This window comes from Fistularia commersonii, chromosome 3 (assembly GCF_037954325.1).
Source record: "Fistularia commersonii isolate RoL2024-O1a breed Wild chromosome 3, RoL_Fcom_v1.0, whole genome shotgun sequence".
Classification (NCBI taxonomy): Eukaryota; Metazoa; Chordata; class Actinopteri; order Syngnathiformes; family Fistulariidae; genus Fistularia; species Fistularia commersonii.
The window spans coordinates 5,134,777-5,405,408 of NC_141286.1; the positions used below are offsets into that span (position 1 = coordinate 5,134,777).

Consider the following 270,632-nt stretch of genomic DNA (forward strand, 5'->3'; position numbering starts at 1 on the left):
TAAAGGGCAAAACACTACTGAACACATGTGGCCGGGGGAGACACACAAGCGGGGGAAAGGAAAAGAAAAGAATGAAGAGTGAAGTTTGGAGGAAAGAGAAGTCTCAATCCGAATGAGTTGGGATGAAAATATCGATTGTGACGTATAAAAAGAGATGGAGAATAAGTCCCGCATCTGAAAGAAACCATAGGCATCCCCTGTGTAACCAACAGACACCAATTTTATTTGTTGTCACACCGTTCAATAAATACAAAATACAAATCCAGCTTCATTTTCAAAAAAAGTAATAGAAAAAAAACCTTAAAATATTACTTGATTCAAAACAGACAGGCGACCAAAAAACAGGAAGAACCGAAGCAGGAACACCATGACAACAACAGGCTCATGTTTGAAGCATTTTGCACAAAAACGCAGAGTGGCCAAGGCAGTTGGAGTTCAGATCTTGATGCTCTCTGCAGATGATGCTTGACTGCTTCAGCCAGTGGAAATATGTTCTTACTAGAAAAGAATGTTGCACACTGGCTGAAGAAACACTTTCCCCAGGTTCTCACTGTTTTCTTTTGCAGTTTTAACCCCGCCCTGCCACCCAGTAAGTTTACTGTCATGTACATCTGTATTGTTGATTAGGCTTTACTGGTTTTAAAAACACACGTGCACACAGACAGACACACACACAAGTCTGGACACACACATTCACACAAATTCTAACAAGGCTTTCTTCACTATAGCTGGTGAGAGCAGTGAGCAGCTACAGTAGCTACGGCTATATTTCAATAAGAAAGTTTGACAGTGACTTTCTTCCGACATCAAGAGAAAGGTTTCCAATAGAAAGGTTATCTTTAGCCTCTACACCTGGAGCTTTTTTTCTGTTGAGCTGAGTTTTGAAAAATGAAAAAATGCAAACGTAAATTCCAGCAAAAAAAAAAATTAAAAAAATTAAAAAATGGAAGGCAAGAAGCAGAAGGCAGCAGTTTTGTTGGTCCATTTCAAAGCTCCATCCCTTCACTTCACCAGTCTTTGGAAAATGTCTCTCCTGATATTTTTATTCATCCATCTCTGCCTGTCTCTGTTCATTACAATCCTGAAGCTGTTGACAGGGTGGGTGGGAGGACCCAGTGTGCAGCTCTGGGTTTATGTCCATCTGGGAGTTTTTTTTTTTTTTTTTTTTGGGGGGGGGGGGGTACATGGGGTGTTTGAGTCATCGCAGATCAGTGGGTCCAGCTTCGCCTTTTCCCTGCCATCTCTGCCTTCATCAGTTCGTCTCCCACTTCAGAACCGATGGGGAAGGAAAAGAATTTAGCGACAAAGCTCAGAATGCTGCCGTACAGTCTTACATGGTGAAATTAATAAAATGCTTGACGTATTATTTCGTGGCTGTAATTAATGTCAAGGTGTTGCCTGAAGCAGCAGTTCAATCACCATCCAAATATTGTATTCATTAAAGAAGCTCCTTAACTATTTCAATATGTTTTACGTATAAAGTAAATGTAAACAAAGATTCCATCAAATGGTTGCTTATTTCTTTCATTGCAATGGATATGATAGGCAGTCACAACGTGGCCAAACTAGTCTCTTCTGGTTTCTTTTGGTTTTGGTCATTTCTCACCGTGGCATTCTGGGCAACATGAGCCCTCTTTGCGAGTGATGTTGGTACATGTCATGACAGGACACTGCTTCCTCTGGCACTTGGTCACACCGTGCTGACGGAGAGAACAGAGGAGATGGAGACTAGAGCAAACAGAGACTAGAGCATCTCAGCAGCATGACCAGCAGTTTACTCTACCTGAGCAGGAATGCCAAGAAGTATAGTGTAGTGTTATGATGCAGCATTTATAATCTTATACTCCCTCCCCATTTAGTTTTGTGTAGTCTCTACAAGCTGTTTAAAGAAACATCAGCTTTTTAGCATTGTCCTAAACATACTGCTACCAATTCCTGCGATGGTTCAAAGGCACCAAGCTTTGTTTGCCCTTTGTGTTGCCTTCATACAGAGAGAGGAGTTTGATTCTAGCTAATGCACACACTTGTGATGCTGTGTAAAGGGTTTTATTGTGTAAACAACTGTCCACTGAAAAAGCTAACCATTAAGTTTGTAAATAATGTTAATGGGAGCAGTGAGTCAGAAGCAAATGAGTGAGGTCAAAACACTACGCTGAAAGACATTAGATATCCCAGTAGAGCCAAAGTGTGTTAAAAATCGCTGTTTGATTTTCACTTCAAGTATGGACTATTGCCCAATTACTCATATTGAAATGTTGATTTAAGTAAATTTAATCAAATGACCACATTCCATGAACAAACATATGAACCCCTGTGATCAGAGTTATGATTACTTTGGATTTGTTGAGCTAACAAGATTTCGTCAAAATTTGAATAACGATTACACAATGATAACAAGACCGTGCCTAGATAACATATCTTGGGTTAAGCGAATCTGGTTTCAGTGAGCGGACTCGTTCTTACAGCTGTACTCACATCACACCAGCAGTTGATACACTTCATCTCTCCCACCAGAGGAACCCAGGGGTGCCAGTTGTCACTGTTCTGGTAATAGTTCTTGCCAAATTTGCAGTGTCTAGTTCCATCTGCCTGCATCAGGTCACTGTGCTCAAGGCCGGCAGGTGTCCTGTCCTCATCCGGACATTGTTTGCAGCAGTCGGACGGATTGCGTCTCACTGGATGACTGCAGGTCAGCGCTGGACACGTCACCTTCTCACAGTGGACTTCGCCCGTTGAGCCCTGCTTGTACCACATTGAATTACAACTTCTTCTCACATTGTACCAATTTCTTTTCTCATTATCATTTTCTTGAATGTTAAAAAAGGGACAATCGCCCAGAGAAACCTCATGAGAAATTTATTCTTCAATGTCTTTAGAATGTAACATAAAATAAATGATCCATTAAAAGCTGATGCAAAGCAAAGCCAGATGGTTTATTCGATGTATATTTTACCTTGCAAGTGCAGATGGCACATTTAATGTAGCCGAAGGGAGGTACAAAGGGGTGCCAAGTGGTTCCTGGGGCGTGCATCTTCTGGTCTCCCTCAAAGTAACAGCCTGGGAGACAGAAATAAGATGGAAAAGGTGATTGAGGGGAGCTGGCATTGGAGTCATTTACATTTCTCTGTCGTTTTTTCATTTGACTGACGTACAATGTATGGATTATTATGAAAGCATAACAAGCACAAGATAAGACAGTCCATGTCATTTGCTTGTGGTGACAAAATATGCTGCTTGAGATAGGCTGTAACACCTGGGTAGAACCCGCAGCAAGATGAAACATGTTGAAGTTAATTATTTCATATTTTTGTATTTCTAACTATGTGCCTATTGTATGATAAAAAAAGGTTGAAAATGTAATATCAGTTTTGCAAATGAATAGGATCTATAATTCATTCAAGTTCTTCACATATGATGCTACACATAAATGAAGAAATTTAATATTACAGAATAAAAACTGTTGCAGATTATTCCCTCATGATCCTAGAGCTGGTTTGTTGTTTGGTTGTTTAAAACCAGTTTGGAAACTGTTCACTGAGTTTGTTTCTTAAGTTCCCTTAAATGATAGATGTACCAAAATCTCAGACATCTTTGTTTGCAACATTAGGTAAGTGGCCCTTCTTCTGCAGCCTTGCGTGTTTACACTGTTACAATTTTGTACCAGTCGGATCAAAGAAACACCAACAACACACCCACACATTTACGCCAAACATGTGGGATCAATGGGACATTACACAGACTTTGTACTTCATAGCAAAAACAAAAAATCTTGCCAAATAAATTTATGTTGTTTCTTGTCCAAAAAATAATAATTATACTTAATGTGAGACAGAATCACTTCACAAGAAAGATAAAGGGAGTTGTTTTTAAAAATATATAATCTCATTGCAAGAAATCTACTGCATTGGCAGATTAACGTTAGACTTACCACTAGCCAAAACAAATCTAGCCAGTTTTTTTTCTTGATTTTATCCCAATATTCATTTTTGGTTTGGAGTTTTGTTTTTGCAGCATGGCCAGCTGCAGAGGGAAATTCTGCTTTAAAGCCGAGGGTGTCAAATTTGGACAACTGAGAGAACACATGTTCAGTAATGATTAGTTCAAGTTTGAAGTGCTCTTGTGATGGAGCATACCCTCAGGATGTTCATCCACCTTTTCTCCAGCTTTCATGTCCTTGGGTTCCTTCCTCACTGCAGGAAAGGGCCAGGAGAGACGGAAAAAAATTATTAGTTCCCAACTTAATGATTGCTGTGAGGGTGTAGAGTGACGATGCTCAAAACTGAGATCAAATAATAGAATCCCCATCCAAAGATTGAGATCTGTACATCTGAGATTATGAGATTACATTTTTAGTAAAGAGAAAACTCACCATCACAGATCGGGCAGCATTTATCCTCAGGCTGGACGGTTTGTGAGCACGTTAGCACTGGACAGATCACTGGATCACAGATCACTGTTCGCTTCTACAAAAAAAACAACAACAGGTTAAAATAAACTTGGTTTTACTTGCCAACAGGAATTTTCTACAATAATGTGTTTGGGGAAAAACATCTGTTCTCACTCATTAATTTAAAAACATGTGTGAGTTGCCTTTACCTGGCAGCCGCAGGAGAAACACTTGTCATAGTTGGGGGTCCAGTGGGAGCCGTGAGCATGGTGCTGGTTCTCAAAAAAGCATGTATGGGGATCTTTCTTCAACTCCTCTGGGTCTTTCACAAAGAGGTCATCAAACTCTGCCTCCTCAACCTCCCCCCTCGACCCAAAAGCACAGTTGTTTGGCACATGGACCTGCACGGAAAAAAAGACATTCAGTAATTTGTTAGCCAAAAGTGATGAAGACTGCTGTCAGTCTAGCGTAATTCTTCCAAAATGGACAATTTCACCTCTACCACGCAGATGTTTATATGTTTACTATTAAAACAGTTGGTGTCTGCAGTTATTATTAAAGGACAGGCAAAAAAGACCCTGTCAAGCATTACACCTGCAAGGGTTTGTGGTCATGTTTGTGAACTCCAATAAACCTTACTTTTCAGCAGTCTCTCTGGCTGCCACCTGTGAGTGTGTGCTGTATGTGTGGGCTTATGTGTGCTAAGTGGGTGATCATAAACACATATAGACAAGGCCACCGAGGACTCTGCAACCCATATTCTTGCTCTGTTTTTATTGCAACCTCATATACCAATTTCTTGATTTTCAGTATGAAGTGCTTGCATGAGAGCTTTTTTCTGATGAGAGAAAAATGCCACTTTTTATTTGTTCAAATTACTAACACTTTAATTATTTTACTTTGTGTTGACTTCCAACATATATTTTTTTATTGACTAAAAAATGGTGTGCAGACGTAAGTGCTTGCTGCAACACTATACTCTACTGGTAAACTTACTACGCAAAAAGTTTTTGCATAGCAATGTTAGTCTTAGATTTAAGCTTCAAAATCTTCCCTCAAAGGCCTGAACATATGCAAAAAACATTGCCCTAGTTTCCTGTCACCTCGGGCAATTCTAGCAAATAATGTGTAATAGCTGTAAAATGGTTCTCTCGTAATGCATAACACTTCATGTAATACATGAAGTCGTCTTTTACTAGTTAAGGGGTGAAGGTCAAAAGGCTGTGCCTTTGCTGCAGTAGTAAAACTGCACTTATGTTCTGCTTTACAAATTTGCCCTTGAGCCTGTTGTGGTTTTGAATATTGTTTTCTTCTGTGCAGTGTATTCTGAGATTTTTTTATTTACTTCATAATATCAAAAAGTATTACATTTTATTTTTATTTCAAAAACAGGGCCTTAAGGAATTACATGGTAGATAATTGCATTAAAGATCATATTAAGTACTGGGACCTCTCGGTACTCCAGTGTTAAGAATAACCTGATGTTCAACCAACAGACCAAATTACGATACTAATTAATTGAATAAAACAAACAACACACATCTCTTACCATACTGTTAGTATCTGTAATAAAGGTTAGTACCAAGGCGGAATCATACATACCCGTCCACGGATTTCCCCTCGTGGGTTCAGCTTAGTGCTGACCTGGATGAATGCTGTTCCCTTGTCCAGGTGCTGCAACAGTTCAATGCTAATGTCCTTTAGAACTCCCTGAGCCTGGAGAGCAGAAACAGAAAGGAGTAGGAGAGGAGAGAAAAAATGAGGGGGGAAGAAAAGAGGAGAGGAGAGGAGAGGAGAGGAGAGGAGAGGAGAGGAGAGGAGAGGAGAGGAGAGGAGAGGAGAGAATTGTGAATGTTTGCTTGTGTGTTGTGTGCATTCTCTGTACTACCGTGCATACCTGTGAGCCATAGAAACCTGTCAGCAGCCTCTTGTGTGTGGTGCTGGTGTCTGCAATCTCTCCAATCTCAGCCAGCCCATGCAGGTGGGCGTTCACAGTGAGGTCATCAGCCTTGCTGAGACCCGCCACAATAATCTCATAATGAAGGTGACAGTGTTTGTCCACTGAAACCCAGGCATGGCCAGAAGCCCCTGTTCTAACTGGGGGGGACACAAAATAGCCAGCCAGGGGTGTGGGCAACTCTGAAAATGGAAGAGAAAAGATATACTGAAAAATACAACATCTACTTTACAATTACTTCAGACAATAATATATCTGTTAAACTGTAAGATGTCAATCATCAAGCCTTTCCATCTGTCTAATTACTGCTGTTTTTCCTTACCATGCCTTGGTGCCTCAAGTCCACTGTATGGCAAAGCCTTTATCTGCCCCCTCAGCTCCCCCTCCTGACTGTGAGATGTCGCCACATTAATGAAAAGCTCATTTTGCAGCAGCATATGGATGTTTCGGGCCTCCAGACGACTCCAGCTACCTACTGCCCGACCTGTGCCCTTATTGTACTCGGGTGTCAGGTCATACAGTACAGAGCGCTTATTTCGCCGCCGTGGTTTCAGTTCGATGGTGAGGCCAACCACATCGCTGGAGAGACCTGCAACCTGAATCTGAAGGAAGGGAAGTAGAACGGTAAGTGGGAAAGTACCTCTCAATTATTATAGTCAGCAATTGAGAGGCTCTTCCCTTCCTCAACCTATTGCTAACGCTATAATTTAGGGTTAGATGTAACTACAAACATTTAAATGCATAAATCCATTTATCATATTCACCTGAATATACTACACAGGAGCTGTCACCTTATACTGTAATTATTTTTATAGTTTATTTTTAATAACACGGCTAAAAGAAAAGACTTGCAGAACTCACACCTCTTATATATTATTGGGGTTTTATTTGTTCCATAGGTCTTTTCTATCCTTGCTTTTACCTTTAATTTTTTTATGCTTTTTTACATGCATGCTTATGTACTAATAAAAAAATCTGATATCTTGTTATGGAGAAAATGCAAAAGTGTAGGGTATCCAGTCTTTATGATATATTGTAAAATAGGCACCTGATAAAAGCAAAGAGACAAAATCTACCTGGTAGTCCAGTGTGCCATTATCATGCAGACTAAAGATAGCAGAGCCCATGCCTCCAGTCTTTCCCGGGGTCAATGCATCACCACTGGACATCACACTCTGGATGGCTGAGCAGATATAGAAAGATCATGATCAATATGGTGCTGTCTATTTCTTATCTAACGTGAACACTTTCTGTTCCCTTGAACCATAGTGCAGCCTGAAGCCATAGGATGAGACAGTCATTATGGTTATATTCATATTTGCTTCTTTGTTGCAAGAGGAGATTAACCGTCAGAACATGCATATATTACTGCATGTTTTCTCATCACACACATCCATGCCATACACTGAGATGTCACCCTCTCCCTAGGAGCTAAAGACAGACTCAGTTCAACCTCTAACCTGGGGGCGTGTGTGCTCTTGCAGTTGTATGTGACACCTACCGTCAACACTGTGGATGTTGTTGCACTGTCAAAAACATACAAAGACATGCAAAAAAATCAACAAAGATTTTAGACTGTGAATGAGGTAACCAGTGCTGAATGCTGAAGGCTTAAAGAGATTGATAGGAAATGAAAAGACAGGAGGAAATGAGTAACAGAGAGGAATTAGAAAAGTGCAAGCAAATAATCTCTAAAAAGCTAGTTAGGAATAATGATGCTATAGATGCAAAAGAGGAAGTCAAATGTTGGCCAGAAAAATTGTGGAGAGGAAAAACTGGAGACAAAGAAATGGAGGTACATGATGAGAAGAAGGGATAAGGAGGAAATGGAGTGTGTTGACTTTGAATTCTTCACACATAACGTCAAGCTATTAATCATAGCACTGGAACACCGGCATGAAACGTCAGGTCCAACTGACTGGGACTTTGGCAACATGTGGCTGTGTGTGTCAGAGAGTGTGTGTCTATGACACTTGGAAACATCTTGATGCATATTTATGCAATTTTTTTTATGCCATGAAAATGTTTTTCAATGTGAGGTGGACACCTTGATGTCTGATGATCTTGTTCAAAGATGTGTGTGTGTGTGCGTGTGTTTTAATGGATTCACATGATTGGGCCGCCTGCAACATTCCTTAACCCCTTCAGTACAGCTTTCTTTCTTTCTCTCTCTCCCTCTCTCTCCCTCTCTCTCTCTCTCTCTCTATCTCTGTCACACACACACACATGCACACACATGCACACACACACACACACACACACACACACACACACACACACAAAAGCTATTCTTTTGACACCATTGCACGTAGAGTACTTGCATTCATAATGTACGGCCAAGTCTGAACAGTAATCCAAAACTTAATTCACACATGACCCTTAAACTTGATAGCAAACGTACTCATGAGCATTGGTGCTCTCCACAAGTCCCTTAAAAATACATTACACACACACACACTTGGTAGGCCACCAAATCAAACAGAAAGTCTAAAAACATGGTTTTCTATAGTGATAAGACTTGAGAAGAATGAGACAGAAAGAAAGAAATGTATTTATAGAAGAGGTGGCCAAATCAGCCAAAGAAAAAATAGCACAAACATACTCAAACTCCTACATCTGAATGTAGAGATACATGTAAAATAAGGTTTAATTTGACCTGTGTAAAGCCCATTCGTTTGAAAGAGATACTTACTGTCACAAGATTGTCTGCCGGAAACAAACCCGGATATTTGCCTGGGATCTTGACCCTCTGTTGCCACAGCAATCTCCAGCTGACCACGAGATAACCAGAAAAGTTCACGACTATTCAGGTCTGTCAATACCTCAGCAAAGTCTGGGTCCTGCAAAAGTCATAAAAGTTTGCTTGGAGTTAAAAACCTGGCGTATTTGGGTTAACAAACAGGGACGACTGAAAACAATTGTGAACTACCAGAGCAACCACACCCAAACTTAAGCTGAAAAGAAACAAATTGTTTTGTTTCCAACCCAAATGTTATTTCACTTCATTCTGTGTAAAAAAAGATCGGCTGTGAACTCGTGAAATCTGCAGAACATTATTAATTTGAAAAATACAAGTACAGAAAGGAACCTCGATTTCAAGACACTTTTAAAACCCCTCAGCATAAAGAAGCATGGCTCACAATGTTGTTTACTGCTGAGATAAGTTCCGTTTCAACTTCACAAACTGGACTTGAGACGCTCAGCTAAACGGAACGAATGTAGGAGCGTAGCTTTGGTGACTTCAGGGTTTCCAGTTCAATATAAATATACCGTACATATACTGAACAAATACATATGACTGGTCACAATAAGAAAATATTCAGGGACATTTAAAACGTGTGTTTTTTGTAAGGGGAAAATAATAGAAGGAAGTGGTCTGAAGATTTGTGTGCAATCTGTTGTTTTGATGCCAAAGCTTGGTTCACAACAAGTAAGCAGATTGGATTTCATTGTCTCGCTGGAGGACAATGTAAAAGGTCATATGGCAGCTGCTAAGCTCAAACTTTTCTCATAATTCTTCACGGACGGTCTCTCCCACCGCCAGGCTTGCAAGAAGCGCATCGGTCCTTCACACAATTAAAACCAGACCAGCCTTTCATCACTCCTCTTCCCTCCTTCCCTCCCTCCTTCCATCTTAGCCCACAGACCACTAACCACTGACATGTGTGAGGAGTGTGTACGCAGTTCATCCTTTCCACCTCTCCTTCTGTCTCTCATCCCTCATTCCCATCTGTCAAGAGCATATCTCCCTGTTTCTGTCACACACACTTTCTCTTTCTTCTCCCTTTCTTTTTTCACACGCACACATCCTCCTCCATACATTGAGTTATCATGTCTCGTGGCATTTAGCAGAGATTGGGTTCGAGGCACAAGCAGCTCTCGGATGTGGTGATACCACATCCGTCACCAAGAGTGGGGGAAGTATGACACAGTTTGTTGCTGTGTCATATGTTCCTTACCAAAACAACACTTCGCCTTGATTTGTGGTCATTCCCAAAATTCTCCCCAAAACATTCTTTGCTCAATAATGATGGAAGAATGGATGATTGGGCTGATCAATGTCAGTTGTAGATATCAACTTCACTTTGTTGAGTTGATATTAGAGAGCATTTAATTTAATTACATTGTGTAAACGCTCAGTCTTGGGTTTTACATTGAATGAATCACCTTACTTTTTAAACGTTTTTAAACATATCTGAATTATAAAATTCAATTCATGTTTTACCAAATGTGTAAACAAACAAACAAAACCAAATGTGAAAACAATAGAAACTCAGAAATAACTTGAAAATTAAAAATAGACGGTGGTTTATGAATGTTTTAACTCACATGAGAAGTAATGTTGGCTCGGATCTCTCTTAAGATGTGCTGTCTATAAAGCAGCTGGACGCGGATGGGTACCAGAAGGGGATCTAATGAAGAAAAGAAAAAAAAAGAATCTCAATAAGGTGGTTACATCAAAGTAATCCCTAGATTTTAAAGGTTTTGCTGTTAAGGGAACGATGGAGTAAAATGAGTCATATGAAGATGATGAATATTTGGCTCCATCTTAGGTTCAACTGAGAAGAAAAGAATAAATATATTTGTGGCAATGAAAAACCTTCCCCTGTGTGTCCTCCCCTCACCTTTGCCTTTGTCTTTAATGAGGCCTTGAAGAATGAGAATGAAGTGGAGGTTGTTCTCTGTGTCACTCAGCGTCAACATAGCAATGCCTCCCATGCCTGAGTTCTCGTCCTCAGATGTCAGCGTTGAACTGAATGTTTCTGTACATAAAGCACATCCAGATTATCCTAAGTATCTCGATACTCGCACAAAAGCTTCTTCTGTAAACAAGCCCCACACATTTTAGCTGTATTAATGCACCCAAAGCTTATAACAGATTACATGAGAATGTATACAATCCCCTTGCTTTGTAAATATTAAGTTGTGAGCACTATAATGCAAAGAAAAGGGGGACATTCATCTCTGAATGAACATTACATAAAATAAACTTCAGTCTAAGGTGCAACGGCATTCCAGGAATACGCACCCGCAAACAACGCCCTGTGTCTGATGATCTTTCCTTCCACTAATTCTTGTCTGTTCAATGATGTGGTCATGCTGATGCGCATCTGCTCAGACTGCAGTTGGCGTATAAGAGGCTTGGCCAAGTTCTTCCAAACTCCACAGATCTACATACACATTAACACAAACATCTCTAGGTAAACAAAAATATCATATGCAATTTAATTTGTCACTTGACCCTGTTTCTGAAAACACATCCAAATTGGGCAAACAAACAGATCCAACAAGACATGTGACTGTCAAGCCTCAAGCTGCAAACCATCAATTATTCCCTGTAAGAGGAGGGAAGAAATGTGGCAACATGCCGGTACCTCATACCTCAGAGTTCAGGGGTAATCTCTGTTTTAATTAGTGATACTCTCTGTCCCCCAGCTAAGCGGTGATGTAACATGTGAAAAATTCCCTCCTTCCAAAACTTTTGCTCCAACAAACTCCCTTGTCCCCCTATTCCTTTCATGTGCTGGAGTGTTTTCTCTGAGGTCCTCTGGTGCTTGACACTGACATTTATCTAAAAATAATAATAGGCCAATTTCTGGGACCTGTATTTAGGGGGCTCCTGCCATGCTGAACTGTGTGTTCAACCTGAAATGGAATGCAGAGATTTGTGTATTTTGGCAGGAAGTGATCTGCAGTGATAGGCTCAGACATCAGGGAGCATGTGAACATGCATGCATGGGTACTACTGTTACACTGATAGAACAGCTGAGTGATTTATCAGGATAATATGGGGCTTTTCATTATAGCTCAGTGTTGTATACTTCCGAGCGTTACCTTGATTACATGTGTATGTGTTTTTGTGAGCAGTTTACTGCAACCAGACCAAACAACTGATGTTTACAGAAAAGCAATGAAGAAAAGAGTGAGTGTCACTGTATGTGTATGTGTGCCATTGTTTATTATTGGAGGATGATTTATGGGAGAAGAAGTCAGAGTTTGAGCACCACGTCACGGAGTCTACACATTCATCATGTGGAAGTTAATTTCTCTCAGGAAACACACACACATTCATACATCACATGAAGAGCACTAACAGAAGCAAGATGAGATTATTTCCTCTTTTTGATGTGTTGACCTACCATGTCAGAGGTTCCCCTAGGAATTCTGTACTCAAAAGTAGTGGTGCCATCTGCATCCAGGAAGACAATTTTACTGGGATGAGCCATTCTGGAAAGACACAGAGGTCACAAAACCAAAATATGTAAGATTCACTTTGCTAAGGCATTGAGGCATACGAAGAGGGTAAAATGCTACAAAATTATAGATGCATTCGTGCATATGTGTCTGAAAAAATTCAACTGATTAAAAAGCCACCTTACTCTTCCCCATGAGAAGTTATGCATGTTTTTGCATGTTTAATTTCATCCAATTAACTGTTGTACATGACAATGATTTGATCATTTGTCAGTGGTCTTTGCCAGCATATTTTCAGGATCAAACTCATGATGGCAAATGTTTTAATATGGAGCCAGGGTAAGAAAATTATTTTGCTAATGAACGCCCACCACGTAAAATACTAATGAAAAAAAATGTCCCAATATTGTGTAAATTGTCAACATGCTGGTGGAGGGATAAACAAAGCTGTAAAATATTGTCATTGCCCTCTGCCAACCCAATTAATATATATGTTCCAAACAGATTACTCAGAGCTGTTTATATTTTAAGAATTTTACCTCTGATATGTGATGGAGAATGCCAGACTGGATCTGCTAAAAGAGAAGCGTGCCCTGGCAACACCACTGGAGCTGGGCAGCCATGAGTCAGTCACCCCTGTCAACAGTGCTACAAAGTCTATTGAAGGAGAGAAAAAAAAAGTTTTCACAGTCCTATTTGTGCTGCATCAATTACCATCTGCATTGCGGGATCATGAGAGTTCAGTATGACATTTCCAAATTCATGATTATTTCATCTAATAAGTTCTGGTTTAGATAGAAGCTCTTAGAGCCACTTTTTGACTCATAAGTGTTGCCCTGCTGTGTTACGTTAATTTCCACTTGACGTGTGTGTTGGTGGTCTGTGCATCTGTCTGTGGGTAATTCTCCTCACCAGTGCGACTCTCTCCAGGCCCCATATCCTCCGAGCTAAGGTAGGATCTGTCATTGTAAGATTTGTGGAGGTCATCCTCTTTCCCTCGGACCTTTTCATGGAAGTACTCAAAACTGTCCAGCACAGGGTCTGTTTGTTTCTTGCCATCTACAGCTAAAGAAAGAAAGAAAGAAAGAAAGAAAGAAAGAAAGAAAGAAAGAAAGAAAGAAAGAAAGAAAGAAAGAAATATGTGAATAAAATGGACACATGGAGATATAGTACATGTTGTAAGAACACTTTTTGTCTCTGAACCCAAACTTTTCAAAGCACATCATTGCTATCCCAAGTTTGTTGAGCAGTTGAGTACAGGGAATAGTTTCTCTGGTCCATTATTTACGTTTGAGGAGATCTGAAGTGTGCAAAAATGTGTGGACATGTGGAGTCGGGGGGGAACTTGTGAACTGCATCAGACAAATGCAATTTCAATTCAAACCTGAAGCCAAGAGGCCATTTTTTCTTTTGTCTCCTCTCTCTTGCAACTGAGGAGCTTACAAAGAATTGGGAGTGACGCTGGCGTGCAATTCTAACAATGACTCGCTGTTCCTTGCAAAATGCTGCACGTCCTGATGTAATGAGTGGACCAAAGTACTTTTCATACGTACGTACACAAACAACCACACACAGACACACACCACAAACAAACACAGCAACATACAAACTTCACAAATATGCTTCGACAAAACCAAAATACAGACCCAGGAAACAAAAGCAAAAACACACTTGATTCTATTCACCCAAAACTATCCTCCAACAATTCTGTTTTCTGAGGAGCCCAGATGGACTCTGCTTTCTTTCTTGATGACAGACTGACACACTCACTCACTTTCATTCTCTCTCTCTCTCTCTCTCTCTCTCTCTCTCTCTCTCTCTCTCTCTCTCACACACACACACACACACACACACGCATGCACAAAACTACCCCCAAATCTCAAATTTAATCATTTCCTTCTCATTCCCTTACTCCGCTGCTCCACTGGGCACACTCAATGGTTTCTGGATAATGTTGCGCTCTTTTCTCCCGACTTACCAACACGGTATGCTCAGGTGCACCAGTCATCATATTTACACACATTCAACATATTCAAAAAAAATCACAAACACTCACACACCATTTTCCATCACTTAAACAAATATATTTTGGGGCTTTTGTGCCAGTGCTAAGACAAACACACTCAACCTTTTTCCTTAAAACCTGACCACAACACAAATACACAGTCGGGCACTGTCCAATTCTCAACATACACACAGAGCACAGTGTTGTTCCAGCAATAGAGGCCAGAGTGCTTTGCCTTTACTTTCCATTGCATTACCAGACACGCAGAAAAAACACTCAATCTTATGAATAACAGTGCAACATGAACACCCACCCAGTGTGTGCAAGGGGACTTCATTCTTAAATAAGGTAGAAATGTGTGTGTGCGTTTGTGCGGTGGCTTGAGTACAATCAGAACTGTATGACTGAAGGTAAGTAGGTTGTTGGTATACTCAGTTGTGGGTGGTTAGAGAAAATATCTATGTCGTTCAGCCAAATGGAAAATCAATTGACCTGTTTACTGTGTCGAACAGCTGGTTCAACACAAAACAGTAGGAAAGCAAAAACAAAATTACCCTGAGAGTACCCAAAGAGGATAGAGGATAGATAGCCAAAGAGGGAGAAGGAAGAGATATTAACCCAAGTAAGCATTTCAGTTCATTTCAATGTGTTTTATAGCTGGTCTTCTTGGCTTTGAGCATTTCTTGTCATTTAATAGCCTTTCAAAAGTCAAACTAGAAGCGTACCTTTCGGGCAGCTCTTACAGCAGTGTCCTGGGAGCAAGATGGGGTCATCGCAGTCTGGGTCTGGACAATCCTGCTTGATGTTCTTACAGTTTACTTTCCCAAACACCTTCCCACGACGAGTCTTTTGCTTCGAGCCAGAGCAATAAATTATGTTAAGATCGTGTTACACAGTTGATCCGAGAGGACAGCTGATAACAAATTCCCTCATGAGAGAGGAAAGGTGAGCAAAACTTACAGGGTCACAGTAGCACTGGACACAGTGCATAACACCAAAGGGCTCCCCCAGGTCAGGGTGCCATGAGTCCTCCAAAGAGTAGAATCGACCCCCAAATGAGCATCCTGTAACGCAAACAACGGTCATTACATTTAGCCCAGGAAGATTGTATTGTTCTCATCAGACTTCTTTGACATTTCATAAATCACAATTAATTCTGTTAAGAAACCACAAGCAGAGTATGACAGATTTTCTGGTTTGCCACTTATATCACATTTCCATTTGAATCATCTCTTTGAAGCTGTCACTTCTAGAGCACAAAAAAACTTTTCATAAAAATGCTTAATGCGCAGTAGACAGTTAGATGATAAAATCTCTCTTCCCATTTTATGCAACGCACTGGTGCAAAAGTCACCGCCCAGGCATGTTAGAGGCGACTGAAACTCAGGATGCCTTTTAGGTTTTGCGACTCAACCTTGCATCCTGCCTCATCTAAATGGTCCATACACAGGCATGTGACATTATATTTTCCACTGAGAGTTTATCAGAGGTTCCCAGAAATGTATACAATATGAGCTTTGCTTTATTAAAAAGGATTTAAAGAGGTCTTTGAAGATGTCACAGGTAATCAGTATAAGATAAAAACATCCACACAACAGGCTGGAGAGAAAGTATTAAAAATGAATATAATGTCAAAATGCTTTGATTTGAAAGTACAAATGCAGTCCAGATGAACCCTCTATAAGCTACAGAGACAATATCCTTACCCCACGGGAGTACGAACATATACTCCTAAAAGTCAGTGTATTATATGCTTTATTTGAAATCTGGGGTGCTGGAGTCCAGACAGAAACATAAGAGAACGATTAATACTTAAATAAAATATAAAGACTGTAGTGGATATTTATGCAAGGTAAGTCCTTGTGTATTACTATTCCTGTACTTATTGCTTTTCACACTGAGATAAAGCATAAATATTGAACTTATTTTTGGTTAAAAGCGTAAACTGTGTCAAATAGACGCACGCGCTCACACACAAACACACACACACACACACACACACACACACACACACACACACACACACTTCAAACTTAATATTATTTCACTCAAGCTGCCTTGCTCACTGCCACCAACCTGGTTCACATTATGCTTTCATTAAAGTGACTGCACACGTTAAACAATCCAGTCCGGCTAAAGGGAGCCAAACTGTGAGCCGCGCTCTGCCTGCCACTTCTGTCTCTGCTGAAATAAATCACCTCAGAGGAGCCAATGCTTGTAATGGAAAGTTTGATTATTGATTACAGTTTCCATTGTTGAAATTACACGTTGAGACGGAGTTCCCAGAGTCTAGAACTCCTGAGTAGTTACCTTATAAAACCCGCAATGAGCTTTGAGCGGAGGGACTTTCACACATGAATCAAATTGCATTCATTGCGGTTATGACTCAGATGTTTGCCTCCAGTTTACACTTGAAGCAACCCAGAGGAACACTGGCTACAGGAAGCTTGGAAATTAACAGAAATGCAGGACTGCATGCCAGCAAAGTGGAAGTAAAAATAAGGAAACGGCATTTACCTTCACTATACAAAACAAATAGATCGATAAATTGAAGCGCTCTGCTGAACACGGGTCTCCGCTCCGCGCTTATTCGTGTAGCCCGCAGGTTTCCATGGAAACAACCCGGTATCTTAGCGTTCTTCTTTCACACACATAGTACTAGCTATTCGCACTACCTCCGTGTAAATAAAACAGTTCGCAAAAACTCTTCACAGTTCCCTCTGCGCAAACTCTAAATCTTACCTTTTGTTTTTGTTTTGTTTTTCTTCCTATTCCCGTTTGATTCAAGCTAACTCGTTCATGCTAATTGGCGGCCGGAGCCGTTGACTTGCTGCGGTTCAAAACCCTCAAAAAACAAACAAAAAAATGTAGGGAATTTCAAACCACTTGGAGTCACCACTTAAATAACTCGTAGTCATAACGGACTTGTTTTGGGAATCTATTACGGGAAATTTTAATTCAAATTACTCTCATATTAAGTCATGACTCAGGGAGCCGCCGACGTGTCGGTGACTCGCGCCGTCTGCGTGCCGGTAATTCACGGCAGCTACCCGGAAGTTCACAGCGCAGTATCATATACGTTATTTTTCCATTTCAATCTACCACTTTTTTTTTAATTTTAATCACCAAATCGGCGAGTTTTCCCCTCACCTGATAAGCCCTTGGAAGGCAACGGTTCCCTCTCGGACTGGATGGGCAGCGCGGGGCTTTTGAGTCTTGAGGCCGCTCCGGCGTACAGCCACGCGCAGCTCAGCGCGCACAGCACGGAGCGGAGCGCGCGAGGAAACACCATCCCCGCCGTCCGTCTGCGTCCTTCTCTCTCCCTCTCTAAACAAATAAGAAAACAAAAGAATTAAAAATCAAAATATTTTTTTCTTTCCCCATTTACTCCCCCTGCTTCCTCACCCGAAGTCTCCCTCTTTATATCCAAGCGTTAGTTGTCATTAAAAAATAAATAAAAAAATGAAAAAAAAAATGAAAAAAAAACTCCTGTCCGAGTCAGGCGGAGGTTCTTCGTTGCATCGCCCGGTATGTGTGTGTGTGAGTGTGTGTGTGTGTGTGTGTGTGGGTGCCCCGGAGCTCGGAACCGGGGAAAGAGGGGGGGGAATGCGGCGGCTTCTTCTCTCCGCTCTCCTCCCGCAGACGAGCTTTTATAGTCCGCTCCCATGACAGCTTTTCGAGCAGCCACCGGCCGAAGGGGAAGAAGGAGGTGGGAGCGAGATGATGGGTGGGATGGATGGAGGGGTGGGTGGGTCAAGGCTGGATTAAGAGCCGGGCTTCTGCCCAGGGGGGCCCGTACCGGGGGTGGTGGAGATGAGAAAGGGGGGGGGGGGGGGGGGACCAACGGGTCCTAACTTCTCTATCATTGCGGTTGTAAACCTGAATCACATCATCTGCAATTTTGACAGCTCTTCCATCCTCTTAGCCCTGAAGAAAAGTGTTAGATCCACAATAAAAAACCCAATGTTGGAGGAAAAAAAAACAGCACCAAAACGAGGGTCGGTGTGTGTTGATGGAGTTTTATCACAGTTTAATGAGGTTGGTTTCAATGAGAAAAATTGCTGTCTTTGTTACCCGGGAGCCGCTCATTGTTAATCAGTTGTCATAACTAATCTATGTATAACCAGAAACTCCTGCTTATGAGGTATTAATAGCATGTGGTGGGCAGCAATCTTTTTTTTTTTTGGCCCCTGGGACACATCGGTAATTAATTCAATCATGGAGGGAGGTAATGGGCAGCTTCACTGTCCATTCACAAACACTTAAGATATGGAGGAAAGCCTTTGTCTGACTCCATACAGCGCAGACTATTAACCTTAGCTTCTACTCATCTGGAACTCGCTTGTCCTTGTGAGCGAATCCACATGTGGGTCTGACTGCAAGATACTGTTTATCAAGGTAAAACAGTGTCATTAGAAACCTGAAACATCCTTCACACCCCTCGTAAGCTCAGCCTGATCAGAGCTCTGCGTTGTCATTCTAAGTCATAAAATTTGTAAGAAATGCATGCAGTTTTATACGTACAGATACCGATTGATAGACCTGTGTAAAATTTGGGCTTACCCCATCTTTATTTATCTTGTGCAGGAATTTACTCTCAAGGTTATTTTAATTGCTTCGGTACAGTCGAGGTCAGCGGTGTCTTTTGGAAAAGGGTTACTGTTGTCATGAGGTAACACAATACGGACTTAATATGTGTTTATTTATTTATTCAAACTGGTATTCTCATGTTCCCAATAGCCAGATTTTCTGATATAGTTGGACATTACAATGGATAAAGGCTGCTTTGTGTTAATGTAAGACTCCGCTTGAAATTTTATACATGCATGTACATTTTCTGGTCGGCAAAGCAAAAATGAAAATTCAAATAGCTATGAAAATGTAGAGAAATCTAGCGGTTTCTGCTTTACAGATGAAAATGAGAGATTAGCCATCACTGTTAGTCCTGACTGATTTTCTCAACTAAAAAGTAATTTTGATGTACCGTGTTTTCTCAAGTGAACGCATAAACCAACATGTCATTAAGAACCAAACCGTTTGGTTTTCTTGCCATAATCAGTCGGTGGTTTTCAATTCTTCCATTATTTCTTCTTTTATTCTGCAGAAAATCAAAATCTAGTTTAATGACGATAATTAAAGTAATTATTTCTAGAAGCCCGAGTATTTATAACCATGGGTGGCGTGGTCCTCCCCGCTATTATCTACTTGGTCTTGCACTTTGTTGTGTTGTGTTGTGTTGCAGAATGATCTCCTCCCCAAAAAGAACGATGATAATACGGTTAAAGCCTCCACACACTATCATGAGGCGACACAAGCTCCCCTCAATTGATTCTCTCCATCATTTAGTTTGTAAGGATTGTGTGTGTGTGTGTGTCTGCAGTGGACGGTTGATCAGTTTATTTTTCTACCAGTAGACGGCTGATCAGTTTATTTTTTCTACCAAGTGTGGTTTGGATTCGGGACCTGAGTGACTTCACAGAAACAAATGAAAATAGTCAGAATACCTCAAAACAACCCTTTTCAATTTGTCCTGGCTCTCCACAAACCTCTGTCCTCTTTGAGACCTCAAACTGTTTCCTTTGGCTCGCCTCATACCTTATACCTGGACAAGTCCACTTAAAATCCCATTTATTATGATTTGTTTGATTTGTGTTGCCTCGAACAGGCGCCAAAAGCTATTTAACCTCAAATATTTTTCAATCTTGCTGTGGCCAGCATGGCGCTTCGCAGCATCAACAAGTGAAATTTATTAGGACCTATTTAGATCTGGGAAAATTTCCCATCAAACAAAGCAGAGCATTTGAGCTTAAGAACATATCAAAGTGGGGGCCCCCCTGGGGTACCCGAACAAACGCTGTGCTGTTCCAGTTTGCATTACACCGCGGTCGTGCTCGAGTTTAACTTATTTTGCCGAAGGTGGGGGTTCAATATGAACAGATTTCTTTCTAATAGCTGAATGACTGATTGGAAATTCTTCGATGATAACAATCAGTGATGCTAAAGATGATGATGATGATGATGATGATGATGATGATGATGATGATGATGATGATGATGATGATGATGATGATAAACTTGCCAAGATTAACTCATGTCTTGTGTTAAACCCCGTTTGAAGATCAACTATTAATTTTAATCCGGATATGGAAAACTCGTTGGTGCTCGCTCTTTCAAGTAAAATCTCTAGACACCGTTTTCCACCGAGACTTCCAACGGCATAAGGGATATCGTTGCATTTCGAGTACCCTCAAAATCTGTAAAAGAAAAAAAAAAAGGAGGGGAAACTTGCGTATTAAAGAAAGGGTTAAATCGAAACGGTTCGGTGCCAAAAGCGCAGGGCAGGGTGTGAGGATAAGGTGTTATTTTAATGCATGTGGGAGTTGAGGACGCCACTTCCATCCGGGTGTGGGGATTCGCAGCCCTTGTGCGCGCACACACACGCACAGACCACACACACATACACACACACACACCTCCCCTCCATCCAGTGATGGGAGTCGATGATGGCCCGTTTGCACTTCATCATAGGGTGATAAGCGACGCTTTTCTTGGGAATTGCGCGCACGGTGATTCATTAGGCGGGCCGGATGGTCAATTGTCTATTGGAGCTCACAAAAGAACCCAGTTAGGCCCAGTATTATGACGACTGTAACTTCTTCATTTTCTTTTTGTGTATTAGGAGGTTCGTCTAGCCTCGTGTTGAGAAACAGGCTATTTGTAAAGACTCCAACGTAAACTTTGGGGACTATTATGAGGCAGTTTATAAGGATTTATATAAATAAATAACGATACGGAAAGGAAGCCATCACTGATCTGGTATTCAAACTGTCTCTGTTCTTTGTCAACGCGTTGCCAGATTCATAAATAATGTATAAGAGTGTATTTATGCATATACATAAATACGTATATCGAAACACGAAACTTTTACCCACATTTCGCAGAAGATATATATGTGTGTGTGTTCGCGTGAAATGTGGGAAAACGTTTCGCGTTTTGTATCACATGCACCTTGTTGAGGGAAGATTTAAAAAGACATTTAACCAGATAAATCCCTTATTGGATGCAGATGAGTATATTTTGGCCACGAGTTTCTGAATGCAGCTGGGGGTGTTTTCTTAAGAGGGCTGACCCTCGTAACCCCTCAATAAATTTGACTACTCTCTCTTTCTCTTTCTCTCTCGTACCTCCACGTTGGATCGTTTCCATCCACAACCCCACGCGTTCCAGTGTCTCTGTTTTAGGTGCGTGGACGACAAAGTAAGAAAGAGTTATTGTCAAATTCGCGAAATACTGCACCCCAATAAATATCGATTAACGGCACTTTATGACTTTTGAGCACACGCACCAATCTGATCCGTGTTTAATATGAAACAGACATAATGTTCTTTTTTTTTTTTCATATAATCCCGCTCCGCAGTCCAGGAGCCTCTCCGGGGAGAGAAGGCAATAGCCCGATATGAAACACTGCTGTCATGGAAGAAACATGCAGATTTCTAATGCAACATCATTAAAATGACATTATCGGACTCTCAAGCGTGTGCGTGGGCATGTGTGTGAATGTGTGTGCGTGTAATGGGGTGGTATCGGTTCAATGGATATTAATCATCCACTGGGGCGAAATGGCGCAGATGGATGGATAAGCACTCTCTCCGTCAACGCACGGTGTTTGCCGGTGTCTGTCAGCCGCCCTGTGATTTGCAGGCCAAAAAAACAACAACAACTACAACAAAAATGCGGATTATTTAACGGTTTCACCTCCCTCCTCCACCTAATTCTAGTCTGGTCTGAGAGCGCAAAGCGCGCACCGGACACCGCATCATGTCCTGTACGGATGGCCGCAAACGCCGAAGGAGTGAATATTCGGGCTCACGCACACGCACATGCAAGCACCACCTGTTCCTCATCATGCGTGACATGTCTTCGTCCCAATTTTTTCCCAGTCGCCTACAGTGACATCCCACTATATGTATCCATTTACTTTAAATTCCCCCCATCCTCCAAAAAAACATCCAATTACGCATGACTCACTTTTAAATAAGGCATGACTTCTTGCGTGTATGTTTGTTTCCTCTATTTTTTTTACACGTCTATGTCTTTGTGCGTAATCCCATCATGTAACTACGTCAAAACTAATTTTCAGGAATTCCGGTAAACCATTTCGAAGGGCGACGAGATCAAGTTAAACAAAATGAAGTGCATCCAGCCTCCACCTCCAGCACCCCTTCCCACCAATCTTTGTCGTATCATTGCATATCAGTTCAAACAGGATGTGGATCGGTGCACGCAACTAAATGGGGGATGACAGGGCAAAGCAGGGAGTCGCGCACGAAGCTGCTTTTTTTTCTCTTCTTTCTGCAGACACTGTAATGCAGATTTCATTGACGATGGAAATAAGAGGCACCCGGCGCTTTTGCGCTTTCATTTCTCACTCTGTATGCAAATTGTGTGTGTGTGTGTGTGTGTGGAGGTGGAAGGGAAGGGGGATCTGGTGGGGGTTAATGTTTATTCATCCAAAAAAAAAAAAAAAAGACAGAAAAACGACCCGGTTTGAAGACGCAGCCGAAACCCGTGTCGAGATGTAGCGTGGGACCCCCACCCACCCACCCCACACCCACCCCTTATTTCCGAAAGACGATACGGAGTGAGTGTGGCAATAACCACTGGAGGCAATTAGCGCGTAAAAGCCATCTCCCAATATACTGGCTGCGGTTATTGTGTTGACTCCCTCGGTTTGTTTTGACACCTCTGGGAGAATTGAAGGCAATCCCCATTTCACCCACCCCTCCACCCCAGTCGACCATTATAAAACATAACAAGGGTGGGAAAAAAAAGTATAGAAAACCAGGTTAGAACCGAGGGGTGATTGATATGACTGTCTGCATCCTTTTTGATTTTAACAAAATAAAAAATCTGATGTCACTTTAAATCCTCAAGACAACGTTTCCTCAATAGGCCCAGACGCTCATGGAAGCCAATCGATGCGTGTGCAGTCTGAGAAACATTGCAAAGTCAAGATTCAAAGTGTTTATTTGTCATATGCGCGGTCTGGAAACATGTGTCCCTGTGCAATGAAATTCTCATTTTGTCTACAGTAAAGCCAGATAGGCAACAAAAAACAAAACAATAAATAATAAACATATTATTGCAATGAGTAAACGTTTTATTGCGCCTTTCTATATTTATATGTGTAATGTCCTTTACCAAACTACCCAAACTAGCACTCAATGCAGGAAGCAGTATCTCAATGTGCGGGGAAAACCGTTTTCTTCCTGTGGTTATAAAACATTTTGAATCCCTTGAATTAATGCGAACTGACGGATGTTGAGTTAAGTTTAAATGGCGTTGTTAATCCCTGAGTAGATTCATCGGACAGAAAGAGAGCTCGAAAGTTGCAATTTTAATGCCAATTTATACATTTTTTTTTTACCCCCATCAAATGTACACTGTTGCGCCGATACGCTCGAAATTCGTTGACGTTCAGGACAGACTGGCGGGTGCCAAATACGCACACATGGACGCGGAGCGATTCAAGCCTCCTCCTCCTCCCATCTGAATTACATCGGTCTCATTTTTTTCTGCTTCTTTGTTTACATGAATGAAATTGCTTCCACACACTATATTCTAAGCGGCTTTCGTAAAGCGGATAGATCTCCCAGCGATTGCTGCGCCAAAAGTGGTCATGGCGCATAGCTGTTGATGAAATCTGTCTATTTTTTTTTTTTTTTTTCTTCTTTAACCCATCGCTTTGCAGAGATTTACTGCTCAACCCATTTGTTGCATGAACTGAAGGCTGCATGGAGAACTGGCAAAAATCCACTGTTTTATCTCCTTGTAAGAGCACTTCTTGAGCTTGTTTTAATTGCGCGGATGTATTTTTATGTTTTTTTTTTTTTTTTTTTTCTTTGTCTCACGATGAAATGCGCGCGGTCGATCCAAAGACAGAATTTTCCAAAGAGACAAACCGGGAAAACGATGAAGAATTCGGGACAGAAAAGCCCCAAGTTGGTTAATAATAATTAAAATGGTCACAGGGAGGCTAGACATGAACAGTGACCAAGCCAAGTCTAAATATCCTCAGCACCAGTGGTTCTTCAAAAAGCGGCTTGGGAGCCCCAGGGGATGGTGGAGAAAATTAGGAAAAGTTTATACTCTCACAATATCCTTGGCCAAAATAGCACAAATTGAACCTCGGCCATGCAAAACCAGGGGTGTGTGGAGCTAAAAGCCAATCAAGAGGAGACACACGAGAGGTTTAAGTTCCAGAGGAAAAAACTTGGCTATCAAAGATATTACAACCTAGCAATTTTATTCAAGCTGGAGGAGCAGGGTGGTGGTGGTGGTGGAGGAGGAGGAGGGGAGACAAAAACCTTTCAAATGCATTAGAACTTTCATCTTTTATTGTATCTGCTCGACCGGTCACAAAAATGTATCATGTGGTTTTCGGTGATTTGGTCGCGATCCCAATTTCTAATGACCCCAAAACCGGTGCTCAGAAGGTTTGACCCAAAAAGACATTTGATCTGCGGGGGGTTCTTGGCATGAAAGCTGTTGGGAGACCCTCTCTCAGCTCATTTCTTTTTACCATCACCTGCTGTCTTTAATTCATGCATGCTGTTTTCTCTTTTCCCCCTCTGTGTTCTCTCACTCCCCGCCACCCCTTTTGAAGTAGCTGGGAGTCCCGCGGCTTTCAAGGGGTCACAAAAGGGCAGCCTACTGTCCTATCGAAGCAGGCCGCGGGATAAAAGTGCGTTACCACCTGTCCTCGCTGCTCTGTGTCAACACCGGCGGTGTCACTGTACTCGCACCTCGGCATATAACCTCCTGCCGCTCGTACATTGTTCCCTCTTGCTCACACACATCACAATGCGCGAGGGACCGGTCAAAAGCACACACTCTCGGCAATGCTCGCGCTCACATACACACATATGAGAATGCGGCGCTGTAGTGTGGGACCCCTACCGTCTGACGACCGTCACGCGGGGACAAATCAAGAGGTCCCGTCGCTAAGAGCCCACCCTTTCCTCACACTTTACATTATAGAGGGCTCGTGGGCCGAACCCGAAGCGGCAGGGGTTGTTTGGTTTGAGGAAAAGAGTTGCGTCCTGGGGAGAGAGTCAATTACAGCGCCGGGGTCACACAGAGAATGGAAAGAGGCAGCGTAAAGTTCTGCAAGTTAAATTTGCCTTTCAAATGGCAGAGCAAACCCCCCCCCCCCCGCTTTACGAGATTTGCGGCTAGATTGGTCAGCTGATGTTTGAGTTTAGGAGGAAGATCGTCTTAATCGGCCCCAGCGTGCCATCCTGTTTGTCCAGATGAGAGCGCTTCCGGATCAGGAAGTGAGGCCAGTGTGGAGCAGGACGATCCGAAGCTAGAAATCAGACCGGAGTCGCCGTCGGAGACGGCCAGCTCCTCAAACTTTTGTATGATTTTACGCACCGATTTGAAGGGAATCTCCCTGCGCCGCCAGCCTCCGCTGGATCCAGAAGCCCCCCTGTAGGCCGAGTCTTTACTTAGGAAGACGTGGGGCGGAGGGGCGAGGCCAGAGCGCAGCTGCAGCTTCCCCTGGCCCAGGCACAGCGTTGGGACCACTCCGGTAGGGCAGAAATGTGTCGGCAGGGTGACGAGGTGTTCCTGGGTCAGAGGGTTACAGAAACTCAGGCCGCCGCCACCAAAGTTGAGGAAGACCCCAAGGGTCTTGATCTGAGGTGGCACCGTGTAGATCGCCTCCCTGCTTCCATCATAAACAGCGCAAAATGACAAAGCCTGCCTTTCTAGCCACCACCCGTCCGAGCCGTCCTGCGAGCTTACACCTGCAAAATACAACAAAGAGCTTCATATTTATGAACATCCAGCCCAGATACATAAATGCTTCAAACACAACCAGGCAAACTTACATTCATCTGATTGCATCACATCATTTCACGTTAAGCCCCGCTCTGCTACTTGTTAAACCAAAAGTCTCCAAGTTCAAAACTGTGGTTTTAAAAATTACAACACTGTTTCGCCTCATCAGTTCAGAGTGAAATATATCAGCATCTATATGATATATTGTAATTGCAATATTATACTCATGTTCCCTGGGGATGACTTCTAACTTTCATGTTCCTTTGACTTATCATCTTGTGTTAGCATGAAGAAGGCGGTTTAGTTTTCTTTTTTTTTTTTTGCCATTTAAATGTTTCAACAGCTGCTGAATGTGTTGCTCTGATATTCGGTGCACATTTAAGCAAGCCAGACAGGATGCTGGGACTGCTGGTCAAAAGTTATACATCTTATTATAAGAAAAAAAAAAAAAAAAAGAAAAATTTCACCCCAAGGCCATTTTCAGCTTACCATGTGGTTCTGATTCTTGCCGCGACCGTGCCGTCGATCCAGTGGTCAAGATTTAGAGCTGTGTGCGCTTCAGCTTTTTTACGAGTTCTACACATATTTATATCCTGGTGAACATCATTGGCTCATAACAATATTTTATAACCATTATGATTTGCATACCAGGACCGAGGCACCTCTGCAGCTGAGTTTGCAGTTCATCTGCAGTCTGGACTTGGGATGTTGCCTTCCGTGCCGTAATGCATTAAACTCAAAGCACCACTGTAACCTTGGCAATGTGTGAGCAATTGACATCTTGACTTGTTCTAATGTTTATCACCAAAACTTGACAAGGTGTTTAATATTCAAGATGTGTCGTATGAGAGATGCGTTGCGTTTCCTTTCTCTGTCATGTCGGTGAATGAATGCGTGAAGGCTGAAAAAATGATGAACATTTCCACATTCACTTACAGTCTCACTATCAGAAATGCACCGTATGGCAAAAAAAAAATTAACAGAGGGGATGACAACCTGCAAAAAGGAGACGAACAAATGGTTTCATATTTTTGAAATTTCCCCGCTGTGAGACGATGAGAGGAACATACTATTCAATTCCTTTCTATGAGTTTCAAAGGAAGGAGTGCAACATGAAGAAGGCTATCGTAATGACAGCTCACAGGGATAAAGGTTGACCGCAGGACAGTGGAAAGAAGTATGCTGCAGAGACCGCACGATAATGACGGTGATTTATGATCGCTGCTTTGTAGAGCTGAAATCAATTTAAAAAATGGCATCAATAAACGATAAACGCTGTGGGAATTTGAAAAAAAAAATGTGTATTTAATTATGTTAAAATTACAATTTACTTTTTTGTGTCAAAGTAACTCATTTTTCTCCTCCACAATAGCCTCATAGACGGGGCAATCTTGATGTCAATCTCTTGATGTCTAAAATCCTCAGACCAGCGAGGCCTGGCAAGTGATGTAGCACTGAGGAAACCATTCCATCTACTTTACTTGTAAAACACTATTGGCAATATGCAAGAATTCCCCTTTTTATCCTCTTTTTCTATTTTCTATTTCTTAAAAACAATTAGATTTTTTCAGTGGTTAGAATTTTTTTTCAAAGTGTCTCCTATTCAGCTTTGATATATGTGGTATCGTATCTCTCGCCATGCATTAATATATACATATGTGATCCACTGTCCTTACATGAGATGCAGAGAAACCTTTTTTTTTTTTTTTTTGATATAATTTGAAGTAAAAGTCCCTGTTTTCAATTTTCTCTCACCAATAATCGATGGTGTGTCATTGTTCTGACCACTTCTTGGCTCTACAAACAATAAACCTCTAATACGGTCCGGAGATGTGTGCATGTGTGTAATTACAGACCTGTGTAGACGTTCATGTGTGTGTAAGCCTCAAAAAGAGAAGACTTACTGACTAATTGTGTGGGATTCTGGAAAAGAAAAACAAAACACCCTGGCAATGAGACATGAAAAATAAGTCCAAGAGTTTTTTTTTTTTTACCAATTCTGTAGATTGAACAGTTGCAGACATCCACCTCCCAATAATACTGCCCTCGCTCGATGACGACATCAGCGCACACGCGAGGGAAGACCAGCGGTTCTCTGGGGTCAGAGGTCATCATAGACTTCCTGTTGTAGAGGGGTGAGCCAGGCGGCGTGCTACCTTGGTAGCTGACAGTAAGGCATGAGTTGGAAAGATGGAGTGATAACGGGGCAGTTGAGGGGTCCAGAGCAAAAAAAAGACCTGAAAAATACAGAGCATAATGAACAATCTCAGGACACTTCTTTGTCATCTTTTTTTTTTTTTTAATAAAAATAACATGTTAATGTTGCACATATTTTCAATTAAGAGGTAACTGACCAATGACAGACGCCGCCATCTCCTCCTCCTGCAAGTCTACAGTGACATCCGGTGGGATTATTGAGGAACAGCTGGCGTCCAAGCCTGTAGAACAGATCAGATAGTCATCGGTATACAGGACTGTCTCAGAAAATTAAATATTGTGATGAAGTTCTTTTAACAAAAATTACTTTTTCCATGATATTCTAATATTTTGAGATAGGATTCTTGAGTTTTCTCAAGATGTAAGCCATAATCAGCAATATTAAAATAATAAAAGGCTTGCAATATTTCAGTTGATTTGTAATGAATCCAGAATGTATGACATTTTTGTTTTTGCAATTCCATTGCAGAAGATAAAGAACTTTATCACAATATTCTTATTTTCTGAGACAGTCCTGTATATGTATATGTGTGTGTGTGTGTGTGTGTGTGTGTGTGTGTGTGTGTGTGTGTGTGTGTGTGTGTGTGTGTGTGTGTGTGTGTGTGTGTGTGCGTGCAAGTGTGCACATATTTATTTATCATTTGAAATAGGCTGTAAAACCTATGGCATCATGCTTACCATGTTTTTCAGAATCTGTGCAGAATGTTCTTCGCTGATGGTGACAGTAAACACACAGGGTGTAAAAACAAATATTCAAAAATAACATCATGGAATGGTCTTGCAAACACATAAGTGTGATTAAAATAGAAGAAATCAATTAGAATCACATTTAAAACAGTATAATAATTTCTCTATTCACACATTTGTATTCAGACTCTGGCTAAGGTTACAGATAGGGTTTAACAAAACCCTTTCGTGCCATAGGTGAATAGTTTCCAAGGCAACCTAAGAACAGATTCAATGAAAAAGCAGTTATTTTTCTATAATAAATGTCCTACTGTTGCCTCGCAGTTGTTTGGAAAATTTCAAAGGATAAAAACATTGTTTTTAAAGCAAAGCTTACAATAACTTGAAGAAACACACCAAGCACTTTTGCTCCTATCACTACTTATGTAAACATGAATAGAAATCATAATTATTATAATTATTACATATCAAATCAGCCGCAGTCTCTCTCACCTGCAAAAACCAGGGGTGATCCTGAGACGCTTCGTCCTGACAGACACCCGCAAACCTCAGAATGGGATATTTTGGGAGACAGGACGTGGCAGACGACCGATCCGAGCACGGCAGCTCGACATCACGTCGGCAGCAGGGACACAACACAGAGCAGACGGGTGGGCCTGGACCCAGACACCGACGCGACCCTGCTACGCTTCCAGATGATATACAAGGAACACACATAGTATGAGAGCAAGGCAGGATCAGAGCAACGCTGATATCTCTCTTGCAAGCCGGACAATCGGACAACTGCTGCAGGCAGTCTCTTTCTTCATTTTCATCGCACCGGAACTGCCCGCTACCGAGAGGCTTCCGTTCCCCTCCTCTGGAACAAAAGGTCAGAGCTGACATCGCCGACATTAAATCTTATTCTCTCGATGTTGTTGCGCTTTCTCGTTTTTCTCTGATTTGTCCATGCAAATAGGTGGATTCCATTTTGGCCTTGAAATTAAGTCAGAATCATGAAAATCTTCATAGGTTTTTTTCAATGTAGCCATAAAAGTATGTTTGTATGCATCCAGATATGCATCATCCAGTTCAGAAGTCTCTACGGTCCATTCGCATCAGCTTTACATCCTATTGTCAAGATGTTCCTCTGAACAAACATCCTGTTGTGACTGAATATGTTCCACAGAGGCTAAAAAAACAAAATCACGCAGACAGCAGTCAAAAAACTGTCATCGTCTGTTTCCCGGCTTACAATGATCGTCGGATCAGACAGAATGTCCCGAGAGCTGATGAAAGAGAGGAGTGGTCGAGACAGAGGAGATCACCCTTTTAAAAGCTTCTTGTCGCTTGGTGTTGTCATGGCGACCGCTCTTCCCATAGAAACATTCAAAGGCATGATAATGTCCTCCGAAGACCCCTGTGCATGCCTCGCACGCACCCATGCACACACACAGTCCCACGTAAATATCAAATAAAGAGCTCATTAAAGTCACAGGCGTATGCCGAGCCACTTAAACATTGTAACACCGGGACGTAAATAACACCGGCACGTAGAAAATAATTTTCTGGGTACTCTGCTCTCTTGTCCAGCTGCGCCTTCCTCGAGGAGGATTATTGGAGAGGCTTCCACCCACAAGACAACACGATTAGAGTGGCAAATATATGCTGCAGCTCTTCGCCATGCACTGCAGATGAAAGGAGACGGATCGCCGTCCTCATTTCTCGTCTACAAGGAAGGAAGTATATCAAGTCCACAGTAGGGAAGGGCACCCACTGCGCATCCCATTACAGGACACCATGGACAGTTGGACCAATTATGGCTTTATTTCCTCTGTGTCTTGCAGAGAAGTCTGCATTTGAAATTAATTTAAATGTATCTAGACTTGTGTAAATACAATCCACATGTGGAAAAAAATTTGAAAAAATTAATATTTCATGTCGTAATTCTTATTAAATTCGGGATGAAGTTTACTTGTCGGAGTGCAGCACTGTAAAATACACCAGACAAAATGACAGTCCCTCATAAGTAGACAATGTGAACGCAGAACAAAATGTTCAGATTTGACATGTTTTCAGCAATTTGTGTGTGAGTGTGTGTGTGTCTACAATTTTTTTTGTTCACACATCTTAAGCTGCCCTTATACACAGTATCATAATACATCGGCATTTTTTGAAAAGCATTCCCTCTTGGTCATTAATCCCTGAAAACAGAATACAGATTTTGATACAAGGCCAGATGTGCCAGATGCACAAAACATGTGCAGAGACACTGCACATGTGCAATTACAACTTACAACATACCAAAACGTGACACTTTCAATTAAACAAGCACATTTAAAGAAAATACAGATGACAATAATAGCATCTCTAGAAAGTTTTTTTTCCCAATAAAGTGTAGATTTAATCCATTTTTTTTAGAGCAACCTGTGCAGGACCTGCGCTGCCATCCCAGTATCCCAATACTGGGCACCGAAGTCACACTTATTGGGTGTCTTTCTAGCTTTAGGGGAAATAAAGAGAAATGTGATGATGATGATGCTCCTGTGATTACCAAACCTCCAGGATCGTGCCTATACTTCGATGCTGAAAGAGTTTTCCTGCTGTGTTAAAACAAACAAACATGCACTAACCATCTTAAACCGGGTGCTTCGGTTTCACGGCAAGAAGGTTCTTTGTTGGACTCTGACAGGGGGGCCCTTCTGTACGGAGCGTGCACGTTCGCCCCGTGTCTGCTCGGGTTCTCATGTTTCCTCACACAGTGAAAACATACAGTAGGTTCATTAGAGGCCCTAAAATTGCCCAGATGTGTGAATGAGAGTGAATGGTTATTTGTCTCTACATGCGGCCCCTGTGATTGACCGGCGAGCGAACCAGGGTTCCACCCCCTCATCCGACCCCGGCTCCGGGACGAGCGCTATCTCAAGTGTGATTTAAATCTGTTATCTTTGATATTTCTAATTTATGATATTTTTTGCTACTGCGCCGTGGGTGTTTGAGAAACGCAGTTTCAGTCCTCTGTATGTGTGCTGACAATAAAGTTGACTTTGACTTGGACTTGACGAAACAGAGATTTTTGCCTCACACAGTTTGCCCAGTATTTGCCCAGTGAGCGTTGAGCAGATTCCTCAATGCGCTTTGAGATATCAAGATTTTCATTCCTCCTGCATCTCCATTTCGTGATGCTGTGTCATGATTAAAATTGCAAGATAGACGTGTCTGTAAATCAGGAGGGCATTCATTTCAGTGATCGCTGGCTGAGATTGAGAAACGAACAGCTCTGATGCTGTTACATATTAATGGGGATTCGCTTGATTTCAATGGCAATAAACCCCACCCTGATAATCTTTTCTCGGTCAACTACGGCTGAGCCCTTCTCGTTCTTTATATTTGTTTGGCCGAAAGCATAGTTGATGTTTAAACCAACTGTGTACCCCAACCACCCCCAGATTAATTCTGGGTATCTCAGTGCCGGTTCAATAAGACCAAACAACACCTTAACACTTGATGTAATCGTGCATAGCTCTCTAAAAGAGGGCAGGTCTGATATTCACATTGTGAGGTTTGACCAATATTTCACAAACCTTTGCTTAGATGCGACATAAATCAATTGCCTCCTATCTGTAAAACCTCCTTGTCCAGTTTAAATGAGCAGGTCGGAAAAATTCTGCAGTCACTGATTACAAAAGCTGGAATATTCTCTGAGGAATGCAGTGATGAGTTCAAGGTGAGAAATTGTAATCAATACTGTTTGTTAGAGCTAACATTAGTCTGATTGGCGATAGTCCGGTTGGCGATATACAAACAGAAAATGTTTGAAATTGCCTTGACTGACACATCAGCAATCAGCTCTTTAACCCTGGTGCTCAAGAGAAAGGACGGAAAGAAGGAAAAGAGTGAAAATAAATCGGCAGACCCTTCAGATCCTATAACCTCACCAGGAGCTACAGAAGGCTAAAATCCAGATCTGTTCAGGGTTATACTGAGAGACTCCTTTGTTAAGAAAACTTGAGTTGAAAATGATTTTTATCTTTTTCGACAAACATTTTGGGATGACAAAAGGTAAAAGTTGGGAATTACCCCCCAGTTGTACACATGTTGCAATGGTGGAACCGACCGTTCGTGATTATCCTGCAGCTATTTCTGTAAGAATTTTATATTATTTCAAGTTTGTTTTTTTTAAGTGTTGGGATTTGGAGACTTTTTCCTGGGCAACCCAAAGCTTTTGCTTGTCCCTTAAAACTTTTTTAATCTGTCGTCTTTATGACCTTCTGTTAATTTATAAATGCAGCAAACTTAATGTTATTTTGTGTGTAATTAAGGCTGACTGACCCGTATCTTTTCCCAAAGGATTCTTAATTGTTCTGTGAGATGGACTGCTATGCAGAAAGTTTGTGACAAGCTAATTAAAAAAAAAAAGTTTAACCTTTGTCAACTGGAGGTGAATTCTATGTGATAAATGACTTCCATTATGCAATAAGACATACCAAAATATAAACTGCATGTATGGCTTTGCACAGCAATTAATAAAAATAAAATAAAAACACCTTCTCCCAAAGAAGACAACAAAAGGAGTCATCTTTATATATATAGATAATAACAAAAAGTGACACTTGATAGAAATCAAATGTCTCAGTTTCACTCTGGACAGGGATTGGGAAATAGATAGTTTTTGCTCTGAGAGGAAGAAGAAAAAGGCCATTTTATTGATTTAAACTAAAGAGGATTAGTTTAGTTTGGGCTTCAGTAAAACTGTAGTGAACATACGTGTTTGTATTGATGTTATTCTTTTCTCCTTAACAAACACCTCGAAGCAAAAGTAAAGTGAAATAGATAACTTTTTCTGTGTGATCCCTCGAGAATTACAACCCTTCTCTCCACCATGCGGTATCTTTAACTGAGTGACATAGCAGCTGTTCAGAACAAACGTGACCAGAAAGAGGATGCAAAGAGGTTGTAAAATGTTTTAATACCATTTTTAAATCTCATCATTGGAGTAAATGAGAGGGGAATTATGCTGGCAGAGATGACTTATTATTTGAAATATACAGCATGGAACTTGGCTAATGTGGTCTATGAGTGAAATAATGATATGTGATGAAATAATGTGTATTGTTTATACTGATACTTGCAAAAGCTTTCATATCGCTGTAAAATAAAGATTGAACGATCCCGTACAGATGAAGGCGTACACCTCTCTCACTGCTCTTTACCTCTGTCATGCCATAAAGTAAAATGTTACTGATATCGCGTTAATACTTCATGTAACTAGATGTCCTTACTTTTGAAAACCTTTTTTGTGAAATGAAATCCATTTCAACTTTATCACAGAAAGGAGGTACATTTGAGTTGAATCTGGAACAGTTGCAACACAGTTGTTTTGCTGACAAGTGTTCTATAGGTTGTTTCCGGCCAATATCAAAGAAGAAGCCGAGAGAAAGTTTGAACAATAAGTTTGACTTATGACTGATTCAGGGTTCAGTTTGTGCTTCTGTCTTACGGTGGCCAGAATTCAAATTGCTGCTGAGGATTAAATATATGGTACTGAAATGGCGAATCTGTTGTTATTACTATAAATGTAAAAACACATAACACTCAACTCAGAATAAATCATATAAATTTTTTTTTTTCTGCAATAAAAATGTGCTGCTTTCTCAGACCAAATGGTGCCCCTCTAGTCGTATTGACATTTGGTATACAGAGTCAAATATTAACTTTGCTTCTAATCAAATATTCAACCTACTCACTTGTGTGACTTGTAAACTTTTTACTGACAGACACGACTGGGAAACAACTGGGCAACGTCACTGGAATATCTTCCCATTCTGACACCTAAAAAAGGACTTACTCAAATTTTTTTGTCACCGGATGAGAGACCTGTAATTTCTCCTCTGCCTTGAACTCTACAGAGAGAAAAAAAATCTAAATTCTTCAAAGGGATCAACAAGTATTAGTATTGTGAGTCCAATTTTCATGAAGTTACATGGAAGAAGAGTAAAGGCTGAAAGACCATAGCTGACGGATATCATGCATCCACGAACGGGTTATGGATTATAGCAGTAAGCTGGCTACCTGTTCCCAGGCGATGTATTGTAACTGATATTTACAAGATTGGGTTGCTGTTATGTCATGACGGTTTATACATTCTAAGTACGGCGTAAACATGCCACAAAGGTGCAAGTCAAGAGGACGATAGTAGTCGAGTTCCACTGCCTTGATATTATCTGTCAGAGGCTGTGCAACTCCGCTCTCTCTTTCTCTCTCTCTGTTTCTCATTTAGAAAATAACAAGCATTTCTCGATATGAATGAATGATTAAATGCGCAATATTCCGTGTTTCAACTGCTATTCATCGATTTTTTGATTTGTAAACGGTAGAAATCAACATACAACTTTGACACGGATGGGATTTTGTGAGCAGAGTATTCATCTTGTGTGCCAAATCATCTTCTAAACTACCACCATTCTTAGATTACAAGTGTAATACCACTTTTTGGGAGACAGAAGATCACTGAAATTAAGAAAAAAAGAAAATACAAGCAAATTGTTCAAGATAGGGGGTAACTCTATATATCTGTTCTATACACTCCAGCAGGAATACTGCTGCTGCTAATAGGGGCGTTTTCCTCCAATCTACCTGAAATCCAAGCCAGGCCAAATGATTTTTGGTGCAACTATCAAGTCAGGAGAAAAATGGAGGAAAGGACTGAGGAGTTGAAGAAAGAAATGGTAAGAAAATTGATTCACTTCCTTTGGTGATTCAGAAAAATAATGATTCTGATATGATATCAGTAATTTTATATATATATATATATCACGTATATCACGTATATCACTGTATATGTATATGTGTATATATATGTATATATATATCACGTATATATATATACCTGTATATGTATATGTGTATATATATATATATAAGTATATATATATCATGTATATATATATCACGTATGTATATATATACCTGTATATGTATATGTGTATATATATATATATCGACTATGTGTGAGATGATTTTGTTTACATCCTCAGGTTGACTGTGCTGGATCAGACACGCTACCCTCCCCTGTACAGTTACCGAGTGTTTTAATTCATGCAGCAGAATGGGCAAATAAAACAGTAAGTCTTACCTCCCGAAAACAAAGCGAGCACACACACACACACACACACACACACACACACACACACACACACACACACACACACACACACACACATACGTGCACTTTCATTGCCTTTGCCACAGTACAAACAGATGCAAGGGATAACCGCTGTGAGCTTCTACCTGTACTTTCCAATATTTCTTTAATTGCTGTCCAAGACGCATTTGTACGATCGGGTCAAGTCAAGTTCAGCAATTGTAGCCAATTCGAAACTGCACTGGGAATTGAGGGAGTTGCTCTGGGAACTCTGGGAATTGAGGGAGTTGTAGAGCAGCGTCATGAGATAATGCATCAGCTGTGATGTTGTGATCACACTTCCCAATTGTGACATAACCGATAAGACTTTGGAGGAACAGCATTCCCAGAGACGCACATGCTACCCGGTGGACCCTAAAACAAATATCATGCAGTTCAGAAAGCTGTTGAGCAAAGACACTTGCTGTATCAAGCTTGTTGTTGGCCAGCCTGAGAGTAGGTTTCATTTATAAAAAAGTGTGAAAAAATGCAGATACTTTGATTCATACTGCAAATATCATTGTTTCCCAAGTCACATTGGCTTGTTTACACTGATAATATAATTACAGAGACTTCAGTAATAGTTAAGGGACCTATCAGTGGCGAGCTTCTATAGTTTAGTGAGGAGGTTCTTCTCCAAATATCAGAAATAATAAGTCCACATCCAGTGGTTTTGATAATGTTTCTGTGAAGGTAATGTGACAGTGTCATGGCAAGTCAGCCTATTCAACTACATGATGGATGAAACTTGAACAACACTTGATCAACATGTCCTTTGTTTTGTGAATGAGGTATGATTGTATGCGGTTGTCTGAGGATCTTGTGTCACATTTTGGTGTTTTTTATTCTATTGCACTCTTTTAATGCCAGCATATGTGATAAAAAGGCTATTAGGCAATGGTCTACTTCCGGTGCTGTCTTTGGCAGCTGCCTGCCAGAGTTTCTCCTCACCTTAGTGTTTCTTTTTCCTAAATTTTCTATTTTTTTTTTTATATTTACTTCTTCTCGCTTCTCTGGCACAACAATTTCCTTCGGGATAGATAAAGCTGTTCTTATTCTTATTCTTATGGCCAAAAAGAATTGGGTAGCCAGTTGAAGCTGCCAGACTTCATCCTATGGGGCCATTAATGTAAAAATGTATTCATGGTTCTTCATTAAATTCTTCTTCTTTTCTTAATGGCGGCTTTTCCCCTCAGGGATCACCACAGAGAATTAACCTCTATTCTCTGTATCCTTCTCTCTCGCACCAACTTACTTCATCTTTCCATCTTCCTATTATGCTTCTAGCATCCGTCAATACATTTCACTCTCTGTCCGTAGTCACCCGAACCTGCTGTGCATCCTCTCTATCTCCATCTCTCTGTTAGGCTATTCTATATAAATCATTCTCTTCTTCATTACTCTCCAGCCCAGCATACATGTCATCAAATGCCCTTTGTTTGGCCTTTGCTACCTACCTTTATCTTGTGCTGCATCTCCCCGTACTCTCTTTGGTCCCTTCAGTGTCCCCCTTCTTCTCTGCTATCCTCTTTCTCTGTATACGCTCCTGCGTTTCCTCATTCCACCACCAAGTCTGCTGATCTACTTTCCTACTTTCCAGACGACACACCAAGTTCTCTTCTACTCTTCTCCCTGATCAGCCTTAGTTGTCCAGTTACCTGGAAGCTCTCCAAGACCACACAGTCTTTCTCAACTCCTCCTGAAAACCAAACAACACTCCTGTCATTTCAGCTTCGACCAATTCGTCCCCTGCTCTGCGTTTGTCCTCTTTATTTTTCTTGTCACCAGAGTCATCCTACAAACCACCACCTTTTGTTGTCTGGCTACGCTCCCATCTACCACTACTTTGCAGTCTCCTTTGGATCACATTGTCTGTACAAGATGTAGTCTACCTGCGCGCTCCTACCTCTGCTCTTAAGTTACCCTATGTTCCTGTCTTTTCTGGAAAAGAGTATTCACTTCTGCCATTTGCATCCTTTTTCGCAAAGTCTACCACCACCTGTCCCTTTTGCATTCCTATCCTGGATATGAAATCTTCCCATCACTTTTTCATCACCTCAATTGCCTGCACCTGCAAGATGTGCATTTAAGTCTGCACCAATTACCAGTCCCTCTCCTTTGAGGATATTCTGCATCATTTCACTGAACCAACTCCAGAACTTCTCCTTCTCTGACTCAGACCCCACCTGCAGGGCATAGCCCCTTACAACATTGAGCATCACAACTTCAGTTCCCAGTTTCAGACTCATAAGTCTAACTCACACTCTTGTCAACTCCAGAACATTCCTGGCAACCCTTCCTTCCAGATAACTCCTACTCCACTTCTCATCCTGCTAATACAATGACAGTACAACTTAAACCTGCTCCAGTTTTTCTGATTCTGATCCTGATTTTGATTCTAAGCTTTTAGCCTTGTTACCTTTCCATCTGGTCTCCTGGATGCACAGTGTATCCACCTTCCATTTCTGCATCATGGCAACCAACTCTAGATTTTCCTGTCATCCTCCCAATAGTCAAAGTCCCTAATGTTAGTCCCAGACTAATGCCTGTCCTCTTTCCTCCTGCCTTTCCCACATACCTCCTCTCCTTCTTTGACCCACTGTAGTCCAATTTCTACTGGTACCCTGTAGGTTATTGGCACCAATGGCGGTGCTTGTGAACCCAGACTTCGACCGATCCAGGATAAGATTTGTAGGTTCGATTTGCATTTGTTATTCTGGCAAAAATTTTACGCCAGAAGCTGTTAGACTTTTCTGACGCCACCCTCTGCATTTATCTGGGCTTGGGATCGGCTCAGGGACACTATGGCTTGTGCTTGCATAAGGTTGCATGATAGTATTCCATTAAATTGTTGTCAATATAGTCTATTCAAGTTCTAAAACATAACACCATAACATTATCGGAGAAAAAAATATCCTCAAGTTAATTGAAGATTTTACTTCTGTTTAAAACAAATATCTGCAAATACTTTTTGTCCCCTTTTCAAAGCAGTTCCACAATAACCAGAGCCTATCAAATTAGTTTTTTGGCCAGTTTTGACGACATTGCCATCTCTTGTTGAGCTATCATTTAGCTAAAATGTTCTTTTTGCAATTCTGCACATAATTCTATATGTCAATCATACAAAAACAGTACATTTTACATTTAATAGCAGCACCCTTTGAATTTTAGGAATCAAAATTATTTATTTTATTTAATATTAACAATTTGATATCAACAAGTTAAATGGCAATCACATGGGTGAATGCTGAAGCAAATGTCTCTGTTTTTCTTCTATCACTGTTGCCACGGCAGCAATCATCTTATACTTTTGAAAAAAGAACTTTTAAAGAATTTGAATTTCAGTATCTGAGTGCTCCAGGTCATTGCAGAAATTTAGATTACATACATACTAGGAAAGCATTATTAGTAAGTGACTGGAGGATCTAATTATAGATAATAATTCTTCTCAAGACATGTCACTTGTATAAATATTTGTGCTTAAAAACAGAGTATAATATAAATATAAAAACAGAGTAATACCAGAAATGTTTTGGACTGGTATTTAACAATGCCCATGATGGCACCTTTAAATATCTACAGTCCAAAAATTGTCAGTTTAGTGTGATATAAAGACGAAAACAGTTTAAAAAATGGTAATAAAACTAACATTTCATGAGCTGGGGTTGAATTGTTATTTTTCTCAGCCATTTTAATCCATATCAAAATGTCAGATGTTTTAGTGATTGTATGAATTGCAAAGTTACTAACATGTTTTATACACATCATATTTAATGATTCTCCTAAACATTTAGACCTGGTTGAATCTATATCGGCACTAAAAAGGAAACTCTTGACTCCTAAGGAGTATTTTAGTCTCCTGCTTTGTATATATTTACCAATGACTGAACAGAGAATACAGAGAAATAATCCTTTTACCAAGACATAATCCTTTTTTAATGTGTGAGTCAAGGGGGCTGGCTCTTCACGTTGTCAAAGAAAGCAGGAATTCAGGAGAATTCAAGCTTGCACGGGGTCACTTCAGGGAAAGAGGAACAGAATATGATGAATGTATGATGAATGTAATTCAGCAGAAACAGACAATATCAAGGGTTGACATTGCAGAAGACAAGACAGGCAGTTGCTGGATTAGAAAAGGTTGATGGCCAACTACAGTAACAATCAAACAATTTGAAGTTACCATTTAAAGGAATCGCAAAACAAAGATCTGCAAGAATTATGGCAGCCTACGGGGGATACATCTTTTAAAGAAATAACATAGCAACACTTGAACAGCCACAACGCATAAAGATGACTTATAAATAACAACCCCTTGACCATTTCTACATGTGTGTATTTCTTCTAGCTCCTGCAGAAACACGTGGAGGTAGCGGGGGCTCTCACAGTGTTTCAACAGGTGTTACTGGTGGCAAGGACTCAGAGCACGTTACAATGCCAGATCTCCTTAATACAGAAGGTGGAGCATCAAATAATGCATTATCTCCTCATAGTGAACCGAGTTGGGATACAGGTATGGCACTTAAACCACTGCTGCATGGTCATAACATACAAATCATTGGAATAAAATTTGATACCTCTGGGAGACACTTCAAACAAATAATATCTTATGTTTTTAGCAGCAATCAGGCATATTCTTGTATTTTCAGATAGACAATCCATTTATTCATCTATTTGTCCCATTCCCATGCACATGCTATCTGAGAAAACCATGAGACAATTCTTCCATTTTGGCTCAAACATTCAATTTCACTTAAGTCATTTGAACACTGTGGTCTACAGTGAAGGTCACAACCTCACGCCGATCCCGTTCCCACAAATACAACGTATCAGAAACACATGGAGCAGGAAGTTCATTAGATCTAGCACAAACATATTGTTGCAGTCAAGAATGAAGTGATTACGCTTTATTTGCGGGGGGAGAAAATGTCATATCGAGTCAAGTGAATTTTGGAAAACACAGCCCAGAATCATGATTGCGGTTTGTTTCAAAGCACATTGTGATCTGCACCAAAATGCTAATCAGTGAACTCTGATTATGAATGTACTAAACATTAAAGTAATCATTACACCAATATCAAAGAGAAAAAATAATCAGAAAAATTTCCAATTGGTTAAAATGTGATAATTCAAACATCCAAACAATTAAAGTTCAACAACAATTAAATTGTGGCATGATAATTTTTCAGCTCATTAGGAATTTCCATTCAATATCCATGTATGTCTCATTGAGCCGACATACAACTGTTGTTTTCAGACATACAAAGGTAATTTGATATTGGAAATGAAAATTGAAAAAAAAAAAATTAAAATGTAATTTAATTTAGAATCACGAGAGCAGATCTTTTGTGCTTGGATATTTTTTTTAATTTAAATGATCTATGAGTAGACTTCAAGACATTTTTGGGCGCAATTTCCTACCTTTTTTTTTAATCTAAATCTATTAAGGTCAGACTAAATAATGTGAACTGAACTGACAGCAATCCAGCCAGTATGAAGTGACACAAATATAAACTTGTACACTTGTGCAAGGGTACAAAAAGACAATCTGATAAAAGAGCCCCTGAGAGCTGAACCAGGATTTACGTTATATTGATCTCAGCTCATACGTAACTCAGTTCAAGTAATAACGGCGCATCAAAATTAATCTGAAGTAAACAAAATTGAAAAATATGATTGAAGCTGAAAAAAAGTCTTACCCTTAAGTGCATGTCTTAATTGTGTGTAATTAATTGATTTTTCATTTGGCCATTTACAGAGTGATGCAGTGACTCCTCAATTGGAAACACAAGACAGTCAAAGCAGCTTGAGTACAGTACTCGACCAGTACGGAAAGCTCCTCAGGGGGAAACTTGAGCGTCTGGCTGTCGACCTCCAAGAGAGTATCTGCAAAGCATAACCGCAACGAGAGGAATTCACGCCTAATTTCAACAGAAAAAGGCTGCTACGCTGCCTGAGGTGTGATCAGAGATATCTTCAGAGGGATGGAAGAATGTGGATTAAAATCTGTCATGCTCATGAAGAACAAACCCACTGGACTGGGGTCAGACATCAGTGTGGGAAGGTTTTTAGTGGTTTTGGCCACTGAGCCATTTGAATGCCTTAAGAGGGAGCAGCGGCTCCAACAAAGCATGAAAACAAGAAATTTCAGAGGAGGACTTATTAATTGCAGGAGTGCAAAAAGCATCAGAGAAAGTTTGAAGCTTTAATAAAAGCAATCTTCACACTGATTGATGTATCTCTTCATACTTAGTCGAGGGTATTTATGTCCGGCTCTCAGGCAGCTTTAAGAAGGAGGGTGTTTTTTTTTTTTTTTTACCCTTATAACAAAACTGGCCCATGGTAAATATTTGCACCTGTGGTAAGAATCAATTTCTGGGTGGTCACAAATCAACACAGAAGTCAAAATTTGAACTGATCTCAGTAAAAAGTTCTAAAACTCACCTTGAATAACCCACAATCCCATCTCTAAACATCATCACCACCCGTCAATAGTATCTCCCAAAAAGCCACAAATGTGAAACTCATGACTGGGAGATGATAACAGAGCTTTCCGAAACTGCTTACTATCACAGAAATCCATTGCTTGAACTGATTTTGCATATTTTGTGAACTATGTCGAAGGCAAAAGCAAGTAACATTTATTCCGATGTGACCCCACGAGTCGTGACGATACAATAACACAAAATGGGCAAAAAATTGTGAAATGTACGTCATCATTATTCTCACGTTTGGCTCTAAAAGAGGACGATATTATTCCAATTTATTTTTTTTTGGCAGAAACTGAGATTTTTTTTTTTTTTCCTGTAAATCACTTGCAACTGTTATATATTGGATATATTGTAAGAATGTATAGACAGTGGCATGCACTGAGCAAAATTTGTGACATATATGGATGTATTAATGTATTATATTAACCGAAAAGAATTGAGCATATTGTCTGCACCCTCCCAGCATTCGTTACTTTCTACATGCCTCTAAATTGAGGTTGCCTGCTGGTCTTTGTCAGGTTAAAGACAGTAAAAAAGTGAAAACTGTGACTATAGCGTCTCCTAAAGGCTGGATAAGGCGCGGTCGTTGTTGAATTATTAACTGCAGCACTGAAAGAAAGTGAACCGATCATTTCTTCCTTACTTCTTTTTTTCACCTTTTTTCCAATATCAAACGTAAATGCATTGACCAGCAGGAAGACGAAATAATCACATATAGTTTCCCACAAAAAAAGTTAATAAAAAGACGATAAATTCAAATTTGAAACAGATGTACCTGTCGATGTATGTTTAAAAGCATGGAAAACCTGAGGATGAAGAATTATTGTTGAGGTAACAGAAATGAAATATCCTCTTACGTCCAATTGTAATCGAGAAATTTTTGTTATTTATATTCTGCTCTAAATGGAAACAAGTGTATTGTGATTGTTGTTGTTTTTGTTGTTGTTACTAGCAGTGGCGATGGGATTGTTGCAGACGAGGTTGTCGTATATTACAATAACGCACAACCTGGTCATAAGACCGCAAGCAACAGGCTGATCATAATAGTTGAAAACACAACACGGGGGTTTTAAAAAGCTATCAAGTTTAATATATGCAGACTACTCAAACTCGGAAGCATCAATATAAATTATACGTTTCGCTTTTTTTAAATGAAGTATATGCATCTCTTATTAGGAATTCAGTATAAATAAATGTGGGGAAAATGATAAAAAAAATGTTGTTTATTTTTATTTGCAGTATAAGTAATGACAAGGACTCCTTGCAATGCGATGTAAGCAACATGCTTTTATTTTGAAAGTCTATACCGGAAGTGTGCGGGCTAACATTCTCTCACGGCGTTTCAGCATCACATGATATTCCACCAGTAGAGTTGCAGGGAAGTTGCCCATCACCGCAACCGTAGCTGGCCGGTATTTATGGACTTTTTAGCGGATTTTAATTTCACGAGCGAAAGGACAACTTTACGCGTCGGTTGAGTAATGCTCTCTTATTTTTATTCGCGCTAAAACACTTTTATCCGCCATTGCTATGATGCTAGCTAGATTAAGTTTCAGTTTACACTAGCGCCGCTCACTGAATAACCAAGACATTTATTGGCAAGTGTCGTTAATAATTCGTGTCACCTGGATTTTAAGTGCAAAACTGGTTAAACGTCGAGCTTCGAAACTCGCCCCGACTGCTCGCTGAAGTTGGTAAAGCTTGTGAAAGCCGGGCTTTGCAATGACAGAGCGGACTCCTCTCCTCCACTACCGCCTGTCCGCTAGTGTCAATGAGTCCGGGCGACGGTCGCCCCCAGCGGGCGAAGCCCCGAGGCAGCACCCGGGCAGCCCCAGGCAGAGGGCGACCGGCCAGCGACAACCCCAGAAACTGTCCACTTTCTTCGGCGTGGTGATCCCCACCTTGCTATCTATGTTCAGTGTGGTCGTCTTTCTCCGGATAGGTGAGTAAATCGCTAAATCAGTGAGTAAATCAGTGCACACTTCGATCCTCATTCAAAATCCAGTGATTTCACCTTTGCCCTGAGGTCTTTGCATTAGAGCTCCTTTTCTTGCAACTGTAACAGATTTCCTGTGCAAAATTGAATTTGCTTTGCCTGTGTTATTTATTTAGTTTTTGTAAAGGATAGAGTTGGGCAGAAGGTTGCATTCATTGTGAGCCAACTCAGTAAAACGTCACTGAAATACAGTTGTGCTTGATGACATTTCCTCTCATGACAGGGATTAACACCTCCAAGCATTATGAGTTCACCTTAAAAAAACCTACAACTCAAGTGACATAGCCCTGCACTCGAGCAAGAACAGCAATTTTGGTGGAACTGCTATAGAAAGAAAGTTAGGTAAAGGAGAAGTGAGTTTCTCTTGTTTCCTAAATGTCATGGTGCAGAGAGACTGGTCTAAAAAAATTGTCATATCTTGATCTGTGCTTTCCATAGCCCAGTTGATGTCAAAAAATTCCATAACCGAAAGACATTAAGAACCTTTAAAAAGAAATCATGTTTGACATCTTAGCATCAAAGAAGTATGGCATTTGCATCCTCAAAATAATCCTTAGACTGAATACACAACCATAAAAGAATCAATGTTGCAACTCCAGGAACATTCCCTCATTAGATCTCTGGTTTCTTGTTACAATGAAGAAAGAAAGCATTCTGACACATTGTAGATTCTCTTCACCAGCAAGAAGCGCACCCCTCTCGAGTGTCTTTTCAAACTTTTCACAACATTTTCACGGCAAGTACAATTTAGCCTCCTGATTCACTGGACTTTTCAAGGTAATATTCTTTACTACATAAAATTAACCCATGCATAGTGGTCTGTCCTCCCGGGAAATATGCAAGTGTGAAAGGAGAAATCAGAATATGACACGCACTCAGGGTTCTGCTGTAACGCCATGTAAAAAAAGCCCAGAGAAAAATACCATGAACAACATACACTTGTTTGGTGGTGGTTGTCATAATGCGTTTTTTTTCTTTCTTAGTTATAACTCCAAGTTGTTTTCTAAGTCCTTCTCATCCCCCACCTCCCCTGCCCCCTAGTCTCGTGAGATGTCAGCTGCTATGCAGTCAACACACTTGCTGCATACACACTCACATGCACAATTACACACACAATTAGCAGTTTTCTATGTGGCCCTGTTTGCTCTCGGTAATGTATCAGACTGCACAAGAAGCAAAAGGAATTTCATTGTCGAAGGAAACGTATTGTGAATTCATCAATCATGAAAGAGGCCTTATTTATGGTGATTGAGAGATGGATGTGTTGTTGTTAGATAACATATCTTAAAAATGCAACATCATGAGATGCTCTGTACCGAGGCAGAGTCAATCAAAGACTGCGTTATGTTCAGCAATGCAGTGAAAATCAAGGGAATGAATGAAAGCCCAAGCAATTTAAATTTTTTTAAGCATGGGAGAAACTGATTCGTGAGTCTTAAACATAAAGAAGTCTTGCATTGAATATATGATTCTTCCTCTCCTGTGCAGAGGGTACTCTGTACTACAACTTGCAACCTGGATCAATTTACTTAAAACCATTTTCATGGCACCTGCCTTCTTTCTTTTTGACCATAATCAATTTTATTCAGAAAATTGTTAATGAATTGGCAGAAATGATTGAAAATCGAGATAAAGATGTCCTCCTAATGGCCATAGTCCAGTCCTGCCTTATATACGTGATTGTACTCAAGAGTATGTGTATGTGCTCTAATCCCTGTCCGAGTATTCTGTTGTTCACACATTTTTTAAGTCCCCAGCTGGGATTGTTGATATCTTATTACCAAGTAGAAGTGACAGATGAGCCAATCCCACGCTGTTAGTGTATGCAGGGTGGTAGTTGTCCCTGGTTTTTATAGCAAGGGGTGAAACAAATTTGAGGTTTGTCCATCATCTCAAGGTGAAGGTGAATGTGACACTGTAAATATGATGGGAGCCAGTGATACAGAACCTTTATTTAAATTTTTTTTTTTTCTGTTTGCCTTTATTGTGGTTGAAAAACTCGTCGTTTTAAGCAAATGTTGTTTTGCTGTCTTGTACTGACCTGTATCACTAATGATAACAGTTACATCAATCATTTGTCCATGCCCAAGAAGTAACATCTGAACAGCAAATAGTTGTCATGATAGCTTGTAAAGCTGATAAACTAGACAGGATGATAAAATTTTTTAAATCTATATTAATAAAATGCTAAAATATTGAGGTATATTGAAATTATGGGTAAGTGATATATCAATATACACAAAATTCCTTTAAATACAACAGGCAACAATTATTTTTAGGTTTTAATCATTCTTTGCTGTTGGATTATTTAGCAGCTGAGAAATCGTCTCAAAAAGTCCCAAAAAATTAGTAATAGTCTGTCCTCAAAATCATCAAGAGATAACCTCATCATTTTAAGAGAAATTGTAAGGATTTATCTCAAAATTTAAAAGAAAATACTGAAAAAATCAATTTGTTTATGTTACTTTAAAATTTGCAAGATATTACTGGAAAAAAAAAAAATTGAATTCTGCACATATTACAGGAAATAATTAGAAATCACTGTAATACTGAAGCTTTTTAAACAAAAATTTGAAGACTTAATGTTGAGTTTCTTCCCCACAATTTTTTGCAGTAGCTATGGGATGGTCTTCTGAATATCCTGGAATTAATTTTTCTTCAAATATCATCTTGCCCTAAACCAATTAAAACATTTTTTCAGACATTAAAAAGTGGACATGTGTTTAAAAGCTACCTTTTGTCTCCCCAACAATGATGTATCCGCAACAAAAGTTTGTTGGTGTTGGAGTACCCATAGTGCTTCCCTAGCGAAAGAGAGCATCACGAAAGCTAGACTGCATAACGGGATTAGTCACAGACACACGCTGAATAAATAAGTGCAGTCTCAGGACACAGTTATAGAAAGTAGAAAATGGTGAAAACGTGGAAAATATGTTTCCAACATGGAGTAATGTGACACTAATGTGTTGCCTTGATAAGATGCTCGTGATGTGTCTCAGGCTGCAGGCTATAAAAAGGTGGACGTAGCTCGCGTGATCTCCTCCATTGCGGGATGCCAACGTTGAAGACTGGAATGCTGAGTTTTGCCCATTTCGTTCTTGTGTGTTTAGTGCAGGAGCATTAAAACAATGTACGGTTTTACTTGCAATGATCATTTTGTGATAAACAGGAACTTAACCATGACTCCCCTCAAAATCCCTCTTGTCGTTGAGAACATAGTCTCTTCCTGGTGATGGAACAATGCTATTGTCTATCTGTAGTTTCATATAAGTGCACAAGTTTGAAAAATATGCATTTATTAGATTTCTTCCCTTTGTTCATTTTCCTTTTGGATTCCTACTTCTTCTTTCGCTTCCCTCACCTTTTGCTTGTTATTGTTCAGCCACGCAGGTCAACTCTCAACTTCTGTTACCTGCAGGTTGAACTCATTTACGTGTCAAAAAATTACCAGTGTTCTTCCAGTGCTTGACGTTTCATATCCCATTCTCATTATAAACAATAAGTGGTCCTAATATTTCAGAAATACTCATCAATTTGTTGCAGTTGCACAACAGTACAGCCTGCTTCTGTCATGCTATATTGACACAGTGCAGTCACTGTAAATAAGCATGCACTGCTATTGGTGATACTGTTAATGCCTTTTGCCATGAGCCTTATTTGGACTTTATGCAGTTGGACTGGTTGATGTTTCCTAGTGGAGCGTTGCATCTTGAATATAACCGACCATTGTAATTCTTTGTGTTAGCATAGCTAAGAAGCTTTGACATGAATGCTCAGAAATAGGGTTGACTGAGGTGTGCAGCTCTTTGTTTCTCCTGGAAGGAGGTTTTAAAATAAACCTGGAGTGAAAGTAGAAGCTTCTGAACAAACCATGTTTAAAAATACAGCGTGCATGTCTTTTAGTTAGCTGTTAGTTAAATAAAATGTCATAGTATTGAGGCTTTCTTTGGTGTAACCCCAACTAGATTGCACAGTCTAGTCTAGTCCAGTAAACCTCCCATGTATCCCACATTAGTGGACAAACCATTCTACTGGTAGGAATAATAAAAAAACAAAACTCACCGAAATGATTTAACAGAAATCAAACACGTTGAACAAACGAGATCCTAGACTACTCTTATCTTTCATTGGGTTTGCTGAGATTGTATGAACTCATTTAAATAGTGAACAAAATGGCAAGATTTCATCTTCAAAATCAATACTTTCATGAGTTTATATGCGTTACATTTAATATAGTGCAATGAAAAATACAATACAATTCACAATGCAGTAAATGAAAAAGCGAGTCATTTTAGACTTTGACTTCACTTGACTTTGACTTTATTGCTCATCATTAAAAAAACCAATGGCTCATCTGGTCTTCGGTGGGGTAGTATGTTACATCAGGAACTGTTTTGGGAAGATAGAATAAACCACATATTTCAGCATTGCAGGGGAAATTTTTCTACATGTGATTCCATGTGACTTTAATTTCATTTTCAAAGAGGCCAGATTGTTGAGTTGAGTATTTTTGCCTGTTCCATCTGATTTCCTTCAAAGATTGTCGGAAATGTATTCATCATGAGCTAAAAAAGTGTAACCTAATCGGCACGAGTACGGGATTCATCATGGACATTCGTGTGTTTCTTTCTACGGTGCATGGTTTGTCTGGACTGTTGCTTTGCCTTTAACATGTCCTGCCACTGCGAATGGCAAGTTACTGCTTTCGATAGTTCACGTGTGTGTGCCTGTGTGTTTTTCAGGATTCTTGGTCGGCCAGTCTGGACTTTACCAAGCGATTGCCATGTTCCTGGTGGCCTATTTCATCATCTGCATGACTGTGCTGTCGGTGTGTGCTATCTCCACCAATGGAGCCTTGGATGCTGGGGGAGCCTACTGTATCCTCCTAAACACACACACACACACACACACACACACACACACACACACACACACACACAGAGGCTTTATCACCTTTGATAACATTCCTAGTCCGGAGCATGTTGGGGGTGGGCATTTAAAACAGTGTTGCTTCAGAAATACCTATATGTTATAATGTCAATATTGACTTTTCGTTTATTCACTTTCTGTTATGTTTGACTGTAAAATATTCTTATTGAATCTTATTCTTAGTTAATCTCACTTCACTTCCTTACTTTCAAACAACAGCACTTCTTCATGTATTTTTACTTGGGAGACTTGTAGTTAAGAGAGAAGTGTGAGTCTGAGATTTGACTTAAAGGCATGGAAAAAAAAAGCAATAAGAAACCTTTCATCCACTGATTAGAATTTTTTTACACAAGTACCAGTATGTTATTCTAGCTAACAAATCAATACTGTTTATCATTCAGATGATGTAATTTCATGACCTTATCTTAGATTAGGAATTCAATTTGACATTCCTGAAGTAATTGAAGGCACAAAGGTTTGTTTTGAGGTTGATATGAGAGTATAATACACTTCTCAGATAAGTGTCTCAGTTTTCAACAGTTTATCAGTTAGAAATGAGAAAAAGGAACATACATAGAGCCCAACATCAGTGGAATTTCACCACTGCATTTGACCCATCATGGATAAACCAAGATCAGATGGCAGCTAAACAACTGATTTTGAGCATCTAGCTGAAGAATGTTTTGTGAAGCTACAAGGAACCAGGACTGCTCAGTTCCCAGGCTTGAACTTCCTGGTTCAAACTCCCCATCAAGGCACTGCTGGGATTTAAAACCCAGGATTTCCTGTTTACTAGACAGGCCCTTTAACCAACTAAGCCACAGCACCCATGCCTACAAATGTAAAACGTCTAGTGATCATTCAAATTTCCAATTTCAAAACGAAAGGATGTCACTTACCGGTATGTTGAATTACTGCTGAAGTCAACACTGAACAGAACATGCTTGTTCTAAAAGTACACCTAAACACCTTTTCCTCAACAAATTTTAGACATGATCAGTCGAGCTCTGGGCCCAGAATTTGGAGGCAGTATCGGCATCATGTTCTTCCTGGCTAACGTGTGCGGCAGTGCTCTTTATGTGTTGGGTTTGGTTGAAGCCATTGTTGCCACCTTTGGAAAGCCAGAGGGTAAGTGTCACTTCTAACGGCCGGTAAATGTTGTTTATGTATTTCCATATTTTCCCAAACAAACACATCCAAGTATTGACTGTTATGACTGGTGCATCAGAGATTTCTGTACATTTGTCGAAATTAATAAACAATTTTATATCACCAAACAGAAACGTGACTTGGGCTTTCAGGCAAGTACTAAATTAAAATGTAGTCCTTATCGCCTCATGCCCATGCTGAGAAAAAATCTGGCTTTTTTTTTTTCTTTTGCCAACAAATTAATCCTGGTAGCAGTCCCATTCCAAAGACTGAAATGAACTAGGATTTAAAGCATAATTTGAAAGTCTCACAACAAAACAGTTATTGCGTCCACACCTCTCATCTGGCTTAATCCAAGTCTCCAGAAACTCCTGACATGGTAGCTGGAGCGTTTGCCAGATATTGTGCTTTCTCGCAGTGGATGTGATATCTTTGTAGCACATGCAGCTCAAGCTTAGCTGCTTCAGTGGAGTTTTCTGCTGAAATCGCTCTGTCAACTTTACCTGTCAGAGCTTACGGACACATGGTGATGACAAGCATTGATGCCTTTTACGCCCCGCGTTTTATTTATTTTAGAATACGGTCATGGTTCCCCTCAGTTTGGGAAAAGGAAAGATTTGTTTCAATGTCAAATCCCTGTTTAGTGAACCGAAAGAGCTTCACCAGAACTTCCTGTCTTTTACTGAGCAGATAACAATTACATTGACATTTTTGAGTTAAAAATAGGTTTAAATATGGAAACTAATTATTCAACATGTTTTGTGAATAATGTTAAACCTCTGCATCAATGTCAATCTTTGAGCCACCTCTTATAATGGTGTCTAGTTTGGACAAATGTCCAGTTTTGATTAATTTTCCCACTTCAGGCCATTATATTTTTTTCTGAGTCACTGATCAGTTGCCACTTGCTTGGTTCAATATTTGATCCTGTCTGGTTGGTGTTCATAATATCCTTTGTTAAAAGAGTCATCCAACAAACATTGTTAAATTGGTGACCCATGTAGATACAAATGAAGGATATTTCGGTACTCTTAATGGCACAGTTCGCTTTCAAATAAAGATGTAATCTGACTATTCATCATAAATGTATTTACAACCCCCCCCCCCCCCCCACACACACACACACACACACCCCACCCCAACCAGGCTGTATTCTCTAACATCTCTTTTGTCTGATCTTCCTCCAGATCCGACACATGTTGCTTCTATTCACCAGGTTCTTCCATCAGGCTACTGGTGGACTGTTCTTTACGCCACGGTCATTGGCCTGGTCTGTCTGCTGGTGTGCATGGTGGGTGCTCACATCTACGCAAAGGCAACCTTCCTCATCTTCCTGGTGGTCATGTTTGTCCTCGGAACCATCTTTGTCAGCTTCTTCGCCGTAAGCCCTCATCCCATTTCCCTGCCTAGTCAAGCCACCTCTGATCAGATGGCAAACATGACCGGCCCCACCACAGCAAACTTCACTGGCTTCAAGTTGGACACGCTGCTTGGCAACCTTTGGGGTGAGATAGAAAAGACTGATCGATTGTTTTTTGCACTGACTTAAATGCTTGTTTAGTTTACATCCTCATTTTGATTGATCAGAGACAGTACAATTTGATTTACTTTAATATTCATGTCCATAATTTAATGATCTGCTGATTGAAGTCAGTGGGGGTGTAGCGTGTGCCATTTCATTTTTAGGCATTTATTTTTGTTAAACTTTGGCTTTGGTGGTGGAATGTAGCCTGCAGTCCCTTAGTGTACAATGAGAAGCTTTGATTAGCTTTGGCTGCAGTTAATCTGCCATACTGTACAAAATATTTCAACACTAGGGGTTTTTCTTTGGGGTTGCATGCACTTTTAGAGTCTGACTTGGATGAAAGTGTTTGACGCTCGTGTTTCACCGGACTCAAAATGTGTTTTTTTATTGTCTGTTCATTACAGTAATTATGATAATTGTCTGTTTTACATTGAGACTGTCTATTTCAGTGTCCTGTTTGTGACACTGGAGTAAACAGGAGCCCACAAAATACCCCAGTTGCTCCGGTGGTGTAGTGCAGGAACAGGAACTACCTGATCCTCACCTGTAGTCATAAGCCAATATTAAAAGCTACAAGGAATGGAGAGCAAATCTGTGTTGCTACCCACGTGACCCTGTTTTTCTGAAAGCTCATAATCGTTTCCTGCAATGCTGGCAGGGAATGGAAGTTTTGATGAGCACATGATTACTAAGCTAATTGCTATAACTTGGGCCAGCACAGAGGGACATGTGCGCACTATTACACAAACAAGACTGTAATAATCCTGATTTAACCAATTTGGAAGACACATAAAAATTATTATTACCTTCTACCAAGGAGGTTAAGTTTCACTCTCGCTCGCTGCTTTATTTATATGTGTTCGATAATACACAAAAGCCACTCTGCCAATAGTGACAGTAACAGAAACCAGGAGCAGTACAGCAAACGGCAAAGAATAATAATCCAGTAAAGTCGAAAACTGCATTTTTTTCTTTACATTGTCCTTGGAAAAGTTCCTTCTTTCTCATTTAAAAGGTTGTCATTTAATTCAGTCATTTTCAAAAATGGAGTGGACCTGCCTGTAAGGCAGAAGAATAATAAAGCCTGTAAGGCAGGTCCACAAAATAGTTTTCATGTCGGGCCCAGTGAGAGGAATTTAAACTATATAGAGTTATTTATTACAAGGTTGTCAAACTGAGCAGCCTGAAGTTCTTTAGTTTTGTTAAAAAGATACATCCACTCAATAGGTTTGTGCCGTTTTCTTCACTTTACTGCAGCCAAATGTATTGAATATATAGAACTTTTTTCTTTCATTTACGGAGTGTACACTCTGAAGTCAATCTTGATCCCAGAGCATTGAGGAATTGTTCGAATCTCGGCAAGTAAAGGTGCAAATGTTTCTTTTTTTTCTCCCAGCTTGTTATGTGAGAAGGACTACACTTTTAGACTCTGAAAATCCCCCATTTTTTTTTTTTGTAAAGTGCGAATGTAATCAGACATTTTAACTCATTTAAGCCATCAGGCAAATGTAGGAGCCAAAGTGTATGATTATCATTCTATTCTTTATTGGAAAATGATCCACTGAAGTGGAAAATGACAGTGATACATTTTGGCAATTATATTTGCCAGCAGTCTGATGGAAAGTGCCTAATTTCTAATTAAATCACGAGGAGCAAAGCACCTGAGTGGAGACAGCACTGAATGGATGCGTGAATGTGCGTGCCTGCTATTTGTAGTGCATTGCAAATATACTGTACCTGTTGTTAATATAATCTCCACAACCACTGTGTATTTTGTTCCTTTCAAAATCTGAAACATTTTTGTTTTCTTAAAGAAAACAGGTGGAGGAACTGCTGACTCATGTTCTCCTTGTGCTTGATTAACTTCAGAGTTATGCCAATTTCATTTTACTTAATCAAACCATGAAGAACCTGGGCATGAAGCTCGCTAGATGGCACGATGGGCGAAAATCTGTCAAAAAGTCTTGTTGCGTGTAAAATGAATGTAACTAATCAGGGTGTCATTTCTCTTTTCTTTTAACAGCCAGGTGTGATTTAAAATGCATGTCTGGCCGGTGTCTAGGTTTTATCCTCCTGCTGAAAAAGTGACCGAATTCTCGCAGATCACTTCAAATTTGCTGAAATTAAACTTAATTCTCATTCTGCTTGAGGTTCTGCTGTCCTGTGAAGTTTTGTTCTGCAGATTTTGGTGGTATTCTGCATGCAGAAGAAATGTATTTTTAAATTTAGGAAGTCAATGCCTCGAAAACGAAAATGAAATAATAAAACAATACACCGCTTTAAAAAGCAATTGTGAAATCTCACGGCACACCGATCCTTGTTGAGATTGACACTGTGAAGTTACATTGCTCCCAGATGGAACAAGGAACACCTCTAATGGCCGGCGCTTAGGAGGCCTCCTTACAATTTGCATGTATAATTTGTTATTTAATTGTTGGATTGTTTTGCTTCATTTACTTTTTTAATTTAAAATAAGCTCTACAGAATGTCTTTTGTTGTATCAAGACAGTAGTGCTCCGATTAGCTTTACGAATTAGACGCGCATTATTTTTTTTCTTTAAAACCAAAACAAGAAGAATGAACTGATTCTTAAAAGTAGTGTCCCTTTGGCCCCTCCCACCCAGTGGTACAGGAAGTTACTGGAAGTAGGTTTTTGTGTGTATTTGCACTCCCTCCTCATGTAATACTACCTGGTCCTGTTAACAATTCCAATAGTTTTGGGACTAGACTTGTGTAGTGGTAAACTAACGTCATGCACCAGCAGCTTAAGGGCAAGCTTTGCGGTGCTCTTCAAGTTATCCCTCAAATTCTGCCAGCAGGCGAAAACAAACCACAAAATCACTGTCTGTAGAATAAGCTTTATCTGGTCTTTATATGCCATGTCAATATTTTTTCAATATTTTGGAACGGTTTCTCAGATTTTAATTGCTTTAATTTAATTGCTGCCGTGCTGGGAATGCTTTGCTGGAGTGGCAGCTGGTCCAAACCTTTATATTTGCTAATGCTGGCTGCAGGGCTGTGCCCCTCCGGGAAGCTGGGACGGGATCGCGTCCAAAGGAAATGCGTGGAGAGTTCTGTATATACACACAAATAAAACACGGAATTCTGTTTTATAGTTGGTTTTTTTAAATTTTTTTTTTTTTTTTATGTGATTGAGCTTCTATTGGTTTTAAAAGATTTGGAGGTCGACCTTGAGAAAAACACATTATTCATCTATTGTGTTGAAGTTAAGAGAGCCAAATGGAATGGCCATCAAATGACTTATAAATGATGACATAGCGTATTTTCAAGAATCTAGCAGTGGAATGACTTAGCAGGATCTATCTTGCTAAAAGCTAAACAAAAATAAATTTCGAAACTTTTCTACTCCTGTCTCTTTGCGCAGCTAACTACACTGTGGATTACACAACGGGGCATGTCATGACCTTTGCTACTGTTTTTGCCGTCATGTTTAACGGATGCACTGGCATCATGGCCGGTTCCAACATGTCAGGTATGGCAATTTTATTGAAATTTTGACCCGATGGCTGATCAAATTACAATCAGCAACAAAGTGCATGTAGAACATTATTGTGCTCATCTTACAGGGGACCTGAAGAATCCCAGTTACTCCATTCCCCGTGGTACAATCACAGCCGTCATCTTCACATTCATAATCTACAACCTGCTCAGCCTGCTGGTGGCGTGCTCCTGTGACCGGTCAGTAATGCTTGTTCACCTTTTTATTTATTTGCCAGTTGTAAGGTGATACAGGTTATCAGTGTGAATTATATAAATGTTAAAATGTGTCATGTCTGGAAAAAATCGGTACCCTCATGATGATGAAGGCAAGAAAAATGCATTTTGTGTAGTGCATTTCACAAAAACTGCACATAGAAGTGATAAAGAAACATCGTGGTGGTATATTAGCATGTTTTGTTTCAGCAGCTTAAATCCAACCTTGATTTTGGATAATGTGATCAGGTTTCTACCACAGATATGAGATCCGAGTGTCACTGCAATCAAATCCCATAGCAATCTTTACACTTTCTTTTTTCCTAAATTGTTGTCAGTCAATGAATTGTAGTTCCAGAATATGCATGATTGCGAATGGCCAAGCATGTTAAACTTTTTTGATTTTCCAAATCTATTTTTTGGGCTTCTTTCTTTGTAATTTTCTTTGTAAATAATGAGACATAATCAGACTCAATACTAAAACTGCAGAAATCTTAATTTGCATAATGACTATGAATTAAATGATTATGTACAATGTGTAAGGTTTTTATGTAGTGATGAAGTCGCCAATAATTATCATCTAACTCGAGTTTCCTGTCAGTTCCATGGAGGATTTTAGCATATCCTCGCTCAGTGTTGTGCATTTAAGCCCCATAATTTAATGTTTTTGTTCAGTATAATTTCTCTCATCACTCTATTGAACGCAAAATTCAAATAAAAAAAACTCTTTAGCATCGTTGGGCGGAGTTGACTGCCAGCAGGTGTTACTTTTAAAAACTGGAAGTTCCAGATGCGGAAACAAAGCAAAGCTGAAAGTGTTAAATGAATTTTGGAGTCGCATATTAGAAACCTGTCTCAGAATGAATCTGGATCTGCTCAGCATATGAACGGGATCATACATCAGTTGTGTTTGGTCTGTATTTGGTTTAATTATATAACTTCACTGCAACGAACCCCCAGAATTCCAGTCAAGCACAGTTTGTAGAGGTTAAATGAAGACCACTGAAATTTTATAGTCATTGACGTTCATGACATGAAATTGCAGATAACCATTGATCTTATGTATCACAGAGGCTCCATCCTTTGACAGACATTCTCCACTAAAACAAGATCACCAAAAAAAAAAAGAAATGGATGTATTGTAGTTGTGTCAGACAATGAGTTTACCACTTCTAATGGGTTAGAACAGTCGACTCCACTTTTGACTATATTACAAGGATTAAAAGGTTGTTACAGATGAACTTTAATAATGATTAACTTGGTATGATACAAAGTTTCAGCCTGCGATTACCATTGGACAAAAAGAAAACAGCTTAAAAAAGAAATACCCCCAAATCTACAATCTGCTGTCCAATAATCTTTTCAGACTCCTCCTCATTTGGCTAAAAAATCAGACGCATTCCAATGTTTACATTGGTGTCTGTGTCCTCATGTTCTGACTTTGAAGGTGAGCAAAATCCACGCAAGCGCTAACTTTTTCTGTCCCATCTGTGTATATACACCTCTTTTTATTTATTTGTATGCCCACTTTCTCTCGTATTTTTTTGCCAAGTGCCAGAGTTCGCTATTGATGTGTCTCCGCGTGTGTGTGTGTGTGTGTGTGTGTGTGTGTGTGTGTGTGTGTGTGCGCGCACATCCATTCATAGAAATATTGAGAAAGGAATCCAGTAATGGTAGAATTTATCATTGACCAAGTTACCTTCAGCCTGTCAGTGGACCATACATTCTGTGCTTGTATGGATGCGCGTCTGATTGTGGACACTTGTTAATCATTTGAAAATATACCATGTATTGATGTTAGTCACCATTCTTGCAAAATTCAATCTCAGGACTTGCTGTTCAACAGAAAGTTTCATAATGATAGTGCTAATCAATAAATATATTTACAAAGCACTATCAAAGTGCTGTTAAAACAAGAAGACATAAGAGTAGGACATTGAAAAATAATGACACCTTTCATGTATTTATTGTCTATTCCAACTGTCATGCAGTCAGAGACACAGTGTGACTAGAGGTTTCCAATTAGTCCACAACATGTTTTGGGCAATTTAAATAAAGCACAGAAGCCAAAAGAATAAATGGGTGGGTTATATGCTGTGAACAGCAGCCCGTATTGAAACAGAGATGTAACATAGAATGAGGTCATATCTCCACTGGTCCGCGGTTGGTTTCCGAGAGATCACTGAAACTCAATTGGCAATAAAAGTAATTTTATCTGTTGCGAAACTGGGAACATTTGTCAAAGGGGAATGTCCTTTACAAACTGAACCCTTTCATTTACACAATTACAGGTTTTTTCTATGCTGTTACTTCCTCTGCACCAGTTGTCATTTAAACTTTGGCCAGTCTCATTTTTAGCCCGGCCAAAAGTGATGCAAACTGCCTTCAATCTTCAGTTTTTAACTATGAGACTCATTTCTGCAGCAGGGAAAACAATTGGGTTAGGAAAGACCTATTTAAGATTTTCTACTACTTTAGGTCAGAGCCTTCTAATGAAAGCAAATCTGGATGATTACTCACTTCATTCAAATTCAGGAAACAGGAAAAGTTTTTTTTTAAACTTTTTTATCTTTTCATATCTTTCTTATTTCCCTTTTCAGATACAGTTGTGTTCCAAATACTAGCAGTCCAACATGACGAACCAGATCAATCATTGTTTTTGGTATGACTCATATTATTACATGGCAAATAATTTACCAGTATGTGTAGTAAAGTTAGAGAAACTAGCAGACCCAGCATTCATGATAGGAATGCTCCTGAGTCTGTGTAATTGAACAATTAAGTGAAAGGGGGTGTTAAAAATAATAATAGCAGTGTGAAGTTCAACCAGTGAGGTCATTCATTATGTCAAGAAACCGATGTCATTCCGCTAGCCCTTATTTAAGGAAGAAGGAAGCACACGTACATGCAATTCTCTCTGAAAACCTGAGAAAGACGGGTCGTGCCAGAGATTGCTCAGAAGAACGGCGCGCTTTAATTAAAACATTGATTGGAGATGGGAAAACATATAAATAAGTGCAGAAAATTATAGGTTGTGCAGCTAAAATGATCTCCAATGCTTTCAAATGGAAAGCCAAACCGGAGAGACGTGGAAGAAAAGAAGAAGCCCCCACAAAGTCCCACTGTTAGAAAAAAAAAATGACGTGCTGATAAGGATACAATTTGCCAAAGAACTGGACCTAAAGAAAAATGGAGAAACATTTTGTGTCCTGATGAAAGGAAGATTGTTCTTTTTGTCATCGGACCGTTTGTCAGACGACCCCCAAACACTGAATTCAAGCCACAGTTCACTCTGAGAGCCGTGAAGCATGGTGGTGCAAAGCGTCATGATATGGGGCCGTTTCTCTTACCATGGTGTATTTATGGCATACCAGGGATCATGGATCAATTTGCTTATATTAGAATACTTGAAGAGGTCATGCTGCCCGACGCTGACGAGGAATTGCCCTTGAAATGGGTGCGTCAACAAGACAACGACCCCAAACACACCTGTAAGCAAGCAGCATCTTGGTTCCGGACCAACAAAATTTAAGGTTACGGAGTGGCCAGCCCAATTAATCCAACAGAAAACTTGTGGGGTGACATCAAAAATGCTCTTTCTGTGGCAAAATTAAGAAATGCAGAGAGAAATTGTGGAAGGTTGTCAAGTCATCCTGGGCTGGAATACATGTTTAAAGGTGCTAGAAGTTGTTAAACTCCATGCCGCGCAGATGTGAAGCAGTTTTCAAAAACAGCGGTTATACAACTTAATAGTTTAGTGATTCATAGGAAAGCTAAATCTTAACGTTTTTTCAGTTTATTGAGTTATTTGACTTTTTAATGAAAAATGCATACGCAGCTATTTTTTTGAGCAACCCAATATAATTTGCCTTAATTTTTTTTTAAGTAATTAAAACATTGATATTTTTCTCTTCATGTTTTGATATAAAATGTAATTTGCAGTGTTCCCCATGAACGCAAATAAAAAATATCATAAGGATTTTGAGCTTTACTCACATTTAAAAAAAAACAAACAAAACATTGCCATTATTTTGAACACAACTGTATGTTACATAAAAATCTGTTGAGTGATTGAGTCTCCTGAGGTAGCAATTAAGCCTTTGCTTTGAAATAGTTTATATTTATGTCCTGTATTTCCACTAGTCATTTCCCGGAGATAAGACCTGACCATACAATATTTGAGATCTAACCTACAAGAAATTACCCATAGACTCTTCAGCAGCCATTGTAAGAAATGTATATGTTATTTATATGTTGAGTTATCACTGGAGGAAAATCTGTTACTTTCATATTGTTGTTGGTGGATTAGTGGCTTCTCTCATAAGCACTGTCCTACACTGTTTTTCACCCTCTGCATCAAAATACATACAACCAAAATAAAGAACTATCCCTTTTTTATTAATAAGAAAGAAAAAAGATATGCAGTGGAGCACTAGAACCTTTCTGAAATGCACATTCTTCTACAAATGTGGAACAGTTTGGGTTTTTGTTATGACAACATCACACTCGTGTCCAAAGTGCTTCCTGTGAAAAATTACCTAAACAATCATTGCGGTTTCTTCTGACTTTTTTATGGAAATAAAGTTAAAAGAGCATCCTCAGGCGGAACTGTAAACTAACTCGTCTCATATTTATCTCTCATAACCAGTTGGTGGTGCCAACTTCAGATAGCCCACACTCTGACACAAACATATGTCAAACAGGCAGGAGTCCTTTGTCATTGAAATGCAGATGGGGAAGCTAAGCAAATTATCATGGATTAAAATATGACTGCTTCAATTAAAGTAATCTGTCGAATTATGGCGGCACCATGTTCCAGTGAAGTCCTCCGAGACAAGACTGCGGGGTGATGTTGGCAGGGCCTCACCATCTTGGAATGCAACTTTAAGGAAGATATACTGAGGTGTTTTAGAGTAATATATTCTTTCATATGCCCTCATTTATCCCTTCAGGAAGTATATGAACACACGATACTCTTGTATGAAGTTTCATAATTAAGCCGTCATGCTGAATTTAATACGTCGAAAGTGCTGAAATGTGTTTTAAAGCAAACAGCGGACGGTATATGTGTACAAAACTGCAGAAACGAGTTAGGATCAGTTTCAGTGTTTTAATTTCTTAGACTCATCCCAAATCATATATAAATAATATCTACCACTTGGCGTTACCGAGTATATTGTCTATTAAAAAGACCATATATGATATGATAATTATTCAAGTGATGTTGGAGTTAATGATTCTATCAGGGATGCTCTCTAAACTATCCAGTAAGTAAAATATGTGTATTCATGATTCAGACATTTATATATATTTGAAGAACATTCAGAGGTCTCATGGTTGTAGTTGCCAAAGTTGTTCAGAGGGTGGCAGTCATGCTCTTTTACTGAGAAATCGTGCTTGTATCTGAAGAACAGACTAACTTTTACATGGGGCCCCGTTTAAAAAATGCCACCCAAGGTCACAGTTTCTAGTTCTGCATCATAGCGGTTTAAAGGCAAAGCAGTTTGTACATATTTAAAAGTAACTGCGAGAGAGTTATGAAAATAACCATTTAAAATAATCGTGGTACAGGATAATAGTGTTTGTGTATGTAAGCATGCTGAAATCACAGCGATGTTGTGAGCTGCATGGGCCGGTGTTGTCAGATTGCACTTACTATGTTGACAAAGGTGATTTACCCCAGTTCTGTATGCTTTGTGTGTGGACCCTGCACTGGTTATGAAATTTCCGGACCTTTGTGGGAGTTGGTTAAGTAAATTCAGGTCAGTGAAGTATCCACAGGTCAGTGATGGCGACTTGCCATACAGATATTTCAGAATGTCACCGTTATAGTGCATATTCATAACATTAAACATTATTTTCTGAAGTACTCTACTTTGTCATGGGATAATGAGGAATTTTCCACTCTGTTCACAGTGGCTGGCTTCAGAAAGACTGCGGTGCTAAATTTTATTTCATTTTTATGCATTTATTTATATCTTAATCTATTTTGGAATTGGTGTGTGTTTCTGTTTTTCGAATAATTTCTGCCTCGCAACTACAACCCTATGTAGAGAGGATAAGGGTAATTTCGAAAACACAGTTTTACTGGTAATAGATTACTGTTTTAAGATTCGCAGAGATGATATGCCAGAATCGCAAGAGGCCCGAGTGGGTGTCAAATAGGGGGAATCTATTAACCTAATGTGACCAGCCGGTCGGCCACGACAGATTACCCCGCCGGCTTGTGACAGCAAGTGGTAGTGTTTGTGTGGACACTTCAGGCTGTAGTGCAAGCTTAATGATTTACTGTTTTTCAGCAGTTCTTTCTTATTTTAGATATATACCCTGCCAGAATGGTTACCGACTGGTTTTAGGTCCTCGTGTAAAATGGGAGGGTTGCTGTTTCGTCTTTTGTTTCGGAGGAGATGTTTGTCTATGCACACAATATCCACACATATTGAACATCAATGACCTGTTGGCTAATCCTCCCCGTGTTATGAAAGCTTTTGAATGAATAACTGACTTGATAATTATATTAGTTTGAATCTGCACGGCTTTTTTTTTTTTTTTGTGCTATCTCTGACATGCAGCTTTGTCGATATGTGTGCAATCCCCCCCTCCCCGGAAACAGCTTCTGTCTCTCATCCCAGCAACACACACACACACACACACACACACACACACACACACACACGCAGCAGTCATACACTGCATGTAGTTCTTCTACTTTCCAGAAATGTCTTTTGTCATATTACTTTGCACTTTGCCGATTTCTGAGAATCCTCCAAGAGTATGAAACACTTTTTGTCTCTACCCACGCACGTCTTTACCCATTCCCATTTTCTCTCTTTTTCCTCAGTCAGTTATACTTTTATCACATTTTGAACATCTTCTCTGTAGTTTTCCTTCTCTTTTAACTGGAGTATTCTCTCAGCAGCAAGTTAAACAGCCACTCTATTGTTTACCAGAAGCAAGAAGCCCATCACTTTTACAAGATCAGGAGTGTCAAACTAATTTTCACCCAGGGCCACATCAGCATAATGGTTGCCCACAAAGGGCCACATGTAACGGGAACAGTATAAATGTAATTAAATGTAGCTCGATGTAATGTAAAATAAATATAACTACTCCTTAATGTTAAATAAGTCTGAATTTATTACTCATTCAAATCCAAAATTTCACAAATGCATTTGCATAGATGTAAAAAAAAAGTTTACCAGTTCCTCTGTTACAACATAAATCCTTCTAAATTGTTAGGTTTAATAACCTACATCAATCCATCAATTAATGATCAAACTAATCCGAGTGTTTGGTGCTGATGTAGATTTGGCAACTGACATTGGCTCATAACACAAGATTGTGATTCTCCTTGAATCACAAGCTTCCCAGCTTTTTTGAAACAGCCTTCCATCTCCATCCGCTTTTCTCTTCCAGGACATTTAGGGATCATACGCATTTTTTCCCCACTTGTTGAAAATCGCAATGATGTGGATACGCTACAAATCTAATGGCGGGATGCCGTCACCTTGCGGTAAACGTGCTCGGCATGAATTGTGGGAAATTAAGTTTATGGTCAATGCACGCGTTTGACTCGGCCTGCAGGCCTTGAGTCTGACACACATGAACCAGACAGACACATCGACTACGGCAATGGTTCTTTTAAGCTGGACTTTGGATTTGAATTAGTGCATTCATTTAGCTGCCAGTACGATACCATATTACATGAAGTGTCTGTCATCACCAACCCCTGGTGCTGGGGAAAGAAAGTCAGTTCATAACACACACACACACACTAATGATGGCACTAAAGAACCTGTAGCTTCACTTATCTTGCTCATTTTTCGTACAAGATATTGGCATGGCTGTCATTGTTTCTTGTTTTTTTTTTTTTTTATTTTGACCACACAAAGTACCCATATTGCTTAAATAGCAAAGCTATGGACAAAACAAAGCTAACTCTTATTTAACAGATTAATGACCAACCTCTTAGCAACTTATCTTAGCCTTCCTGCCTGGATTATTGAACAGCGAGATCATTTGAAGTAACAAGATAAACCTACAAAGGCGCTGTGGGCCCAGTACAACATATCGGATTGTATTTTTATATGGAGCTCAGCTTAATTATATTTGCAAATCGGAGTGTTGTCATAGTGACAAAAGTCCATTCAAATTATCATTCTGACATTATGGCAATGACAACATTTTAATGTGAATTGGTCAAAACTAGAGTAGTGACTGTGTTATTTTCTTTTTGTGAGCAGTAATTGAAATTTTGACCTGATGATGGGATACATTTTTATAGTTGTGATTCATCTTTAGGATACAAACCATGGTTTGTACCCTGACAACAGTCCACCCAGGAGTCAGTCCACACTGATGAAATGTTTAAGTCATTTTGCATTTGCAAAAAACACATATAAAGCTTATTCAGACCAATTATAACGGCCTTAAGGACAAAGAGTCAAATTGATTAGCCCTTCCTCGCACGTATCTGACCGAGGATGCTGATTGAAATTGGAAAAATTAATATTCCCAGCGACAGATTGAGGCATGAAATACTGCAGGGGTAAAAGTTCACTACCTGACTGCGGGTGATTCACCAAATGAGCAAACCGGGCCTCAGATCCCAGGACCCAAATTCCGAGGTAAACTGGAACCAAAATATTTGACTAACTAGCAACAACCTCCTACATCAGTCGGTAGAATAAATCCAGTCACAGCTCAGTAGCCATTTCTTTCTTGAGGTGCACATGCAAAGTAAATAGAACTATTTTTTCATTCAATTTCTTGTGCTTTAAGCTGTATGCTTTTTTTCACCTCGGTCAAAATGACCATATATGAAAGGTCGTGCACACTCAAATAATTTTTCTAACATTGTTTCACATAAGCTCCCCCTTTTCCCCAAGCTTTCGTCCTAACCTTGTTCATATTCAATAATTGTAAGGCAACAAGTCCACCCACCACACACACACATTCCTTCTCTCCTGGCACTATCACCCTACAGCAGCATGCTTGGCTTGCTGCTCTCCTTTCTCCCTCGTCTCCTTGTCTATCATTTATCCATCCATCCAAACAGCCCTGATCCCTCCTTTTGTTACGTCCCCCTATCTCTTCACTGCAGAGATTCCAGTTACTTTCGCCCCCTCTCTCCATTTTCTCATCGCTGTCCCCATTTTGTTTATTCGAGAAAGGGAAGGGTAACAATGATGCCAGCTCAGGCCAAACGTTTGACAACATGTCCTGTCCAAAATTCAAGGCTGTGGAAGTGGGTGAGGGAGAGAGATGTAGAGCAACAGGCTGACGGGGGAAAGGAGGGGTTTGGGTGACAGTTATTTTAGATTCTGAGCTTTAGAAAAAAAGCCTACCGGGCGTGTGTTGGTGATGATCGACAGGCAGCTTTTATTTCAACTCCTCAATGAAATTCACATGCACCGATGAACAGATTCAAACTTAGCATTACTTAATTTCTAGTTGCTCTTTATCTTCTACCTCTGAAAAGATTTCTCTGGGTGTTATTTTTCCATTTTTGAATATGAAACTGAACATTGCATATATTATCTCCATTGAATAATATGTTTGCACATTGGAGTCTAAACCCATTAGAATTCATTTTGGAGCCAACGGAAGACCCTGCAACTGGCAGCTATTGCCTGGGAATGACAATGTAAGACTGCTTTGGTTCAAACCCGTTAATTGTTGACAATACTGATTGTGAAACATTTTCTATAAAACGCATCCAAAGTATCAGAAGAAGAAAAAGCAGCCAACCAACATGATGCTATAAATCTTTATGTTGAATGACCGGAACAACTCGATTTGAAAGACAAGTTTTCTTCTACCCGTTACCATTTTTGTAGCAATTTTTATTGTAAGTTTACGCTCCGAACCAGAAACTGCTATAGGTATCATATGTAACAAACAAGCCATGTAACAAACCAAAACGATGTTATAAATCTGGATGTTGAATGACCGGAACAACTGGATTTAAAAAGAGACGTTTTCTTCTACGTGCTACCCTTTTCGTAGCAATTTTTATTCTAAATTTATGCACCAAACAAGAAGACAAAAAAATCCAAATGAAATGGCCCCCCAAAAAAACTAATGACGGCAATGACAAATGTATGAGTACACACTGAAAAACAGCCAACCTACCAAGCAAGCCTGCTACCAACCAGCCAAACTAAACAAAACCCGAACAATCTTGGTAACAAACTTTTCCAACTTCCCTAGGTGTCTCTATTGTCCCAAACAATGTCTGCCATTTGGCCATCCCTCTGCATCCATGGTACAAGAAACGACTTCTAAATTCAAGCCACTGTGTGAGAATTCAGAAATTTTTAAGAGACTCCTGCCATCCAACACTGGCATAGATGCTTTTATCTGTGCACTTTTTCCACTCTGACTATCTAAAAGAGGGCTGTTGATATTGCTATTCCTTTTCAGTCCGCCTCAGTCACAGACCTCGCTGAATGGTGGGTGCATGGCACAACTGAATAGAGAGGCTGAAAATTGGAAATACTGAAATGGAGAGCAGTTGTAAAATAGATGTGAGTATCCACAGACATTTGATAAACATTTGGAAAATAAGGGCAGCACTAAACCTTTTGGTATCCAGTGTTTTTTTTTTTTTGTTTTTTTTTTTTAAAAAGGAAGCAAGAATGGAGGGACTGAGGCAGTCAAGCTGAGGCAGTCTGTTCTATTGTTTGACAACGCCCATGTGGTTTAAAAGTCATGAGCAAACCAAGGTGAGGTGCATCATGTGGACAACCTTTTTGACCTGCGACTGATCCTGAGGTTAGAATTCAAGGTTGGCACTTTCATTGAAGGGAGTGCATACAAGTAATACAATAATGTGAGTGAAAGATACCCACAAAGACAATACTTCACTGTATGCGGTGAATCTGATTGTATCTATGTGAACGCATGAGTCTTTAGAGAAGCATTATAAGTTATTGACCCCATTTAATAATCCTTAACTGCTTATCCCCTCTCACACTACTCATTTGTTTCTATTTTTTTGTGCAACTTTGTGCACCTTTGCTGGACTAGGGAAGAACCCTATAAGGTCCAAAGGTTTTGAGGTGATAGACAAACATTTAATCTCTGCAGTGAAGGGTGTCTGTGCGTCCCGATGTACTTGTTGCCGTGTCAATAGGAGCTGAGTGAAAATAACACTGGGCGACACACCATCTGAGATGGTAACGTGGGTTTTTTGCTAATTAAAATAAACATCTCCTCTGTATCGCACTCTGAAGTGTGCCTGAGGGAATTGGCCAGTGGCTTTTTCTGGCAGTGAGAGATTTACACTCTGTCAGACCGGTATGGTGGAAAATTAGCCAGCAGGATTTTCAGCGCTCTCAGCTGAGGTGTTCCATTTGTATGTTTGATTGGTGATCTCGCACTTTTAGATGGCCAGAGTCTCGATAGCTGCTTACTTTGTCCCAGAGGAATGCGCTCATTGATCAGCTCCAGTGCTGGAGCTGGAGAAAGAATTTACCTTCGACCGGTGGAGCAGCTACGAAGTCCGAGCACAGATGATCCCGCGATGGTCTAATTTTATAAACACGTGCAGTGATGCAGTTCATTTTGTGCATTGAATTATAGCAAAGCCGCCACACGGGCGCATGCCAGCTTAACTTCAGTGTTGAATGAAGTGCAAGTACCTTTGTAACAGAAATTCAAGCAGGAAAAATTATGAAACAAATCACCGTAACAAACATAATTAGAGATCTCCTTTCTTTCTCCTGTGCCCCCTGAAGCCACAGCTCTGTTAATGCTTTTACAGATATTAAGAAAGTAGGACTGTTATTTGGAATCTTATCAGTTTTATTATTTCAGTGGACAATATTAATATTGAGATGACGAGTTTAGGCTATTGGGTGGGCTGTTTGTTATTTGTAGCTCATCTACATCTTTATTTTGGAAAGATTCATCCCTGTTTGACTGGGAAATCATCGTCAACCTCATTTCATACGTTGTATGAAGTAATTTCTTGTACATTTTGCTTTAAGTAGGAATTAGGAAATATAAATTAATTAAATAAAAGTTAGAAGAATGCTCACGCCGTCAAACAGACCACATTTCTCATGAAGAAAGACTACTGGAATAATCAAAGAGTTGCATTCAGCAATTCATAACGTCTAAGAAAGGTGAGCCAAGAACAATTAAATTGTTGCATTACTCAAAAATACATTTAAAAATGTAAATGGATAGATTAAAAACACCCATATTTAAATCCGTTTTTCAGTAGCTGTATCATCAACTTCATGGCAACAAGTTCAAAAATCAAAATCCAAACTGTAGACGAGAGCACAACACATTGTCTGAGCGATTCTCCTTTAAACAGTCAAGACCGGAAACTTTTTTGAAAATAACTTCTTATTTTGTGCCTTAGTGCCTCGGAGCTCAGTCCACATGGCTCAGTAGAACTTATGGCCAGTCACAGTGCCAAGGTACCAGAGATTTGTAACAGGTAGTGCTGACTCCCCTTTTATGGGTGAACTTTAAAGTGTTCAACTTTCTAAAATCACTGGGTCTTTCGTTTTGTTTTAGTGGCACCACTTTAAAAATGGTCAAGACCTGGTTCAAGCCCCATACACTCCCAACGCTTTGAGGTATGGGCTTTACCGCCTGTATATTTTACAAAGTGCCATCAAGTTTCATCTTAAATGATTTATAGTTAAACATTTATCCATTTAACCTTTCAGGTCCCTTGAAAGCAATGAATGGTATTGAAATACTTGTAAATTTACTCATTTTATTCTATTCTCAGTCTCGTGTTTACTATTTTAAATCCTAAATATATTATCTTTTTTTTCGGTATGCCTCGTCATGTCCTATGCTTTAAACTGTGTTTCTAAGGGTGCTAGGTAGATTAAAAAAGAGAATAATCATTGTAAGAGAGGTTCTAAAACCCATCCCTAGGGGGAGCCCCTTAGTCTTTGTTTTGCCAAAGAGCGATGAGTCCTCCCTGACCTGTAGGACACTGATGCTTAAGAAATCAAGAGTTGAACAGTCTGTGATGGTGTTGGTTTTATTTATCCAGGATAACCAATATTTAACGTCTTCTTGCGTAATAAAAGTTGTCCTTGTTTCTTCAGCTGTGCCGTGAGGCAATGTTGCACATCTCATTGAAAGGTCACTGGTCTGCTTTAATGGAACACAGAAGTAATGCAAACAAACAAACAAATAAAAATACCTGTTGCCATTTGGTATTTTTGCAATTTGGAGGTTAAGGAAGTATAATCTGTAAGACACAGAGCCTATAAACACACTAAGAAAAAAGAAAGTCTTTCACGATTAGTATCATTAAGTTTAACGCTGTGAGTTTAAGTTTAATGCTATGAGTTTATCAAGTACTCTGACTTCTTTATGAGTTCACTTGTCTGTAAGAACATACTACTTTCGTTCATTTTTTAAATTATTTCCCTATAGAGTAAATCAAGATTCTGAACTCTAAACTATTTCAGAAACCTATAACCTCTTTTGAAGAAAAAAACAAGTTGGGTATCATCCTTGAGTCCCAACAATTATAGCTTTTTTAAGTGTAGAGAAATAACAAGTTAGTCAGTATTTATCCAGAACTGCTTTTTTTTCATTTTCCTTTCAAGCCCTCATTTTCTCTCAATCTAATATTAATAGGAAGGTTCATAGGAGTAGCTCACCCCTGCGTTCTGCAGAGAGTGGCGGTATTGACTTACAGGGCTATCATCTCCATATTGCAGAGACACAAATGGTAGCATAAAGGCACAATGAGCATAACAGTGATGTTCCCCATAAGCCACGGCCATTTCAGTAACAAGCTGTGATCCCATTTGAGCATTTATTGGAGAATTCCAAAGCCCTTTTTTTTTCCCTTGGTCTCATTAGAGTAGATGGCTCTGAATCGTTAATGTTCCTCGAGATGAGGAGTGACCCGGCCCTCTTAACCGAGGCCATCAGGACGACAGCAGACCGAGCAATATTTTTGCGATGATGTACAGCCGCTCGCACACGTCGACTTCCTCTAATGCAAAAGCCAAAGATAATTAATCCATAACTATTTACCAAAGTGCTGTTGAACTATGTGAAACGCACACAAATTAAGCGATAGATTAGAAGATGAATACATATGAATAGCGAAATGAGGGCATGAATAAATATGATCAGCAAATGAGTCGAAGGATATAGAGAGCCGGGAGGAGGGAGAACAAACGGCCTAACGATCTTTGCGAGTGCCTTTTACGCGGATTTGCTTTCTTGCCTCCTTTTCTTGAAGACAAACTCCTTTAGTCCGTTTTGGATCTCCTCTGCCTTTACCGTAGAGCTCACTTTAGCCAGCTGATGTGATCTTTAAGCGCTATCACCCATACTATACATGGAATCCCACATTCACAAAATCAAATCTACACAATACTTTACTGGAGACAATTATATATATATATATGTGTGTATATATATATATATATATATATATATATATATATATATATATATATTTATTATTATACACGCTGTTGGTGTTTATTATGACCAAACTCGTGAAACACCTACCACTCTTCCCCTCTTTCACAAACCGGCACGCGGACCATTTGTCATCGCTGTCATCCAATTTTATTTTATTTATTTATATATTTTCTGAGAGCCAGTTTGGAAATGTCAAGCTTTCTCTAGATTTATTTAGCTCCCGCCGCCTGTCAGAGAAATTAACAATCAGCTTATAAATTCTGACCCGCGTCATCTTTCACCTCGCTCCCTTTCTCTCAAGAACACACTTTAATTCTTCGTCTTTCAGACGGGCTTTCGTATCTGACTACTGAACAAACGGACCCTCCGATGCACACACACACATCAAATTCAGTTTTCTGAATTCCTGAATAAACTTCTCTGTTGGACACTTTTGTCAAATTGATTTGCAGTAACATCAGAGTGTATTAGCAAACGTGTTTATGTGTGTGTGTGTGTGTGTATGTGTGTGTGTGCCAGTTTCTTCTACGCCTCGTGAAATAACAACGTGCCTCAGATCTTTGAATGGACTGAACAATACTTAATAGGGCCATGATAATAAGTATTAAACTCATTGGACCTGAAAGAAAACGTGATGAGCCCCTTAATTACACAGGAAATAGAAATAGAAAGACAAAGATGGAGAAAATGGAAGCTTTCACAAATGAAATGTGAAAGACTGGATTGTAAAAAGTGAAGTCCGACAGAAAATAAAAAAAAAAAAAAAAAAAAAAAAAAAGCATCTCTTGAATGGGATTTTAAAAACATCACAATGAGGGGGACGGAAGCGATGCGAGAAGGAAATGGGTGACTTGGAAGCGCGTGTGTGTGTTTTGTGTGTGTTTGTGTGTGTTTCTGCATGTGCATGCTGGAAGCACCGAGAGAGACGGGGATGGATCAGCAGGGTGAGAGAAATTCTTTGCACTCTAATTCTGCTCTCTCTGGCTTTGTTGTATTGAAACGAAGTGGGTGGCAGGTTGTAATCATGCACACCCTGCTGCGTTTTTTTCATCTCTGATCTCTCTTTCTCCATGTCAAGTACAGCACACAGACACACTCACACTCGTACTCGTTTACACAGTGTGTACCGTCTATTCCCGGATCTCCTCATTAGGTACCGTTGCAAAGTAATAATCAGTAAAAACCACTGTTTTCTATTTCATTGGACATTGTTTTCACGAAAAAGAAACAGTACCTTTTTTTCTACATATTTCAGTTTTTTTTTTTTTTTTTGTTTTTTATTCATTATCTTCACCACTTGTTGTGCACTTAGGATTGTGGGGGTGCTGGAGCCTGTCCTTGCGTCATTTGGCGAGACAGGAATCCCCCCGGACCTGTCAATCACAAGGCCACAAAAAGAGACCAGCGATCGCTCACTCTTGCGTTCACATGTCTTGGCAATTTGGGGTCTCCAATGAACTTCTTGAATTTTTTTTGGACTGTGGGAGGCAACCAAACTCATGTAGACATGGAAAGAATGTGCAAACTCAACCCAGTAAGGCCACCTGTCTGACATGAACCAGGGAACCCCCTTACTGTAAGGCAAGAGGGATAACCACTGCCCAATTGTGTCATGTATATTATATTTAATATTATTAATATCACAATATGCTTCACGGTATATAGATAAATAATTTTGAGTTGTACGAAGCATGTTTTCTGGCCTCTGCCCTCAGAATTGACCCCCCCCCCCACACACACACACACCTCCGAGTTTGTGGATACCATTTGCTCAACAAACAATGAGTAAGACTGGGAGGATTAGCAACAAGGCGACATATCCAGTCGCAGAAAGAACTATTTGTAACACTGTGCTACGATTATAAAAAGATTTGATACCTAATATTATTAGACACGTAAGGCTTTTTTGTTTCCAAGGTCGATGATTGAATGAATTTTTGCAAATGCTCAAAGTAAAATAAACCATGTCCCTTTACTTGCTTCTGGGGGCGCCAGCTATCATTTCTATGCAAGAATGCCTCTGTAAATGACAGATGCTTTACTGGTCATTCCTGTTTATTGTTTTATATATTCACACTTAGCCTTGTCCCTTATGAGTTAACTGGTTGTGATCGGCTTAGGGGGGCTATGAATAATTGAAAGGGGTTACAGGAGGACCAGAAGACTGAAGCAAATGGAGATCGGCAGATTCCTTTGGTTGCCAGGCTGCATTTTGTATTTTGCAGTATTGGAAAAAATGAACTATATATTAAACCCTGTCTTCAAAATGAAAGCAGAGCTGATTTTATATTAGTCATACAACCCGTTTTGAAATTTTTAGCTGTTTTTTTTTTCTGTATTTCAATCGTGAACAAGTCAATCCTTATTTACATATCAAGTATATCACTTAATTATGATATACTAACCAGGGATGTGAAATATCCAGTAGATATTGAACCTTGACTGAACTGTGCCTTTTGCTGTGTTCACAAGGAACAAATCCTATGTGGGAATGTAATGGAGCTTTTTATTAATGATGCTGTTACTCTCCAAAACCCTACAGTGTGCTGCTTCAGAAGGACTACAGTTTCCTCAGGGACATCAACGTCTGGAGCCATTTTGTCACCATCGGGGTTTATTCTTCCACACTTTCTGCCGCCATGAGCAACCTTATCGGTGCTTCACGCATCCTCTATGCTCTGGCAAGGGACGACCTGTTTGGTGAGTAGAAACAACTTTTGCGGGAAGTTACGTGCTTTATATTCTTGTCACTGACCGATTTGGTATAAAAGTAAGGAGATGGAGTCAGGGATGCTATCCTGTCAGCTCAAAACTCCCCTTATCATTATTGGCAGCTGTTTATTATTCTTTCATTGATTATATAATGAGGGCAGAGATAAAGGCCTGCACACTGTAGGTCCCTTTACAGATATTTTTTTTTCCATACCTGCCAGTGAGTTGCTGAATCGGGTATTTAGGCAAACGTAATGTGTAGACCAGATTTTAATATGCCAGGTTATTGTTTGAGACTATTATGCTTCATGGAGTCAACATTTGATAACCTCAGAAAAAAAAAACAACACAAAAACAAACCAAAAATAAGTCATATTGCTCAGGGTTGTCAATTTTTAACACTCATCATAAAGAAATTTGCAAACATTGTGAAACGAGGGAACAGTCCAACGACTTGCAGAAGTCTTAAGCATTGATTTTGTCCAACCAAAGTTACCGGAGCTTTTCAGTGTCTCCTTGAGAACATAAAATGACCTAAAATACTTTATGGTGTCATCATTTCCACTAAATGTGAACGATCGCTGGCATTAGTCATCCATTTTAGAGGTTCTACCAAGGAATTAGTATTCTGTGACTGATGAATGCCACATGCATCTAAATTACATTCGTACCCGTGACTTTTCACTCGAACGGCATCTAAGGTCACATCTTTGCGAGCAGATTCGGAGAAACTAGCCGGGACGGCATCACTCATTACATCTCACCCTGGAAGCTTGTCACGTCAACTGCGACAATGTTTTTGCCATCATTCTCGCATCAAGGAGAGGCGGTGTTCATGTGTTTTTCATCTCCCCTCGGCTCCGCGTGAGAATCCTTGCCGGCGGGTCCTTTATCATTTTTAATGTCCGTGAGCAACAATCTCATCCTGTCCTCTGCTCCTTTGTTAAGTCTATTGCAAATTGATTTGCCCCTGCATCGCTGTGCGCGTGTATGTGTGTGTCTTTGGAGATAAATGGTTGTATTAATACAAGTTCCTGTGGAGTGATCAGACGGAGCAGAAGAAGATGACTCCATTTCATCTCTATATGTTAAGCTGCCGCCAAAGGGTTAAAGTTAAATTAGATCGGCCTGTTTAATTAAGAGTCAGTGATCATGAAAACTAAAAGTCACAATGCTCTTAAAATGCTACATCTCGTCTGACTGTACTGTGTGTGCATTATATGTAGGAAATTCAGCGCTTGAGCTGGTCAGTGAATGGAAGTTACATCGATCTTATGCACATGTACACTCGTACCATCACACACATCTCATTTCATTCAATCCTCTAACCCATAATTGCCGACTCTCCGGCTCTGTCGAGTCTTCCCCCCCATCCTCTCCCATCGCTCAGTCCGCTCCGCTCAGTAACACTGATTTGCTCCCGATTTTCTCACTAATTTAATTCCAGTCATTCATTTGCTGTGAAATTTAGTCTTAAAATGGGATTCCCCCCCGCGAATGTCCCTCAACATTCTCCCAGCTTCTGCTGTCTTCCGTTCACCTCTTTCATTTTCTGGGCTCTTATATCCTAATTCATACAAATCGAAAGGGCAATGCGTTGACATAGAACGACTCACAATTCTTTTTGGGCAGTTCTGCAACCTTCAAAATGATCATTAAATCGAAACAATGCAACTGGATACTTTTTATGCCAGGCCTGTTTCAGTTAGGTGTAGAAAATGAATTGTGGAGTGGACTTATCTAAAGCTGCTCATATTTGATTTATCCATTTCTCCCGAATGAAGACAACAGCCATCCACATTTATATGTACTGAACCGCCAGCTCGCTTTTCCTCTATCTTACACTGTCTAAACCTCGTGTAGTTAATAACATGTCACTAAATGTCTGTAACATAAGGAATTGCCATATGTTGTCAAATCTTATCAGCAAACCATAACATTATCACGGCTGAAATGATGTTCCTCAATTTGTTTTGTGTCTGTGACTCACAAAATTCCCCATTTAAGAAAGGTTACACATTTATTTTTCTTAAAAACCTGCTTCTTTTTTGCTTTGTTGCTCAAAGGTGTTTAGTGGTTTCAGTATGTGTTCTTGTGCTGGCATTTTAGCATCAAATTAAAACTAATTGGTGGCCTTTGGTATTGAAAATAGCATTGGTTGAAAATAGGGGGTTTGGTTTGGGGATCTTTGGTTCAGGGAAGAATGAGGAATTCAAACAGGTTGGTTTGGCTCAGGCTGTCATAATATATGTCAAAATGATGTTCAGTTTAAGTTATCTCGTGCATTTTTAATCACATCTATTGTAGAAACTGTGTGATATAAAGCATAGGACTACCTTGTTAACGCTTAAAGTTATCCACCAAGGATTTATACTGACTTGAGATATATAATGATATATATTAATATTATGTAAGTCCTCGTGCTAATCCTCTTCAGCCATATGAGGAGAATTAGCTACCAGAGAAAACACAGATCCAATTTTTGCAAATGTTTTATTTGACTAGGTTTTTTATTCCAATTCGTGTCATGTCTACAGTCCATGAGAGTTTCTGCTGTGAGACAACTAGTGGTAAAACTAGGGATACCAGTTCGGTTTTATTTGACCTAATGTCAAACCAGGTTGAAAATATTTAAGGCAACTTCAAATACCCCCCCTACCTTAATGCTTTGCTGTAACGTCTGAGTTAGATTAAATGTAATTTTCATATTTACATGTTTGATCCTCAGCAGCTACATTTTTCTTTGCAGCTCTCAGTATGTCCTTTTTTACTTGCAATTAAGAACCTCGACTATTAACTCACATACTGTAGTAAGAACAAGGGTACCTGTTATTTAGATCAGCAGATTATCTGATAAGTGACTGTTCTTAAACGTCTGGTTTCATAATGATGCCACCAGAGGTGTACCAACAAGAAAAAATATGTATACCTGTATATAACAGACCTGAACAATAAGTCTGTAAATACATTTTCGAGCTCAAGTAAAACTCGATTTCAGATATCCACATGATATTCATAAATCCTCTGAACATGGTTGGGAATTGAGGGGGAAACCATGCCTACTCATAAAAAAAGGTACTTGTGCAATTTAATAAAAATGGGGCCTCTCGTGTTGCTAGGTGTTACTTTGTCAATCTGTCTTCACTGTTGGACGTCACAGATTAAATCATGATTAGTAATCCACAGTTAGAGTCTTATCACTATATATTCCCTTATGCCTCACTGTGATATTGTAATATCTGATATCAATTTTGCAAAGTGTTTCCTACAAATCTCGTTTTTTGTACCTTTATTAATTTAGTAATTATAGGGTTATTCAGTCACTCATTCCTGCAAAGCCCCTTTTATTTAGTTTGAAAACATGTGAAAATGCCTTTAGTGATTTCTAAGTCACCTTTTGGGGGAAAAAAAAACAAATAACGAATCACCAAAAAATGGCTCCTAAACCAGCAAACAAATTGCAAAAAAATGACTGTACTTTAGCAGAAATTTAGTTTGGAATGACCAGTAAATAAATGGTATTTTTCTAATTTCTTATTTCAACGTCTGGTCTTTGTTGAAGGCACGATTAAACTACCGCTTTGCCTGGGGGCACTTTAATTTATTTTCTGTTTTGTCTCTGGCTTGTGCTTTTCCATACCGAAGTAGAAATAATGATGTACTTTAAAAAAAAAAAAAATGGCCTTCTTATTATCATGATTCTTTTTTCTTTTTCATATTTCATTTCTTTTTCAGCCCTATCTAAGAGTCACAATGTAGAAAAATTGCCTCACATTGAACATTCATTCATTCATTATTTATACCGCTTATTCTGAGTACACGGTCTCAAGGGTGCTGCAGGCAAATCCAGCTGACAGTTGCGAGGGGGAGGGGTCCACTGTGTGAATTTTTGTGTGAATGGGTGAATGTTTTGCAGTGTAGTGCACTTTAAAAGTTTTGAAACCATCATATAAGTGGAGAAAATCATCCATTGTGATCTAGGAGTGTAAAAGTAAATAACAATCACACTTTGTGTACAACATTTAATTTCTCACCCTGTGCGGATCAAAAGCTGTGAGGACTAGCAGGGAGGAGGACCTGCGTCTTCATTAGCAGGAGCAAATGCAACAAACAATTCTTACGTGACTTGATCCACAGTTTTTTTTTTAGAAACTATTATTTCCAAACTAGGGATTGCCTTTCAGTATATTCGGTCTGTATATTTGCCCTCTGTCCTCGGTAAGACCTGTAAAAGTTAGCTCTTCCACTGCAAAGTTAAAGTTAGTCATTGATGAAGTATTAATTTCTAGTCATGATCAGAATTACATCTTTTCGCATACATTTTTTTTTTGTTTATTTGTTCTCACTGACATACATATAACTAGGTCACTTACCAACCAAACAGTCAAATGTGTTAACATAAGGAAGAAATTTATGGCAAGATATAATAGATATAATGGAATACAGAATAATAAATGAGTTGTTGTTTTGTCTGGTCCTTTCTTTAGGTAAGGCGTTGTCTCCTGCAAAGAAAACCTCCCACAGCGGAAACCCCTGGGTGTCCGTGATTATCTCCTGGTTCCTCGTACAGGTATGTGACACTTAATTATTCGCAGCCGTTTCTGACCATTAAACATAAGATAAATAAAGTAGGACAAAAAACGTTAAAAACGACAAAAATTATTGCAACGTCAACCAGTTTTTATTGCTCACGTTTAAAATCGAACACTAATTATAAGAGTAATCCACCAATTACCAATGATCTACAGATTTATGAGGATACTTCTAAGAAAATACAACATGCCTGGTAAATTATTCCAGCTTTTGACAAATGTGTGTCCACCTCCCTATGTATCTGTCCATTCATGTATGTATATAATGTACGTATCAATCTGAGGAATCTATATTCTCAGTGAAACCTGTTCTTTCTACTATAGAAGTATGAACACAATTGTGCGTGATACAAAATAATGAGGTTGCAAAGCTTCAAGTAGTATCCCTTTTATCCCAGGAAAAGTGTATTCATGCTTGGAGAAAACCAGTCCAAGATGTTGTTGTTTGGATCGTAAAACCTTGTCAAAGGAAATCCTTCTGTATCGAGATCAGAAAGTTGCTCTAGTTTGAATGAGAAAAATTCTCCCTTCAAACAGATTTGCTTGTTCACATGATAGAATTTAAATGGATCTGGCGTCTTTTAGTGTCCACTCATACTTGTGTGCCGCTGCGACACATTTCCAGTGAAGGATATTAAAAAGGCCCAATCACTGAGGATTGATATTGATTAGATTCAGGGTATAACCCTAAACTACTTGACATTTTTGTGCAATAACCAATAAGCGTGTCGTGTTTTTTTTTTTTTGTGCCATCAACTTACTTCATCTTTCAGATTTCCTGTTCATAATATGTTGTTCAATCCTACTCTTTATCTGTTTTCTGATGTTACAAACTGGTAAGCTCTGCTAAACTCCTATCAAAAAAGCCAGAACTACATGTTGCAAATTTAATCACATTCCAGTTAAAAACAAAAAAAGAGAGAAAAAAAACAAAAAAAAAGGAAAAAAATTTAGATAAGCAGTTGAAGATCTCAGCTGAGCTGCTGCACAGAGCAACTCCGAGCCAAAATCCAAAAGATAATATTTAAAGATGATAAAAGAGGACTAGCTAAATGAAGTTTCATGGTACTCTGTAGGTGGTGGCAAAGAGGGAAAAGCTTTTCCAACATCTTTGTGGGGTTTTACTCAACATTGTTTTAGTGTGTCAGTTGTAAATTCAGTTTTAGTCACTGGTTTTATGTTTTCAGAAGACAATCCTTAAACATGGTTTATTGCTGCTATTTTTCTTCATCCACGGTCGGTTGATCTCATCATGAATGCTAAATTTTGTGTCTGTGATGAAACATTTCTGTTAATCTGTTTGGTTTTGTGAATTTATTCCAATTTTAGTTTTCATTTTAAACTTAATGGATATTCAGGCATAGCACCTGTTTTTTTTTTTTGTTTTTTTTTATCAAACAGGTTAATAGGACAACGGGGCTAGTCAGTCATTTATTTATCACCTGTTAGTTTAAATATTTATCTATAATAGTGGAGACAATGGTGTTGTTGTGTTTACATTGTTAAATAACAATAATTATTTGCGATCCTTCCTAAAGTCCAAATATGACATCAGCTCAGTATAAAATTCGAAAGCGACCTGACAGTGAGATTATATTTAAGTTATCTAACATCCTCATATTTGGGATTTTTCTTTCTTCAAGTCTTCAGATAACAATGCAAATCCTCTCCTGTGCGCGTTTTTTTTTTTTTTTTTTTTTTTTTTTTTTTTGCCTCTTCAAGTGTGTTGATTGGAGTTATAGCCAGCAAGTGCTGTCTTCAGCGGTCAGCATTCTTCAGCTGTTGCTGTTTGTTGGACATCTAAATTGAAGTGCGGGAGCTATTTGCTCAATGAAGGTGGAAGTGTGGTCTTGCGTTGCCAGGCTTGGAGCAGTCAGAGGGTTCCCCGGAATGATATTTTAGGCCTTTTTTTTCTTCACTCGGAACAAATACAAGATGGTAATGTGCCCCGCTCGTTTTCCTGTGGCGTCTTCTGACTGGTATAAGGAATTTAGACTGCGGTGAAAATATTGACAGAGGAGATGGAGAGTGAGGATAGAGACGCCAGAGGAGGGGAATGTTACCATCAAACAGGCCTGGCTATCCCATCATTATCAGAGGCAAGTGTTAAGACTGAATGGCTTATCATTATTTGTCTTTATCACTCTTTTTCTCAAACGCTTGTTGGGTCCGTTGTCCTCTTCTCCTCATCTCATGCTATTCTCCGGGAACGGAGGAGGAGGAGCAATTAGATGGAAATCATTAGCTCCGCCGAGATCATTGACTCTCCCCTCATCTTTGTGTCTGCCACCTCCTCCAACGTTTGAGTTATTCACCGATAACAAAAAGTCTGATTGTAATCTCCCCTTGAAAACTCTCTCACAGGAACAACTCAAGCCATCTTTTATTGGTATTTTTAGGGCAACAGGGTAAAAAAGAGGAGGTAAAAAAAAAAGTGGTCAGCAGCCGGATATGGGAGCTGGAATAAATGGAATATCGCAGCTTATGACGCCTCACAAAATTTAGTGTTGCGATTGCTGGATTCCATTCTTCTCTTATCTTTACACGCAACATTCAAAAGACAATGAAAAATAAAACGGACAAAAAAAAGGGATGGATTTCCTAAAGTACCGCCCTCGTTTAGGTCACAGTTCTTTTCAGAAGTACTTGTAACGGACCTTTATTCTCGGCAGGTTACAGGAAAATGCTCCATCTTAAGGCTTTCCTCATTTTCTTGGCCATCGAGGTGTGAGTTTGCCTGAATACTCGCCTTCATCCAGGTCATCGTATTTGTCATTAAAGATGAATTTACCTATACTGGATCAATTTGTGAAAGATGCTTCACCTCTTGTTTAAGAGGTTTCTTTGTTTCTTGTTTAACGCGGGGAATTAGTTAATTAGGTCCCGTGATTTAATGGGCTCTCCTTTTTTTAATTAAACCAAAGCATTGCCATGTTGATGGTTTTATATAAATTTTGGTACAAACAGCTTACATAAAGATACACATGAATCATTAATTCCCAGTTTATATTCATATAGTACTAAGGGGATACAGGGAAGGCTGAAGTGTGAGATGGAGGAAAATGATTCGCTTTGACGGCCCTTGAAGGGAGAAGCTGAAAGGAAAATGAGAAGAAGGATAAGCCTCTAATGCATATCTCATTTTTGACTGTACAGAAGATTTATGACATGAACTTGGGTGTAAAAATCAGATTATTCACTCATAATCTATTACATTAATATTGCATGTTAAAGTAAAGCAACATTGACATAATTTGTTTGTCTCATTGCAGAGCTGCTTCCACACAGAAAATCTGTTCTCACTCATTTTAGTGAAATGTAAGAAAAGTTATGAAAACGGTGTTTGAGAAAAACAAAATAAACCAGTACAACTTTTTTTTTTTTTCATTTGAAGTCAGCAGACAAAACGTAAGGAGGCATTCAGCACGTACCAAGGCGTACGCTTTGCAGTGTGACAGCAGCTCTACATGTCGGCCGGCTTGTTTCCGAGTCAGTGGCTAATTAACGTTCTGGTTGAATCGGCCCCCAAGGGAATGCTGGAGAGACACATTAACTTTGATTACGAGGGGTCAAGAATGCTGTATTACACACTATCTCAATTTTTTTTTTTTTCTCACGTCGCCGTTTTTCTCTTTCAATCAAATTTTTTTTCTCAATCTCCCTGTCATTGTCTCTTCTATCTCGTCTACCGTCACCCTCATGCTCTCACTCTTTCTGACCTGCTGTCATTGATAGGAAATTATAAAACTGTACTCCCAATCATTAACTTCCATCTCTCTCCCCCATCAGTTTCTCAATGCCTAATGTTCAAAAAGTAAGCAATCAGACCCCCCCGTCTGCCATAAATACCGGTGGGATGACCTTGAGTAGGAGGAAATTGGCTTCAGCAGTGTTTCATAGCTCAGTATCATAAAAGTCATGTTAACTGGAAAAGTACTCTGCTGTCTATTTGTTTTTAAATGCTGTCGTTACCTCGTAGTTGAGAGGAGTCCGTCTAAGCAGAAACACGGTCACAGCTGGCACACTTGATGATGATGATGATGACAACAACAGCGACGACGACGACGTTGAAACGTGCCGAAATATGTTTCATTCATCAACGTCTGATGACGGCTCGTGTCTGGAAGCTTTTATAGTTATTCAGAATTTGTCGTCGTCTGAAGAGGTAGGACGGGTTGGTGCGAGATCGAAACGAGTAAAAGATCTCACTGGTATAACTATGTTAATTTCACAGTGTTGCCCAACGCAAGACAGATTATTGGAGAGAAGTGTAATTTACGCTCAGTGTAAAACTGCTAATGCGAGAGGGATGTAAATACTGTACATAAACTATCCCGTATTTAATTAGCGAGAGCATTGAATGATGTGCTGGACTCCTGGTTGTAATTATTGCATTCTGTAGTTGAGCGTCAGTGTGAAAGGTCGGAAGCGGAACACGGGGAAAACTCGAGGAAGAGGGAATTCCAACGGTTCTCAAAAGAGACACATTCTGATTTTTATCAGTCACTTGAGGTCACCGCCTCCGTTGAACCTGAGAAAGGGCAAGAAAAAACACTGAGCGACAGCCTCATACCAAGCGACGCTGAAGAGAAACTGTGGAATGTTAAAGGTTATCTTAATCTATTTTGTCTCCCTTAAGTCCACAGTTTTCTGCACACCAGTGCTCATTTTAAGGTGTACTTTAAGTCGCTGATAACAACCACCCCTAATATTATCTAATTTCGATACCATGATGTGTTTGAACATTTTAAATAAATCCAAAAAAAAAAAAAAAAAAAACTCAAGTAATTATTAAGTAATTCATTTAAATGTTTTCACATCTTAACATTAAATATTGTACTCTTTGATTATATTATGTAATATTTGTATAATATATTAGGGTATTTTTTTTCCTCTTTTTTTAATATTATTTAGGATATTGAGGACATCTTTTCTTGAACCTATTTAGTTAATGATTCAGTGTAACTCAAGGATTTGGGTTTTTGCTATAAATATATGCAGATCTCATCTTTGCCAACCAGTAAATGAATACATTTTGACTTTACGTTACTTTATGTTACGGTGTATCTCTAATGTAAATCTTGACTAAACTTTGCAAATGCCCTTGAAGGAGCAAAAGAAAGAAATTTCAATTTCAATATTCAATTATTCCATAATGCTTTTTGCTGTAGAAATTCAAGTTTATATTCTTGCACTGCACTGCTTTGTAAACAAAAAAAAAAAATTCTCGATTCAAACAAAACCAAAAAAGAGATTCATCTCACGGTTATGTTTGAGGCCTCAGGAGGTGGCTTGTGGCCGCTCACAATTCTTTTCATCCACTTCCCCCACGGATGTTGATTGAGCTTCTAGACTACAGCACCCAGGGAAGATGCAGCCTGTGTGTCTGCGCACTGCTGTCTTTGTGGATTCTCGCAAAAGCCCACTTAAGACATATCGGCTAAGACAAGCTTCTGGGTAACTTAAGTACACGGGGCCTGCATGTTGTATAAGTATTATATTTTAGACCTGATGTGATATAAGTGGACACAAATTCCACTCACAGTTGCTTTTTACCGCTCATTGTTTCAGAAGAGGACTTGTAGACTTTTATCTTTGAAAATTTCAACATATGGCTTAAGGGTGAGAGCCTTGAGGTCCCCCTTCCCCTCCACCCCGCCTTCCACTAAATCTGTCATGTTGCATCCGCGGTAATCCTCCGGACACTTACCCTGGACCTTTGCGTTATTTTGGCTCCCGCTGTTTCGCTTATGTATCTAGCGACACAAATGACAGGTTCAGCTAATTCCGCAAGGTTCACAAGGATCAGACATGCTGGACCGTTGTCTAGTATTCTTTCCCGATCAAAGGGGGAAATAGCCGAGCAAAGCTTAGACCTTGGATCTAGGTATTTCCACCGACAGTTCTTTTTGTTTTTTTCGTTTCTGGATTCAAACTCTTTTATTAATTTAGGTAATAAGGCATGCATGAAATGTTTTGCTGCGATTTAAATACTGAACAAATTGTGTACAGTGAGCTGGGCCTTCACACAGAGCCGCATTAAAAAATAAAAATAAATTATTCTCATATTTATATTAATGGGCTGTTTCAGATTGCACATCGCCGTTTATCCTGAAATCCCATTTCAAGCTTTTTCTCAACAACCTTGCTTGCTGATCTTCAATTTTGAAGCATTTGTTGTTTAAATTTTGCTGATAGAGTCTGCGTCTCTGATTTTCAGAACTGTTGTGGACTAACATTAGATAATCCCCATTGTCTAAATACTCACGTAAGGACTGCAGTATACTTTAGAAACCTATCTCGAGTTTTATGTTCATTGAAACTGAACTGAAACATTCTCTGGAATCCACCAAAGAAAAATGCTCTTTGAAATACACCCTTCTCTTGTATGGTGAGAAAGAGAGCTATTACTCCCTCAAGTTAATAGAATTTGTCCACACTCGCATAGTTTCTGTCACCTTCATTGGGCTTAATACACAGTCAGTGCCACAATTATGCTTTTTTAACTGTAAATATCTTAAACTGTGTCTTGTCTTGGAGCTGATGAAGAAATACCGCCTTCTGCCCCCTCATCTACGGTATACTGTGCACCTTTGCGGTTCATAAAGTATGCTTTCTAATGTCTGCAACAGATGCGCAGCATTCTTCTAGACCAAAGTTAGGCACGGCGGCGGCGGCGCAGGAGGTAGAGCAATCGTCTTTGGATCTGAGCATTCCTGGTCCGATTCCTACCTCCTCCTAGCGCGTCAAAGTGTTGTTGAGCAAGACACTGAACCTCTATCTGCTCCCCTGGCGCTGGTTGATGGCACCCTATTAATAAAGGATAAGTTATTATTATTAATATCCTTATCTCATCATTCTAACGAGCTTCACTTGCTGCAACCTCGACATCCTCAACATTAGGATTCTCTTCTGCAAATGAAGGATTGACACGTTCTGGTCATGTTGTCCAAAGAGTGATCAGTGTCTTCCCTCTCCCACGAGAGGCTAATGCTCCATCGTTGTCTATTTTGAAATGACTTTTTTTTCCAAAACACAGTTGTCTGATGTCCAACCTGCTAAAAGTTTCCTCCCTCTGAGTGAGCAACATCTAATTAGCCACCCAGACATTTAAAGGACAAGCCTTCTGTGAGTGTCATCCTCTCACGGGTAGAATAGCATATTGACGGATGGACTATAAATGAGCCGCCCACTTAAATGAGTGGCAAGACTCTCGATAAAGACGGGAGGTAAAGTGTCCGTCACGACCTTATCCTACCCCATAATGCTTTAAAAGATCAATCTTTGTTGGAGTTTCACCCGTCAATTTAGAAAAAAGGTTCAATTTTTAAATAACTCACTAAAAGCATCACTTTGTATGTAAAACAAAGAACATCACTTTGAATCTAAAGCAAGTGATTCGTAGTGTGGTAATAACAGTATTTGCAGCGTCAGTCCGGAGAAGTACTTTCATTTCATCCTGGTTTGATGCATCTTTATAATGTTGAAGATGGGGAAAAAAATCAGAAAGACAAAATCCAACATAGTTCTCTGTTTTATTGCACAGTTCCAGCACAACTGAACCTTTAACAAATGGGAATGCTAAAAATGCTGTTCCAGGGCTCTATGGTTGTTATAAAATCGACATAAATGTGAAATTACAATTTTTAGCTTGCATTAATATTATTGTCTAAATTTTAACAAATATTTGACATATCCTGTTCAACTACTGATGGGAAATCACTAATAATGATAACAGGATAAAACAATGTGATAAAATGAATGTTGCTATGCCAAAGCAAAAAAGAAAAAACATATTTTAGTCAAAAGATGATCAAGTACCATTTCTTGCTTATCAGCAAATCAGACTTATTTTGGCCTTTTACCTGTTACATGTCATGTTTGTTGTCTAAGTATTTTTTAATTGTTCAAAAAGTCAAGACACGACAACATAACCTTACCTGTCTCAACTGTTCCACCCAGTATCATAACCAAAGCCTGAATATAGCCTGAGTAAATTATACCTCAGAAGAGCAGCTGAAGAAATAAGCACAGGTGGAGCTTCTTGGGTGTTTTCGGGCACAACAGAGAACCAAAGAATAGGACACACTAAAATAAAGATTTTAATTATGTCAATTAAAAATAAAAAAAAAATGTATTGCAGTGTTGAAATAATTTTTTTTTTTTTTCTTCCTCTGACCTCTCCAATGTTAAAACTGACACTGCAAGGTGTAAGTAATTTGGATTATTTTCCCCAACGCTACTTGACAGGGCCCTGCTAGACTTTTAGCGCTCTTTGAAACCCAGCAGTGAACGCAGGAATGAATTTACACCAATTATGCTTTTTTTTTTCCTCAATTTAAAGTATACTGTCTCAAAGGCACTGTCTCAAAGGAAATTACTGTTGTGACCTGCTTCTGGTGAGTTTTGGACAGACAATGTTACCAGTAACAGATGCAATACAAATATTGTTTTCTCTTTTTTCTCATCATCTTTCAGGATATTTCTTCCACTGAAATGGAAAAAAAGCATTTTCTGTTTTTTCTTACTGGGCTTGAGCTGTAATCAACAGTTTACTCACCAAAATCAGCTTTTATTTCTCTATTTATTATTTTTGCATCCATGCATGTTTTCCGAATAAATTTTTTCTGGTGAAGACCGGTATTTTGAGAGGATAGCAGATGCAGAACAAAAAATTGAGATACTTTGCAGGTAGACAGACACGGGAGCTGCTACACCAGCTAATAAGGTGAAATTTTGTTTTTGAGAGGACCCCACTGCTTTTATTTTGGCCTTTGCGTTATGGAGTTTCCTCTGTCCTGTCTTGCTGCACAGTTATAGTTTGCAAAAAATTATTTAGTAAAAAAAAAAAAAAAACAACTTCAAAATGTTACTAAATAGCCTTTATGCTTGTTGATGGTAAAAAAGTTTGCACAAATGCACATAGATTTGCTGCTTAACTTTGGTGAAACGGATCTTAAATTTTTACTTTTACAATCACTGTGAAGGAACATTTCCAACTACTGGTACTTCAGATCTTCAGTGACTGAATTGCACTTTTTGTAGGTCACTTTGGATAAAAGCGTCTGCCAAATAACTGTAATGTAATGTAACATGCCGCATTTTGATAGAGTAGAACAGAATGTGCCTTCTTTGGGGACATTTCAGTTCACACAGCAGAAAGTGCACAATGCCAATTGAGGTGGTGAAGTTACAAATAGTACAAGTTAAGAACTACCATACAAAGTATCAGAAAATATAGAGAATCAAAAACCTGAACACTGTTCAGTACACGTCCATGAACATGCTTTGTCACATAACCTTTGTATCACACACTGAGAATTCCAAGTATAACTGCTATGGATTGGTTGGCACGAGGCTGCTGTTCAGTCGCTAACTTAACTGACTGCGTACTGCAGGAAAGCAGCCAAGATAGCATCTTAATGAAAATTGAACATGAGCATCAATCAGTGGATGCTGAACTGGAGTCTGGGGAGCAGACCTGCGGTAATTCAAGGGTCCCCAGGAAAATGTAGAACAATTTCATCTTAACAGGCTCTTGCTCTCTTGATGTTGGTCTAATCTGTTCTTGATGCCACCTCTTAAATATAGTTCAGACAGATAATATTTGACACAGAAAAACTCAATTGCGGTCTCGGAATTAGAAGGAGATTATACAAATCTCCAAGAGGATCTGCGATTTTTGGAAAAAAATAGACCTTGGAACCTTTTGCCACGATAAAAGCCAACTTAAATGTAATAGTATGTAGAATTTTTGATCGTAATATACTATATTATTTAATTTAGTCATTCAATTTTACCAGGCAACTTCCTCTGTCCAGTAGTTTGAAATCTGGTGTTACTTTTGGATTCTAAAGGAAGATGATGGTCATATTAAATTTGAAGTTTCTATCCAGTGGATTCAAGGTTAAGGGTCTAGTTTGTACCTCTCAGAATAATAGATACTTTTAGTGAAATTATACCTTGAAGTTGTTTTCCGTTGGGCAACCTTAAAAATGAAAAAAATGTCCATGAAGAATTCATAAATGAATTGGTAGAATACATCACAGTATGGCTTGAATAGTGCTACTTCTGCAGTAGTAGGTTGTTGACCTCTGCGCAAGAGAACATCCGGTTTCTCCTGTCTGTGCTGTTTCTTCAAGCAGGCTCAACTTTATGACTAGCATTACTCTCTTTTTTTTTCCCTTGAACTGGAAATTGCACCCAAAAGCAAGACATAGTGCAGCATTATTACAATATATACCGTACCGTGCGAAAGTCAACACTAACGGAAAGACAAAGTTAACACAAGCAACCTGTATACGCCATCAACCCATTACCAGCCCATTGCGCTAATAAAACAATAGCTTCGCCAGTAGGTTAAAATATGTGTTACAAATTGTGATTTTTAAAGGTATAATTCTTTGTATTTTAGTATTGCTATTTGTCTAGTCTAGCAATTGGAGGATATTTATGCCAATTAGTCCTCCCAGCGACACGACTTTGGTTAAGCGGCAGAAGATGAAGTCCTGGTAAAGTGGTTTCTTTAGGATACTTTTAAATGGTCTCGGCAGGAAGTTTCCATCCTTCTTAAGTTGATTTAGATCCTCAATACTAGCTGCAGTGTGACCAGATGAAGCGAATATGTTCAGCAAAACTCCCTGTGTAATATTCATTACATCTCTGGTTGAAGGTATTGTGCTGCTCTCATGCAACTCGATGTTTTACATATATTACTTTAGGTTTTTTTTTTTTTTTTCCAAATCCCACCTGATCTATTAGTATCACTTTAGCAATGTTACAACTTAAAGTGTGCTGAAGTCCTTTTGACACTATCTAACAAACCGCGCCTGGTTTCAGTCAATATTTTTTTTCCGCTGTCATACAATGTGAACAGGAACTCAATACAAACAAGGAATTACTCAAGTCCTCGGTGTCCAAATTATTGAACTCGAAATCTTCCATTCAGATTTAAAATGTTAAACCATGTGCTGTATATATTGTCAAGTTCAGTAGCTCTTTGTCTTTTCATGGTTCATGGTTAGAGGGTTCTGGTTTGAATCATCAGCTTTGTATATTATTATGATACTTAGATGACCTTTTTGGGTGACTTTGGGGGACAGCGTTTATGCTTTTCTTTTTACACTGATGTACTGTGCATTCTTACTATTTTTTAACACTGAAGTAGCTGCGGTGATAGGTCATTAAAAAAATTAACATGTAATAGTCTGTTTATAATAGACTGTTTTTCAATACATTCTGTATTATCCCTCTTTTCTTTTGTTTCTGTCCACCCCATCCCCCAATTCCTTCTCTACCCCTCTTAGCTGGTGCTGTTTTCGGGAAAGCTCAACACCATCGCCAGCATTGTGACCATTTTCTTTCTGTTGGTGTACGCCGCTGTGGACTTGGCATGCCTCGCCTTAGAATGGGCCTCCGCTCCCAATTTCAGGTAAGACGCACAAATGAACAAACACACAAGCACACGCAACCGGGCTATGTGGGCCATGAAATTCAGGCATACATAATATCATTTTCACCCAGAAGTCTGCTATGGTGCACATGCTCGCATGTCATGTGACAGGCCAGATTTATTTCTCACTGATCATGTTGAGCATCTGAACCTTGAGACAAAACTTTCTATCGTCCTTTTTTTGTCAGGAGGAGGCCGCCTTCTTCCTCCGATCCTTCGTTTCTATTCCAAGCATTGTTTATTTTATGCGTGAAGCATGGAGTTGTTTGCCAGCTGGATGCTACTATGAAGACAGCATGCTAATTAAAAGGCATAAACCCCGCCTTCTGCTTATAGCCCTATATAAGACTGACAATAGAATTGTGTGTGTGGGGGGGGGTGGACATACCTTACCTCTTGGGAACCGTTTGGCGCTTCAGTCCTCTTGGGGACATTTTCCTGGTTGGAGTGTGACAAGATGGCCAGATTACGGTCAATGAAATTATGTGAACTGAGACGAGTTCAAGGTTAGCATCAGATATTAATTAGTAATGCAATTCCACAAGTCAGTGTAATGGTCTCATACACACAGCTACTCAAGCTAGGTGTGGAGATACAAAGTGATTCATATTTACTTTATGAGTGTGTAATATAAGTTATATAAAAAAAAAACAACAAAAAAAAACATTCCCTTAGCTTCCTTTAGCTTGAGGGCATCGCTGCTTTGTCTTTGACAGAGTTAAGGATTTGAAGCACGACGGGTTCTGAGTTATTCACAACAATAACTCACGATGTTATGATGGTGTCATATTTTGCCTCTTATGGTATTAATGTAATGATACAGCTGTGATCAATTCTTTAAGACAAATTCTTGACAAGTTATCATGACATTTATGTAATTGTATTAAAAAGAGTAAAAACAAACCAAAGTGCTTAGTCCTTGGGGGAATAAATTAAGACCAAATGTAAATTTGAATAATTCAGCTGGATTTATTAATTTGGATAATTTGTAATCCAATGAAAACTATTAGTGTTTGGCACAAATGTTTCAATAATCCATCTCAAGACATAGTATGGTAATACAGTATGTTGTAACATCAATATTCAGTCCCACCTCTAGCCACTATGTTTAATTGCCTTAACGTTTATCCTATTTGGCGTCCTTGTTATTGCTTTCAGTAGGATTACTCAGCAAAGTTATGAGCGGATTAATATGAAAACTGACCCAGGGATGAACCTGGTTAATATTTAGAGCGACCCATATTGAAATCAACACTCGAGATTTATTTCTCTACATTTCATGATTAGATGGAGAGCATTTTGCCCATTTTCTTTAATTTCCCAGGACAATTTCACAGACCTTTTATGGCAAAAAATTGGAATATTTCCCAAAATATGGATTTTCCTCTTGCCCAATAGAAACTTGGGCTAATATGTTGGACACTCTCTTGGGCTACTAATACAAATAATATTAATACTAAAGACATTGACAGTGATAATTTCTCTGGTACTGATAAGTACCTTTTTCTGGCAGGGCTGCATTACTTGTCGGCATGACAAACAGCATATTGCCTCATTCTTAGGCCACCATATTTTTAGTTTGAAATTAGAATATTTCGACATTTACTGGTGTCGATTCAGAAGACTTTCTTCAGCGGCCATAACTAGTAAATGAAGAGAATTTCTTCTGACCCCTAAACTAGTTATAGTAACGTCTTTGTTTTGTTTTTGGTTTGTTAATTATTAGCTGGAATCAACAGACCAAGTCTCTAAAGCAAATTGGTCTGGCCTCCCTTCAAGATTTCCAGAAAATGTTTGAAAAGAAAAAAGAGGTCTCAATCAAAATCTCATCAGGGTGCAACTCCAAACCCACAGCCAATCTGAGGACATGATCATAAATGATACAACATGGCGTGTAATGGCCAAAGTATTTGCACGATTCTACGAAAATCCAGCCAATAATTTTCTTCCCAGCAAACAATTAGGCCGACTATCCTTTTTTTGTCTGTTTGAAACAAACAGTTCATGTCCATAAATTTGCTTTTACAGCTGGGATCATTTTGGGTTTGCAGAAATACCTTTGATCGAACATCACCGGTCCCCATTCACAGCGATATATCAGCCAGTCCTTGAACGATATCCGTCATTTTCCTGGGATAACAGGATAGGATTGGCATAGTATTCGGGAACTCTGCGGAAATGAAAATGAATGGAATGGTGCAGCCACAGGGTGAAAAGGATGTTGAGTTGCAAATCTGACTGGTTGCAAGGTGATCTAATTATTACCTTTGATTCCAGATATAATAATCTTTATCATTAAATACATCTTTCTCAATTACCACCCCCCCCCCCAACCCTCTCAACAAAATATGTTTTCAACATAAAAAGTGCTGCTATATGCATTTGTCATGGAGAAAAGAAGGTTTTTTAACCCAATGCATCACTTTCTGGGGATGACAGATAGTCCCCAGCATTTTGTGTTATGGATTCCTCTGCAGCGATCGCTGGATATTAGTCTCGCGATGTGGGAGACCGCTTTCAGCTTCCCTCATCAAGCACACATTTGTCAATTGTATCTGGAAATTACAACAGACAGAGTAACCCTATGCTTGTAGAGAACAAAGAGGTTACGGACTAATTCTCAAATCAATTAGTGTTCTTGTCATTTTGGCCTGGGAATCATTGGATTTCATCAGCTGCTGTAGTTCTGATATTATAAAGTGATGCCAAAAGATTAAATTGATTGTGGCATGTTGCAGCTGCCCATATCTACATATTTCTCACCTTTTATTTTTTTTACAATTTTCAACGGCTCACCCGGCTCGCTTCTTTATGCAGCTTTACACAGACACAATACAAAAAAACATTTTTTTGTTTGTAATTCTCTGTATCACATTTTCTCACCATCAACAGGGCAAAATTAAATACTGTAAGTGATCCTTTAACTTTGCACCAAACTAAGCTTTTACAAACACACGATGAGAAACCATATTCAAGAGAATTAATGAATGATAGAACACCCTCTACAAAACCTAAAACTGCACTTTATGAGACGGTTGTCAAAGCACAAAAATGGAATTCCATCACGTGAGACATTTTCTTATTGCCAAGGCAGCGGTTTCATCTGCAGTGTAACAATTCTATGTTCCCTGGTTTCCTTTTCTTCCCTTTCCTGGCTCTTAAATAGGTGTGATGCTGAGTGGCAGCTTGTAAGCAGCAAAATTGGTATACTGGGTAGATAATCTTGATACAGGGGCAAGGGAATTAAGTTGTACATGTTGAGGTATTGAGCAAAAACTGTTGCCATCCACTGGTTATTGTCTCCATGGGTCTGCTTGGCATTATAAGTGTGATTATAAGATTACAATGCTATGCCCTTTATATTCATTTTGATGTATATATTTTTTTTTATTCTAAGGCTTTAAACACAGGAATCAAGATGTTTTTTGGCTTAATCAAAAGTTATATTCTCGAGGAAAAATTATGTGACAAATAATTGAGTCTCGGAGGCCGTAACGTGTTACAATGAGAGCCCAGAACAAGGAACGGGCCGACCGCCCATGAGAACAGTGGTTTGGTTTGCAACATCACTGGGGGATTTGTGAAACGAGAGACTGAAAAATACTTTTTGGTAAGATGGTTACGTCTGTTGCGTTACCGGGTGAAAGTTTTGCTTTTGTTCTATGTGTTGCCATCTGTTTTTCTATTTGTTGTCATCCGTCTTTCACCTTTATTCTCTACCGTTGCAGGAAGATGACAGTGTGTGGGCTAATCCCAGCTGTCTAATTACGCTCTGCTCCAGATTGCAAGATTGGCCACTGTGCGTTTTGTGGGTGAATATGTGTTGACAACCAGTCGAAACTTAGAGAGGACAGCAATGAATATGGGTTCTGTTAATTTAATGTTTCCAGATACAGAGAGGCTTGGACAGAAAAAGAAAACAGATGATGGCATCTGTAACATTTACATTATTTTCAAACGAAACTATTTTTTCTTGCCTCTCATTCCAGAGAGGCAAGAAGGAAAAAAATAGTCACCTTTTTATATTTTTTCCTTTAGCCGGGAAAAACCTGTATGGGGGAATTCCATTAACAGAGCCAGCATTGTTGGTAAAAAGAAATTCAACATATGAAATAAAGAGATAGTATGGCCTAAGTATGTAATATTGGTTAACAAAGACATTTTACTAGCGTGGGGAACAAAAGTCTACTTAAATATATCAAATTTAGGAAAATATTGTGAAATTTGTCGATGTGAGCCCCCTTTACAAATTAAGACCAGGGAAGGTCAACACGTTATCTTCATTGTATTATCTTAAGACGATTCAGGCAGCCTTTTAATTCAAGATGTACGCAGTTATTTCCAAAATTTTCCGATGCATAATTTCTCCCCCTATTATCTTGCACGCTAAATATCATCCATTGCATATTCATTCAGGCAAATGTACCATATGGACAAGTTGTGTTATTTTTACTCATTTGAAAGAATCAGTCCTCGTTGCATCTGTTACTAGAATAGCGTCTATATTCTCGGACCGAATCCAGCTAACACAGTTTTTATTCGGGCAAATCGCTTGTAAAGTACGCCTGTACAGTCCTCTGTATTTTCTCTTGTGTCTTCTTTGGAAAGCACTTCAGCCAATCTGCTGCTCACGTTTTGTTATCGCTACATGACGGCATGCGAGGGCTTCAGGATGCAAAGTTAGACTGAAAACTTTCCCTACATTTAATCTTTCCTCTTCAGCTTAGGGATCAGGGTCCCCGCCACAGATAAGGCAGCCTGTTGTCTGGTTGGCCGCCTGCTCTCAGTCCCCTCCCTCTTTGCCCTGAGTTGTTAATGGTATTAGAATGTTGCTACTGTGTCATTGGGTAGATTTTGCCTTTCACTGGTTTATTTATCTCTTTCCCTTTTTTTTTCTACACTCAGCTTCTTTTATTCTGCTTGCTGTTTTGCTCTCTCTCCCACATCTCTTTCCAGGCAAAAAGAATTAAAAGCCATTTAGCGCAGTCTCTTCCCCCTGAGAACCGCTCTGTAATTAACATAACTAATTCAGCAGAAATTTTCCCTTAAAATATGGCGTTATGTTGGGGAGGGACGGAGATTATGATGTAGCGGAAAAGATGCCCGCTTGTTAAGTGCGTCTCTGTGTGCATGCGTGTGTTTGCACACAACAACGGGGTGAAGGTATGCAATTTGGAGACTAAAATCCAAGTCACGGTGGAGGATTTTTTCTAATCGTTGACGTCTGAGTGCATCTGCCTCTTGGACTCTTCTATCTCCATGTGCCTCGGCCTGCTTGCGAATGTGTGGGTCTGTAGTTGTATCTTTGTGTGTGGAGGCCTCTCTTGGCTACAGCTTTATCAGTGGTGGCTCCAGCTGTGTGGAGTTTTCCTAAGGGAGTGCTGTGTCCTGCCACTTGGACTAGTAGCTTAAACATGCATGAGCGCACACATGAACACACACACATACATGGAGTGGTGCAGGGCACAGGCCAGGAATCAGGACATAATTCTACTCCACTCTGATGCCAAAGGATGTTTGTGGAAAAACTGGAACTCATACTGGCAATGACCTTCAGTCAGAGTAGGTCGGTGAAAAGCAACAACCAGCCACTTGATACACAGACACACACACATACACACACACATGCATGCACATACACGAATACGAACGCACACTTTACCAACTGTGTGCCATCTGCTGTCCAAATTACAGCTGCATATCCTCTGCACCCGTTTCAATCGCCTTTGTAATAATCTGTGAATTGTCCAGCTGAACCATTAGCTCAAAAAAAAAAAACAACTCTGTCCTCTACCTTCCTTTGTCCGATTATGAGTCAGAGTGATTTGACCGGACAGTGTCATTAAAACCATTATTATTTGTCAGCACTGGCTGTACGGATAAAAGAAAATAAGATGTTGGAGGATCATTTTCTGTAAATGAAAGTACATCTTTGTGCACTTTCACTCCATTCAAATTGATCAAATGACCCATAATTGAAATTCAAGCTTTAAAATAACCAAGCTGTCTTGGAACTCCTGGCAAAGTATATGTGGCCCTGACCACAGTCAGTGAAACTCTGATGTCGGAGATTTCACAGGCCTGATAACTCTGGGGGGATACAAGTGCCTTTCATTAACTCTGCACTGTTGCATCATTTGCATGCAGGCTAGTTGTTTGCTGCTGTTTATGTATTTGCCTTGAATGTAGGGTATTGTGTATTGTAAGTAGTGTCAAAATTGGCCACTTTGACTTTGCAATTTATACCAAGTCGGTCACCCATTTTATTTGAAGCAATTATGTGCCTCAGTCCATATTCTGTGCTATTCAGTGATATAGAGAATTTGCGCTGCATTAATGTTGGATCGGCGACAGTATGCCAGCGCACAGTTAAAGTCAAATTACCACACCTATGTAGACTGTGGGAGCAAGAAATATCAAACAAGTAAAAGAATATATAAAGTGGTTGCAAATTGGTCTTTTGAGATATGTTTTACACTTCATCTCTGAGAAATGTGAAATAATATAAAAGTCAGCATCAAGACTAGTCTGTCCTGTCCTGTTTCTGACCCTAGTTTTGAAGGATTTCCTTGTTATTACTCCAGTCAGGTTTGGCTGTTTTCTGACTCATGGCCAATGACTTTTTGACCCCTTCTCATTCAATACTCTTGACCGCCTTTGCTCCGGAGTACAACTGATTATATCCCTTTCTGGTGCCCATGCCGTTGATCTATTGTTACCCAGAGCTGTCACAAATTATGTCACACAACTCTTTAGGGTGCACCAGTCGAGGTCTTTTCCGACGAAGCTCCATACCAATCATTTTTTATGTTTGAGACATATAACCCCCTCTGGTGTGAAGTGTCTCTGATGCTGGGTATTCCACATTAATATATAAAAACGACCTTTTCTGCTCAAAATGAGCGCGTATGTCTTCACTTTCAAAGCAAGACCTGTTTTGGACTGAATCTCGTGGCCCTTCACTTACCCCGATATAATTGGTAAACCCCCAAGGTCTTCTTTGTATAACAATTGCAGACTACGTATAAACAACAAAGGGCTGCCTAGCACAAGCTTTGCCTTTTCCCAGGGGAAGAATAATATTTCTTAGATTCATATGCATGCACAAACTGCTGTGTGCACATAGCGGACAAAATTATATAGAATTAAAACTGAGACGAGATAAAAAGGAAAGTACATTATTTCATATTTGAGATACAGATTTAAATTGATTCACTTGTCACACAAAGTAAAAAGTTTCTGACAAAGACCTTTCGTAACAAATACAAGGTAGAGAAGAACCATATAAAGTAGAATTACAACCTTACAAGAGCACACCAACTAAACACATAATACAAAATATTATACGCAAAATGGGGTACTATTTAGAATTGATTGATAATCATGACACGAGCGTTATCGTGTTTGATGACATTGTTGCAGATTCTGGAATTGGTCACATCTTGCAAATGTTTCTTGTAGCTTTTATGCTGAATTCATATCATAATGTTGGTGTAAGGGCGCAGTATGTTAGCACAGCGGTTAGCGCTCCAGCCTCAACGGTCGAAGGACCCTGGTTCAACTCGGAGAGAGGGACTTTTCTGTGTGGAGCTTGCATGTTCTCCAAAAATATGCAGCAGGTTAATTGGAAAAAATTGGGAAAATTGCCCCGAATGAGTGAGTGGATGATTGTCTGTATGTATATGTGGATTGACGGGCGACAAGTCCAGGGTGTACCCTGCCTCTCGCCTGATGACAGCTGAGATAGGCTCAAGCATCCCCCGTGACCCCGAGTGCAGGATAAGCGTCAGACGGTGGATGGATGGATGTTTTAGTCGCTTACAGAGTGAATGACTGGAATGCTGTAAATGGAAACTGCAAAGGAACTGTTTCAAAAGGTATTGTTAAGACTGTGTATCCTGTCAAATTGGAAAGAAAAATAGGGAGTTGAGGTCTGCCAACAAGATCAATGGTGAAAACCTCTATTTGTTTTTACTATTCAAATCTGTCTGGCCCTCTCCATTCACCTCATTTTCCAATCAATTGCAGGCCGCTCACATCAAGTTATCCCAGACAAGTTTGATATGACCTTTTTTCTTTCATCTCACGAGGACGAGAAAATGCCATATTTGCCATTTAACAATAGAAACAAACAAACAAAAAAAAATTACACGAGATGAAACGCACCATCATTTGTTTATGACTGAGTCTCAGTGCAACGGCCCATGTGTGGAATACTGACATGAGTTGTTAATTTGTCTTACACTTGTAGAGGCTAATGTCACAGAAGCTAAACACACCAACTTCTGTAATACAGGGGCTGTTAAGGTCATTGTTCTTTCTGCTGGCGATACTTGACGTAACGTCTCATACGCTTACTGACCTCTAACTTATAGAAAATGTCATTTCCTGGCACCACTTCTGTTTGTGTGTGTGTATGGGAGGGGGAGAGTAAGGATAAAGTTTCCGTCTTCACTTTCCTTAGATTATGACGTGTCTTTTGGCTAAAAGCCGGTCCTCCTCACTCCATCTTCATTGCTTCCCCCCCCTCCTTTTTTAATGTCTCTAAGGACTTCATTTGTGGCCTTTATTGCACGGTGATTTTGCTGCGTCAGCTTAGTGACATCATCTGCTGGAGAACCGGAGAGGCAGATGGAGGAACGAGATCGAAGGGATTGCAAGGAGGGGACCATTGTCGCTGATGTTAAGAGGGACGGTAGACAAAAGAGAGGGGAGGGGTTGGGCGAATGGATAGGGTGAGCTTTTATCGTAATTACAGCAATGGGATGAAGACAGGAATAAGATGAGGGAACCAAGGCCACTTCTGACGTTAAGTTATCAAGTCAAGATGAAATAAAAGCAAAGTCTGAAGGCAGCCGGGCCCCATGTGGTGCAACAGTGGGAACAGACCTGGACAAGATCAATATATCAGCAAGTTACTGGCCTTCGCCATTACTTTCAGTGTCATCCCTTTTGAAATGACGGAGCCTCCTAAAGGTGTCACTTATTTCTCATTTTATGACATTGTGTTGAATCTCAATATCTTGCACGATTGAAATGTACCAGCTCCCCTATAATAGAAGTTCTTTGTGTGATAAGAGCATCGCCCATTCGTATTTAGTCACAAAGAACGCAGCCTACCATATATGCACAATCCAAACATCGCCTGAAACACTTGACTTGTATGTGCAAAGCACAAGCTGTTCATCATTTAAACTAATTTTGTATTTTTCCTTTATATTTATACATATAGTTTTAGTTTAATTCTTTTGTAATTCAATAATCGATCTGCTGTCCATATCTCATACACAACTTATCGCAGTATATCTTGTATGACTGCCACTGGCTGTCTATAAGGCCTCAGGAAACAATTTAGTTCCACATCTCTTGGAGTGAAATGACAATAAAAAGCCTCAAATCATTATTTTTATTGCTTTTTTTTTGATTAATTTGTCATTATTTTATTATTTGTCACATATCCTTTGAAATGGTTAATAGTGTCACATATCAAATTGAAATATGTTTTGACCTGTGCCTGCCATCCAGGGTCAAAATGTTTATGCTAATAGTGAGAAAGTGATATGTGTTGAAGGAATATGGGCTGAAATAAGAGCTGCTAAATGATGTCTCAGTTAGACAAAATGAAACTCGTGTATTGCTGCAAAGTATGAGCTTTTGGTAGACTTGTTGTCAAAATCAATTTTCATCAACTAGTCACTTTTTCCCAAACCCTCTCTGTCACCTTCCTCTGTGTCCCTTATCCCCCTCCGTGCTTTCCTGGTTCGAAATTTGCATCACGGTCATCTGACACTGCATTGTGTAAAAACAGCTGGAGCCACTTTAATGGTTGTTTTTTTTTTTTTTTGTTGTCGTTGTTTTTTTCCCCAAACGGCAGCAGTCTAGCAGGAAATTAAGGTCAATTACACGATGCTCCAGAAATGTGGGCAGCTCTGTTCTCTTTTTAGCTCTAACCATCTCCATTCATTTAAATGTTCTTTCACACTGTATTTCAAAGGCTAATATGGGTGATGCATTTATTTCTTTTTTATTTCTCCTTGAATATAAGGTGCTGCCAAAAGTCTGATGATCAGACTTGCATTGCAAACTTTGAGGCAGAGCCATTACAGCTGGTATAGAATTTTCATACGAACATTACATTTGAAACAGGGATTTACTGTAAGAATAGTTAAAATGGTATTGCTTGAATGCATATTTATTGAAATGCATCTTTAAAAAGTCCTGTTTTTACATTCAACAAAATAGCCCACCCCTATATTACAGTGGTCATAAAAACAAACATGTTTCATGCATCTACAAGTCTGTTGGGCCATAACTGCAAGGGCACATTTATGTGCTAATGAATTATTTACACCTAGATAAAACACTTGTAGCTTAATTCTACATCACTACCATAAAGCCGATATTGGGATCATAATCTTCCCTGTTTATTGAATCCATTTGGTTCTACAAAATAATGAGTCTGCACAGGGCAAAGGCATAAAAACATATGCTATTTCAACATTTCACCTGTTACTCGAGACGTTTTCAAGCTCTTAGCAGTTTAAAGGTTTTCCAGAGGGTCATGGTCCCATTGGTGTGGAGACGACTGTGAAATTGAAGCTTTTGATTGAAAACAAGACGCTTGAAACATTTTTGTGGCATTTTAGCCACTCCTCTAAAGATTCTATCACTGCAAGTAAAGATCATTTCCCAGATGTGACCAGATGTAGTCTGGCCAAATGAGTCCGGGAATAAATAGATCCATCCAGATGTCTCTCATTCTCAGGAAATTACTGTACATCATAGTATTGTCTTATGATGGTAGGACAAGATAGTTAAAACACAGATGGTATTGTTTAATAAAAAATAAAGATAAACATCTGAAAGGTCGGGCTATTTCAGAAACAGACATGGCTATACCTCTGCATACATGGTTATCAGTGATCAGTCTGTAATAAAAGTTTAGCATGATGAAGGTGCAATGTGAAAATTGTTTTATGACACGAATGAGACCGAATGTGTCACTACATACTGTACAAGAAACATTCCATATCAAATACCATTAAATTAAAACAGGAGTCCAAACCTCTACCTCAATATGAGGTAGAGGTTATTTGTTCCGGAATATTGAGCGCAATTGTCTATAAGCCGCAGATGTTCATGTTGTAACATGCGATATTTACACAGCAACTTTTTTTTTTAACTTAAAATAAATACAGGTAAAATCTCCAATATGTACTGCAAATGCTTCTTTTATACATGCAGTGCCTGTAACACGGCTGATGAAAAAGATTAATATTAAATAACTCAATGAAAAGTCCATCCATCCATCCATTTTTTTATCCTCGTTTCGTCCTACTCCAGCCGATCGCTGTCTTGGTCCCCCTCCTGCGCGCTAAAACTATTGAAGTCGTTTTCTTCAGTGTCGAAACTGAACAGCCTCAGAATTTCAGGGTAATTTCACTGGTCCGATGTGACCGGGCTAAATGTTTTGGCAGCATGAAGCTCATTAGCCCAAAAAAAAAACATGAATTGGCCGCATCGTTGTTTAAGCCGCAGTGTTCAAAGCGTGTGAAAAAAGTAGCGTCTTATAGTCTGTAAATTACGGTATGTCTTCATAGTAGACCGTCTTTGTTATTGACACAAAAGTCATAGATAATTGGTTTAATTTTAATGCCACGATAGCTGAGCAGAGTGTTAAATTCTAGTCCTGTTTACATGAAATAGAATATAAAAGATTAAGCTTTTGTCTTAAAACATCTGACCTTACTTTCAAAATATTAACTCAACAGCATATTAATAAGGTCATTAAGTAAAAATACTGAGACTGAAACTGTATCTCTTTTCTCCTGCTAGAGTTAAATAATTCAGTCTGAGATTATGGTTTAATTGGCTTTTTTAACCTAGGTGGATGTAAAGCATGACAGAGGAATCTTAATTTTTTTCAGATGCCAGATGAAATCCTTTGTGGATTTTTAAATCCCCCCATTCTCTCTCAACAGTCAACATTTACAAAGTTGCTCTTCAGAGGGGTATAGGCCAGAAGGGGGTTCCCCTCGTAAATAATAATAAAAAAAATAAATAAATAAAAATAAATAATACATAATAAAAATAGAATAAAATAAAAAAAGTAAAATAAAAAAATATAAAAATAATAAAAAATCCTTTTCAGAAACTTTTCAGATAATCTCTTTGAAAACTCCCCAAAATCTTAATCTCCTTTTTAACGAGGGGAAAAAAGATTCATAACAAAGCATATTATTACATAAGAGTTAAGTCATATCTTGACAAATCATAAGTAGCCCTTTTATGTTGGGTAATTATTTTCTCCACAAAAAGATAAAAGAAACAAAACAGAACAGTATTTCTTGCATTTTCCAGTCAGGACTCCTTTAAAATGATATGTAAAGATCACAAATTCTACTAGTCAACCAAGCCCCTGGTGATAATGCGCTGATTATTACGTTTGCATATTTATTTTCCATAAATAGGAAAAAAAAAACCTGTTTCTTAAGGTAGAAGTGGATAAGGCATTAACTATCTAAATTGTGGCTCTTGTCAAAAAAAACAAAAAACAAAACACAAAATTAGACATTTATAACAATATCAAAAACAAGCAAGTGCTGCTGTGTCTTGTAGAACCAGTGTTTTCCACAGGATGGAAGGCGTTTGAGCGTAGCTAGTTTGCAAGTTTCCTCCCTGTAGCAGAATGAGGGCAGCAGTTTCATTTGCCACAAAACATCTTAAAACATACAAGTCGTATTATTAAATGCAGAAAGTCGGAAATTCAGGCGGATACATTTTCAGCCCTCGAACTTCAGGGTGATCCAGCGATCCAGGACGAACTCCGCCTCTTGCCCGATGAGAGTTCGTATACGCTCAAGCTACCCTGCGGCCTTTAGCGCAGGATTAGAGGTATAGATAATGAATGACTGAATGAATGAATATTTTTACTTTTCGACAGAAAGAAAAGTTAAAAACTGTATCTCTTTTCCAATTACCCTGATTTCCAGGCAAGGTAGCTGTTTTTTTTGGCCTAAATCTAAATATTTTACATCGAACAGCGTGTACATTTTCGGAAGTGTGTATATTGGAAAGTGAATCATTTCTGAAGAATCCTTCTTTCACCAGGATCTAAAAATATCCACACTGTGATGAGTGATTTGTTCTTTAATTTGACTTTTCTTTTCTTCATAGGCCTACTTTTCGTTACTTCACCTGGCACACCTGCGTGCTGGGCATCGTGGGCTGCGCTGTTATGATGTTCCTCATCAACGCCATCTACGCCTCTGCCAGCATTGCCTTCATGCTGCTGCTGTTGCTGCTGATTCACTACCTCAGTCCCACCTCCAGCTGGGGCTACATCAGCCAGGCACTGATTTTCCACCAGGTTAGAGACACACACACACACACACACACACACACACACACACACACACACACACACACACACACACACACACACCTCTCATACTGCCTTGTCATTACAAGAGCAACTAAAATCTCATCCCCTCTACTTTAAAAGAACCTGTACCTTTGCCAAGCAATCATTTTATCGGGTTGATAGAGACACACAAACAGGGAGAGACTGCAGTCACTCCCTGAGTCCCTGAGCCAAGAGTTTTGCATTTACCAAACACACACATTTTCCATTTCCCACCCGCCTCCATCCCACACACCACATTCACACACACACACACACACACACACACACACTGAGAAAAAATGTCATTCCTACAACAACCATCTATCACATTTATATCAGGCTGGCCAGGCGCACACACGTTTTCATCTTTTTCAGCGGCAAAGCTCTCAACTTTTATTGCAAACACCCAGACATATTTACAAACATACACAGCCTTACATCATCCATGTCCTCTATCCAGCGAGCCTGTTGCTCTCAAGGAGAAGGGGTGTCGTTGCCAGGAAAGCCCCTTGCCAAGGCTGTAGGCCGGGGTTATGGGCAGGGGGAGCAGAGACGGGTTTGCCAGACGCTTGTCAGGATATAGAACATTATTACAACCACTTAACTTATTGCACTTTTCTTCCACCTCCTCCTCCCCTTTTTCGTCTTTCGCCCCTCCCCACTGGCAGACCGCCTCCCTTCCCTCCACCCCCCGCGTATTCAACGCTGTTTCTCTCTGCCCAATTTTAATGATTACGCTAATAAGCCCGGTGGGAGGGGCCTCGCGTGCCCGTGCAAATGTCTCGTACCAGCGCTCTCATTGTGACAGACGGTGTGGCCGGGAGCCAGCGAGGTGACTTTGCAGCTCGTGAGGAAAACACAGGAAGATAATGGACGGCTGACAACTGTATTAGGGAAAGAGAAAAAGAGGGATCCGGACGACAAACTGTGGCAAGAAATACTGATAGTATCAAGAAAGGGGAGGGATTGAGGCAGCGTATTAGCAGGTGGGGAGTGATGGGAAGACTAAGTGATGGATGAGACCGAAGCAGCGGAGAAATGATGATACCCTGATGGATGAGGAGACAGGAGGAAATTGTGAGATAAAGAGAGACGGATGATTAGATGAGTAGAGGCATTTGGTTTTCTCCACCGGGGCCTTCTTCCTTCATTTTAATATCAATTACCTCGATGTAAAAACATGAAAACAGTTGTGGCGATGATGACGATGATAATAATATAGAATATTGCGCGACATATTGCATCTTCATTTTTGATGGATGGATGGACGGCCGCCTGCACGAACCCTCGCACTCAGGACCTTGAGTTAAACTTGTGAAGATGATCATTATCAGCTTTTTCACCTTGAATTTTCAAAGTGAAGCCTCAAACCCACTGTTTACCCCCGTCTAACACACACACTTTTATATCATTAACTCCTGCTGTTTAAACCGAAAGCGCTTTCAACTGAAAGACATCAACTATTTGAAGGCTTTCTCAAATGTCTGGCTTTCTTTGAGAGGCTGTTTGTCACAGTCACAAAAGTACCGGCCGCAACAAATCGGGTGGAAGCTCCTCTTGCTCTCCTCTCATCCTCTCTTTTGTGAGCTGATTGGATGATCAGTTCTTCTTATCACAACTTGCCCCGCACCTGTGTCCAATATACGATCCCTGTGACTCCAAAATAGAAGCGAATACTTATCTCTAGAAAGTAAAAAGTCGAGGTTGGACTCCAAAATCCTTAAACGCTCTCCTTCAAGGAGCTGAAGGCAGTAGGGGACGCTCCGCGATCAATATGTGGGGCATGTTGTCACTGAGCTAATGGCCATTAATTCAAATGAGAGTCTAAATTGAGTGTTAATCATTGTTAGTAGACTTTAGATTTAGATCTAACATTCGGTTCCACATGGTTACATTTCCTTAATGGTCCCTTGATGCCAGCTCATCGGCACACAGGTAGAATAGTAAAGCTGCTTATGTTACATCGTGCGTCGTACGACAAGCCGATACACACTGGCAGTTCCAACTGGTAAGCAATCAAAGAGCTAATTAAAAATATTGGTGAATGGATGTTTCTGGAAAAGAGAAGCTGCAACGGTTTTTAATACATCGGCAGAAAGTAAAAACTACAAATGCATGGAAGTTCAAAACGTAGCGTTATGAAAGACTATTCGAACATGTAAGCTTTTGGGCAATCGGTCAGAAATACATTACAGCATTTCAACCCCTCAATGACTTACTCTCATAACTTGGGCAATATTTCAGCATAATTTGATCCTGAACCGTCCCCTCCAGTAAATACCGCTGCATGCTCTGCCTTGTCAAACAAAGCCTGCATTTACTCACAGAAAAAAATCGTGGCAAGCAAAGATGGATGATATACCTGAAGAAAATACTGTCTTTTTTTTTTTTTTTCAAACTCCGTGATGGATACCCCCAATGAAGTTAGATATATATTTAAGAATAGCCTGTTTAAAATGAATAATTTTTCTGCATCACAGTTGAGGGAAATAACCATGATATTAATTACCTACATCGATCCACTCTTAAGACCAATGTGCATCTTGTGCATGCATGCCATGCGCAGCCCCTCATTGCGAACCATACTCTCAAATCACCTTTCATGTGATAATGTTCGCCTCACAGAAATTTAAATCTCCTATCCTTTAAATATCAGTTACGTTTCTAAAGTAAAACGAGCTGTCTATTCCAGAATTTTTTTCAGATTTTTTTTTTTTTACGTTAGCCGTACTGCTGCAGTGATGTGATGTACAATTCAGACACTATTCCCATCTTCAGAAACACAGACTAGAATCACAACCACTCGCTCCTGCAGCCGCATTGAGAAGGGACTAGAAATGTTGGCAATGTCTACCACATAATTTATATTTCTTTGAAATGGTGCTGGAGTCCAATGACAATGACAAGCACAACTCGCTTTTATTCATTCACTTCCTGTATCTCAGCGCTTGATATGTGTTTGATTGGGGGGAAATAAAGAAGAGCGATTGATGAATGGCTGTATAATCAAATCTCCCATTCACCTCTAGGTCCGCAAGTACCTGCTGATGCTGGATGTGAGGAAGGATCACGTCAAGTTCTGGAGGCCGCAGGTCCTGCTGATGGTTTCCAACCCTCGCAGTAGTGTAGGCCTCATTACCTTCATCAATGACATAAAGAAGAGCGGACTCTACGTGTTGGGACACGTCCAGCTTGGAGATCTCAGTAAGGACTGTGTTTTGCTGCGTTCACTAGTGATGACTCATGTTTTCTCTTTTAAATTATGATCAAACTAAATAATGTGACTTCCATAGCACTTATCATCATTTTGCATGAGAACGTCAACAGTTCCTGCAGCTCAGGGGGTGTTTACTTCTGCACCATTACTTATTGAAACTATTTCAGAGCAAGGGGGTGTCTGTTAAATAGGAAAACAAATCGGAGAGACGGTCATGGGCAGGTACTTTTTGGATAATTTAACTTGATTGTGATATATTCAAGGGATAATTATAACTAAGAGCAAATTATAATTCAAATTTCAAGGTCAGTTAATGTCATTTCCATTCATATTTTTCAAAAGGTACTTTTCACCCAAGAGGAAATCGTTCCTTTCGGGTTTTCTCTAAATTCTTTCTTCTTCATAAATGTGTGAATTTATAATACTTTGGGTTCCTATATATTTCAAGTTTCACATCTGCTATTCATTTACTGGATTGTTTAAGCATGCATATCGTTTTTTTTTTTTTGTCATTTTTTTTCATCAACTAAGATCTTTGTCTCCTGTTGTCTTCAAAAGGAAGTAATCCCCACCACAGTCCTCTGAACAATGCTCTAAACTTTTCTGTAGGGACACATTTAGTGTCATTGAATATTTTCTTTGCCTATTGTGAATCCTCTTCAGGATTTCTATGTCAAGACACTGGGACTGGTCCCGGATGAAGTCTTCACAATCCAAATCCTCTTGAATCCCACCGGAGAAACACGAGTCCATGAGCCACTGGAGCCTTGCAGTTTCTTCCCCCCCCACACGTGTCCTGTCAGCACTAAAATTCTAGAGGGTTTCTTCGGCTGTTAATAAAGTTACTATTGCACTCTCCCATTTGATTAATGACAAAGCACTAGGTCTTGGGACCAACGGAGCGATGATTTGTCAAGACGATGTGTGTCTCAGCTGTAGACAAAGAACACGTACCCCAGTGACAGCAGTTTAGGAGTGTCTCTGCTGCGCCACACACTAATTGTCGAAACTACTCAAAGGCTAAAACTGAGAAAAATCGTGTTTTGACCGAGTGCTATAGGGGGGTTCTAGGAATATAAGTGACATGGCACAAGTTAAAGTTTCTGTTATGTTTTTGCAAAGACCATAATCTGGGGATTTTCTCTGTTTTATCCCTTTGTTTGTTGTTTGACATTGGGCAGAGAATGAAAATCAGATGCCCTTTCACAAAGAAACTCGGTGGGTAGAGTCTTAAAATGAGGTGGTAAGCAAAGTAAAGGCAACTGCTGCTTGTTTATGATCGGCAGTGTAAAAGTCAAATAGCTTATTTTGCCTTGGAAAAAGAAAACCAAATCTCTTTTTATTTTTATTTATTTTTATGTGATGCAGATCTGTTTCTCTCAGGTCTAAGAAAAAATGGAATCTATGCTTTAAAATTCAAGTTGATGACTTTTCTCTCCCTCTTTTTCTAAATCTCCCTTTATTTGTATTTATTTTACATTGCAGCGACAATTACGCCAAGCGAACTCAACCGATGCCACTCCAGATCATTCTGTTATGCTGAGCTTCTAAAAAATTTGATTTTACTTTCGGTCGCTCACTGTATGTGGACGATAGCTGCAGATGTAAAGACTATAACTTGAAAAAAGTTTCAAACCCCAGGCCAAGGCTAAAAGCACACAAGACTGAAACAAAAAAAGCGGTCAGTGTGGGTGATATTTTGGTCTGTCGTCCGTGGCCAGGCGGTACACGGTGCAATCTGATAGCGGCTACGTTTCAAAAAGTAACAAGAGCAGATCAGGACCTGCGCAGTAAAATCAGAATTGAAATCTAAACGCCCGCCGTGGGGACCGGCCCCTCACCTTCACCCCAACCCGTGATTCCACCCGTGCCGTACCGACTCTCCAGTTTGCACCTGTTCTTTTTCTTCTCCTGTTTTGTTTCTCACGTTATGCCACTTTGTTCCGCTCTCAGACGTGCTGCCCTCCGACCCCTTGCAGTGCCAGTACGATTCCTGGCTGTCCCTGGTGGACCATCTTAATATCAAAGCCTTCGTGAACCTCACGTTGGCCGACTCTGTCCGTCACGGCGTCCAGCATCTCCTGTTCATCTCCGGACTCGGTCAGTGCCGCCATAATCCTTTCTCGATAACCTTCAAAATGTTAATAATTCATAATTTCTTAATTTGTTTTTCCCCACTTCACTGCCATTTCATTATTGCTCGGTGACGGGCCACTTGCCTTTTTTCGTGCAAACTGCCGGTCCTACTATACTTATAACTCAGAGCTGATATAACTTTTTTTTGTTTTTTCTGGTGAATTATTTCAAGCAGATTAGGAGGTCATCAGAAGTCAGGCATTTATCTGACTAAGTATGACGTGTTGTTTTCAATACCATAATCAACCGCTTTGACCTCCGTTATTATTTCTTCATGCCAGCTATGTTCACATCCTGCTGATGGTCGCTCAAATAAGTGAGCGAATTTGTCATACAGCTACTAAACCCATTATTTTTCCCCCCCATCCGTCTGTAATTGTAATTAATGGAGTGGCACAAATATTGTGAAACAGAAAACTGTAACAAAACCATCTAGCTTAACTGCAACTGTTTCTACATCGGAGTATATTCTTGCAGAAACAAAAGGATTCGTATTATTTCATCACCAATATTTGCGTCCGACTTCAGCACGACCCCTGTTTGTGTTTCCAGTTCTGTACAGTCGTCTTTGAGCACGGAATTGCTTTCGGAGCTGCTTTCGCCGCCGCGTCACTTTATTTTAGTGCTTTACCTTTGGGATGAGCTTTCCTTTTGATATGTGAACCAACACATATCAGTTCACTCTAAATATTTCGGAAGTTTTATAGACGAGCCATGCTGAATCATGAGAGCTTTACACTTGATTTTGAAAAGAATTTAGCGTGGTTGTCGTTAGTCAGAAACCATTGTACCTGTCTACTGATGTGCTTTATTTCTTTAAGACTGTGAGTCATGTTTAATACTGATCACTTCTCTGTGCTTTAACACCTTTCCCTCACCGCTCTTTTGCTTTTCCACACAGTTTCGCTCCAAACACCAACTACAAAACTGAGAAAAAGAAAAAGCATTGCATTGTTTGTGTAACAAATGCTTTCGTTCCTCTCCGTCATCAATTCTTCTCCTTTCCAGGTGGAATGCGTCCCAACACCCTTGTCCTGGGTTTCTATGACAACAGCCTCCCGAACGACAGGCTGATTGATCCCTCGCTCTCCAGCAGTCAGTCCGCAGATCTTTCAGGCCCCTCCCTGGAACTCGAGCATCAGCCCCCTCTCTTTCATTTCGCACCTCTGCGGGGGGCCGGCAGCAGGCACGATCACGGAGAATTAGGAGACGGGAAGGCTCTGGGACCCCAGGAGTACGTAGCGATCATCGCCGATGCGATGAAGATGCTGAAGAATGTGGTGCTGGCCCGATATTTTAACGGCTTCGACCGAGCCGGCGTCCTGTCGCCGGCCTCCTCGTCTCCAGGAAAGAGCGCCGTGTACGTGGACGTCTGGCCGGTCAACCTCCTGCATCCCGACAGCTCAGGCTACGTAGACACGTGCTCCCTGTTCCTGCTCCAACTAGCGTGCATCCTCAACATGGTCAGAGCCTGGCGTAAGGCGACGCTGCGGCTTTTCCTGTGCGTGGAGGAAGGACGCAGTGTGAGAGGCTCGGAGGAGAAGCTGGGGCAACTGCTGAAAGAGTTGAGAATCCAAGCTCGGATCTATCCCGTACCCTGGGACCAGCAGGTGGCTCTACACTGGCAGCGCCAAGGTGAGTGGGGCAAGAAGCCGAATTCTCAATCCCCCGAGACCATCAAAGAAGAGGCGGGAAAGACGGACGAAGAGGAGGATGAAGACGATTACGTCAACAGCTTCCCGAGCAATACGACACGCTTGTCGGATGACTACCTGACGGCCGTCAATCAGCTGATCCTGGATCAGGCCCGGCCGCCTCCCGCCGTGCGTTTCTTGTACCTACCGCGTCCCCCGGCCGACACCCGTCGCTACACCGCGTATTTACACCAGCTGGAGCTGCTGACTCAGAACCTGGGCCCCACGCTCCTCATCCACGGCGTGACGCCCGTCATCACCACCGATCTCTGAACCCTGAAACTTCCAGTGAAATGTTGCCGTTCTGGCCGCAGCGTCCGCAACACCCAGCAAGGCTGCTCTTCACAGGTTGAGCTCTGTGACGGCCTCATCGCAGTCCTTCACAGACCCTCAGTGCATTATTTCCCAGAATGAAAACAGAACATTTTTTATCCGAACGGCAACGTTACAATCGCCTCAGACAGCGTGTAAAATTTCACGTTACGTGAACCCATGAAATACTAGGACATATTTTTTAAAAGGTAATTTCAAATAATTGCTTATGATATGTTTTTGTATTTGAGGACCAAATTGAAGAGTAAAATCTGAATGTATACCTAAAAGTGCCGCGGTATGACACAATCGCAGAGTTTTGTATGGACTTTTGGATAACTCAGGCTGGTCTGAACCTTGAATGCAGCGATGAAGGATGGAATGAAAATTGAGATCCAAAGAGCTGGTTCTTAACCAAATCAGTGTTAACGCAAGATCAGCAATTGTTCGCGATATGAAAACAGTTTTTAAGGGCAAAACAGGTTTTTATCACCCATGAATTCATATTTCAGTCAAGCCTTGAAGAGACAAAAAAATTAAGATTATGTTGAGAGGTAGGGTGAAACCAAAATCCAAGGGCATAAAGATGTGGAAGATATAATAGAGTAGAAGTAATGCTGTTGGGGTAATAGTCTAGTAATGGTTTAACCAAATGAAATGAAGAAGGAAGTTAGTTAAACATATCAATCAATGCAAACCGAGCAGCGTACACAGATTGATACGTAGGCCATGTGGATACGCACGGGAATGCAGACCCGTCGGGGTCGGAAACTTCAGGTGTGAAAATGTCCCAAAGCTAGAATTCAGGCAATTCAAAAGGGCAAAAAAATCAGTGGCAACCTCGCGTCGACAATGTCAATTTTGAATGTCTTTGCATCATTGCCTTGCATCCCGGCCCCTGAGCCAAGAGCTCGTACAGGGAGAAGTCCACTCACCCGACGGCGACACAACTTCGTATCACTCAACTCTCGGGGTTCATCTTCACCTAACGTATGATCGAGAGAGTTTTCCGCTGCGAGACGCTTTGTGAGCAGCGTTCAATCCTCCAGCTCCCCTCACTGCTCCTTACAAATATGATTTTTCCTTTCCACCTCTACTCACATGTCTTCAAACGGTCCTTCCGTATGCATTTCCCATTGCAGTGTTACAGTTGCAACGTTGCAGTGACAACGTGCCTAACCAGTAAGCGAGGATGACTCCATCCATGACAGAGATTTGGACTGATCAGATTTTCAGGAAATCCTCTTTTCTATTATAGTGGTTTATGCAAAGGAAACACTCAAAAATATGCAAAGGAAACACTCAAAAATAGCGAGTGCACTAATGTGAGAGCCTTTTTATTCACTCCCTCTCAGACACTCCTCTTGCAGTGCACAGTGTACTTTGGTTCTTCCTCTGCCAAACAGCATTTTTTGCAGATCTTCAAAATTCCTTTGAATAGTTTACAACGCCAATTACTACTGTGATTACGTTAAATATTGTATCAATTACTTTTATGTCTTTTAGACACGTGGTAACTTTTACCATTTTTTTTTTAAACTTAACTTTGTTTCTCTACCAATCCAGATACTGTTGTGCACAAGAGCCCTGCTAAATTTTGTTGTTTTGTTAGCACCAGGTGGAAAACTCCATTTCCTTTCCTTTACATGTTAATTACACATTCTCAATAACAGATCGATTGATTTCGCAATCATTTTAATAGTTTTGATTACATTGCGAGGCTTTCGATCCTTTACACTTCATCCTACTGATCTGATAAAATGTGGTGCTTACAGTCAGCACCACATTTTCCCCGTTCAGTTTTGACCGAGGGATGTTCTATTAGGATTTGTGCTTGTCTTTGACATCCCTGTGTTTGAAATGAGATAAACGTATGTCTTTACTTGTGGGCCAAAGTGGATCAAATTTATTCTTATGGACGGGACTTTGTTTGAACGCTACATTCTTCACGGACAACTGACACTACATTTCATCAAAACTTTGACCTTGGTCCTTCGGAATATTTCCACGTATTGTACAAACAAAAGTGAATTAATTTCAAATTGACGTTGATATACATATATATTCCTAAGATGTAAACTGAAATGGCAAGAAATAAAGTGTTTGTATTACATGTCCTCTCATTGCTTCCTCAGTTGGTTTGCTTGTGACATCCGGATCAAACCAAGCAACCGCTGAACGCTTCTGAACTTTGTTTGATTTCAGCTAAAACCCAGTTTGTGCATCTTGTAGCAGAGGGCTGAGGGGCTTTGTGTCTGGTGTGCTTGTTTGTCGGAGGTAAACTTTGGAAATGGAGGCTGAGATAGCTCGGCAGCTCAGACAGAGCTAGAGGGTGCCAGCCAGCCAAATTACCTTGTCCTACAGTCACCCCCGTTGCCAGCCAGGCAGAAATGGATTCCATCTCCGCTTTGAGGTGAACAACAGATTGGAGAAATAAGCCCAAATAACCACTGATATCTCTTTAGGAAGAAGGAGGCTGACATTTATCACCAGGGCGAAGACCCAAGCTTTAAGAGGATTTGATGTGTTTTTTTTTTTTTTAACAAGGGTTCAAGACCAGGTTTTTTTTTTTTTTTTTCTGATGTGTGTTTGTAGATGCATCGGGGTGTGCTGTGAGAGCACCGCGGGCCTCAGAATTAAATTTTGCATTTGTTTCGCTCTTTAAAACAAAAAAGCTACAGGCTACAAAAACACAAAAGATGGTGACAGGAGAGCGGATGGGTGGGTGCGACGGTGGGGGGGGAGAGACGCTTACCTTCAGGGGTTTTCCAGAGATTGTGTGTGTGTCAAAATCAAAGAGAGACCATCGCGGCTGGATGTATGTTTGCCTCCAAGCCTAAAACACTCACTATGTCATGTCTACACCCCTGATCAGAGGAAACTTGTCACTAACTTGTCACATCCACCATGTATCATAACCGTAACAGCCTAACACGCACACACACATACACCCTCTCTCACTTATCACTTCATTTTTAATTTCCAACACATTCCATTCCATCTGCCTGTCCACATATTCATTTCTACGTAATTCTACTAGGCACAGCGTATGCCTTAGTCATCGGCTGGATCGGGAATCTAGATGGAGGGAGGAAAAGAATTTAAATATGGGAGAAGAGGACGGGGTGTCAAGTGGGATCTGGTCACAGTGACTCCCAGATGTGATTTCAAGTTAAATATCCGAGTCCAAACAGACCTCTGGGTTTTACTGTGACTCATGTATGCATTAAAATATGCATAAAGTGTGTGTGTGTGTGTGTGTGTTCACACTCTGGTAAGTACACTTCTGAGACATTCAAAGTACAGAGTTAAGTTTGAAACTGCATTTTAGAAAAATCTAAAACTGTTCTTTATCACCCCCAGACCCGGCGTCTTAACTGTGCCTTTCAAGACACTGATTTATGTTAGTAATACCATCAGAATTCAGGTTATAAAACCTCCTGTTCATTCTAAAATAGAATCCGTAGAATAAAAAGATAATAAACCATTTCATGCAATTACTTAAAACATTTTATGAGATTGAAATTGCAGTGATAAACAAGCATGGAAAAGGCTTGTTTTTTGCATGTTTCCAACAATGCGATAACAAGTCATTCATAGTAGTCGCTCAACGATACTTGTGTGAGGACAAATTATTGAAAAAAAAGAGAATTTTGTAGTGTTAGTTCTTATGTAAAGTCTCATGCAAATTAATTCTCTTCATGTTGAGAGAAGATGTTATAGTCTTTACATCTTCAGCTATCTTCCGGCAGCATTTTCGTCATTTCATCGTCCTTTCATTGTAACGCTCAACATATCAAACGCCTGTTGACTCCCTATGTATCGCTGAAAAATGGAAAGTCAACAAAACAAAATTCAATGCAATTTCCCTTATACGTCATTTTATAGGTTTTCAAAAATAGAAGTTTTTATGGCCAACCAAAAATTGAACCAAAATATTCAACACATCTGTCTTAAATTTGGAGAACATTTACTTCATGTTTTGGTGACATTCTAAACACAGCTTCAGAAAACACTTAGACCAAGACACTCGGGTAAAGATTTTTAGTGAAATGCTTATACCAGAATGACAGAGGCCCAACGAGATACAATGATAACGCTTAAAGAAATATAGTGACTCAGTATGTCTCAACATTATCATCATCATCTTGGACGACTGGTCCAAGATGTAATCCATCATTCCCCTGACGTCAGCAGGGATTGGTTCCAGCATCCCTGTGACCTTGTGTGTAGGATAAGTATTATAGATAAAGACTGAATCAAGTGTGCTTCCATGGGTTTGAATTTTAAATATAATATCCACATCGTCTTGCCGGATCTTGCTAATCCCTATAACTTCTTCCGCAATAGCTAACTTCCTTTGAACTCGACTTCTTCTACATTCTATCGTACAACCCCAGTAGCAAAATGCATTTACATCTTCATGTGTCCCATACAAAACAGGACTTTTCAACTGGTTCTTTCTCCCCGGTGTTTTCCACAGAATCATTCAAGAGGACTCCAGTTAGGGAAAGGCATTTTATTCCATGAGTCAGGTCTGGAAGTTAAACGGTTGATGTAACAAACCTCCCTTCGAAAAAGCCGAACGCACGACCAGACATCTGAGAAAGCCCCAGGAGATGCTATCATGGACTCAAATGAGTTGAAGTCAGCCAAGTTCTTCAGCTTCTCGAACCAGAGGTGAGTCAGGGATTATAACATCTACGACTCTTGGTGCACCAAGAGTCGTAGATGTATAATGCGGCCCCCGTAACATCCCAGCGTGCAGATGATGTGAGAAAAATTGATCAAAGTTGCCATATAGTAACATTTAAGGTCTGAGAGGAGATGAGAACAACTTTATTTATCCCGAAGGAAATTGTTGTGCCAGAGTTTCAAGCAAAAACATACCAGTAATAGATAATAGTAGGAATAGATAATAGTAGGAAGGAGGGAGAATAGAAATGTCTTAAGAAGGTCTAAAGTACAAAGATTATGGTGTTACCTGGTCATCGTAATCTATTATATGATGTGTCCGTTCAAGGAATCCCCGGATACATAGATGTTTTTCTTCTATTTGATCAATATTTGTACCAGCTACGTGAACAACTAATAAAATTTCCAACATACGTTAGTTTGTATAAAATTGTAAGAAAAAAAAACCTTTCTCCCGAGGGCTGCCATTGTTGATTACGTCACAATACCGTCCGGGTAGTGAAGTTATGCTGTTGCATTGGGCTCCGTCCTATTCATTTTACAAAAGCGAGAACTCAAAATGTAAATAAAGATAAAGAATCGGCCAACGTCGCTGCTGTGCCATGTCAACACGGAGAAAGTATCTGTTCTAAGGAGCTGCACTTGTTGTCATCAGCTGTTCACTGCAGACTTACGGGCCACCGTGTGGAATGACCGGGTGACTTGTCGTCAGCTTCCTCCATGATCGTGCTATTTGTCATCGGGTGCTACTTCTGCAGTCGCGGGTTGTTGACACCTTCACAGGAAAACATCCAGCGTTTCCTGCCCGTGGCGTTTCTTTAAACTGGCTTCTCGTTTCCCAAGGACCTTTTGTGTGCTTGTGAAAGAAAAGTGTTGCTCTTTCAGCGGCTTAGCTTTCCTTAGGTCCAGAAATTTCACCCAAAAGCATCACAATGTGGCCATATTACCGTATTTTGGAGAGCGAACGTTAACACAATGCGACCTGTTTATGTCATTAACTCAGCTTGCATTGAGCTAGTAAAACAATGGCTGTGCCTGCAGGTTAAAATATGGATCAATTGCGATTTTTAAAGAACAATCCTTCAAGCTTTTTTTTTTAAGAACATATTCTAGTACGAGACAAACAAGAAAGCATATTTATACCAATTAGTCCTCCCGGATGGGGTTCCCTTTAAGAGTGCGCAATCATCTCGAAAATAGCCCTGAATACTGACATGCAGTCTAAAACATTCAGAGCTTTTTGGGTTATCACAATAAGGAAGGGCCTGGAAGCAGAAGACACAAGAAAGTGATGTCAAAAGCACTAAAGGATTAGAGGTGTGAGGCAAAACCAGTAGGGAAAATTGATAACCTTGGAAGCCGTTGTTAACTTGACAAACATAGAAGATGCCTTAACAAGGCTGGCTTGATTTAGATTGTGAAAAGATCAGGTCCAGAGAAGCACACAGAGCTGGTAGCTGTTTAGTCACAAGATGGGTTGGGCTTTTTCAATTACCCACTAGGTATGACCTGCAGAAGTAACACAGGGGCATCATCCTGGTGAATCTGTACGTTCCCTGACTTTAGGCTTTAAGGACAAGAAGGCTCTTCTAGAGCTGGCAGAGGAAAAACCTGGTTCTGTGGACCCTATCGGAGATGCCTGATGCAAAAATGCTCTGCAGATGGACCAACCGGAAATGTCATCTGCAGCCCGAAGGTGAGATGAGATGAGATGAGAACAACTTTATTTATCCCAAAGGAAATTGTTGTGCCAGAGTTTCAAGCAATAGGAGTATATACATGTCACTGTGCTACGCTACCAAAGCACGATACAGTAACAGTTGAGTTTCCGTATGAGGCCAAATTGGTAGCAATTTGAGAAAATCAAGAGTCTGACAGTTAGTAAACGCTCTGCCTTTCATCCACCAATCATCTGCAGCACTGAACCCCCCTGAACTGTAAAGATCTTGTCCTTCATCCAATCGCATTGACTCGCCATCGGTGCTGAGACATATTCAACATCTTGGATTTGAGATTCAAAGTGTTTATTGTCACATGTACAGTGTAGAAAAGTGTTTCCCTGTACAGTAAAATTCTTTTGGTGTTGTATCTATTTAGAGTTACAAGTTAAAGCTAATTAATTCAGGTTTACATAAAGTTATAATACATATCTGTGCAAATGCTCAGGCAAAAGGAGTTGGTATGGGTTGTTGGTGCAGGAATGTGGAGAAGCATCTGATAAAGACCAAGCACCAATGTTTTCTGTTTGCCATTTTGTACTTATACATGTACTTATGCTGAAACATACATCCCCAGTTTAATGCAGAATAATAAATCAGCCTTAATGTTAAACAGCACAGTATACAAGGTTAATTATATTTTACCCTTTCAGCACTGTGGGTGTTGGTGCCAGTGATAATGAGCTTGATCTTTATCCGCTGTTGCAATAATGTTTCTTTGGCGCTTTTTTGAACTGACCCTTTGGATTCTGGATTTTTTTTTTTTTTTTCCCTTCTCAGTACCCTCTTTGAAACACTGTTGTGGTTGTGCCGTTATAGATAATTTGGTGTATCATTTCATGTATGATGCAGTGAAAGGCATGAGGTAACAGACTGGTGAAACCCTGTAGGCGGACTCAGTGCTCATGCTGGCTGCATGAATGGAGCTGATCATCGCAGTCATCTGGCCCCGATGCCTCCCCCACTGGCTCAACAGCATCCCTGTCATAGATGCAAAAGAGGCACAAATCGCACAAGCAGTAGCCTTCAATGCAAAAGCAGGGTGCGCCTCCAAGGCCTTAAATATATCTTTCTCCATCTGGTCATCATCATGCCAAAGGCACTTTCAACCCTTGCTTTAACTGTATTTCTCTCCAGCTTACCTTTGAGTTACAATTAGTGCATTGGCTTGTGACATACAAGAATATCCGCCATCCCCTCGAAAGGAGTAGCCTACTGATGGGTACCATCTGTGGGGATGCAAACGGCTATTTTCAACATCCTGGCATCATTGGACTGAGCCCGGGAAGCCAACAATTGTGTCCAGAAACTAACACAACTTCTGTAGCCTCAGTGTGCATTGTATCAACAGTATACAAACAACAACAAATTCATCCTTACGTGGCTTTCTAAATGCTCTTTATCAGATTCTGATACAGTAAATTTCAATCCTGTAGATCCACCCGGTCAAGCACGTCATTCAAAGACAGAATCCGTTCTTTCACTTGTCTGTGGGTGATAGAGAACATATGCCATTGCTTTTTAATCTAAGTACCGTACTGGTAACCTGAGAATGTCATATATCAGTGAAGTTGGACTGCCAAATGTTTGCAAGACAATGTGGTAAAATGTTGCATTGGCAGCCGCAAATGATCAGAGCTTCTTGGGCATGACATTGGTCATGTTTTGGGGAAAAAAATCGAGTGAATAGTTGAGGAAAAAAAAAACTCTCAAAATACTGACTAAAAACTTAGTTGACCACACTTTAAAACCATCATCAATTCATGGTATATTTAGAGAGAATCAAACTTTGGTCGGAAAAAAAAAAAAATTGAAATAAATGTTTGCCATTGCCACGAAATAGTACACTCATTGTTTCATTAAAGATAATTAGCAATGTTAGTTTAACAAATAGTTAATTTACAGTATGTCAAATCCTTTAGAAATCTAGGTTATTAATACATACATGTAACTGGTGTACTATGTTGCTGCATATGGGGCAGCTGTAAACATTTTAATTTTAGACTCTTGGGATATATGAAAATGAAATTGTAGGTCGCTCAAGTTTGTCCCTAGAGTCTAAAAAAACTTTAAGAGAATTGTTGTATTTACATTGTGACATCCAAAATGATGTATGTATGTAGCTATTTTAATTATAAACAAACAGCTGATGCATACTTTTTCTTCAACATGATAGTACCAAGCTGGGCTAGCAGCGGATGGATGTCTCCACCCTACTGTCACTACTATAATAACTACTGTTGTTCCTTCATGAAGCTTCTTCCATTCTGTGACTTGGAATTTTTCAGAAATCTTCGGTCATATTTTCCAACCACAAGGTGTTCTGTGATCTCCTCCCTCACTGATAGCTATCAGCCTCGCGCTGCGATCAAACTTCAGCTGTAGAGCGTTTGCTCGGCCTCGCCCGCTTGAGAGGTTTGTGTAAATAGTAATGTTGTGAATCCTATGTCGATAGCAGAGCTCCACTGTTGAATTTTTTTCATAAAAATAGGGATTCACCAAGCGCAGTAACATTTGACTGTCTTGTATACAGTGTATTAAATTCACAATATTATTCAAATCAGCACATCACACATACTCACACTCCAGGGCCGCCATTTGTCATCAATTCTGTTCATAACTTTTACGGACAGAATTTCTCGGCGGCGAAGGGATTTGGTTTGATGGCCGTAGGATTGAGTCTCCGCTTTTCGCAGATGATGTGGCTCTTTGGCTTCATCAAGCCATGATCTCCAGCTCTCACTGGAGCGGCCGGGATGAGGATCAGCACCTCCAAATCCAAGACCATGGTGCTCAACCGGACACAAGTGGAGTCCCCACTCCGGGTTGGGGAAGAGGTTATTTTATTTTATTTTATTTTATTTTATTCTATTTTATTTTATTTTATTTTATTTTATTTTATTTTTTATTTTTTTGATTTTATTTGATTTTATTTAAATGTACAGCTGGTTTGAGACAGTCAGCCCAGCCGTCTGGCAGGCCTCTCTGTAGTTAACTGAGAGACACCTTGCAAAGGACAAATGGGAGTAGAATCACTTTTTAATGAGAATTGTGGGTTGACTTAATCAGATCTGAGATATTCCAGTTTGGCTCATTCTCAGACATGTCTTTATTAAGCTGAAGAACACAGTAAATTGTGATAGCAGGGAACATTTTTAACGATAAATTCATATTTTTAGTGAACAAAACTAAAAAAAAGGATTGAAATATGCCAAAGAAGTTAATTTCTTGAAATATATATTCAGGCATTTGTTAGTAATCTCAAAGTGATCTATGTGAGAGAGGTATTATATACCCTGCTAAACGAATCTTTTAAGGTCTATAAATAGTTTGTGTGGTGTTTCAGACCAAGCTATAAACTGCCTTTCCCACTGTGCTTTTGAATATGCATCGTGATTGTACTTGCAGAGCCACTTGGGAAGGACCATTACTTATTGCCGATTGGTCTCGTGTTCGGTCCACGCTGCAGCACGAAACACAATCATTCGCACGTGTCTGTCAGGATAACGCGCATTGAGATGGTGACATTACATTTCAGTTCCCGTCCTGCTCGGTGCAACACAGCATGTTTGTACCTTTCTGAAAGGAAAGCTAAAGGGACAAACAAATCAAATCATACGGCACCGATATTAAGCTTCCTGTAAAGTCTGCCCCAGTTGTAAGATTCTGTTTGTCAGCTATTTTTTTGTGGATGGACAAAAGAAGACCTCACCCCTCTTTTTGTCCATAGCCTTTGTGGAATTGTAGCAGTAATAGTCGAATCCTCAACAGGGTTAAAATAAGACAAAGCTCCTCAGGATACTGCACGGGTGTTTCTTTTGTTTGAATTCAGGGCTCCTTCGAAAGGCCTTCCTGTCCCGGAGTGGCAGGGATTAATTAGTGCTGTGGCATTTGTTTCTTTGTCTAATGACATCTTCAGTAACGCACGCACGTGTGTGTGTGTGTGTGTGTGTGTTTGTGTGTGTGTGTGTGTGTTTGTGTGTGTGTGTGTTTGTGTGTGTGTGCACAACCTCATTCCACATCTTCTGTTATCCTTTTTCTTAGTCAAACACTCTCCATCAATACACCCAACGGCCACCTTTAAAACCCTGTCTGGGTCACCCTTCTCCTAATCTTTGTTTCTATTTCCCCTCCAAACAACAGCAAAGGTGAACATGGAATTCCACAATGTTGTTGATCCATTGTAAAAAGAACAAAAAAAAATAAAACAAGCAGAAATCGGACGATTTCTCTCTTCTCACGAGGAGTCTCAGCCGGAATTCGATTAATCATCCGTCCATGACGGGCAGTGATGGACAGACTGACACCACGTGAGTGACAGTGTTTCTCCCCGTCTGCTGATGGAAAGTTTGGAAAAAAAATAATGATACAGATTCTGTACCTGGATTGTTCATTTACTTAAAAATTAAACCAATCTTTTAGCAAGTGGAAACATACTAAACATTTGATATGGATGGATGGATGGATGGAAGGTCAGTGGATGGAGGTTATTTGTTTTTCGTTGTCAGATTCAGGTTCACATCTTGAATTCCAGGATTTAAAATTTGATCCTTTACTTTATTTGGTTGTAGTTGGTCAAACCCTGTGCATAAAAAAAAAAAAAAAAAAAAAAATTTCAATCTACATTTACCTTTTTTAATTTGATTTTGGCAAATACCGATAGTCGGCTACAGCATCTGGACTGAAACCAATAGGTCAGAGGATTTTGACATTAATGACAAGAAGTTAATCAAAGGAGTTAGAAAACTCAAAGTGAGTGGTTTTAACTTTATTAAATACGTGTGGTGTCGTAAATGTATAAATGCAGCCAGACCGCTGTGTGGACGTTTTTGGAGGAAGCTTGTCATTGTTCTACCAATACGTCACATTGGCAAACGGTAAAAGGCAGAAAACTAATATTATAACGAATTGAACACCGTACACAAGGCACGGAGCCCTGCGTCTAGCTTTTAGCATCTCTTCTGTTTGCAAGACACTACTATTTGTTTGCAAGATACCACTATTCTTGCACAAGCACTCTATTTCATCTTGGCGAAAGTGAGAGAGAATGAAAGAGCCCGGTTCTCTCTTGTTGATCAGGTTGAAATAACATTATAAATCAGAATAAGCACCTTCCTGCCTCTTGAACAGGTGACTTTCTTTTAATAGATTTTCTACCCCCTTTTCCTCATTCAATACATTATATATTATATAATATAATATAGGCAACCAATATAGTGTTAGGAATTGATTAAACTATCCATTATCTTGCATTACTGCTCTGGTTTCCCATTTAAAAGAAATAATATTTTAACCAATAATCACTGGAAGGTGTCTGTTGTGTAACTTAAGCAACCTAAATAACTGTGAGGCAAATATTTACCTAAAGTTGAAATTCACAGACACTTAAAGAAACGTAAATGATAATCCTATCAAGGGGTTTCTTTTTCCAATAACTGTAGCCTCACAGTTCACAGATCACAAACAAAACGTACCTTTCCGTTTGTTCAGGCTTACACTGAGGGTCAAACTTTGTATTGCAAGATCTATTATGGCTTCTCTGATCAAACACACACACACACACACACACACATATGACTGAAGCATGAATGGATCTCTTGGCTACATACGCCCATGTATCTTAACTTAAGTTGCCCGACAACGAGTCCATCCTGGTCAACATGCAGATGTGGCCTTGCCCGTCCTCGTTGGAAATATATTGGGATTTGTGCAAATATATTCACATCAAAAACTACTCACATTCAACTTGTTAGATAAGATTAACATTTACAAGTGAAGTCAATTTGTGTATTTTGGTTAATTTGTTTGGAAGGCAATTCACAATGTTTATACAGTTTACTATATGCACACTCATGTTGCTGATTTAAATATTAAATATTTACAGCAGGCCTGGAAAACAATTCAAACGATTGACCGCCCTTGGTGATTTTCCCATTTTGTTCGTTAAGTGTGAGTTTTTCTATTTCTGATTGGACAACTCATGAGCGTGTGGTTCCAAACAAGGAAATCAGCTGGTTTTGAAGCCACAAGTGTTTCCTTTAACACAATTTTCTTTCAAATGGGGTTGAATCAGGATCAGCTCAAATAATAATAATGATTATATTAATAATAATTTTATTCCAAAGTTGTTCTGAAAATCAAGAAGTCAGTATCACCTGATTCCAAGAGAAAATATATGTGATTTTGCTGTATTGATTAACAATGTATGAAAAGAAAAGACCTGGTAACAGACATTTGGAATTATAAAAAAAACACCGTCGCTACATGCAAGAGTTGATACTATTTTTCTCCAAAAAACAACATTTTCCTCAGCGGTACATTACACTTTTATATTATTTTGTGATTTCCAAAAAAAAAAAAAAAAAAAAAGGGTCTCAATGCAGCGAGAATGCTTTGTGTCTAATGGTCCTTATACATTTATTTAAACAAAAGGAAGAAAAAAAGAAAACGCCGCGGCTCGTTCATCCATGGTAATCAGAGCAGCGACCCAAATGACAAACGTAAAAGAAAAAGGCAACTGACCCCATCTGCTACCTTCTGCTTGAATTTTGCCGCTTGTCATTGTGTTTCCACCTCTTATTTGACTGACTGTCACCTCTCCCTGCCTCCCTTTCTTCACACAGCCACGTAATCACATATATTCAGTTACAAGCAAACACACACACACACACACAAATGCCATTCCTTAGACCATTTCGGCCAACACCTGATCCCGACCCCCAAACAAATAGTTTGCCGTTGCTCAGCAAGGGTAAGAGAAAACACAATTTAATTGAATCAGAAGGAGTGAGAAGTGTGAATGTAAGATATTAACAATGCAAATGCACAATTGTTTGTCTTTGTGTTTGATTACAACAGTAATTAGTGCACTTCCAAGTGAAGGGAATGCTTAGATACTCCGTGCGGAGGAAATGAGCAAGTAATGGAGTGTTACCTTGACTTTCACTCAGGCGGGGGATTCATCGTCTACAGGCAGACAGAAAATGTCAAGGAGGCACAGTCGAAGTGTTTTAGTTAAATGACTACCGGCCAGTGTTATTAACTCGGATTGCAGGTCCTGACAGACTTATAGTTATGTAAATGATCAGTCCTTTAAAGTTGCATAACAAGACACTGAGTGCCGGCAAAATCGCAACCACTTTTGTGAAACTGTGACTTTTTTTTTTTTTTTTTAAACAAAATGGAAACATTGAAGGGTCTCAAAAGGTATTTTAGATAAAAAGGTCTCCGCAACCTTTACTTTCAATTATGAGACAACTCTTTCCAAACACATTTTTCTATTTAATTTGACTCTGATGCCTCATTTTTAACGAGGTGCCTTAAAAAGAAAACACGAAATGACAAAATCGATATCGAAATGAAATTGAGCTCAGTTTACAAATTTTGTCCAGGTACTCCGACAAATGAAATTTGCAGTGCTTGTGGGCCGCCTTGGGTAAATGAAAAGAAACACATAAATCAGGAGAAAAAAAAAATCTGAGACCCCTCATCAATTTTCTGCATTTAGTTGTATTGACAGTATTTCTGACCTCTATCTATAGGATGTCTGTGATAGAATACGGATGATGTGCTATTCCAATGCATTATCTCTAGCATCACTTCTGTCCTCTGAGGCAATTCTCGAAGTTTTATTTTCTTTCCAAGTTAAAAGGATTTTGGCCAATTTTCCAAGCAATAAAATCCAAGATATGGTGTCTGACCTTGTTTAGATTGAATCACCATCCACTTGCATACTTTCTAATAATAATATTATTAATGTAATAGTAATAACAACAACAGTAATAATAATAATAATAATTGCTATTATTAGTGTTATTATTATATAATATATTATAATAAAATATACTGTATTTCTATGTACTATATATATAATAACATATCTATATTATAATATATAGAATAATGATTATGTTACCTATATGAAAATAATTATTATTGTTGTTATTTTTATGATAGCATAAACTTGAGGTCATGCCAATATTCCCAGTTTTGTAATATCCCCAATTCAACTTAAAATAAAAATAGAAAAATAAAAAATAGAAATTAAAAAAAAGAAATAAAAGCCCCTTTGTTACATGAAAACTAAGGAGCTCCGGTACTTTTGACATGCCATGCACTAATAGGGGGGAGCATTAACCCAGAGGAGCACGCGTGTGCTCCCGTATGTCTATGAAGGGTGCTTTAGCTAATGGTGGTTATTTCTTAATGAGGTCTGAGTTCTTCCTGATAGACCCAAATGATTTTCCATGCATTCAAAATGTGTCTTCCAACCCACAGAAAATTACCAAGCACTGGCCTGGGAAACCAATGAATATCCTGATCGGAATCTCCCTAATTTTGCACAACCAAATGTAACCCTCCCTGTTTAAGTTTGATGTCCATGCTGATATACTTGTCACATCCGCTTTTCTCATTAAGGGGGCTGTTTAACACACAGACAGGCCAGTTATACATGCAAAATCAGGTATTCGCTGGAGACACTTAACAAACATATAAGGACACCTTACGCCGTAACCTTTCAATGTGAAGAAATGTGTTGGCTGGACTCCCAGTGACATTTTGTAGCTGCATTTGTTCACATTTTTCCGAGTCTGGGCAAAAAAAATCATACACTGTTTTATACTAACTACTTGTTCCTTCATGCTTTCCTTCTGTGATTCTCTGTTGCTTAACATTTTCCTCAGGTACCTTGTCCAAGGCAGTATTTGGCAGACCAACCGGGCTTTTGCAGGTTTGTTTGTTTTCCCTTTTTCTTTTTATATGCTTGCTTTGATATGAATGCTTAATATCATAGGAATGAACATCAGTGAGATGTAATGTATTTTTCCATGTATGATTATGAGAAATGGTCTAAATTGCTATCTGAGGGCAGAAAAAATATTTTTATAACTGTCTAATGGAGATGGAGTCATTTCCAATCATCATCTATCCAGCCATCCTCCGTGTTAAATTAGGTTTGAAATGTTTCAAAATAATTAGACACCTTGACCATTTAGTATGGTAGTTTTCTGAGCAGTACAGGGCTTTTACACCATCATGTGTAGCTACTGGAAAAATCAACTACATTGTGCTTAACTAACCCTGAACGTAAAAAAAAAAGATTTTGTCCACATATGTATTGCGACGTTTGCAGGGATTGTGCAAAACACACCTGTCTTCAGTGCCCATATTATAGTACTATATAGTAACATCTATATAAGAACAAATGACACCTATCATAAAAAGTTGTTTTTTTTTAAATAGCTATAATAATAGTAATAATAATAATGATGATAATGATAATGATGATAATAATAATAATAATAATAATACAGAATGCTAATTATAATGGTGATGATGATGATAATGGTTATATGTTATCAATATTAAATATATAAAAATAACAATTGTACTGACATAATAATAATAATGATAGTTCGAAGTCACTAGAGTTTTGGGGCCACATTTTGCAAAATCATCTCAGGTATATTTGTGGAGCACTCTCCATCAAAGTGCTGTTCAAGAGAAGACAAAAATAAACACACACTTCTTCCACCCATCCCATAAAAATTAACTCAAGGGGGTCGGCAGCTTACAATGAACCTCCAGCATGTATTTTGGACTGTGGGAGGAAACCGGAGGAAACCTGCGTGGACACGGGGAGAACATGCAAACTCCTCACTGAAAGCCACCTTATCGAATCAGGAACCTTCTTGCTGTGAAGTAGAAATGCTTACAGCTTTTCCACTTCTGCCCAGAAAGAAAAAAAAAAAAGCATCGGGTCGGGATTTCTTTGGACCCACATGCAGCAAGACTCCATACGAGGTTCTTAATCTGATTAATCAGTCTGAGGTTCGTGCACGGAAAGCAGAAAAACTATCAGTAGAATCCAAACCGATGAACTAAGGGCAAAAATCTAAAAAAAACAAACAAAAAAAACAGGCCGTATCACAAGGAGAACACAAGATATTGGAACGCTGAGAGAACCTTGACAGGAGAAAGAACTTTCCAGTGCCAATTTTTGTAGTCTGACCAAATGAAGTCCTGTCTCTGTCTCTTGATCTACTGTCATCTTTGGAGGCCTCTGTGATTTCATTCACATTCAGACAGGATCTGATTGTTTGTTCACCGCAGCTGTTGTGTCCTCCTGGAAAAAAAAAAAAAAAAAACAACAAAAAAAAACAATTCCCAATCATGAGCTGACCAAATTTATTATTAGGTCTGCATCAAACCCCTGCGAGCGATCGACCGTCAACCCAGAGTTCTGATGCGACCAAAATCTGCTTCTTGTGTCCTTTTAAGGGTGTGCGAAAAATACGAGTCATTTTTGATTCACAGCAGCCCTTTTTGCTTTGAAAGGAAAGAAAGAAAAGACTGTGGATACCAAGAGAGGGGATGTGGAGGGGCAGAAAGGAAACAAAATGAGATCCTGTGATCCTGTGAGGCTGGTGAGCAACATGGGAGAATGAGATAGGACGTTTTCATTTGGGTTTAGCATCTGCCTGACTCTGCCGTGCAACGCGCTCCGGAAGACAGACTCATCTCTGGATGCAAACAGATGCATTTAGAGTCAGACTCAAAGACTGGGCAGTGCCTCCCGCCTCGGGTGGGATTTTAGAATTTCGAGTCTCGGGATGTGAGAAGTTGATGCTTAAATGGGATTTTTTTTTTTAATTAGTCAATCCTCTGCAGTCTAACCTGTATAGTTTGTGCCTCTGGGCCCAGAAAGTGTCTGGTTCTCCATGGACTAACTCGAGAAAAAAAAAAAGGAAATAAAATAGAAAACCTAGGAAGGGGAGGGATGTTACGCAGGTTAAACACTTAAATGTCATGCTTTTGCACCACCTCCTTTTTTTTTTTTTTTAGATTTTCATGAGTGCCTGTCATTTAGTTTGCGCACACAGTCCATTTTTTCAAACTGACAACTATATACTGTAACTGTTAAAAGGCAAATAGTCTCAAGTTATATAGTGTTTTCACACCTGACTGTTTCAAAGCGGTTTACACACACACACACACACGCACGCACACACACACAGTCACCCACCGATGGTGGCAGAGCAGCCAAGCTAAGAGGCTTACAAGGTGCAACTTGAGGTTTAGTGTCTCGCCAAGGACACTTCAACAAACCATGGATCAAAACGCAAACCTTCTGATTGGACGGATTGGACGGCCCGTCAACTGACTCACAAATTTTTCTGAGTTAACTACTTCATCATGATTAATGGAGGCTTCATTATATATGAATTAGCTGTTATGGTACTTATTAACTGTTAACTAGGCCACTTTGCAGCATGGATGTAAAGTGGTAGCTAAGCATTTTATGAGGTCTAAAGTGGCCATTACTGCTTATTAGTGTAACTAGAATTATAAACTTTACGTGTGTGTGTGTGTAATACAAATTAATTTCTATGTATCTTTAGTACCTTAGCCCAATTATACTATATTATTCTATTATATAATATTAGGAATGCAAGAAGCTACTGGAGCATTTGACAACACACCAAAAATAAATAGCTAAAGAATGAATGACTGAATGAATTAATGAATTGATGAATGAAGAGCATTTAAGCCTCCCCAAGCCACACACACACACACACACATACACACTCAAACAAAACAAGAAAAATTAAACCCAATACAAGTTCTGCAACTCACACTGAATTATTTCTCATTCAATCAGCAATGAAGAATAAAGTTTAAAGTTAATGATCCAGAATCACAAATGGATAATTAGGTGGCATTTTACTTTCACTTGCAATTTTAGTTTCCTGCAATTATGAAATCGAAATAACTGAAAATGATTATTTTACCACATTCCTTTTTGAAATGTTTAATTATAAAAATGAAAAAAAAACTGCTTTGAAGTAATTTGTATTTTATTTTCTGTTGTATAACAGTGATTAACTTTTTAATCACCCTTAAAGCAAAGCAAACTCATTTATCTATCAGTTAAATTGATCCTATTTCTATTTCAGATAGTCAATAAAGTTTAATGAAATCCATTACTGACAGCAGGAATGAATGAGAGGTGTTGGCAGGGCTGGACATGTTCTTTTCACTGAAACACATTTGATCAAACATTGAACATGTGATTAAAGATAAATAACAACAATAAAATACATAAAGATAAAGAATGTCTCACTGACACATCATGTTTTTACTTGGCAAAAGTACTGAAATTTATGGGAATAAAGTGATGTTTTGCTTCATCATACAGAATATTATTTCCCATTTAAGTATTACATTAGCAGCAAACACTTATTGACGAAAATCAACTCTTTGATTTTTCCGAGCATTAAATTGGACCTCTTTAGTCATCAAATGAAAGAAATGACACAATAGCAACAGTGATTCAACACAACTGATAAATATTGGAACAATATTATAAATGAAGCACACAACATATCTCAATACCTCAATTACAGCAGCTTCTTCCCATGAGGTGAATAGTTTCTCAACAAATATATGTAGATTTAAAACATTTGTTGAAATCTGATTATTATGATTAAATCTATTTTAGTTATCATATCCCTCCATCACTGACAAGTTCATTCACTGAAATCCCATTAACACTTCCCGGTTGCAAACTTCTATTGATTATATGTATATATATATATATGTATATATAGTTTTTCAACACTTTTGTTATAATTTCCATGTTGTGCTTTAACCTCCTCATGTACATTATCAAACCAAATATGTTGGTTAGGTAACTGTAGGATGAATATAAAGCGCAGGTGCAAGGTGAAATATAATTGGCAATGTTCTGCGATTCTTGAGAACTATTTCGCTCATCTTGTCATTTATATGATCTAACGTTGTGAACGGACAGATGAGTCTCCAATAATTCAGAATCAGAATAAACTTTTTTTATTCCTGTGGGACAATTGGAGGCACATGGGATTAGCGGCATCAAATTATCAACATCAAAATAAAGTATAATAAGTTACCTTACAGAAATTGTACAAATTGTGCCATTGGTTAGAGAATTTGAATTTAAGCACATCCCTCCTACTGGCTTCCTGTACAAGCGGACTTTAAAAGGATCTCGGGTTACAGAGATATTATTTCCTATTTGATAAATATTTGTACCAGCGATAACCGTATAAAAACTATGATAAAATCTCATAACATATCTTAGTTTGTCTACACTTGTAAAAGTGTAGACAAACAATAATTATCAGATGCCACTTCCGTGGTCGTGGGTTGTTGACATCCTCGGAGGAGAACATCCGTTCTGTGGCAAGAAAACACGGACGTGGATCCTCAGGAAGTTGTGCACGTCCACGAGCAATTTCCCATTCCTTTCTTCTCTTCTTGTCTAGACAAGCATTAGTCTCTTTGTTTCCCTTGGACTGGAATTTGTGCCCAAAAGCTGCACAATATGGCTCTATTACCGTACATACCTACTGTACCAAGTAACCACGTGAACACTAGCGGAAACCCAAAATTGAATATGTCATCAACCCTGCATGCAGTGCGCTAGTAAAACCCCACTGGGTTAAAATAGGTGTCATAAATTGTGATTTTTAAAAAAATAATTCTTTGTGCCTTTTTTTAACAACATGTTCTAGTATGAAAGAAGTCTATTAGTTCTCCCAAATGGGTTTTACTTTAAGGTGTTGCCTCTCACCTGTGAATTAGTCATTGGGATCGGACCGTCTTGTGAGTCTGTTTTCTAGCCTTCTGTGCGTTGCAAGTTTGGAAAAACACGACCGTATCGGTGGAGTGCCTTTTTCGTGCACCGACATCGTGGAACGGGCTGCATCTTGACATCAGGCTGGCTCTGTCATCTTTAAAACAAGACTTTAGACACTTTTTGCAGCCGTGTATGAATCCTGAGTTGTGTTTGTCTGAATAAGAATTTTTTTTTTTTTTTCTCTGAGAGGTTAGCGATTCTGCCACACATGAAGGGCTTTTCTTTGTGGCGTTTGAATGTTTTCCCCGTTACCACAGGATTAGCATATTTCCCTCCCATGGTCCAAAATCATGCAGTAAATCAGGGGTGGGCAATTATTGTGGCCGTCGGGCCGCATTTCTTATTTAATTTTTATGCGAACAACTAGGTGAACAAAATGTCAATTGCAATTTAAATATTTCCATTTTCTGGGCATTTTATTTCGATCTTAAAATAATTAATAACAATATAAATGTACCGACCGACATTGTTTTGTATGTAATCTTCCATACAAAATTAAACAAAAGGAAAAAATACATTTTTCAATTCAAGATTGATTGAAAATACTTGTTAAAATAATCAAAGAAAATAGTTTGTCAGGCCAGATAAAAAAGCAAAAATGCCCCGGTCTGCAGGTTATTCATTGGAAATCTCTGACCCCACTGAGTTCCTCCGGAGAACATAGGTGAAATAAATATGTTGAATCTGTATATAATTTCATTTGTGCCCTCCTATCATCCTTTCACACTTCTGCAGCTCTTTGATGGAAAGTTTTCTATGAATATATTTATTGTTATTAATGTTTCTCATTGATGCCAACATCCACACTGTAGCAGTGGAAAGACGCATCTTTGTTGGCGGATGACATCAGACGATTGTGACCATGAGCACAATAAATACAATTGAAGAGACTGAATGCCACGAACATCTTCATTCATCTCAAAGCAAAAATTGAACTATTTTTGTTAACCTTTTTTTGAACATAACTGTGGGGACATAATGGGTGAAGAGTTCTAACCCAACCAGCAGTTAGTAGGTTAGTGTACGCTCCTGTATTTTCACTGTCACAAAAGGGTACTTGCTCCACAGAGTTGAACGAATCCAAATTCTCTGGGACACTCCGGGACAACTCTTGGCAGAACCATGAAACTAAAAGACGAATGCTCTAAAACTGTCGTGCACAGATGTGCTATTAATCAAAAGTCACAATTGTAAATGCTAAATTTTTTTTTCGTTTTCCCTTTTTGTTGATTGTTGAATTCTCAAAACAAATCATAGTGGGAAATAGCTGCCAAACAAAGTCCCTGGAAAAATGGGCAGAACCACAAACAAACATGTTTTTTTTTTCCCCCCCACAACAATTTGTGTGTGTGTGTGTGTGTGTGTGTGTGTGTGAAGAGTGCAATAAATCTTTGAGGATGGACAGAGAACCAGCAGCCGTTGTAACTCACTCCTGTCACCTGTACACACACACACACAAACACACACACACACACGCACAAATGCGTGGATGCTCACAGTGTTACAGAGGCCTAAAACATGCGCATATCCTATATCAGGTCACATGATATGAGAATGAGCAATAACCCTGCATCTTTATCTTTTACTGAGTTGTGTTTTTATGTGTGTATTCGTCTCCACACCGTGTGAACCCCGGGCCCATTCAAACTAAAGTTATTCAGATCCTATAGGGAAATCAAAGACGGAGTACGTGTGGGAGTGTGTCTAGGTGTGTAAGTGAGTGAGAGAGAAAGGGGGAAAGACAGAATAGAAAAATAAAACAAGAGATAGAAAAAAAACACAAAGGGTCCCCTCTGATTGAATCTGTTGAGGCGTGGCATTGAGATAGATCACAAACAGTGATGTGTGTGTGCGTTTGTGTGTGTGTGTGTGTTTGTATGTTGCTCAAAGTGGAAAAAGATAGAATTTTCCCTCGGAATATGAAAGAAACACTTCCAGTATGTGTGTGTGTGTGTGTGTGGTTTTTCGAGTGTCGGACTCGAGTGTTTGCATGTGCATGATAAACACATTAGCGTGAGCATCAGCATTCATGCAGCCCAGTGTGTGTGATTAGATATTTACTTGCTGCTGCAGTGTGTGATTAAGTGCAGTTTGAAGCGGTGGCTTTACGCTACACTGCGTCTTGCACTCAACACACGCACGCACACACACATGCACCTACACAGGTAAAGTGAAAAGCTCAGTTTGTGCATAGTTTGAGGAATCCGTTCCGTTCACAAACTCAGGAAAAATTGATGTGTCTGAAATGAAAGTTACTTTAAGAAAAAAAGAAGAGAAATAGTTCATATCTTCATTTTGTCTCAGGGAGTTTGGAAACCCTTCACCGGGTTTTAAACACTTAGGCAGCTGGTTTTCTACCCGTTTAGCACAGCAAGAGCCCAGTTTGCTAAGATCCTGATTAAAAGAGCAATAAATTGCTCTTTACTTGGAGTGTGGTTGGAGGGTGAAAAACTGAATAAATGCATCAATCTAAACAGAATTTTGTTTTGTTTTGTTTTCAATGAAAAGAAAGACACTAGTGTTAGCAAAAAAATCAACATGTATTAGAAAATAAAATCTAAGAATTAGAAATATTGTAAGAGTTGAAGATAAATAAATTAGAGGGAAAACAGAAATGATTGAAATTGAATAGGAAGGAATAATTTCTCCATATATGTGATTCTTAATCTAATCTGCATGGACTCTTTCTGTTTACTAAAGCAGCAGATGTTGGTCTTTGTACACAAAGACAAATTAGGGCAAACATCAGATCCTGTTTATTTTGAATGATTCCTTCAGTCCATTTATCATTTCCAATTTAAAAAGTAAAAAACATAAAAGGGAAAAAAGCCAGAAAAAAGTGAAAAAAAAGTAAAACAAAAAAAACAAAATAAAATAAAATAAAAAGTTATGACATTAAATTAAAATCTGTATTTTCATATATGATGGTCAGCCAAAGATTTCACAATCCACGTTAATGGAAGATTGATCCTCAGTTAAATGTTTTCTCTTGTCCTTCATTAAACAAATGTATAACGCTTAACTTTAAACATGTCAGATTTAATATCTGTGTTTGTAATGGTTGTAAAGGAGTGACCGGATCAGGACTGGATCAACCAATGATATTAAAATTACCCAAATAGGAAAGCAAAATATCATGTTTTACAAATCTTCTTGCTGAGAATTATACATGTCATGGTCATTTACACAGGAAATGATGAGAATGTTATATTGGACATAACAAGAGTTCTATTCTCTCAACTTGTAACATTATTTGGATTTTAATGTGCTATGAGACAAAAAAAACATCTGTGAAATCAGGACTGATTGGCTCTGCGTCTTTTGGAAAAATTCAAGGCAGATATTAAGATTGGATGAAGGTCACAGCTTTTAAACGATGAGGCTCTGATTTGAATGTGGTTCTCTTCACAAAAATGCTAAATATTTGGACAATAAATGTAAATTGGGCAGTACATTTTTTTTGTGTGCCGCCCCTGCGACCCGATCCCAGATAAGCAGTATACAGTGGGTGGATGATGGATGGATTATATGAATAGGATATAATTCTTGGAGTCTGCAATTGATTTCAAAACTGACTAAAATCTGAAAAATAATAAATGTGAAATATTATTGCAAATGAAAATCAAATAAGAATGCATAATGCAGAGATATGATTTATCATGTCATCCTTATCAAATGAAACAGCATAACACCTCTCACATTTGTGCTTACTATAAAACCATATGTATCATATTTTTCATATGTTGATATTTCGTATATAAAGATCTTGGCTTCAGCCATTCAGAGTGCAGGATACACCTTAAAGAGAATGGATGAATGAGTCAGATCATTAAAACCATGCTTTTAGATGAAAATGTATAGATTGATGAAGACCCTCAGTTAGAAGTCTTAAGTATTAAGTCTTTAATATGGCGCTGGTGAGGAAAAAAGGGGTGGCTTGACTCAAAACAGGATAAATGTATTGTCTGATATTCATATTGGTCAGCTCAATCCAAACAAACAACATTTTGCAGCTCTTAAATTTGGGAGAAGACATTTCACCACTGTATCTGTTTGCTGGTTTGTCTGTAAATATGATGTTTTGATAGGGTTACAGCTGACATAAGTACCTGTATCATGGTTATGTGCAACAGGACTATATTACATTGCTGCCTATGGGGCCAGCTGTATTGCAAAGTTAATATTTGGAACTAATGATTTTGGCATTGCTGTTCGTGTTTGAACTATCCCCCTCTTTGCAAAAGACGGGAAGTGCCGGAGTCCTTTGTTGAAAATAGTCAGTCTCAGACGTTCCCACCGGACCCGAGCATTCCCCATTTAGGTTGCTATCCTTGGGAGCGGAATTAAAAAAAAAAAAAAAAAAAAAAAAGCAAAGTCAGTTCTCCTTTATAGATGAAAACAACTCAGAAAGATGTAAAATTTGCATTTGATATGGTTAATTTGCATGTTGATTCTTTCTTCTTTTGCAGAACAAATCTCTTTTTCACGCTACACAGATGTCGGCCGCCGTTATCCCGCCAGTCATCCGGTACATTTGTGCAGCAGTAAAGCGTAGTGATTACGGGATGATGTCATTTTGTTGCTTGTTGGTTTGTTTGACGCGTCAGATCAGAAATATTGAAGCAACCCTCTCTGGGTCCAGGTTTTAAAGAGGTAAAAACATATTGTCACATTTACTGAATCCATAAGAACCAAATCTCCATTCCTGTGCTCATTTTGTTTCACAGTAAGGCTGTGTTTTTTATAGAGAAAGTCTGCATTGAAAAAAAAATTGTATTTTAAAAGCAAGTCCATGACCAAAATGTCTGATAAAAAAAGAAAAAGAGAAACTCTTTCAAAGCTAAGCTTCAGAATTCTCAAAAATGGATAAAATGGAGCCGAACCGAGCAGACTTGTGATCAAACATGATATTCTATGCAACGCAGCTTTATGTAACGGTACATATTTAATTTGACGCCGAAGGCTATGAAGCAAACATCAGTCACCTGGATAGAAGCTACTAGATATTTTTACAAATCGCGTCGTGCAGATTCCCGTATTTGTGACTTTGTAGAAACGCTTTGTGTAATGGGTTTGAGTTGTCATTCAGAAAGCGGCTTATTCTCCCAGAGAACAGCTGTGTGTTGCGCAGATTGTCTCACCTCCCCATCAATCACTCTGACGTGTCAGAGGACATGAAACTCATCTTCTTGTTGAAATTACCAGCTTCCAAAATATTTTATGACTGTGTGTATATACGTGTATGCGTGTGTGTACGTGAGTGTGTGTGTGTGTGTGTGTGTGGGTGGGTGGGTGTGTGCATGTGTCCGTCATGAGTTACAATCCGTAGCTTCCGTGTTTCCCGCCCCCAACTCTCATCGGTATCATGTCTCAATTGACACGTCTGCCCTCTTCGCTTTTGTTGCGAAAACCCGTCATAGCAGGAGGACACGACCCGTGACATATCCGTGTGTGTGTGTGTGTGTGTGTGTGTGTTTGTGTGTCTGTGTCAGAGTTAAACAAACACACTCTCCTGATATTGGATCACTCAAAAACCTCATCCACATCTGTCTTTCTGTTCCCCGCGCTCTCTCTTTTTTACCTGTGAGGGTATTTGCGTTTTTATTTTTTGAAAAAGGGGAGCCCAATCACTAAAATGTGAGTGAATATTTGTGTGTAACCTCATTTAATTACACCCAGAAGGTCTGAAAAACTGGGAGCCCACCACACCCTGACAAGCCTCGTGGGGCCAGGATATGCCCGAGTCCAGAGGTTTAAGTGGCTGTTTGAGGGTTGGCTATTAATTTGTGATCGTTTCTGGGCTCAGGATGCATATCAATGATCGGTCCCCAAAAGGGAGTGTGTGTCCGTGTGTGTCTGCGCGCAGCGGAGAGATGATAGATTTATAGGCCACTCACATATGCTGGAGCAATCAAGGGATCACCCCCAGATTCATATCCTCTGGTCTAATATAAAAAAAGGGAATAGAAAAAAGAAATAGGGAGAAGAAGGGAGAAAGGACGTGAGAGAGAGAGAGCAGACGGGAGACAATGAAAGAGTTGGACTTGATGGATGAGACAGTAAATGGCAAAGAAGAGGAGAGAAAGAGACAAGCATGGATGGAGAGATGAAAGAACCAGTGTAAATGAGATGGAAGAGGTGGAAACGGAATACAGAGATGCACGAGAGGAGAGCAAAAAGATGGAAACTGGCAGGGAAAGCGTGTGGAAGGACGGAAAAAACGGCGCGATTTCGTGCGAGCAAACGGTTCAGCTTTGTGAGAAGAAATGATCTATTGAGCGAGTGCAGATTATCGAATGTCCGGAAGATGTAAAAAAATTTTTTTTCCCACCAACAGCCACCATTTCCATTTAGGTATTCTTTTCATCGCGTCATATTTTTGGACATAAATCCATACTGTTGAAGCCAATACATTGACGTTTTCTTGATATTACATTAAGATTACCTTTAAGCTACAGAGAATATGGCTAGATGTAGGTTGATTTGCTGTGGCGACGCGTAAAGGGACGAGCCGAAAGGAAAGGAAGAAGAAGACGTTATGATTACCTTTGGAGACATGCAGCATATTGTGATATTGAATCATTAGGTTCTTCATATACAATATTACAGACACATTTGAAAATATGACAATATTTATCATGATCCTAGAACAGGAGTGGGCAAACTTTTTGGCTCAGGGGCCGCACTGACTTTTAAAATTTGACCGACGGGCCGGGTCACCACAAGATACGATACATATAAAAAAATAAAAAATAAAAAAAAAGCATTTGTTAACAGTGCTTATCAGACTTGTTCGACATTTGCTTTGAAAATAAAACCAGCTTGTTTTTGAAGGCTTCGAAGTTTGCTTGCATTTCATGCACGAACCGTTTTTTTCCCTTGTAGCTTCACATCCAGCTCATTCATGTGTGTCAGTATGTCTGCACTAAAGGCTAAATCAGAAAGCTGTGTCATTCAGCTCAGGAAAATTCCCAAGTGCTCTCAAGTAGCTACAACATTGAAATAATATCCTGTTTGAGCTCCCACATTCATTGATCCAATCATTCAATCATTCACATCAAGTATGAATTCTGTACCGATCTTTGGCGGACCAGATTAAAAACACCGACGGGCCGGCTGTGGCCCGCGGGCCGTAGTTTGCTCACCCCTGTCCCAGAATATGCATCATTCATTCATTCATTCATTACGTGCATTGGAAGGAAACATCTTAAGTGACATTATTCCAATTCAACACAAGATAGCCAAGATGTGATGAATTGAGATAATAGGTGAAACATGTTTTTTTGTTCATTCATCCATTCATACATTTATTATCTGTGCCCCTTGCACTCGATGGGTCGGAGCCCATCCAAGCTGCCATTGGGCAAGAGGCGGGATTCTCATTGGGCCGTTGGCTAGTTGAACCCATCCAGTACAGAGAAAAACAACCGTTCACCCTCTGGACTCCATGTCCACGCACAGAAAGACCCCTGTCAGAATCAAACCTGGGACATTCTTGCCGTTTTGTGGAAGCGAAAGCCACTGCTTCCATCTTGTCCCCCATAATAAACCTTCAAGGGGAGTTGTTACCAACACATGATGGCCGAGATGTGAATAATTCAGGTAAGTTAAGCAAGTTTTATTAGATTTATTTTCTTGTAAAAAAAAAAAAAGAAAGAAGTGATGAAGTTCAAATAAAGGTATTGAAAGCGCATCTTTTTATCTGTATTTGCTCGTCAGGTCAAGTCTGCCTCTGAAAATAGAAGCCCCTTCACTCTTTCATGGAAGTCACTCTATAAACCAGCATCCAAGTCAGTAAATCCATCCAACTTTGAAGTCCATACTCATACTGTCGCTTTATTTCCACTCACTTACCTTGTTTTTTGTGTTTCCCCACCTCCAGACGTCATCCTTTTTTCACCTGCCTGATCGCCTGTACGTCAGACGACCGCCACCCGTCACATTCACTTCGCCGCCGGTTTGCCCGATGCTTGCTGTTCGCCGTTCTTGCACCGTGTGTGGCGCGGAATTAATTGATTCACATTAACCACGCACGTGGGCCCGTCTCTTCTTTTCATCCCTCGTCTTTTACCGACACCGACACCCCCCCGTCCCCTTCTCGTCTTCCCCTTTCTACTCTGTTTAACAGAGAATGAAAAGCGGAGCAGCTCTCTGCAGCCCATTGACTCACAGTTGTCTCATTAAGGCAGGAAGCTTCGTGGAACGCAAACTTGCGCTCGTAGCGTCACACCGCGGGACCTCATGGATTACCCATTTCCTTTCTCGTCTTTATCGTTATTACAATTTTCTCATCTCTTATTAAAACATCTGCTCCTTTTACTTTGGGTCTCTCTGTGTATTTGGAAAAATTTCAGCCCCATTGTTTACCGGCATTGTCTTTGTTAGTTTGTCTGATAGTTACGCTATCAGACATTTCCCATTTTTACATACTAAACAGCCTTTTTTTTTTTTTTCCTCCTTTACTGGTAATTTAACTTTCATGTTCCTCTTTTGGAACAAGTCCTATGATTTTGGCTGCCAAGGCTGTTACAGTTTAATTACCAGGCTGTGAGCGAGATTGGCAAAATAACTAACACAGCTTATACGAGTGAAATATCATGGTGGGACGGAGTGCAGACCTTCTGGAACACATTCGAATGAAATTGTTTGTTTGTGCTACGGTTGCGAGAACAGACCTGTCTTGTTATTAAAAGACGCAGAGATCCCAATCCGTGCATTTGCGTTGTTGCCTAAGAAGAGTGTCAAAAGTATGCAAACAAACCAAAATGCAGCAGTCAAGGTACTGAAAGTCACCTTAGAGGTGTTGCCTCTCACCTGTAAAATAGTCAACGGGATTGCACCATCTTCTGGAGACAGACTATTTGAACCACTGCCCTCTAGCAGGAGGCTGCCGTCCATCGGGATCAAAAGCTCTCGCCACAAAAACGGTCTTTGGATACCCACTGACATTGTCTTGACCCCCTTTCTGTTGCATTACTTTTGCACTACTTTGCACCACTTGCTCATTTGCACTACAAATTACCCTTGTTCTGATTTCACTTTTTTATTTAACAAAAATTCCATGTTGTCTGCTGGGCACCAGTACCAACCGCGAACTTGTAGCCGAAAACTTTTCTGATTCTGATTCTTCTACCCATACATCAGATGACTGAAAAGATTTGGAAAATTCTCATCGAACACCTGCGCACATTTAAAGAGAAGTTTTAGGAGTTTTCAGTCGGAGTCTGTGAATACAGACTGTGAATCTCCGTCATTTTTTTCCTTCTCTGTTTGGTTGCGATACATTGGAGAGATGACATCATACAAGCTGTTCTGCCCATCTTTCTTGATGGTCCATATAGATCGGGACGTCCTTCGCCATTCCGTTACCCTAATACTGCCAACAAATACCGTCTTTGCCACCAATACTGGTCTGGTAATTGTTTTGTCCACCAGGTTCTGTTTACGGTTTTGTTGGTCTGTTGGTTGTTGATTGTGTTGATTGTGTTACATCACCTTTTTTACATCATCAAGTTAGGCTATGCAGTGTGTGTGTGTGTGTGTACGTTTGCGTATGTCTTTGTCAAAAAAAACAACAACTCACTAACCCAAGCTTACTGTTCTGTATATTTCCTGTGTATCTTGTATTTGCAAGTGTTATTTGCAGTCCCTATGTCCTCTATTGTAAGTTGCTTTGGATAAAAGCATCTGCCAAATGTAATGTAATGTAATGTAATGTAAAAAGACTGAAAGTCTTGTGATGAGCTCAAACACGTTTGATTATGTCTTAAGCCCAAGACCGGGAAAAGACAGATCTAAAACTTATACCTAATGATTGAGGCGATGGGAGCGCACTCCAACTCCAATCCGATTCCTGAAATGTCCCTCTGACTTTCAGTTTCTAGGCTGTGACCGTGAAAACCTTTTGCTGTAAGCCCAGCATTATCTGCCGGACCTGGTGCGGTCGTATGTGCTTGGATGTACACTGGACTCCCAGGCTTCTAGTGCTTTATGTGTCCCGGAGGTCTGGATAAAGGCTGTTTGTAAAGGGGCCTTTTCCTTTCGTGCACCGATGTTGTGGAGCGCTCAGTCGGCAGGCCTGCACTCTTGATGTCTTTATAGCAAAGCTGAAGACCCACTGTGTCTGAGTCCTGAGTGCTGTTTTGTGTGAGTAAGAACTTGCAATTCTGACAGGAAGTCTCCATCCTCTTGTGTTCATGTGGGTTTTTGTCGGGTTCTCCGGTTTCCCATCGCAGTCCAAAAACATGCTGTAGGTTGATTGGATGATTCTCACCCCATTACATCCCTCAAAACAGGGATTGGTGAAATAAATAACTTGTATGTGGGTCTTGCCTCACTTGTAGGCACTTAGATGGAAAGTGCTCCAGACATAGACGGGTATTTATATCATAATAAGTCAATGGAGAACAAATTAAATGACTCTACAGAGGTATTTTTTCCATCTTATTGTCATTTATTCGGAGTGAGAACTCTATTCCTCTTCTACAATATAGCATCTTTTCTATCTCAATCTTTTCTTCTCAAAATTCCTCGAAATTCCCATTAAGAATTAGAGTGCTGATATATTAAAAAAAATACTTTGGGTTTTTTTTTAAAGGTGTTGTGACAATAATGATGGTAACATGCGTACCCGTCAAAATACAAGTGTGTACCAAATAGTAACCAACACAGGTCTTTTTATCTGCTGCTCCATCTGAATTGTTCTGCTACATCCCAGACATGATCTGAGGGGTTTCCTGAAGAGAATTTAATATGTTACTCAGGGTCATCCTGCTGTTTATATTGTGAGCATGTTTTTTTGCAGACCTACCAGCAGCACAGGATGTATATTTGTCATTTTAAGTACAGCAGAGTATGATGGATACGCAGAATACACTTTCATCTGTCGAAATAAATTCATGGTTTAAATATAAATGCACTTGTACTCATTTGAACAGTGTTCTGACAGGCAGGGAAAAAAGTCCCTTCATATTAAAAATAGAGCTTCAACGACATCCTGACCAATTCTTATCATTATTATTATTGTTATGATGTTAAATTAAATTAAATTAAATTAAATTAAATTAAATTAAATTAAATTAAATTAAATTAAATTATGGGTAATGGGCGCTCTTGTTAATGCATATGAACAAAAATTAGACTAATTGTGTAAAAATCTACATGAATTGAAGAAACTTTTGTGAAGAGTTAAAATCTGCCCAAGTGTTGGTCTCTAGAGTCTTGCAAGTCTTACAAAGTGTTTGTTGTTCCCTCTTGTTGGGGTAACAAAAGGGATTATCATGTAGTTAAATACTACACAAAGTTATTTATTGCTGCTCAACCAAATCTCTCACACAAAAGTTAATTTTATTTGTGCTGTTTGTGTTTGAATCTGACACAACCTTTCCTTTCATTACAGAGGAATTATGAGCTATTAAAGAAGCTATTGTTAAAAATTATTAATCCAATTCAGTTTTTATTGTTATTCTTTCCATCATAATTATCATTATCTCTATTATTTATCTATTTATTACAATGATGAAAATACCTATATCTGTCTACAGTTTGCGTTGAAAAACCGGTGATAACTAGTATTGTTGACAGGCGGACATGTTTAGTATCGTGTTTGTTCTTTCTCTTTATGAATGATGTTTATAAGTGAGTATAATGACATCATGGGACCATCTGACATTTTATATTTTTCTGCCAAAAACATGTCAGGACCTCACACATGTTTGTTATGGATCTAGCGGTCCTTCTTTATGTGATACTTTATACATCTGGTGTTTGGAGGCAGTTTTTGTCATCGGTTCAAAGGGATCCCATGTTAAACATATTCGTATATTTAGCGATTTCATAAAATGTGCTCACATTACACCACAGAGATGGGCTGACAGACTTTCTGGATTTTATATGTTCTCTCCATTTCTACATGGGATCACTCTGGCTCCCTCCCACAGTCAAAACATGCAGTTACAGACCTCCATAATTCAAAATTTCATCAAGAGTTTTTATAGATAGATAGATAGATAGATAGATAGATAGATAGATAGATAGATAGATAGATAGATAGATAGATAGATAGATAGATAGATAGATAGATAGATAGATAGATAGATAGCAGGAAAAAAATGCAGAAGTCATTTTCGCAGGTTTTGAGAATAACAGTCAAGTAATTATGTAATTATACCACACCCAACAGAAGCAAAACAAATTAGTCTTGGAGATGTCAGTCAAGTCTTTGCTCCATACTCTGAGACAGTGTGATAGAGGTCTAATCAGAGAAAATAATCAAAATCATGGAGTGTGAGAAATGAGCATTTTACGACATATTATTGTTATCATTAGCATTGGTTTCACTAAATGTAATGTAATCCAAATAAATTAAAATACTGCCGCTTTATTTGTATGGATCTAATCATGGTCCACCAGTATTTGGTCTTTACCATCTAATGCATTTCTTCCAGGTCATGGCAGGTTTGACAGCAGGAGAGAGAAAGGCCATGTGGTGTTTTAGATAAGGACAAAGTTCCCCTCTCAAGGATTCCCCATTCCAAATCAATCGCCGACTCTCAGAAATACACATCCGAGGTCCTGCACATGCACATGCACGTGCACATGGACATGCACGTGTGCACACACACAAACATATCCAGATGAAGGAAGTGGATTAAATTTAAAAGCGGCAATCAAGTAATCTTAAGCTTAATCCTGGATGCAAGCATGAACACCTGCAGACATGCTCATATAGAGAAACTCATTTGAATCAGATAAAATGTCTAGTTACCTTCACCTGTGTAGGGAAAGTGTGTTTGTAATAATCTAATCCAGTGTCTTATTAGCAACCTTATTACTTCATCAAAAAAAAAGCAGTGGACAACCACCCATTTCAATGCTTTCATTTGCCTGCCAATAAGTAAGTCAAAGAAAGCATTGTATTAAAACGTAATTAAATGAATTAGTTGACAAAGTTAGTTGACAAAGAGGTCAACTTTTCTATTAGCCTTAGATATTAATACAAATTATCTGTGAGTCTGTACATACCAAATTTTAGTTTTAGATTCAAAAATTATGCCAGAGGCAATATCAAACACTTTAAAAAAAAAAAAAAAAAATCCTTTTGAATATCGCTTCATTTTAGAAAACAGTTCATTCAGATAGTTTGTCATCACCACACAAAGGTACAGGGTTAACTTGAATCTGTGTATCAGGTGAGACCTGTGAGATACCCATTTATCATTTTGACATCCTACGTTGGGATGTTTTTATGTATGTATACATGTCTGTTTTTACTTATTAATTGTCGTTGCAGTCGACACTTTAACAGTCTTCGGAAACCAGGTTTGCATAACCTGAGCTTTTTCATCGAATATCAGCGGAAGCAGAGTACCATCTCCCATCTTCAGACTGCATGACTATTCTGTATTATGGCAAAAATGCAACAACATCCATCCATTTTCAACTGCTTTTTCTGCAGTTCGGACGGTGGAGCCCATCATAGCTGTCATGGGGCGAGAGGCGGGGTAGCGATCTCCAGTCGATCGCAGGGCCACATAAAGAGACAGACAACCATTCACTCTCTCCACTTATCTGGGCAATTTTTCCAAGTAACCTTGCCGCATATGTCAGCATTAGTTATATCTTGTGTGTTTAGAAAAAGGGTCCATTTGGAGTCTCACCAGACTCTCACCAAAGACACTGAGAGTCTGCTTGCAAACCAGTCAGACTTACTAAATTTGCCGGCTGAATAATGGATGAGCAAACAGTAGCATTTGTCCATTAAAGATAGTAATGGCTTACTTTGACAAAACTTTTTTCTCTAAAGGTGTCACTTTTTTAATCTTTCACCAGGGCCGTTGGACCGAATCAACAAGTGAATTAGCGGATGTTTGAGTGAGAGCAATATTGGCAAAACAGGATTAACAGAGCACCTGGATTATGCCTACTATCTCGGCACAGGTGACGGATTAAATGTCACTGTCTGACACCGAGGAAAACGTTACTAACATTAAAAGTAGGTAAAATGCAAAGTTATGATCCGATGAAATGTGGAGCACTTTCAGTGTGCTGATACAAATAGCGATGGAATATAGATCAGTGTCTCTTGGATGTATTGGATCTGTTTAACCACCAATAGCAGGATGAAATAGATATAGATATAGATATAGATATAGATATAGATATAGATATAGATATAGATATAGATTACATTACATTACATTACATCACATTACAGTCATTTAGCAGACGCTTTTGTCCAAAACGACTTACAAGATATAGATATAGATATAGATATAGATATAGATATAGATATAGATATGGATATGGATAGAGATATAGATTAGTGTCCCGTGGAGATGTTGGGTCTGTATATACCACCATTATCAGAAGGTCTTTGGTTTTTGTCGCATAACATTCCTTCTGTGTTTTTTTGTATATTTTTTTTTCTAAAGTTGTTTTTTTTTTTTAACCTCATGATAAAGAGCCCTGATGTTATATGCAGCCACCTCATGGAGTGTGTGGAGTCTTGTCCTTTAAAGGTGAGCTTAGCGATAACCTTTTAGATGAAAGGGAAAATGTGGTGAGCAAGAGGAGCAAGTAATGCAGGAGTAGCTTTCTTGGGGTTCGGATTTGCTTTAGAGAACTAGAAATCTACCCCTTGGTCCTCGTCATGTCTTCCCTGTAAACTGCATCGCCAATTTTACCGCCGTGTGTTGTCTGTGATGCTGCTTCCAACTTCGATCTTACCGCGTTTGCCTGCATTACTCTTTTCCCGTCTCTATATTCTTTACACGTGCAGCTTGTACTCTCCTCAAAATGCCTCTGAGAGATAGAAACTAACCGTCTATAACTGCTGTATGTCAGCCTCTAAAGTGTCAGCTTTGTCTGTCTAAAGTGTCTACAATGCACTTAATGTTCTGTAATTTCCCTTAAAAATATATTGCAAAATAGAATTGTGTGTGTGTGTGTGTGTGTGCGTGTGTGTGCGTGTGTGTGCGTGTGTGTGCGTGTGTGTGCGTGTCTGCTTCTATGGAGTCGATTTATCGTCTTCTGTCTCCAAAGTGAATATTAATAGATTTAAAGCTTTCGGCACTTTTCAATTTATCTTCAATATGAAGCAGAGCAAGATCCAATCTGTCAGAGAGGAAACACAGCGGTAACATGGAATGGAAAGACTGACGTTGAAAATCTTGAAAATAGTTATCTTTTCTTATCAAGAGACTTCTTTGGCCATCAAAGTCTTGGTCCGACTTCCTTGAAGGTTTTGCCGATCCTTCTCTTGGAAACGCTCGCCAAGCCCTTGTTGACTCTCCGTGTTCACGGACAGCGATGACGGAGTTACCGTCTTACAGTCGAAAGAGCAAACAGATGTTCAATCTCTACGGTCTCTGAGTATTGGCTCTAATTGCCAGGTTATTTGACTGACTCCCAGAAAAAATCTGTCCGTTTCCCGATGGCATGGCTGGATGAGGTCCACTCAGTGTGTACGTTTTGATTTGTGTAAAACACACTGGGAACACAGTGGGTTTCCGAAACAGACAGTCCAAACCAGAAGAAGTGTATTTGTGTCAAAGGTGTGCGTAACATCTTTTTACACAATTGTAATTCTGCGTTTTAAGATCAACCAACAAGACAAGACCCCAGTCGGTCAGCTACTAATGTATTCATTGAAAAATTACTTCAATAAGGAAGGTGGTTTGCCAGATACACTACAAGCTGTCCAGCTCAATTGGGATAATGTTACAATGGCTGTTGATGGAACCCATCAGTGATACATTATTCGGTGCAAATCTGAAACATGCTGAAACAGCAGATTTAAGCATTTTGAGGGGTATTAGTTTGTCAGAGTAAAGGACAGGTCATTACCTACTTTTATCCTAACCACACATCTTCATGACAAAGCCACTCAGCCGCATTCACAAAGCAACACAATTGTGAACCGGATCAGAAAATGTAAGGTAAGTTCATTTCCTTGGTCAGAATTGTAAGTTGTGCTGGGATTTACTGAGGTAATGCGATGACACTCTGAATTTTCAAAATATACATTTGCAACAGGCAACTCCAAGTGTACGGATGGTCTTAAAAAAAACGTTCAAAATGATGACTTTACTCCATATTTGGAGACAAAAGAGCCAATCCCAACATATTCAATTATTAAAATTGCAAATGAGGTTAAATCATTGTGATGGTAGTCATGATAAACAATCCGGGGAACAATTGTAAATGAGCGCAAAGATCTGTACCGATGTGTGTTTGCGTGTTTGTGTGTTTGTGTGTTTCAGATTCTTAATGCCCATCCCTAAAAAGATTTGGGAGGAGAAGGAAGGTGATAGTAACATTTATATGTGCATGAATGTGTGCGCGGGAGCTCTTCAGACCCCATTAGCAGTGTGTATTTTAATAGGAAATCTAATTGATTGAAGGTTGTTGCAAGGATAATGCTGTTTTTAATCCAGCTTGAAGGAATCCAGTTTCTGCAGGCCTGCTAAAAGCATGAATAAAAAACGATTACTTTTGGCTGAGCTGTGTGCCAGTGTTTTAGGAGGAAGGAAGCGGGACAAGAGGGAATAAAAGATGAGAGGAACGAGGACTCGGGGGTGGAATATAAAAAAATACTGCTGGATGCAGTTTTATTTGTCTTGCAAAGACGGGGGGTATAGTTACACTTTGAATGATTCTCCATTGTTTATTTATTTGGCCAGTCATGGCGCCGCGTTTATGGGGACACGTATTCAACTTCGTCCGGACCTCTGGCATCCCTGCAGACATCTCCGCAGTCGTGGCCAGGATATAGCTAACAAATAGGCTCCGCTCCAACTATCGCCAAAGAAGTATCATCGGTCGGTCGACAGGCAGCGGATGAAAGGGGCTGTTCAGCAGTTTTTGCAAAACTTTTTCTTTATAAAAGTCTGAATACAAAGGTGGTAGATATACTTGTTGATGTTAGTTCCTGGCAACAGGATGAGCTATTTTATCTTGAAGTTTGATGTTTTACAAATAGAAATGAGTTCTGCTTTATCAATTATTCATTCATTCGTTCATTATCTTTACTGCTCGTCGGGCACTCAAAGCTGGGGGTTTATGGACCCTGTCCCAGCTGTCACCGGGTCCGAGGCAGGGCCGGACCGCTAGCCAGCTCATTGCTGGGCCACGTACAGAGGCTGAAAGCCATTCACTCTATCATTCACATCTTCAGGTTATTTCGGGTGTCCTGCGTAGCTTTGGACAACTGGAGGAAACCCATGCAAACTCAAAAGAGAGAGTCAGACTGAGTCAGACTCAAAGCATTGCACCACCGAACCACCGCTTTGAGAATTCGTCCTATTTATTTAATGTATGATAATACTTCATTTACTTTATCGATCCCCGTAGCGGAAATGCAGGTGTCACCGCAGCACAGGGCGGAGGACAAGTATCGAAAGACATTGAACAATGAAAATAACAATAAATATAAAAAGAGACAGTGAAATTAACAGAGACAACAACAGTAAAATGATAAAGACAGATAAAGAGTCCAGCACCACCTCCATGGTCTTGGTCATGTTGAGTTGAAGGTGGTTCTGATTGATCCACTCAACAAAACTCTCAATCAGACCTCCGCACTCCTCATCATCATCATTATTCTCTAGGTTAGAGGATAAATTAATATCTAAGACCATTTTACAGATAGATAGATAGATAGATAGATAGATAGATAGATAGATAGAGAGAGAGAGAGAGAGAGAGAGATAGATAGATAGATAGATAGATAGATAGATAGATAGATAGATAGATAGATAGATAGATAGATAGTGACATGCACATAAATAAACAGAAACATAAATAAATAGTTTAAAGACTTTATCTTTCCCAGACAAAAATTGATTCCTTCATATTAAAGCCTTGTGGAGCCCGAGCACATTATAGACTGGTGGTTTTATCGTCAGATGAAACGGCGTAAATATAGTTTTTTGAATATGATTATTTTTTCATCACTGTGCAAGAAGTTGGAGTTTGCAAAATGAATCAGGTCGAACTTCGCCATTAATCAAATCCTAATCTGACAGAATGTGCGTCACATCTTTGCAGAGTAACTATATTAGGATGTGGTATGTGTGTGTGTGTGTGTGTGTGTGTGTGTGTGTGTGTGTGTGTGTGTGTGTGTGTGTGTGTGTGTGTGTGTGTGTGTGTGTTTGAGATCAAACCATTTTCGTAGTCCCCCCGGTGTAATTGCAATGTTTACACATGACCATAAGAACCTGAGAACGTCATTCTTTTTAAGTGCTCCACATGGGACATGAGTGAACTCAGCCATGCAAACAGTCCTCTGGGACTATAGCAGTGCACCAATTAAAATGCTATTATAGGATGCTGAGGAGTTTAACATGTCGCTAAAAGTTTCCTGATTTGCAAATCACAAATTAGCAGACTGTCTATTACATCTAATCAACATAGCTGTTGATGAGTAATTTCCCTTAAACCAATTTACAGTGGCACTTAGGGGAAAGGCCCGATGAAAGGTGTCATTCATAGCAGTATTTTTCTTGCGGCTGGAAAAAAAATAATGCAGAAAATGTAACACCTCCTATATAATAGTTCTTCCGTGGGAACAGTGATCTTGCATCATGTGGCCCCAGATAAGTATCTTCGGTGGAAATTTGACAGATTTCTAAATTGAAGTGTGTAGAACGGTCCTTCTTTCTTGACAGTGAACATCTTCATTACAGTGATTCCAGCTTGATGATCTATTCCCTAGATGGAGAAGGTTGAAACTGACATTCACACCTTATGTAAGTACTATCATCATTATTATTATTATTATTATTATTATTATTATTATTATTATTATTATTATTATTATTATCATTATTATCATTATTATTATCATTATTATATTATTATTATATTGTTGTTGTTGTTGTTGTTGTTGTTGTTGTTGTTGTTGTTGTCGTTATTATTGTTGTTGTTGTTGTTATTGTTATTATTATTGGTAGTATTAGCAGTAGTAGTACTAGTAGTCGTATCAGCTTTCTACTGGTTAAAACTAAATAAAACAAATGAAAAAAACAATGGTAGGTGAAAAAAAAACGCACACACTCAGGTCTTAACTAATTACAACAATCGTGTTAATCATGCCATCATGATGAGTGTAAAAACTGCTCGAGAGGATGAATTAATCACAGAGCTCCATGATAAGATCTCGGGAGAGAGAGTCTTCAAAAGATTAATGCTTGTTGTATCAACTCGAAGCGTTATCTTATTCGGTTTTGTGTTATTCACAGAATCCGCTACACGAAAGTAAAGCTTCGTGAGATGTTTCTAGACACACCTGCAGAGGGAGGCAAATATAATATGCCAGGGGCAAACCTCATTTGTAGCTGTGCTCTCTGCCTGAGGATATATTTCTTTAAAAAAAAAAATAAAATAAAAAAAAAATCCAAAAAACACTCTGATATCTTCAATATCCACAGTGAGTGTAATCCCATCATAATTGTAGTTGAAATCTATGAATCTATTTCAGCGAGCACAGAGAAAACCTGTTTCCAGTGTTCCAATTACTGCCTAAAAGGTTGGTATTGCAGTTGGGAGGGAGGTTTCCAATTCCAGGCAGTGGATTAAAGTGCCCATTAAAACTTTTTTTGCATTCTTTTCTCAAATATATGGTAAGGTAGACTGCAGATTTGCCTGACAAACCTCTGTGTCATTCATTCATTCATTCATTCATTCATTCATCCATTATCTGTGCTTCTTATCCCTGCCGAAGAAACAACCATCCACTGTCTCATTCATGTCCTATAGAGTCATGCAACAATTCATCCTTTCATATATCTGGGAAATTTAGGGTCTGAAATGAACTTATGGTCTGCTTTTGGACCGTGACCCCCATGCGGCACGCTTGTGTCATCCAATACATAATATCACTAAAATGATACCACTGTTTTTTAATACTCATTGTGCAAAAGACATATTCATTGACTTCATTCATTGATAACAATTTATGTTTTTCATCCCAAGTGTTAATAGAAATACAGGTCAAAATCCATGTTCATTACATAAAGATAACTTTTGATGTCCCAGGTTCTCCTGATGTGTCACATCTCCACACTACAAAATGCAACAAGTTAAGAAGAAGAAGAAGCATCGAGCAAAACAACAAATGGGTATGCTAATTTAAAAAAAAAAAATCTTCCAAAGCTGTTAATGTTTATTTTTCCACAATAAGCCGACTTAGAGATCCGTTCCAGGACTTGGGCACCGCAGCCAATCGTCTGGAGGTCCTCGGGGAATCTCGGCAGACAGGCTGGACCAAAATGAGCCTTGGAAAATTCAGCGGGTTAATACACTAATGTAATGTATTCTTTTACAAACCTTAATATTTCAGCACACTGTATATTTGCCCAAGCCTTAACGATGCACCCTAATTTTCCTCTGAAAATGAATTGTATTCTGGATTCTCCCCAGAAAATGCTTTTTTGGCCAAAATATTTATGCTCATGTTGTCATTGAAAACCAAGAACATAAGCTATGTTGTCATCAAAATGTCTATTTTAACAGTCCCTTAGACTGTTATGTTTCCTGGATGTAAATTCATGTCACTCCACCACGGCCAAGACTTTCTAGAATAAGTCTAAAAATTTTAAAAGTTTGAAGAAATCAAATTTTTTGTAATCTTATAGGCTTTTAAACATCCCTGGAATTTTGCATTCTGAAGAAAGAGGGCCAAATGCCATTACTCAGTAGTAGTGATGAAATCCACGTTACTTTTTCCTTCAACCAATATCCACTTATTTAGGTATTTATCCTATAATGTAATATAAGAGAATTATTTCCTGGTGAGGAACCAGGAATGTTCGGTTCCAAGGACAACCGCTCTTACCCCCTGCGCCCCGCAGCCCCTACCCCCGAGTGTGAGTGCATGAATGAGTGAACGGATGAATGCGAGTATCAGGTGATTTTAAATCACAAGGTGTGTGTGCGATTTTTTAAGTTAAGACCATTTCATCATTTCGCAAGGTACACCTCTGTGTCAGGCTTTCTTGTTCCTGTAAAGCTTGATGGTCTATGTCAGACCTTGGCATTTTACGGCCCGATTTGCTTTTTTATCCGTGCCGCCGAACTTTTTTTTTTTTTTTTTTTATATATTCTAATAGTATTTTATTTTAATTTATTTTATTTTAATAAGTATTTTCAATCCACATTGAAATATATTTTTTTTCCTTTTGTTTAATTTTGTATGGATGATTACATACAAAATAACGTCAGCACATTTATATGATCTTAAAGCTGAACTAAAATGCCAAAAACCTAAAAATTGAAATTGTAATTTTCATTTTCTTCAATTAACATGACACCAAGTTGGCCCAAGCATAAAAATTAAATAAGAAATGTGGCCCGCCAGCCCAAATAATCAGCAGCCCATCCCTGATCTATGTAGTAGTAGAAGACTGAGTTAAATGTTGCCGTTACGTGTCAGTTTCAGTAAATGGTCTCAGGCTTTTAGAACCGCTCAGGCTTTTAATAGTTGTGTGTCTCTTTGTCCCTTCTGTTAAACACTATACATTTCTGCTTTGCGTGCAATTAACTCGTTGGTATGATTCTAATCCTTTGCTGCCATGTAAATCACCATAACTCTCAGACTGTGCGGCATATTATCTTTAGTTAAACGGATTGCCTGCCCTAAAATTAATTTAATTTAGTTTTTCCATTTTAGAATCCCTTGTGCATTTTCCCTTTCCCTTTCTCAACTGCAATTAATCCCACATTGCTTCCAATAGGCTGCACGGTATCAAATGAATAATTTAGTCTTTTATTTAGAACACAATGTTTAAACACTTTGCTATCCATTACGTTTCTTAATTTGGGTGTAATGGATGATAAGGAGGTTATTAAGGGGGTTATTATATTGGACTTTCAAAAGGGGGTGACAGAAAATAAAAGACTAAAAATCTTTCCAATTATGATGATAATGATGATGATAACAATAATCGTACTGATAGTCATAATCAGAATTATATCCGTAGTCACAATCATAGTGTTTATAATATATTTGAAATGAATAACACTATATTGAATAATATATATTGATAATAATCATATTAATGATAAAAATAATGATGGATGAAATGTTTTTCTATTTATAATGGTCATTAAAATGCATTGCATTAAGTATATCTCTATTAAGATATCATCATATTACACATCATTAATTACAGTGAGGCAGCGATATATTCTTTTTCCATCCTAAATGAAACAAAACAAAATTCAAAAGGAGAGAAAGAAAGAAAGAAAGAAAGAAAGTCAAAGGGGTCTTAAACTCCAAAAATACACAGAGCTGAGAAACTTCTCGCAATGGATGTGGTAACTAAAGTCTTCAGGGCAGAAAATAATCGAGGGTCTGAGGGACTTTAAGTTAGCTACTGTGTTCACTACTGCCGGAAACACTCTAATAGTTTGCAGACTTGCAACAAAAAGCATCATGGGAATAGTATGAATATAATCTGCTGAACTGCCCCCACGAACCTCCTCAACCCGACCCCCACCCTTGCAACGTTGCCTGTGGGTAAAGCAAAGACAAAACACAAGGATATTCGTATTTTTTTTACAACATTTGAATTCATTTCCATGTCACAGACACTAACTGTGTGTTAAGAGACAGCTGTGACAGCCTGCTTGTCTCCTAGTTTGGAAGAAGCACAGTGTATATATTTATATACATATATATATATATATATATATATATATTCCAATGAAACAGCAATATGTTCATATATATATATATATATATATAAATTCCTTGACTCATTCAAGCTGTTTTTGATTTTTTTTGTTCATTTTATAGGGGATGTGCATGTAACAGGCTTTAACCGTCCATAAAATTCAGCTGCTGAAAGAGGAGTTAACTTTTTCATGATCGACTACGATTGCTTCTTATGGTTTCAAAATACAACAGACTTGTCTTATTAAAATCTAAAACTATTAAAATTTGCCCAAGCAGGAGTTAGTATTAATACTAATATCAGTCTAAATGTAAACCTCTGCTTTGTAAATTGCGTGGACTTACAAAAGTCAACAACAACCCTGATTTGGTGTAAGTGTTACTGACAATGTGAGACATTCTTCACTATTCTTATTGATCCGCCCGGTAGATAATAGTCAACTGCTCAGTGATTTACTAATTCTATCTGATGTTTCAAATACAATAAACCAAATAGATGTGTAAATTGTATAAAATTCAATGCAGGTCAACATAAATTTTGAATTTATAATTGTACTTAAAATTTGCTCATGTTAATTTGCTCACAAATGCGGAAAGGCTTGGCGATGTCATCATTTTTTTTAGCAACCAGACTGCATTCCTGTCTTTTTCATTTTCGTCCCAAGCTGTGAGGAGTTCTGCAATTATTTCTTGCACTTCCTGGCAGAGTAGATGTCCTGAGAGGGGATGTAGCACAGGACGTATCACCACATTTAAGGTCTGCAGGCAGGCTGTGCAGCCTAATTGCTGTCATGCTGCAACCGTGGTTTAATCTAGAGGAAAATGAAGCCTGAATTTTTAAAAATATTTTATCACATTATTATGCTGGACCAAGAATTACAGGTATAATTATACAGATATTATAACCCATAAATACTTTTTCTTGAGGCCAACCTGTCAATAGAAATCCTACTAATGGACGCAGTGCCGATAAATGAAGCTAATTAATTATTTATTCGGGGTTTGTCTATTATAAGAGCACGCTTCGAAGTAGCCACAGGGTACAAGTGGTTCAACAATCACCGTAATGCTCCCCCATCTTAAAGATACAGATGGTAGCAAACTTACTGGCGAGCACTTAGCTGATTTGAATGTCATCTGCAGAGTGTCCTGCAGTTTTCTGGAACTACAACTTTGAGCTGATATGTCTTGGACATGCCACAGAAATCCAAAACAGTTAAGAACTTCCGGTAGCCTGTCGTGTTTCCCCCCGCTGAGCATCTGTGGGACGTTCTGGGCTATCGGGTTAGTCGCCACAGCTCAAGAGGAGAAATAATGTTGCATTCACCGCTGCCGAGTTGGAAGAAATGTTTAATCCCTTACCTCGGTGCATGAAATGCGACTAAGAAAATGGTGAAGGAGGGAGTGAATAGCTGTACGTCTCTATGCGGGGTGGATTGGCAACCGGTAACGGATCCTGTCCAATGAGAGCCGGGGAAAGATTCCAGCACCATTGCAATCCTGACTGCAGATAATAAAGGGAAAATGAATGCACTTTAGAACACACGGTGCATACATAGCTCGGTGAAACTCACACCGTGCAAGTTCTTCAAACTGTAACTTTTATCCCTCTTCTCTATCGGCGCTCTTGCATAGTTATGATTGCATTGTTTATCAAATATTTGACTGCCGATTCCACTTCGACTACTATTTTGCATTGACCGTTTCAAAATAGTAACCATTCATATTAGTTTTAGCTACGGGAAAGCAGAATCACATAGTCATAATAATTTGGGCTTAATATCATAACTTTTATGACATTTGGTTTTACTGCACTTAGAGGGGAATTTTGGCAGCTCCACTCCGACAAATGTGATTTTACATCCAACGGATTTTATTGAAATGAATGAGAGCAGTCATCTATCTGGCTCGAGGCCTCACACTGTCATTCTGTCAAAGGCGTTTCGGCACGTCGATGCCCTATCGCCGTTCAGGAGAGTTGCTTACCAACGTGTGATGTCATATTAGTAGCGCTGATTGATTTTCGCCGTGGAGTCATAGATGCTGTAATTGGTCCCAGAGAATAAATCTTAAAAGTGGCCGTATTAATTAAGACGCTGCAGAATGACTCAGCTCGAGTGTAATGGATTGGTGCACAAAGCTTGAAGAACAGAAGAATACATTTTGAATACTCGAGGAGTGTCAGATTTATTTCGTTGTCATGCAGCTGACTCATCTGCCGTTGTTGCGGTTTATGGGTTTGACAAAAGAAACAAATACTCTTCAATCATCGGGAGGATGATTTGCCTTTTGTTCTGAATTGATGCGGTTGTTAGTTTGCCTGGAGCGAAAACACACCGGTGCTAATATTTCTTTTTTCTTTCAGATTGAAACCCCAGACATCTCAGGCAAGCACATTCAGCATCGTCTTCACGCTTACTTTAATGCACGAGTGTTTCTTAACTAATGTAAGACACATTAATTTCACGTTTTTTTTTTTCAGATTCAGATCCATATAGAGTTCTTTGATGTAAAGCATAACTCATGTTAATTTATTTACGAAATGTAATTCATAATTATGATCATCATTTGGTGGGACTCGTAAACCTGTCCTTGCACCAGAAACTTACCATCAATTACTCGTTTTGAATAGACGAAAATTAGACAAACGGTCATTCCTTTTTTTTATTTACTGTCAATGTTTGCAAAAACATGCAAGATAAATGCACATGTCTGCTCTGAGACACTTCTTGTTTGCTATATTGATGGACAGGCTGTCAGACATGGTTAGATAGGAATCTCAACGGACTATGGTGTTTGCAGATGACGCTGTGATCAGCGGTGAGTAGCAGGGAGCAGGGGGAGGACGATCTCAAGAGGTGGAGGAGACGAATGAATGGTTAGCAAAACAAAATATATGTGCGTGAATGAGAGGAACCCAAGGGGAATGTTGAGACTACAGAGAGTGTGTTAAAGAAGGTGGAGGATTTGAAGTACTTGGGTTCAACAGTCCAGAGCAATGGAGGTGTGGAAAAGAGGTGGGTAATGTGTGATATGAAAGTATCGGTCAGAATGAAAGGAAAGCTGTACAAAGCAGCATTAAGGAAAAGACGGGAGGCAGAGCTGGAGGTGGCGGAGATGAAGATCTTGAGATTTTCTTTGGATGTGACGATGATGGGGAAGATGGGGAATGAGTCCATCACAGGGAACGCATAAAATGAGATCTGGTTTGAAGGATGCTGAAGTTGGAACTGCCAGGGCAGGAGACCAAGAGGAAAACCAGAGAGGGTATTTATGGATGGAGAGAAAGACGCCACAGTTGTGTGAGAGAAGAGGATGCGGAGACTAGAATACGATGGAGGCAGATGATTTGCTGTGACGACTACCGGATGGAATACAAGGAAGTGCAAGAAGAAAATACAAAAGTAACAAGTCTTTACGTTCTCAACGTATTTTTTAGCTCCGTGATGAGAGATTGATGGTGCGCCGGATAAGACGATACATCATTGCAACCATATGATGACTGTACCACAAGAGAGTGTTGATTAGACAATTAACATACCTGACACAATATCACTTCTCACTTAAAAACAACAATATGCAGATACAGTCACAGCAAGAATCGCCTGTCACTTATTGGTTTGTATTGAATGTGTCTGCAGAAAATTCACATCTATTAGAGCCTTGTTTGAATCAGTTGACGAAATATCAAAGTACATGTTTCGCTGCATTCAACCTGAGTTATATTTAAACATCTGCTTCTGAGTGGATTGAAATTTTTATCAGATGTGATGACTTGTTCAGACCGATCTTTTGAATCTTAAAAAAAAAAAAAAAATTATTAAAGGTGAGCTTTTATTTTGCCGTCGGGCAGGAAGTGATGTCACAGACGTGGAAGTTCGGCTGCTTGGTGCCACATGGTCGAGGGAAAATGGTCCTCCTGCACACAGCTTCTGTTCTCCTTGCGTGGCATTGGCAGTAAGTTGATTTGTTCACGACCCTCCATACGTATCTTAAAATAGATTGTTGCATCATGGTATTTCAGGAAGTAGTTTCATGTACGTGTGCTCTGTTTTTGTAGCGGTTTCACCTTTCCCTCATTAAATGGCTGCCAATTAGAAAACAAGTTCCCCGGGGGGGGGGGGGGGGGGGGGGGGGGTAAAAATTTTGTTGTAAAATTCAATCCCAGCACTGAAGGGATGAGAACAGTATCATTGAGGACTCAGGTGAGCTGATGAATCAAACTGTAGCGCTTTCTGCAGTTTCAGCCATGTGTTGTTTTTCCACTGTTTACAGGAGAACTCAAAACGAGCACACCATTTGGCAGGTGTTGTATGAGGAGGAGGAGAAAATCCGATTCGCTTTGCCGAGCGGCGTCTCCTTCAGACGATTTGAAGTCCCAACGGCTCGAGCAGAAAGAGGTGAGTGAGGCTGGACACTTTTCAGACATCGTGGACCCTGGTAGTTTTATAGAACAAAACCTTTAGGAAATAAATCGGTCCATGTTTCCCCCATCATTACATGACATTACCCTGTCATCCGTGCATGCAAAGCCTTAGCAGGGAGATCCTCCCTTTTTTTGAAACTTGGTATCAAGGTCCCTTACCTTCATGAATGAATGAATTGAGCAAAGAAGTCTGTGTAAACTAAACCAAGAAAGTTTAAAATGTCCTCTGAAACCCTTTGCTTTTTAGCATGTTGCTTTACTTTGTTCACATGGCACATCAGCATGCGTGCTCATGCTAATTTTATTTTCAGCACCGAGCAGAACACTGATTTACATAGTTAAACCCCGACTTTGCCGAACTAAGGGGTTTTCAGAGCAACAACGGAATTAACTCAATATACAAAGCCAACACCAGAAACAAATGGCATATAATATTCCTGACGTTAAGCATTACAAAGAATGTAGACAGACATCAGACCCCTTTTTCTCTTTCTCCTCTGGGAGAGAGGGAAGATCTGTTTTTGCTTATAAACCAGCTGCTGTTATAAATTCCCTTTTTTTTTTGCATTTGATTTTTACTTACAGAACTTTTATTGCATACAATAAAATATTGTCTGGTTCGCTGGATCCTCTGTAGTCGTCGTGAACTTTTCACTGTGTGGGTGGGGAGGGGTGGTCGGCAACCTCAAAACAAATTTCACAGTAATCTGAAATTTAACAGTTCCATTATACTTTCCATTTTCATTTTCTGAGTTAATGATTGCGCCTGTATTTTGTGCATGGAGGAATTTGTAGGATCCCGTGTGGATGTGTGCAAATATTAAGAAGCCATGTGTAATTTAGAACTGCTGCAGGTTGAACATTGATCCTCTGTTCGACAAGATGCAAGCAACTATTGATAACTGATTATCGTCCCAGTCTGCAAAATCTACCTGACTTAAAGTAAATTGCATCCAATTTGCAGCGTGGTTAGATCAGAATAAGGTTGGGTAACCTTCATTCACGCAGCGAACCATCTCACAATCGATTTACCTGCTTAAGGGTTTTTTTCGGTATCCAGCATGGCGGAACTCCCCTCACATAAAGCTGGGAGTGGGCGCGTCCTCTTAATTTACTTATCAAGTCTCACATAGATGATCCGACACATGCGCATGCACGAACCATACACACACACACACACACACACAATATATATATCACATCATAGTTACACAACCATAGTTCCTTAGCAACACTTCTTTTTCTTGTTTTTTCATAGTCATAGTAAGGACAAGAAGGTTTTGGAACATTCCATTTCTACTACCATTTTTCTTTCAAATCACGTTTTTACCCGAAAAAACCCGGCTTGTTTGAAATATATATATATATATATATATATATATATATATAGTTTCGGTGCAGTTTGTGTGCTCTCCCAGTGACCAAGTTGGTTTCCTCTGGGTTTTCTGGATTCCTTCCACAGTCCAAAAACATCCATTGATTTCATTGGCATTATACTGATGTGTGAAAGAGGGAATGAATGGTTTTCTGCCTCTATATGGTGTGTGAATGTGAGGTTGAATGTCTATATGTGGCCCTGTGATTGAGTACAATCTGGTCCAATGTGTCTCTACGCCTCTCGCCCGATAACAGCTGGGATAGACTCCTGTCTACCCGCGAACCTGAGTGCAGGATAAACAGTACAGATATTGAATGAATGAATGCAGAGCACATTGCATAGATGTATGTTGTTTTTTTTTTCTTCTGCCCTTTGTACAGATGTACAGTTATTTATAGATGTACACATGTACAGCCATTTACACATATACAGCACATCTATTTATAGATGTTAAAGGTGACTTTTTGATTTATATCCACTTTTTTTTTTTTTTTAACCTTATTTTTACTTTATATATTTAAAGATGTCGGATCCGCTCGAGGATGCTATGCTACCCCATGTGTCTGGTACAAATGAATTTTTTTTTTTCTGATTTGGAAAGAATGTTCCAGCGCGCCCATTGTTTTTGCTGCATGCATGCCTGTCCCATAGCGGAGGTACTCCTGCATTGAATTTACATTAAAATGATTTTTTAAGAAAGTGTGGAAGCGCTGGGGGTTCTTTAACTACATCATTGGCATTACAATGAGATTTTCTTTTCATGTGATTGTATTATGTTTAAAATAATATTGTTTTCATATTTTCGCTAAGCCTACCCCTGATTTCCAAAATCAAAATTTGAAACCTTCGGTCTCAAAGGCATTCGCAGCATTTTTTTTGTTTTGTTTTGCACCCGAGGACTTAAGGACCGTTGTAATCAGATCTGTCCAAACCGATCAAATGAAACCAGAGGCTGATGGAACTGAAACCAACAGTACAACTTTGAAAATGCCCCAAATGTAAACCTGAACAGAACAGTGTTGATAATGGCCACCAGCATATATATATCAAATTGAAATCTAATAGAAAGCAAACATTTTGAAAGTCCAATACAACTGAAACCTGATTAGCTTTCATGCCGATTTCAAAATCCTCCGCTTCTTACCCTATACATGCAAAGTTAGATTGGTTTGTGAAAATGTTGAAACTTCAAACTAATTGATTTAGCTATTTCTAGGTTTGAGTGACTTAAAACTATCTTGAGATGAAGAGTTCATAGATTCACTTTGAATACGTATTCCAGGAATATTCATCAAACCTGACACTAGACTCACCCAAACAATACAACGATGGGGCTTGGTAAATGAATAATACCAGACATTTGTCTTTAAGTTCTCAGTAATGTGCCTCTATGAACCCAGACCTCGGAATAAATTCCTCATTTGAGTCCCGGGTCGAGTCCTTGTGTCAATACTGTCGCAAGGAAAATGAACCTAACCTCATTTGAGAGTGAGGGAGTTTTTTCTGCGCACAGCTGGAAGCCTCTTGATGACTTTATTTTGTTCTTGGTAGTTTTAGGGAGACATATGGCGAGTGTTATGTTTAAAAGCTACTCCTCCAGATCCATCAGAGGTGCCGGGATCAAATTGCAAACCGAACGGAGTTCATTCGGCTATGAAAAGACAATGATCGCTGCTTCGGTTTCTATTTGTGTGTGCGGGGCTGCGTCTGAAACCCGAGCTATCAGTCAGATGTCAAGTGCAGGGTCAAGTCCAAGAAGGATCTGTGTTGTGTGTACAACAGCACGCATGTGTTATTGCACTCAAGCGTGGGTGTAAATATGTATGAGTTGCATAATGCGACTATCAGAAAAGAGTGTGCGCCTGAAAGTGAGTGTATAAAGTTGACATTGAAGGTTGTGCTTATTGTACAACCGTCTTCCGTGCACCGGCCTCTCTCGAGAAAACCGCGACATCTGGAAACGTCATCATCATCATCACACTCCAGACCAGAGGTGCAGTCCATATGGAGTCCATAAAGAACCCGGGGGTGTTTTTCTTTCATCTCGTTGTGTTTTATTCTATACTTTCATTCTAGTTTGTTTTTTTTTTTTCTTTGAAAGTGATTTTCCATGTGTTTGCCCTTCAAATGAGCAGAGGGAAGAGTCAGTCACATGGCAACTGAATAGTTTTTCTGAACAGGAGATTTTGGTTGAGGCTTTACGATTTAATCTTCCTTCACTTTTGCTCGGAATTAATCAACAAGCAAACAATTCACTGATTCCAGAAATTAGGCAAAACTATCATCAGGAGTTTTTTGTTTTTTTTTCTGAGGGACATCTGGTGCTATGGATCATCATGTTTGCTGTACCTCTTTGACTCACACACTGTGTGTGTGCAGTGAAAGATAATACTGCTGGGTCAATATAGCAGCAAATGGTGGGGGAAATCTGAATAGGAGCGGATAAATTGAGCAACACGTCAAGTGGGAGATTAGGATGAAAAAACCTACACAAAACAATTTCAGCAGAAGAAACCGAGAGGTTCGACAAAAAGAGGAATGCACTATACTTTACAAAAAAAACCCACTGGCATAAAATTGAAAGGAAATTACAATCCAAGTACTCTGACACACACGAATTGATCAAAATGATGTTCCTTGGAAAAAGATTGTTGTTGTAAAGCAGAAACAGCGATGCGTAACCATCGCGGAAATGTAATCCGAACTCACGTATGCTGTGAAATGACTGCAACCCCCTTAATCTGCTTTTTTAGTGTGATGCAATGTTAAAATCCCGATGCCGGCAACCCTGAAAACAACAGGCACATTTCTCGTGACGAATCTTGACCCAAATCCAGAAAATGACCATTTTCTTTTTTTGAAAATTTGCAAACGCAGATAACAGAATGACTCTGTTTCACCCCACAGAACACAATAACAATCCGATTTCCTCATCCCCTCACCAAGCTTGATGTGACGTATAATACTTAAATGGCCAAAAACAAAACAAAAAAAAAAAAAGAAACACAAGACATGTTTACATTTGGCTTACATGTAGGGTTGTTGCGAAACGCGTGATGAAAATAATTCTCTTTCTACCAAAAAAAACAAAACTGGTAGGAACCAGCAAAAGCTATCAGGGTGGGCAACTTTTGCAATGATGACTAAGGTCATCAATTAATGAAAAATTTAAGAATTTCTACTATCATATCTAAATAAGTAAATTAACAGGTGACTAAACAATTGACAGTTTTTATATTAGTCATGTCAAAATGTATGTGGCAATATAACTTGTAACCAACTTGTTAGGGGGTGAGATAAATGCAAAGATGTTCCCTGTAGCTACATAAGATACAAGGAAGGTACATCTAATATTGTCCATCCATCCATCGCCTGCTGCTTATCCTGAGTGCAGCTGTCGTTGGGCGAGAGGCGGCGTAAACCCTGGACTGGTCGCCAGTTAATTGCAAGGCCTCATATAAAGACAAACATCCATTCACTCACTCACTCGCTCGCTCATTCAGGGCTATTTTCCCATTTTTTTTCAAATTAACCTCGAGGGACTTGGAAAAAACCCACGCAGACATGGGGAGAACACCCGCAAAATTGTTCACGAGTGAAATCATCGACTCCGATCACAGTGGATTGACCGTTCATTCACAGAAGAATTGTCAAGTGGCTGTTTTTCATTTATATAAAAAAAAAAAAAAAAAAACATGTAAAAGGATTTCACATGCGAGTCTATGAAAGAACTTGGGGCGATTTTTAACCTGACTGAAAATCACCCAAAAAGACACGATTCCCCACGGCGCGGCGCTGCATGCTGATTGGACATTATAATCAGAGACAGCTAGAATGGTTGGAACTGCTTAACGTTGGTTGAATGCGATTTTAAAAACTATCCCCCTTTTCCACTCTTTGGTGGTGCGTCACCCGGATGACCCTTATGAACACACACCCCCGCCTGACCAAAGAAATTGAAACAAACTGAGCTCCCAGCTGAAACAATTCATCTTTTCTTCAACCATTCTTAATATTTCAGTATAATTTGTTTGTATCAGGTGGGAAGAGGGCGGCCTCGGATTCAATTCAACTCTCGCTGTTTCGGTAGATATACCTCTAAGTACCGGGAGGATTATCCCTAAAGATTCTTTAAAGGGACTCAACAGATACAGCTAATCTATTTGTAAAAGGCCCGGCACAGTGGTTGGTTTGGGGGAAAAATGATTACAACAGCTGTTGCCGCTCGACCTCAGCCGGTAGGTGTCTCGGAAGCGGCCGGGGTCTTTGGTAACCGACACCATTAACAATCCCGAGGACAAAGACCATCGGAAACCACGGCACCTCCCACATTTCAGATTCAATATGAAATGTGAAAAATAGCAATCCCCTTCAAGTACAGTAACTGTCTCCTTGGTGACCGTCGGGGTTCAAACTAATGCATCCGTGGAACATTGTTTCTCTTTCCCCAACCAGAGGCGAAGCTCCGGGTCTGTAACTACTCAAAACCACGGAGGTGTGAAAATACCCTGAGTAACAGAGGAGCTGAGGTGTCGGAGACTTTGATGAAAGACAAGTGGGAGGAGGGAGGAGAAGGGGATGAGGGAGGAGTGCAGGATGAGGAGGTGTGTGAGCCAATTCGGGGGGGGGGGGGGGGGGGATGGGGTTGAGCAACGGGGCGACGGTACCGTGCAGATTAAATATACGGGGTCATGAAGTGAGTTCAGGGAGGGAGGGAGGGTGCTGGTGGTGTGTTACAGACACAAAATATATTTCAGACAACGTGTGTGTGAGAGCACGATCTGGCATGTTCAGTGTGTGTGTGCGTGAGTTTGTTTCATCTGGGCTTCCGAAAGCTTAAAAGTTTGGAAAAGGACTAAAAAAAAAAAAAAAAAACGACAGAAAACACAAGCTAGAGGTTGCTCCACAGCGTTTACCTTCACGGCCCCTTCGGAGACCGCTGGTCCCTGCTCGACGCAACAGAGGGGGAACTGTCGTCTACTCAGCCGTCGTAGTTTGTGTGTGTCGAAACGCTTCTTGCATGTTTTCAGAAGTGTGAATCTCCAACGACTTTTTTCTTTCTTTCTTTTTTTTTCCTGCGTGCCATCGGCTCCGCAGCACCGTTTCTGGATACAGACGCAACCCGGTTGCCAGGTATTTTATATCATTTCTGATGAGGTTCCAAGCAATATTTATAAAACCTTTCTAGTTTTTATAATCAAAGATTAAACTATTGCCTCTCTGAAACCTTTCCAGATATGCTGAATTCATTTTCGGTGGTAATATAAATTATTAAGTGCTTTGGCTAATGCTAAACCTTCAAATTAATGGATCTGTTACTTAAAGAGGCGCCTCTCATGAATGAGCAGCACCTGAGGCGGACATGTTTCATCGCTAAATTACGAAACGGCAACATTTGTTACGGAAACTGGCAGGTTTTCTTTGGTTTTTAAAGATTTAGTGTAAAACACGTCACGCATCAAACATAGGGAAATTTTTAGCAACATCATCAAACCAAATGAAAGCTGGTGAGTCAGGAGGAGGGGGTGGAGCGCACATAACAAGGCACACACACACACACACACCACCCCTTCTCTTTTGCCCTCCCAGTCAGATGAACTCACATACACACATTTTTCCCCCATTTTGTTTGCTGAACATGATTTTGCAGTAGCTTTTTGAATCTTCCCAAATGTTTACCGTGGCAAAAAATTCTAATCTTTCCTTTAAATTCATAAACTTAGACCTCCAAGCTGTCTTTTATCAGGCATTTCTGACCTGACACATCCTGAGGCTGTGTCTTTACTGCGGTTACTAACTGTATCATTACAGTATTCAATATTTGTGACAGCTCTCAAATCACAGCCTCACAAAAAAACAGAATTATGGAGACTTTTAACGGACGACAGCCCCTTTTGCACTGCAGTAGCTTTTTGCAGTTTCTAGAACCATGTTCAGTAACCGTGCTGTTTTTTCTTTCATTCAGACAGCATAGGAAGAGCTGAGGACCTACGTTTCTTAGGACCATTTCAGCTCCTACTCTGAGGAAGGGTCTTTAACTCATGTGATGTAGGTGCTCAGTGATTGGTGGAAATCTTAAGCCACACCTATTACCAGATACTCCTTTCAGTCATTTATTTGCAACTTGCAACAAAATGGGCAAAACCAGTGTGAGATGTACTGGCAAGGAGGTCCGACCTCTTCACAAAGAACTTCAAGGCTCCCTGCAGAACAAGGAAAACAAGTTCAGAGTTGGCCAACGGCTGGGTTTTTCACATGGCAAAGCACTGCAGGAAGCTGCTCATTCCTCCTCTTTGGGTTTGTTTGCTTTTGAGTGTGGTGGCTGAGGTGCCACGGTTCCTGCTGTGGTCCCTTACTGCCCGTCTGACTGCAGTACTAAAATGCTCCCCTTGAGTAAGAGACGAAATTTGAGCCGGACAGTTCATAGAACCGTGTTCTCAGAACTTTTTCTGTCAGAAACATCTCTTCAGTTTCCATTTTCTGATTTCCAGTTTGACTTGAGTTGGGTATCACAAACATTTTCTGGATCGGTTTTGGCTGATGTGAGGGAGCGGAGTGGCTCGCTCTCGCCCCTCCCTGAAAGAAGGTTCGGGTCCTTTCTCTGTGGAGTTTGCAGGTTCTCCTTGTGTCTGTGTGGGTTTCCTCCGGTTTCCTTCCACCGTCCAATGTCAAGTGTCTTCAATGAAGACCCTAAATTGCACAGAAATGTGATTGAAAGGGTGAATGGTTGTACATTTTCATGTGTGGCCCTATGAGCGACTTGTAATCGGTACAGGGCGAACCCCAGCTCTCGGGCCAACCGGAATAGGCTCCAGCACCCTCGCAAACCTGAGTGAAAGATAAGTGGTATTGATCATGAAAGCTGAATGACTACTGTACTATTATTCCTTCTTTGTCGGGGTTGGTTTGGTTAAAAAATACAACACTTTTAGGTTTCCCCCCTGAACACATCTGTGCTCTATTTTTATGGTCAAATTCTGCATCCATTAAGTTTTATTTTGCTCATGTGAAACACAAAAGTCCTTTCTTCTGTTCTGGCACAATTTGATAACTTTCTCACCAAACCGCACATTCCAAGTTTCCCATTTTGCAGTTTTGCTTTTGTTTTCTAGCACAAAGCAGGCGTAGTGCAGGTTCCCTGGACAGTCTCTGGGATGTGATTGGCCAAAGGCAGAGGTATATAACTGAAGCAAAGACTGCGGTATGTGGACTAAGGGACTGATGTAACTGCTGAGAGAGGGTTTCCTATGTGGTGGGGGTTGTTTATGTTTGTCTGTATTATTCTAATCATGTTGTCAAATGTTAGTTCATGTCGAAGCTGTGAGATGCCCAGTTGAATGGGCCTCACCTGTTGTACTGTGAGAAATACTCCAAAGAGAGAGTCCCATAGATTGCTCCAATAGTCAGAATATCTGGCCTTCTCTTCTTATTTTTCTTGAGGCTGCACTCTTCAGTTGTTGCAACAACAAATCAAGTTCCCCCATTCAACCCCATTTTCTGTATCCTCCTCTCACACCAACTAACTTCATGTCCTCTATCACGACTTCCATACATTCCTCTTCAGTCATTGTCCAGGCCACCTGTCTGGCAGTTCCAACTTCACCATCCTCCTTCCAATACATTCACCATCCCTCCTCTGTACCCGTCCAAACTTTTAGACCCAATTTCAGGCCCACAAAAAGATAAGTAAATAAATGACATTTTATAGTAAAACACTCCCAGCTGAGTGTGCTGGTCAAAGAGAGGACTTCATGGTGCGAGAAAACCCCCACTAAAAATGAAACAACATGGTTGGATTTATTTATTTTCCCCTCGCTTCTAGCATTCTTTCTTAAAATGAGTAAGTATTCTGTAAACACTCGTATCTTACCATCTAAGATCAGCTAACCTTGTTTGAACACAAAACCGCAGGGCAATTCATCGACTTGAATCTCACAAGACTTTGCAGCAACTTTCATTCATCCATACATTTATTGTCAAAATGACTCAATCCAGATGCCAGGACTGGTCTAAGGGGCCACATATAGAGACAGACAATCATTCATTTTCTCATTCACACGTCAGGGCCCTTTGGGGTCTCCAATGAACTGCATGTTGTTGGACTGTGGGAGAAGCCAGGAATCCACACAGAAAGTGTATCTTTTCTTCTTCTTTTCTTTTCGGCTACTCCTGTTACGGGTCGCCACAGCCGATCAACCTCCTCCATCTAGCCCTATTCTCTGTATCCTCTTCTTTCACACCAACTAACTTCTTGTCCTCTTTCATTACATGTATAGATCTTCTATCACACCAAATGTATCTTGTATTTTTCAAAAAAATATCTAAAAGTTGCAAACAATGTGGAAGTCTCGTTCAATTGTAATTACACTCAGAACTTATTCTGCGTTGGGAAAACGGTTTGGAAATGAAACGGGTCAACAAAACATTACAAAAAATGATCACCAAAGCAACCATAAGTGAAATTATGATGCATAAAGCTGCTGAGGTCACTTGGAATCAAGATTCGCTCATACACTTGCTCGCTAGCGAAGGATGGGAACTGTTTGTCCCGATATGTCATCTATAAATATGAAAGTAAACAATCACAACTGAGTGCATCACCATAATTAAGTGTCTTTCTGTCTTTTTTTCAATGTTCCACTCTTCTTCAATTTGAAGGAAATCTAGAGCAATGCAATTAATGATTTCTTTGCATGCTTGGTTCATGTTTCTTTTTTATGACATGCAGATTAGAACGGTCCCCAATCCTCTTTGCTGTTGGATGTCATTCATAGCACTGAAGAATCTTTTTTTTTTTCTGTCTTATTTAACTTTTATCACTACTTTCATGATAAAATGTCGCACTCCTCCTTCAGGGTCATCTCTTTCACATGTTCCCTGGTGATCAAATAAGATGTGTTGCCAAGGAGATGTTGACAGTTGGTCTGTTACCCAGGTGTCCTGTGGTGGCAGAGAGACACGACTCAACACATACTAGCGGCGTACAACTCCAACACAGTGTGTAGCGTCATGTTCACTGTGAATGAGATTGTTATTATTAGCTGTGGCGTGTGTGTGTGTGTGTGTGTGTTTTGTCTGCTTTGGGTCTGGAAAAGTGGATTCCCCATTATCTCTACAGGAAAGTAGAGAAGGTCCAGTAAGAAAATGTACAAAAAAAAGAGGGTAATATAAAGGACATGGGTGCTCCAAAACATACACAAGAGTGTGTTTAAGTAATGTGTTCAGGAATGAAAACATTGAAACTAAAAGCATGTTAGGAACACAAAAACACAGAGTATCCATATATGTCCACGACGGTCCAAACTGCTCTATCAGATCTGATCGTATCACATGCAGATATCAATGTGTGGGAATGTACTTTGGTCAAAATAGAAGGTGTGTATGTGCTATCACTTTCTGGGAATCGGCCTTTAAATGTAAAGACGTGAAAAAGGGACAGATTGGAAGTATCATGAATCCATCCAGGAACTCACTTTCAGATTAAGGTGCACCTCAGTTGGGGAGATCGCATTTGTTTTCAAGGTCAACCAGTTGGACCTGCTCGGAATAGTTACTGAAATGCTCCTCACCAGCTGCCCGGATTCTTTTTCAATGCACCGGACAAGCGTCTCAGCATCTCTACTCTCTGTTCTCCACAGCCGTTTGAGCTTTTTCACCTCCTCTCGGGGTCGCCCAGTCAGGGAAGTCACTTTAGCCGCATGCGTCCATGACCTAATTGTTTCCGCTACTAGTGTGAGCTCATAAAACATCAGCGGGGCTAAATCAACTGGTAAACACATGGCTGGGCTTCTCAGCTGCTCCGACAAATATTAACCGCCAGCTTTCCGATCTTGGCTTAGAGAGAACGCTTCCAAAAGAAACTTTTAATATGGCCTTCGGATTCTATGTCACACCACCCCCTGGGACATGAGCACCTCAACCCGAGGTGCAAATTAAAGTATCTGTGCTCGTGGTTTTCTTTTCTGTCTGCTATATATGTGAGCCTCCCTTCCACCTTATCTGACTCACCGACAGGTGGGGACTAGTTGACAGCTCTGCTCTTCTAGTTCCTGTCAGTTGACTGTGTATCTAATCATTTGGTTTAAAAGTTGATGCTTGATCTTGAGCCTTGGGTTTCCTCGCACCCTGTATGCACACACTTAAATCAACATGATATCCACTGGGTTTTGAAAACAAAAATCACATTTAGGCCAAACACAATAAGTTATTCAAAATTCCAGCTATGAGCTATTTGGCCAGTTGCTTGTTACTGTTTGATTAGCTTACTTGTAGTAAACATGAGAATTTACATTTTATCCTCCTCTTTTCATACTCCTGTTTATAAGTTGAATGCTACTGATATGCGCTCATTTTTTTTCTCGATTTAAAATTGTTGCATAAACAGCAAACAATAGAATTGTCTTATGTTGTTTTGCCAATCGTGCTGACTCTCTTACGGATATTTAGCCCTGTTAATTTCCGGGATTAATAAATATCTGTCTGCTTCTTTATCAACAACCTTCAAAGACATCTATAGACTGAGATGTCATCGGGGGACATGTTGCTTTCAACCAAATCTCCCAATTATTAAAACAAAATACCACCATATGCACCATGTTTGCTAAAAGCTAGAATTAAAAACCAAGGCTTGAGATTTCTTTGCTAAAACAAGGAATCATTTTTTGCGCTATTCTTACCACAAAAGAGCCGGGTGCTGAATGACTTATAATGTTAATCACCAGCATAGTTGTTGATGTAATTTATAATTATAACATGTTGGGAACTGAATGTACCTCGCCTCTCTTCCAGTGACAGCTAGGATAGGCTCCAGCATCCCTGTCACCCTAAGTGCAGGAAAAAAGCGGTCGATAATGCATGGATGGGTACCGAATGTGAAGTGGCGGGGATGAAAATCAACACATACAAAGCAGAGGCCATAATCCTCACCTGGAAAAGGGTGGAGCGCCCACACCGGGTAGGGGATGAGATCCTACTCCAAGGGGAGGAATTCAGGTATCTTAGGGTCTTGTTCTGGAGTGGGGAAAAATGGAGCGATGCAATCTCCGCATTGGTCCATCGCGGGGGGGGGGGGACCCGAAAAGCGAAGCCCTCGATTTACCGATCGATCAACGTTCCAACCCTCACATATGGTCCCAGGCTATGGGTAGTGACTGAAACAACCAGGTAAAGCAGCCAAAATCAGCTTCTTCTGCAGGGTTTCCGGGTTCTCCTTAAGAGAGAGGGTGGGGATCTGGGTCCGCCAGAGTAGAACTGCTGCCTCTCTGCATCAAGAGGAGCCAGATGAGGCGGCTTGGACATCTGGTCAGGTGGTCTCCTGGATACCTCCTTGATCAGGTGTTCCAGAACCCGCAGGAGGCCTCTGGGATAGCCAAGGATGAGCCGGAGGGACTTTGTCTCTTGCCTGGCCAGGGGACGCAAAGGGATTTCTGGAGGAACCGGATAAAGTCTGGGTTCTGCTTTGGTTGCTGCAACTGTGACCCGGCCCTTTTTAGTGGCAGAAGATGCATTGATACCAGGTTGGGTCAATGGAAGGGTTCCGTTGGTATGATGTCATGTTCCTTCTCTCCAAACTTATAATAAACATGTGATAAACACATAAATGAATATCTCTACAAAAATTGAGCCTAAGTGAATTCATTTTCCACCCAGAAGCTGCTCTGGAGACTAAATGATTTGAAAGAAACATGATGCAAATTACTGATTTTAAAGATGTCCTGGGAGAACTATGTTTTCCTTTTATTGTTTTAATCCAGTGTAATCCTCCACCATTCATTTGTATATTCTCAGGGAGTTTTTGAAGCATTTTTTGGAATAATACTGCGTCTGAAAGCCCCCATCTGTTACGGCGAAGTTGATTGCTGACCTTCGGGTCAGCTTTTGCCAAAAGACAGACAAAAAGTAATTTAACACCCCCGTCCGGCTATAACGGTTCTGTTTGTCTTAGTTCTATTTGTCGTTTGGGCTTCACTGATCAGCAGTTTAAGCGTAGAGTTTCACCGGAAAGATGTTTGTTTGTTTTTTTGTGTTTTTTCACTGCTGCGGGGTGAAATTTTGACTCTGCTTATCTCAGTCAAAGGCATTAGCACGAACGCCTCACTGCCGGAAGGTTCCAGTTTTAATTCCGACAGGGCCCTTTCGGTTTGGTGTTTGCGCGTTCTCCAACATTTCTGCGCAAATTTTCTCAGCCCTACCATCCAAAAACAAGTCTGAGGGGAATTGAGGGGAACATTAGTTTTCCATTTTTCAATCCAAAGCATGAGTTTGTGTGCAGGATAAGCAGTATACACAAAAAAATCTATGTATGGATTCATTGCTTAGGATGGACACCTTCTGGAGGCTGAACTATAATTCACAATATTCCCACTTTAATATTAAATTTAACTCCAAGCGGTGAACAGGAAGAGAAACATATTAAGATATAAAAGTAAGACTGAGCTGATCCTTGCAGAATTTTTGACAGGCCCTGACAAAATACCTAGAATCTAACTCTCATGTAAAATTGCATTTGGTTATTTGCAGAGGAGAAAAATACCATATCAGGTTGAAACGGTTTCTTTTGTTCTGGGTTATTTCATGCTGAAATAATCCATGCCTGAGCCTTTTCCACAACCTTGGTGCAGGTACTAGTTTGGAGAAGGAGATATTTAACAGGTGGTAATTTAAGGTAATACCACAATGGCAAAAAGCTATTTGGATAATGTAAAAGATATTGCCATTGATATTGCACGGTATTGATATTGAATTGTAAAAATTGTATCCTAGTCCAGTTCTTGGTCATCAATTTAAGAGATTTAGATACATGTATGTGAAAATGGTCGATATGGAATGGTGTTTTGACTCTGCAGATGCAGACTATGGTCCCAAAATACTTTTCACGGCATCAAAATGATGGAAATTTAAAGCTTAATTGCTGTAAATGTGTGACTATTACCCCGCACCGCTAAGCCCACTTATATACTAAAAATGCGCCAAATACAATTTACACTCGCTCACAAAATGTAGTATACAGAGATGAAATGAAAGCAGAAACACACACACACACACACACACACACACACACACACACACACACACACACACACACACACACACAGAAGACATTGCCTCGGGGAAAGCTGCTGTGGGCAAAAACAATATACGGAGAGGAAAGATGAAATAGATACAGAGGAGATAGGAGCGTGACTCAGTGCTGCGTGATGAAAGTGTGTACGCACGCACACACACACACACACACACACACATACACACAAATGCACAGAGGGCAAGAGGACAGAGACAGAGTTTAAGGATGACACAAGCAGAGAGTATATTATACATAATAGGATAGCTGAGGAGGGACTGAAAAAGAGAAGTGTGTGTGTGTGTGTGTGTGTGTGTGTGTGTGTGTGTGTGTGTGTGTGTGTGCGCACGCGCGCCGGATATGAAAATAAAAGCAACTCTCAAACCGGAGAGAAGATGCATTGAAAATAAACTAGAAAAGGGCTAGCAAAGATAAAAATAAATAAATAAATATAAAAATGCTCTTCAAAAAGATAGGGATTGACACATGCAGCTCTCTTTCACACACAAACACGCACACACACACACACACACACACACGTACGATACGCCCACTCACACACAAGCGTAGCGAGAGCCAGTTCTGCTCATACCCAGGAGGCAACTCAGTCACTGAGGGGTCAGCCATTTATCCTCTCCCATTACTGCGGACACTGCTGTGAAATTGTCCAATAAATCAGTGTCTGTGAGAAGGAGTGCTCCCCCTGCTGCCCGCCTGCTTTTTTCTGACTACCTCAGCTTGGTTCGGGTGGGTTGAGTTGGGGGGAGTTGGGGGTCACAGATGCGAAAAGGCGGTCTTGAAAGCAGCCCGTGTGTTCTCGGAATAATCTTTTTACACGTTTCTTTTAAAGAGTCATTTTTGTTGCTTTGCTCTCACCTCTTAGAAAGGCTCAAGACAACTTAATGCAATTACGCTCAAATGTTACTGCTCACTTGCTTAGATTATTCCCTCCAGCAGTTCAGTTCTAGATAGTTTCATGTCCGATGGGGCATTTCCAAATGTACATGTGATGTAGGGTTTAAAGTGTGTGTGTGGCTCACTTGATAACCGCCTGTACCGTGATCTAGTTCAAACTTTCGTCCTTGGAGTCTCGAAAGTGTAGATTCTGGTCTTTTGTGTTTACTTTTTACGATGTAATTGTTGTCAAAACTTGTCGCGGTAACTGAATCAGCTCCACCTACCCCTTTACTACTTACTGCTTCTCCTTTTGGCTCGTTTTGGCTTCACCTATCAACTACCTTCATATCATCTCTCACTGCGTCCATAAAGTCTTCCTCTTGACCTCCGGCCCAGGAAGTCCAATTCCAGCACCCGTCTACCAATATATTCAAAATCCCTCCTCTGTACATGACCCAACCACCTCAGTCTGGCCTCTCTGACTTTCTCTCCAAAACATCCAACATGTGCTGTTCCTCTGATGGACTCATTCCTGATCCTGTCCATCCTGGTCTCACCCAAGGAGAGCCTTAGCATCTTCATCTCTGTGACCTCCAGCTCTGCCTTCTGTCTTTTTGTCATTGTAACTGTTTCTAGGCCGTACAGCATCGCTGGTCTCACCCCTGTCTTGTACACCTTTCCTTTCATTCTGGCCAATAGTCTTCTATCACATAGTACCCCTGACACTTTTCTCCACCCATTCCAACCTGCTTGAACCCGTCTCTTCACCTCTTTTCCACTCTCTCCGCTGCTCTGGACTGTTGACCCCAAGTACCTGAAATCCTCCAACTTCTTGATCTCCACTCCCTGTAGCACCCTGGTTGCTCTCATTCACATACATACACTCTGTTTTGATGCAACTAACCTTCATTCCTCTCCTTTCCGGAGCATCCCTCCACCTCTTTAAATTTTTCCTCAACCTGTTCTCTGCTCTCACTACAGATCACAATGTCATCCGCAAACATCATGGTCCATACAGATTCCTGTCTAACCTCATCTGTCAGCTTGTTTATCACCACTGCAAACAAGAGGGGGCCCAGAGCTGATCCCCAATGGAGTCCCATCTCCACCTTGAACTTCTCTGTTACCCCTACAGCACACCACACCACTGTTTCACAGCTAGCATACATGTCCTGCACCAGTCTAACATACTTCTGTGCCACTCCAGACTTTCTCATACAATACTAATACTAAATACTACAGACTCTTACCTTTCCTTCTCTCTCTCTGCTTCCAAACATGCCTTCCTCCTGTCCTCCTTTGGCTTACAGTAGCCCGGGTTCAATTGGTACCCTGTAAGTCATCAGTACCAGTAGCGGTTGTTGTTAACCCAGGCCTTGACCAATCGGTATGAGAGTGTTAGGTTTGATTTGCATGTTTGGTTTTGGCAAAAGATTTACACAGGATGCCCTTCCTGACACAACGCACTGCATTTATCTGGGCTCGGGACCAGCGCAGGGAGATACTGGCCCATGCCCCCCCGAGGGGGGCTGGCTCAGGGAGACACTGGCCCATGCTGCCCTGAGGCTGCATTCCACCTACCCTTTTACACCCAAATATTTGGTGACATATTTTAATTTTTGTTTTCCTGCCTACCTTGTCTAGTTCCAACATATTTCCAGGTCAACCTGCTCCCCATGTGTCATCCCTGCCTGCTCTCCTGTCAACCATCAGATTCATATTGTACTGACTTTTTATTTGATTATGTGAGGCTTTCTATTTTTTTTTTTTAGATTATCTATCATTTACTGTTTTGTTTTTTTCTGTTTTCCACAAAGCCCCCAATGTTAATACCAGTTTCCCTTGTGCTTCCATGTTTATTAAACAAATGTTAAGCTCTTTAATTTGTTGTTTTTCCAATTTGTTCAGTTCAATTTCCCCTTTTATTGCATTCCCTCCAGCCTTCGGTTCACCATGCATTTGTGTCCTGCCCGCTAAAACCTGATCAAACCAAACCCACAGAGTCCTGATGAAACAAATTCAATTGGCGTTCCATTCAATGAAGATTAGGCATTAAAAAAAAGTTGGCCATTATTCTTTACATTAATCATCTGTGTTTTGGGTTGTAACCTTTATTCAGTCAACCAGTCAATCAGAGTGCTGTCTCACAGCCTCCCTAAGAGCGGCTCATCCCTCTGCTTGGCATATGGCTATTTAATTGGCAGATATGGCCAGTTGGATAAATGATTTTCTGCTTCACCCTTGTCTTGTTTAAGAAACTAAGAATAATTTCCAATGCAAGCTTTTCCTCTGTTTTGTTTTGTTTTTTTCTGAAGAACTGTATCGGAGAAGCATTTACTGCAGAGACCCCAGAGCAATTGATACAAATGGTTACAGTCAGATCTTTAATATTAATGGTTGCAGAAACTCACTCTATATATGTATGTATGTGTATATATATATATATATATATATATATATATATATATATATATATATATATATATATATATATATATATATATATATATATATATATATATATATATATATACACACACAATAATAAAATTACTCAAAAAGCTTCTGGCAGTGATCCTGTTTGGGTGAAACAGTTTCCCAGCTCAGGGTCATATACAAATGCACACAGCATCTGTCTTAATGCATAATCATTTGTGCTGGGGGGAATGTCTGCAGGTATTAAATAAATATCCTTCGTATATTTGTTCACCCTTTTACCAAATAAACACTTTTAGATGGAATGTAAACAGACGTAAGAGTGTGTGAGCAGGCCAGCAACTGCCAGAGTAATGCCAACTTTAGATAAAAGTTAAAATACAGCACCACTGAAACATGTTTTTTGTTGGTCAGCTGGGGTGTACAGGGGTGCACAAAAATGCTTGAAAGACAATTGATGGCCTTGTCTGAAGTATGTCGTAAACGCATATTAAGGCTTTTCCAATGTCATCTGAAAGCAAGGAAGGCCAACATAGTCATGTCAAGATTACAAGTGGCTAAGAAAGGCCATGTGACATTCAGCAAAACTGTTAAAGTTAAAAAACTTAGATCACTTTATCTAAAATGCCTCAGCTTCAGCCCGACACCAAGCTTGAGTTTGCTGAGGTAGAAACATTGCATCACTATATCATAAATAGCTTTTGTGTCTGTCTTCAGTATGTGCAGAGTTAACCAAGTTAAAATTATAAAGTCTATAATACTGAAAATGGTGGTAAAGAATTTCCTCGGGGTTCTCCGGTTTCCGCGATTTTGGATGCAGGATAATTTGTATAGATAATGAATTCATAGATATAATAAATTTGCCATCTTTTAAGGTTTAAATATACATTTTTCATCATAAATAATGATTTATACATTTTACTTAATACTACTAATGTTTGTGCGCTCTCGAAGCTCCCTCCCTGCAGCACACTCCTGTTCAGTTACACATCGCTGGCTGAAATCCACTGACATTAATAAAATGAAAAAAGTTATCAGTGAATACAGTAAATGCAGAAAAATAATTTGTCGGGTGACGTATTCAAATCGCTTTCAATAATATGAAGAGTCATTTCATCTTTCTCCAATAAGAGTGTTTCAGTTGTTTTAAGGCTTTACATTTGATGCTATATTTCCCATTTCATGCAAATACTTAAATGTGACATTTTCCAGAGTTCAGGTTTTAGTTTAAATGCTACATTTCTCGTTTGTTGTAAATATTGTAAATATTTGGAAGTGTGTGTGTGTATATATATATGTCAAACACTGCAACCCTAACTGCATGATATGTCAACGTCAGCTTTAATGCCAATTTCTCCGCATGAACAAAGGAATCGAGAAGAAGTTTCTCACAATCGCACGGTAATATGAAATTAACAAAATAAAAATAATAGGGTCTCAGTCGGGGCCGGAGCCTATCTCAGCTCAACCATTCACTGGATCGTTCACAGGTCCGAGGCCTCCAGCATTTTTCTGGACTGCGGGAAAAAAAACATCGAAGTCGGAGGAAACACTGGCAAACAGAAATGTGAAGATGCAAACTCCGTGCAGAGAGGCCTCCCGGATCCTGAATCGGAATCGAACCAGGGACCTTCTCGCTCTGAGGCGGGACAAATAATTCATCTTAGTCCTTAAATCTCACCTATTTATTTAGATAACCCAAAAACTAACCATCGCAGTTTCCGATTTTGGCTGATCTGAACTTCGGACTTAAAATTACGCATGGAAGGTGCAAAAACTGCGGTTATCGAGAATATGTGTCGTCATTCTGAAAGAATTGTTGATTCTGAGCTAAAGTACAAACGCCTGCTTCTCTCCTCCAGACGGAAATTTGGTCAAACATATTTCAGATGCCTTATTCTTTGGAAAGGTGCCAGTTTGTGGGTTTAAGCTTTGCAGTTTCTGCAGCCATCCTAATTTAAAGAAGATTAGTATTTTTATTTATATCTCGGAACCTCGTGGTTCCCCCATCCACCGCCCCGTATACACACACACACAAACACACATGTATTAATCTGACTATTAACATTCTCTCAGAGCTGCTTTTCATTAAAGAAACAATTCCCGTGAGGAGTGTTTGCGGTGAGGGTTGTGTGGGCACAGACTTGCCTGGGTCACCGAAAGCACATCAGCAGCGGTGTATAAACTGTTTTAAAAAGGTTGAAAACAGCTCCGAAATCTCCTCACCGTCAAAAAACAAATTTACATTTACCTCCGCTGATCAAAAACCGTATGGAACGTATGGAACCTCACTCCAAGAGGTCCGGGGAGGAAAAACGTACCTTTTTTTTCTCATTTGTTTGAACTTTTCCGAATATCTTGCTGCTACTAACCTGAACTTCCGCCGTCCCTCATCTTTGTGTCACACGTCTGGACAGGATGTCAGAAGAACTCAGTGGGAAATTTTCTCATTGGGAGCTTGTTAGTCAGAGATTTCACAAACTACAAACTGGCCTTCATCCTCCCCATCAGGATGTGGGATGATAGCCGCTGTGATGAACAGTTTTCACTTATATCCCGTTTGCTTTTACTATATCTTTACTTACAAGCCCCCCGTTTTTTTCTGGTTCTTATGTTTATATATATTTTTTTATGTCTTGCCTCTTGGCTTCACACACTCATAGCCGCCGACGTTTTAACTCCTTTTCAGACATCTTGATTCTATTTTCGACATCGGCGATCAAACATGACAGGTTTCATGCTTGCCGTCGCTCTGGTCCTTAGAGAAGATGGAAATTCATGTTTTGTGCACAATGTGTGTCTGTGTGTGTGTGTGTGTCTAGACAACAAAAAAAAATGGACGGGGACACCATTAATGATTTATTATCATTCGGCATAATAACTACAAACCAGGCTGCACTTTCACCCTGTTTATCACTGTAATGATGTTTAGTCCCTTCAATCACGGAGGATTTGGAAAAACAAAACAAACAAAAAAAAGAAGCTGTTTCTTCAAAAACTGTATCAGCCACATCAGCTCCCCAAAATGTCACTTAAGTCAGAGAATGTGATTGGATAACGCCCGTGTCTTTGTTTAAAGTGTTAAATGATGGGAATTTGTGAGATAAAATAAATGACAGATGTGCTTGAATATCTTACTTTACACACACGAGTATTTGTTTTACCTCAATAAATTTTCGATTAGGCGAAACGGTTTGATCTTCAGCCTCACGGCAAGAAGGTTCCCGGTTCCATTCCAACGGGTGGCCCTTTGGTACGGACTCCATATGGTCTCCTCGCATCTGCGTGAGTTTCCTCTGGGTCCCTTAGTTTCCCCCCATGGTCCAAAACATGCGATCATTTCATCGGAAGCACGGATAGATGGTTAGATGAGAGGGTGAACGGTGGTTTTGTCTGGATGCGGTCTTCTGATCCACTGGCGGCCGGTCCAGGGTGAGCACCGCCTTGGGTCTGATGACATCCTGGTCCCCGGCCACCCTAAATAAGGATAAGCTGTATAGATAATGACTGAATGAATAAATGAAAGATGTTGATTAGAACTGCCTCTTTAAGCAGACGAAAGAAGGAAAATATCCCATCCCCTGAGTGATAATGCCAATGACATTGATGCAAAGATGATTCATTTTTTTTGCATAATGCCACTACCCTCTTGAACATTTAATTTATCCCAACAGGGCAATTAAAATTCATGAGCTGTATTTACTGTTGGTTAAAATAGGATTGGGGCAGTTACCACTTCAGTTTTGAGGTCATGGTTCAGTTCATCTTCATTACAGCAGAAAAAGGGAGGTTTTTTTTTTTTTTAATCTATTTTTTGTCATTCCTTTCTAATACTTGGGAATCTAATTGCAGTCAAACCAAGTAGCTCGTTGACTGCACGTTTAGATTTGACCATCAGGTGATTGTTTTCATCCACTGTACTTTTTATATTTTAGACTTGGTTGAATCAAACGAATAATTCAAAAAATGAAAAAAAGAAACTACGACGCTAAACTCTAACAGTGTGGTAAATGAGAGGGATGGCTCACAGCTGTTATGGATAAAGTCGTGCTGACGGATGCTGCGGACTCATTTTTTTTGTCTGCAATGCAACCAAGTTACCTTTAACCCGGACGTAGCAAAACCGCCAAGCTGATTAAGTGTTTAGTTTTAAGATGAAATGACAAGCGGATTAGTCATGCTGAGTGAAACATCACAAAAACCAGGCTGGATCGATTTTACCAACTTTCTCTGTGAAAAGGGTGGATTATTTGTGTAGTGACCAAGCATTAAAACTGCATCAGATAAGATCCAATGCTTGGCTCTGACCATTTGTTGAGGCCATCAGCTCTGGGAAGAGTCAATGGGATCTGTGTCGGACGGAGTGTTCTCGGTTCTCCCTGAATGCAGCCCGCAGCTTCTGAATAGACAAATTCTGTCCGGATTCGGCCGTACAGAGTTTGAATGTCTGCCCCGACTTGAGTCGCAAATTCACTCTTTATTCCACCGGTGAATACAAATACAAATGTTTTGGTTTTTTTTGTACCTATTAGGAAACAACGGAGGCATGTACTTTCACAAACTCAGTGTGGTTATAGTGCTGTATGGATACATTTGATAAAAAAAAAAAAAATTAAAAAAAAAAGTTAATTATGTATTACAACAAAGAAATAAGCACATAAATTGATCATAGAACCATCTTCAGGAAATTGTCAAAATTATTTAACAGAATGCGGGCCATTAGTCTTTTCTAATTGGTTACAAATAATGCAGAGCATCCAGCAGGAGATTTGCATTTCCCCGCGTTACAGCTTGAATTATATCTCAGCACCTGAATGCGACACACAGGTCAGTCATGACAGATTGTCATTCAGCCAATTGTCATCGGTTGTAACTTCAGTGCATCTCTCGGATTCTCCTGCACACCTATGACCACGATTGTCTTCCGCCGGATGATAAAATGCATAACGTGTATAATATTCTCACCTCTAAAATCTCTTACCGACACGTCCTTGACAGCTTCTCATATCAATCATGCAAGGAATTCCTCCGGGGGGGAAAAAAAAAAAAAAAACCCTCTGAGCATCTCAAACTAAAAGTTGGCCTTATTTCAATGCGTGATCTGTAGACTCAGTCAAGCTGACATTACTTGCGTGCTTGTGAACTCGCGCTCTAAAACTGTGAAAACAGTGAAAACGTTACCTTCATCTTGATACTTTAGCAACGGGGTATCAGAGGATTTGAACGGTTGGCAGATGGCTGCATTAAGGTGAGGTGATTCTGACCAGGCAGAATGTCTGCGGTAAATCAAGTGGCTGGCAGAGTTGCCCTCTCCTGACAGTTAAAAAGACTGCAGTTGGAGGACTCTTCACGCTGGCTTCAATTTGAAGGAGGTAATTGTTTATCTCCTGTGTTTTGGAACTTTCTACTCCCTCCTTGCATTCTAAGGCTGCAACTGGCAGCGCATATTGCATGCTTAAATTAGATTAAATAAATGCATACAAAGGTAAATGGGGCCACAAATTGAAATATTACACAAAGGCGATTCAACTTTCCGTTGTGATTTAGAGATTGATCCGACACAAAGATGCTCTTAAAAATAAAAAAAATAAAACAATCTGAAATCTGTTTCTAGTTGCATCCCCTTCGTCCCGCCTTCTGCAACCAATAAACAGAGAGAAAAGAAGCAGAGGCAAAAAAAAAAAACACAAGAATACACTTCTGCCTTTATGGATCGGTAGGAAGAAAAAAAAAGAAAGTTAATGATTGTAGATTCAATCAACTCAAGACCAAGAGAATTTCAGACAAAACAGACACAAAACCCAGGAGATGTCACTCATTAACGTACCTTCAGACCCAAACTGGGACTAATTAGCAGAATCGGCCGCTGCTGAAACTGTTGTGTGTACAAACCGGCACAGGTTTGTGTCTTGTGCAGTAGAGAGATTCTTTTTTTTTTACTTGAAAGCTAAATCCCTGATGATTCCCCCCCTTTTTTCATGTTATTGAAGCTTTTGCTGATGCTAAGTAGCTTTTGAGGATAACTTGTATTGCTTACGCTTACTTGTGCTGCCAGAGACAGCTGCAGTTCGCTAACAGCTGCCACATTCATCTGCTATTGTCATAAATATAAACAGACCTCTTCATTCACCCTCTCTACACTACAATCATTTTTTTTTTTTTGTTTTTATAGACAACAGCGAATTCTATAAAGTCAAAGAGGTCCTGAGACATTACGACAAAAGTTCTTTCAGAAGCTAGGATGGTAAACTTTTAGCTCTCATCAATTACATAGTCATTATTTACAGGATTTTCCACAAGCCAGATTTATTTATCATATATAGGTCTGTGTGTGTGTGTGTGTGTGTGTATAGTTTATTTCGAGGTTCCGTTATTTAAAGCCATTATATTTAAAGGGATTGCAAAATTGTCTTCATTTTCAAATTACAAGGTCTATTCACTCTTTTCGTTCGTCCTACATTCATGTATCCAGAGCAGAATATTCTGTGAATGTTGAAAGAGCAAAACATGTCGCACCCCACTGAGCTCACCTTTTTAGAAGTCAAAGAGGAACCTTTTTATATTTTGGCCGAGGAATCTCGGTCTCGGTAAAATAAATACAACGGTAATTCACTTAGAATTACTATGCCAGTTCTTTCAATCTAAACAGTGCCAATTTACACTCCGTCAGTTTTTCTGGCATTACTTCTGACTCTCTCCAGTGTCGCTGTCACCACTGAAGCCTCTGCAGCTCAGCTGCTATTGAAAGGATAACTGTGAAATTAAACCCAGTGGAGTCTGATTGTGCTTCATTTCAAATCAAAAAGTTTCGACGGCTGGCCGAGTCCAAACAATACTGAATTTTCACACGGAGGTATAATACACATAACGAATCCAAACAAGGCCAATAGGTTTGCTGTGGTTTATTACGAACATAAAACGACCGAATGAATAGACCGGTGCGTCTGCTGAAACATGGAAGAACACGCAGGATAATCGACAGACTATCATCACGAGTAAAATTAAGATTATAATAATAAGGATGGAGACAATCAGGAATCGGTCGTCAGAGGGACAGACCGCGGTAGATTATCTCGAGATAAAGTCAAGTGGAGATGGTTTGGACACGGTTCGGGTGCAGAAAAGGGAGTGTGAATATTTTCGTTGGAACTCCCAGGCAGGAGGGCTAGAGGAAGACCGAAGAGGAGATTTACGGATCGTGTGAAAGAGGACATGAAGTTATTTGGTGTGAGAAAAGTGGATGCGCATGAGGAGAGGGTTAGATGGAGGCAGGTGATTCTCTGTGGCGACCCCTGAGGGGAGCAACCGAAAAGAAAAGATTTGGGTAACAAATAATACATCACAGTTAGTTTTTCCCAAGACATTTGAAACTTTTTGGACACTTGGAAATGTATTTCCACCAGATAACACGCGTAACACCTGAAGAGGCAAAAGCCTGCTCCGATGGCCATAATTCATCTGATCAGGGGGACACGTGAAGGCAAGCCGGAGGCTTGACTCCGATCACCCCTTCAGAGCGGCTGCACAGAAAAACACTGGCACTCATCCATTTCCCGTCTCCTGTGCCCTCCATGCGTTCACCTGTTAACCTTTTTTTGTGAAATCCTGCAGCGACTTTCAGCCTGGCTGACTACGGCGTGGTCTCAGGAGATGGGATCCCCGACGCGGGCTCATACTAACGGCAAAGGGAAATGATTTGAGACATTAATTGTAGGTGCATTGCTCAGGTTTTATTTTCTGCTAATTGATAATGTAATAGTGGTTAAATTTTGTTTTCCTGCAACTTTATTCTGGTCACATCCTAGTGCTGTCACATCTGGATCAGATATGGTAAAACCCTGTGGAAGGAGCAATAAAGGACTCATGGATCAAACCGGATTGTATTCATCACCAAGTTGACCGCTGGGTGACTAGATGTTCATTTTTAATAATAATTTAATAGTGGCTTGACATATGGGTGTGTCACACTTGTCTGATCGGGTTATATTTCGGGGAAAAAAAAAAATTGAAAACAGCTACTTCATGTTTGCAATGCAGGATGAGGACGGGGAACGGCTTGCAAATACTAACAGCAGTTTTAAAAGGCATTTTCAGAGATAGAAAGTAAGAATATAGTGGAGAAGAGCCTCGGGAATTTGTGAACAGAGACAGAGGACTAATGGACAGAAACATCAGAGAGACCGAATAAAAAAAGACACAATAGAAATAAATACAAGATAGGATGAAGAGTGAGTGTGTGTGTGTGTGATACGGAAATTAGGAAGGAAAGAAAGGAGAGTGTGTGGGAAAGAAACCAAGGGGGAAATTGGGGGGCAGCGGTGAATTCCTAATGTCAGCAGTGGTCTATTGATCTGCTCGGTAGCACAGGCTATTTCATTTGGTCATTCAATTATTCAGTCATTTAGTTGATGTTGTTTCCCCCTGCAAGGGAACACTCAGACCCATGCAGAGCAGCGGAGTCGTGCTCACAAACATGAAAGTTAGAGCTCCGCGGGAGAGTGAGTTACACGGGCTGCAGACTGGAAAAACGGAAAGCTTTAACAGGTTTGCGTGTGTCTTCATACACCCGTTTCCAAATGGCTCCAATTTAGAGGTTGTCACATTTTCTCGTCTCCATACAGTTTACCAGCCGTGACTGCTTGTAAGTGGTTTTTGCTGTGTTTGTGGGTGTGTGTGTGTGTGAGCCTGATTGTTTGCTTTCATGGTTAAAATGTGACGCTGATAACGCAGATACCCTATTTGGGCAAAACCAAACTCCGCCAAAAGGTGGGATGTAGAAATCAACATTCACTCACTTACAAGGTGACTCAACAAGAGTCAAGTAATTTTTTTTTCCCCTTCTTTTTTACCTCCAACTGGTGGCAAAGGAAATGCAAAACAGTTGGACCAGGTCACCTACGTTAGTAACAAATCAGTGTACTGTGCCTCAAGGCTATGCAGAAAAGGGTGCTGGGAGGGTAGACAAGCTTCCCTTTCTTTATCTTATGTGATAGAATAAAACTGTGCAAAACTCTGGCCATTAAGATATCTGCATTAACAATGTGAAAGTCACATTTCATTAAAATATTTTCTAACCATCCCAACATCAGTGGGGAAGTGACCATGATTAGCATTTACTTCCCATATTTCAATGCCATGCGGTTTTGCTTCGGGGTTTGCGTTTTCATTGCCCTCAAGATTCAACTGGATTACGATTCGCCAGTTGGCGATTCGATTATACGACGCATCACATTCTCAATTTTCTAAATTACCACAAATGGTTTTGTCATCACTTAAGTATTCTTTAGTTAACAGTGTCTTTGTTCATGTGCTCAGTGTGCTATTGGCTAATGTAGCTCCTCATATTCGAGGTGTTGATAAAGTATATTATTTTTGCATGGCAAATTTTATGTATAGCATGGTTCTTGTTCAGTAAAAACCAAAATGTTCTCAGATATCTTCTATGCAGATTTTTTGTTGCCCGTCGTCCTCTGCTGCTTCGTTCCTCTGCCATGTTGCATGTTGTTTTTTTTTTTTTTTTTTTTTAACTGTGCTTGCACTAGCCTAGGGCGTACGTCCTTCACCTATAATGCAACTTGAACTTTAAAACTTTCTTATCAAGGTAGAGTTGTTTAATTTTGAATCTAAAATCGATTTTGTGACAAGGTTGGCCCGGTGGCCTGTGCTTCGGCCTCACAGCTCAAAGGACCTTGGTTCGATTCCAACAGGGGGACCTTTCAGCCTGGAGTTTGCACGTTCTACCCGCGTCTGCTTTGGTATCAATTCCAAATCGTCATATTCGACGCATCTCGATACGTCTTTGAATCGATCATTTTCTGCAACCTTAGTTTTGCTGAGCCGGAGACAAACAAGATAAAGGCACATTTAAACAGTAAATATCAATAATAATGCAGCATCTATGGAGGACTTTCCATCAAAGTGGTGGAAAAGCGTGAAGGGTTCAGAGAAGACCTTGTAGTGACAGTGACTGTGGAAGGGAAGCGGAGAACCTGGAGGAAACTAACAAGAACACGTGGAGAAAATGCAAACTCCTCAAAGAGAGGACTTGTCAGAGTCCAACCAGGAACCTTCTTGGGTGAAATGATCTGGACGTTGCAACTTTCCGTGGATAAAGGATACTGAGAATGAACTCATGAGTGAATATCACCCAGTAGAATTCCATAACCTCTGCTAGAGGGATACTGCACTCCCTTCCTTTCAGTTCAAATCTGACGCGGTAATAAATAAAAGTACGTCACATACCGGAGCAGACTGAGAGTCCAGATTTTTCCATTTAGGTGAAACAACGCTGTCTTTAAGTGTGATCCGTGGACGTCTCATCACCCATCTGCACAAACGCTATTCTTTCACCGTCCGAGTGCCTAACTTATTTTATCCCCCCGAAACTCCTCCGTCTTACTTCTCTGTCCTTGAAGATGTGGGTAATCTTCGCGTGTCCCTTGATCCTGTTGTCATTTGCCATTAGCTTCACATTAGTCTGGAGAGATTTGTGGACTGACCCCTCATCAAATAATTTACTTCAATGAATCAATTTAGCCTGACACACGCAGTGTATTAATCAGCTGTCTCGGCCGGCTAAATGGCTCAATAAGAGGCAGAGGCAGGGGAGAGACAATTAGAGCAACTTCCAGAGGGTCAGAACCATAAAACAGCTGTCCTGAAATAACCTGATCTACCACACAAATTCCCTTTAAATGGCCACCTGAAGTGGCAATGAGACAGAGACATTAGGGACTTTTAAGATCGCCTTTTGGTTGGCGGGATAGATATGCACCGATCCGGGCTTAAATGACATGTTTATAACAATTTACCAGCCGATATGATATTTAACAACCTTCCGCGCCGTATCTGCTGCCCCGAACCTACATTTTCCACTGAGTCTCTCATTGCAGTCATTTTTTTTCTCTGTAATGACATCTTACTGTGAACCTTTGTTTGTTTTTTTGTCTCCTTTTTTAGATATGGCCAAGCTCAGTACAATGGAGAATTCATTCTTTTGTAGCATGAAATGGATTGAAAAAACATGATACGAAAACATCAACAATAGTTCTTGCCTTACAAAAAGAAAAATCTTCTCAGTTCGTATAATTCACACATCTTACGTTTGAGAAATTCCCACTTCACTTATTTCCAGCAAATTGTCCAGCGAATTCTCTGAGACTGTGAAATAAGACACATTGGAATAGATTCATTTTAGCATGCTTGCGATTTTATTTTTTTACCCGTAACCCATGAAGGTCAATTAACTTTTATTCAAATAAAACAAAAACAAATTCTCAGACCTATTTTTTTAATGAGATAAATGTTTTGCAAACTAACATGCCACCTATTTACGCTTCGAGTAGATCTACAGCAACTTTAGCATTAGACTGCCAGGGCACCCTGCCTGGGGGCTCACGAGCATGTATATTCATAGAAGAAGACCAATGATAACCATAGTTATGTTAAAAAAAAAAGCAAGCAAAAAAAAAAAAAAAAACTTGATTGAAGAATATATGGTCCTTCAGAAATATTACAGATTTTTGTATGCAAGTATTTTCAAGATTATGAGTGTGCCGGTACGTGAGATGAAGGATCATCTCTCAGACATTAAATGGCTCAATGTAAGTGCATAAATAATTTAAATTGTGTTCGGGTTAAACAGTAAACCACTGCCAGCGGGAGAATTGAAAGTACACGTCAATTCATATTCATGTCGAGTGAATAATTGCAAAAGACTGAGTGAATGGTTATCGATCACGTTCTCAAAAAAAAAAAAAGAACGCGCGACATCTAATAATCCCATCTCTCATGTCACTTCATTGATCATCATATGACACAAACTCACCTTGCAGATATTGATCGCAGCATCGCTGAGGTTTGGATGTGCAGTCATTTGCAGCTCCCGCACAAATATTAGACTCTGTTGCCGGGTTATCAGTCGCGATCACAAAGCAGCCAAACAAACAAAAACGACGACAAAAAAATCGAGATACATGTGAATAACTGCTCTTCTGTGCATTGATCAATAAAATCACATCCCTGGTGTCACCGGCCATCTCAGTCCAAATTAGATATAACTAGTCCGGTGCTGTTTAAATACACAAATACACTCACGGAAACAGCGGCATGAATCTTCTTACTTATTTATTTTTAATCCATTTTTTATTTTTCCTCTGAGTCGATGCCACATTTGGCTGGAAACCATCCATCTTATTATTCCAGAGCACTTTGTGTTGACCATCTACGGTTTAATGTGGCCGAAATATGGGCTCGATTTGCTCGTGCGTATTCCAAGCTGGACTGTGATTTATAAAAGGGAAATTGGTGCAGGTTGTGCTTGTGCGGTGAATTATAAAATAAACAAAAGATGTGAATCCTACAAAAATGTTCTCCTATGGAACCTAACCTATAAGGATACCTGACCGGCCCCGGCGGCTATTTCCTTTCGGCGTCGGCGCCGAGAGCAACACGAGTTATTGAAAACGAAGCTGAATATGTGGGTTTTTATTTTCGCGCCACGGCCGACAAACACATGGAGGGACCGCAGCTTTGTGACTCCGCTGTCATTGTGTCACTCCCGGTGACGCACAGCTGTTAACTCGAGTGTCTGGAAATTACTTGAACTTTCAACAAAGTGCTGTTCTCGGAGGGAAAAACCCCAGAAATACTCCAAGCAAAAGTGTCTCTCTTGCTCTGACACCGAACGCCGCGCACCCCTGAGGAAACCGCCAGTTGAACTACTGAGGGGAAGCAAGGTGAAGGAGTCTGCAAACACACCTGAGGTTACCCTTTAACAAGAAAAAGATTATAACCTCTCTTTTGTCTTCAGTTGGGTTTATTCTAGCTCTTTTTGACTGCTTAATTTTACTCAAATCAGACATTTTAGATGTTGCCGGTCTCATCTTCAAGCCAGCGACGTCGAGGAAGCCCTCCCTGTTTCCGGTCCTGGCGCCGCTACGGCCGATGTCCATATCATTTGAACTATTTTCCACGGGAAGGCTATATCTCGAACGTGGCTGTTCCTCAGCTGCCTGTTTGGCCCTTTTCTCTACAGCTGGAAGAGCGTTGTGTCCAAGCCGCTCGGCACGGCCGTACTTTCACTCACCAAAGGAACCCCTGCAGTCTCATTCATCCTCCTGTATCAATTCTTGGCCGTCATCCACTATCCTTGTTTGTAGTTTTTTTTTTTTTTCTGCTCAGAGGTTGCAAAACTCTTGTAACATCCGATGTGCTTTTGATGGCGATGCGGGATGTTTCACATCTCCAGACTGTACGTGCAAGAAATCTGTTGTTTGGAAGAAGATTTAATGGGAACACTTCAAGCATATGAAGGACTCTGAGGAAGTGCCTAAGAAGCTTATGCTAAGTAACGACAAGACACATAAAAGTACACCTGGTCTTCAAAGAACCGCAAATACTTTTGGAGTAGCGTCGTCTATGTTTATGGACTCGACAATGAGTCATCCTTCCGTTGTTGCTCCTCTTTTTTACTTTTGTCCTATAAGTTCATTTACGTACTTAATATTTGTGTTTGATCTCCCTTTTGTCGACACCGTTTCTGTCGAGATGCGATAATGACTGAGCTTTTCTTCGAGCGAGTTCTGAGCCATACGTTCGTGCACCGGCCGAAAAACTGGCAAAATGAAATGACAAAGAAATGAAAAGGGAATAAAACGGTTTTACTTTGAAATCTGGGTTCTCGCTTCTTCCCCAGGTCTCTCACATCACCATCAGTAACTCCATAAGCCATAACATTTAAATCTAACACTCCACCAAACAGACTATTGCAATTCAATATCTCATAGTGAGGCCCTCCATAAACCACGGAAATATGACAATATCTCACCTCGGTGGCACAAATATAAACTTATAAAAAATAGTTATGATCTGGCATTACCCAGTACTTGCGGATTTTGGGAGTATATCACTAAAATCATGTTGGAAGATACAGAAAACAATATTCCACAAAAATGTGCAATGTTGAACCCGGGAGACCCATTTGAAGCAAATAACTCTGTCGGGTACATTATCTCACTTACCGCTGAGCGGGCGGGCTTTTCCATCATCCGGAAAGCTGACCTCTATCCCTTTCTGAAAAGGAGGAATTTGTGATTTATCAGAATGAAGGCACCTCCTCGGCTTCAGTGTGAAGGCTAATACTCCCTGTTTTATTCTATTTTTCTAATTGTGCATTTTTTAATTTCCTGGCCTTGATTTTTGTTTTCCAAACTCAAAATTGCATAAAAGAGCAATATATGAGTGTGTGCGCATGTCCAGTTTAACTCTCATGAAACTTAGCTTTCCTTTAATTCCAATATCTGACATTTTGTTTTCGGGTATATTTTTCTATTAAATCGTGGAAAAAAAATGACGAATACATAACAATTGCGCTCCACCTGATCCGGCACAAATAACATAATTGAAAATAATGATATAGTCATTTGCTGAAATGTTTGCCGTGAACATATCTGAGATGTCAATGTTTATTCTCCTTGTCCGACTCAAGTGTCCATGAGTTTATCCCGACATACAGTAGGTACAGGCAAGATAAGGTTCAAAACATTCAGTAAACTTTTATTTCCTGAATTGTCTGTAACAGACTCTGTATTCTGTTGTTTTTCAATTGTTCTAAACTTTTCAGGAAATAAATAGAAACATCATTCAGACATAAAAAATGTCATTGAAATTAAAGAAAAAAAAACTATAAAAATGTTTTGATGGGAGGCGATATGAGCTGAGCTAGATAAACAATACATTCAATCTATAATAAAATCATACTAAACATTATGTCTACAATTCTATTGAAAAATGCTTACAATTTTGGGCTTTTATGGGAGTTTCTCTCCCATGAATAAAATAACTCACCTGTTTTCTTTCAATTATCCTGTTTTTGTGGACACAAGTGCAAGTTGCCAAAACCAAACCAAAGGAAGGATGCAATAGTGTCAAAGAAAGTGTTGACCTGGGTGTACTCTGAAGAAATGTTTCCAAATGAAATTACTGCCGGGGGGAGAGACTCCGCTGCTGCTATCATAACTTATTCTGCAACACAAAATGTCTCAGAAAAGAAAAAAAATCTGTTACAACAGTTGTCACAAACAGACAGTTACAGAACAGAGACTGTCAAAAAAGAAAATTTATCACTTTAGACAGGCCAGTTAATAGCATTGGCCCATCTTCTAATGCAGATATGTTGGAAAACATGTCGGGTGATGATGTATACTCTGTGGGTGTAGTTGGCTGCTATATATATATATATACACACATACAGAGTCCCATAATGTGTTGCGAGAATAGGTGGGTGGATTTAAATAATGGCTATAAATATGGTCTTTTCATTTAGGCATGGTATTGTCATTTTACTGGTTTGGCTGGATTACTGTCACTTTCTGTTTCTGAGTCTTTGCACCATGAGTTAGTATTAATGCAGTTAATGACCCTCTGGTTTTGGGTGTTTAGGTTTAAGGCTGATTGATGCTCATATATGTAAGTGGACACAGAATTCTTCTCTCTGGTTGTACCATCTGGTTATATCGATGTTATGTTGACTGCTGTTTCCTTTGCTGCTTGCACTGGAACGTATCGCGCAACACTGCCCCTGCACCACTCCCCGCAGTACTGCTCCAATTGTTGAGTTTGGCTATGCATCTGCAAGCTCCCCAAAAAAATCATACAGAATTACGCACAAAATCGCCCACAAAAATGGACAGAAAGCTCTGTCCGCATGCATATGCAAAATCAATATTGAGCCATCAATGAACCCAAAGGGTGCACTGTCCAAGGAGGGCCTGGCAGGACCCTTCGCAGTAAGAAACCCTACATGCACCTCAGGATGAGTGAAAGCTCATTAGACAGACCCTGTATGTTTAAATGTGCGGATATATATGTAGATAGATGGATAGATTATTAGATACTAAGAGGCGTGGCCTCTCACTCCAAGGCTCCGTCATCATTTCCCTACCAAGCACCACTAAATACATACATGATTATAATCTCAATTAATTCTCCGCATATTTCAACAGATTTTGGGAACAAACCGGTTTAGAACTGCAAATTCCAAAACTGTTTTCTCCACAGCAAAGCTACAACACACACACATGCGTTTCATTCAATACAGGACAGCTCATACCTGGTTTCCTTGAGCTAAAGCCTTGTGTCTTTCCCAAAAGAGTCTTATATAATTATGGGTCCAGCACATTTAATCTCATAATATATAGGCTTACTCCAGTTGTTGCACTGGTACATTTCTATTTCTTAAAATGTTGTTTTGATGAATCTAGAGGAGCAAATCAAGAATTATGTGATTCGATGAGCCTCAACATTGTGTGTCAGTGTGTGTGTGTGTGTGTGTAAAGAAAGAGCACTTCCTGGTTGAGGCTAACTTCCTCTATTCATAATTGCCAAGCACAACTCAAGCTCGCCACAATATCGTCTAAACAATGACGTAATTCGGTATCCGTTCATTTATTCATGGTTTTTACACCTTCGCCTGCACATTGGGTCAAAATTGCATCACTTGCTGCATTTAGTTGATTGTGCTCGAATTAATGAGATAGAGAAATTTTCAAAAAAGCAAGACAATGCTCAGTTCAAAGGTCAATCGACAGATTATTTCATTTTGGTGTGATCAACAGAACCGCAGTCGTCTCTTCTGTCTCAGTGTGCACTCTTTGAAACAAACATGGCTAAGTTGATCGTTGGTGAGAAAACAGAGTCCCGTGTCAACACGTCGGCTCATCACGGCCTGTTAATTCTCTGACAGATAGCGTCGTAGCGCTATCATCCATCCACCTGGCATCCATCACCGCTGTCTCCATCTGTTCTTCCCTCCATCCTTCTCTTCCTCCCCGCAAACCTCTGTTTACTGTCGTTTGCTTTGGACCGGAGGACGCGCCAGCGAAACTTTCCGACTGCCAAGCTCCTCCGCTCACCCCTGCCAGCGTCACTGCCTTCTTTGCTCTTTATCGTCCTCACTTTTTTTTTTTTTTTTTTTTTTTTAACTTTTTCCCCGCTATTTTCGGGGCGTCATATGAAAAGCCACCGTGTCTGGCTGCGCTCCTGCCTTTGTGTACAACACGTCTTCACCACGCTAATCTTTGGCTCGCACTCCACAGGGGCCTGTTAACCACACACGCTTGCTTGTATGCAACACCGCAGTGAATAGGAGATTACACTCACATTATACAGCCAGACACTGGCTGGCTGGCACCATGTCAGCACTTAGCTAACACAGCCAGAGTGGTTTCTATCCCAAAAGCTACATTCGTAATGGAGGCTTTGTCTGACTGTCAGACGTACATATGCTGCCCTAATGTGGTTTTTATCGTTAAAAAGATGGGGGTCTTAAAAAAAAAGTCACTGATGATAGCGAGGTTATCGACAGAAATACTGAAAAATGTGTTTGATTTGAAAAATCGCATCCATAGAATGGGAAGATTTTAGTGACTAACTGACAATACCTTACGCAAAGGGCTCAGCGTCTCATGAACAATATGGCGCTGAGGTGTTTATGGACAAATCCAATTTGAATTAAATTTGTGGCGTGTCAGAACCAAATATTTGATTTTATGAGCAGAATAAGTCGGTGATAAGAGTGGGGCAAAAAGTAATTTTCTGACAATCTCTGCTTTCGGATGATAGAGGACATAAAACCGATGTGGCAACATCTTTTCAAGCCCGCAGTTCATCCTAAAAGATTCACTTGATTTGTGGAAGTATTTGCAAATGAGGAGGATTTTTTTTTTTTTTTTATAGCTGAGTACTTGCCCCGGTAGGATAAGCTCTGTTTTAAATTACCTTAAAATAATCACTCAACTCCAACCCTTTATGAGATAGCTGCTAATGCAATATATAGCAACTGGGAAAACCTTGGGCTTATCTGGCGGAGGTACTTGAATTTCAACACCGATAAGGACACTTGGGCAACAATCATTTCAAGTGCAGACTGCTTTAAAGGAGATGCTCGGCATACATTTACTCACTATAAGATAGTCACTTGATACTATTTGACATCTGTCCATCATGAAATGTGTTTACAGTAAAAAAAAAAAAAAAAAAAAAAAAAAGAAAAGAAAAAAAAAAAATCAACTGCGATGGGAATAAAAAGCTAAGAGACCGTTTGTGCCGCAGAGAGATAAGGTTGCTCGGGGAGTCGTGCGGCCATCTGATAATGGGAAGATTTCCAGTTTCGATCCCCCCCCCGGTCACCTGAGACTTGTGTCAAAGTGTCCTTGACCAAAATACTGAATCGTCTCTGCGTGGTTAGCTCTGTCATCAGCGTGTGGGTAATTGATGAAAAGAAATAATGGTAAAGCACGATGAGATTTGCCACACAAGTATAACTCGATTGACCATAACCAATAGGTTCTTCAAATCAACTCTTATGGGACAGGTAATACTTTCTAACCCAGCACCTGCTTTAACACTAACAACACTCATTCATTAATTATCTATACAGCTTATCCTGCACTCGGGATTCACGTTTGAGCCGCAGCCCATCCCAGCTGTCACTGGCCAACAGGCGATGTACAACCTGGACCACATATAGAGATATATAACCAATCGCTGTTTTTCACACATCTGGCCAATTTAGGCTCTTAAATTAACCTATTGCGTGTTTTTGGACTATATGGGGAGCCCGGAAACCTTGGAAGAAACCCACGCTGACACAGGGAGAACATGCAAACTCCAAACAGAACGGCTCAGTCAGAATCAAACCAGGGACCTAATTGCTGTGAGCGTATCGCTGCATCTGCATCTATTATTCATATCTTTGAATAATAATGTTTACATATGGATCACAATCAGAATCAGATTGTCATTGAAATATTACTATTACAGTGAAATTGTCACTACTACTCCCGTGATACGCCACATAAATACATAAGATTACATAAAAAAAAAATTATAATTAAGGATATGAAATATAAATGTTAAATGTATAAATTTTAAAATGTGAGAACCAATTGGTGTGGGAAATCCTTTGGTGTTTGTGTTGCACTGGAAGGAGCTATTGTACATCCTGTCATTATTATCTATTCTATTTACAGTATTTATTGTGATCACTGTTCAGTTCCTTCATGGCACGAGGGTAGACGCTGTTCAGTAAACTTGAAGTGATTGATGTTTTCTATGCAGCATCTGTAGAAAGGCAGCAGCAGGTCCCTAGAGAGGTATGAAGAAGCACATATCAGTATAAAACGTTGTGAAATCATTGATATTTGGAATCAATTAAAACCATAGTTATAACAAACAGAAGTCGAGTAATCATAAGTGCTGCAGCTGCCAAGTCCTCTGAGCAATTTTAGAAAAAAGATGAAAACCAGAATTGTTAAACCATATTAAATTGTTAATACCAAAATGTTAAACAGTGTAATTTGAAAAAAAAAAAAAATGGACAAAAAAAAATTAACATCAACACTCTTGTGGGCCTCAGATGACGACAATTCCAGGATATTTTACACTTTCAATTGCGCTGAATTTAAATAAGTGGCAGTCGTGAAACTGTCGGGCGCCACAGTTGACCTGAGGTAGATTTCGATATGGTTTGATATGATAAATCTGACTGTAAGAGTCAAGAACAAAAATTAGGTTTTCAAAGAGATTCAGAAGCTGTACTTGTATTCAAGTATCTCTCATGACAAGGTGAGACATGTGACAAGGAAAGGAACAAGAGCAGTCTTGACCTCCAGGACAAAGTTGTCAGAATCGTTGTCATACAGTTTCCTACACTTGTCTTCAGTCGTTTTCCCTGCAATTGCCTTTTACCATGTTTTCGTCAGTGACAAGAAAACTAAAAAAGGCACGAGTATATTCAAGTTCTGTCTTTTAAAGCTGTGGAGGCTCGTCTACGACAGGCGTGGAAAAACTCTTAAAGTTCCCCTCTGTGGTGGATTCCATTTTTTTTTGCCCTTTGCTAACGTAAGCCCTTTTCTCGTTGTTGAAACTTTTTGTTGTTCCTATAAAGTTTTCAGAAATTAGGCAAATTTGGAAAGCATAGCAATTCGGGACCTGAGTTCCTCGAGCTATTTTAGCTCCTACTTTGAGGAAGGGTCTGTTTTACGGTTATGCGAGAACTGGATGATGATGTAAGCGCTTGGTGATCGGTAGAACTCATAAGCCACTGCCATTACCAGATACTTCTTGCCGACTGCGGATGCACCATGTTTAAAATCATCGTGGTCACTGGTCAGCTGTTTTCTAGCGACAAAACGGGCAAAACCAGTGAGAAATGGAGCGAGGAAAAGGTCCAACCATTTCTGGCCTGCTACGCCACAGAGGGATTTCGCAGTGGAACATAATCATTTCGGCAATAAGAGCACAGAGTTCCTGGCTGGGTTTTTCACGCTGCAAAGCGGTGCAGGGAGAAAATAAAAATACTTAAACCCATTTGATTGTCCTTGGTTTTCTATTCCTGCCATGCAGAATGTGGATGCTGTGGCCGCTTTGCTCTCCGTGTTAGACACATGTCATCTTCCTCTTCGTCACAGAGGTTTGTTTTTGAGTGCGGTGTTGGGGGTAAATGTTGCATCACTACCTGCGCGACTGCAAAACTACGATAATGTGTTCCCTTAAAGAGAGGGGAATTCCCTTGAACCAAATTTGGGCTGAGCAGTTGTTAGAACTACATTCCTGGTACTTTTCTGTTCAACTTTTCTGTCCGAGAGCAGCTGCGCAGGAACTCCTGCTCTTGGCTTTTGCGGTCTTTAAACAAAAACCTGAAGCTCTCCACTCTCTTGCTGATGTGGTTGGTCTGATATAAAAATGTTGTAATGGATTATTCTTTCATATCACATTACCCAAAACCTCAAGTTCACCCTTGATGGGCTGCAGTGAATTTTGCACTGAGAGCGGGCGCAATGCACAAAACTCCTCAACATAAATGTCAATCCTGGCCTCCCATGAGAATCCCGGTAAAGATTTACCGGTTATGTGTACAATATGTTTCTATAAAAGCCGACCAGTATTGCTCAAAGGAGCTAAACAGATTAAACAGTCTTTAAAGAAAACCAAAGAAGGACAGCGAGGTTACCAAAGATTTGGCTGCAACTGCTACAACAAGATTAAAAGAGTGTGACTGCTGCATAGGACAAACGTCGCCTTGTGATTCTGTTGCAGGATCCTTGATTGAACCTGTAGTTTTTGTCCCACCTATTCTTGGAGGATCATTCGCGGCAGTCCACGGTGCTCGTCCAAGCTTGTCTTTCCAAGTGTGTCGCACAAATAGACCAACAGTAAGTCTCGAGACGACGGGGGTGTTCTTCGGGGCCAGTTTAGAAGAAGCTTCCATTGAGATGCGAAATCTCATCAGGTTGTCCAATGAAACGGTATGATGTATAGTATCGGAATTATTATTTGCTATTTCATTCTTTATTTTAATATACAGTTCTATTTTGATTCTTCTGACTATGTGAGCAGAAACTGCTTTCAGAAAAAAGCAATTTCCACCTTGGGGATCAATAAAGTATTCTGATCCATATATTACATCATGGTTTCTTTACCTTCGGTTCTTCTTAAAACTGTATTTATGGCTCAGTCATTACATGACGGTGGCCGGTGTTACCTTGGATAGGACATTGCCGCTACTGGGATCCTATAGGGCTGTTGTTTGTCCTTGTAAAGTGAGCTTCCTTCTGCTAAGTGACATATTACGGCAATCTCGCTGTGTATTTCACATCTCCAGTGATGCGCCTGAAGCTTTATCAAACCCCAGTTTATCAGATCGATGACCGTCTTCGATTTGTGTCTTCTCCAAGGCTAATGCCAAGAACTTACACCGGTGATGTGTCTTTGAATACGATTCAAAATACATACGCCATCCACTCTGCGCTCTGTCTCTACTGTTTATATCATAACAGTAGCACAGACAATGTTATCACGGTTGACGCTGTTAATATTTTTGTGGGTATGGCATTGAATGAATGATTGCATTGCGCAAATCTAAACGATGCAGTGTATATATATATATATGTACTGTCATTGAAATTGTGATTAGATGTTTGTACCAGTTGGAGATGAAGATGTTGAGGTTTCAGAGTGACGAGGCTGGATAGGATCCGAAATAAGTCCATCAGAAGGACGGCATTTGATAGATATTTTAGGGATAAAGTCAGACTGAGATGGTTTGGTTATGTTTTCGGTAGAAGGATGCCAAGATTGGAAGCGACAGGCAGGAGGCCTGAAGGAAGACCAAAGAAGGGATGTATTGATGGAGAGACAAAGGACATGGAGTTAGTTGACATGAGAGATGACAATACTGAGGAAAGGGTTAGATGGAAGCGGATGATTCGCTGTGGCGACGCCTGGAGGGAGCAGCCGAAAAAAGGAGGAGGAAGACTGTGAAAATCTTTCTAAAGTGATAGAAATGGGCACACGGCATAGTTACAGTGAAAATGGCTTTAACTGATCAAAGTGCTGTACAAAAGTACATTAAAATAGAGCAAAAGCCTTCTTTCTCAACAGAGCTTCAAAAGAGAGCATATAATTCAATAAATGTATAATTTATCAAAGTGGAATTTCTCAATGTTGATACTTGATTTTTTTTCGGCGAAGCTACAGTTTGATTGCACAGATCCTATTTGAAATATATTCTTCTGGGTCAGCGCCTTTAACTTCAGTTTGTTTTAACCTCCATTAATGTGGTAATACAAAACAAATGATAAAAAAATGCCTAGAATACAGAATTTATCAGGGTTTGGATTGTGATTCTGATATTGAGAAGAAAATAATTTAGCTGATGAGTGATGTTTATCATTTACAGTCTTTCAGAAATGACCTGTTCATCAGTCTCATTACAAGCAAGTACACCTTTGCTGTATGCCAGCAGGAAGAAGTGTAAAAAAAGGAAAATAACAACATTCTGGGTTGCGTAGTGATGTGAGGAGTGCAACTAATCCGGTAAAATGGAAAAAATATAAATTCAAAAAAAAAAAATTCACTGTTAACCCTGAAGAGGGATTAGTTTCTGGAGATATTTGCAGGCATGATATTGTTTCGGACATTACTGTACTCTGGGAAGGATAAACTCCTTTTTTTTTTTTTTTTCAATCACATTTAACTTTGAAAATTTGCAAGAAAGTCTCTTACATACTAACTATTTTATTTTACTTTATGTACTCTTAGTATTATTTCACAATGAGTTGAGGATGGAAAAACCTGAATGCAGCAATAAATTTCCACTCCAGCATTTTCCCACAGAGTTTTATTCTGTGGCTGATAGAAGAATATTGGGGATACAGAAAGTAATATCCTCTGCGGACGGCCTCGGACGGGACCCTGTGCTTCAGTGATTCACCATCAGCTCTTAGATGGATCTGTTTACCGAATTTCCTTCGAGCAACTTTGAATGTTTTGTCTTCGAACTAAATAAAACCAAGAAGCCCAGAGGATATTATTAAAAAAAAAAAAAAAACTATAAATAAACTTCAATCAAAACAGTGATTGTGTATCATGCTCAGACGCGTCAGGAGCCCCAGTATGCATTTCTAATCAATCCTGGCACTTCTCATCATGGTTTTAATGCTACCGTTGCTACCCGACAGGCAGCCGCGCTAACTTTGTTACAGCGGGACCATCCATTACGGGACGGAGCTCGCTGTGATTATTCATGCACACTTAAACCAGAGTGCATCACTTTGTAAGTCACTGTAAGCATGCTTCATTAGAATTGCAAATCAATGTCCCGGCACGCTTCACCTCAACTCCCTTTGGGGCCATAGCTCCCTTTTTTTTTAAAACACCCCCGCACTTTTTTTTTTTTTTTTTTTTTCCTCTTTTACCACTTTCTTCATGCACTCTCCATCTCTATCTGTTCCGTCCGTATATTGGGTAGTTTGTCTTCACCGCCCGTCTGGCCTGCAAAGCTAGCCAAACACTTTTTCCCGGGCAGTGAGCCAAGGCCGCTCAGAAAAGGGGAGGCGCCGGCCAAAGAAAGATGGTTAAACGGCCACGAGGGACGAAGGAGGTCGCGAAGGGGGCCGCCGTACTTTGACTCGAATCCGATCTTTGTTCTCGCAACAGGAAGCGAGCGGCTACCTGTATAATCTCTCCTGATGATGTCGGCTCGAGCCGCCGAGTCCCCGCTGCGACGGGCGGCGGGGAAATGATTAAGTGTCAGAGGGGGGAAGCGAAGCTTTCTGTAAGTGCTCCTCTGGCATACGGTCTGCCGCGGTTATGAATTGATGCAACGCCGACGGACGTCTCCGCTTTGATCAAACCGTTGTATCGCTTTCAAGGTCCCCGGTCTCGGATCAGAAATAGAAATATGCTCGAACCGGAGGAGAATATTCTGGTTTTATTTTGCAAAAGAAAAAGACAGAAGGGTGGAGACTCTTTGAGGAACCTAGGGAGAACTGTCATTCTCTTTTTCCAATCACTTTTTCAACTCTGGATCTCAGTCGCCTCCCTTTCTTTTAAACTCATCCTCTCCTCTATCGGAGTCTACCCTTCAGGCCTCTTCGCTCCGATCTCCTCGCCACCCACTGTATTAGAGGAACCTTTTACTGCTGCCTCGGCTGAATCAGTCACACTCCCCTTCCCTTGCTTTCCGCGTCACACACACATTTGCTCCACTATTTTTCTCGCCGGCGCTCGCGACACAAACACACACACACACACACACACACAAGCATGCACAAATGCACACAGAGATTCTCCTCAGTCTCTTTTCTAAAACACTCTCTCATTCTCTACTTCCCATCACTTTCTTCACACTACATTCTCCCCGATCATTTCCACATAATTCCCTCTCCTCCTCCTCCTCCTCTCTGTCACACCCCGCTCTTCCACTCCCCTCACAATGTTGCCACATCTCGCTGTCGGTCCTCCGAAACAAGCTGATATCTGCCCGTTTATCCTGCCTTAACCTCCATTTACTCTCTCAATCCTTTCTGGCCTATAGATATATCCCGCGACCCCTCTCTTGTTATAACTCCTCTTCTTCCTCCCCGTCTCCAGCGCTCACCTTCATACCTCCCACCGCTGTAGTCTCGGTTATAAAAAAAAAAAAAAAAAATGTCTGCAATTTCCTGCCATTTCCTTCCATTCGTTCTCCCTCTTCTCAACGCTCAGCTTCAGCCACCCCATCCCTCAGCCGGCACCCCACCCCCGCTCCCCTCCGCTGTTTTTCACTTCTTTTTTTTTTTCCATCAGCGAGTCAGGCCTTGAGTCCCAGAGCCAAATGAGATTTGGAGGCCGAGGCCTATGTGTGCTCTTCCCTCCCTTTAGATTGGAGTCACTTTCTGCGGGCTGCATGCAGGTATAAGCCATTTATGCTTCGCGGCACCTCTTACCCCGCCGCACACAGAAAAAGGGGGGGGGGGAAAAAAGGCAAGATTCACTTTCACTCTTCTTTGCCTCTGTTACTTGTTTCCCTTCGCAGGCTCGTTTGCATTTTTCCCATCTGCTTCGTGTTATTGTGTGTGTGTGTGGGCCTTGAAAAACTTCATGTGCTTTAAATCTATTGTCACGTATAGGCCAGCGGGTACTTCCTCAACTATTTTATTTGGGGAACCCTCTCGTTTTTTTTTTCTAAAATGTAGAAACGCTATCCGATTGCAGCAGATATGTCATGATTTAAATCAATTCTTTTCTGGCTCCCTCTAGTATCCACAGGGATCTTTTTATCTCTCTCTTAGTGTTTAAAATGAAAATAAATGAAATCAGCATGCATAAAATTAGCATGTTTTAGATGAGGGTTTTTCACACAAAGCTGTTCACAAATGTTTAATGCTATTAGTGTTTAAAAAAAAAAAAATGATTCATTGTTTTAATGGGGGGAAAAGCTGTTAGAGGTGAGACAACGTGTGGGGAAAGAAGACCGTATGAACTCAAAATAGCTCTATTAATTAGCCAACTGGACCAGAATGCAGACATTTCCCTGATATGATGATGATTATTCACAGGCAAAAAAATAAGTAAAAAAATAAAAGGAAATAAAAAGATGCGGGTGGAAAATTTGGAACAGCCAAAGCAAAACTAAATATTGTGTCGAAAAGTATGGAGCTAAATTGAAACTGCACTTTTTAATATAAAGTAAAACAGGCAAACATGTGCAAGAAACTCAGAATTCAAAAACGAAAGAAATCTATAATATAAATTCATATTCCAAGTGAATATATATACAAACTTTATGCTATTTCATCTCTATTTTATGTCAAAATTCAAACAACTTTTACAAGTGTACAGTCCTTACATATCATGGTCTTCAGTACAAGAAAAAGAAAATGCATAGAACGATAATAATTATTTTTATTTGATGTGACACATTGAAAAAGGGTAAAAATGGATTATCGCTGAAGTTGTGGTTTCATATCTTTCTTAAAAGTTATCAAGATGTCATACTATGTCTAAAGTGCAAGAATTCTACCAGTAACAGTTGTTTTTCCACCTCAGCACTGTATGTGTACAGGCCATTTAGTCAGATATTAAGTTACATAATATGCATTTGCTTTATTCTCAAAAGTTTGTGAAATTCAAATGAGCTGTTGGGCAAGTCTATCTTTTTCCATTTTTCACATTTAGGCTTTGTCATTTTACACAACAGAAGGAAGAAAAAAAAAGCTATATATAGCTTCACTTAAAGATGCAGCAACATACAGAAGTTGAAGCTCTTAATCTTAAATTTTGTTTGACAGATCCCTATCAGATCTCGTCTTTGTGTGTTATGATCATGAATACAAGATCAGGAAAATGTGATGGGATGCTTAATTTTCCGCTCAATCCGAACACTCCATCGTAACGTTACAGGTAAAATGATTATCTTCACTGAAACTCAGATGACTGATTTTATGTAAGATATAACATGAAGGCATGAGGCGGGTACAACCTGAACCGATTGCCTGTCAATCACACGGCCGCGTACGGAGACATCCTAACATCTGTTGACCATGAACCTACTGCATGTTATTCAACTGTGGTAGGAAACCGGAGAACCCAGAGGAAACCCACACGGGAAAACACGGGGATTCCACACGGAACGATCCATAGATGGAATCGAACCAGGGACCTTTTTGTTGCGATCACTGCACCACGTGCTGTCTGTCTAAGTTACAGAAATGCAACTGTAAATAATGACTGTCGAAAAGCAAAGCGATCATTTATGTAAGTGCATGTATTCTGGTGTTTCAATGGGTTAATAATCTTAATCATTTTTCAGGCAAAAGACAGAAATATTACAGAACGGTGAAAAATCACCTGTAGATTATATGGTCATGGCAGGAATCGAAAATGTTCTTCAAACCTCCGGCAGTCTTGATGGGAAAATGATGACAAGTTGGTAAAGCAACAACATTTCCAATATCCTTCTCTGTAGGAAGACTTGCACTGTTAAACTTGGACTGTGTCACAAGTAGCACAACACCGCGAACACACACACCAACAGTTGGCCCATCATTTCAAATCAGTCATCAAACGCCGCTTGTAACAGTGGGCAGCAAAATAGTTGCTGCAATGAGACGGTATATTCCACATTTCTGTCACATAGCAGGAGCTGCTTGTTGTTGTATGTTTTCTTCCATAACCTCCAAAAGCCAACCAAAACTGCTATTACATGTGAAAGATAATACTTACTTCCGACAATGTTCCACGCGGGTGGTTAGTCAAATGAGATCCTAATCCAGGCATTCGTGACATCACAAATCCATTACATATTTTTATCCGAGCTGCTTAAAAAGAGTTTCCAAGGCCTGCAAACCATCCAGTATGCAGCAGCCGGCTTTCTCTTCGGGCGAGAGCAGCCTTTACGTCGCTGCATCTCGTAGTCAGCTGCATTGCACTATTTTATTTATCTCGTTTTGTGAGGCCATACGTGCCTAAACGTATGCTGTATTCGCAGGGTTCGAGTGTTTTGTGTTTCCTCAAGGTCTGGAAAAAGAATGTTGGTGAGAGGGCCTTTTCTTTTCAAGCACCAACATTGTGGTTCAGTCTGTGGATCAGACAGGGTCGCTTTGTTGCCATCAGTAAAGCATTGTTAACAACCCACGTGTTATGGAAGGTGCTATATGGATTTGTGCATTGTTATCAGTCAGACTGGGTCGGAACAAATTCTTTGAGCAGAAAACATGTAACGTATAATAGGAGCGGCTTTTTTTCTCCACAATCAATCACTCTCTTAAAAACTCATATGCCTACAACAGTTTACACATCATGCCATACATTAACAACAACATGAACCTGATCATCAACCCCTTCAATACAGATTATATCTCGATCACAATGCGATTGGGCGATGTCAAGTCAGCCCACACATTGATGACCGTGTCCGCTCATGCAATTCTTTCTTTTTGTGACCTTGTAAGAAGTTAATATGGCGGCTCACGGCCTGAAATCCTGTTCAGGCATCCGTGTAGTGAAGAAGAAGTGAATTCATGGCTGAGAGAGTGGTGCCGCTTCTTTTGCGCTCACTAAGTTGGGGTTGCAAGAGCTTTGGAGAGCCAAGTGGGAGTGCAGGGGTCACAGAGCAAGGTCACATGGCTAATGCAGGCCATTTTCCAGTCATTTGGGCAATTGAAGGGACTTTTGTCACAAAGACAAAAGTAATTGCCGGTGCTCCTTCGGAAAGGACTTGGCTCAGTGTGTAGAGCGCTGATATGCTAATCAAAGGTGGAAATGAGTGAAATGTTGAGTGGTGAGAACTCAGAAATGCCCTATACAACCCATTTAATATCATGAGATGAGATGAGATGAGAACAATTTTATTCATCCCCAAGGAAATTGTTGTGCCAGAGTTTCAAGTAAGAAACATAACAGTAATAGATGATAGTAGAAAGGAGGAAGAATAAGAAATACAGTGAAATATGAATTGCCCTAACTGTTAGCTGTAACTACAAAGATTGAAGATTCCCTACGGCTGAGGGAAGAGGAATTAAAAAGTCTGATAGCCTCAGATAGGAAAGACCTCCTGTGGCGTTCAGTGGAGCTCCTTGGTGGTATCGGTCTGCGACTGAAAGAGCTCTGACAGGACATCAACGTGGCATGCAGGGGGTGATGGATGAAATGCGATTATTTCATGTGTCATGCCAAGGTACAGTTCTGTCATGCAAAGGTACAGCATTGGTCTGTACTTTTGTGGCACATTGCGTCATTGTCCAGTTCATCAGTTTCTGGGATTCGGGTGAGGATTGGTGTATCTGTGAGCTTGTGTACGTTGCATCTTGGATTGGTCTGTTACCGATCTGCTGTCAGATGAGCACTGGTTGTGTCAGCTGAAACAAAGACTCCATCAGCGGAGCGTAAGCGATACTGAAGACCTGCTTCACTCCATCCAGCGTAATCTAGCCTTCAGCCTGAGCTAAACATGTATGGCAGGCAAATACTGGGTGTGGATCCATCTTGGACTATTTATGTAAGATAGATTCCTTGGACAGGATTGTTTATCACCGCTTTATCGAACACCGGGGAGATTAATTTTACACTTGGTGCCACTGGCTACATTTCCCTCAGTCACCGTAAACTATGCGGGATCCTTGGCCGTGTTCGTGGTAACAAAAATACAGTATGGTAAATGTTTTTCTTCAGTTTTCTTGATGTTGGTCTGTTGTTACGTTCATATTGAATGAGCGTTATAAAAACGGAAAATTGGTGGGACTTTTCACTGTGAGATTAGGATCCATAATGTCAAGCAGAGAATATTCTCCGCTATTGCATACTAAGCTTTCATTCTGGAATGAAGCATCCTTGTTTGATGTCTTTGCATTTTTGGAGCACAAGGCCATACTGTATACGAAACAAATATAAAAACATGTTCTTTATTATCAACAGCAGTGATGCAATCCTGCTTTCTTTTGTGGCACAACAGGAGCTGGCTTTTATAGTTTATTTCTCATTTATTTATTGCATTCTGGTATATTTCGCCCGGTGCTTCCCAAACATAGTTCTTCTAAGTTGGAAGGAACCATCCAATGTTACCAGTGACTCATAGAAAACATTATGGATCGAGATGGCCTTGGAGGCCAGCAAGGCTACTTTGGGTTGTAATAGCCTGCTTGTTTATTTTTCTAAAAATTCAAGAGAATTTTTTTTTTAAACAAAAATCACAAAGTGAATTACATCATCACATTTTTGAGGCTTGTTTTTGAATTTGACCACTTCTTCGGTGCAGCACATGTAAGTTATCATGCGGATAATTGACATTGGTGGGGCACAAGAAAAAATAAGATAAGTCAAAAAATTTTAAACCAAACTCGTAATTTGACTGTGGTGGTTCTCAGTTATCCGGGTCATGGTGAGTTCTTGTTGTTCGAGATCTAATGACCTGTAAGGAGTTCCCAAATATAACTCAGGGTTTTGGGCGGGTCTAGGTTATGGTGCCTTGTTTAGTAAATGTGTGAGTTGGTCGACGGAAACTAGGTCTAAAGGGGTTGTTTTACTTATTAAGGTCTCGTTTGTTGAGACCAAAGAGCTTCTTTTGTGGGATTACCTGGATTAAAATGTGAAAAGGTAAAGCAAAATAAAGGAGTGACACCTCTTGGGTCACATGGACTAAGGCTCATGTGGACGGTGGACGTTACCGGGGTCTGGATCTGGTGGTGAATCTTTCCTGGTTGTTTGGAGGCTGCAGATGGGCCTGGTCCATGTGTGCAAATCTGTCTTGTTATTGATCCCAGTAGGCATTATGAGTTTGTGAAAGGTTGTGTCTGAGGCCCCCTCCTACGTTCAGAGATGGTTTTTCTGGTTTGACCAAGATGGCTTCATTGACTCCTCTGTTGAACCATCTGTCCTCTCCGGCCAGAATTCGGACATTGTTGTCTTCAAAAGAATGGTCCTTATCCTCCAGGTGTAGTTGGACCACCGAATCCTGTCCTGAAGTTTTGGTCTCAGGGTCTTGTGGGGCTCTAAATGTACCGGTATATGATGTTTGTTGAACGCCCTTTGGAGTTTCTCCGAAACACAAGCAACATATGGTATGACATTGTTCTCTCGTTTGTTGTTCTCTTCCTCCTGTTCTGTGTTCCCGCATCTGGTGGTTTCTGATTTGACAAATGCGCGATTCAGGGTAGCTCCAAGATCTCAGGGCTCATGTTCCACCAACCAACCCTTTTCTTTGGATCCTCTTCGCTCAAACCAACTAACTTCATGTTCTCTTTCACTGCATCCATGCATCTCCTCTCTAGTCTTCATCTTAGCTTCTTGCTTGGCCGTTCCAACCCCAGCATCCTTCTTCCCAGGTCTTCACCATCTGTACTTCTAAACTTCTAACAAGTGCTATCCTTCTAATGGACTTGTTTCTAATCCTCCCCCATCCTTGTTACTTCCAAAAACAACTTCAGCATCTTTGCTACCTTTGCACCTTGTCCTTATTGCCACCTTCTCCAAACCATTCTGCTCACCAGCGTCTGGACGCTACCCAACTGAGCTTCCCACTGCCAAAGTAAACCCATGATGAGTGAAATGAAAGTATTATTGATTTCCTCAAATTATTAAAAAAATAATTCAAAATTTAAAAAAGATAACGTATTAATTAATCAAAAGATAACTATAACCAGCAAATGCTGAATATCATTTGATCTCAGAAGTCTTGGCTTTTCTGACTTTATCTTTCACCAAAATGGACCCAGCAAATCATTGACAAGCATTAAATTAAGGTGAGAACCCTCAAAAACAAACTTGGATTTTTTTAAAAGCCTTCCAGCTTCCCTGTGCATTCATAGTTTATCTAATAACACATGAATGTGGGGACAAACAACATTATTAAAACTTTGTTTATCAGCTCCAGTCTCCATACTTTTTTTTTTTTTGTCTCTTTATACGCTCCTCTCCTCATCCATCCCTCTTTGTCGCCTGAAGGAGAGACGGAGAATGAATAGACGGGTGGAGAGGCCTCCTGACTTTGGGTTCAGCGTACTGCTGCTGCACAGCCGGAAAGAGAGGGGAGACAAATCAAATACAAACAAAGAAAGGAAACCTGAGAGCTTAGACATTGAAAATATCGACGGTGACCGACTGAATGAATGGAAAGGACAACTGGCGACTGGTGAATGGCAGATGTGCGACACAGGAGGAGGGAGCGCACAGGTTTATCAGAGCAAAGGGGGGAAAATTATTCATTACCGAGTAATGAGAGCTGAATGGAGAACAAAAGAGACGCTGTGATGAAATAGGCCCCACAGGTTTTGTTTTTTGATTTATAGCGTGAGATTAAACTTCGGAAAGGATGGCGAGTGACCGTCTTGGTGCTTCCTTTGACACTTTTTCATTTGACGTTTCAATCCTTTGAGCTGAGGAGAGACGCTCTTTTTATTCTCCTCGTTGTCGAAAGTTTGATTTCAATGCTCGTCTCCATGTTTCTTTTTTTAGATTTTTTTTTGATGATTTACATTTTTCCAAGGAGTCCAAAACAATTGTGTGGTCAGCACAAATATCATATATATATATGTGTGTGTGTGTGTGTGTGTGTATGCATGTGTATAGACAAGGCATGCCTCTGAGATAGGAAGTAGCGTATTCCAACATTTATTTCCATGAAAATGATTTGTGTGAGATTTGACCCAGAGGCTGTTTTGTTGGGAGACCTACCAAACGGGAAAAAAAAACAATAATATCTCTGCAATTATTTCGGATAAATCTGTTCGGTGTCCGTGGAAAAAGTGAAACCTGCATTTGTCACTTCAAGGGAATTGTCCGCAACTCACAAAGAAATGTAGATTTTTATTAAAAATTATAAAGTGAATGACCAAGACAAAGCAATTTGTCCAGAATCTACCATTTAAATTCCACTGATTCAGTTAATTTAATGGTAAATTAATGACCTATTATTCATGATTGAGGCACATCATAATCTCAGATTCTACCATCTGCAACTTGCACGAAAATAAAACGCAAAGGGTCTTTTTTTTTTAAAACAAGTAAAATGTTTAATGCGATGGGTTGGCTCGGATCAGGCTGTAATGAATGTGAGGTTTCAAATGTTGCCAAAGGGGCATTTAAATTAAATTGCCCTTCTGATAGACGTGATTCTTGATTCCCAGTGTTGAAATCAACACCAAACTAAAATCCGCTGAGTGAAACAAGACCTTTGGATTATCGCTGTAGAGTCATCAAAATGACATTATTAGATTTAGAAATACAAATAAAATATTTAGAAATATGTACTAAGCAACATATGGAGTGATCCTATATGTTATTGAATTTAATATGTTGGACCTACAGTATGATAATATAAGACTCCATTGGAAAGGAGACTCCAGGCTTAAACTCAGGGAACCAGGTATGAACTGACCGCGATTGAACTACAAGCATGTACGTGTAGCTCTTCTGTGATAAAAACAGTGTTTTAGAATGGCAGTTCTAAACCCATTTGATCCCACCGTCCCATTATGCCACACTTATGCCATTTTCTAATTACCTTCTAGTTGTCTTTCAATTTATATTTATATTCATATTTATTGACACTATAACAGTTATGCTTTTGTGACAAAGGAATTTCTCCTATGGGGATCAGTAAAGTTTATCTTATCTTATCTGACTCCTTGTCTCATTCCACTTGCTACCCTCTCATCACGATGTTGTGGTCCCAAAATACCTTATTGTACCGGGCCTTGTCCCATCTTGCTGGACTCTTTGTAATGAGTTTTCAGTCATCCAGAGTTACATCGAGGCTTTCTAGTAGGTCCAGGACCTACCTGGACAATTCACCCTGAGGTCCATGTTTGTCTGGCAAACATGCATGCAGAGGGAGCCCTCTGTCCACCCTCTGTGTTTTTTGTGTGCATCATCCTGTGAGGTTTCAGGGCACCTTGCAGATGCATAGCCACATGGTCCAGCTCTCGGGATCTTGGGGATTCAAAGGCATTCCAGCCTTGAGACAAAGTCGTACACCATGGTCTCCCATGCCCAAATTTTTGCTTTGGCAACCACCTAAGCCACATGCCGGTTGGCCTGCCAGTACCCGTCAGATGCCTCCGGGACCCCACAGGCCAGAGAGGCCCGGTAGGACTCCTTCTTCAATGTGACGGCATTCCTCACCACTGGGGTTCACCGGCGGGTTCGAGGTTTGCCGCCCCAACTGGCGCCGACTGCGTTACGGCTGCAGCGCCAGTCTGCCACTATGACAATTGAAGCACAGAACACGGCTTGTTCGGACTCAATGTCCCCCCAACTCCCTCGGGATGTGGTTGTAGCTCTGGGAGGTGAAACTCCTTCTGACAGGGGACTCCGTCTGACATTCCCAACAGAACCTCACGTTACGTTTGGGTCTGCCGGGTCCGACCGGCATCCTCCCCAAGCATCGGAGCCAGCTCACCACCGGGTGGTGATCAGTTGACCGCTCTGCCCCCGTCTTCACCAGAGTGTCCAGCACATGTGGCCGCAAGTCCGATGACACGGCCACAAGGTCCACGAGGCCCCGTGATCTGTGTCCAGGAAGGGGAAATCCGGGTCCAGTTATGTTGTTCTACATCGGGGGCTTTTGAGCTGCACTTTGTCTGGTCCCTCACCCGGGACCTGTTTGCCTTAGGTGACCCTTCCAGGGGCATAAAGCCTGACAACGTAGCTCCCAGGATCAATAGGACGCACAAACCCCTCCACCACGATAAGGCTGCAGCTCAAAGAGGGGGATTAATAGATATATATCCAGTAAAATCAATGGATCAATGAAAGTACTAAAACATCAAAACATTTAATCAGCGCCTGGCTCCGTGTTAACAGTCTTAAAGCCTGTCCCTTAAGTAAACTCCCCGAGATATGGAAGTAAATTATTTTAAATTATGAGCCTAAGATATGAATTGGGGCAAGTTGTGTGTAAACATTTCATACCGCAGTATTTTTCATTTATTTATTTTTTTTACCAAGGCTGCAGATTGGATCATTTCTTCAGATGATAGATTCCTGCTCGTAAAGGGAATCTTAAGCCTGAGCGGAAACATCAAGTAAAACGGAAATTGTGACTTAATTTAAAAAAGAGCGGTATATTGATATCGGCCGAGATTAGTGTTCCTGGCATATCATCCCGCCTCGGAGAATGATTGTTACTTCCTTCGACTCTTCCCCGTCGCACCTTCCCCTCTTACTTTCTGTCTTCTCCATTTCATCTTTTCCTGTTTCCATCGCTCCCATCATGCCCCCCTGCCTCAGCCGGGCGCCGCTCTGCATTGTAAGGAGATTTATAGACATGCAGAGCCAAAGGTGAATGTGCCGAGCTCAACGCGCAGTCACTCAGATTTGTTGTATTTCTTCAGCCTTTCAATTACATTAGCAGATTAACAAAGAATCAGTGGACGCACATGCACACACCCACATGCGCACACACACGCACACACATTTGAATAGTTTTTAATCAGTCCGAAGTATACAGGTACCAGACTGACTAATGCTTTTTCATTATACCCAACAACTGGCTTTTCACTCAAAGTGGCAAACACACTGACTGACTAGCCAACAGGCTGGTGGCCTAAATTGCTACTTTACATCACTCTGTACTTAAAACTAAACATTTATTTCCCAAGAACTGTGACTTAATGGGACTTCTATGCATTATTTGCCTCCATGGTCAGCCCAAGTGCACATTCTATACGACCTCGGGGAAGAAATGTACCCTGGAACTGCAGTTTGTGCTGAAGTGGTGCTACTGGCCATATTCATCTACAGTCTAAGAAACTAAACTTTTTGGAGACTAATAACATCACTAGCTTTGTATGGCGGTTAAAAAAAAACTGTATACAGAATTGTACAGAATATGCTATCCTTCATTAAACATCCAGGAGGAAGTGTCAGACAAAGTTTTGATAAAGTACAGGAATTTCTGTATACTACGTATTCAGTCAGGGAAAAATGATTCCCAATAAAGACAGAAAACTAGACGTGCAGATGTAAATTGGATCACAAAACAGACCAAAAAAAGAATGAACTTTTCTTTAAGCCAATACAGAGTCTCTCACTTTTCAAACCAGTCAGAGACCTTATTACAGACACAATCATAACATACCCTGGGTGTTTTTGTACGGAGAGGCCCTTTCATCAGGGAATCTTACATCTAGACGTTTGCATTATAACTACCTTCAAGTTGTAGATACCTCTGAAGGTTTTTTTTTCCAGATTGAAAACTCAAATCTGCAGGTTCCCCTTGTTGCCATACATACGGGTATCAACTTTAGCGGCTGTGCTGAAGTAAATATATATTGGTTCATTTGCATGCTTTGACGCTTTCTTTTATCTATATTTTTATTTTTTTTAATGTACAGGAGAGGAAAATACTTGAAGGGTTGTCGAAAGTAGTCATCATGTCATTTTCCACTCCAACAGTTCTACGCTTTGTATTTCCATTCTTTTTGCCCTTCTCCCTTCCTTCCACTTGGATTCTTTTAATCTAAAATCCTCAACTTCATTTTCACTCCCCTATGAAAAACAGGGGGGACATATTTTTACTTTTCACGCAAACAACACTTGTGCAAAACACGGCGCTTATCCGAGCGGTTGCATTCTGTTCTACAAAAGAAATGTTATTGCGCTCGTGCACGTGGACGCACTTACAAACACACAAAGGCCAATGTACATATACAATCTGTTTGCATGGACAGTCATACAAACACATGCACGCTAATGGATGCGGTTCACAGCACCTATTCAGTCTCACATGAATTGAAATGACACAGTCCGATTCGAATATGTGCATATTTTATTCATCGCAATCTCAACTTTTGAAGCCAAAAAAAAAAATTAGAAATATCTATTCCACAACCCCGGGTCTCCCACCCGAAGCGACGTTTCTCTCTCGTCCCCTCACTCTGTTCTGTTTACAGAGAAACTGGTGTGATTATCCAGTTTTACAACTGTGATTACCACAGGCAAGGACCTGCGGGCTGTGATATTAGAACATCTATTCCCTTCCTCTGCTATTTTCTTGCTCTCCAGGTCTGCTCCCTATCGATCTTGTTTGGGCGGCAGTTTGGAGCAGAGATCGGGCGTGAAGCTATATCAACTAAATGACCGGGCATTTTTACCGCTCACGCTATCATTGGTATCAAAGGCAGTTCCCCCCTGCCGCGTAAATGGACACGCGTACGTATATCTGGACACGCGTGTGCATCGGCAGACCGTCTTAAAGAAGACATGGTGGTCGTTTGTGAACTTTCCCACTGTGAAAGTGGCAACAAGAATAATGGGATGTGGTGCAGCGGTTGGTTGTTTTCTCACATCTTTCGCAAGGAGCTCTGCGGTTAGTGCTTTCGGACTCATGGCGAGGAGGTCCCCGGTCATGCCTTTCCTTGTGGAGTTTGCATCTTTGTCAGCGTTGGTTTCCCTCGGGTTCTCGAGTTTCCTCCCACAGTCCAAAAACATGCAGAAGTGTCACTGTGACAGACTGGGTGAATGGTCGTATATCTCTGTATGGGGTCCTGTTGTCCGGGACAAACCCCGCCTCTCACCCGGTGACAGCTGGGAGAGGCTCCGGCCCCTCCTGCCCCTCGCAGCCCCGGATGCAGGATAAGCAGTATAGATAATGAATGACTGAGTGAATTAATGAATTTTGCACAAGCACTTCCTTTGTGTTGGGTTGCAATTCTGAGGTGTGATGTGTGCAGTTCAGGCAAGTGTAAGTGCACATACACACGTCTCTACACGTGTTGGTGCGTCTGTGTTTGTGTGTGCAAGAGTGTGTATGACAGGTGGGGTGCAGCGAGTGCCATTTTAATTTTAATGATGAAGTCACTGGAGTAGAGATAGTTCTAATTTGCTGTGGCCTCCCCAGTGGCCCAGCATAATGGACTGAAAATGGACTCCAAATTAAAGTTCATCCTCACAAACACTGCCAGGTGGACTGTGCTGCAGCAGCAGCACGACACAACATGCGCGCGGTCGTTTCTTCATCATTTCGGGGAACATTCCATTAATTTAGAGAATAACCTGAGCCGTCTATGAAGCCATGCAACAAAATCCTTAAGGTGAGGCTTGGTGATAAAATTAAATGAATTTTACTTTGAGACTATAAGGACAGATGAGCGCCATTTGTTTTTGTGCAGCGGTCAGACCACTGGCAACTATCAAATGACCAGTCGTGCGTAACGCATTGTGAATTATACCATAAAACGCGTCATGAAATCTATGTTATTATGAATGTTTTATTGCTAAAGGGAAAACAACAGTGCCAATCAATGTTGACAGTTTATACACCGGGCTTGTTGATGAACAGCGTCTTATTTTTGTCTTTTGTGGATGAGATTTCCACGCCTCTTTGCAGCTACGCCCTCATAACCGTGTCTATTTTTGAAAGCAAAATGCTACGTACTTCATTATACTCAAAAGGTTATCTCTTAGCTGTTAAGCCATTTAGTCACCGGAAGTGTCTGAAATGAGATAGAAACAAAACGACAAAGCCACAATACAAAGGTGTAACGATATTAAACATAAAAATGAACTGAGTGCTGTGATAAAGCTATCTTGCTATTTATGTGCATTTTAAATCTCAACATCTTTTCCTTATACAGAGTCTGATCGTTTCACTTTTTACTGCAGCAAAGCGATCAGCAAAAGCAGTGAGTCAGCATCATGTAGTCTGAAAATTTATTATTCCGAAATGTTTTTATTTTCATACTTCATGGCATTTCAAATATTCATAGCGTTCATGTATTAATGCCGTTTCCTATAATGCTGTAAATATCATGATAAAACCTGTATGAATTTGCCGCCCATCTCTCAGCATGCGCAATGCTGTGCTGGCAATAATATTTTAGGATTCTCTGACATCACGGTGAGTTGTTGCAATGACGGGATATCAATCTCAGATTGAAAAAAAAAAAAAAAAGAAAGAAACTAGCATTTGAAATTATTTGGACGAGACAGTAATTTCATTGTTTCATATTGATTGCACTTTATATGAATGCATGTACGTGTATTTATAACTGATTTATTCACAGCGTTATATAGTAAAACATGGGAAATATAAAGCCACGGCAAGTTTTCATTGCCAAGGTCTCACAGTATTACTCATTGTGAAATCATGACACCTATTTCTTTTATGTGGACCTTTAAATGGAAGTTAGTTACTTGGAGCAGTGTTGTCACAGGATATGACTTTGCAGGAGCCATGGCTTTCTCCCCTGAGGTGAAGACAAAAAAAAAGAGGGAGGGGGGTGGAGTAAGAAATAGAAACGCCAACATCATCTCGGTGAAAAAGATTTTCAAAAGTCAACCCATTCCCTGAAAATGTGATCAAAAAGGCTTAGCTTTCGTTTAATTGACTACGCTAACTTCCTCTGATCGTAGCTTTGTGTGTTGGAAAAACCAAAGCACCCAGTGACTCCAGGCAGATTAGATTTCTTTAATGGTTAAAGCAGAGGGAAAAGAAAGTGTAAAAGATGCGGGGAAGGCGGGGCGGACAAAATCAAACAGTCAACATATCAATGCGGGTGTACCGGTGTGCTTTTGTACAATTGATGACTTTCCGTGTAATTGCGAGGACTGCATGGTTGGCCGGGAAGAAAGCGACTTGTGATTATTCTTCTAAAATAAGGGTTTGCACAAGATACAATTGCCTTTCCTCACTTCTTGGGAGGAATAGATAAAAAGGTAAACAACTGTGAGGAACACCATACGCACACAGATAGATGGAAACAGCTTCTCCTCGTCTGGCTTTCCAGGACGACGTAGCATCGGTTATATAAACAACTGCAAAGTTCATCCAACATTCCTTACGCCATATCCCACCATTGATAAGATTTTTGCACAGTTGGTGTTTTTCACACGTATTTTGTGGTTAATTGGATAAGAGATCAGCTTTCTATAAGCCTAGAAAAGCGGGAAAGCCAGCAAGAGTAGCCCGGAGCCGAGAACGCCGCTGCGAGTCTCTTGACTCCCGGGGATCGAAAATCTGTCACATCCAAGATGTGGATCATGTCCATTATATCGCCACGCAGTTCCTGAAAATGTTGGAATTGAAATTGCTGGAAGTGAGAAATATATTGCAGTTCACTCCACCGTTTTCTTTTTTTTTATCCAAAACTCTGTTTTATTTGATGAAAGAGGGCGAACAGCGGTCCGGTTTTCATGCTGCATTCAACAAAACCGCAAAGCTACATCTAAACTAGTCGTGTATGTCATCCGTCAATCTGACGGCAGGTACACTCCGAGATGAAATCATAGGTGAACTCGGCCCGGCTGTTCCAATCGGTGAAGGAAAACATAAAGAGCACCTGGATTTATTTTACAAACTCGCTCAACACAGATTGATGAGATGCATCTCAACCGGATACAAGAACGGAAGCTACTCGTGTCACAATAACCTCTTGCATCCTTGCGTTTCCATGTGAAGACATTACATTCGATTTTCTTTACATCTCATTCTTTTTTCCTGATTTAAAAAAAAATAAATAAATAATTATATGCTACATTGGATCCTAAGCCTGGCCTTGCACATATTTCACAATCTTGACCTGGTCCCTGCATGATGACAGTTTTAGCTCCAAGGGGGCCATGTTGGCAGAGCGCACCTCACAGCAAGATGGTCCCTGCGTCGATTCCTGTTTATCTTCTTCTCTTATCATGGTTTTATCTTTCAATAGGAGATGACACCGAGGGGGAGTTGAATAGATATGTATTGTCACAACTCAGACTCACTACAGCATGCAATGAAATGAACATTGGGTCCTTTGAAAGGCACACAATTACAGTTGGGTGTTTAGGGAGTCCTTTTACATCAGGTTATTTGGAGATGGTGGTATCTATTTTATCCAAAACGATTCCGCTCTAAATCTGATACGGGGGTCTAAATGAATACATCACTTCCAGAAGTACCATAAAGTGCCATAGGTTATCTTGATGGCAGTGAAGAATGTTCCTCAGATTGGATGAATGGGTTATATTCCAACATTCTTATGGCTGCAATTCCGACTTCCCTGTGTGCAGTTTGCATGTTCCCCCTTTATTTGTTTGGGTTTCATCTGAGTTCTCCAGTTTCCCCCCACAGTCCAAAAACATGCAGTAGGTTCATTGGACGACCCTGAATGTTTGGTTGAGAGACTGAATTGTTGTTTGTCCCCTGATTGACTGGCAACCGGTTCAAGGCGAACACCCCCCCCCCGACCCTGAGAGCAGGATAGGCGGTATTGGTAATGACTGAATTTTGCTCCATCTTGATAAGTTGTGTAAATAATCAACTTGGAGGACCCAAAAAATCCTGGAGAGAATACGCAAACTCCAGACACAAAGTCCCATGTGCCACGGAACCCGGGATATTGCCACCGCGGGCTCCAATTAATCCCGAATAGCTCTAAGAAATTTCAAATGGATGGCAAAGAAAAGCTTTAGTCCAAGGAAGTTAAATGAGAAAGGCTTTATGTTGTGGCCGGGCGTAAATAAATGTTAATATGTAAAAGAGGAATAAAGCTGTGAAATTGGTTGCAATTGGATTTTTGTCTTCTGCGCGGATATAACGGTTCATATCTCGACTTAACACGGGTCTGCAATAAACAATAAAAAGGTCCAGTTTAGTTCTAGTTAATATCATTTGGTTTTTCATTTACGCATCTGCGGGCCCATGAAGACCTCTATTATAGACAAAAAACCTCAGTGGAAAAAAAATAATTGTACAAGAAAAAACACTTCTTCTCTTTTTTGAAAAAACAGTTTGAAAAAATACATGTATTTATAACACTTGAATGTGCAAAAAGTAGTTTTCACAGGATATGTGAAACCAGATTTGATATCATTGTGCCACTTGATAAGAATGTAAGTTAGCCAATATCAGTCGATAGATAAATAGATAAGATCACAGATCCTACTGAGTAAACAGTTAGCTACGTTCGCTAATCATGTTTTTTTTTTTTTTTTGCAAGGCAATGTTGATTATATTTGTTTTTGCAAGTCTCAATTCATTGCGCATCTATTGTTGTGTATACGGTAAGAGCAAAGCCTTAATCTCCCATCATCATTTTTGCATTTCCAGACATTAACCTTCACTCCTAGCAGTGTCCTGTGTGTGTGTGTGTGTGTGTGTGTGTGTGTGTGTGTGTGTGTGTGTGTGTGTGCGCGCCCATGCATGTGTCCAAGGGCACACAAACACTCGTTCCAAACGAATATCAGTCAAAGTCTCTCTGTGTGTGATAAAAAAAAAAGGGTTTGTTTATATTGTTTGCAGTCACTCTAAATAAGATATAGATTTTGTATTTTTCAGATGCAATGTAACAGAATTCTGACGCTGTCTTTGCGCCATGCTATTTGATTTTCATCTTTCTGTGGCGACTAATTCAGTTGGACAGCTTGATGTCAAGGGCAAGAGCGACAGAGATACAGAGAAACGTCCGTCAGGACGAGCAGAGCAGGCAGAGCATGTACCTGCATGAGGATCTGCCCACTGAAATGCATTTCATCATACCTGCAATAAATAATATTCAGATTTTAAAGAACTTACCCAGTGACTTATTTTGATACTTTTTTTTTTACAAAGTGAAACAGCTTTTCAAAACACTGGAAATCATTTTGGGACATTTGCACTACAGAGACTCAGATATGCTGCCATTTACAACCCCGTCACTCCAAAATTTTGGAGGAGATACAATCGTTAACAGGGGATGTCAGTCCTAAAACTCCTTCTTTGAAGTTTTCTTCCCATAAAATATTTGAAGCTTGTTGCTTGATCTTGTCTCTGTTCCTGCTGCACAAACAGCAGTCAAACACGATAGCTCTGAAATATGGACAGTACTGTTGCCAAGAGATTTATTTATCGGGACCCGAGGGCAGGCGTTAGCATTCTGGGTGTAAATTGTGTAGTGGGATTCTAGGGTTTAATAACAGTGTTTAGATCCTTTCAGAGGTCAAAAAATCTAGTTATATCTGCCATCACATTTTTTTTTTTTTAGGATGTGTCCCAAATACCACATCGTAATAACGCGTTACGATATCACGCAAGGAAAAGTTGGACTCGAATAGTTTTCCATCTGGACAAAATACGACTATCTTCTCACCAGCCTCCTCAAAAAAATGCAGGAAGAGCAAAGTGACTATTCACAATAACACATACTATCGACCGGTTAGTCTATAACTATAAGATTACACACATATGACTACATTTTAACTGTTTCTGGGGCCACTATAGAGACATATTCTAAATACATCATTCATATGATGACATCTTTATGTTCACAAGTTCAATATTAAAATCGTCACAGGTTATTTTTTTCATGGCCATAAAAACCTACACCGACATTGTAAAACTGTCTTTCTGCATTTGCCAGGACCCTCCGTGACATGAAAACTAATCTCCCGATGTAAAAAAAAAAAAAAAAAAAGAAGAAATAACAATAATACTACGCTTGTTATACTGCTTTATCGTTTCCTAGCTACGTATCGTATCGTTGATGCCGTGATTAAATGTTTCTGTCTCATTAGATTTAGTCAATCTCATGTTTATGTCTTTGTAGCCTATAAATATAGATTTTTTTTTTCATAGAGATAGTTAGAAGGAAGAGCATTCTACTGACAAGTTAGTGTTGGTAAGTTGACCACCTGTAAGCTCATTGACGACAGGTTACAACTAAACTCAGTGTCAATAAAATAAAACAAAAGTGCAAGGTGGTTTCAAGAAAAAAAAAGGGAACCATATGTTCCAAAAAAGAAAAAAAAAAAACGAAAAATAAAGGGAAGATGAACAGCGACTGAATGAAAACAGACGGAATCATCAAGTCGTCACTTCTCGACAGTTTGTTTCACTCCTCGAAGTGCTGCGTCAGCTCTTTTCAGGTCGCGCTCTGCCACTGCGCCACAATAAAGTAGAGTGGCTGGCTGGTCCGACAACATACGGACAGAATCAATCAACACTTCTAATCAAGGCTAATGGAAAACATTGCTCAACACAAGCTCAGGGTGTGTGTGTGTGTGTGTGTGTGTGTGTGTGTGTGTGTGTGTGTGTGTGTGTGTGTGTGTGTGTGTGTGTGTGTGTGTGTGTGTGTGTGTGTGTGTGTGTGTGTGTGTTCTGCGTGTGCTCAGAGATTGACCGACCTCTTGCATCCTCCTAACACTAATTAACACGTCCTATTTACTACACCCATAAGGCCCTTTTTCTATTTTGTGAACAACACACTCAACAAGCAAATCAGATTCCATTATTAGCTGACAGCAATTAGAGCCGTCGCTTTTTTGTCACCTTAAAAAGAGTATATGTCTTGTCCGGAAACATAATAATAGTCCTTGAAAAACTGCGACTCCTGGAACAATTTGCCGAAGAATGAGCAACTATAACGTGAAGACGGTGATGATGATATCACCGTGTTGTGGTATGTCATGTAAACACAATGATTATACTTTCATTTTACATTTATTTTTGCTTTAAGTCTTTTGAGAGGACTTGCAGTCTTAAAAAGTCTGAACTGCAGATCATAAAATATTCATTCATTCATTTTCTGTACTGCTTATCCTGCTCCCGGAGTCGTGAAGGCGTCCCAGCTATCTTTGGGCCAGGCTGGGTAAACCCTGGACTGATCAGAGGACCACATGCAGAGACGTAGAACCAATCACTTCTTCATTCAGGAAGTCAACTAGGGAGCTTCTGCTGTGAGGCCGAAGCGTGAATCGCCGTCCAGCCAGGATAGAAAATGCACTGGAGAGATCGGCATCGGTCAAGAGGGCGGTTGACCGGGACGCTTGTGTTCACTCTCAAAACCCATTTTGGCTTTCTCTCAAGTTCTTTTCTGAATGTTTGTTGATACGGCGCTCGCACGATCTTCACTGCATCGAAGTGGCTAAATAGTTTGTTTCCGCCATGATGCCTCTTTGCGCTTCGTCTTCACCGTGAAGCATGACAAACACAACATAATGCTTTTGAAGGCACTTTTATCGTTTGTTTTTTTTCGTCCTCCGAGATAATCTCGAGCTTGTCTTTTGTTGGTCGTTTTGGTCTTTGTCGTACACCGTTGGGAAGATAAACAAATGAATTAATCAGATTCATACATTTAAACTTTTTTTTTTCTTGTGTCAGATCTTAAAATGTGATGAAAATGCTATTGATTTCAACTTATTCATTACAATGTCTCAAACAATCTTGATTTATTTTTTCAATTACTCAAGACCAACAAACATCTTTCAAAGTAAATTGTGCTTATTTGGGTGGTTTCTGGAGGAATCATGACTATTCAGGCGATACATCCATAAAATTAACAACATGAAAGTTCGGACCGAGTGGGAATTTTCATATTTGGTGTAAGAGCAGCAAAGTTGTGTGTGAGTTTGCACGAAATCTTCGATTGTTAACACATTTTTTTATTTATTAACATAACTTTCACGGTTTATTTTTAGATATGGCACCAGGAATGTTTGTTTGCAAATGACACTCAGGTCCCAAATCAGAGATAATTATCTTTCATCGCAAAAGAATTGCCCCCCGAAACCATTGTGTTAAGGATAAAATATGAGGAAATGTCACGCAGCAGATTTCTAAAATATCTCCTATCAGTGTTATTTAATCAGTTTGCTAATTATTCCTGACTAGATTGAATGTGTGCCTTTAAGTCTAAATGGAGAATGACATCATGTTTTCATTCTGCCGTTGCGGGACACGGTATCTCTTAAAGCTCAGACGTCACACTTAATTATTCCATCTTCTACACAAGAAAATCTAATTTATTGAGCAGATTATCCATTAAAAAAGGGTAACATAGAATAATCCTGTTTGAAGGCAAGCCAGTGCCTCTGCTATGAACTGAACCTTTACTGAAGTGGAGTATCTTACACAACATAGTTGGTATACAGGTAACACAAACACAAAAGTCATATTTTTTTTAATAAGCAGCACATTTAAAAGCAACACCTCCAACCACGAAGTCTGCCTGTCATCAACTGTCTGCGAATAATACTCCTGCCATCATGCTGCATCAACACTTTTTTTTTTTTTCATTTTTGAGGACGTTGACGTTTAAACGTCAGTTTCAAAGGTGTTTCGGCACCGCTCAAAACCAAGCTGTGAATCAGTGGCTTTCAGATTGTTTGTTTTTTACACTCCATATTATCTCTAAAGTCCAATCAAAAGTTAATTCTAACCATCAACAATTTACAATGTTATATATATGGAATTGAAACACAAATCATTGGCGTTCTAGTTGTGTGTGATTAAAACATATTCACGCAATGCTTTTATCCAATGCAAGCTGATCTTGTTTAACTGTGGTAAAATCTGAGTTTCTCATAATTTTGATGAGGATTTGTGCAATCCTTTGAAATGTTTGTGGGGCGGCAAAGTGGCAAATTTGTTAGCTCTTCTAAAAAGGTCCCCGGTTCGATTCCGACGGGTGGCCTTTCTGTACGGAGTTTGCACTCTTGTTTACCACGGTTTCCTTGACAACACGCAGTCGGGTCACTGGAGACGTGTGAACGAGAGCAAATGGGCGTATGTCTCACTAGTATGGATAATAAATAATTCAATTAGTACAGTTAAATAAACACCTTTTTTTTTTTTTTTTTTTGTCTTTGGTAAGAACTTGCATCTTTCCAAATCATCAGCAAGTATTATTTTTCAACCAAGAAAAGGAAGATAACGCCATAGTTCCTCAAAGAAGAGATTTTCCTAATGTATGAATCACAGAAATTAATATAAATTCATTAGTTCATGCCGATTATCACTTTATGTTGAGTTTTTGTGAAACTGGCAGAGAATGACCACAGGCCATTCATGTATTGTTGAGTTTTGCTGTCACTAAATTGAAGAGTACAGTCAATATGTTTGAACAAATGCGCAATTTCTACTTTCAAAAGACAAACCTTGAGTTTGAAGGCACACACACACACATACACACACACGGCCAGACATCATGGCAGGTTTGGCTCCTCTGCTAGGACTGTTGTTTGGTTCCACGATCAATACATGTCAGCAAAGAAACCTCAGTGCTGGCCAGAGGGTCCTCATTCATTTTCCCTCCCTGACATTCACACATCCCCGCTGATTTCCCCCCTCGTTTCCCGCTCTCTTGAAAACAAATTAACAACATGACGGTCTTTGCCATATAGTTGAGAAATACAAAACTTTACTTCAGTGAATAATAATAAATTGGATTGTGTGTACTTATACCTTTATCTTATAACCTTTTAACCGTTATTTCCATCTTCAGAATTTTTCTCATGCCATTCTGTCTGTTATTATTGCATCACACATGAATAACGCAGCTATAAACATGCCTGGTACTAAATGGTAATTTGTCCATCACTCCATTATCAAGGAAGCTGACGGTCTTTTAACTGCAGAGATGACCTTTTGCTAATAAGGACAGAAATCAAAGCAAATAAATAATGTTTGTTTTTCAATTTTTTTTCAAGCAATTTAAACATGCAACAATATGTATGAAGGCTGTGTTTCTAGCTTATTATTAATTAAATCTAAAGATTAAAATGTTAGACTGACCAGTCCTGTGTACATTATTCTTACATTTCTAGATTGTACAAAGTAATTATATCCTATGAAAACCACCAGGCTTTTAATTATTGTCAAGATTTCATGATAGCCATATTATTGACATTTTGTCCTCAGAACATAATCAAACTGATTTTGATATAAAAACAACCTTTCCTTCTGTTCAACACACTGATGAAAGCAAGAATATTGTTTGGCATATTTTAGTGGCGGTGTTTTTTCTTTTTCTCCATCATTCAATTTGTTTTGTGCGAGAATTCGGTCTCTGCATCCAAAGCTTTGTCTCCTACGGCCTCAGCGGTCGACAGAACGACTGACCAACACTAACATTTATTTTTTTAATGATTGCCTCACTGTAATTTTAGATTTTCCTCATTTAATGTTTCACTTTTGGGCCATCAACAGTCGATAAGGACTATTTAACTTGGTATAAACTCGAATGACTTACAAAATAAGATTAAATATGTATTTCATTGTCAGCATGAGTGCTTTCTTTCCAATGGTTGCGTGTCTGAAAATGCGTTTATAATGAACAACTGAATGTTTTCAGTATGTTCATGCGACATGAAACCATGTGCACATCGCTGTGATCCAAGCTTCCTTCTCACCACCTCTATTTCCAGATATTGCTGTCTTTGTCTATCAACATAAAAACATTAGGGATGCTCCTTAAATTAAAAGTTTAGGAGGTCAGAAATAACTTTTAACATTTTGAGTATTTCAAAGGAGTTGCTTGAATTTCTTCAAACTGAAGAAACATCATCAAGTCACGTAGCCACGAAAAGATTTCGACAAGAATCAACAATGACATGGAGGAGAACCTCCATGGACATTTCCAAGGAGTTTCTCCAAAATCAGCAAGATAGACGGTACCTTTCAGTTCACTGTGAATATCGGCTGTTTCAGAACAGGAAGTCTTTGAATGGAGTCAGCAGCGGTACAGCCTACAGGTGAGGTCTGCTGTCGGCGCAAGTTCCCTCATTCTCGAGTGACAGTTTACAGACTCAGCTTCTGCCATCAAACATTTTGGATTTCAGCCCGGAGACTGGCCTGAACACTCGGAAAGTTGGGAGGAAAGTTTTCGGGATCGGCGCTCAAACACGTGACGCTCGCTGTAAGAAGGACTTTAACGGCATAATGATGGCATCGATGCCGAAACCGGTATCGATCATCCCATGCGATGAATTATGGTTACATAAGTGGCGAGGCTCTCGTTGTGTGTCTGAATTTCCTTGCCCATCACACTCGTGCAGGCATGAAGGTTGGACGGAAACATAGTTCTTTGGGGGAAGACAACAATCAACACTGAACCTGTTTGATTTCATTATGTGAATGAAAAGGGGGAATCACATCTCTTCTTGCCAATGAAGTTTCATCACACAAAAGAATCTGGTGTAGATTGTATGTTTGCAAGAAGAGAAGAAAATGTGACTGGAGGCTCTTTACAAGGAAACAGTTTGATCTTACATCAAGCTATCCACCTTTTTCCATCCATTGACCTTACAATGGATGACACTGGATATCATACTACATAGCTACATTTTACCTGCTCTATATTTTGAAGATATCAAGCTGCAGTTTTTCTTTTTTTTCTTTTTAACCTGTAACCAACCCAAATTTAAAGTACCGTAATTTCCGGACAATTGAGAGCACCTCAATGTAAGTCGCACCGACTGGCCAATCGTATCTTGGGCTTCCTCCTGCGCACTAAATCTGTCAAAGTCGTCTTCTTCGGTATCGGAGTTGAAGGGACTCCGAATTTCCCGGTCATTTCATCGGTCCGATGTGACGAGGATAAATGTTTTAGCGTCGTGAAGCTCGTTAGCAGCCCCCCCACACACACACACACACACAAAAAAAATAAAATCCATATATTGTTGAAAGTCGCACCTTAACGTAGCTTCGTCACTTTTGGTTTTGGTATCCAAATTAACCTTGCAAGTTTTGAACATTTCCTCCAAAGGTCATTTTGCACAGATCAGGCATAAACAAGGAGGCTTGTTTCTCTCGGGGTTTGGCCAGGCCACCATTTGCACTTCATCATTCACATCCCCAAAGTTGTGTTGTGCACAAAATAACAATCGGCCTTAAAGGTGATGATAACTTAGGCAATGTGTTCTTGACTATGACCCTGACTCATTTTTAATTATGATTGAAAAAAATGTTTGAATGCAGTATAAAAAAAGAAAGGATGGAGTGTAGAATGATGCAAATCCCTGCCCTTCTATAATGAACCATACATGCCTGATTTCTATACAAATTGATTTCTGGGGAAGATGTGCAAAGCTAAATGAATGATAGTTGACAAAATAAGATTCCCACTATGTGACTTCACACTATGTGAGTCAAGAATGATTTCCTCATTCATTTAGTCCCAACCCAAACAGAATTTCCAAATTTAGTGCGTGACAAAGTTGTTCCTCGAGGTTTCATTCTCATTTGAACTTGTCAGTTTTGTGTTTGTTTTTTTCACACGACTTAAATTCTGACCTTTTCGGCAAAGAAGTCTGATTTGGTCCAATTCTCTTTCCCTTTATTTCTCAAATACCCGCATGATGACCTTCTTTTACGCGCAACCGTCCGTCATTGTGTAATAAGTTTGGTCAATATATCTATTCTGTCATTTTCTGGTCTTCAGACATTCCTGTGTTTACCTGTGTTGCTCAGGGTCAGGGTTTTCCAGATACATTTGCTTATTTGACAAGTTTGCATAAAATGAATATATTATTCATCGCCTTGTACCATATTTCTCTGCAAACTGTTGTTTATTGCCTTTGGATCATCATCCTGTCCATAAGTGTGACAGCTATGACACTCTAAGTACAATATAAAGCTGTCAGGTTTGAACTGCGTAACTGAAGCGATGATTGCATGTTATGCGTTTTATCAGTTTAATATACAAAATTGCCATGTTGTTTTGTCAATATGTAATCAATCAGTGTTGATATGGTCATAATGTTGTTGATCTGATGAAAGGACTGCTTCTCCAGGAATATTTCAGGATGATGTTCTTGGAAAGGACAGAGAGGCTAAAGTTGATACTGTGATTGTCATTCATGCCGATAACTATTTAACAAATGAGGAAGAAAAATCCAAAATACCTTGTAAAAAGTCAAATTTTATGTAATTTAAACCGTTTTGACCAAATATGTCCCTGGCGAAAAAAAAAAAAAAAAAAAAAAGAGATTCCATCAGTTTGTTATTCATAATCAGTCAAACCAATGTTTTTGCATTTGTTAAAAATATTCAGCCATTCACCTTAAAGACAGTTGGATTCCAACAGGGAGCCTTCCAGCTTGAGTTTGCATGTTCTCTCTCTCTCTGCTGGAGTTTTCTTTGGGTTCTCCAGTTTCTGCCCTCAGTCCAAAAACAAAACAAAACGTTCAGTAGGGTCAATGGAGACCATAATTGCCTAGAGGTGTTAACGGTGTGTGTGTGTCTTTAAACGTGGCCCTGTGATCAGCGGGCGAACAGGTCGGGGGGAAACACATCTCTCACCCGATGACAACCGGGATTGGCTTCGGCCCCCAAGCAAACCAAAGTGCAAAATAAGCCGTATCAAGAATGAATGAATGAACATATTCAAGAGAGATCTGCAGGGGTGATCTCTTCACGTCGCACAAAAAAGACATATTGCTTACTGCCTTTAGTGTGCATTAACCTTTTCACAAATCAGCATCTTTCCCAAATCATGGACATAGTCTGTGTCTTGACTCTTTTTGTGGATAAAGTAAAAATTTCATGACATCCAGAGGCTTACTGAGCGACTGCACGCCCTGTTTTTGAGTCCTATAGATGCTCTCCTCTTCTTTCACCTCATCTGAATCATCATAAACTGAAATCAATAAGCTATTGCTTACAATGTAGAAAATGTAGTTCTTCAAAAAGCATTTACAGTGGCCTACCAATTGTCCTCATAATGCAGTCGAGAAAAAAACATTAGAAAGAGCATTAGAAACAATCGATATGACAATCGATATAACACATCTCCTCATCTGCTCCCTCGCTGTCGAAGTACCTTCTCCAGCGCACGATACAGCACGAATATGATACATGAAGTATTTACAATCACTTGTTTTTCACGTTGGTTTAGAAAATCATAAAGGTTTTTTTTTTTTTTTTCCATTCTATTTATTTTTTTATTCAACCCATGACATTAAATACATTTTGCGGGTCTTGGATTTCCTTTTTGGCAAGTCTATCTTTTCAAGAGCACCAGTGGTACTTCATACAGGGTAAACAGTTATCTCTCTTTATTCTCTACTTTATGGCCCTCAATGCTGTTGGCGGTGAAGTCGGCTGGAAAAAAAGCTGTAAAGGTTTCATGACCTTGTGGAAGTGTTTTAATGATATCAGAGAGCACGCTGGATTGCTCCAAGGGTGCTACCGGAGAAGCTGGAACAGTAGTTATTAAGTGTCTCATTCGTAACTACCGATGCATACATGATTCAAGAAGGCTAAAGCCGTGTATTAGCCCTACAAATATATTGCAAACTTCCTCAATAAATTGAAATCTTTTGACTATTATTATCATCTTGAAGCTACCCTCTTGTATCTGCGGTTCAGAGATGTACCGACAAATGAAATATGCGTTTTCATCCTATGTGCTTATGTGTGGCCACATTTTCTTTTTCTTCTGTTTTACCCAGTTTTAGTTCGTCTCATACCTGCTGTACCCGCTAAGGGCGTCTCTTTTTCTTGCAGCTTTAACCCTCACAACCATTCCAATTGGTGCACGGTCCGAAGTACATCCTATAGTCACTTCGGATAAGGCTAAAAGCTACAGGGTGTCATTTATCCGTTATTACGGGATTTCACCTCTTATTTTAAAGTAGCCGTCTGAAATTATAGCTGGATGGAAGATTTCCCCCACTTAAGGGCGATTATACTACCCTCATTATCTCTGGCATACAAAAGGTGATTGTCTTTAAGACAGTCTGATATCTACAAATCCATCTAGAAATCCCTAAATGCATTGCCTATGGCATGAGTACGTGCAGTTACTGAAGTAGAATATGTCGTCTAAAATACGTGGCGAAAATTCTATCCGCTTTGCTGTCTGATTCGGTGAAAGGTGTCACATGACTCCGCAATGCACGATGAATTCCAATTTCATGTAGATCAAACATTTTCTTATTTCACCGAGCTCTTGTCTTATCCGTTAACATTTTCTCTCCAGACGGTAGCGCGTTATGTGAATAAATGTCATCACCAAAATAGATACATTAATGTGCAAGTGTGGAAATGATGGGAGTTTATTGAAAGGAAAAATAATAAACGGTAAAAAATGAGGGGAAGAAAACCAAACAACATTTATATGTCGAGACAGTAGATGAAACATGCTCATACTTATTCATGGTCCCGACATCTTACACCAGTCATGTCCAAAGTCCGGCCCGCGGGCCAAACGCGGACCATGTTCTGATTTATTTTGACCCTTTTCTCAAGGGTCAAAGGGCATCATGTGATCCTTTCAAGCCCATTTCACAAATCGACTGTTGCTAAAGGAAAAAGGGAAGTTGCCAGAAAGGGCAGCCGCTTTCAGGACAAGTGGAAATTATCATTTTTTCACCAAAATGCGAAACAACTGTGTCTGCCTAATATGCCAGAGGACAGTGGCTTTTTTCAAGGAATTCAAGGAATAAAGAAGGCACTGCCAGATGAAAAACGCAACCGAAAACAATCTAACTGGAAACGAACGTGGCGAAAATTCGAAGCAACCGGAAACTGTTTTAATGGCGCAGCAGCGCTTTTTTTTTACAAGAGGCCGCAAATCAATTGAAAAGGCCACAAAGGCAAGCTGGGAGGTAGCAACGCTGATTGCCAAGCACCGGAAATCTTTTAATGATGGTAAATTTATTGAAGACTGCGTGAGGAAAATACATGGGAAAATCTGTCCGGAGGAGAAACAAGAGTTCGCTAATGTTTCCCTGGGTCGTAACACTGTGGTATGCAGGACTGAAAACGTTTTATCTGATATTAAGAAACAATTAGAGGCAAAAGGAACAGATTTTTTTTTTCATTTGCCTGCGACAAAAGCTCGGATGCTTAAAAAAAGACTATAAGGCTTAATGGTTAGCCCTCACACACTTTTCACGTTACCAAATATGTCCCTCTTTGCAAAAAGTTTGAACACCCCTGTCTTACACAGTGGATCATAGGAGCGAGTAACCTGACTGCTGCGGGTTTTTGGGCAATGATGTCATTTTTGGCCGTGGCCGGTGTCGGGCAGCTCTGCCAAGAATGAAGGTGGCCTCAGAAGGACAAATCCATAGATTCTCTGCATCATCTTTAAGAAAGTTTCTTCTCCCTTCTGCACACAACGCCATAATTACTGTTATTTCTGGATTATATGGAAATTTAGATTGCGCAGAATAAATTGCAGCAGGTCAAATCGATGTCCAGCACACTGGAAGCAAGGTTTTGACTCAGTATAAACAAGCCAGTACAATTGTTGTTTTCAAATCAAGAGACAGCTGCGTGGGATCTGGTGACATTTAACAATAAATGCAAATTCGGCTGTCATTTCAAAAAGATAAATAAATGTATTTTCCGCATTCGAATTTTTATTTTAACTCGTGCAGTGAGAATCCGAATCGGTAATACCTTATTGATCCTGGAGGAAATTGTGTGGACACAGATGATCCATACAGAAAGAAATAAAAATAAATTAAATAAGATGAGATTAACAGAAATAAATAAAGATGGTAAATATGATATGTGTTCGTAATAAACATTCATAACAATTTACAACCAAGCGATCAGATTGTGTAATAGAGCTACTGGCCCCCTTTAAAACCCATAAGTCTATATTATACCAACAAACAAATACAGGTTTTACACACAACATCACACAAAAAGTATAATAATTACCAATAAAATAAAAGTTCAGAGCAACTGGTAAGTTGTTCCATGTCTGACATGCTGAAGTTGTTTAAGAGATGAAAATAAAATGACAAAAAAGGAACTTTAACTCGAATTATATTTCCGTGAACTTTATTTGATGCGTGTCTCTCCTCTAACGTGACTTTCTTTGAGCCTTCCCATCTGGAAAATAGGAGAGGAGCAGGTGCTATCATCCATGGAGATATGTTACAGTGCTTTCATTCCTCAGTCACACAAACTCTATCATAGCATATAAAGTAAAGCGGTAGTAATACAGTTGTGAAAGTTCAAGATAGTCAGGATAAGCCGTTAGATATTGGACTGATGGAAGCTCAAGATACCTCACGAAACTAAATAGTATCTACCGGGAGTATTATCACATACAAGTTAACCAGCACTGCCGTCTCCAGCGCCTGCATGACATGTCATTCTTCATTTTTATATGATCATAAGATGTAATCATATTTCATTATCCGAAAGCAATAAGTAGCACAAAATAACAACACATTGGCTGGATACACATTTGTACCTTACAAAGATTTTTTTCAGATTTCAGTTTGTTTTTTTGTTTTTTTTTGGATCTATTTGCGGCTAACATTTTACACATAACCAATTTTCAGGTTAATTGACTCGCAACGTCGATGACAAATGATTTAAAATCATATTATCAATACACAGCGAAGAAGAGTAAATTGCAAAGGTGCTCTATCGGGGCGACACGCGCAGCATGAGTCATGTGACTGTTGGGAATAAATACAACTCAGAGGAACGCATTACGATTCCTGGTCTCCTGTCATCATAAAGTAATAGAATATATATAAGTATTATAAACAATTTTTCAAAATAACCTACATCAAAAACCTAAAGATTGCCTCTTTAAGTGGCTCACCTACAGGATATTTCAGTTATTTCATATTCATTTAATGTCTACCTATAAAGCATGTGTGCTGTGTAATAATCCTCTGTATATTCTTGTGATTCCAGTCCATTGCCCTGGCTGTCGCATGTGTTTTATGTTTTTTTATCTATTTCTTTTATGATTGAATTGTATTGTTTTTGTTTTTTTTGTTGCTATGGGCAACCTTCCCCTTTGGGAACAATAAAATTCTCGGACGTGGACGATCGGTCCTGTTGCCGCGCTATTACGCGTCGAGACAACAGCTCTACGTGTCTTTGTTTTTTCCTCATCTTCTTTAAACTGTACATTCAGTTTTATCTTTGTCTGCTTGACCTTCAAGACTCAGCAAAGTGAAAACAGAAACTACTTAACTGAGCACGTGACCACATTGACCTGCTCAAAGGTGCACAGTCTTAACTCACATCTCTATGAAATGATCTCTTCCTATGGTTTTTTTAACCGCCTGTGATAGAAAATATGAGTAAACCTTGAGCTTGTTCACTCAGGCAGTAACTGTGAGTGAACAGTAACTTTGAGCTCTAAAACAAATGTCCTATTCTCTTGAAGTCGGGGATTTCAGAAAAACAAGTCACAAAGTGTGAATTTTGTTTTTTAATCACCAAACTTATTTTCAACTAAGTAGAGCTCACTTTCAAACATCTAAATGCAGATTCCTGTGGGAAATATGAGCCCCCCTCAAGGGTTTCAACCGCCATTCCTTAACTCAACATTTAGCTTTATCTCACATAATGAAATCCTACCCACACAAACACACACACACCCACACTCACACACACAAATGCATGATTCATCTTACCTATGAATGGAAACAAACTTTGACACTGTACTTTTACACACACACACACACACATACACACACACACACACAGATACATATGCATCATTTCACTCTCAAATGTAAACACAAACATGCCACAGGCAGTTCTTGGCAGCAAAAATGCATGCGGACTCAAAGTTGCCCACACACACACACAAACATGCACATGCACATGCATTTACATGCATACCAATAGACTGTAGGCTGTTGAGTCAGATGCTGGGTGCACTGGTCTGTGGTAATAATAAGGAGGTGGATAGTCAGGCTTTTGAATGTTCAGCAACTGTAGGAGAGGGCCAATCCAGAATGAGTTTCACCACCAGCATCCCTTCAATTGCACACACACACACACACACACATGACTTGCCATCTACCAGATCTCAAGCTGGGAGACAACAGAAATTGCAATTGTTCTTCTGGTTTACATAGGGTTAAATCAAATCTTCATGACCTCAGCACAAATAATAAGATCAGAAATATAAAAATCTGGAGCCACACACAACTATAGTTCATATGCTGCACACACACCCCATACACACACACTTCATCTCACATAAAAGTTCAACATTCAGACACACGCCTAAATCCCCAACACACATATATGATTCAGCTTTCCATTAAATAAAAAAACTTTGCCTGCGTTCATTAAGAAGAAGAAGAAGAAATATCTTTGACACGTTCCACAAAGAGCAAAATATCAGCAACATTTCACCGCTGCATTTAACCCGTCATGGATGAAGCATGAGCAGAAGGGTGCTTGGGAGCATTTAGGGGTTCAGTGTCTTGCTCAACAACATTTGAACAGGCCTGGAGGAACTGGGAATCCAACCAGATGTTCAGTTCAGCGCTAAACCCCCTGAGCTACGCCTCCCATTTATGTGCACACACACACACACACACACAGATATGCAGAGACATGCTATGTTCAATCTTAAAGACATACAACAACAGCCAGAAAAAAGGGATTCTCGTGAGATTTCGGGGGCAAAAGAAAAGTAATTTAATTCTAAAGTGTGTCCTGAGATGCTTTGGAATATTCCCTTCTCAGTTAGTAACACTTTTGAATTGATTCGATGTCATAAATCATACGGATGGTGGTTTTCTGAGACCACCGTGAAGATGAGGTTGATGACTGATCTGGCAGTACTGCTAGGGGGGAAAAAAAAAAACTCTGGAGAACAAACATTTTATGGAGAATAGTAGGAAAAAAATAAGTTTTGAAACAGATTGCAGTTTTAAAAGATAAGACAAGACCACACCGGTCCCTCCTGCCCCGTTTTAAGTTGTTTATATTGACAAGTTGTCAGTGTCTTTCGATTGTTTTCCTTGCTGAAGTCAAGGCGCTGCTCTCTGGAGGGCTACAATAGTCTTGTGGGGGGAAAAAAGTGATTAACTTGCACTGTCATTCGATACCCAATAGAAGAATTCATCTATTTGTTTGAAATTCTCTTCAATTTTTAATCGGTGCAACATGAACAAGGACAAATGGAAAAAAAAAAGGGATTGTTTGCCTTTTCTGAAAATACAGGAAAGCGGAAAAATCCCAAAATGCACTCAACCTGCCACCGCTGAAAGCCGCCCCCTCTTAACTGTGTTTCTAACAAAATACTTCAGTCGGCTTTTGCCCGCTGCCTAACTTTGGTAACGACGCGCTGAACTGATTCCCCAGATACTTGAATGATTAAAGAGTCAAACTAGGTTGGCACTGCCGACAAACTCACCAAGGCAATTAATGTTTTTTTCATCTCCCTCCACTCATTCCTGATATACAGGAGGTGTTGACAATGGCTTTGGACCAAATAGTGCCTCAGACTATTGCATTTGGCAAGATCAGCAACCAACCAGTGACAGATCATGCAAGACTTACACACCTCGCATTACTTACCAAAAGCAATCTTGCACACACATCTTTCTTGTCACTGAGGTTTCCATTGCTATTCTCATTCATTTTTTAAAAAGTCTCTTCAGAGGCAGCAGACATGTTGTGGGTGAATAAGGGCCTCTTTAGGGTTTGGCAATCTAGTCCTCAGCGGCTATTTGCCGGGCATACTATTAAACCCACCCAACCCGGTAGAGATAAATAAAAGACAGGCACCACTTGAACTCGCTCCGATTTGTAGGCTAGAACTAGTCTCTTAAAGAGGTCCGATGTCCGCCTTCGCTTGGTGCCTACCTCGGGTTGATGAGAAAATGAAGCCAAGCCAAGCCTCTGGCTTTAAAAGAAAAAAAAAAGAAATGCGAATCACAGGGCTGACAAGCGACTGCACTTGTGTTGTCATTCTCTCCACTTTCTACATTCAAAGCCATTAAAAGAGGTCAACGGCAGCATGGGAAAAGGTTAACTCGCAGAGGTTCCTACATTTCAGACCCGTGTTCAGCCTAACCAATTACAAACGGACCATGTCAGACCAATATATTAATAGCCAGTGTAACGGCACAAAATGTTCGAAACTAGATCGAAACATGTAAACCTGCTATCTGGAAGACTTATGGTCAGTTTCATTTGGCATAGAAAAGAACTAGATAAATCGTAAATATGAAAATCGCATTCGGAAGTATATTTAGTGGGAAGGCTCTTTGTCATTCCCTCACAGTTTGATAGATTTGTTTCTTCTAAATGTGGCATGAGTCAGATGTTAGGATGGAAAAAAAGAAACTATTTAAATTCGACCTATGACTCTTAATGTAATGACAAAACAAGCCTGGTTGAAATCTGCCGAAATTGCTTTGAGTGCAAGAGAACCAGTCAATTAATACAAGCAAATGCAGCTATTCTTCAGCGCTGTCATTTTCCAGACCCTGCTGTGCTCACTGATTTTCGTAGGCTGAACAAACAACTTTACTAATGCCATCTTTTACTTCCCAGGATTGAAAAAAAAAAAGAAGTGATGTTTTACTCCTTTTTTTTCTGGTCAAATGTATTTCACATTTAGACAGCTAATTACAGTCTGAGGATAGTTCCTGTAATCAAAAGCCAGATTTATTTTTTCAGCCTGTGAAAGTGTCTGGTTGGTCTGGATCTGAGTAGGAAGGTTTTACAATTCATTTAATATCGCCGCCATTATTGATCCCTGCAAACTGATTGGTTTGCTTAAAAATTAGCCACGTTCAGACAGACAGGTCCTAAGAACTGTCCGGCATGAATTTCGATAGAACTACCCTGCGCCAGGAGAACATTTTTAATTTTACATTCTCACAGGCAGTCGGGGACCATTGTGCATGTCCTGCATCGCGTCAATGTCAACAATCAGGGTTAATAAGGGTTAGCATGTTTTTATTTCCTCCCTGCACTGCTTTACAGTGTGAAGAACCCCGGCCATAGCTACATCCATGCTTAGTGTATTTTGTTTAAAAATATTAACGTTCCGCTCCGAGCCGTTGAAACCCTCATGGGGCGTGGAAAGCCAGAATAGCCTCGACCTCTTTGTCCATTTCTTGAGTATTCTGTCCACCGATGCAAGAAAACAGCTTGACCAGTGATGGTCAAGCAATGTTTTGTTTTGTTTTGTTTTGTTTTTATTAAATGCTGCTCCACAGTCCATAAGAAGTATGTAGAAATGGGTGTGGCTTTGTGAGTTCTACTAATAAACAAACTACTCCATGTGAGTTCCCAAGGACCTGGAGTTAAAAAAAAAAAAAACCCTGCTTGGAGCTAAACTGGTTCTAGGAAATCAGGTCTAATCCTCGATTCATATGATGTCCAAATGCAAAACAAAAGATCCTGTGAAGGTTCTCGGAACTGCAAAAAGTTCCCACATTGTGAAACAGGCTATTGTGACAAAAGACATTCAAGCCTAATTTAGCTTAGCCTATCATTTTTTCAGGAAGTGAATTTCTATTTTAGAACGTTCCTACCTTTTCTCGTCCTTTTCAGAGTTTAACATCATATAAAAAGAGAGGCGTACAATTCAGATTTATTGGGCTTTGCCCAAACGGTTCCCCAATGAAAGCGATTTAAAGAAAGAAGGGAAGCTCGGTTACAAATGGAGGTGATGGAAATGGTCCCAAACGGCCAAGCGGAGCATGAACAGAAGTGAGGAATATCAATCGTGAAAGTGAAATGCATGAGCGAGGTGTAGAAACAGGTTCGGAGATATGTGTATTTGAGCTCTGATACACAGTTATACTTATGAATTTGTGTGTCTGTGTGTACATGAGAGTGTGTAATGAATCACCATGCAACATCTAATGCACACTTCAGGCGAAAGCTGTATTGACAGGTGTCGTCAACAGGGGGCCCAATCTTGTTTGTATCTTTCGCCAGTGGCATTTGTACCTGTGTGTGTTTGTGGGCTTGATGGGTTTGTGAGTGTGTGATGCCTGTGGCGCTTCTAGCTGGCTGAGCTTACCCGCAGAGTACCGTATGAGGATGTGTTTGCATGCAGCGGAGGAGTGCTGGACTTCTCTTTCTCGTCTAGCGAAAATAGCCACCGCGCTTCAAGTCCAAAACACTGCTATTTCTTTAAGTCATCGCTTTCAACTTTTACATTCTGTCTACATTTGAGGCCCAGGTGTACATGAAGCACGCGATAAAAAAATCCCTGATACGGAGTATCGACAAAGGAATTAGAAGACAATTAAAAGTCCAAAGCTGAATAAAGTTATTTATAATTGGTATTGCGGGATTAATTAATGTCTGCGTGAGATGTTTTGATGATCGTCTCCGACTGTTTGGGGGATCCACAGCCCCGCCGACTGATGCTCGGCGTGAAGCCACAGAGACGACGCTCGGTGGGAGGATAGACAGCAGCTCCCCACAGCTTTGATCAATTCTTCTCATTTGACTGAACGGATATAAATGACAGACAGGGAGGAACTGGGAAAAGAGGGAAAAACACATCAAATGGCAGAAGTTTGACAATTTTTTTTTAAAAGAATAAATAAAATAAAGTAAAATAAAATAAAATGATTTGACATTTTAAAATGTTAAAAGCATCTATAATATTGAGGTTGCGCCGACATGGAACTTTTCATTCGTCTCGTCCTGCCAGGACTCGTCAGTTTGGTTCAGAGACGTCTAAACTTTTATGAGTTCGGTGAAGGATTGAAAATAGAGATATTTGTTTGTAACTGCAGATTAAGACTTTAGTAAACGGGTTTAATATCAAGATGATTTTGCCTGAAATGTCTGAACGACCAAAGCCGGTCGCCACCCATAATGTACAATATGTAATATTGTAATATTGTATAATATGTATAATGTAATATTGTAGCGAGACATGAATGTTGGGGTTTATGTCGATGCTTGTTTTCTGTGTGATTTTGGGGTTGCAGGGAATTTTGTGGGTGTGGTTTGGAATGCACTAAATTCTGTTTTTGTTTTGTTTTTTACCTGGAATCGAGCGGGAAGAGTTAGTTGTATTGCAGGCTTGTGTGGCGTGGCTGTGGCCAACAACGGCTATTGCTCATTAAACAGGCGTTTTAACCGTCAACCAGGTGTTTTCTCTGACTAAAACGCTAATTTACATTGACAAAACATTAATCTCAAATACGCCTTACAATTTGTACTGCAAAAGTAAGGGTCAATAGTTATCCAGCTATCGACTATTTTTTTTTCAAGCTCGCCGTTTTCCACACAAAGTTTACATTGCATTCTTATTTGCTGCAGAAAGCAGGGATTGTAAATGGTTTACTTTGCAAAAGGATATATAGAGAAAAAAAATCCGTTTATCTGGTTACAAGAAATGTTCGGTAATATTGCAGATACAAATAAATCACTCAGGCCTCTTTTGGTTTCATATTTTTGTCTAAATACCCTGTCGTGATTTTGTTTTCCATGCAAAAAGGATAAAGAGCACGCAATCATTTAAATGCTATTTACATATGTATCAAGCGGGTTCTCACATTTATTTTATAAGTGAATATTCAGGATGGAGCTTCCTGCCTACACTCCGCCGTGCTGGCAGGGGGGAGGAAGGTGATGGGGAATTACGGAAGCGAGGAAATTGAATACACCTCTTGAAGGTGGCTCCTCATTATCAAAAAGGCAATTCCAATCCAACATAATTAAGGCGCAACAAAGCAATAACTGTCAGCTCATTACAGAGAATAATAAAATTCACATCACAGTGTCACTCTCACAAATGCCAACGTCAGGAGCCAACTGTGATCAGGAAGCCAATCCCTGCCTCTTTAACACAGAAATTACAATGGTGCTTTGGGTGGAGGCCCATCTGTTTAGATTTCCTATCTCCGAGTTCTCCGTCACTGAGGAATAGAATTCTAGAATTGAATTGGATGGAAGGAGGTAACGCCACAGAATGTGTAATGTCCAAATCCCGGATGTAATTAAGTTTATGTGCCTAAATATATATTTCTTTTCAAAAAAAGGGGAGTAGGGATGTTTATTTGGGGGTTGACTTTTTCATTTTGCATGAATGCGTTTTATTCCGGTACAATTTTAATTGTTTAAAACCAAAGAATACTGAGTTAGAGTTGAAACATTTCTGTGATTTATAGTCAACATCCTCGTAATTAATCGGCCAAATTCAGTGTCAGGGTCCAATTTGGAGGATTCATTTCAGATTTTACATTATGAAGTATCTCTTCTTTCGCATGGCTCTAAGTAATGTCCATTGGTCTGTGGTTGGCTGTATGACTGCACTTAGTTTATTACTATTTAACACTAACTATTTAACTATTTTAATCCTGTCGCATCATCGCTTGCTTTAGTTCCCATTTGCCGAATATTTTTACCTCTCAGCTGTTAGTCGACTGCAGCACCGGCTCTTTCAAGTGCATCCAATCAGCCCCCAGCCTGCCCTCGTGTTTGACACAAATTTTTTTGCAGTTTGTCAAATTTGTTTGTAACTTAGCCTTTTGTAATGGTTATTTAGTTTCCCCTTTTCTTTCCTCGTTCTTCAGTGCATTACATCTTGACCTCTGTCCTGACTTAACAAATGAACCAAAACTGCTAGATTTCCTGCCACCGGCATTTGAGTTCGCACATCTACCTCTTTCAGATAAAGAACCGATCAATAATGGCTTAACGTATATATTTTAAATCGGAACGGGATGCCTGTTTGTGTGACCAAGATTTTTTTTTTTTTTGGATTGATCATCTCACACACAACCAGAAAGAGCCATCTTGGAGAAACATGAACATCTGGATTCAGTATCATGATTTACACTGCTGGGTTTAGTGGTTTACGTGAGATTGGTCTCCTGAATAATCCCACAATCCCTTGTTTGACAATGTGGTTGAAATAGGAATCCCTGCTTTTGTATCCTGGAAATGAACAGCCTTATTTATATCATTTGTTTTGCTCCCTGTACTCTTCACTGCGAACTGCTTTAACTAGTAATAAATGCAATTTAACTCCAGTATAAAGAGACAGTTCTCGGAGTTTATCTCTGCGTTAGATTTAAAAAAAATAAATAGGACGAAAACCCTCATCATGCAGCGAAGATTACCTTTCCTCCGAGTAATGATTAATTTAAAAGGTTCACATAATGTGTCTATGGGTGCAGTAACCGATTTGAAACCGATAAAGAGATATATAAATAAATAAAACTTCTTTGCAGGAATCCCTGCTGTGGAGTTGTCACACGCTGATATAAACCGATCCTGTCAGCTTGCAAAACAAGGACTTTGAGTTTACAGTCTTTGACACGGGTATGTTCCCTGGAGGATTACGTTGCACCGCGACCACAGCGTGCTCGCTCAATATGGGACCAGTTCAAAAAATTTGATAACCCCCATCAATCATTTCATTTCATTCAGGAGGGACATAGGTCCAAGATTTGAAAAAAAATAGGGAATAATGCCATCTTCCACAAGTGTAGGATATCAATATGAGACTATGAGATATACTGTATAACAACCATTGACGTGTGCAATTTATTTTATTTTCACTGCTGTACTGCATTTTTCTTGAAAAAAAAAATTATTTTTTGCTTTTTTTCTTTTACCCCCAATATTGATCCACATGACGGTACTGTGTCCTCCCACACGATGACAACAGAAAACATCCACTTCCACAATATAAAGTCAGCCATGGTAACTAGAAATCCAGTATTTAGCCCAGGGATGGGCAAACTTTTTGGCCCAGGGGCCGCATTGACTTTTGAATTTGACAGACGGGCCGGGTCAGCACAAGATACGATACATATATATATATATATATATGGCACATTTGTTAACAGTACATATCAGACTCGTCTGACATTTGTCTGACGTTGTGTGACATCTGCTTTGAAAATAAAACCAGCTCTGTTTTGAAGGCTTTAACGTCTCCTTGCATTTCCTTGCACAAACCGTTTTTTTCCCTTGTAGCTTCACATCCAGCTCATTCATGTGTGTCAGTATGTCCACAGTAAAGGCTAAATCACTAAGCCAATCTGTGTCATTCAGCTCAGGAAAATTCTCAAGTGTTCTCAAGTAGCTCCAAAAATGAAATAATCCCCTGTTTGAGCTCCTACATCCATTGATCCAATCATTCAATCATGCACATTAATTATGAATTCTGTACCGATCTTTGGCGGGCCGGATTAAAATGACCAACGGGCCGGATGTGGCCCGCGGGCCGTAGTTTGCCCACCCCTGGTTTAGCCTGTCTATGTTAGCACAGTGCTGTGGACTACTTTGGTATTTTCATGGGTTTCCAGCCCCAGGATGGTATCAATTCATACATTTTAATCTCATGTGTGGCAAGATACTTGCCCAAACCCCAAGTTGCCCCCGATGGCCAGGTTAGCACTTTGCATCACAGCTATGTTGCCATCAGTGGATGAGTCTGTGTGTGCAAGCTCATTTGCCATTGGCCAAATTAAAAATACATTAGATAGATCTTGGGCATTAGTCCTGTACTGTAACCAATCATGATGGTTCCTGATGTGTTATCAACAAAAGTCAGATCATCAGTGCACTTCCAGTACGGCCCGGGAATCACAAATGGTTCGAACTGTTTGTGATGGTGTGGTTCTAATGTCACACACTTAACATCACACGCTCTACCAGGCGTTTATATTTTTTATATAATTTTATATATGTTTATGACCAATGTTTGCAATGTGGGGAAAGTCCGATAGAGGTGATAAACATGGGATTTCTTCTTTTTTTTTTTAAAGCATCTTTGAAATTGGAACACCATTTCCAATGAGTTAATATCCGCTTGCAGAATAACACATTGTAAAATAAAGTCACATTGTTTTAGACATTTCTGGAGTGCTTTAAAAAGTTTTTTTTTTTTCTCTCCTGTTTTTTCTCCTGTTTTATGCTTTAATTCACAAAGTCTTTGAATGATTATGTTGAAAAAGATATTTAATTCATGGAGGTTTTTAATTATTTTTATGACCGCGTGCTGAAATAGTGGGTTCTTGCGTACGGCGCGAATTAACAGTGCTTACAATTGGAAATAATCCTTTGCAGATCAAATGAGATAAATCGCTCTCTTGAGAATGACAGGACAGCAACAACCTATTTCCTATTTACAGTGAACTGCGTGTGTGTGTGTGTGTGTAAGAATGTCTTTGCGTGTGCGTGTGTGTGTGTATGTGTGTCTCTTTGTATCCGGGTGTTGCATGTGTATTGGGAGGGGATCTGTTTTTGGAGCGCATATTATTTAACCCCAAGTGCTATCAGCGTGATTTACACACAGGCATGTACGCACACACACACTTACACACACACAAACACACATACACCAGTGAACTCATCTTTTTTCTTTTTTTTCTATTCTCTTTGTTTATTAGATTAAGCGTTCTCACTTCCTGTCTTGTCCCTGCTTTTGCACAAGAATGACAGAGGTCTTCCTGCCAAAAAACACGAATTGAACACTTGCTTTGTCTTTCACACACACACACACACACACACTTAGATACACGTCTACTAAGGAAGCAAAAACGAATAAAACTTGATGGATGAATTAATTGATTGACACACACACACATACTAACGTATTGTTCCCAGCAGTAATGTAATCTTGCCTCAGCTGCTGGCTTCATCAAACTGATGTAATAGGAAACTCAGTATTTATGTTTTATTTTTTTTTGGATGGATTGAGTTGAGGGAGAGAGGCAGGGGTGTGACGAGGTTACAACCCTGAAGTGAGTCGCTCGGCTCCGTCGGGCCCGGCGGAGGAGGCGAAGGTAGAGAGAGAAAGAAGAGGCAGAATGGGAAATGGAATTAGATGACTTAGAATTACCATTCAATGAAAAACTGAGGATCTGGGTTGTTAAACGGATGGAGGGAAAGGAGAGAGACTTATAAAATGGACAGGTTGCAGGTGGAGGAATAGAGTAAGAAAAGAGATGGAGGGGGGGGTGTTGATTGAACACAGTTGAGAGGGTGATTGTTTTTGTTTTTTTCTTTGCATTTCACATGGCTTTTATTCTGTGAGTGCAATGGTCAATAAATGTGTATGCGCCTGTGCATGTGTGTGTGCGTGTGTGTTTATAGATACGAGTGCAGTGTAGTGTGATATAGCAAGGCTATTACATGCAGGAAATCCCTTGGCAGGGACTTGTAATGTATAAAGTAATGTAATACTATGTCAATAGGAGCAGGGCAAACTGCTCTGTTGGTGATACGCAGATGTAATAATAATGAGAGGGAAAGCTTAAAAACATGATCGTCCACCTGTTTGTGTGTACATGTGCATGAGTGTGTGTGTGTAACTTCACGCTTGCACAACTGTGAAAGTATTGATTTCAATGGGACATGGTCAGGTGGAACATGTATGATGGGGCGATTCCAAGAGTTTTTCAATTTGTTCCGGTAAAATAAAGCCCATAGTGGTATCAAATTGTGGGGCTCTAATTAAAAACGTTTGTTTTATTATTGTGGTTGAATTACATTCCTGGCAGTGTGATACATGATTAAAATTGCTTTATAAAAAGTATACAAAGTTTGTCATCGCATTGTAAGATAGTTGGTGTCTGGCAGAGAGCGAGATGAGAAACTCATTGGCATTATTTGTATCTTTCAGGTGAACACAAAGAAAAAGGCTGGGCATTACACAACATCAGGGATTAAAAATTCTTTTTTTCTTTCCAAGCCAAAGACCAGGGATTTTCGGGGAGGGGCAATCAATATTGCCAAGGTACTAAAATAGCTCAACCTGGGGAAAATGACCGCCAATGCGTTGAGAAAAACTTCAGAAATCAGTAGGGCTTCAGTAGCCCACCCTGTCCTCTGCTTCACTGGAGTGAGCCGCTGCAGTCTGGTAGAGGGAGCCATCTTGGCAGGAGTAAATCTTTGTTTTTGTATTTGTTCTTTATTTTTCTGCAGAGGGTCAGACATCAGTTGCAGCACAGACAGGGATGATGTTATTATCATAAGACAGAGGTCACTGAATGCTGAATCACTTACTCGGATGTGCATTCATTTGGTACGACCACATGATTGTCATCCCAGACCCTGCTGGATAAGAATATTCTTAATAAAATAGCACATTAAAACCTACTGCTGCAATTAGAACAAAAACAAAAGGAAAAAAAAATACAACAAAACCAATTTAAACTGAAATTTGATTACAAAGGCACAGCGCATGATTTTGCTTATATATTTCAAAGAACTGTGTATACTTCTCTTTTATTGTCAGACTATTGAGTGTCAAAATTCAATATGATTTCTTAATTATCCCCTAGTTGGATCCCAACAGGCGGCCTTGCCGGTCAGATTTGCATGTTCTTCCAGTACCACAGTCCAAACAATTCCTGTGGGTTCATTGGAGAACCTTAAGTGCGTGGATGCACTGTATGAATAAGAGAGTGGACGGTTATATGTCTCTATATGTGGCCTGGGATCAACTGCCGACGGTTGCTGTAAATAATCCCGCCTGGTAAATGTGAAAACAAACAGCGGAGAGCAGTGCATCTTACATCATCAGTGTGTTGATGGAGGCCAGCTGGTGAATGAAAAACTTAAATACCAGATTCAGTATCAGAGAAACTTCATTTTTCCCGCGAGGCTATTGGAGGCCTAGCATAGCATTCTGGAGCAGATCAGACATCTCTATACAAAATAAAAATTTAAAAAAGCGAAAGTAAGGTAAACTCCAACAACTGTAATTAATGTTATCAGCGAGACGTTCTAGAAATATTTGTCAGTATCATTTTGTAGCAGGAGGGGTTGCAGCAGTTAGCATTTGAACCTCACACCAAGAAGGTTCCTGGTTCAACTCCACCAGCAGCCTTGCTATGCAGTGTTTACATGTTCTCCCCGTGTCTGCAAAGGTTTTCCTCCAGAGTCTCCACTTTACTCCTGCAATCCAAAAACATGCAGTAGGATCCAGTGGAGAGCCTAAATCACCCAGACAAATGAATATTTGTACATCTCTATATGTAGCCGTGTTTATGGCGACAGGTGGGACAGGCTCCGGCAGCCCCTCGCTTTTTTATTGTGTGTGAAAATGGAGAACATGATGTGTGTTTTTTTTGTTTTGTTTTTTTTTAACAAAAACTGATATGAGACATAATCAGGCACTTGTAAACGAGAGTGAATCAAGCGGGTAGTTTTGATTTACATTTTGGTCAACTTGGATTTTTCATTTACATAAACACCCAATGCATGTTGAAAAATCCCTTTTTTTTTTTTTTTTTTTTTTTTTTATGAAAATGCCAGTGAGGAGCAGCCTTTTTGAAACTTCAGTTTAAAAAGACCGTATAATCAGTCACAGACACACCTTCAAACGCTGGGATGGAAATGAATGAGGCAAAACAGGATCTCGAGCTATTCTATGTATTTTTTTTTTTGTGTGTGTGTGTAATTTCAAGAAGACACGGATGAGCATGTGAAGGATGAATGATTACCACAAGCCATAACTCTCAAAGTAAATATAACATGTCCGTGTTTTATAAAGAAAGCCTTGGGAAAAACTGACGTTATCTTTTGGAGCAGGTTCTGCTCCACTGTCAGTCATGTAATAGAACATGCCTCATCCCACCGGCATCTGCATTCAACCGCCGACTTTTGAATGTCATTGTTTTCACCCTAAATAAATCAAAGTGATGTTGAACAGAGCAGGACAGGATGATTTGCTTCTCTTTCTCATCACTGCCTTTTCCTTTGCTGGGCTGCGGGGTAATTTTGGCTTTAAATTATTGAATTTTTATTCGACGCATTCGAGATTTACACCTTTCACGCTCTTCGTTTTGGAGCGGCATCGCCACTAGCTTTGTATCATAGGGTCTGCACTGCCATGGAGGGGATTTCAAACAAACCACCGGTTGAAGATTACCTGAAAATATATTAGCGAGAGCCTGCCAAGTTGCCATGGACACAGAAATGTCCATGGTAAATTGTAAGAATACTAGAAATGTGTAAGGATTTCATTCTCAGAGGATTTTCTTTAGTTTCCCAAGTAATGTCATAAGGACTTTGGCGGAAGCATATGCCTGCTGAGTGCACTCCAAGTTCAGCTTGCCTGTTGTACTTTTTTTCTTTGATTTTCTTCTTTCTTTCTTTTTAAATTTTTTTTTTTTATAGAAAAAAAAAAGAAATGAGGTGTTTTTCATGCCCATGAATCACTTGAAGACGACCTCACATTTCTCTCAGTTTGGCCTTGTATTTGTTAAGTGGTATAAAATATGATCCAAAAAAAATTGAAATGATCATGACTGTCAGTCATTTTTTTTTTTTTTTCCAACCCATCTTGAAATGTGCTGTGATTCTGGCTGCCCTTAAATTTGGTGCAAAGAGATTCGAGATCTGAAACCGGAGGGGTAGCACAGAGCGCTAGTCTCCCAAGACGATAATGGACACTTGGACGTTTTCTTTTCAAATGATGCACGGATAGATGAAGGACCTTTACGTTTGTTTCATGTATTTTTTTTTTCCGCTGTTGGAAAACAGAGTCACAGGGCCCTGCAGGGACCCCCAAATTGACAATTCAGCAATATGAAATAGAAAGACCAAGCGTGATCTCAGGAGAGTTTGCTGGCATAACGGAAAGTGTTCTTGAAAAAGTATATATTTGTCCAATGTTTTGAGTGACTCTGGTACAAGGGAATGAGTAGTAATGCATAAGAATTCGTCTTTGGGGCTTCTCGGTCATTTGGGTCATTGCTTGCCATCAAATCTCATCGTGGCTTCTGGACTTTGTTTTCTCTTTGAGACGTTTCAACTTCTCATCTGAGAGGCTTTTTCAGTTCTAACAGACCGTGGGGACTTTACGATCTATGGCTGCTGGGGTTAGAATTGGGAGTTGGTCCAAGAGGGTTTGTAATGGTAATAAGCGACTTAATCACCGTCAAATCTTCCAGTGGCAACTAGACTTGATTTTTCTTTTCTCTTGAAGATATTTCAAATGTAATCCAAGAAGTTTCTTCAGTTCAGGCGAGTCCAGTTGCAAAAACAAAAAGAAAACCCAGATGACCGAAACGCTTTTTACGCACAATTGAGACATTTTGTAGAAAAGAGGTTGAACGGAGTTATGTTAATGTCCATGTAGTTATGTGTGTGTCGTTCGAACGACCCCGTTCAATCTAGTTGACGCAAAACAACTTACATATTAACGAAAAACCTTCTTAATGGGGACCAACGCACGGCGCAAAACCGAAAACTTGCCACGGTCTATTAGAACTGATAAAGCCTTTAGGATGAGAGGTCAAACGCCTTCAAGGAAAAACCGAGTCCAGTTGCTACGATAAGATTTGACAAAGATTAATGCATTGCACCACGATGTTTTAAATGTTTTTAATACAGCAAGGCTACTTTGGGGAATTGCTTCAGTTATTAAGATCTATTCACAGCTGAATGACCCATGTACTGTCTAGGTAGAACAGAGGAACATCCTCTCACTAGTCCAAACATTTCCACTTTTCAGTCTGGCCTCTGTGTTATTCATCCACTGCTCTACAAAAAAATCTAAGGGGAGCACTTGGCCATGACTTTGTGCTAACATGTAAAATAAAAAAAAATAAAAACATTTTTTTTTATTAGGCCTTGATCTAATCTGCTGTGCAGGTCTTTTCTTCATTGGAATGCTTGTTTGCTGGATATGGCGGCACAAATCTGAATTCTACTACCACTGCTAAAAAAACATAGTATTTGTAGCAGTGGTAATTATCAGTATGGTTAAATGTCTCTCTCATCTATATTATATTTCCTTTCAATCTCATTTGGCAAGTCCCCAATGGCATTACATTACACACAAGCATTAATGATTCCTGTTACTTTTGAGCACCTGGACTCCAGTCAAAGGACAATTCAATGCACCGAGCATGAAATCAGTGAAATCAGCTGCAATTTTAGTACATCCAGTACAATGAACTGACTCTGTGTGTTCACTCTGTGCACTGTTTGCACTGAGCCATCCATCATGACAACATCTGCCCCTAAGTCAGTACAAAGGGGACGGGGGGGGGCAAGGCATCTCTGATAAAAACTTATTGCTTTCAGTCATTGACCTTCTGCAGACATCAACATTAAATTTGAGGAATATTTGAGTCTGACTTAAATTTACAAATATTTCAAAAATTATCAGTAGCCCAATGTTGCTTTCTTTATGACTTAGTTTCGATCCACAAAACATTTGGTTTTCAGTAAATAAATCCCTACGTTTCAAGTAAGTAATATAAGACACGACTTTGCATTGTGTCTCCCAGTATGTTAAGGTTAGGAAAACACAAATGAAACCTGTTCAGGGCTTGAATATCAACTTCAAATTGAGGCAACACTATCGCAGATAATAATTCAACATCCACTGCAAACCTCTTGATCATCCCCTTCCCCTAATTTATCTAATAATGATAACAATAATAATCCATTTAATTCATAAACCCAAGGTCTCCTTACAATAATAATTGTTGCCCATTGGGTAATGTTGATTTAATCTGTTGAAAACATTCCCCCGAATAAAGAAAAATTTCAATCAGGATGCAACAGAATCATTCCTGCAACAGTTTTTACTCATAAATGATGTTTGCCATGTGGTCGGACTCACTGTTACCGACCAAAACCATGTTAATCAATGCAAATCTTTTTGTTGCATCTTTGACCGACACATGTAGGTATCCAGTGTATGCTGTAGGGTTGGTACAAAATATTGCATTTATTACATAGGAATATGATATTGATACACTAATGCAAAAAGCAAAAAGTGTTTTAGTAAATATAGATGCTGCATTCAGCACTAAAGCGAGAGTATATTCATTCCAAAAAAAGCATTACGGCGACCGAACCAAAATGCTGGCTAGAAGCAGGAGGCTGTTGAGAGTCTCTCCTTTGGTGCCCCTGCTGTAAACGGCGAAATGGAAATGGTAAGTTCTTGTTTCCGAATCCGACACACCCTCATATTTTATATATTTGCGAGATGGCAGGCTGGCGACAAAAGAGGGTGCAGTTGAGTGGCCTGACTGTCCCCAGCCGCTCTGTTTGTACTTCCATATAAGTCCTGGATGGCTGCAGATGTGTGCGAGGTGTGAAAGCCGAGTTAGTGCAGGCAGAAACAGAGCAGGTTGAGGCAGCACTCTACTAAATGAACACACACGCAAACACACACCATACTTAATGTGAAGAAAACGAGCTACTTAAGGGTTCTTGAGCGTTCCCCTCTTGAGTATTTGTTTATTGGCTGTGAGCACACTTACTCCTGCCGTTGAGCGCGCCGCGTCCCCCTCAGCTCTTCAGCGCCAACAAATGCAACGGGGAATGAAGCCGTGGTGTAAGCGGACAAACAGGCCTTTTCTCATTTCCAAACAAATGCGCGTTCCCCCCGGGGGAGGGGGAACTCCTTTTCTCTTCCTTTTAACCCCCTGACGTGTCGGTGAGAGGGAAATCTAGACTTTTTTTTTTTTTTTTTGTCTGACAAATTAAAAACCAATTATGTTTTCATTTCACGCTCTTTTACCGTGCCTTGCAATAAAAAAAAAAAAAAGAAAAAATAGGATAGAGATTCAGGAAGAAGGTGGAGGGGAACACAGAAGAGACTGTTACTGTTAACTCTTCCCAAATGCTTTTCTTTGATATAGCGCTCCCTCTTTTTCTCCGTACCCGGTTGTGTCTTTTCTCTTTCCTGGAAGGTGGCCGCAAAGACTGCAAAGACATTAAAGTGAGATATTAAGGCACGTGCAGTTCAACATAACCATAATGAAAGTAATCTATAGGACTCTTATGTGGCCTGCGTTAAAGGTCATCACTCATACATATAGTATGGTACTTCTAAGTGAGACACACACCCTACATCAGAGATAGTGTAATACCAGAGATGTTATTAATGTGTGTATTGTGAGAAAGGGGAAAAAAAAATCAAACATTGGTGTGTTGCCCTCGAGTACACAAGTGATTAATTGGACAAGAGAGCACAACAGACACCATTAGTTCACCCCAGTCATCTCGTTAGTAAGTCCCTGGGGACCTTGTTGACGTGTTAGATTCCCACTTTCTGTCACACATACACACATACACACACACACACATATGCACACAGACATGTTTCCTTTATTTTACCCCCCTGCCGATCTATTTTCAATCCATCTCCCTTCTCGATACGGCTCAAAGCTTTGACTTCTGCCCCCTTTTTGTCCTGACTTTCAACACGTTGCCCACGCATTGTCAGTCAGTCGTCCCACACCTTGCAGTGCAACCCTGACACCCCCCCCCCACACACACACACACACACCTACACCTACTTCCACCGCTGTCACTATAAGACTTTTAATTAGGAAGAGTTAAAAATTACGAGCCCGGAAAACAGGTTAGCTTTAATTGCCTTGTAAGGTAATTGCAAAGAAAGGAAAAAGGGAAGTTAGTGCGGTTAGTAGTATGTGTGTGTGTGTGTGTGTGTGTGTGTGTGTGTGTGTGTGTGTCCGGTTGTAGTCTTAGTGGTGAGGTGGATGGGGGGGTTCATACATGAGAGGAAAAGCAAGTGACTTTCACATGACCCCCTTCATCAATTGACTACCAGTAGTGGAATAGACTGCAATGGCTCGTTCTGTGTCATTTCACCGTCACACACATACACACACACAGACACACTAGAATTTACCATGATTTGTTCAAAAAAAGATAATATTGATTTTTGCTGCTCAGAGCTAAGATCTCCGGGACAAAAAAAAACATCTGACACGAAACCCTGTGTAAGTGTAAGAAAATAACTTTCAACACTATTAGCCATTGATATTTTGAGTAAATATAGGTTAGGATCTATGACGACAGCTATCCATTGTATTATTGCCTTCAATTTTGATGAAGACGAGTGACGACGACTGCTGATGATACTTCATTAAATAAGTTGTATTTTTAGTTGACCAAACACCGTATTATCCTACCATGTATTTACATCCTATTACCTTTTAAAATCAGCACTATGTCAAAGTCCAACACTTCAGACAGATGGTCGGGTTTAAAATGAAATGTATTTATCACTGCATTCATCTCCATCTACACTTTGCTTACAAGCAGCAAATGCATTCACTTTGAGAGTGACAAACAAGACAAACAAGCAAAAGTATATTTTATACAATACGGGTATTTGTTGGATGAAGCCACACAAAGGAGGCTTCAGCAGCCCAGTTATCGCAATATGTATTAACTGATCACGTGCCCTCATGTATATTTTCAAGACTAATGACACAGTCCATTTATTATCACACCCTCACAAAAATACATCGTTGACCTCATTAAAAGAACCCACAAACCGAAGCAACGGCGGGTTCTTTCGTCTTATTGTATCATCACGACAGGTCTTATTACATGAATTTACCATTGGTGTTACAAGGTGTCTTATCAGATGGACTACAGCAGAATGTGGCACGCTGAGGATGTCAAAAGGGCCATAAATCCACCAGCAGGCAACAGCGTTCCAACCAGATTTGTGAAAATGAATCGCTCTGGTATACAGATATATAGAGTATTTACATAGAGTAAGAACTTTGACCAAAGAAAACGTCTGCGCTAGACCATACTTTGCTGTGTTGTCTCTTGTTGAACGTGATTCAGTTGCAGATGACCTGAAAATCAGATGTTTTCTCTTGGTTTAGCTATCGGTGTTCACAAACAGCCTTGTGTGGGATTTCATCGTCAGTCAAGTTCATAAATGTGCTGACGTCTCAAAGTGATGCATCGTTTCCCATCTGAAGCTATTTAATAAGGGCGGGTAACAAAGAATATTTGTCATCCAAAATATTTATCTGATGATTTGTAGCTATGCCCTGAGCCCCATGTTTTTCACAGAAAAGTAATTAGTCGTGCCCTCAGTCGTATTCAACAGCTGGGAATATCAGCTTGATGCCACCTGGGTGGTTATATTGGGGTTTTTTGGAATTTAGGATTTTTGAATTCTTTAGTAGTCACCAGCAGGGGATTTTTCTCAGCATGGTAACTGTCATGGATGAACAATGAGGAGACCAGAGGAGGATGGAACTTTTGGTTTCAAAAACGACAGCTTTTACCACCAATATTCAACTTTACCATTTAACATTCCCTGGGTTTGATTATTTAAATGTCCTCCACTTGACTCACAATCATCATTTGTCTGGAACTTTGTCCCGATGACGCAGCATCCCGTGATTTCCCCATAAGTTAGAACTGGCATACAGGACTATACATACAGTAAATATCTTTGTCACTCACATACCCAAACACACCGGAGTCTTGAGTGTCTCGCTGTTTTCCAAGCGTTTTATTCTATCTAATTTCACTTCCATGGAGATGGCATTGCTATTCTTCGAAGCACTGCCATCATAAGAGTCCGGCCCACGCTGTGGAATTATAATGAAGGGCAAAAAGTGTCCAAAAAACCCACAAATGAAAGAAAGCACATGTAGAACAATCCAAGATGGCATAGAACCGGCGAATGTTAACAAAGCAGTATTTCTCTTATCGCTCAGCGTGATGACGCATTCACCTGCTACGCTCACTTACTAGTTCCCGCGTGGAATTCATTTGAACGGCGCCCGCATTGCACGTCAGAATGACTCAACAAGACATTCTTAATAAATTTATAGGGTAAGGCGACGTAACTACAAAACGCTGTAGGTCGATGCTGTACGTAGATATGGGCTGAACGATGGCGCCATCTTTCCTGCGGCTGCTTCTCAAAAAGAGGGTTCCTGATTCAATTTCATTGTCTCAAGTTCTGTTCGATTGTTCCAGAAAACACGGCTAATGATGACTGAATGAATGGGACAGCGAATGTGTGCATGTGCATCCGCAGGCAACCGACGCAGGTTGAACCCCACCTCCCGGCTGGGAGAGGTTCTCTGATAAGATAGTAAGTCTTGTAAGAAAAAATCCTACAGGACAGTGTAATTTAGACTAAACAAGACGGTACAAATTGACTCTGTAGACATCATCTATCTGCTGCCGCTTATCCTGCACTCAGGACTCTGTAGCCTTCAGAGATAAGAATTAAGAATATAAGAAATGTAAAAAGTATTGCACAGGATGTAAACAACTATTGCACAGGTAATTGTCACGGTTATAAAGGACGAGATGTATTGTGAAATATGTGAAATATATTGATGGCTGAGTTATGCTGACGGCTAGGGTAATTGCTTGTGAGAGTTCAGGATGGTCATAGCTGAAAAAAAAATATACATTTCAGTCTGTTTTGTGCTTGTTTTGATGCACCTGTAGCACCTGCCAAAGGGCCTCTCAACAAGTCAAACAGCTGGGAAAAGGGATGTGAACAGTCCTTGATGATATTCTGAGCTCAGCTGAGCCACCGGTTGGTGTAGATGTCCATCAGGGAGTGGAGAAGCAGCACAAACTGCTTTGACTGTCCTCTGAAGCCTCGCTCTGTCCGCCTCTGTGTAACTCCTGGACCAGGTGGCAACACAGTAGGTCAGCAGACCACAATGGATGAGTGGTAGAAGCGGTAAAAGCGGCAGCTTTCCCTTCCAGTATAGAACGAATAACATAAATCAATGAATGAATGCATAAACCCGAGATCACCCGTGGGCCTAAAAAGTCTATCTGCCCTCGTACATGAATTACTTGTTTTACCTCGACTACATATACGCAGACGGTTTTCATCACACGCTCAAAATCCCTCATTTCGGAGTTGGCAACACGTGATAAGTCATGCAATCTGATGGAATTTTTCCTAAACCGGCAAAAATAACTGAGTCATACATTTCCCTCCATAAATCTCACTCACAGCTTGAAGCTGGTGTCATTATTAAAAGAAATATCTCCTTGGCGCTACATTACCAGCACTTTTCCTGCTGGTGTGTTCAGTAATTAAAATCAAATCACCGCGGCAGACGCCTAAAGCCACCTTCTCTCTTTTTTGATACCAAACACGCAGGGAATGACCCTGCAATTGTGCACACACACACACACACATATATATACTGCTCAAAAAAATAAAGTGAACACTTGAACAACACAATGTAACTCCAAGTCAATCACACTTCTGTGAAATCATAGTGTCCACTCAGGAAGCAACACAGATTCATTTTGACTTGTTTTAAGGACATTACATCAAAGTTGGATCAGCCTGGAGTTTGTTTTTTACACTTTAATTTTGAGTGTGATTCCTAATCCAGACCTCCATGGGTTGATACAATTGATTTCCATTGATCATTTTTGTGTGATTTTGTTGTCAGCTCATTCAACTGTGTAAAGAGCAAAGTATTTCATAAGAATATTTCATTCATTTAGATCTAGGATGTGTTTTTTAAGTGTTCCCTTTATTTTTCTGAGCAGTGTATATACACGCACATGCACGCCATCCCTTTTCTTCAAACCATGAATTCAGAATGACTGGAAATGATTCATGGCTCCTCCCTCCCTCCCTCACGTGGGCCACCAGAACCACTCTAACATATTAAAAGACAGCGCACCCCTCCGCCACGGCCTTAAGTGGCATGGGTAGCCAACCTAAACATCCCCATGAAGCTTTGCAGCAGCCACAACTCTCCACTCCATGACTCTTTTTTACTCTGTTGGCTGCACTCCGCAGACTCCACCCGTTCCAATGATACAGATATATTTGTGTCCTTTGCGGCGAGCGCGCATTAAGATGTGGGTCGCCACGAGGCTAAGTGGATGTGTGTGTGTGCGGATGGTGACAGTGACGGAGATGTAAGCGACGGTGGCATCTGACCAAAGAATCTATATAGGGATGACATCACCCTTGGAGAGAAGAAGAAGAGGAGGAGGAGGTGGTGGGAGGTGGTGGGAGGTTTTAACAAACTATGAGCTCAGAATATCAATGTAGGAGGACAGATCTAAGTACTGCGAGCAATGAAGAGCCATCTCTCTGCAGCCCTCCACCCCTCATCATCTATAACTCCTCTGGCCAGCCTTTTATCACGGGACCCTGACACCTGTCCTTTTCTCACCCTTCTCATCTTCTCCGGGAAATCAAGTCCTGGTGTGAAACCACTTTGTGTCTTCTCCCATCACCGATGTATCTTTTTTTTTTTTTTTTCCCCCTGTGTCATGTGTTAATAAATTACCTCCAATCTCAGGGCTCTTCTTTCATTTATCTCATATTTTTAATTTTCTTATTTTCCCTTGTATCTGTTGTTGTTTATCCATGCATAAATATGAATGATTATTGTTGTTTTGTTTTGGTTTTTTTTTTTTATTTGCGCTATTTGTAATGCTGCTGGGACGCTTGAATTTCCCCTTCACGGGATCAATAAAGTCTATCTTATCTTTGATTAATTTTCAGAGATGTACCAGCATTTTAAAATCAACGGCAAAGTTCTTATTGCACAAAAGCAAATCACGAGCAGCCCCCTTGCCCGTCCTCTACCCTGTCATTTAGTTATGTGTCATTTATTATTGAAACGATGGAATTTAATGACTGATGTGTAATCACTGAGCAAATCACGCAAGACATGTGCGACTTGGGAGAAGAAACGCAGAGAGCGAGTCGGACACAGCGCCGTCTGCAAGAATAAGTATCCGCCTACACATTCTGCCTTTTCCCCGAGGAGTACAGGCTGTATCATGTTGAAAGCCCTGAGGAAATCAAAAGACATGATCCTCTCTGCGCTCCCAGGCTTTTACAGGTGAGACGTACTTGTGTGTCAGGGGAAGATGACAGCATTGTCCACTCCAGTGCCGGATTGAGAGGTGAACAGAAGTGGGTCCATTACAGGCTTGGATATTGACAAGGACCAACTTCTCCAAGATCTGCATCAGGTGGGTGGTAAGTACATACCTACCTACCCACCTACCTCAAAAGATATCAGACAACGGTCAAGTATCGCCCCGGCAACCACTTGGACATTTAGTGCAAATACACAGATCTTTAGTGTTTGAAACCAGGATTCCTCAAGGCGCATTGATGGATATGGAAAGTTTCAATTCTAAAACCTTCTCCGTCACATACACATACACAAAAACAACTGGACAGATTGTTAGATAGAGAGGGATGAAAAATATATGTATTTTTAATTATATTAATATTAATATTTGTCAACAAAAGATATTATTTGTAGTTCCACTATGATTGTCGTATTAAGATACAGGCAGATGAGCAGTTTCCTATTACATTAACATGTGGACGCCTCTGTTGAATGTTAAAGGTTTAAGTTTAATATCACCACTCTGACTAAAATACATCAACATCATCCCAATTGATTTATTTTTATTTATTTATTTGATTAATTTTATTAGAAGCGTAATACAATGTACTCTTGATTTCAGTAGCGGGTGACAATCAACATATCAAGGGAAAAGTTTTTAAGACAAGAGATAAATGTTGTCATATTTGAAGCCATTTTCAAACGGGATTGTTTTTCCTCGTTGTTGTTTTTCTTTTTTTAATCATCATCAACATTTATTTTAAGTTTTATCACCCGAGAGCAATCGGCAGTCCGTCCGATGTACATTTTTCGAAGCGCACAGGGTAAATGGGAAGGGTCTGGTGTTTGCTGCCATGGATTTGTTGTGACACACTCTGATTTTGTCTGCGTTCAAGATGTAACAGCCCATCCTCGGCCTGTTTGTGATATGTCAGTTACCGAGATCTGTAGTCTCTGCTGTCTTTTTTTTTTTTTTTTTCCACATCAGTGACTCACCTCTTTGTTGTTCCGCTAAGATATTGATTTTTTTTTCTCCTCCAGAACTCCCTGCCCTACATTCCTCTAATTTGATGATGAAGTATTAGCTCGTTATAATAGAACACCATGTATTTATTACGTATTCCTATTTTTTTTTTTAACGGGACGAAACGGGAATGAGAATAATTAGTGACTAACTAACAATCGGCCTTATAAGAGTGTCCCTCAGCGAGGGGCTCCCCGGTTTTATTCCCGTTGTTCATCTCTATATGTGGCCTTGCCGTCAACTGGCGACCCTGAATGCAGGGTGAGCAGTCCAGAGAATGCACGTCATTTAAGTGTGTCCGTTAGATTTCTGCTGCTCTCAGAAACCTTTTTATCACAAGACATGATGCTGAATGATTTGATGCGGTACTATTCAGGCTTACATTTTGATATAAATCATTTGTACACTTAACGGAAGCGCATTCAACGGCTCTCTACATGTGGGTCCCTTTCACATGTTCATTCAGGCTCTCACACAAGCAACAGGGATTCTTTTTTCAGATCGATTAAAATGGTAACATTAAAAGACTCAACACGTTCTCCAAAGTGAAGGCCAGAGCCGGTTTTCTTTTTTAGGCCTCCGGTCAGACGGTCGTGGACGCGGATGCTCAGAGATGCTTTTCCCAGTTTGCTTTAGTTACCCGTGAGAGGAATCAGCCTCGCTATCCAGATTCACTAGATGTGGCGACACATGCGCTCGGTATAAATCAGTTAATGTTAAAAGAAAAACACAGCGCTTTGCATCTCCAGTGATCTGGTCGCTATGATATGTTAAATACTATAATGGGTGTAAAATGATGAGTCTCAGACCAATCAGCCAGAAAAAAACAATGTTAGTTGAAGATTTTAAGTTCATCAATGCTAAGACTTGATATTATGTATCATAAATGTACTCATGGCCCTGATTAAACATTCCCCCCAAATTCCCTAAAGCTAAAAATCACTCTGTTATCACATAATATAGTTATTTGTCAAGTTTCCCCTCACATGAGAGACCCTTGAACTATCAAACCATCATAACCAGATCAGTCTAATCATAATCGTATGCCCGTTTCACTACGAGGAAGATAATTAGTGTGTGATAGGTGGCGTCTTTCGCGGAGGACCACAGAAAAAAAACGCCAAAGAACGAACAAAGTTCCTTCTTGTTTTATGTAGCAAAGGCTGAGATTCATTTTGAACGTTTCAAACTAAGGACGCCGCCAATCACCGAGAATATGAGCTCATTTGATCGGTATAATTACTGCCGCTACGTCGTAAATGTGCCGCTGATTTCGCAGATGGATGAAAAGCTTCGGAATCCACCTTGCAGTTTTGTTGTGACTTTTTGTTCCGCGTTTTTTCCGAGTTGCGTTGTATTCCTGCTAACACATTTACCCACCACCACCTCGCCGCCGCCGCCGCCGCTTCGTCTCCCCTTCTCCCTCCGCCGTCTCCCTCTAGCCGCTCAGCTCTTTCCATCCATCGCTTCCCTTCCTAGCATATCTCTGCCCGTCCATGCCTCCGTTCCTCCGTGGCTGTTTGAAGGGGAGCTCTTTGAGGGTCCACTGAAGTAAACGCTGTAATGGGGTTTCTGACACTTGAGACTAAAGAACTAACAAAAAAAAAAAAAAGATGTTGGAGACGGGTTGGGGAGGGGGCAAATGAAGGGACGTTATAATTAGTTTTATATAAAGGCCTTGGTCTGTGAGCATAAGAGAGACAGAAATTCCACTGAGAGACATTCTTTTTGCATTTTGTTGCACTTTAAATCGGTCCATTATTGTAAAGGTTTAATGGCGCGTGTGCGCGTGTAGCGGCGTGCTGTTTATGTGAAAGTTTTCTACCGTGCTCGTAACCGTATCTCAGAAAAAAAAAACAAACAAACAAGTTAATTAAGCAGTTATTAAGATTACACTCTGGGGGGCGGCCAGTATTTTGGTGAAATTTTCTCCTTTTTTTTTATTCAGTCTGTAGTGGTGGCAGTAGTTGTTCAACTAAAGCTGTTTTTTTTTTTTTTAAATAAGACAAAAATCCTTGTGGGTGATCTGCAGGGACATTTGTGCAAATAAGTTCCTGTTCGAGTGTTTCCAGCTGGAGCTGACTCGAACGTGTCAGGGATTTTTGGCAAAAGACATCAATGACTCGTTTGGTCAATGCGATGTCCTTCTCGTAATGAAGTAACAACGGTTCCCGGAGCGCTGGTTCTCTCCTCTCAAATTGGAAAAACAGATTTAACCTCCGCCATCTCAACATGAGCCGAGGCTCGGGACAAAAAAGGACCCGCACAGGGATGAAAAAAAAAAATTGGGGAAAGAAGAGAATGTAGGGGTCGGAAGCGCGAGCCAAGTTCTTGTCAATCTTCATCAAGGTTCATTTTCACTTTTATCAGTCAAAATGACATCTCAAATGTCTGGCTTCACACACCGCACTGGCACACGAACACACACCCCTGCACCGGTAGGTAGATGAGGTTCAGTTCAGTTTCAAGGTAATATGATGAGAAAGTTTTAAATACCTAAAACAACTTGGGATTTAAATTAACATCCAAACCTTTTTTTTTTTTTTTTTTTTACCACAAAAAAATGCTGTTTTGATCTACAATGATAAAGTCTCATTTTAACACGTTTTCATTTTCCTATTTTGAAAAAAAAAAAAAAAAAACACCTGGCTGTTTACAAACAAGAGCAACCAGGATTTAAGTTATATCGAACGCACACATTGAACTCGTTCCTCGTCTAAATCCTAAAAACATGCCTGACATTATGATGAGCGGCTTCAGGCTTATCTTTGTTTCTTTATAAAAGTCATGAATAGATTTAGAAAGTTGACGGTTTTAGTTTTGGTTACGCTTCTCCCGAGTGTTGTTTAAGGGGTTTCCGCACGTTTCAATATATATGCCGTGTTTCCTCTCACTCCACAAATGCTTTAGAAAGCGATGAAATCACACATGACATATCTAACTCACGGTAAAGAAAATATACTGATATTGCACTTTCACGATATTTAACGGCAAGTAAATGTCTTTCGGGGGTAATTCCCTGGAAAGGTCCCAGAAGGGCACGGCAGAAGGTCCTTGGCTGGATTCCGACCGGGGAAGCCTTCGCACGTTCTTCTCGGTTCCCTCCGGATTCTCCACTTTCCTCCCATATTTCAAAAAACCTGCACTTGGTTCGACGTAGACTGGAATTCTCCGGACGTGTGAATGATTGTATGTCTCTTTATGTGTGATCGACCCTGTGATGGACCGAGGGGCGAGCCAAGGCGAACCCCGTCTCTCCGCAACCCTGAGCGCATGATAAGTGCCGTAAAGAATGAACGAATGAATTAATTCAAATAAGCATAAAATGCAGTTAAAGGGTATTTTATTTACTGTTGTCCTTTGAGTAAACCTGCACCCTTCCAAATCATCAGTCGGTTTTGTTGTCCAATCGATACAGAGAAAAACAAAACCGAGTTGCCTTCGGGGAAGAAGGGAGTCGAAATGTATGAGTCACAACAATCAAAGATGTTTGAATGAACACTTATGTTTATTTACGTGACGTTGAGATCGACTCGCAATCGACTGGCGACTGGTCCGGGGTGAGTGACAGCTGGGATGGCTTCCAACACCCCATCGCAAACCTGAGTGCAGGATAAGTAGTATAAATAATAAATGAATAAATCCTTTCCTTTTCTTTCATTCAAAATCTTACATAAGTAAATGTGTGAATATATTTCAGAAGGGAGTGTGACAAGTGGAATGATCTTTCGATGTATCTATGTTCATTTTGCCGCTGCATTAATGTATACAGTAAATGCATACGATATGTGAGAGTGCGCGCAAATATATGATATGTACCTCTAGGAAGAGTCTTTATCAGATTTTAAATTGGAATTGTTAAAGTTCAATCAGGGCATTTGTTACTTGGATTTGAAATTGAACTGAAAATCTGCTTTTGATCATCTGTTCAAATGTTAATTAATTAGTTTGAATTTCTTACTTGAAAAAACTTAAAATTGAGTGCAATCTTGGAAAAGTTTAATGACTTTACCGGAACCCTTAGCAACATTCGGCCTTTCACATAATTACAAATGAATTTGGGTCGTCCAAAGTCTATTATTTTGACTTGATTGAGACGCGTTTAAGTCACACAGAAATCTCTCCATTTGGACATGGAAACACTTCTTTTACGTCTTTTTGTTTGAAATCTTGTGTCATTTTGTGCTCATCTTTAACACTCAATTTCATTCAAATCCCTCGATGAAATTAATAAATTACACAATAATACATAACGCGCTCAGCTTTCAACGGGCACTGAATTTTTTTTTCTCGAGTGCTTTTTTTGATCGGCTAAAAAAAGTCAGGAATCAGGTTATGAGACAGAAAAGAACGCTTTTACTCCACGACCAACCTGGGCGTATTTTTCCACCCCTGCTGCGATCGTATTAAATCTGCTGAAGTAGGAGACGATGAAGTCACTTCCCACACTGAACAGCTGCGCCAATGAAATTCTTGACAGTAATAATTAATCAGCTACAAATTGAATTGAAAATTCAGCAGACTATATTATGAGATTATGAATACTCTGTTGAGAAATTAAAATAACACGGGGGCAATTAACATGAAATTTGAACGCAGATTTCTCACTTGAGGAGAATTTGTTCTTCCGCTTAAAGACAAACATCAAATGAATCAACCTTTTCTTTTATTTTTAATTTTTTTTTTAGCTTAGCATGGAAAATAACTCACATAGGCTTGAAACTCTACCGGTCATGAGCAAAACTTTCCCCTATCGTACTGTTAACAGTTCCCGAGGTGAGTCTGTTTGTAGAATAAGATTCTTTGTGTATCGGCATGTTTATTCCTATGTCTCTATCTTTTTACAGTCTTTTGAGAGCCGTCCGCCGAGAGCAAACAGAATGATGGATGGAGCATCTTCTGGACAACACCTTTAGCTCTCAGATGACTCCGATTCTGGCGTAGGCTGATAGAAAACCACCTACTGCTCAGTCCCCGCCGAAGAGAGGATTAATTTAAGTATAAACCATTCACTATTCTGTTCACAGTATGAAGAGATTTAAAGTCTTGCCTTTGACTTAAGTACACAATTATCATGGCTTTTAACAATTCACACACCTCTGCAAGCAATCACAGAACCCAAGAAAACCTTTCGTCCTGATGATTAAAAAAAAAAAAAAAAAACTATCGAGGCAAGTTTATGATTATACCTGCGATTGTTCATGGTTATTTAAAACTGGTTATGCAACATTAAAATCACAAGTAGTCAAACCTTTATTTCACAACAGCAAAAGCTGTATAGTATAAAGATAATTGAATAAAAGTGCGATCGAAAAACACAAGTGTTTATGTGTTTTATGTGTTTACAAAAGGTGAAGGTCAGGGGGAAGTTAAGTGACTCAAGTAATAATGATGATAATAGTAATAGGGGCTCCAATTTCCATACTGATAATTGTGGAGGTAAAAATGTAAAAGAGGGAGCAGCTTATTCAACAGGTACAATACAGTCCTCCCTTCACTGAGATTAAATTGAGCTGCAGGACCACCTCTTGTTATAATACATGTGTAGTAATAACACAGGAAGTAATTGAAGTCGATGATGTTGCTGATGTTGCTCCTGCACAGCGTCATTCGGTGGATGATTTCAACTTGTTACCATGGAGCTCTGCATCGGTGTGCCATTGCGGCCGTTAATAGTGAACTACGGAAATATCGTAAACGCACACGTCTAATGAAAAGGACATTTTCAGACCACGTGCTATATTGTTGCTGTAGTTGTTCTGTACATCTTATTGAAATTAATTTTGAGTGTCTGCGTTCTCCCCTTGTCTCTGCAGGTGTCGTCCGGGATTTCTGGTTTCCTCTCACCGTCTAAAGCACGAAGAAGGTTCATCGGAGACCCCAAATGATGGGGTGAACGGTAACATGTCTCTATATCTATCTATCTTATCTTCCGCCGAATGGTCCCGGGATACGCTGGAGTCCCAACCGCCGCGACGCTGTGTGCAGGAAAAGATAATGTATGTGAAGCTATACCCAAACAGGAGCATTAACTTCAGACACGAAAATCTAATTTCATGGTCGTACTTTTAGTTTCATGTTGAGGGAAAACGAATTTGAAACTAATAAAAGTCACTGAATATTTTAATATTTTGATTTGTTGTTTGAGTGCAGTCCTTGCATTGGAAAAACTTCAAATCAAATGCAAAGTATTCATGTAACGCGGCTCACATTTGTGCTACACTGGGTTTTTAGCTTCTCCTTTTGGGTTGCATAACATTATTATAGCCTCCTTGTAAAATGATTATCCTGATAAGAATATATCACTAAAAGTCCTCTCGCTAGGAACTCAGAATACTTCCATTTATTCATTTTTAATTTTTTTATTAATTTCATTTATTTTTTGCTTTGTAACGATGAGTCACATTGGGTTTAAAAAAAAAAAACCATACAGGACCATTAAATCCCTTTCCTTATTATAAACATACAAAGTGGACTTCTCAGGAGGTAGGCGGTTTTTAATGGTCAGAATTAAGTATTTAACCCAACGGCGGTAATGACCGACAGATGGGACAGCGCCAGGGGGGAGGGAGTGTTTTTTTTTGGGGGGGTGGCAGGGGATGTAATTCCACGTCCCCATTATTTTGGGTTGAGTGGAACAAAGAGAGGCTGGACGTCTAGGGTGGGGTCAGGCTCAGGTGCCGGCCAGGCAAGAGAAAATAACCCGACTTGTCTCCGTCCCTTCTACTCTAATCTAAACCGCTGCCGCCGCCAATGTTTTAACATCCACTCCGGGCACCTTCATCACTCATCTGGATCAAAAACTGATTTTCCCGGTGACTCAGCGACGGATGAGTCGTCCGCCGGTCCGGTTTTCGTCGTCGAGAAGAAATATTCGGGGGGGAAGTCGGTGCAAAATGCGTGTGTTTGCTCGCGGTGCAGGTGCAATGTATGCGCGAGCGCCAGAGGAAAAACAGAGCGAGCGGGTTTTATGGTCCGTCCCCATGGCAGCAGGTGTGTAAATAACACTCTAATAAAAATTGGGATGAATCAAAGTGCTGAGGGATCCCTCCGCCATTCATCCACGCAGCCCCTCCCCTCGCCCGAGTCAGACTCCAACATTGATCCCAGCTCATCTGCTCATCATCAGCGTCGCCGGCTGCACGAGGCCCTCTCCTTCTTCTCCCTCCTCTCCCATCTTGTTAGAATTCCGAGTGTGTAGGGCCGCGACTGTCGGGGGATATAATTTTGCCAAGTGTTCTGCTTCTGTGCGGCCTGACAGCTGAACCCAAATGCGCGGCTTCACTGAGCCAGATTATAGGCCAGTGCGGCTGGTTCGCCTCGTTGCCCTCACAGTTACCTGTTAGCAAAATGACTGCTGGGGAAAGTGGGATAAAATGCCCCCCGGGCTAAAAGTAAATTAACTGAGGAAATCACATCTATACGAAGAAATGAAACAATGAACGCGGAGTCATTTTTTTTAAAGGCAAATGAAAACGATAATGATGATTAATTTGGACGTGTGTGTCTTTGTTTGGAGTGCGGGACGAAAAGGAGTCTTGCGCGTTCCAGTGACGAATGTGTTAATGATGTACCTGCACTGGGGGTAAACAGTGTGGGTTGAAAAGAGCGGTAAACGTTGAGCCGGTGGCACTGCATCGTCCGTCGTGAAGTTCCCAAAATTGGCTTTGTCTCGGATCGACACTCGTTTGCGTCTCGATCCGATGGGTGGAGAAATTAACGAAATAAGACGCAACGGAGTGACACCGAGTGAGGTTACTTCAGGGACCTGGCTTGAAGGATCATGTACATTCACAACATGATAATTACCCAATGTGTACATGTTCCAAAAAATATTAAAATATTTCCTTCATTCTAAATGCACTAGCTATAGCAGATATTAAACACATTTCTTTAACACTTTCTGCCTTTGCATTAAGTGATATACATGAAACCTTCGCAGCCCAGTACCAGCGCCATGTCAAAGTCCCACTAGACTGTATGAAAATGATGACACTCATAAAAAACCCAATAATAATAATTATAACTCATATATGCCAAGCTGTTGAATCTTTTATGAGAAACGTTAGGATCAGGAAAAAAAACATCTGAGCTATGCTTTGGAAACTACCACCTCATTTATTCGTTATCTGTACCGTTTATCCTGCGCTCGGGGTCGCGGGGGAGCTGGAGCCTATCTGAGCTGTCATTGGACAGGAGGAGGGGGTTGGTTCACCCTGGACCCGTATCTAGGTGATAAAAGGGCCACATATAGAGACGTACAACTATTCACTTCCTCATTCGCATGTCATATAGAGATATACAGCCTTTCATCCATCATATAAAGACATAAAACCGTTCGCTTTTGCATTCAGCCATTAGACCATTCACTCTCATTCACATGCTTGGCCATTTGGGCTCTCCAATGAACCTATTGCATGTTTTTGGACCGCAGGAGGAAAAAAATCGGAGGACCCACGCAGAGAACACGCAAGCAGGAAGAATCAAACCGGGGAAGTTCTTGCTGTGAGGCCAAAGCGGTAACCACGACGCCACCATCCATCAACTCCGCGGGAGTTGTGCTTCTTTAGCTGCTGAACATTTTGAACTGCTCACTTTGTCCATCTGCTATGAAATCCAGAGTTGGTGCTGTGCGCTGGGTTTACCAGCACCAGTTTTCAACATTAAATGTGGACTCCTGACAAATCCTTTAGAAACAGTTAAGTAAGTTTAGAGCAAGGTTTTGTTTCTGTGGATGGTCTTTTTTTTTCGCTGTTGACTAATCTTCACTTTCCAAAGCCTTACAAGTCTTACAAGAAAAAAAAAAAAATCGATGTACTTGTGAAAATGTGCGAACATGATCAAGGCTTTTCGGTGCACCGGGGGAGGAGTGCATGCTGTATAACCACAAAGCAGTCGGTTGACATTGCGATGCCTCATCAATGAAGCAATGGAGATGTTCTTATGGTTTCACACAACTTGCTTTGTATTTTATTGACTTTTGGAGGCTACACTCATCTACAGATGCGTTCTGTCCAGAGAAACCAATGTCAGTTGCTATAACAAACTTTCTTTTCACTCTTCTCCCAACCAACAATACTTCAAAACTGTTCTGAGAGGAGGATCCATATGTTCAGTTTGCTGTCAGTTCCCAAAGCCCTTTGAGTATTTGTTACCACACGCTGCTAGATAAACTTTGCAACATAGGCAGTGGCCTTGACCCAAAAAAGAAAATTCATACATGTATTTATTTATTGATTTATTTATCTATTTATCTATTTATTTATTTGTTTATTTATTTATTCATTTACATATTTTGTTACTGCTAAATAATGCTGAGTTGAAGATAATTCAAGATTTGGGTGGTATTTGCAGCATGCTGCTAAATATAATTCTGACGTAAACGTATTTTTATCATGCTGTTAAGTATAATTAAATGTAAATTTTGAAACATAGGCCTATATTTACACACACACACACACACACATATATATATATATATGTTTTATTATTATTATTTTTACATTTTTTGTTACTGCTAAATGATGCTTGGTTTCAGATTTGGGTGATATTTTTTCCTTCACACCCACCTTTATTTATATAGACATGATGATGGTACATTTTCTGTACCTTACATGTAGATTAGCCATTCACCAGTCGTAATATTTCGGCATCAGAAATTGGTTGGTGTTTCCAACCAGACGACATGCGGATAAGTTGCGAAGCTCATGTGTTACTTTGCATTTTCATTATTGGAGAGCGACCGGCCAGTCGCCACTCCGAGACCATTCCCATTGGGATAAGTGGTCGTATTTGGTTAGGTAGGTTAAAGCCGACTAGATGGGAGGGGTTGGGGGCAGGGAGATGTGCATCTGCAGATTGAAAGCAAACAAGGATCGGCGCATTTGTGTGGTTATGTCAGGCTATGATTCACGCTACTTGGACCGAAGTCATGATGTTTTCCCAGATCCAATTAGACAATTCCTGGACATGACAATCCCCAGTGTAAGGACAGATTCCCAGGAGTGCCTGTCATAAATTGTTTTTATCCTAAGACGTTATTGATCATGTTACATGGTTTTGCGAACTCTGGCTTTGGCAACTTGCTGTTTTTCTTTAAGATAGACAGAGAGAATATTAAGTTGGCAATCTGCTGCAGCAAAGCTTCCCAAAAATGGAAGCTATTTGTTATGAAAATCAATTCCGATCCACTTGGTTCTGGAATCTGCAATTCTTTTTTTTTAGTATTTGTTTTTGCACTCTCGTCATAACCGGGTGGATATATTTATATATAAATGGTCTCCCTGTCGCCAAATATGCGGTCATTTACCGTAGGTTCCAGAATTGCTCGCTTTATTCTGCCGGCTCATTGGCACAGTCTTTGGTGTTTCCATTCCCCAGCCGCAATGATGAGAAATTGCATTGTTCAGCTTCTTTCCTCATGAGATTTGCCAAAATTATTGTCTGTTTCCTTTTTTTTTTTTTATAGATTATGATCTTATAATTTAGAAGATACAATGAGTAAATATAAAAACCAAAGACACAAAAAAAATACTTTTTTCAGTAATCAAGGAAAAACTGATAATACATTTGTGGCTCCAGCCAATTCTCCTCCCTCATATGCTTTCAATCAGAGTAATGAAATAGCCGGTTAGTTACTCAGCTGATTTACATAATAATATTAGTCAACCTTTAGGTTTGATTAGTTTGGTTTTTGGCTTCTCGGCTATCGAGGTGAAAGCCTCCACGGCTAACGTTTGGTGGTTTAATAAGATTTATTAGAATAGACTCACTGAAATCGCATCCATATAATATTAATCACTGAAATAAATATGTTATCGCTTGGGGTGAGTTGTTCCAGGTTCAGCTTAAATATATGTCTTTGTCACATTTGGTAGAGTAGACTAGTTAAAAAAAAATGGAAACTAAAAATTTAGAACAATTAATTAAGATGTTGGCTGTCCAGCTGCCTACTCGGTTCTTCATGCCTGGATGGAGGATGTGAATTATCCTTCCACACCCTTGGAGATGGTTGACTTCACAATCCATCTGGAAAACGATGCATTTTCATCATGGCATAACATTGTTTCTTTAAAAAGATTTTTTTTTTTAAATGTTTAGACCTCAAACTAATTCCTAATACACAAAGCCAAACACACGTATGTCATTCTCATGAGAGCTCCAATTAATTGCATGACACTTTTCTTTCAAAAGAGTGAGTGATGATGGAAAGAAAAAAAGAAAAGATGGTGAAGGAAAGTGGTGAGCAGAGGAGCGAGGTGGACTAAAAACACCTCCAAGAGTGGAGCAAGTAACGTGGAATAAGAGGGATCATCTGTTCCCCTAATCAACATCGAGCACCCCCCGTCTTCCCCTCCTTTCTCTCCCCTTTTTTTTGTCCCTCCCCTCCATCCCTCCCTTACATCGGAGGCTGTGCGCTGCAGCGGCGGCGGCGGCGGCGGCAGCAGCAGAGAGAGCGGCTCGGATCCCCTCACGTCTCCAGGAGGGGTTTAGGGGGGGTTGGGCTCGGATTTCCATCTCGGATCTTCATCCACACTTCATTCAACGGACAAAAGACAAGTCGGAACTTTGTCGGGTTCGGACGCGGCGCGCCGCAGGTGAGGGCTGCGTTTATCGCCAAGTTTCAGGTACTACGAATGGATGAATCTCAACCCTGTGCTGGATGGATGAATGAATGGATGAATTAATTCAACGTGTGATAAATACACTGTTTTTGTCTTGTGAGAGCCGCTGATGGAGAAGATGTGCTTCCGTTAAACTTGTGAGTCACGCCAAGGTTGCCGCTCAAACCCTCCGTTCCGGTGGGTTCACTTTTTACGCGCAAATCGTCTCTCGTTTCTCTTCCTTTTTTTTAACTGTTTAGTGCGACAAAAAAAAGAAACATCGCGCTTGAACGCGTTGGGGGGGAGAAAAAAGAGCAGAGAAGCGTAAAAAGGACGGTGGGATGCTGAGTCGGATTTGTCCGTGGCACCCGAAAAGTGTCTTGGATTGGTTCGTCGCACCTCCGCGCATCATCCGGCGCGCAGCTCATCCACCCGGTTCTCTCCAACCATTCCAATGAAATTCCATCTAAACACGCGTGGATGTCAGTCAGCTTGTTGTTTGCACACGCACGCACATGCACACTCCAAAGTGGCGTTTTGTCCCATTCGCTCCACTAGAGTTTACTCCCCGCGTATTTACGCACCGCCGGTTTTCGCCTCTCCAAAAGTTGCACGTTGAAGCATCTCTCCTGGGCAAAACATAAGCTGTGGCACCTCCACACCACCCTTCTCTGCAAACACAACCCGTCTTTTTCTTTTTCATGTCTTATTTAGGGGATTCTCTATCTCCCACTCTCCACCGAAGGGACCTGGCACAGGTAAATAAGACAGTCCAAATGAAATGTTTACATATTAGAAGGCAAACCTAAAAGTAAATCCAGTACTCTTTAGTTCATTCGTGGATTGATCGCAACTGTAGCTTGATAATTGGTTTACGAGAGGGAGGGCAGGGAGTATTTAATTTGAAAGTATTCTATTGGGCTGCGCAAGAATTAAAAAAAAAAAAAAATCTGAATTCAACCGCCAAAGCCTTCTGCTTTGAATCAAACCCATAAAAAGTATCTCACGGTGCTTCTAAATAGAACTGTTTCAGCTCCGTGTCCAAATCTGTAGCCACGCAAACGTAACACAGCCCTCTACTGCAGCCTCTGGCGAGCGACGATAAGGCTGGAGGAGGGCTGGAGTCCTGCTGAAACCCTCTAAGTGCCGTGAAGCTTCTGGGGCAGGTTTCTGTGACCACTTTGATTAGGGGATAATAAAGTCATACATGCAGAGCTCTGAGGTGATGTAACTGGACTTAGACCAGGGGGGGGAGAGAGAGGAAAAAAAAAAAAGAAAAAAAGAAGAAAACTACTAAATTCTGTGTGCCGATGAATCAAGTTAATTCTTTTGGTAAGACTCAATTATTGTGATTTTTTTAATCATTATCATTATCATTGTTATTCTTATTTTAGCAAACATAACATCATTTGAAGGTTGTTCCAGACTACTTCAAGAGGCTTGGGTTAAATTTTACAATGGCTGTGCTAGAAAGTATCTCAGCATGCAGAATATTGATCGGATGTTTTATTTCATGTTTTGTTGTTTTTTTTTCTACTTTGCCATAGTACTCTATCAGATCACTTTATCCATAAATGAACTTCTACTCTGGACTGGCATCACTGCCTCTGCTCAAACACAAATATGGTAATTAATGGAGTTTGAAGATAAAGAAAATAAAGATCTTTGTCTAAACGTATTGAAAAATAGCACAGGGTCGAGAACAGCTGATGCAAACCTCTGCACAGTCTTGTGCAAACTCATCCTATTGATGAGGCAATGTGATCGCTCGTGGTCCTTCCTTTGTAAAAGGGGGTTAAATAACCATGCAGTCATTGAAGAGTGATGAGCCTTCTGGTCAGATAATAAATGAAAGTCACTATTAAAAGGTAATTTCTGCATGTGGAACACAATCCTGGGTTGTTTTAACAGAAAATGTGAAGCGTCAGCACGGTCTTATCTTGTTTCTGTTGCCCCCTAGTGGGCTTATGATGAAGAAGAAGGAGTTGAATGGGGATCCGTTGCTTGGAGCCCAGATGGTAGGAAATAAAAAAACATGCCTATTTATATTGATTCAGCAGTAAGTAATGCTGACATTTATCTTTTGGGTTCTTTGTAACCATCCTGCTTCAACTACTGGCAGCTTCCCAACTCCGTAGACCCCACTCGATTTGACACCGTAACAGCCTTTTTACTTGACCATGAGGGACTGTTTTTAATGTTCTAATGCTTGAGCTCCTCAAGCTCTGTGAGCGAGTAGCCACAGGTTAAAACCGCCGATGCTGCGGCTCACTTTGTTCTTCCTTTAAGAACTTTTGGCCCGGCGTGCATGCTAACAGCGCTGTTCTCCATCCATAGTGTCAACCTGAGCTGAGACCTCCACCTATCACTGCTGTGATGGACTTCTCTTAAATGTGTTAATAGAGATCAAGGAGAAAAGTCCATCCAGCCATTGAATTGCACAGTTTGCTTAGCAACGCCGTGATTCGTTTAGATGTCATTTGGCTCATTAGCCCCCCGGTTCTCTCCTCGGGGCCCGCCGAGGTCCCCGGACCACACTTTTCGAACCACTGTTTAAGTGATAGTCTAATGCTCTCAAGATATATGGGAAATGCTCGACAACTAGAGAGGCACTATGCATCACCAGATTCTGTTCTTTTATGCATTTTAAGTATCCCTGAGCAGTGTGTGTCTGTGTGTGCAAGCACACACTTGCGCACACACGTATGTGGGTTTGTGTGTTTAGCAGTATTAGTATAACTCCCAGATATTACACCCTGTCATGTTCGGTAAATAGCCATTCATCACACGTGCCTTTCCCAGTGATGGCACCCGCAAGATCCAATCCATTATCCGAATGCTAGTTGTCCACTCTGTGCGTGTGTGTTTGTGTGTACATGTGTGTGCCTGTACTTGTGCATATGTGTGTCTGTACACACGCTTTCATTTATTATGAAATTTGAGGAGTTGTGACATAAGAAGGGTGTGCATGCATTTGAAAGAGAAGAGGGCAAGTTGCAGAGAGATGTGTACTGTTTTGAATAGTAATCCCATTATATTTACATTATAATAAATCATATGAAAGGAATGTTCCCATTCAAGAAAACATAAGAGGCTGATAGTCATGAGGTATGGCTGCACAGAGAATGCAGTTTTTTAGTATTTGCATGTAAAAATGACAGAAAATTGATGGATGATAAATCGGATGGATAGTGACATCTCACCGAGGCGCACTATATTTCAATTTCCACCCATCTTTCTCCCATTTTCTTTCCCTTTTGGAATTTCCCCAGAACTAACCTGACCATCGCGTCCCCCTGCTAACTCTATTTCCGGTGAAGGAGGGCATTCATAGATGTGCCACCTCTAATGATGCTCCTCTTTTCAGCAGGAGGGCTCGGTACTGTTATGCTGCCGACCGACCACAGGAAGGCGCCGGTGCTGTAATGAGATGGTTATATTGCAGAAAAGAACCCAGCAGTATTTGACCGAAAAAAAAAGGATAGTCAACGCTAGTGTCTTTTTTTTTGTTTGTTTGTTTTTTTATCCTGGCCTATAGAAACATTGAATTCTACTGATATTGTCTCAGTGTAAACTCCATGCAGGGGGAGCGGTGACGGCTATATGCCATCATCACGCTGTCTAAGGAACACGTTTATCGAACCGTCTTCATATCGTTGCCGCCGCAATATCCACTGACAAATGACCTCGATGTTCATTCTCTACTGAAATAGCTTTTATCCAAGACAGAAACCCAATGTTAGTGTGTCAACAAGTATGAATGACTAGCAAATGTAAATATTCATTCATTCATTCTTTGTCTACTGCTTATCCTGCACTGGGGGTCATGGGGTCATGCTGGAGCCTCTGGGTGAGGCGTGGGGTTCACGGGACGTGAATTGAAGCGGTATCGCTCGGCTCTACATGGATTTGAATGCATATATTGTATCCGATCTTCCGGTGAGATGCAGCCGCAAGCAACCTGAACACGTTTTTTTTTTTTTTTTTT

At 40.0% G+C, this 270,632-nt stretch overlaps 4 protein-coding genes across 7 annotated transcripts; 2 read left to right on the forward strand and 2 right to left on the reverse strand.

Annotated features, from left to right (window-relative positions):
* Positions 1 to 205: 205 nt before the first annotated feature.
* chrd (chordin) lies at positions 206 to 18,150 on the reverse strand. The gene is made up of 22 exons (XM_086142276.1): positions 17,950 to 18,150; positions 17,695 to 17,871; positions 15,505 to 15,608; positions 15,270 to 15,396; positions 13,452 to 13,604; positions 13,079 to 13,196; positions 12,485 to 12,572; positions 11,374 to 11,515; positions 10,970 to 11,107; positions 10,674 to 10,756; positions 9,037 to 9,184; positions 7,421 to 7,527; positions 6,667 to 6,946; positions 6,285 to 6,526; positions 5,990 to 6,103; positions 4,597 to 4,788; positions 4,370 to 4,463; positions 4,134 to 4,190; positions 2,954 to 3,057; positions 2,476 to 2,739; positions 1,607 to 1,700; positions 206 to 1,267 (listed from the first exon to the last, which is right to left on the reverse strand). Exons 2-22 carry the CDS (start codon positions 17,834 to 17,836, stop codon positions 1,209 to 1,211), a joined length of 2,850 nt encoding a protein of 949 aa, XP_085998402.1. The 5' UTR covers positions 17,837 to 17,871; positions 17,950 to 18,150; the 3' UTR covers positions 206 to 1,208.
* Positions 18,151 to 24,923: 6,773 nt separating this feature from the next.
* Positions 24,924 to 30,576, reverse strand: LOC147235291 (uncharacterized). The gene is made up of 5 exons (XM_086142289.1): positions 29,785 to 30,576; positions 29,284 to 29,317; positions 28,743 to 28,826; positions 28,383 to 28,625; positions 24,924 to 26,354 (listed from the first exon to the last, which is right to left on the reverse strand). Exons 1-5 carry the CDS (start codon positions 30,184 to 30,186, stop codon positions 25,822 to 25,824), a joined length of 1,296 nt encoding a protein of 431 aa, XP_085998415.1. The 5' UTR covers positions 30,187 to 30,576; the 3' UTR covers positions 24,924 to 25,821.
* Positions 30,577 to 35,046: 4,470 nt separating this feature from the next.
* Positions 35,047 to 43,486, forward strand: LOC147235292 (thrombopoietin-like). 4 transcript variants are annotated; one of them, XM_086178443.1, is made up of 5 exons: positions 35,047 to 35,229; positions 35,863 to 35,999; positions 36,309 to 36,395; positions 40,800 to 40,964; positions 42,210 to 43,486. In XM_086178443.1, the coding sequence occupies exons 2-5, from the start codon at positions 35,964 to 35,966 to the stop codon at positions 42,348 to 42,350; spliced, it is 429 nt and encodes a 142-aa protein (XP_086034569.1). In that variant the 5' UTR covers positions 35,047 to 35,229; positions 35,863 to 35,963; the 3' UTR covers positions 42,351 to 43,486. The 4 variants fall into 4 exon arrangements, with proteins under 4 accessions (XP_086034569.1, XP_086034551.1, XP_086034560.1 ...); XM_086178425.1 differs by having other exon boundaries at positions 35,063 to 35,330; XM_086178434.1 differs by having other exon boundaries at positions 35,063 to 35,330; positions 35,866 to 35,999.
* A 1,048-nt stretch (positions 43,487 to 44,534) lies between these two features.
* On the forward strand, positions 44,535 to 112,315 carry LOC147235293 (solute carrier family 12 member 9). Its single transcript, XM_086142303.1, has 13 exons — positions 44,535 to 44,884; positions 49,681 to 49,815; positions 50,858 to 50,995; positions 52,204 to 52,521; positions 55,927 to 56,034; positions 56,129 to 56,240; positions 73,225 to 73,382; positions 77,882 to 77,964; positions 89,293 to 89,417; positions 102,615 to 102,807; positions 105,873 to 106,047; positions 108,014 to 108,160; positions 109,205 to 112,315. The coding sequence occupies exons 1-13, from the start codon at positions 44,665 to 44,667 to the stop codon at positions 110,161 to 110,163; spliced, it is 2,871 nt and encodes a 956-aa protein (XP_085998429.1). The 5' UTR covers positions 44,535 to 44,664; the 3' UTR covers positions 110,164 to 112,315.
* The last annotated feature ends 158,317 nt before the right edge of the window (positions 112,316 to 270,632 follow it).

Excerpts from the sequence above, each read along its gene's own strand:
- chrd (XM_086142276.1), bottom strand. The coding sequence starts at position 17,836 with ATGGTGTTTCCTCGCGCGCTCCGCTCCGTGCTGTGCGCGCTGAGCTGC. Across the intron at positions 15,609-17,694 it reads GCCTTCCAAGGGCTTATCAG|GATGCTCATTTGGGGGTCGA; the intron begins GTGAGGGGAAAA and ends TTTGCGTTACAG. Across the intron at positions 1,268-1,606 it reads ATGTTGCCCAGAATGCCACG|TGGGAGACGAACTGATGAAG; the intron begins GTGAGAAATGAC and ends TCGGTTCTGAAG.
- LOC147235293 (XM_086142303.1), top strand. The coding sequence starts at position 44,665 with ATGACAGAGCGGACTCCTCTCCTCCACTACCGCCTGTCCGCTAGTGTC. Across the intron at positions 102,808-105,872 it reads AGGCACTGATTTTCCACCAG|GTCCGCAAGTACCTGCTGAT; the intron begins GTTAGAGACACA and ends ATTCACCTCTAG. Across the intron at positions 108,161-109,204 it reads CCTGTTCATCTCCGGACTCG|GTGGAATGCGTCCCAACACC; the intron begins GTCAGTGCCGCC and ends TCTCCTTTCCAG.
- LOC147235292 (XM_086178425.1), top strand. Across the intron at positions 36,000-36,308 it reads AGGAGTTGAAGAAAGAAATG|GTTGACTGTGCTGGATCAGA; the intron begins GTAAGAAAATTG and ends TTACATCCTCAG. Across the intron at positions 40,965-42,209 it reads TGAACCGAGTTGGGATACAG|AGTGATGCAGTGACTCCTCA; the intron begins GTATGGCACTTA and ends GGCCATTTACAG.
- LOC147235291 (XM_086142289.1), bottom strand. The coding sequence starts at position 30,186 with ATGTCGGCGATGTCAGCTCTGACCTTTTGTTCCAGAGGAGGGGAACGG. Across the intron at positions 29,318-29,784 it reads ATCACCCCTGGTTTTTGCAG|CGAAGAACATTCTGCACAGA; the intron begins GTGAGAGAGACT and ends TGTCACCATCAG. Across the intron at positions 28,827-29,283 it reads CACAGATTCTGAAAAACATG|GCTTGGACGCCAGCTGTTCC; the intron begins GTAAGCATGATG and ends TCTGTTCTACAG.